This window comes from Apodemus sylvaticus, chromosome 15 (genome assembly GCF_947179515.1).
Source record: "Apodemus sylvaticus chromosome 15, mApoSyl1.1, whole genome shotgun sequence".
Taxonomy (NCBI): Eukaryota; Metazoa; Chordata; class Mammalia; order Rodentia; family Muridae; genus Apodemus; species Apodemus sylvaticus.
The window spans coordinates 77,421,197-77,709,554 of NC_067486.1; the positions used below are offsets into that span (position 1 = coordinate 77,421,197).

The 288,358-nt window shown below is 44.5% G+C and overlaps 2 protein-coding genes, 2 long non-coding RNA genes and 1 pseudogene across 10 annotated transcripts; 3 read left to right on the forward strand and 2 right to left on the reverse strand.

Annotated features, from left to right (window-relative positions):
* The first annotated feature begins 19,074 nt into the window (after positions 1-19,074).
* LOC127666092 (uncharacterized) lies at positions 19,075-22,332 on the forward strand. The gene is made up of 3 exons (XR_007973542.1): positions 19,075-19,173; positions 20,638-20,800; positions 22,033-22,332. It is a non-coding gene; the product is annotated as an uncharacterized LOC127666092 (long non-coding RNA).
* Positions 22,333-39,431: 17,099 nt separating this feature from the next.
* On the forward strand, positions 39,432-42,957 carry LOC127665844 (uncharacterized). The gene is made up of 3 exons (XR_007973512.1): positions 39,432-39,575; positions 40,105-40,368; positions 41,125-42,957. It is a non-coding gene; the product is annotated as an uncharacterized LOC127665844 (long non-coding RNA).
* A 17,004-nt stretch (positions 42,958-59,961) lies between these two features.
* On the reverse strand, positions 59,962-191,105 carry St6gal1 (ST6 beta-galactoside alpha-2,6-sialyltransferase 1). 7 transcript variants are annotated; one of them, XM_052158513.1, is made up of 9 exons: positions 190,675-191,104; positions 160,534-160,672; positions 158,739-158,896; positions 105,492-105,626; positions 101,486-102,131; positions 94,444-94,541; positions 65,540-65,638; positions 64,837-65,011; positions 59,962-62,708 (listed from the first exon to the last, which is right to left on the reverse strand). In XM_052158513.1, exons 5-9 carry the CDS (start codon positions 102,081-102,083, stop codon positions 62,467-62,469), a joined length of 1,212 nt encoding a protein of 403 aa, XP_052014473.1. In that variant the 5' UTR covers positions 102,084-102,131; positions 105,492-105,626; positions 158,739-158,896; positions 160,534-160,672; positions 190,675-191,104; the 3' UTR covers positions 59,962-62,466. The 7 variants fall into 7 exon arrangements, with proteins under 7 accessions (XP_052014473.1, XP_052014470.1, XP_052014472.1 ...); XM_052158510.1 differs by lacking the exon at positions 158,739-158,896; XM_052158512.1 differs by lacking the exons at positions 158,739-158,896; positions 190,675-191,104 and adding an exon at positions 189,732-189,865.
* A 22,031-nt stretch (positions 191,106-213,136) lies between these two features.
* On the forward strand, positions 213,137-214,830 carry LOC127665668 (L-lactate dehydrogenase A chain-like; annotated as a pseudogene).
* Positions 214,831-267,719: 52,889 nt separating this feature from the next.
* Adipoq (adiponectin, C1Q and collagen domain containing) lies at positions 267,720-281,099 on the reverse strand. Its single transcript, XM_052158400.1, has 3 exons — positions 281,037-281,099; positions 270,039-270,266; positions 267,720-268,394 (listed from the first exon to the last, which is right to left on the reverse strand). The coding sequence occupies exons 2-3, from the start codon at positions 270,256-270,258 to the stop codon at positions 267,874-267,876; spliced, it is 741 nt and encodes a 246-aa protein (XP_052014360.1). The 5' UTR covers positions 270,259-270,266; positions 281,037-281,099; the 3' UTR covers positions 267,720-267,873.
* Between the last annotated feature and the right edge of the window lie 7,259 nt (positions 281,100-288,358).

Genomic DNA, 288,358 nt, shown 5'->3' on the forward strand with positions numbered 1-288,358 from the left:
GAGCTAAAGCTGTGTGATGGTGAGCAGAAATCAGTAGGGTTCCTATACTGAACCTCATCAGGAGGAAGGAGCTCTGAGAAGCCACAGCCTTCCCAGGATGCTACAAGCAGCTCTTCCCAGAGCAGAGTTCCCATCAGCCATTGGCAGGGAGGGCTCCGAGCCAGGATGTGGCTCCTCCCACGACAGCAGCAGTCTGAGTTCTATTTGATTCCCTGGGCTATTCTGGTCAGTGTCTGCATTGCCTTCACTTAGATTCAAATTTTATTTTTCTATTGATGTGCTTTATTTCTTTTTTCGGAGTTTGCCAACAATTGATGTAATTCTATTTGCCACGGCCTGGAATCAAGCATTAGGATGTCCATGGACATCTGGTATAGCTCAGCCTTGCCTTGTAGGTCTGCTTATAATTAAAGGAAGTGTACCTCCTGTGTAAGAATGTGAATATCTACAGTGAGCAGACACTCAAACACGTGTTAACCTGTCTCCATTGACAGCCAGCTTAGTTCTTGGTGCAGTACCCATGAACTCTTGAGTGTTTCCATTTGAGGATTTGATGCCCTGTTGAAGCTACAATCCACATAGCTCAATCTCTACAAGACACTTAAGATCGGAATGTAATGTAAGAGCCACCCAAAAAGTAATTTTAGAATAATGGATGAACAGTTTTCCCCAAAGAGGACAGAGATGGCTCAGATTCACAGCTCACGTTGCTCCCATTTCCCTTTTCCTCCCAGACATCTCTCATGTATCCAGGAGAAGTTCATTTGCCACCTCCATGATCACCATGTGACTCCTCTGCTCCCCCCCCCCCCCCCCAGGCCTCTGGCGTCCTTATCTTTTGCCCTACATGGTTCTCTACCACAAAAATCGTCCCATATATAATTTTGTTTTTATTATGTATGTGTGTCCGTGCCTCTGTGTGGCTATGCACACATAAGTGCATATGCCTCTGGAAGCCAGACACAGGATTATGAGGAGCTGTAGCCACAGGCATTTTTGAGCTACCAAGTGTTCATGCTGGGAATGAAACTCAGGGTCACTAGAAGGGTGGCACATGCTCTTAACCACTCAGCCACCTCCTCGGTCCCACAGAACCTTCTTCACCTTTCTTTTCTAAAGCTTTGTTTATTTTTGTATGTATGTATGAGTGTTTTGTCTGCATATGTGTATGCGAACCACGTGTGTGCCTGGTGGTGCCCACGGAGGTCAGAAGAAGGCACTGGATCCCTGAAACTAGAGTTAGAGGCAGTTGTGAGCCACAACATGGGTGCTGGGAATTGAACCTGGGTCCTCTGGAAGAGCACTGAGCAATCGCTCCAGCCCCTTCTTAAGCTTTCTTACAAAAGTCTAGGGGTTTGTGTGGCAATGATAAATTGAAAGAGCAAAAGACAGGAACAGAATGGGAACAAGTCAAGATGAACCATCTGGCAGTTGCATTCTCGTTGGTGGTCCAGGAGACAGGAAATCTATGGATAATCCAAATCAATATTGACTTCCACAACACAGTCTCATGTTTACAAAGGAGAGATCATAAAGAGACCATAAATCTATTTTACTTCATACTTTATTGCAGTATTGTATAAAAGTTAAATTATACTGCAGTTTTCTCTAGAGAGAGTTTAGAATTGCTTTTAACGATGCATAGACTATAATGATATATTTTCTTCAGTTCTTCTTTACCTGTTTTATTTGATTAGAGACAGTGCTAGCTGGACAAAAATGCAAAAATTTTCTGCCTCTGCCTCTGCCTCTGCCTCTGCCTCTGCCTCTGCCTCTGCCTCTGCCTCTGCCTCTGCCTCTGCCTCTGCCTCTGCCTCTGCCTCTGCCTCTGCCTCTGCCTCTGCCTCTGCCTCTGCCTCTGCCTCCCGAGGCCTAAAATTGCAAACATGTGCCAAAGCACTCAGTTTATACTCTATTTTAAAACCTCCACAATATATTTTTAATGATCTATATATTTTCCTTTTACTAAGCAATCTTCATTCAGAAGCATATGCCTAAGGTACATTGGCGAAGACAGACAATGCTGTAAGCAACAGGCTCTTAGGTTTAGTGTCATTTGTAGTCAAAGGTAGGAAGCAACCAAACTGCTTAGAAGCACAGATTGTTGAAATATGAAAAATCTTCTGGTGGGAAACTATTGAGCTGAACAGAGGACCGAGGATATAGTCTGCACACGTCTAGACACATCTTTCTAAGACATCATGATAACCAGAGTATGCTCTCACCCAATAACATGGGGTGGCAGGCAAACGAGATGAAGGGCTCCACCTTTCATCTAAGGAGGAAAAAGAAACATTTGAATATCTGAGGATAAATTGAGGGACAGATTAAGCTTAGAAAAGTTACTACTCACTAAGGGGAGGACAGGCAGACAGGATAGAGACAAAGATCAGATATTTTCAGGTGTTTTAACTGCATTGTTTTTAATCGGGTTCTGTGGTGGTTTGGATGGGTTTGGCCCCATCAATTCATGTGTTTCAATGCTTGGCCATAAAAGGCGGTGCTGTAAGGAGGTATGACACTGTCTTTAAGGTGGGCTTTAAGGTCTTACATGCTCAAGCTAGGCCCCGTATGGGATACAGTCTCCTTCTGCTGCCTGCAGATCCACATATAGAACTCTCCTGTCACCATGTCTGCCTGCATGCTGCCATGTTTCATGCCATGAGGATAATGAACTGAATCTCTGAACTGTAAGCCAGCTCAATAAAATGTTGTACGTCTAAGGGTTGCCTTGGTCGAGGCTTGCTTCAAAGCAATAAAACCATAACTAAGACAGGGTCTCACGTCATGTTTTACTTGATCATATATCAAAACTGAGCTTTTTGCGTGAGGGCATGGGTTTTGAGACAGGGTTTCTCTGTGTACCCCTGGCTGTCTTGGAACTTGCTCTGTAGACCAGCATGGCCTCAAACTCAGAAATCCTCCTGCCTCTTCCTCCTGAGTTCTGGGACTAAAGGCATGTGCCACAACCACACGGCAAAAATTCAGCTTCTCTGTTTCCTTAAAACTCAAAAAATAAAATAAATGAAAGTTAATAGGTAAATTATATTTATTGAACCTAAAAGATGATTTGACTACACTTTCATCTATTCTAAAGTTGATTGATTATAGGAATGGGAACAGAACTACCAAGAACTGTTAAACTATTTTCAGCAATAATAATAGTTAATAATACACTTTTTGAGACAGGCTCTCCTATATAACCTAAGCTGTCCTGATATTCCCCATGTAGTCCAGGTTGGCCTCAACTCATAACCTTTTATCTCAGACTCCTGACTTCTAGAATTACAGATAACCCTGTTTTTTCTGTCATGTGTGTGTGTGTGCATGTGTGTATGTGTGTGTATTTCTGTGCATGTATGTGTGTGTACATGTGTGTATATTATGTATGTGTCTGAGTGTGTGTGCATATGCATATGTGCATGTGTGTATGTATTCATGCAAGTGTATGTGTGTATATATGTCTATGTGTGCATTTGTGTGTATGTGTGCCCATGTGTGTGTGCCTACATGTGCATGTGTGTATTCACAGGTGTGTCGAAGTGTGAGGAAGCCAAAGGTCAATGCTGAGTATCTTCTTCTATCATAATCACTTAAGACAAAGTCTCTCAGTGACCCTGGAACTCACCACTTCAACTAGACTGGTCACCAGTGAGCTCTAGAGTGTCACCAGGAACCAAGATTTCCATGATAATAAAAGCAAAATGAGAAATTTATAAAATGTATCATAAACTAAATTTTAATTGGAAGTGTATTATTACATTATTTTAAAATTTTGTTGCCAATAAAAATTATGAAGCATCCTCCGTATCACGACGCGTGCCTGTAATCCATCACTCTGGAGATATGGGCAGTAATGTGAACCCAGTTTCAGCCTGGGCACCAAAAGAAGACCCAGTCTCAAAAAATAAAGTTTGTGTCTTTGTTAACTGCACAGACATTCAGGAAATCAATCCCTCCATTCCAGAAGCAATGAGCACACTTAACATCCATATAGTGACATCTACAGCTCAGTCTGCCCCGCGCCCTTGTTCATAGGTAAGAGGTAACATCCAACCCTCCATTTGTCTTGCCTAAATCATATTTCCCACTAAAAGTGATCAGAATTCTCTGGAGAAATAATTGCTTTAGATCTAGGTCAATAAAGCACGAAGCAATCTTGGAAAATATTACTGGACCAGTTATCAAAGATTCCTGGAGTCATGTTAAAATTAAAAAAGACAAATGAAATTCACTTGGAGAAGTTTAAATGGGTCATCTCTGAAACAATTGGATCATCAAAAAACATGATGACACCTCTCCACGTTCTGTTCCAGTAAATGGATGGAACTAGAAAAAAATCTGACTGAGTGAGATAACCCAGACCCAGAAGGAGGAACTGCATGTTGTGTCTGATCTGTGGCTGCCAGTTCCAAATCTTCAGATGTGAATACAGACTCTGAGCAACTGCAGAACTCAGGGAAACAGAAAGAGACCATTGCGTGAAAGGAGGACGGCAGAGCAATAGGGAGGGACATAGCAGGGTTGGCTCTGTGTCTGCAGCCATCAGCGTGGAAAGGGAAAGAGGAATGGTCAGGAAGTTCACAGTGACTACACAGGAAAAGCAACAGATCACCCGTGCAGCACCATTCCAACGCTCAGGCCAGATTGGAACCTCTCCCTCCTCTGGGTCCTCATTAAAGACTTGCTGCAAGGAACCATGGAAATTATCCACAAACACACTCAAAACAAACCCAAGAAGTCTCTCTTTCTAACTCGCTTCTCAACTGCCCACACCATCCACGATGACAAGACTCTAAGAACAAAAAGACCCATTCCTTCAACGCTGGAAAGATGCTGGCCGGACTCTATTGATGTCAGTACTCGCATGGAACATCAAGCATGTTTTATAAATAAGGCATTTCTGCACCCAGGCAGCTCAGAGTCTATTGGGGAATGCTGCTGTTCATGAACTGCACCCTTGTGTAAAAGGAAAACATGCCACAAGAGAACAACATAGATCTCTGCAAGTACAGCAAGGGGCATGCGTCAAATTCTCAGGACAAATTAAAGTGTTTTTTTGAGAAATGGTATATATGCGTGCTAGGTTGTACTGGGGCCAGAAGGACATTCCACTTGAAGAGGGAACAGGGCCACAGAGTTGATCTACATATCCTTCTGTGACCTCCCCCTGCCCACTGCTCTCAAGAATAGCAGCCAGCAACCTGACCACCCACCTCCTGAGGAACAAGAAGAACCGGTTTCCAGTCTTCAGGGAAGGGGCTTGGTCTGCCTTTGTTTCTTGGGAGAGAGGCATTAATGATTAAAGATGGAGACTTGAACCAAGAGCCATGGGTTTTGTGTCTCTCCATGTAATTTCTCTTGCAGCCTGTTCCTTTACCCATCTCTCCTTCAAGAGAACCCACGATTAAGATGTGTGAGCTAGCCTCTACATCCTTCCATGGTACTTAGCACAGTAAAAAAAAAAAAAAAAAAAAAAAAAAAAAATTAAATGAGTGTGAATAATTGCCTATTGACCAGAAAAATTAGGCCCAAATTGATAGTTTCCCATAGAGGTGATGCTCTCAGGAACCTCTTGTGGTTATTCTTCTGTAAATAAAAGCAAAGTTCAATCGAGAAGACAATAGCAGGGTGCATGCTGGTTCAGTAGTGTTCTGCTGTCCCTTGAAATGAATCGGGTCCTCTGTGCTGACCTTCGGAAACAATGGCTCCTAGAAAATGAGCCCTGTGTGTAGAGTACAGACAGATGCCAACCTATGTGGTTCAACATACTGTGTCTTAGCTTTACCATGGTGTAAAAAACGATACACATTGAGAAGAAATCAAGGTTCTAGTCTTCAATTAGATTCTTTCCCCAGACCAATAAACAGTGTGTTACTCTTTAATGACAAAGTTCACAGTCTGTCATGTCACTAAGATATTAGGTAGGCTAGTGGCATTATACATATACATACATACACACACACACACACACACACACACACACACACGCTAAAATGGGGTCACAGTCCACTCCATCTGCAAATACTAGATGAATGTCTTGCACAACACTAAATTAGTTATTATTGCTACATAAAAAAAAAAAGTTATTCTAAACTTGCTGGTTCAATTCAACAACAAAAACAGAAAAAAATGCTACCAAAGTCTTTTTTACAAAGCCATTGTTGCCCCAACAGTAAAACCAGATAAAAGCACCCATGTGTTCTTGTGTTCTTGCACACCCTGGATCTCACACCCCTGACTATGGCTGACAAGAGAATGACAAGATGGCAGACACAGAAAAACTGACATCAGGTAGGCTGGGCTTTCAGATGAAGATGGCTGTGGCTCCCAGAAGCAAGGTGTGTTTCTTTAATGCAGGTGAACAGGGACGTGTGGTTAGTCCATACAACTGACAATGGACAAGTTTAGCTCATCTTGGTAGAAGAAGCCTTGGTAGGTAGAAAGCTATGATGAACATTTTCTGAACACATCCAGAAAAACTAACCAGAGAAAGGTTTTGCTATGCTTAAGTCAACAACACACATCCATGTGTCTTAGTTACTGTTTTATTGCTGTGAAAAAGACACCATCTCTGCAGCAACTCTTATAAAGGACAATATTCAATTGGGGCTGACTTACAGTTTTAGAGGGTTCGTCCATTATCATCATGGCGAGAAGTGTGGCAACTTCCAAGCAGACTCAGTGCTGGAGGGGCTAAGAGTTTCTGCCTCTTGATCTGCAGGCAGCAAAAGAAGAGGATGTCCCTCCCTGACACAGATTGACCACATAAGACCTTAAAGCTGGCCCCTACAGTGGCACACTTCCTCCAACAAGGCCACACCTCCTAATAGTGCCACTTCCTATGGGCCAAACATTCAAACACAAACACGTGAATCTATGGGGGCCACTCTTATTCAAACCACCACACCATGAAAGACTTCACTTGCTCCCTACAAGCACAGCAACAAGAGAGAGAGACAGAGAGAGAGAGAGACAGAGAGACAGAGAGGAGAGAGAACTGGGGGGCTTGTTCTGAGCCATGAAATGGCTCAACAAGCAAAGGTATTTCTCACCAAGTCTAATGGACTGGGTTTAATCCTTAGAATACATGAAGTAGGAGAAAATTGTCTCCGGAAAGTTGTCCTCTGTCCTCCACACATAGACAGACAGACAGATGTTAAATCATCTTTAAAGAAAATTATAGACTTTCTCCCTGATACATACACATGCAAAAATGTTGGATACAATACTACTCGCCCATGGGGGAGGTGTCCTTATGGCCTAATCACTTCTTAAAGACTCCAGTTCCTCACACTGTCACAGTAGTTAAGTTTCAGCTTCTATATTTTGGAGGGAGTGCACTGAATCAGTAGCATTCACTCTTCAAGAATCTCTCAACAACTAGAAGTGTGCCTCAAGTGCAGAGAATTTGCCTGGTATGTGCCAGACATAGGGTTCCATCCCCAAGGATGCAGGAATAATAACAAGAGAAAAGACTTCCAAAGCTGCAGGATGGCAGGGACCTTTGTGAGCAGATATGTAACCTCCAAATCACAGCTGGGAAGGATGACATGCTAACGAAAGATCCCATCCGAGGTTCACTGTGGGCGCCATTCCCCAGGCTGTGTCTATAACAGAAATGGATGGGTATCAAACATAAGGCTGGTTTGGAAAGCTCATTATGACAGAGACCAGGGCTTGTTCTGTCTTGCTGCTCAGCTACACGTGTCCTCAATTTTATAGTCACATAGAACAGTGCTGGTACTCCAAGAAGCAGAATAGACTATGAAGCAAGAGCAAGCTTTCTCCTATAAGGTTGCTAGTACACAACATGTGCTACTTCTCATATTCCACTGGCTATAGTCTAATCACATGGCCACACCTGCTACTAGAGAGCCTAAGAAAAGGGGTCTACATTCTGGTGACCATGGACCCAGCTGAAAATTCGATATACATGAACTAAAGGGAATGCCGTTAGCGCTTAATCAACCTAAAGACCCTTGCACGATACCCCAGCTCACTCACACCCGGACCTTAGATGCCAGTCTTTTTAAAGCCCACTGTAACTATTGCTTGCTAATATGTGACAAAACTATATGTTCTTAAAAATGCCTGGCCTGTTGTGTTTAGCAAATTAGAATCTATTACAATCACAAATCCTCATGATCTTCAGGCTCAGCTTGGGGGTTAAGTTTGCATCAACTATGTAGAGACTGATCATCTAGAAACAAAGTAGCCTCTGACAATGGTTGATGTGATGGTTAATTTTATGTGTTTATTGGACCTGGATATAAGATTCTCAGCTGTTTAGTCAAATGTATTTGGGGACATTTCCATGAGTGTGAGTGTAGTGTTTTAACCCCTAGGCTGGGTAATACAGATGCCCTCCCTATGATGACTAGGCACAATTTAAACAGATATGGATCTGAACATCACAAGAGTCTATATTTCCAGAAGCAAAGAGTCTCCCTCCTTCAAACTAAGATGTGAGATTTTCCCTGTCTTGGCTCTTGAACCAGAACCAGTTCTTCCTGGGTCGTGAGCATTGGAGTTGCCTCTCAATCCGCCCTGCTTTTCAGGCTTTTGAACTCAGACTGGAACTCTCCATTAACCTGAACACCAACTCCTGCTAAACTGTATCACATGTAAGTCAAATTTCACGGGATAACTATCTCCTTGTCTTCTCCGGAACCCATAAGCAGAAGACATACATGCAAATCTGCAGAAATGTGAAACTATATTTAAGTGGTGTGACCTACATAGAAATAGATACTATTAAAAAAATTGAAATATTATTTCAAAATATTTCAACACAGAAAGAGATTTAAATGTTACAGAGAGAGCGGGTGTGGTGGCCATACTTAAACCCAGCACTCTTGTGTCACAGGTAAGCGGATCTCTGTGAGTTCAAGGCCAGCCTGATCTACATAGAGAACTCCAGGCTATGTGGTGAGACCTTGTGTCAATCGATCAATCTTCTATCAAAAAAACAGATAAAATATATATTTATTGTTTTTAAAATTATACTAAGAGAAAAATGTCAATGAAAATTTAAGAATAAGAAAAAATACAGTTAAAAACTTTGTAAGAGGGCTAAGTTTGTGCTTTGTAGATTGCCGTGTGTGAATACAGTTCATTGTCCTCCAAGGTTTCATTGTGGCTGAAGAATTAATCCCCAAGGTGATACTGTCAGGAGGTGGCGGGGATTTTTAAAAATGAAGCCAATTGGGGGATCCTTAGGTCACCAGCTGCATGCCATCAGTGGGACCCTAAACTGACCTCTCTCTCTCTCTCTCTCTCTCTCTCTCTCTCTGTCTGTCTGTCTCTCTCTCTCTCTCTCTGTGTATGTGTGTGTGTCTCATATACACGTCATCATATCACCACCACCATCACCACCACCATCAATCATCATCACCATCATCATCATCATCTTCTTCTTCTTCTTCATCATCATCTTCATCTATGCAAAATGGCAGCTGCTGCTATACCCATCTAAACTTTGCTCTGTCAGCCTGAAAGATAATGTCACTGACTGGTCATACTCAAGCTTGAGTTATGAACAATCCTGGTGGCCTGGTTTTCCACTTAATCATGTCAACACAAAACAGACGCTTCCTGTACAATTTCCAGTGATGTTTTTTTCTTCCTAAGCAAGCCAAAGGGAGAATTTTACTATTATTAGCTTTTTAAACCACTCTTTGGATATATAAAGTAGAAAATGCTATGTGAGCCCTTGAAATGTCTCAATCCGTACGACAACTGGTCTCCTTGTGGACACAAATTTTATTCCGTGAGATCTTCTTGGTTGTCTGTGCTTAGGATCCATACACCGTCTCTCTGGTCTTACCTCAGTTTTTCCAAGCTCCCCCCCTCCCCAACTTCCGCTGCACAGCCCCGAGGTCCCTCTCATTCCAGATCACTTGAGCTTGCTATGGCTTTTCTCTGTTCTTGTGATAGACAGTTGTAAAGTGCCATGTGGGTGTCGGGATTTGAACTCAGGTCCTCTGGAAGAACGGCCAGTTCTTAACCGCTGAGTCATCTCTCCAGCCCCTTTAAATCGTTCCCTGAAACCCTCTTTAGGTGGGCTAAGCCTTAGGCACCCACACTCACACTTTGTGGACCTGTCTACTGGGCGTGTCCATTTGGCCCCACACCCTCCCTGGCCCGCAGCCAGCTGAAACCAAATACAGGGCTTGCTGTAAACTGTCTGCCTCTTTCCCCGCCCCATAGTCCTTATTCACACCGCAGTAAAGCACACCCAGACATGGCGCAGCCATTTCACCGAACGCTGTGACTTCCTGTCAGACAAAAACAAATCAAAACAAAACAAACAAAAACTTTGTTTTCCCATCTAAGTTCTCTTTTTTTTTCTTGCCGTCAACTGGAAAGACAGCTTCAAGATTTGAATGACATCACACCACACCCCTTCTAAGACTTTCCAATAGAGTTCTGCCACTCACTACAAAAACCTAACTAGTTGGGCGGTGGTGGTGCACACCTTTAATCCCAGCACTTGGAAGGCAAGGCAGGCAGATTTCTGAGTTCAGGGCCACCCTGGTTTACAGAGTGAGTTCCAGGACAGCCCGGGCTGTACAGAGAAACCCCATCTCGAAAAAATAAAAAACAAGAAAGAAACCTAAAACGAGACCACTGCAATGGAGAGACAGAGTAAATAAGGCTCCTGGCCTCAGTAAACAAACAAAACCGAGTTAGGAACGGTTAAGAAGGGAAACCCTCAATGCATAAAATGCCCTCATTAAGCCCCCAAATGGAGGCAGATATCAGGTTGTCTGGCATAGTCCCTTCATAGGGAATACCTCTCCCTGGAGTGAGCTATCTGGTGTGAGTTACCAGGGCCACACCGTGGGAAGATCTAAAGAAGCCCTCAGACTTCATCTGCTGCTGCTTACCATAAGCCACTAATTTTGGAGGTCACAGCACTGGGTAGCACACTGTCAGCTAACCACTAGGCCTGCAATGGGTCATGCTTCTGGCTTGGGGTCATGCTTCTGGCTTGTGAGTAACAGTTGCTAAGGGTACTTCGGAAAACTTAAAAGCTGCTTTTTCTGAAATTCACTTTTCTCTTGAGCCTACAGATATCTTTTTTCCCCCCTGAGACAGGGTTTCTCTGTATAGCCCTGGCTATCCTGAATCTCACTCTGTAGACCAGGCTGGCCTCGAACTCAGAAATCTGCCTGCCTCTGCCTCCTAAGTGCTGGGATTAAAGGCGCGCACGACCACTGCCCAGCTAGCCTACAGATATCTGAATGACCAATAAAATGAGATTAAAAACCTATCGCTGTTTTCACATTGAGTGAATCCTCTTTGCTGTCTCCTCGGCTCTGCATGGGAATAACATTTTAAACTGCTCTGTCCAAGACTGACCTAGGATATCGAGGCCTGTTGTGGGTCACAGCCAGGATGGGTTTCTTGTGCCTTGCCTTTGAACCCTCTCTTTAGCGGAGCACCCCAAGTCTAGCCTTGCGATAAGGCCAGGCCACAGCATAGGCCAGATGCCTCCGTCAGCTGCGTGAAGAACTCTAGCTGTTCCTGAGTTCCTAGGCGTTATTATGGCTGGTGAAGTAAACTGCCATTAGCCTGGAACTTCAAAGCCAGAATGCTTGTAGACACAAGGAAAACACATTTTGAAACCATGGCTATGTTCAGTGAAAAATGACCCTGCCTTAGCCCGCCCTAGAGAAATAATGAAAGCCTCTGCAGCCTTGATCATCCCTTTGATCAACACCCGATCGTTTTTTCCTCATGGGCGGAAGTCCTGCCAAAGGAGCCCATGCTGTTCCACACAGTCCCTTCCTTCTGCTGTCCCCAGGTCCTATGCTCCACCACCAGTTCCATCCGTCAAGTGTCACTTCTCCCTTCCTCTGACAGCTTTTGCATCCTTTTTCCTTTTTTATTCAGATTGTTTTTTTTTATAAAAGTAGATTTTTTTAAATTGAAAATAGATCTGGGCAGGGCTGTGGTAGCACATGCCTTTAGTCCTAGACTCTTTTCTGTCTCTTATTAGAAAACAAACAGGATTCTAAGGAATAATAAAAAATAAAATTAATAATAGTAAGTAATATTAAATCAAAGTTAAATCATAAAATAAAAATAAGATAAAACAAAAAATAACACATTGGAATAGGATAAAACAAACAAACAGAAGGGGAAATGCCCAAGAAATAGATATAGTCAGACACCCACCACACACCCTTTCCCACACTCAGGAATCTCATAAAAACTGGAAGCCATATTATGTGTGTAATGACCTACAGTGTAAAACAAAACACACACACACACACACACACACACACACATCCACATATATATTAGAATATATTATTTATATTTAGAATATATTATATATTAAGAATATATAATATATAAAGATATATGTATAAATATATATTAAGAATATATTATATGTGTTCATATTATATATATAATACATTTAAAAAATAAGATAAAAAATAATAAAAGAAACCCTGACATGACATTATGAGACAAAGAACTTCCAAAGATGCCATTGAATTCACTTTCTGCTGGTCACCTGTGGTTGGGCATGGGCTCTACCCTTGAGAGTAGTGTGTTTACCAAGGAGACTCACTTGGAGAAAGTTACTTTTCCATTTCTAAGTGGTTATCAACTGGAGATTACTTCTGGGTTAGGGTTGCTGACATGAGCCCACTTCTAATTTCAGCTCTAGGTGCAAACCCATGCAGGCCCTGTGCGAGCCACTCCAGGCTCTGCGAGCTCACATGTGCCTCAGACCTGTTATTTCTAGAAGACTTTTCCCCTTGGTGTCCTTCCTCACCTCGTGTTCTAACGCTCTGCCTTCTCTTCAGTGGAATTCCCCGAGCCCTGAGGAGAAGGATTTGATGAACACAACCCATTTAGGGCTGAGGGTGCCAATGTCCAGCTGACTGTGGGGCTCAGTGTCTGCTGCCATGTGCTTCAGGAGGCGGCTTCTCTGAGGAGGGCTGAGCAAGGCACTGCTCTGTGAGTGCAGCACAATGTTCTTCAGGAGTCTGTCTTTCTTTTTCTTTTTCTTTTCTTTTTCTGGAATAGTAGTATTTGGTTTTACCCTAGTTTCCTGACTTCCAGACATCCACACAATCCATCTCATGAAGTGAACCTTAAGTCAAATCAGATATTGGTTTGACAGCGCCCATGCCGCCATGGTACCAAGTAGCGGGCGTAGGCCTGGGGGAGTGACAGAAAACACAGACTCTGGTCATTCAGTAAGGAGAATGCCAAAGCTTTACTGAGGGACCAGCAATATATACTAGAGGCTGGGTGGAAAAAACAACAGGAATAAACAATCATAGCCATGGTCAGGAGGTTCCACTCTCAGGAAACTTGTGCAAACAGCTCAGCTGGAGGCGTTGAGCTAAGCTCACCGATGCCCAACAATGGTTGGTTTCTTCAACAAGCTTTGTGCCACTATTACCTTAGCATATCTTGCAGGCAGGACACCACTGTAGATCACAGGGGTTGTGGATCGGTTGGTTTTACTTTTCGGTTTTGGTATCATGTAGGCTGCTTTCTTATACCAAAGACACTAGAACATAGGGGTGAAGGCTCTGTGTAGTCAGTAGCCCAGCTTCCCCATGTTCAATGTGTGTGTGTTGTCTTCAGTAAAAGACCCTTGCTGTCAGTGGTGGAGAAGAACCTAGAGTCTTGGCAACGGCCTGGATTCTTTGGGGGTTTCCATAGGACCCCTTTGGTTCACAACTCAATTCGATATCACACAATCCCCAACTTCATTTGGTAACAAGAGATTTAACAACTTTATTTAGGTCATATACATATATTATTTTTATATATTCCATACATATGCATATTGTTTTTCTACTCATCTATTAATGGACATCTAGGATGTTTCCAGATTCTGACTCTGATGACTGGAAAAAGTGTGTCTGTACTAGGACGAAGCATCCTTTGGGTATATGCCTGACAGAGGTATAGCTGGATCTTGAGATAGAGTGAGTCCCATATTTCTAATGAATCACCACACTGATTACCATAGTGACTATAAAAGTTTGTCCTCCCCCCATAAATGGATGAGCACTTCACTTACTACACATCCTCTCCAGCAGGAGCCGTTACTGGTTTTCTTGATCTTGATCATTATGATTGATATAAGATGAAGTCTCAAGTCGTTTTGATATGTATTTCCCTGATGACGAAGGATGTTGAACATTTCCTTTCTTAGATTTATTTGTGTCTACAGGAGTTTTGTCTGCATGTACATCCACAAACCAGAAGAACCTATCAGGTCCCACAGGACTATAGTTATAGACAATTCTGAACTGCCATGTGGGTTCGGGGTATTGAACTCAGGACCTCTGGAAGAACAGCCAGTACCCTTACTGCTGAGCCACCCCTCCCTCCCTGTTGAACATTTCTTCTCTTCGACTTATTTGTTGAAGGAGTATTGTCTGCATGTACATCTACTACTAGAAGAGGCTATCAGGTCCCACAGAACCATAGTTATAGATAATTATGAGCTTCCATGTGAGTCCTGGGGATTGAACTCAGGACCTCTGGAAGAGCAGCCAGTAGTCTAACCATGGAGGCATCCTTCCATCCCTATTGAACATTTAAGTGTTTCTCCTCCATTTGAGTTTCTTCTCTTGAGAATTTTCTGTTTAGATCTATAGCCCAGTTTTAAAATTGGCTTGTTTGTTGTCTTGATATCTAGTTTTCTGTGTAGTTGATAATTTTTTTCCACTTTGTCCAAATGACGGTGTCCTTTATCCTGCAGAAGCTTCGCAGTTCCGTGACGTCCCATTAGTAACTGCTGGTCTTAGTCCCTATGCTGTCAGTGTTCTGTCCAGAAAGGATTATTCTATGCCAGCGAGGTCAAGGATGTTCCTCACTTTCTCTTCTATAAGGTTCAGTGTATCTGGTTTTATTTTAAGCTCTTCAATCCGTTGGGAGTTGAGTTTTGTGCAGGATGGTTAAGTATGGATATATTTGGATTCTTCTACATGCGGCCATCCAGTTTGAACAGCACCATTTGTTGAAGAGGCTATCTTTTTTCCCCATGTGTATTTCTAGTTTCTTTATCAAAAGAATAGGTGCTTAGATCTGTGTGAATTTGTGACTGGCTCTTCAATTTGGCTCCATCGGTCCATGTATCTGATTCTGTGTCAATAACATGCTCCTTGTATTACTACAGCTCTGTAGTACAACTTGAGATTGCAGATGGTGATACCTCCAGCAGTGACTTGATTATTCGGGATTGGTTTAGTTATCCTGGGGCCTTTTATGTTTCCATGTGAAGCTAAATATTGCCCTTTCAATTTCTGTGAAGAATTGTATTGGAATTTTGGTGGGGATTGCATTGATCTGTGGACTGCTTTGAGTAGGATGGCCCTTTTTACTTTATTAATTCTACTGATCTATGAGTATCTTTCTGACATTTTTTCAAACATTGAACCCCTTTACGTCTCAAGGCCTGTCCTGCCCTGCCCCCTCCCCAGCCCCGGGCCTCCCTTGACTTTGTTTCCACATCCCCTTGACTTCATTGCTATATCGCTTGTGTTTCTGGTATCTTCATCGTGTGTGTGTGTGTGTGTGTGTGTGTGTGTGTGTGTGTGTGTGTGTGTGTGTATGCGCACTCGAAGTTTTCCACAAATCATTCTTGTACACATAGAAGTAAATTGCAATTTGGTTTCCTTTTCTTTTATTATTATTCTTTAGATGGCTATGTGGATCCAGATGGGAATGGAGGTGGGGAGGAACTAGGAGATGTAGGAGCAGGGAAAACTGTATTCAGAATATAGTGTATGAAAAAAATCTATTTCCATAAAAGAAAAATAATGAAATAAATATATAAAACAAGTAGGACAAGTAGATTGCAGTAGTTATTTGCCAGGCAGTTATTGTTATTGTTTTTGTTTGTTTGTTTGTTTGTTTGTTGTTTGTTTGTTTTCTTGACAGGAACACTTGACCTTCAATAATACCAAGTAAATAAAGGAACAAAACACCCAGGAAAAGGAACATGGCAGGCTGGGGTGATGGCTCAGTAGATAAAGAGCTTGTTGTGAAAGCAGGAAGATCCCAGTGCTGAGTTTTAACATCCATGTAGAGGCCGGGTGGGTATGGCAGGCTGCCTGTAACCGCAGTGCTAAAAAGTGAAAGATGCAATTCCTGGGCGGTGCTGGCCAGTGAGGTTAGCTGATGCCTTGAGCTTGAGCTTCGGGTGAGACCTCCTGCCTGCCTCAATATCTAAGGTAGAAGAGGAAGACTTCATAACCGTGTACACACATATCTGCACACACATGCGCTCCTACCCGTGTGAGCATGCAAACTGGCATATATGATAAATGTCTCTCTTTATTCTATTTTTGGAGCAGGATGGTGTCTGACCTCACCACATGGTAACTGACCGTGTCTTTGTAAGCTCTAGTAAGTACCTGAGCACCCAATGCTGCATCTCTGCATTTACTTGTGCCAAATTCCTTCTGATAAGATGATAGAATCCAGAGTGAGGCGGAGCTGAGCCTCCTCCTGGAAACAAAAGCCAGCTCACAGGAGAGTACCTTCCAGTTGAGTCGTGTGGCCTAGATGTAATTGGAACAAGCAAACATCCGGAAACTCTAGCTGCTTTCTGGGACAGTTGATTTAGAAAGAAATCAACCATGCAGAAGATTATAACCACTGCGGAACACAAGGGGGCAGCAGTTTCTGCTCTTCAAGAACTTTCACAGCCATAAGAGTTCAAAAGAAGGTATAAATTACAATGCATTTTAGTGAAAACAGGAACTATAGCTGCAAGCAACAAAATGGAAGACTCTCACAACATGCTGCCAGACACACAAAATTTATATACACACACGAACATACACACATACATTCATATATATATATATATATATATATATATATACACACACACATATGTATACACACATATATATATATACACATATACGTATACATTTATTTACTTGGTATATAAATGCACACACACACACACACACACACACACACCTCTCTGGAATTCCCTGATGTAATTTAAATCAGGCCTGCAAGTTCACACGGGCGTCTCCATATTGAAGTGGGATACTCCACCATTCTGGACTTCTGCAGAATAAAACAGTTTTTGCTTTTACATAGTATTTGAGTCCTGGGTGTCATTCTTCTTTGAATCATGGACGCTTACAAGATTAAAATATCAGAACAATTTTCTTAGAGTTTAGAAGGAAAACCATAAAGTAGAAAGCTGGAAATCTTGCCCAGAGGAGATTGGAGAAAGGCGCGGCCATACTGTTTGAATTAAACAGGTATGGAGGTCAGCCACAGGGAGGGAAAGCAACCACAGCGTGGCAGGAAGGGAAGCATTAGAAAAGTAAAGCCCGGGCTGTTAAGAAAAGCGCGCTTAGAAAGGGGGCAGAAAGAAGAAAACCAAAGTTACGCTTTTGTGAGTAACTCAGAAAAGTGGGCAGACTTACAAAGCTGCACTCTGAAGGAGGCTGCTGGAGATTGGGGCTCTGGGAAGGAAAAATACATTGCCTCATTAAAGGGGTAATTATTCGTCCTGCTTAAGATGGGCCATTCCTCCTGAGGGGCCAATCCTTGGCCAGGTGACTGCCCCGCCCACCTGAATTAACTCTTAGTTGGGGGAGACAATGCAGGAACTGGGGGGGGGGGGGGAGGAAGAATCCCAACAGCGCTCTCGCCCTCTTCCCTCTCACTCCTCTCACTTGGCAAACCCACAAACAGCTCCACCTCCCTTGTCCTTGCTCCCAGTAGCCACAGTCTGTAATGGCTGGCTTCCTGTGAACACAGGAAAAGGGAAGAAGAAGTTAAGGAAATGAGAACGCTAGTGGACGTTGGCAGACATATTCGATGGGGACGGTGAAGACATTGTCAACAAGCCCTGATTCAGTATTGGGAGAAGGTCATATTATAGATAAGGGAGAGAGCAGCCCGAGGCATCTGGGGGAGTCAGTTAGGGCTGCCTCTCTGGGACAGAGAGAGTGGACAGAGAACAGGAAGGGGAGGAGAAGTCTGGCAACTGCCAGGGCTGCAGGAGCAGGAAAGTTCGTGAAGACAGTGGGAGACTCTTGCTGGTTATAAGGTGCTATGCTGTGGCAGAGGAGGGCAGTTAGCTGCAACAGTGGAATCTAGCATGGGGCTCTGATCTGTGGGAGGTTTGTTTGAGTTAATACAGGACTAGCTGCTGGCTCTGGATATTGCGGTGGGGAGCACTGTAGGAGTAGAGAAGAGAGTAATGGCAAACAGAAACCCACTTTACAAGGTTTCTGAGGAATGCTAAGTGCTTACTGGGTCAGAGTCAAGCCTGAGCTGAGCCCAAATTGTCTTTTTGGAGGTTGGGACCTGACAGCACACACCTATAATCACAGCACATAGGAGGCAAAGGCAGAAGGACTGGGAGCTCAAGGCCAGCCTGGGCTATATACTAAATTCAAGGCCAGCCTGGGTTTCTATCAGGCTGTTATGAGGAATGGAAGACTACTTGGACACAGGCTTAAGGCAATAGAATTAGCCAGCCAGCAACTACACTAGGTGTTCGAGACCAAAGTACAGACCTGAGCCTTTCTCAGTGTGAGCTTTTAAGCACAAAAGCCACAACCTGGGCTGACAAACCTCAGTCAACAAGAACAGTTAGTCAGAAGCAGAACTACAGAAGCCAAAAACCAAGCTTAGTACATCTAGGGGCTTCTATGGATTAGGTCTTTGTTTTTTGTTTTGGTAGACGTTGCTGCCTACGTGATGGGTTCCAAAGCCTGAATGGTACTTCTTCTAATCATGGTATCAGTTGGGCTAAGGTCTAGGGGCACACTAAGATCTAGGACCTTTACATTCCCAACTTGTGGGCATTAGTCAACTCATCTTGGAGCAGAGGTTATATCAACTCCTTAGCACTAGTAGTTTAACTGAATTCATTTTCTGCTTAAACGGAGCTGTGGTAATGTGAAAGGGAGTGGTGCCCATAGGTGTGGCCTTGCTGGAGTGGGTGTGGCCATGTTAGAGGAAGTGCATCACTAAGGGGTGGGCTTTGAAGTTTCAGAAGCTCAAGCCTGCCTAGTGGGTCACAATTCACTTCCTTCTGCCTGCTGATCCAGATGCAGAACTCTCATCTCCTTCTCTGGCACCATGTCTGACTATGCACCACCATAATGGACTAAACCTCTAAACATGTAAGCCAAACCCCAGGTAAATGTTTTTCTTTATAAGAGTTGCTGTGGCCATGATGTCTCTTCATAGCAATAGAACCTAACTAGGACAATAGCTAAGTAGGCAGTTGAGCAAATAGAATCCTACAGAGAGCTAGGAATAAAAAGATCAATGGTTCAGCCATAGTCATGAGTAGTCAACCACGGACACCAGGAGAACCAAATTCAGCATCAGTTGTTAGAGTCTTGACACCTCCTTTCTCTGTCCTGAGCATTATTTATGACCATGGCTAAACCTTCTCTAATTATCCCTGACTGATTGACAGAGAAGAACGGTTTCTCCCACTGTCCTATAGAGACCTTCTTGTTTCCTAAAGAGGAGATCCAGTCCTCTTTGATTCTGAAGAACAACCTTGGCTAAGGAGTCTAACTGGGTTTCCAGATGTGAACAGGATTTTCCAGATGGCCTGGGTCTTTAAGCATTGATTTCCTGGAAGCTTTTATCCCTCATGATTAGGACTGAAGTCCAACTGCAACAGTCTTCGGTGCCTGCAGCAGGGGGGTGAGAATGGAATGGCGGCTGCACAGAGAAGACTAGAACCTAGATTTAGAGGGGCCCCGCCCAAGTCTGCACTTGTGGTATAACCTGCACAAGGACACAAAGGAGCCAGTTCTCCTCCAGTGCACACAATTCAGAAGATGCACACTTGGTTAAGCTATAGTTCAAGCAAGCCAGGTAGACTGTAGGGCCTGGAAAAAAAACTCAACCACCATTCCTGAATTTAAGTTCCTGGTCTCTGCATAGGGCAAACTATCTAAGCGGTATCCTGGTGACATTAAACAGGCACTCTTTCCTCGGATTTCCCCTGTGGTGAGCTTAGGTTTGTCCCATTTACAATTGTTAGGGATGGAAGTGGAGTCTCTATGAGCTGCCTAGTTACCCTCTTCCTTATTTTTCATACCCAAGGTCCTAGCTTGTGGATTTGGGATTTTTCCATGGGGAGACAAAAAAAGACAAAATAGGACAATAATAATTATAGGACCCATGTCATAGGGGGTTGGAGGACCTGAAAATAAGCCATCACTATCTTCTGTAGTGTCCTTCAGTGGGCTATAATGGGTCCATAGGGTGACATTTACTGCTGTGGGGGTGGTGAGGAGCACAGGTTATAGAGCCTTTCTAGGTTGGCTCAAGGCTCTGGGTCAGGACTCGCTTCACCCATACAAGATCAGGCTCAGACACAGGCAAAAGTGCAATCTCCCACACCATCTGATGAATAGTCCTCTGGGTCTGCTGCAGAGCCCATAAGGACTTGAGGATAGAATGGTTAGTAATTTTTGCCTAATGAACTTTTCCATACTGAGACCCATATAGTCCTTAGGAGGTGTGATAGTTTGAATATGCTTGGCGCATGGGAAGTGGCACTATGAGGAGGTGCGGCCTTCTTAGAGGAAGTGTGTCACCGTGGAAGCAGGGTTTTGCAGTCTCATCTGTATGTTCCAGTCTGGCCAGTGGAATCAGAGCCTCCTCCTGGCTGCCTACAGAAGAGTTTCCTCCTGACTGCCTTTGGATCAAGATGTAGAACTCTCAGATCCTCCAGCCCCACATCTGCCTGGACACTGCCATGCTTCCCACCTTGATGATAATGGACTAAACCTCTGAAACTGTAAGCCAGCCTCAATGAAATGTTTAGCTTTATAAGGGTTGCCTTGACCATGGTGTCTCTTCTCAGCAATAAACTCCCAACTAAGACTGAAGGGCAAAAGTAGTAGGTTAGCCCAATTTTTACCAGTCTCACTAAAACGTTTAGTTTACCTATTCTGAGCTTCCTGGCTTCTAGGCACAAAGTAGTCTCCACTCAACATTTGGGACCTTCCCATGGGAAACTTCTGCTGTGAGGGTTGGACCATTGCCACACCCCAAGAACAGGAGAACCCAAATTTATCAAAATATCTGGGCCTAAGTAACTCTGCAGTTTTGGTTGACCTAAGACAGGTTGCAGAGTAGGGTTGGGCAACCATCTGTGTTCTGATAGCAGCAGGGAGAATGGGTCTCTCATCTGGCAAGAATGACCACCATTTGCCTCCTGTATGGCATCTTCTCTTTTTGTCCACTTGCTTTCTTTGTTTATAGGTTGGGTTCTGGAGCAATTCAGATTCATGTGATGGAACTAAGATCTGGAGAAGTTCCTTCTGGTTCTAGGGTCACCTTCTGGATGGCCAAGTCTTCTGCTTTGTTCCCTTGTGTCTCTGGAGATTTCCCTTTTGGTGCCCTTTGCAGTCGACTGAAGTGGAAATTTCTGGTTTCTTTGGAAACTCAGTTGTGTCATGTGATGTTTTTCTGGAAGCTGTCTTGTGAAAGGATGTTTTGTTGAAGCAGATACCTGAGTGGGTGTCTTAGTTAGGGTTTTGCTGCTGTAAGAAGATACCATGACCAAGTCAGCTCTTATAAGGACATTTAATTGGAGCTGGATTACGGAATCAGAGGTTCAGTCCATTATCATCAAGGCAGGAACATGGCAACATCCAGGCAGGCATGGTACAGGAGTAGCTGAAAGTTCTACATCTTTATATGAAGGCTGCTGGCAGAATAGTGGATCCCAGGGTGCTAGGATGAGGGTCTTAAAACCCACACCCATAGTGACACACCTATTCCAACAAGGCTACACCTTCTAATAGTGCCATTCCTTGGACTGAGCATATATAAACCATCAAAGAGGGCATGTGATGTTTTGCTGGAGTGGATGCTTGAGAGGTTGCATGATATTTGAAAAGAGTATAAGTGGAACCCCATAAACAGCGAGAGGTCACTCTTGCATTGTGATGCCATGCAGTGCTTCACTGGGTTTCACTGGGCTTTGTTGAGGATCTCTGGGTTTAGCTGGTCTTCATTTTGTAGGGAGAAACTCGCCAAAGAACTTCTCATGGTATTCCAGCTGATTCTTGCTGCTTCTGCTGACCCATGCCAAGCCTCATGGTTTCTGCTAGATTGAGCCACTGCTACTGATTTATGTTTGGTGTTTACTATTGAACTGGACTGCTACTATCCTGACAATGAAGAGGAGAAGCACACCAGAGAACTACTTGTAAACAGGTCTATAACCCCTTGTCCTAATAACCGCCTTTCTTCCTTACCTTTAGTCAGTGGGCTAGAAGGGAGGTTGAAGCATTTAAAAGCCCTAAATAAAGCAAGGTTTGGAAAATCTAAGCCTCCAGTGGACAATGGAGATCTCTCTTGGCAACCATGCACGGCCTCAAATAACACCAGGAATTCTTTTTTGTTTGTTTGTTTGTTTGTTTGTTTGTTTTCATTTTGATTTTCTTTCTTGACTGAGTGAGACACTCCCTCTCTCTATATAGAGGGTCTCCCTCTATATATTTAAAGGGTCCCATGAACGTGGGCCCTGGTGAATGTATACCTACTATCTATGTATACAATGATGACTTTGCCCTTCCCCCAGTAAAATGCTGGGATTAATGCCAGAAACTCAGCCCTTCATGCTAACATTCTGCAGCCAATGGACTGGGCCCACATTTTCCCATCCAAGGTGATGCCTGTGGCTCTGGCATATCTGATTTCATCTTTAACAAAACTGTTCCTCCTCATCTTCTTGTAGCAGAACATGTCTTTGGTCAGGTTTGATGGACTGGACTATATCAGTCATTCTCAGGCAAAGAAGGATCAAGAAGTAGGGCAAAGACTGAAGGCTGGACCACCAGCCCCAGAGCAAAGCAGGAGCAGGAGCAGCCACAGACACAGCAACAGCCAGGGCTGCTGTCCTGACTCAGTCCATTTTTCACCACAGCCAGGAGTACTTCCACATTGTAGGCACCTGCCTGGGTAAGCTGAGCTTCAAGCTCCTCCTAGTTGCAGAAGAGCCCAGGGCCAGGGCAGCACCCAGACAGCATCTTTGCCCTCCTGAGTTTTTGTCAAGACATACTTTGGAAACCATGGTTTTACTTCCTCTCCCATGTAAACTTCTTAAAGGTATTTTTTAGATAGATAGATAGATAGATAGATAGATAGATAGATAGATAGATAGATAGATAGACAGATGATAGATATATGCAGACAGGTAGAAGATAGAAAAAAAATTGAGTGACTAAGCCAAAAAGAAGGTTTGGTGGACAAGGAATATTGCCATGCAAATCTAATGACCCAAGTTAAACCTCCAGAACCCATGTAAAGGTATGCAGAGAGAACTGACTCCCCAAAGCTGTTTTCTGACCTCCACATGTTACATATCCTCTGATACACACACACACACACACATCAATAGTTCTTAAGTTGACCAAGCATCTGCAATACTGACAGCAAAAGAAATAGTGGTATCAGTTGAGCAACAACGCGACAGCTTTTTGTGGGGAATGACATTGGTCGGATGAGAAAGCAAAAGTCTTGACTTGTGAAATAAGAGGAGGCCTGAGAGAAGAGGTAAGGGAAGAGACCATGTTAGAACTTCATAGAACTACCAAAGCAGAGCAGAGAAGTCAGGGGAGGCCACGGAGAGCCATGGCTTCTGGTAGAATCAAAGGATAACGAGACAATAGTGGGGGGCAGCAAAACCGTCTTTGCAGGCTTTGCTAGAAAACTATGATGTGCTGAAAACTCATTCTTGAGAGGTAAGTGGCAATGCCAAATATTCAAATACCTACAGAGTTTCACACCGGATGAAGCTCCACAGTGTTTATTTCAATATTGAATTCTAATATAATACCAATGTGGGAGATAACACAGTTATAACCATCTAAAGCAGTGGTTCTCAACCTTCCTGACACTTCCTGACACTACTTCATGATGTGGTGACCTCCAAGCATAAAATTATTTCCATTGCTACTTCATAACTGAAATTTTGCTATTTATGGGCTGTCGTGTAAACAAACATCTGTTTTCAGATGGTCTTAGGTGAGCCCTGTGAAAGGGTCATTCAGCTCCAAGAGTCAGGACTCACAGGTTGAGAACCACTTATCTAAAGGCTAAGGAACCAAAGAGAGACAGAGAAGAGGCCGAGATGTCACACAGCTTCTAGATGCTCCCTGGACTGACCTGACACAGAGACTCCCATCTTTCACAACACAAAATGCTTCCTCTAATGCAATTCCAGCAAGACCTAGAGGCCCAATCAAAAGTGCTGTTGAGAAACCTCCGCTTGCTTAAGTACTCAGGAGAAGACTGTGTGATGGGTTCTGTTGTCCTTCTGATATGGAAAGTGTGGTCTGATCAGAGCACAGGCCCTTTGAAGTTTCTTCTAGCTTACCCAATTTATCACGCTGACCTTTGGATACTCTTTGTGAATGAGGGATTTCTTTGGTTCTTGTTTGTTTAAGGGTTCACACTTGATGTGTGGTGGTAATAAGACAATGATAATTCACTTCTCACATTATAGATTTACATTCTCAGTGCTTTTACTTAGGAAAGGAACCCAGAGACCAGGAACTAATCATGGTGCAGAACAGCCTTTTCAATCCATATTTTCTCAGAATTCTACACAAGTTCTGAAAACACATTAAAATGTTCTAGAAGACTGTGGGGCACTCTGCCAGAAGATCTACTGCCTTCTGAATTGGTGCACAATACCATCAAAGAATCTGGAACAAGCCTGCAGAAACTTTTTTGTTTAATACAAAACAAAATTTTTTTAATTCAACTTTTTTATTAGATATATTCTTTATTTACATTTTAAATGTTGTCCCCTTTCCTGGTTTCCCCCTCCCCTATAATCCCCTAACTCATTCCCCTTCCCCCTGCTCACCAACCCACCCACTCCTGCTTCCCTGTCCTGGCATTCCCCTATACTGCAGCATCAAGCCTTTTCAGGACCAAGGGCCTCTCTTCCCTTTGATGTCCAACAGCCATCCTCTGCTGCCTATACAGCTGGAACCTTGGGTCCCTCCATGTGTACTCTGTTTGGTGTTTTAGTCCCTGGGAGCTCTGGGAGTAATGGTTGATTCATATTATTGTTCCTCCTATGGGGCTGCAAGCTCCTTCAGCTCCTTCAGTCCTTTCTCTAGCTCCTCCACTGGGGACCTTATGCTCAGTCCAGTGGTTGTCTGAGAGCACCCCCCTCTGTATTTGTCAGGCACTGTCAGAGCCTCTCAGGAGACAGCTATGTCAGGCTCCTGTCAGCAAGCACTTGTTGGCATCCAAAATAGTGTCTGGGTTTGGTATCTTTGTCTGAGGTGGATCCCCAGGTAGGGCAGTCTCTGGATGGTCTTTCCTTCAGTTTCTGCTCCACACTTTGTTTCTGTATCTCTTCCTGTGGCTGTTTTGTTCTCCCTTCTAAGAAGGACCAGAGTATCCACACTTTGTTTTTCCTTCTTCTTGAGCTTCATTTGGTCTGTGAATTGTATCTTGGATATTCAAAGCTTCTGGGCTAATATCCCCACTTATCAGTGAGTGCATACCATGCATGTTCTTTTGTGATGGGCTTACCTCACTCAGGATGATATTTTCTAGTTCCACCCATTTGCCTAAGAATTTCATGAATTTCATAATTTCATAATTAATTGTAATAGCTGAGTAGTATTCCATTGTGTAAATATACCACATTTTCTGAATCCATTCCTCTGCTGAGGGGCATCTGAGTTCTTTCCAGCTTTTGGTTATTATAAATAAGGCTGATATGAACATAGTGGAGCATGTGTCCTTATTACAAGTTGGGGAATCCTCTGGGTATATGCCCAGGAGTGGTATAGCTGGATCCTCAGGTAGTACTATGTACAGTTTTCTGAGGAACTGCCAAACTGATTTCCAGAGTAGTTGCTCCAGTTTGCAATCCCACCAGCAGTGGAGGAGTGTTCCTATTTCTCCACATCCTCATCAGTACCTGCTGTCACCTGAGTTTTTGATCTTAGCCATTCTGACTGGTATGAGGTGGAATCTCAGGGTTGTTTTGATTTGCATTTCCCTAATAATTAAAGATTTTGAACATTTCTTAAGGTGCTTATCAGCCATTCGATATTCTTCAGTTGAAAATTCTTTGTTTAGCTCTGTATCCCATTCTTTAATAGGGTAATTTGGTTCTCTGGAGTCTAACTTCTTGAGTTCTTTATATATATTGGATATTAGCCCTCTATTGGATTTAGGGAGACTATGGAACTTTTGGACGTGGGAACTGACTGGCCAGTGGGGCATGAGAAATGAAGAATTTGAGAGTTATTTCCTGGCCCTCTTTCCAGGCCCACTCTGTTTCCTGACTCATACAGACATGAACAAGCCAGCTGTAAGCTCCGCCCATCCTAGATAGTATAGCCCAGCTATCACATTGTTCCTGTCATGGTGGGTTGACAGCCCTGACACCACGACTCAGAATCAATCCCATTAAGCTGTTCCCATTAGATCCTCTGTCACAATGATGAAGAAAGCAACTAATACAGTATTCATAGTAACAAGACCCCAGGGTGATCACTGCCTTTTCTACTATGCAAAGACACTGTGGGAAGGTGCCATTGATGAACCAGGACATGGTCCCCACCAAAAACTGAATCTGTCAAGGTCTTAATTTGGAATTTTTCAGTCTTCAGAACCATGGAAAATACATTTTTCTTGTGTATAAGCTGCCCAAACTACCTCATTTTGTTATAGAAATCGGAATACACCACAGCAACCACACTGGAAATTTATCATTTGCTACCACTCCAGATTCCCATGTAATAAAAACGTCTTCAGTGGACCCTGATAACAAGACAGAAAACCCAGTGACTGCATTTTAGCCCATTGAGATTTCCATTTTGTCCTCTTCCAGGAGTCTAAAAGCAACCAGTACAATGTGAATTCCCCTTCAAATAAAGTAGGAGATTGCTGAAACTAAAGGGGATAAGAAGGGGAGAGGAAAAGCATGAGTCTTTGAACAGTATGGAGAGAGTGGGGTGCAGGAGCCCCAGTCACTGGCCTGACACAGTGCATAAAGCTGGCTTGCCAGAAAGCTTAATCCCTCAGAACTTCGTAGCTCAAAGAATATAGTAAATCACCCAGGACAGGTTCCATGGACATGTCTTTTGTTTTGAATGCATTTAAGGTACTGAGGAAAGTGGCTGCCTTTCTCTTAACCACCCCTGACTGTAAATAGTCTCCCAGGGAAGGAGGAGCCTCATGAGCACCCCTCCACTTCATGCTGAAATGTTGATGGGTCAGTCTTATCAGGCAAGCACAGCTGTAGTGAGGTCATGAGTGTGTTCAGTGTGCTATGTCCAGCAGACACGATCACAGCAGTGCCCCTTCGCCAAACTCTGACTCATCAGATCTTTCCACCCACTCTACCCTGATACTCCCTGAACCTTGGAGGGGGTGGCATGCTTGTCCATGAGCACCTTGTGGTCACTCATTCTCTGCTTTCATGACTGCTAAGTCTCTACATGAACCACTGTGAAGAGGAACTTCTCTGAGGAGGACCAAGAGCTGTACAAATCTATCAACAGAAAAAGAAGTATTTAGAGGGTATTTTAGAACTGTTGGATGTTTTAATGGCTTTAAAGGTTGAGGTGAAAAGACAGAATTACAAACACACACGTACTTTAAGATACTATTCTGCCTCTGTGGAAATAGAAGAAAGGTACACACACACAGGCTCATGGTACCTTCTTCCATTACAGACATGAAGACATAAGTAAATCTCAGAACTGCAAAAGATTCTGCTCAGTTAACTGGTCTACCTAGCTCAAATAATCCATGAAACTTCTGTAAATATCTGGCATAACCAAAGCTTTACTTTAAGACTGAAGTCATCAAAAATGACCCAGAAAAGGGCTGTGAAGAATTATAACAATAACAGAACAAGAAAAGGAAGATAGACAGATTTCAAGGTTACATTGGACATTCTGAAACTTGTCAATATTTTGCCATTAAGTTTTGGTGCACATGCATATACACATGCACACACACATGCAGTACACACACACATGCATATACATATACACACATGCATATACACATACATATACACATGCATACACACATACCTGCAGGTACACAGGAATGTAAGAGTGGAAGCAGTTCATGGGGAAAGTAAAAGAAAACATCACATGGAAAGGAAATTACCCTGGTAGCAACATAAAGAAAATAAAAACTGTGAAACCCACCAATAAGCACAGAGTTAAAAATGAAGAACTAGACTCAAATTAAAAAAGGTGAGAGGGATTGTGGGAAAAATATGGATGGAAACTACACAAAACTCAGTATGAATTGGAGTCTAACATGTGACAAGGATGCAAAGGAATTATTTAGATGCACTTTTCAAAAATTAGAGATTTGATTAAAAATTGAAATGACGTGTCCCAGGAAAAAGGAACAAAGAAGCATCCTATAATACAAGTTGCAATCTTCAAAGACAAAGACCTCTTTGAGGGACTATGGAAAAATTGTTGTCACTTAAAAGAAAAAGGGAGAGCTGACCTTAAGTTTCCCCAGAGTAAAACAGCAATCCAGAAAATGGTACAGAAATGCCGAAAAGTCCTCAGGGAGACGAAGCTAAGACATGGACATTTTGAATAGGAAGATGAGCACATCCTATAGAAATCACTGACTGATAAACTTAAGGCAGTGAAAAGGTTGGCAAAAAAGCAACAGAACTCAGATTGAATCTACTTTACCATGTGCCGAGGCTTAGAAGAATTCAGGGACTGTGGTAACATGGTAGACTGTAAACTTGTAAAAACACTTAGCAGAATAACTTTATACTGATGAATGTTGAATCCTGTGTTGAAATGAGTTAAATAGTATCACCAGAAGATGTTAAATCAATTTAAAAAACGTTGTTATTTATAAGACAAAGGTAACTGCTAAGAAGATAGAGCATTACATTAGGTGGAAGATTAAAAGGAAGAAACAGGAAATGGGCTAATTTGAGAAAACTCATAGAGTCAGAGATTCTGTCTACCAAAGGGTTAAAGATGGTATCTCAAATCTTGGGTATAATAGTAACTTTTACCCTAAAAAGAATACTTAAAAGTATTAGAGTAAGCGTACACATTCAAAAAAAAGAACTACCAAATATATTTCATGATAGAATACAAAAACATAAAATAAATTGACAGAATACAGCCAAGTTGTGATGTCCCAGTGCTGGCCATGCCTGACAATGTAGACACTGAGTACTGGGAAAGAGAACTAATGCCTTGGTTGGCATCTTCCCTGGTTTCCGTGGTGTCTGGGCTCTTGCCATGGCCAGTTTCAAGCTTTTGATCTGGTATTGCTGATGTCAGTTTGAGAAGATATGGACACTTTGGGTTTTTTTTTTTTTTTTTTTTTTTTTTTTTTTGCTCTTGTGAGTTGTGATCTGGCTTTGGCACAGCAATACTGACAGCAATAGATAGAGTTCAGATAAAGAGAGGTTTTGCAGTGTCCTACAAAGCAAAACCAATTTCCGGCTGTCTACAAGATGTGTCCTTTCAAAGTATGAGAGTTAAATGCTTTGACAGTGGTGACTTGTGTGCTCTGGGGCAGAGGAAGGTGGTGGTGGGGGGAATCAGTGTTAAATGAGATGACTCAGAGAATGCTACACAGTAATAAAGCACACAGACACAGAACAGCAAATGTGAGCCTCTATGTGCCAAACAATATGATATCTACATTCATGAACACAAATGATAAGTCTCGCAAGGAGAAATGGATAAAGATGTTTTTCTTAAAAGATATTTTATCACTCTCATGCCAGGAAATCCCAAGTGAGTAAAAATAAATAAGTAATGATCTAAAAGACCCACATGGAATAACTGCAAACCAAGAAAACGTAATTCTTTCTATCAAATTGCCTATGAAAGGGCCGTGTCTTCTATATCAGAAACCACAAAAGGACAGTCATGAAAACCAGTCACATCCCAGACCATATGAAAATAGTAATATATTTTTTAATTGAGGAAACCTATTCAAGTAACATTCTTTATCATAAATAATAAAGCAATGACATCTGTCATAAATTTTTAAGCAAAAGTCCCCTACCATTTGGAAATTTCAGCTTTGTAATTTTAAGACAATTCTTGAATCTAACCTAAAACTGTAATTACAGAACATATGAGAGTGAATAATAATGAAAGTATCACATTATATCCCCTGGGGAACCTGGGGATGTAACAACAGTGTTCAGAGAAAAGGAGAGGAATGTGTACCATAAGCAGCAAGGGAGAATCTTCAGAACCGAAGGAAGCAGCTACCTTTTCAACTCAGAAAAGAAAGAACTAAGATAAATAGTAATCAGGAGGAAAGAACTCAGAAGAAAAAACTGGGGCAGTTATAAATCTGAATATTTTAACAGTTGCATGCATGTTAAAGTCCAAATGCTTGCTCTTTAGAGGACCAGGAAAAAAAAAGCAGTAAAGAAAGGCCTGCTGTTGGTCTAATTTTATAAAATTAGAAATTCAATTATATAAAGCTGAACTGCAATAGAGGAAATTATTGCAGACAGAACCACAAGATGATTTTGCAAACTCAGGCAACTAAATTTGAAAACAATGATGAAGTATGTAATTTTATAATGAAGCTAATTTCATTGAAATATAACTCAACCAAAATTGGTCTAAATAGATCAGTTGTTACCACAAACTTATTTAAAACTTTACAAAGGCCTCTCTTTCCTCCAAAGTACTCTTTCAAATCAGCTTCACAAGGGACTGTTTCTGAATCTAAAATAAACAGGCAATCCAAGAACTTCCATTTGCAACTAGTTCCTTCAATGAAAGACAAAGGAGATATGGGAAGAGGGAAGGAAGTTTCATCCCCAGACCTGAAGCAGACTGCTTCCAGGGGCTCGTACTACCATGCCATCTCTAATCCCTAGGAACTTGACCAAACCTTGTGATGGACCTTCTGAGTGCCCCATTTCTTCTGGTCAGTCTTGAAACACCTTTGCCTGGGTCCTCTAGTGATCATACTTGGTACGAACTCAGAAGCACTCCCTACCTGACAACCCACAGCAACCACAGATTTCTAAGATCCAGAGAGGGTAACAGAAAACCATAAAATGGAACACCCACTCAACAAAGACATGACCAGTTACCAGCGCCTAGAATTATAATCATCCCAAACCCAGATACCTAGATGCCAGTGTGCAAATATAATCTATGAAATGACAGACAGGACAATATGTCTCCACTAGAGCCCAGTGGAGTACTATAATAGGCCCGGAGTATTCCGACATGGCCCAAACACACAAGAATTTCAAAATAGGCTATTTGAGTAGGATAGAGGTCCTTGAGGAGAAAATTAATAAATCCCTTTAAGAAATATATGAAAATACAAACTGGAATGAAATGAAGAAAACAGTTCAAGACTTACAAGTAGAAATGAAAACAATTAAAAACAAAAACCCAAACTGACAGAAAACTGGAAATGAAAAATACAAATACCTGAGCTGGAACTACAGAGGCAAGCCTCACCAACAGAACATAAAAGATGAGAGAAAGAAAAACACTCCACAGTGTGATGCTTGGCCCAGGGAGTGGCACCATGAGAAGGTGTATCCTTGTTGGAGTCGGTGTGTCACTGTGGGCATGGGCTTTAATGCCTTCATTCTAGCTGCCTGGAAGAAAGTATTTGGCTAGCAGCCTTCAGATGAAGATGTAGAATTCTCAGTTCCTCCCAAACCATGCCTGGCTAGATGCTGTCATGTTCCCGCCTTGATTATACTGAACTGAACCTCTGACCCTGTAAGCCAGCCCCAATGAAATGTTGTTCTTTATAAGAGTTGCCTTGGTCATGGTGTCTGTTCACAGCAGTAAAACCCTAACTAAGACAGAAGTTGGTACTAGGGACTGGGGTATTGTTGTGTTAGGCCTGACCATGCTTTTGTTTGAAAGAATGTGGATTGTGGGACTTTGGATTTGGAAAACTATGGACTGCTTTAATTGGGGCTTAATGGACCATCCTAGGAGGAATATGGAAGCCTAGCTGAGAGTGATTTGAACTGTGCAGACGTGGCCCAAGAGGTTTCAGTGGAAAAGAATTTCAGTATGTGACCTAGAGACTGTTTTTGTGGTACTTTTGTGAAGAATGTAACTGCTTTTTACCCTTGTCTAAAGAGTCTCCTAAGGCTAAGGTAAGGAGATTTATATCATTTACCCATTGACAGCGTATATGTCAAAAAAGCCCAGAGATACTTTGTTCTCTGGTTTAGTCTCATGAAGAACATTCTGATTCAGCATAACATGCTTAAAAAGAAAAACTCCAGCTAAGTTTATGCTTTGTCAGTTGAACAAGCAACTTGGCTATTGTTTCCATTTGGACTTTTAATCTAGAATGAACTATGTCCAGAAATGGAAGGCATGCTTGTGATCCAGACCTTGGGGCTGGAAGACACATGTTTCGATACAGATCTTGAGGAACAGTGGCCATGAAATTTTAGGCCCAGGCATGGTTATACTTACCTTTAATCCCAGGAGACAAAAGCAAGCAGATCTCTGAGTTCAAGGCCAGCCTGGGACAAAGTTCTAGGGGAAGAAAAGCTTAAATCCAGGTGTAGTAGTACATGCCTTTAATCCCAGCATTCAGGAGACAGAACCATGAAGATCTCTGAGTTCAAGGCCAATCTACAGAACAAGTTCCAGGACAGCCAAGTTGTGGCAGCGAAGGAGTTAGAAAACAGAAAGCCTGTGATAAAGGACACGGGGTACAAGTTCCACCCTCAGCAAGCAGCAGAACTCAGCAGCTTCAGCCACGTGGCTCTGGCTTTAGAATCCAGGACAGAGAGACTACTGGGACAATTGATGTTAGTTACCTGGAGCTAAGGAATTAGTGATGATTAAGAAGAGACCAGCATCACTGAGGTGAAATCTAGGAAGACTTTTTACGAGCACAAAGAAACTATGCTCCAGAGATAGCCAAGGTTGTACCTCATGATGCAGCTGGACTTGGTAATGTGTAAGAATCAATCACCCAGATAGTACTGGTTTCGAACATATAAAATGGTCATGGAATACAGCTGAGGCTTTGCAATGTAAGAGGTCATGGAAGGATATGGGTGAAGGTGCAGCCTCAGTTGTAATTGATGATCCAGGACTAAAGAAGTTGAGGCCTGGGACCATGGAGAGAGCCTATGAGAGGATGTTGGTAAAGGCTAGTTGCAGCAGAAGACCCTAGCATATTACAAATGCCAGTACCATGGGGTAACCACTAAGATCATCATCAGCAATATAGTAGAGTCAGCCAGAGCCTAGAGTGCTACAGAGGGAAGAGCTGTAGAAGTGGCCCAAACCCTTTGGAGGAGCACAGAAGATCATGTGTGGATCCCAGACATTGACACAAGGAGTTGTTAAGTTCAAGTTGCCTTTGAGACTCCAGGACATTAGAGATGCCAGAGCCATGGGACATGTGCCAAGGAACGCTGCTAGCAAGGAGTGGGACAACCCAGGAAGAAGAAGATTGTTGCAGTCAACAAAGATGAAAAAGGAGTTAGAGATCTGAAGACTGTTTTAACATCAGACAAGGAGTTGCAGAGTTTTGAATTTGCCCAACCAAATTTAGTTTTTAGTTTTGTTTCGTTCAGTATTTCTTCACTATGACATTTTGGAATCACAATGTACATCATAATGATGTTTAAGGTTTGTGATCTGCTTTTTGATTTTGACTTTATAGCTGGTTGTAAGTGATTGAACAAATCTCAGAAAAGACTTTGAACTTTATACTTTCAACATTGTTGAGACTGTTGTAGACTGTTAGAGTTTTTAAGTTTGACCAAATATATTTTTCATTATGCTTTGGCTAGGTATGGCCCCCACAGATTCATGTGTTTTAAACAAACCTATGGGGAAAAGGGAGTGGAATGTGGTGTTTTGAATTATGCTTGGTCCAGGGAGTGACACTATTAGGAGGTGTGGCCTTGTAGGAGTAGGTGTAACCTTGTTAGAGAAAATGTGTCACTCACCGTGGGGGTGGGCTTCGAGACCCTCCTCCTAGCTGCCAGGAAGCCAGGCTTCCCCTAGAGGTCTTTAGATGAAGATATAGAACTCTTAGTTCCTCCTATACCATGTCTTCATGAACACTGCCAGGCTCCAGCCTTGATGATAATAGACTGAACCTCTGAGCCCGTAAGCCAGCCCCACTTAAATGTTGTCCTTTATAAGAGTTGCCTTGGTCATGGTGTCTGTTCACAGCAATAAAACCCAAATGAAGACATGACCTCTTGTCCATTTGCTCTCGGAGAGTTATATTATAAACAAGAGGATATGATGTTGGCAGTGGGGAATCTGCTGGGAGTTAAAAGGGAAAGTGTGGGTGAATAAGCCTGAAATACATGTATGCATTATAAAAGTCTCAAAGATCAAATAAAATATTAAATGTTAATATTTTAAATGATGAAAATGTAATGAAATAAATAAATAGGAGAGGAAAGGAGAAAAAGTAAAGCACGAGGAAGATTAATTAGGAGAGGAAAAGGAGAAGAGAGAAAACACTATGGCAAGGGAAAGAATAATTCAAGGGATTAGAAAATCCGTGCCACCAGAAGAACAGCTCCTGAACAGAACACCAAAGGCTTATGCTCTAAGATCAAGAATCAACAAATGGGACATATCAATGCAAATCATAAAATTGCAAAGCTTCTGTAAGGCAAAGGACACTCTCAATAGGACAAAAATGGCAACCAACAGATTGGGAAAAGATCTTTACCTATCCAACATCTGATAGAGGGCTAATATGCAATGTATACAAAGAACTCAAGAAGTCAGACTCCAGAGAACTATTAAAAAATGGGGAACAGAACTAACCAGAGAATTCTCAACTGAGGAAACTCGAAGGGCTGAGAATCACCTAAAGAAATGTTCAACATCCTTAGTCATCAAGGGAAATGCAAATCAAAACAATCCTGAGATTTTACCTCACACCAGTCAGAATGGCTAGGATCAAAAACTCAAGGGGCAGCAGATGCTGGCAAGGATGTGGATAAAGAGGAACACTCCTCCATTGCTGATGGGATTGCAAGCTGGTTCAATCACTCTGGAAATCAGTGTGGTGGTTCCTCAGAAAATTGGACATAGCCTGAGGACCTGGCTATATCACTCCCAGGGCTATACCCTGAAGATGTTCCAACATGTAATAAGGACACATGCTCCACTATGTTCATAGCAGCCATATTTATAATAGCCAGAAGCTGGAAAGAAGCCAGATGTCCCTCAACAGAGGAACTGAATCAGAAAATGTGGTACATTTACACAATGGAATACTACTTAGTTATTAAAAACTACTTCATGAAATTCACAGGCAAATTGGAGGAACTTGAAGTACCCTATGGTGGCACTTTCCGCAGTGAGCAGGGCTCTCCCATGTTATCCATCAATGAAGAAACTGAGCCTCAGGTTTGTCCACAGGCCAATTAGATGGAGGAAGGAAGCTTTTTTTGGCTTTGGTTTTGATGCTTTGAAATGGGGTTTCTCTGTGTAGTCCTTACTGCCTTGGAACTCACTCTGTTGTCGAGCAGGCTGGCCTCAAAACTCAGAGATATGCCTGCCTCTGCATCCTAAGTGCTGGAATTAAAGGTATTCACAACTGCCCAGCTTGGGAACTCTTTCTCAACTGAGGTTTCACTTTCCAAACACCTCCAGCTTGAATCAAATTGACATAAGACCAGCTAGCACAACTGAGCTAGCACAACTGACCCCTTGCCAACTCAACACACAAAACACATTGCAGGGCAGCTAGAATCTTTCCTTTCTTATCCTTGAACTTTGGGGCAAGTCCCCAAATGACTTGTCAATATTAATATCACAATATAAAACATTCCAACTTTTCAAAGTCTCACAATCTAAAAATCCAAATACTTTAAAAGTTCAACTTCTTTAAAACATCCTAAGGTTCTTTAAAAGTTTAAAGTTTCTATAAAATATCCAAAGTTTCTCTGAAACATCCAAAACGTTTCCAAAATATCCAAAGTCTCTATAAAATTCCTAAGTATCTTAACTGTGGGCTCCAAAGGTAGATAGGTAGGTAGGTAGATAGATAGATAGATAGATAGATAGATAGATAGATAGATAGATAGATAGATAGATAGAGATAGAGAGATAGAGATAGGGAGATAGAGAGATAGATAGAGATAGATAGGTAGAGAGAGAGAGGAGAGAGAGAGAGAAGGGGGGGTTAAAATACTTTCTTAAGATGAAAGGCCTAGGATACAGTCACAATCACAAAAACCAGACTCCAACAGAGTAAGGAGCTTGGTGGCCAGTGAGTGAGGTGTCCTCATGCTGTTATGAGTCCCAGCAGGTGCACAGTTGCATATCTTTACATGTACATCCTGTCTCCTAGGCTCAGGCCGGCTCAACTCCACACCTGCAGCTACCCTGTTGGTCATCCTGTAGTAACAGCATCTCCAAAGTGTTGGAGACTCCAAAGAAACAGAGCTGCTCTTTCACAAGGCACCTCTCCTGGTCTCTCTTCAGGGTCTCTGAACATGCTCTGTGGGGCCAGGCCTCAGTCTGTCTCCATGATTCCTTCAGTCCTGGGGTTTTTCCTGCTTCTGAAGCTGCTCCTTCACTAATGGCCTTTCACAGTGCTAAGCCTTAGCTGTTCTCCATGAGTGCTTTATGCCTTCAAAACCAATACTACCTGGGATATTCTTATTTATTACAAAGTTCACCTGCAACCATGAAATACAGATTTGGTCCCTTCTGGACCAGAGCTTCTGGGAAAAAAATATTCCCAAAAAATTCCATCTCAATGGTGCCAGTTTCTTCTTAACTAATGTCTCAGCTCCAGCTGACCAACATCAATGGTCCCAGCAAAGACAGGGTTTCAGTTTAGTGGTTTTGTTTTCATGTTAATCACAGCTAATTCATCAGCACCAGCTGTCTAGATCCACAGAGTCTTGATTCGAAATATTTAATGACCCTGATACTTAAAAGACTCTCGAAACTCTCTGAAACCTCACAAGTCAGGCTTGTGTATTGCTCTCATCTGTGCTGATCTCGGCATTCTTACCAGCCAAGCTCCTGCAGAATGGACCACTGAGCTCTGAGAACTCCGAGTTCTCTAGCCCAAGTTCAAATGCTATTCAGTTCTACCAAAAAATATGTAGCCAGCTCTGTCTCAGCAATGCCGCACAGCCTAGTCCCAGCTTCCTGATGGTCCTGTGGCAAGCACTTCACTGACCGAGCCATCTCGGCATTCTTCTCCATCTTCCTTTTGACACTGCAAATGCACTATGTACAAACCATGGTCACAGTGTGAACTGCTTTCCTTTTTATTGGATTCCTCATTAAAATTACTCTTCTAGGTTTGACCGCAGTATCAGCATATGACGACCGCAAGTTCTTTTACAGTCTGTGGAATTTCACTTTTTTTTTTTAATTCCGTAAACTCTTCTTTTATTTTTTTTAACTTTTTATTGGTTCCTTGTGAGTTTCACATCAGCCACTCCAATCCCTCTCATCTCTCCCTCCCCTCATACCTACCCCCTTGCAACTCCCCTCATACCTACCCCCTTGCCAGCCCCACAAAGGGAAAATGAAAAAAATCCCCATTGTGTAAGCTGTAGTATGACACGTTGTGCCACACAGTACACCCTTTTTATCCATACATCTTTGCTTGCAATTGTTCACTGCAATGAGTCATTAGTCTGGTTTGAGGCCTCTGGCTTCTGCTACACTATCAATATTGGATCCTCACCGGGACACCTCTCAGATATCCTGCTGTTGTTGCCATGGAGATCCTGAAGTTTTTAGATGTGTAGGACCAGCCCCTTTATGCACTTCAACAGTTCATCATTGATGAGGTGGATGTTGACATGGGCCAATACGAAGGCCTGGATCTGGGCCTGAGAGGTATCTGAGCTAGTCAACACTCCAGCAATCCTGCCACCACACCACCAGGGTGAGCTCTCCTGTCCAGTCCCATCCAATGCCTCAGTCAGCAAGGGGCAGGGCCAGCTCTCCTGCTCTCATGCCCTAGGGCCTGACCTCTTCTCTGCCCATTCTTCAGAGCCATTTCTATTGTTCTGCCCAGGCCTGCTCTCCCAGTGCTGCATGTGGTAAGGGACAGCCAGCAATCCTGCTCTCATGACCCCAGGGCCAGGTCTCACAATGCCCAGGCAAGGGGTGGGGCCAGTTCTGCACAGCCCTCATACGTCAACATGGCCTCTGGCTTCAGCCCAGACTAGGGACCAGGGACATCTGTCTGGCCTTTAGTGTCAACAGACCCCTGCGCTGCAAGGCCAAACATGGAAGCACAGGCCAGGATCCCACCATGGTCCCGGGTGGCATCACCAGCTACTTACATTAGGCCGTTCCTGCCTACTGGAGTCTCCTCCTCTGCCTCTCTTCACTGTGCCTACATCCTTCCGCTTCTCTTTCTCTTCCATTTCTCCATCACTTACTTGCTCCTCTTGGTGCACTGGGATCTGTGGAGGTCCGGGGTTCTCTGGAGAGTGGTCTCAGGAGTGTTATGCATTATAGCACCAGGTATTGTAGTCAAGTGGATCACCTCCAGCATAGCCTGCCCCCCCCAAGGCCTGCACACACCCAGCCAACTAGTCCTGGACAGGGCTTATCTTGTCATGGGCTCACTTCCTACCCTGAAAGCCCAAGGGGACCTATCAGCACTGGGCTTTTGCTCTTAAATGTGAAAAATATATATAAGAATAGATATCTTACAAGACTGGATGGCTTTCGATATTCTAACAGCACACGGCGGAGAATTTGTGCCATTGTTAAAGTAGAACACCTCACAATTTAAACAATATTTTCCTCAGTCCTTAAAGATTTACACATCAAAATTAAGGCCAGATTCTGTCTTAAGATTTAATGGTCTTGGTTACCAAGGACATGGAGATAAAGAGGTCCCGCTGGTTTTGGTGCCCCTCTTAAGTGTGACAATGTATGCTTTTGCACAGGTAGTCCATTAATGAGTTTGACAGAAACCTAGACACACCTGAGAAGAGGAAATCTTAATGAAGAAAATGCCTTCATAAGATTGCCTGTAGATTGATGTGGAAATGCCCCACCCACTGATGGGTGCTGCCATCGCTGGGCTGGTGGTTCTATATGGTATATAAAAAAGCAGGCTGAGGAAGACTTGGGGAGCAAATTAGTAAGCAATGCTCCTCCATAGCTTCCTCTGCTTCCGTTCCTGCCTTGAATGTCTGCCCTGACCTCCTTTCATAAGCTTTCATATCTATTCTTATAGATACTTTTCAAGTTGTTACCTAAAAATGTAAGATAAAATAAACCCCTCCTGCCCTATTTGCTTTTGGTCTGAGTAGTTTATCACAGCAATGGAAACTCTAAGACAGCTTTGCTGCTTACATATGGTTTGACCTTTTGAGTAACAACACCTTCTCTGGGGTTTCTATTGCATGGGGCCAACACAATCGCAAACTCGTATCCCGTGTTCCATTCAGCTGCTGCTAGTGGAGACTTTCAGTCCCCGAAAGGGAAGGTTCTGTGTCCCCGTTTTGTACCAAATAAGTGATGGAAGCTTGATCCTCAGCCTCATAAACCCTGAAGAAGGAGTGATTAAAGTCAGAGGTAAGCCTTAAGGCAGGAGAGAAAAGTAGGAAATGGAACCTTTAACCAGCTGAGAAAAAAGAATTCCAACAGTGCTTAAATTCTTTCTCCTTTCCTAGCTGTAAACCTGCAGTTTTCCAGGAATCTCACATGTTCCATTAGAGCAAAAGGACACGTCCTAACCCCCTTGTGTACCTGGTGGCTCCTGGGTTACCTTTTTGATCACAACTTTGTCAGAAACACCTCTGTTACCACTCTAATCTCAATTATGGAAAAGAGACTTAAAGCCAGAGAGGTTTGGTTTTTGGTTTTTGTTTTGTTTTGTTTTGCTTGTCTGTTCTTTTGGTTTAGTTTTTAATTTTAGGAGATTTTTCTTTTTCATCCTGACTTCAAGCAGCATCCTTAATTTCATCTTATTTTCCCCAGATCATTTATCATTTAATTTCTAATTAAAACTAGTTTCCCATATTTCCAAATAATTTGTTTGAAGTTACTTGATTCAAGCCTTGATCCTTTCCTGGCTTTATTGATTTCTGTTGTTTCCTTTCAGCGGTTGAGGATTTTCCCTGACCTCTTAGAATGCACTGAGTCGCTGGCTTCTCTTCTTGAAAGGGTCTTGCAAACCTACTATGATCCCCAGTTCTTGGCAGAGTTAGGATGAATTACCATATTCTTGGATTACTGGTGCCCTCTTCTGACAGCATGGCAAAGAGTTGCAATCTAATGATTATGTTTTGGATGTTGTCCTCTATGTGACTTGGAATCAGGGAGGCACTGAATCAAACACAGCTCCATCTAATCCACTGCGGTCAAAGTAAGTTTGCTCAACTTAATGTGTTTCTTACTTTTTATTAATTCCATCAATCTCCCCCCACCAAAAAAACCCTATTTAAGGAAACTTGTTAATTAGCATATCAAATAATTCCCATGAAGAAGGAAGAAGAGGGCCCTGATCCTGGAAAGGCTTGATCATGCATTGTAGGGGAGTACCAGGACAGAGAAATGGGAGGGGGAAAGATAGGAGAATGGATGGAGAGAAGAGGACTTATGGGACATTTGGCAGGGGGGCAACTGGGAAAGGGGAAAGCATTTGGAATGTAAACAAAAATATATAATATATACCGTTAATATAATACTATTAATATAATACCCCGCACTTGAATCTTCGGGCCAGAGTTTTAGAATGATCTGAAAAGACAATTAACTTGAGGGTGGAGAGAAGCCAGCTTGTGTGCGAGATATAAGATAAACATGTGAACTCTCGTGGAAAACTGCTGGGATGTCTCCAGACCCTATCAGTATTCTTCTTCAGTTCTGTGCACGCACATCACAGCTCTGCAGGCTTTGACTTAAGGTTCAAGTGGAAATTTCTGGTTTCTCTAACTACTCAGTTGTGCCACGTGATGTTTTTCTGGAAGCAGTCTTATGAGAGGGTATGTGATGTTTTACTGAAAACAGACACTTGAGGGGGGGGGTGTGATGTTTAGAAAGAATATAAATAGAAGCCCAGTAAGAAGAGGCTCTTGCTCTGCTCTTACGCAATGCTTTGCTTCTTCACTGGTCTTCATAGAGAGAAATGCACCAAAGAACTTCTTGTGGTGTTTTGACTGATTCTGGCCACTTCAGCTGACTCCTGCCAATTTAGCCGAGCCTTGCTGTTTCTGATGGATCGAGCTACCACTACTGATTCATGTTTGGTGTTTGCTATTGATCTAGACTGCTGATATGCTGACAATGAAGAGTGGAATCACCCGAAGGAACTACTTTTAAACTGGTCTACAACACCCTTTTCCTGTTAACCTTCTTTCTACCCTACATCTGGTTGGTGGGTTAGAAGAAAGATTGAAGCATTTAAGAGCCCTAAATAAAGTAGGTTTTGAAAAAAAAATCTAAGCCTATATAGGATATTAACAGGATCAATTTTGGGCATGGGAACTTGTCATGGTTGACCTTGATCGTCAATTTGATTGGACCTGGAGTCAACTAGAAGACGTCTGGATAGATCTGTGAAGGTTACTCCAGGATCAAATGAAGGGTCAGCCCCTCACCCAGAGTGGGCAATAGTGTCCAGTGGTGGTCCAGGTATACGGAGATCAGAAAGACAAGCAGCAGTGCTCGCTGATCTGCCCTTACTTCCTGGTAGTCACTGGCAGCTCAGGAGTGAGTCCATCCTATTTCTGCTACCACCCTGCTCCTCTGTCACTCACACCTAGCATCTTGGGCTTTCCTATTGACCGAACACCAGCATCTCTCCTTAAATCCTCCAGACCTTCAGAGCCAGACTGGGACTGCTGAGTCATCCTGAATTGTGAACTGAGCAGCTGTTGGTTTCTGAGCCTCTCCAGCACACAGCAAGCCTTTGTTGGACTATCCACTACACACTGTATGAGATAGCCTAATAAATCACCCCTGTAATGCATTGGTCCTGTTCCTCTAGACAACCCTGACAAACACAGAGTTTTGTAGGCTTGTTCCATCACATAGTTGCCATACTCAACGTATCTAGGGATTTTTTTTTTTATCTCCACAAATACAAGGGTTCTTATTGCCAATTACTGGCTGATGGAATCCATAACCTCATTTCCCTTGCTTTTAGATAAGTTAAGGTGCAATTTATACCCCTGTGTTTTCCTTAGGCTCAGATGAGGGCTGAAATTTCATCTGAGAGTGCTCCTTTGGTGGCACTTTATGTCTTTATCATGCATCCAATTCTCATTTGCATAGGTGTCCAACCTTTCCACATGCAGCATGATATTCTAATCTTCAAATGTATTGGGATACATTCATAGCTATCCTGGACACATATGGTCCACAGGCTGCAGGCTGTGCCATGCTCTTTTGGAGGGTGGTACTTTAATCAATCATAACCAACCCAGATACTTAACTCAACATTGGCCTTTGCAGGAACCTAAGACATGTCCCTTTGTTCCACTTGAAAGAATCCTATCTCATTCATCTTTCATGCTTGGGCTGATCATTGGACCTAACCATGTAAAACTCGCTGCAAATGTTGTTAGGCATCTGACCACTCTGCAAATGCCTTTGAAAACAGTCATGTCTAACTAATATGTTTTTGGGTGGGGGTTGTTTTGGTTTTTATTTGATTTTGGGTTTGGTTTGGTTTGGTTTGATTGGTTTGCACAATGATAATAACAGTGTCTTCTCATGGAGTTTAATAACTTCTACTGGTAAGGTCGCCAACATTCAGTGGTTGCAGACAAATCCTATACAAGAGTCTGCCACTGATGCTGCCTGCCCTGCTACTTTTGTAACTCTTATCTTGTGGTATCAGGTCTAAGTACAATATATGTAGACTGATGTTTGTTGGTTGAATAAATGAGTAGACAGGAAGATGTGTAGGCAGATGGATGAAATGGTCAACAAATATAATAAATAAAAATGTTTCATGCCAAAGAGTTAATGTCACTTCTATGTTCCATAATTGAAAGATGCGGAGTTAGTTTAAATGCTCATGGGAAAAAAAATAGTAGATAAGGGAAATGTGCTTTATGGCTGGATAATGTTTCTCTAAGAAACTATAGATATGTTATTAAACAAACAGTCAAGTGCTGTAGGGTTATGGGTCTCTCGTTGGCTCTGCCACAGGGCACAGGTACTCGGGGAGACAGGATGCAGGTAGTTGACCACATGCAGGTAGACTTACCCCATGCTGTCACCAGGCTGGTGTTGGGTCATAGGGAAGCCTCAGAATACCACTCAGGGAGTGGGGAAGTGCAGTCTGAGGCATGGTACATCTGGAGCTGGCTTGGGGGTCCCCAGGCCTATGACAAGGCCAGGACTGTCTGATTCTTAGGCTCTCGGACATCCAGGCACTGCTGAGGTATATGGCTGGAAGTCAAGGAAGAGCTGAGAGATCGAGCCTGTGGGCTGGATCTAGCCCAGGGCCAGAGGAAAAGGGGAGCACTCCAGCTGGTTCCTGGTGGGGCCGAGTCCTTGGCTTGATGGCAGGCAGTTTTGAGCTTGGTTTGATGGTGGCCATGACTGAGGGCACAGAGAGGCCTTTTACAGGAGATTAGATGTCAGCTCTATAGATAGGCAAAGGCCTTCTCCGTTGCTCCTCATGACAGACCCTGATGAAAAGACGCAGTCCATGGTTTTAAGACGTTTATTGTCATGGCAGAAAGTGGATGAGTAACTGTACCTCACTTCTCAGGGTGGGCCTGACGTAAATACCTTTTTCAGGGAAGAATAACTGGGAAGAAAAGCTTATTGGCTAAGCCCTCCAGGACTTTAGGTACATCATTAAAATGGAGATCTGTCTTGAGCCAACATGGCCACAGGTCACACCCTCTACTTGTGGAGGGCTTGAGGTGTTGCCCATACATGACTGATGGCCACAAATCTATGGGGGGCTGTGGCTAGTGACAGGGGCCCAGTGCCCGGGTACAGGTGAAGCACCTACCATCCCTTCAGGGATTCCAGGGTTTCAAGCCTTAGCTCAACCAGCAACTAGGGTGCCTTTCACAGTCCCACAAAGTGCCAGATGTGGGATACTTCCTTTTGACTTGTTGGTCGGTGGAGCAGAAATCCCCAGTACAATACAAACCATCAGCATTTCTCTTTATTACCAAAACTTGATGATAAGACTATCAAATAGTTGAATCACGGAAAATGGAGAAATCAGGCTGGCACTGACCTGGAAGCTTCCTTCCTATACTTTCACAGCACTGCAAGGTGTTACATAGTCTACTGTAGATCCTGTACTTTCACAGCACTGCAAGGTGTTACGTGGTCTGCTGTAGATCCTGTACTTTCACAGCACTGCAAGGTGTTATGTAGTCTACTGTAGATCCTGTACTTTCACAGCACTGCAAGGTGTTATGTGGTCTGCTGTAGATCCTGTACTTTCACAGCACTGCAAGGTGTTACGTGGTCTGCTGTAGATCCTGTACTTTCACAGTACTGCAAGGTGTTATGTAGTCTACTGTATATCCTGTACTTTCACAGCACTGCAAGGTGTTATGTGGTCTGCTGTAGATCCTGTACTTTCACAGCACTGCAAGGTGTTACGTAGTCTGCTGTGTAGATCCTGTACTTTCACAGCACTGCAAGGTGTTGCGTAGTCTGCTGTAGATCCTGTACTTTCACAGTACTGCAAGGTGTTATGTAGTCTACTGTAGATCCTGTACTTTCCCAGCACTGCAAGGTGTTACATGGTCTGCTGTAGATCCTGTACTTTCACAGTACTGCAAGGTGTTACATAGTCTGCTGTAGAAGGAAGGTTATCAACATTCTCACCCAACCAGGAATCCTAGGAAATATAACGACTTAGTCTGACAAGATACACTCACTGGTACAATAATGTTGTGAATATTAAGGGGACAACCAATAGCTTCCTAGTTGGACTAGCTGTACTGGTAAGGCCTGCTGTACTGGTAAGAAACCATACCTGGTACTTTAAACTCAACTAAGAGCCTGTGGTTGGGGAGATCATAGACCCTAGAGGAGAAACAACAACAACAGCAGCAGCAGCAACAACAACAACTACTACTACTACTACTTTGTTACATGGACACACAAAGCACCTTCTAAATACTTACCCTTATGCTGAGGGCTTTTGTAGCTCTCATCCATCAGAGCTCATCCATACAGTAAGTGATGAGTAACTGGCCAAGTACAGCGAACAAGTTGGCTTCCTCATTCTTAAAGGAGACATCTATATCACACCCCTTCCTACAAGGCTTAGAAAGCATTGAGGAAAGTGGGGGTGGGGGTGGGGCAAAAGACTAAGAGCCAGAGGTTATAGAGGACTTCTGGGAAATGGTGTCTTCTAGATATGGCATGGCTGATATACTCCTGAACTCATAGCTACATGACTCCCTGAACAGGATCACTGCACAGAGTAGAGGAAGTCCTGAAGAAGTGTGTCTTATTGATACAAGCACCAAGCACAGCTGTGTCAAGGACTTCACACTTCAGACCCTTGGAAGTGGTAAAGCCTTCCCCTGGCCTAAGCATGAATGTTGACGCTGTGCAGAAAGCATGTTGCACAGCTTCCTCCTTGCAGACATTGAATGCTACAGACTCCTCCCCTACAGAGACCTAGTACCAAGCTAACTACTCCTGCTTGTGCTGCACACAATAAATGCCCTGAGTCCTGGGTTAAATGGTAGCCTTGCTCCGTTAGGGTGACCGACCTGATGCCAGATGCTCTGTATGTGTGACTGTTATCATTTCAGTGCCTGTCATTTCTTCATTCCCATGTGACCCCAGTCAGGTTTCCAGGACCAAACCCTGCAGGATGCTGCAGGTCAAGCCAGTCAGCATCCCAGCAGGATGATGGAGGGACATTGAAGGCTTCACCCTTAGCTGAGGAGATCTTGGCAGATGGCTGTGGGGAGAAGGAAGCTCTGTTGTTTTTACTGGTGTGGACATTGATAAATTCCCCACACCTCATTGGAATGATCCTGCACCAATACACACATGGGCAGACTAATTGTACTCAGAGCGTTATGTTATTTGTTTGTAATTAATTTTTTAAAATATTTTTATTTTATGATTTTATGTGTATGGGTGTTTTGCCTGGGTATATGTCTGTATGTCTAGTGCATACAGGCCCCACTGAGGTCTGAAGAGAGCACTGAATCCCCTGGAACTGGAATTAGAAACAGTTAGAAGCTACCAAGTGGGTGCTGGGAATCAAACCTGGGTCCGCTGGAAGAGAAGCAAGTGCTCTTCCCTGCTGAGTCATCTTTCTGCCCCCTACTAATCTATTTTAGTATGTTTCTTAAGTTATTAATATGACTATTTTAAATAAGTTAATAAATTATTAAATTTATTATTACTATCATATAACTATTTTAAATAAGTTAATAATATATTACATTTATTAATATAACTATTTTAAATAAGTTAAATAACGTATTGAAATTGGTTAATATATTTTTAAGACATTAAGTTGAGGGGGTGGTCTAAGAGGAGCGGGAGCAGGAGAGAGGGATGTGGATATCAGCTAAAAACACTGTATACATGCATGAAATTTTCAAAAGAATAAAAAAGACATAGTCTATATATACACTAAATATCCTGTACTTGTATAAGAATGACGTCTTGCCATTTGCAGCCAAATAGATGGAGGAAGAAAATACAATGTTAAGTGAAGTACTCAGAAAAAGACAAGTACTGTGCTTGCCTTCCCTCTGTGACAGCTAAAGACAATTGGCCTGAATATAGATTAGTCATGACTAGAGGCCAAGAATTGGGGAGACCACATTAGTCCCACAGGCACTGTATGCATGTGCTGAAACACTGCACTGACCCCCATTAATATGTATAATCTGTCAACACTAATCAATTATAGAACCTTTACATTAGCCCTAAAAGAAGAGTGAGAGTTTCTGTCAGGGTTGAGACCGCCCAGTTAATAGTTTAAAGTGTGTGTTAGGTGTATTAGAGACTCTGAGAGTTGAAAGTCACCGAGTTGGGCAACAGCAAAGGTTTCAGCATAAAGACATATTTAGAAATGCAGCATAGCTCTTGGGAAGCTGGCGGGCAGGGCTGTTGGACGTTTAGCTGGTAACTGTGAAATACCTGTGTTCCCGTGTGGCTTCTGACAGCATTTCCCATGAACTGGGCGACAAACAACTCAGAGGACTGAGGTGTTTCTGCTGGGGAAAAAGGCAGAGTGGGTCCCAGAGCCAAACCTGCCTGGAGTGCTACAGCCAAGCATGGTGGAATTCTCTCATTAGGAGAGGGTCTGCTCAGGGATTCCCAGTTGCCGCTCTCTCCTGGAACTCCTGCTAATTGTCACTTTAGTGTGTCACCTCCCTTCTGTGCAGTGTGTTCCAGGAATTGAGCATTCCACATTTGCATGGGGATGCTCACACACTCAGCCCCTGCAGATGTTCCTGCTTTGATCTCCTTCACGAGTGACAAAGTGTGGTGGCCTTTCTCCTAGCTCCAACTGTCATGTTTAACTAGTTTCTAGCCATGTTCCAAGCAGTATGCTCATACATGGAGACTGTTCCTTTTCCATCCTGTAACCAGGATACCACAGGCAGAGTAACCAAGTGGCTTTCAGAGCTTCCTGAAGAATTTGGTATGGCCCTTCCCCTCCTGCTTTACGGCTTTCACATTCCCTCTTTGGAGAAAGCTTAAAAGAGATCTCTGAGGAGGCACCATGGTGAGCTCCTGGCAATGCCAGACCACACTCAGACTTTTACTCCTGGTCTCAATTTACTCAGCTGAGCTGTGGGTTTTCTCGAAGCTAAAATATGGCTATTAGAAACAAAAAAATCCCTCATCACCACAGAAAAACAGCATAGATAAAACATCTGAAGACTTTAACATTGTATGTATTCAAACCAACCACAACTTTGCTCCCACCCTGTCCTCACCCTGGCTGACCCATTTGCTTGCAGACAAGAGCCTACCCCATGTACTTCTTGGTTAAGGGCCATTTTTACCTGCCAAGGTCTTGCGGTGGACCTGCTCCTATAGGTGGAAATTTAGTTCATTCAAGTTTTAACTGAAATAGAGTGGAGAGCAAGGCTCTGAGGGAGCTTTGCTGTCATGGCAGCCATCACTGTCCTTGGGTTTTGTTTTCCTTTTGTTAGTACTAATGCTAGGCAACAGACATTTTCATCTTTTCCCAACACTACCTTATTCTGTTATTGGAGCTGTAGACCTGTCATGCCACACTAGGATTTCAAATCCCATCGACGTGAGAACTTAAAAATCTATTTGCTACAAGCTCAGGATATATCGAGCCAATACCATTACTATCCTCCTCCCATGCCATGGTATAGTCTCTTGAAATTTACCCACATAGGTTCACATAGGACAGCTTTCCTGTCCCCTTATTGGAAAAGTCCTGGCTGAGACGTTCCCTACCAATGATGCCAACAGATGTCCAAAGGATTCCTGCTTCCTGTCTCTGTTTCAGGTTCAAATGGTTGAAAGAACCCAGATTCCGTGGATACGCACCTCCTGGAATCAATTTATTCACTTCAGTTTCAAATGAATACATTCAGAGGCCTGGCTCTGATGAAAAAGGTTGGATTCTTCTCCCGAACGAAACAACTTGGTAGGATGCCCCAAACCAGGTAGCAAACAACAATGATCCTTGAGAAGTAGAAAGGAGACAAGCTTGGAATCAGTCTCTAAAAGACAGCAAATGATTACCAAGGAGCGTAACTGTAATCTGAGGACAAAGCTGAAGATGGTTATCAGAATACAAAAGCATCTAGTAGGCAAAAAGATGTCTGACACTCAATCTAATATTACGAGGCAGACCCATAAAGAATAACGTTACGTTGTTTCCAGGAAAGAGACTACAGCTGGAGATAGTTATATTAAGTGAATTGGTTTCAATTTCAGAAAGAAAAATATTGTATTTTTCCTCTCATTTTTGGTTCTTAGATTTCATATAGATACATAAGGCAATGAATATGCATATATATATGACATGAAAGTAGAAGCAAAACCATCTAAGAAACAAAGGGACAGGCAGGATGGGGAGGGACAGACGGGAAGGGCCAGAGAACGCATTTAGTGTATGATGGACACTTGTATTACAATATCCCTAATGGAACATGGCACACAGACAATGAAAACACATTATGGAAGTTCTTAGACCAACACCAAGAAAGAAAGAACATGTTCCATAATGAGGAGGAAAATCAGTTTAAATTGACAAGGAATGATATACTTGATAAAATTTGGAGTCAAAGATGGTTTCTTAAAAGTTGCTAAAATTATGTTTTAAATATTTAATAAGATGAAGAAAAGATGAAATATTCAGTGGCCCAAATGAAAAGTACCCAATATAGGATCAATAATATATTAATGTTATGGTTGTAAAATGGTATATTAATATGGTTATAATAATGGTATACTAATATGGCTATAATAATGGTATAATAATGTTATGATTATGATGGTGGTATATTACATTTTGGTATAATAATGGTGTATCACATTATGGTTATAATAAGGGTATATCACATTACAGTTATAATGCTGGTATATCACATTATGGTTATAATAATGGTGGCATTTCACATTATGTTTATAATACTGGTAAATCAGATTATGGTTATAATACTGGTATAACAGATTATGGTTCTAATATTGGTATATCAGATTGTGGTTCTAATACTAGTATATCACATTATGGTTCTAATACTAGTATATCACATTTATGGTTATAATAATGGTATATTAATATTATGGTTAAAATAATGGCATATTACATTATGGGGCTGTGGCAGGACTAGTGACATAAATACTATAAATTATCCAAAGTGAAACAGAAAGAACCATAGAGTATTAGGACGGCCTGAAGTCAACATTCTCCCACAGAAGGGAAAGAGATTGAGAAATCTGAGGAACTATCTTTGTTACTTTTCTATGGGTGTGATAAATAAGACACCATGACTAAGGTAAGTTATAAGGGAAAATGTTTAATTTAAGCTCACTGTTTCAGAGGGTTGGAGTCCATGCTGGAAGAGTAAAGACATGGCAGCAGCAAGAGCTGCAAGCTTAGATTTTGATAGAAATAGGCAGAGAGTGGGAGAGACCGGGGATGTTAGTTTTTTGGAACCTCGGAGCCCACTCTCAGTGACACACCTCCTCCAACCAGGCCATACCTCCTAATCTCAAACAGTACTACCAAAAAGGGCCAAGTATTCTAACACACAAGTTTATGGGGGCTTTCAAACCACCATAAGAGATAATAGACAAAACCCAAAAGTAAGGCAAAGACATCTACTTTGATTACAAAACTTAAAACAACCACACACATAGTTGAACAAGTGTCTTTGTGGGATGCTGGAGCATCTTTTGGGTATATGCCCAGGAGTGGTGTAGCTGGGTCTTGAAGTAAAACTATTCCCAATTTTCAGAGAAACCACCAAATTAAGTTCCAAAGCAGGTGTACAAGTTTGCACTCCCATCAGCAATGGAGGAGTGTTCCCTTTGCTCCACATCTTCACCAGCAAGTGCTGTCACTTGAGTTTTTGATCTTAGCAATTTGGACTGCTGTAAGCTGGAATTTCAGAGTTGTTTAGATTTGCATTTCCCTGATGACTAAGACCTTTGAACATTTCTTTCTTTCTTTCTTTCTTTCTTTCTTTCTTTCTTTCTTTCTTTCTTTCTTTCTTTCTTTCTTTCTTTCTTTCTTTTCTTTTGTGATTATGTCTTTTTTATGTTTTTTATTAGATATATTCTTTATTTACATTTCAAATATTGTCCCCTTTCCTGGTACCCCCTCCCCCCAAAATCCTGTAATCTATCTCCCCCTCCCCAATCAATCCATCCCTGCTTCCCTGTCCTGGTATTCCTCTACACTACGGCATCAAGTATTTCCAGGACCAAGGGTCTCTCCTCCCTTTGGTGTCTAACAAGATCATCCTCTGCTGCCAATGTGTCTGGGGCCATGGGTAATCCATGTGTACTCTTTGGTTGATGATTTTTGCCCCTGGGAGCACTGGGAGTACTGGGTGACTCATATTGTTGTTCCTCCTGTGGCACTGCAAACCCCTTCAGCTCCTTGGTTCCTTTCTTTAGCTTCCCCATTGGGGACCTTGTGCTCTGTTCAATGACTGTCTGAGAGTGTCCCCTTAGTATTTGTCATGCACTAGCAGAGCCTCCCAGGTGAAAGCTATATCCGGCACCAGTCAGCCAGCACTTGTGGGCATCCACAATAGTGTCCAAGTTTTGTAACTGTATATGGGATGGATCACTAGGTGGTGTAGTCCCTGGATAGTCTTCCCCACAGACTCTGCTCAACCTTTTATCTCTATATCTCCTTCTGTGGGTATTTTGTTCCCTTTTCTACAAAGGACCCAAGTATCTATACTTTGTTCTTCCTCCTTCTTTGGCATCCTTTGATATGTGAATTGTGTCTTTGGTATTCCATGCTTCTGGGCTAACATCCACTTAACAGTGAGTGCATACCATATTTTGTGATTGGGTTACCTCACACAGGATGATATTTTCCAGTTCTATCATTTGTTTAAGAATCTCATGATTTCATTGATTTTAATGGCTGAATAGTACTCCATTGTGTATATATACTACATTTTCTGTATCCATTCCTCTGTTGAGGGACATCTGAGTTTTTCCAGCTTCATAAAAGCCATATTATAAATATGGCTGCTATGAACATAGTGGAGCATGTGTCCTTATCACATGCTGGAGAATCCTCTGGATATATGCCCAGGAGTGGTATAGCTGGGTCTTCTGGTAGTATTATGCCCAGTTTTCTGAGGAACCACCAAACTGATTTCCAGAGTGGTTGTACCAGTTTGCAATCCCACCGGCAGTGGAGGAGTGTTCCTCCTTCTCCACAACCTCTCCAGCACCTGCTGTCACCTGAGTTCTTTATCTTAGCCATTCTGACCGATGTGAAGTGAAATCTCAGGGTTGTTTTGATTTGCATTTCCCTGATGACTAAGGATGTTAAACATTTCTTTAGGTGCTTCTCAGCCATTCAATATTCCTCAGGTGAAAATCTTTTGTTTAGCTCTGTACCCCATTTTTAATAGGGGTATTTGGTTCTCTGGAGTCTAACTTCTTGAGTTCTTTGTTTGCATTGGATATTTCTTTAAGTGCTTCTCAGCCATCCAAATTCCTTTGTTGAGAATTCTATTTAGCTTTGTGCCCCATTTTTCAATTGGGTTATTTGGGTGGTTGAGGTTTACCTTCTTGAGGTTTTTTTTTTTTTTTTTTTTAATAAATTTTGGATATTAGCCCTCTGTCAGATATAGGGTTAGTGAATATGAAGGCTGCCATTTTGTGCTATTGACAGTGTCCTTTGCCTTACAGAAGCTTTGCAATTTCAAGAAGTCCCATTTATCAACTATTGATCCCAGAGCCTGAGCCATTGGTGTTCTGCTTAAAAAACTGTCTTCTGTACCAATGCATTCAAAGCTATTTCCCACATTCTCTTCTGTGAGGTTTAGTGCATCTGGATTTATGTGGAGGTCCTTGATTCACTTGGACTTGACTTTTGTGCAGGGTTATAAATATGGATCAATTTGCATTCTTCCACATGGAGACATACAGTTAGACCAGCACCATTTGTTGAAGATGGGTTTTTTTCCATTTTATAGTTTTGGCTTCTTTATAAAAAATAGATGTGTGTTTATTTATGGGTCTTCAATTCAATGCCATTGTTCAATGTGTTTGTTTCTGTACCAATACCATGATATTTTTTATCACTAGTGCTCAAGCTATTAGTATAGCTTGAGGTCAGGGATGGTGATTCCTCTGGAAGTTTTTTGTTTGTTTGTTTGTTTGTTTTTTGTTTTTTTTATTAAGGATTGTTGTGGCTATTCTGGGTTTTTTGTTTTTCCATATGAAACTGAGAATTGCTCTTTTAAGGTCTATAAAAAATTGTGTTAGAATTTTGATGAGGATTGAATTGAATCTGTAGATTGCTTTTGGTAAGATGGCGATTTTTACTATGTTAATCCTGCCTATCCATGAGCATGGGAGATCTTTCCATCTTCTGAGATCTTCTTCAGTTTCTTTCTTCAGGGACTTGAAGTTCTTGTCATATAGACCTTTCATCTGCTTGGTTAGACTTACACTAATATATTTTTATATTATTTGTGATTATTGTGAAGGGAAAGAAATTTCCATAATTTCTTTCTCAGCCCATTTATCCTTTGTGTAGAGGAAGACTACTGATTTGTTTGAGTTAATTTTATATCCAGCCACTTTGCTAAAGTTGTTTATCAGATATAAGAGTTCTCTGGTAGAATTTTTGTGGTCGCCTATGTATACTATCATATCATCTGCAAATACCAATAATTTGACTTCTTTTCTAATTTGTATCTCTTGATCTCTTTTAGTTGTCTTATTGCTCTGGCTAGATTGTCAAGTACTATATTGAACATATAGGGAGAGTGTGGGCAGCCTTTTTTCCCTGATTGTAGTGGAATTACTTTTAGTTTCTCTCCATTTACTTCAACTATGTTCATAGAAATTTTATTCATAGTAGCCAGAAACTGGAAACAATCTATACATCCCTCAACTGAAGAATGGATAAAGAAATTGTGGTATATCCACACAATGAAATACTGTTCAGCTATTAAGAAAGATATCATGAATTTTGCAAGCAAATAGGTGGATCTTGAAAATATCTTCCAGAAAGAGGTAACCCAGACCCAAAAGGACTGCATGGTAGGTACTCACTTAAAAATGGATATCAGCATAAAATACAGAATACCTATGCTATACTCCACAGACGCAAAGAAGCTAAACAAGAAGGAGGCCACAAGTGAAGATGCTTGAATCTCACTGAGAATGGGGACTAAAATAATCATAAGAGGCAGATGGAGAGAGGGAACCGGGTGGGAGAGGGAATAGGGAAGGGAATGAGGAAAGTTTAGGACCAGGACAGAAGAGATGGCCTTATGGCCATGAGAATGAATGGAAATCTGCAGACAGGGGTGTGGAGGTGGGGACATCTCCAAGAAACGACAGAGACCTGGAATGAGGGAGATACCCAAGAATCAATGGGGGTGTCCTTAGTTATGATTCACAGCATTTTGGGATAAGGAACCTGAAGAGGCCACCTCTTGTAGCCAGGCAGGAACCCCAATGGAGCAATAGGAACACCAACTCACACACAAAACATTTGACCCAAAATTTATCCTGTTTACAAGAAATGCAGGGATGGGGTGGGTGGAGCAAAAACTGGAGGGACTCACTATCCAGTAACTGGCCCAACTTGAGACCCATCCCAAGGGCAATCACTAATCTCTGACATTATTAATGATAATCTGTTATATTGGCAGACAGTAGTCTAGCATGGCTATCCTCTGACAGGCTCCACCCAGTAGCTGACTCAGACAGATGTAGACACACACAGCTAAACAATGGATGGAGCTTGGGGACTCTTATGGAAAAATAGGAGGAAGAATTGCATACCCTTAGCATATAGGAACTCCACAGGAAGACCAACAGGGTCAACTAATCTAGATGCCTGGTGCTCTCAGAGACTAAATCACCAACCAAAGAACATACAGGACCTAGGCCTCCCTGCACGTATGTAGCCGATGTGCAGCTTGGTCTACATGTGGGTCCCAAACAACTGGAGCAGGAGCTATCCCTAAAGTTGTTGCCTACATGTGGGGTATGTTGTTTTAGCTGGGCAGCCTTGTCTGGCCTCACTGGGAAAGCTAGGTGTGTCCTAGTCTCATAGAGACTTGATGTACTGGGGTGGGGGGATATGCAAGGGGTCCCTAGCATGGGGGCAGTGAGCGGGATGTAAGTTAATAAGTAAAATAATAATTATGATGATGATAATAGTAATAAATTATTTGAATAAAAGTCCATACCCAGAGGATACAAGGAGCAGTGTTGACTATATTACCCCTCTTCCCAGCTGGCACACAAACAATCCCAGGTTCCTGTGGTTGTTCAGAGGGAGGAAGAGAATTAGAGACAAACTTAGGCTCACCACAACTTTTGGATCCTTTATGGATGGCCCTTTATGGTCTTGTCTCGTGAATCCCAAGGCTCAGTTGGAGAATAAATGTAGGCTCACAGAAGCCAGCATGCAGATCTTGGCAATAGCTTTGCATTCATCTCAGCAGGGAGAAGTCAAGAGCATCATTCTGTAAGCAGTCAGTGGGTGTCCTTGGCTCACACCTGTCTGGCTTCCACATCTAGCCTTGAAACCTCCCCAGGCCAGAGAATAGGACCAATCGGATTGTCATTCACAAAGGGAACATCTGTCCCTGCCCACTCCTCAGTTTTTTTATCTGATAACTGATTTTATTTATCTATTTTTTCCTTTTTTAAAATTAGATATATTCTTTATTTACATTTCAAATGCTGTCACCTTTCCTGGTTCCCCTCCCAAAAGGCTCATAGCCCATCTCCCCTCCCCCTGTTCCCCAATCAACTGATAACTGTTTTTAATATGAAGCAATTTTCTAATGACTTAATATGAATAAAAATGGCAGGCATATTTGTTTAATCAGTGTGTCTTTGATTATTATTTGGAATGGGGCTTGCCTGTAGATGTCACAGGGCAGCTTTCAATAATCAATCATTTTCTTCTATGTTGTAGCAGTAGACTCTCTCTTATTGCAGTCATGTGGCGCAGTCTAGGTTAGATGGACCAGGAGATTCTGGGTGCTTTTCCTGTCTGGCCACCCTCATGACTGTAGGAGCACAGGGGGTACAGGTTAGTACCATCCATCTGACTTTTTTGGGGGGGTTTAGGATTTGTACTCAAGTCACAGGCTTTCCTGACAAGGATTTGTACTATCTTGCCTACCCAGAGACTTACTCCTCAGTTTTTAACCCAACCAAACACTAATCTTCCTTGCGTTTGGAAAGCAGGGCCAGAGAAGTAATTACCCATAGTAGGAACATGTAGCTCTGCCCAGGCACAGTGCTGGAGCAGGCATTATACCCAGCCTTGGTGTACTGCTTGAGACTACCATAGGGGGAAGGAAAGCCCCCCAGCCCACAAGTGTGTGTGTGTGTGTGGGGGGGGTGTTAGACTTTGGTTCTGCCCACTCTGACAGGTTAATTCATAAAACCAGAGACAGTCCTGAGCCTCAGAACCCAACCATTCCCTATCCTCAGTCCCCAAATGGTGAAGAAGCAGTATGATACAGTGTCACTGGATTACATTTCATACCGTAGACTGACTTCAACTCACAGCCCAGCTCAACTAGAGAACACAGTAGCAAAGTCTACAATGGCTAGGTTGTGGACCACTAACCAGCACAGCAGGAATCAAAGGCAAGATCAAACAGTGAAGATATGCCAGCAACAAAGAGCACACAAGAGGAGGCTGGAAGGTGTCACTGTTTCTTTCCCTGTACAAGGGCCGATGGCAGAACATAGGAGACTGGCAGTAGACTGCCAATGAAGGAAATAATGAAGTTGTACAAGGTAAACTCTGAGGAAATGGGAATAAGTGAACTGAGCATCAATGAATTTGGAATAGTTCCCTTAAAAAGGTAAAGAACCACATGAAGATTCAGATGCAAAATTGAATGATTTGTTGAGATTTTAAAAATCATTCTGAATTGCCGTTGAATGGCATGGTAAGCCCATTTTTGTCAAAGATGTCCAATCCTGTACTGAAAAGAAGTGGCAGATGTGGTCTTTTCTACTTGTTCCAGATCTTAAAGCAAAGACTTGATCTGTCCCTGGAGAAAAGGTCAACTGTAGGCTCTTCATACAAAGCCACTATTACGTGGGGTGCATTGTTGTTGAGAGTTTTCATATTGAATGTATATTTATTTATATGTATGTTTATATTTATTTATGTGGGGTGCATTGTTGAGAGTTTGCATATTGAATGCATATTTATTTTAAGACCTGTTTTATTCACATCCAATGAAAGGATAACATTTCTAATCGATAAATAATATGAAATTAGTGGTGAAATGGAAATAAGAAAACTAAAGCTCATAGGAATAGGGAATAAAGTAATCAAGCTAAACATTTTAATAGAAAACAGCAGCAGAGAAGTCAGATGGAAAAGTATCACTAAATGTGAAGATAGAACATTTGAAACTATACAGTCAGATAAGTACAAAGAGAGCCAGGAAATGATGCGGTTGTTACCACGTTAGCTGAGCAGGCCTGACTTACAGAGTTCAATCCCAGAAATGCAGGTAAAAAGCCCGGTTAGGTGGCACAGATCTGTAATCCCAGAATCTCTAGAGTGAGACAGGAAGTTCATGTGCTAGCTACCCTGGGGTACACAGCATGGCAGAAACAAGACAATCCCTGCCTCTCTGAAGGAAGGCAAGGAGGGGAAAGAGTAATCATTCCTGTAATCCCAGCTGCCTGCCAGAGGTGGGGGGAGAAAAAGAGGGTGAGTTGGGGGAGAAAATGGAGGAAAGGAAGAAGACTGGAAGAAAAGGAGAAGAGAAAGAAGAGGAAGTAGAGACAGAAGAGGAGAGGACAAGAGAGGAGAGGAGAGGACAGGACAGGAGAGGAAGGGAGGGGAGGGGAAGGGGGAGGGGAGGGAGAGGGGAGGGGGGAGGGGAGGGAAGGGAGAGGGGAGGGGGGGAGGGGAGGGGAGGGGAGGGGAGGAGGAAAAGGAGGAGGAGGAGGAGGAGGAGGAGGAGGAGGAGGAGGAGGAGGAGGAGGAGGAGGAGGAGAAGGACGACAAGGACGGAAGGGTAATTCTACCCATGTTTCAATATTGGTACCTACCATGGCTTGCCTATTTCCCATCAGCAGAAGTGCTTTTGCTCCTCAGACTCCACCTTGACCCTGACCTGCACCATCATGTTCCCCACTTGACATTTTCATGTGCTTTCTTCCAGGCAGTTATGCATGTGTGCTCAAGAAAACAGCACTGTATTCCAGATCAGTGCTACTGACAACACCTGTGCATAGGCAGGGCAGGCGCATCTCCCCCAGGCTTCTGTTTCACAGAGGGCAGAAGCCAGGAGACACATCTCCTAGTGCCAGGCAGCAGCTGCTCATGTGCTCACTGCCCTGAATGGGATTTCTCTTTCTATCAAAATTTGTTCTCCAATTAATTCTGAGGAGGACTGAGTATAAATAATCATGAAGGAATTCTTCTATGACACAATACAGTCCTTTACACTCCTGAATTGATGGCAAACTCCCAGCTTGTGGGGCAAACTTTCGGGATTGGAGCACTCCTGCTTCCCCGGAGAGGGCAAGCCCACCCTAGACTCACAGTGCACATCACAGCACATCCTAAAGGCTATGCTGAGGGCCATGACCCTCACACACTGCTTCCTTCTTCTTACAATTAGCCAAGGAACTGGGACCCCATTTTTCCACCTCCCCATAATTAACATCTGTATCTTAAAAACAGCAACAGATTCCAGAAGGAGGAACAAAAGAAAGCAGTCTCCAGACACAGATGGAGAGACCCACCCACCATCTCACCAGGCCAGTGGGAAGGTCCTCAGGCATGGGGCCAGGGGAAATTTGGCCAAATAGAATGATTTTTCTATTTTCTGCTTTCAACTCCCATTCTCATGGGATCCAAACAATGCTTCTCTATCATTACGGAGATGTATTGCTTCAAGGCTCTCACAACGCCAAAGCATTGGATGCAGGGCCAGGGAAACACTCCAGTAAGACTCGGATCAAGACGTCATCAGAAGAGGCTGCCCAGAGGCCTGTCTTCCTGAAGGAGAATCCCCACAAAGCCCAGCATCCACCCTGCGGTCTCCAGAGTCCTAGTGGGCAGCAAGCGCCACCCTTGAATGGCCTGTTGCCCTTTCCCCATTCCACAGCCCAGGAAGCTGCAGCTTGAAGTTCTAAAGGGCAGGGGTGTGGAGGGAGGAGACATTAGGCTTGATTTCTTAAGGGCTGTAATGTGTGAAGTACCTCAAAGTGTGTGGTTTTGACAACAGAGCTGTATTGTCCGAAACTTCTAGAAGCCAGAACTCCCAGACTGAGGTTAGTCCCTCTGAGGCCTGTGGGGAAGAGTCTGTTCTAGGCAGCTTCTCCCGCTTCTGGCGGGTTCTCTGGCAGTCGTTGGCATTCCTTGGCTTGTACATCACCGCAACCTCAGCCTTCAACATGACATGGTGTTTTCTCTGTGTGTGCCTGTCTCTAGATGGCTCCTTTTTATGAGGATGCTAGTCACACTGGTGGGGGGGGGGGCACTAGTCATATTGGGGGCGGGGCGGGGCGGGGCGGGGCGGGCCCACCCTACTGCTGCATGACCTCATCTGAAATAATTAGGTCTCCAATAGTCCCATTTCCAAAGAGCTTCCAGCCTAAGCCCTGGGACTAGGAATTCAATATTAAGGATTTGGGGTGATGCCAAAAGAAATGTCCCTTCCAAAAACCCTGCTCTTTTCCAGGATTTGTCTTCAAACACTCTTAGCTATTTCCTAAAAACATCATTTCCCTAAGAATATAAAACAATGGTTCTCAACCTTTGGTAAAAACCCCTTTGAGGGTCAAAACCCCTTTGAGAATCAAATGACCATTTTATAAGGGGTTGTCTAAAACCATCAAAAAATAGATATTTACATTACAATTCATAACTAGCAAAATTACAGTTATTAAGAAACAATGAAAATAATCTTAGGGCTGGGGGTCATCACATCATGAACTGTGTTAAAGGGCTGTAGGAAGGTTAAGAGTCACTGGTCTAAGGGTCCTGAATTCCAGAGCAAGAGCCTTTCCTTCTATTCTTTACCCTGTTCTATTTCTCCTCTCTCCTAAGGTGAGCGATAGACGATAGCTTCGTTACTATCAAGAGTGAATGGGGGAAAGATGAATAAACTGTCACTATCTCTGAGATTCTGTCCTTCATGGTAAACATACACACTTTTCCTGGGGTATTGAAGAGGGGGAGAGACTCCTGGAGGAGTGCAGGGCATTTGGCTTCCACACAAGGCTCCTTGGGACACAGAGTGGTAACCAGTCATTAGCTTTAGAAGATATGAAGAGAAGAAGCAGATTTCTGAAAAAGATATTTATTTTAAAATTTGCACATAATCTTTGGATAATTTAGAATTAACAGGTATGTTTTAAAAGTTTCTGACACAAACCCGGAACCAAGAGCAACAATAGATTCGATTGGCAGAAGAAAGAGGATCCTGCATTTAGGATGCATAGATGGCTACTGACGTCAGCGTCCACGTAGACAGACGTTTTTCTATAACATTCAGTCGCAGATTTTAAACTACCTGTCACAAATACCAAACACGTCGCCAGACTAACAGTGATGCCCACATCCACTCTGTAGCCCACATTTATAGAGAACAGAGAAAAGTCTAATAGACATCAGAATCATATTACACTTATTAATTTATTCCCCCAATTTAATAAGAATTAAAAACTAGAATCTACCCAGTGTAGTCTCCATCTCTAATGTACCTCTTGCTGACAGAAGAAATGTCAGTTTGCTGGGCACTCCATCCACAGTCCTGATGCCTTATGGTGAGCGCATGAGATCAGAACTTGAATCGAGCCAGGAATTTCCTAGACCAATACCACACAGGGGCCAAGCAGCCCAATGCTCTGTGCACCCTGAGGTGCAGGCAGAGGTAGGCTCCTGTGTGTTGCAAATGACGCAGTCGTCTCACAACAGAAAGGATGCCCAATTCCTCTCCATTGCCCTCCCTTGCAGCAAGGCCCAGCATGGGTGTGGTCACCAAGTAGGTCTTCTTGTAAGGAAACAAGGAAGGACAGCAGAGTACCTACTTCCTGTGCACTGTGGACACAGCCCAGCCACGTGCTTTCCTGTAGTCCCCACACAGCCTTGTGAGGTAGGATTGTCACCCCCATTTTACAGGTATGGAAACAAAGTGGCACAGTGAGGAAATGGGGGTCAACCTGGAAACCCAGGGCCTTTTCCTCCGGGCTTTCTATTGCCCGTATAAGGCAAGGTGTCAGCAGTAAACAAGATTCTGAGCTCTAAGACAGTGGGTCTGCAGCTCGAAACACTGAGGCCCTGTGAGCACAGAGGCCAGCCTTGGGAATCCAGCAGATGGTGTCTTAGTGGCCTGGGTTCAATAACCTTAATTCTAACCATAAGTCATTGAACCACTCCATGCCAGGGGCTGAGTGGGCTGCTGTGGCTTCCCACCAGGTCAAGAGGTCTCAGAAAATCCTTGTGAGAGTATGCTTGTCAAACAGGGTGGGTGCTTCCTGCCCAGAGACCAATGTCACTCCCTTGCAGGGGTGAGGGCAGGGCAATCTATGATCATACACCTCACCCCTTGTGAGAATCAGTCATGATTAAGATTCTAACCTAAGTCCCAGAAAACATATTCCCCATGCCCTGAGAGACCTTTCATGGTGGGCCCATAAGGTCAGTGAAAGTTGGGGTATTTGCCAAACAGAAAATGATTAAAAGTAATTTGGGAGGGAAGCCTACTGTAAGGGAGAGGAGGGATAGCAATTAGGAGATGGTAAGGGAGTAGACACTTGAAAAAATAAAATAAAATAAGAGCCCCAGTCTATCTGACTAACCTGCTGTCTACTGTGGGGCAGCACTTGGTGCCAATGTGGGTAGGACTTCCTAACAAAAATACCTTGGGCCTCCATGTTCTAACAGGTCCTACAGAATGTAAGATCAGTGATAAAGGGGAAAATGAAAACAGGTCTTCTGATGCAGATCGTATGTCTCTCTTCTTCCTCTAAGTGCTGCATCTACAAGAACACAGTAGAGCCAGCCCCTCCCAGGTATTCAGACAGCGGGCTCTTAGAGAGGAGCCCAGTTCACTGAGTACATGGAATGTTCACATTCTAGCTGCCTGTTAGACATCTCTTTCTTCCACTCAACTCTGATCAGGTCGGGGTCAGGTGGAAGGGTTTGTAGCTTGCGTCTCCACAGGGAGTGGGAAGAGGGCTACCCAAGATCCTTTGCTCATAAGCATCCAGGATGAAGGGTCAGCCTATCCAGACAGGGTGACAGCGGGGCTATGTCCCAAGGGGAACAACTTTACTCTAGAGTAACTGAGTACATTTCCCCATCCTGTCCCAATCATTTGCTTCTCCTCCCTGAGGCCATCCTGCTTCTGACACCATCATGATTTGGGAGACTTTCTTTAGGATGTGAAATCAATACCTAGGGGAGATTTCAAGCCATAGAGGGCGCTCCTTTGTGAGGATGGCATCATTCGGCTGGGAAAAACAAAGTCTAGTTTTGGCAACCCTGGTGAGAAATGTGCATCTTTCTTCCCCTACCCATGTGGAAGGAGAGGAGGATGCTGTCTAGAAGGAATGCGTGTGGCAAGAATCTGGCCTCCCATACTCTGTGGCTGCAGGGAAGGCTGGGTCTGCCTCCTTACCATTAGGCTGTGGAGGCCCCAAAACTCTCACCAACAAAACCCCCTAGAGTGCAAGAAGCAGGCTGGGACTGTTGAATAAAACCACTCCTTCAAGCGGTGGGGACCAGGAGAGTGGCCATACGATGACTTATGGAGAAGACTGAGGGTGCCTGGGTAGGGACACATGCTCAGCAGCGAATGTTCCGGAAGCCAGACAGGGTGGCTTTCCCAAACAAATAAATGTCTTCATCTGTCCCCTCGTTGAGGTGCTTCACCATGTTCTTCTCGAAGAGGAGCGGGTGGTAGGCTCCCATCGTGCAGGCACTGTCAAAGAACTTTTGGTGGTAGTAGCACACGTCCGTCTTGCGCTTGGATGGGAGGAACTCGTAAATATCTACCTGGTCACACAGCGTCATCATGATGATGATACCTGAGGAGGGGAGCAGAGAGAGACATGTCCAGCAAGTGCAAGCAACCCAGATCTCTGCCCAGTCACTGCAGCTCTTTAGAACCTCGAATTTGGTGAGCAGTCACCCAGAGTTCTATCTGTTCTTACGATTTCCAGACTGGGATTTGCTGATAAGCCAAGGCCACCAGACTGGGCTATTTTATACCATTGTATCCCCAACACCACAGTCAGGTCCTGGGACATGGTATATAAACCTATTGCTATGCTACAGGATTAAAGGACCTAGTCATTGAATTTATCAATGGAGTAAGCTATAGAAACCCAACGTGACTGAGACAAGAAATCAAACAATGCTGTCCCTTGTACTTGTTCTTAGCACTTCCTGGCATTGCTTCACCCTGCCAAGGCCTCATGAGGAATAATGAAGACTGTCTCATAGGATTCCTGTAGGACATAGTTCTGAGGACAGAAGATTTCTCCCCTTAGTTGGGATGAGACCAAAGGAGGCTAAGCATGGCGCACACTGGTGCTGCCCAGGGAGGCTGTGCAGTGAGACGAAGCCCATTCTGATACGGGGGACTCATCTGATCACCCAGACTTGACCCTGAGTGGCTGAGGTGTTTTGTGCAAGAAACAATGCTTCTATGTGCCATGGGCTCTTCATTTGTCCCAAGAGGGAGACCTAAGTAATGCTTCACTGTGTGGGTTAGTGCTGAAGTTAAATAAGATCTCAGAGCCCTTCAGTAACTCTTAGTACAAGCTATCTAACATGGAGCGGGTCCCAACTGAGAGCTAAGCTACTGACTGTGGGAACAACTTCTAGAAGAATCACACTTTTGCCTCTCTGCTTGCCCCCTGACTCAATGAGGGAGAGAGGCCCGACTGACTCAGACACTACAGAAGCAACCCTAGGAAGGACAGGAGGGAACACTTCTCAGTGAGGCCCAAATGCACTGGTGAGGGGTAAGGGGCAGTGTGGTTAGGAGGGAACAGGTATGGCAGGGGCAATGCAGATGGCAGCAGGGCACGGGGACAACAGGAAGTGTGTTCCTCAGCATGCTGACCGCTGCTGCTCTAAAAGCTCCAGGAAGAATCCGGATGCATCTACCTGAATGCTGAAGCCAAGGGTACGAAGGGACTGATGCACTGCCTTTTCATCCCTGCCTCTAGCAGAAAACTAAGCTACCCATTTACTAGGGGAAAATTACCATGTCAGACCCACAAGGGTAAGTGAAAGACTGTCTGCCCTCTAGTAAGGGAAGCAGACAGATAAACTGCACAGTGCTGAGTCCCTGGAATCATCTGGTGAAAGGTGTTCTACTATAGGTGCCCAAGGAAGGAAGGAATGCCCATTCCTCTGCAGAGACAGCCTGTTCGTTCATGGGAATGCCCCAGTGGTTCATCCCAAGAGAAAGGGAGGGAAGGATGGATGGGCATTAAGATCTGAGGGGCATGGATTCAGTGCCCTTACCCCAGATGTCCACCCCACACCTGCTTCCCACTTCCTGAGTGGCCCCACATAGACAAGCTTGCCCAGCTTCTCTCACGGTCGTGACTAAAGCATCCACAAAGCCAGGAGAGGTAGGATTAACTTCTGTCTGTGTCAGGTTCAAACATGACTCTGAAGAGCAATGTTACCAATTTACATATGAAACCCTTTTTTAGTTCATTATAATTTCTGGCATTGTGAGTTTTAAACATGATGCATTAAAACATCATTTGATTAAGGAGCTTTAGCGTACTCTCTGAATTATAAGCCTAAGACAAGGGTCTTGTTTACTCCATCCAAGGTCCTATCTCTCCCTTCCTCCTCTTTCGGTGTGCCTCCCTTATGCTATCACTCCATGTCAAACTCTCCCTCTTTCCTCCACAGAAACCTCTCTGAGCATCAGTTAGAGCGGGGCGAGGGGGGGTCTTCTCTTTTACAATAGGACAGCAGTTTCCTCACTATGACTCAAACTGAATGTGGCCTAGAGCACCTGACTAAATTCCCTCGGCAGACATCTTAGGAATAAAAAGTACACCTTATTTGAGATAGGACTTAGTAGAGTGTACAAGTAGAAAAGTTGTTCTGTTGAAGGAGCCAGACTGAAGAAGAATGCCAGACCTCTACAAAACCAACACAGGACTTCTCCACACAGGGACTTACCCAGCATGCCGGAGGATGGAGGATTTGGCTGAATCAGATCTGGAGAGATTTCCTGAATGATGTCCCATAGTTCCCATGGCATCTGGGGCTTGAGGATATAAAAGGGCTGGCTAGGGTGAAGCCTTCGGTAACTCTTATAGGTTTCAAAGAAGTTGTAGTCTGGCTTCTGATACCACTGAAATAGAAAGAAGTGGTGTGCTCAGCAGAGAAACCTTACCCAAACATGCTTGTCAGAGGATCAGCCTTGTCTTGCAGCAGATCACGAACATCATCAAATCATAGCCCTTAGTGGGTAGTACAGTTGGGGGCCCAGAACATAGTCTCTGATTATAGGACTGTTGGAATGGTGATCTTGAAAACACTTCAGATTTCAGAGCCATCAAGTCTGGGAATGATATTATCTGAAAGGGTATCTCTGCACCATCCAAGCTGTCTTTATTTATTTATTGTTTGTTTGTTTTTAAGCAGTTCTCACTATTTGGCCAAGCTGGCCTTCAGTTCCCGGTGTCAAGAGACCGTCCTGCCTTAGCTTCCCCAGTAGCTAGGACCATCACATCGAGGTATCCTTACTGGTTGCCTTAGTCAGGGTTTCTATTCCTGGACAAAACGTCATGACCAAGAAGCAAATTGGGGAGGAAAGGGTTTATTCAGCTTACACTTCTGCATTGCTGTTCATCACAAAAGGAAGTCAGGACTCACTTACCTTTGGAATATCTGCATGATACATAGATGGGTCCCACAGAATTAGGATTCCTTCAGTGTACAAACTGTCCTTAAGGAAGCGCTTGTCTGTGGTGATTAACTACAGTGAGAAAGAGAAAAGTTGTAACATGAACATTGATGTGTAAATATATGGTTCATAATAACACTCAGTACATGATCAGGTTGGTACCAACTGAGGTGTAGAAGGCCCATGAGGCCCAGAAATGCTTACCTTCAATAGAAAGAAAGAGACCATGCTAGTGTGGACTATGTTTATTAACAGCATCAGCCATTGATTAGAAAAGGTTTCTCAGACTCTAAGTCTAAAGGGTCACAGTGAAAATAGTACAGGACCACAGTCCTACAGTCATATTATGATGGTTTGTATATTTGTGGCCCAGGGAATGGCACTATTAGGAGGTGTGAACTTGCTGGAATAAGTGTGTCACTGTGGGTGCGGGCTTTATTATCCTCTTCCTAGCTGCCTGGAAGTCAGTATTCTGTTAGCAGCCTTCAGATGAAGATGTAGAACTCTCAGCTCCTCCTGCACCATGCCTGCCTAGACTCGGCCATGTTTGATGATAATGGACTGAACCTCTGAACCTGGAAGCCAGCCCCAATTAAATGTCCTTCGTAAGAGTTGCCTTGGTCATGGTGTCTGTTCACAGCAGTAAAACCCTAACTATGACACATATCTTGCCCAGGGGTAGGAAAAAATAAGAAAATAATGGCTCATTTTCAAAGATGCCATTGGCTTGGGTCCAGTTATACTGAGAATAGTGGATCCCTGGTAGAATTTGCCAGTCCAAGTACAGTCCCACCCCAAAGTACTAACAGCCATGCTATTGCCTAAATTACTGTGTAGGTGACAGGGTCATGTGTCTGATAAGCTTTAGTAAACACAACATAAAACATAATGATGATCCCACCCACTCTTTATCTTTGCTAAGAAAGAGACGAGCTTAAGTGCCAGAGGGAAGGTTAATGCAGGTGGTACAGACATCCCCTCCAGATTACTCAGTCAGCGAGGAAAGAAGGGAGGAGAGAGACACGCTGTGCTATAAAACTATTCTCTGAACTCAGTCAGTGTCCCTACTACTCTGGGCAGATGCCTGGTATTACAAAATCCTAAAACAATAAACTAGCTGTCTTACTTTGGTGACTCTGGGTCTCCAATACTCATACTCTGAAGTGAGGGTCCTTAAGCTTCACAGGACAAGTCAGAAAAATGGGATTTCAAGTCATTATTAAATATAATTAAGGGTCTATGGAAATTCTTTTAACCATCCATAGAACCTAGTGTTTGTTCTGATTACATTGTCTCTCACAGGGGCCAATACAGGCCATAGTTTCTCTGTCACCAAGACAAGATCACGGTGTCTATGACAAAACATCAGAAGTCAGCAGCTCATGCAGAGGGGCCAAATACACTTAAAAAATATGCACTTCAGATGCATGTTCTCACCGGGGTAAGGAGATGCTCATCTGCAACTTACTGAGTCAGAGCCCGAGTGCCTATGCCGCCCTGGCCGCAGATAAGAAATCAACCGGTCTGGCTGAGAGGTGAGTGTGCCAACCGTGATGGGATGCTTTTGTAAAACATAGAAAGAGCTTTAAGCCCAAACCTGTATTTAGATTCAATAAATTTACTTTTAGGAACATATCCTAAAAAAGAATCTACGTTCAAAGGAATGCATGCATGGAATTGTTGACTGAATTATATTTCAAAATAACAAAAGTGTGGCAGCAGAAGACAGAAGATGAGACTTGGATACAAAACGACCCAGGTCCATTCTTGTCTTTACCACTAGTACCTACTCTTTTCTTAATTCTACCACATGAGGCAGCCATACCACTCCTTTGCATCTGCCTGAAGAACTCAGCATCCCAGTCCACAGATACTTGCCCAAACACAGTCACTGCTGCTCTACTCACCATAGCTAGGAAACTGAAACAATCCATATGTCCTTCAATGGATGAACAGGTAACAGAAATGTTACATATACAGTATGGAATAGTTTTCAGCAGTAAAGAAAAATGAGGCCACAAACGTGGCAAGCAAATGGATGGAACTAGAAAAGATCATATTGAGTGAGGTAACCCAGACCCAGAATGACAAATATCACATGTTCTCTTTTATTGGGGTTTCCTAGCTCCAAATCTCCGGATGCTACACCTGAGAGGTATATGGTAAGTCTTTATTACAGAACACACCATGAACTCAGAAACAGCCCACAGGCCCCTTGAGCTAGAAGTGAGATGAACACACCGTCCCTGAGGACTAGCCTGCATAGTAACAGAAGGTGCCATGAACGTTTCCAAAGGAAGGAAGCCACCAATAGTCCCAGCTGTGACACCTATGAACCACACTAACTACCAGCATGGCACAATAAAAGTGCATTAGTGCAGCAGGGGCACACAGACCAGGGCTGTAAGCAACAATTCTCTAACTGGAGTTAAGACAAGCTCAAGGGGGTGCCATGTCTGGTACTGGAGACTTCGCTAACTACTCAGTGCTGGTGGTGCATTGGACCTTGGAGGAGAACCTACAACTACTGCTTCACTAATCCTGCATAATCCCTAACAACAATCTAGACGTTTGTCCTTATACCCACAGATAAGGGTAGTTTTCACTACTCATAGAGGAAACATCTCTTTGTAACAGTTGGAGATCGTTATAGAAAACCACAACCAATCAAAATATAGAGTTGTGGAACCCAGTCCCAGTGGATACATCTACACAACACTACCATACCCAAGGCTCAGGGAACACTGCGAAAGAGGAGGCAGAAAGATTCTAAGAGCCAGAAGATGAGGAAGTTTGCTGTGGGATTGTGCCTCATAGTAATGTCAGAAATTATAGACATAAAGTCAATGTGATTACCCAAACCTGAGGTGAACAAGGATGATACCAGCAAACACGACAGTCTGGACAGGAAAAGCTCAGGAGGCCTCAACCCTCCAGAAAGAAAGACGAGAGGAGATGAAGCAGGAGGGGAGTCCTCCCCAGAAGAGAGCACACAGACTGGTTGTCCAGTGCCAAAGGTCAGCCCAGAACACACACACAAGTAACATTATATATGGTCTCAACAGTATACAGAAGAATAAGTGTGTGTGTGTGTGTGTGTGCAATAACAATTAGACCGAAGAGGAGTACATAGGGAGGTTTAGAGGGAGTGAAGGAGAAAATGTAATTATATTGTAATCTCAAAAATAACAAACAAGGGCTGGAGAGATGGCTCAGCGATTAAGAGCAGTGGCTGCTCTTCTGTAGGTCCTGAGTTCAAATCCCAGCAACCACATGACCTCACATGGTGGCTCACAACCATCTGTGATGAGATCTGATGTAATGTGTCTGAAGACAGCTACAGGGTTCTTACATATAATAATAAATAAATCTTTAAAAATTAATATACAAAAAACAGGAGCTGTTTTAAGAATCAAATCTGGGACATGAGTGAACAGGAAAGAAAAGTAACCCCAAAAGTTTAAGAGTGAGGACAGCTACGTCTCTTTAACATAACACACATACACACACACACACACACACACACACACACATACACACGCATGCACACGCGCGCGCATACACACACACTCATATATACATATACATAGACACATATACATACATAGGCACATATACATACATACACACACACATGTACACACACAAAATGAGATTATCAAGACACTCATCTCAAAGAATAGCCGGGATGTGATGTTGCCCTTGTCAAAAGTACATGATGCATATGGCAAAACCAAAATTGAACAGTGACTGAAAATGAGAGGACTGATTTAAGATGCCACTGCCCTCTTAACACTCATTTGGCTTCTGCAGACTTTCACAGCCATCTGTGCCTTTACTGTCCTCAGAAACACCTCGAGAGAAACAAAGGTTGTCCTTCATAGTAAATGACAGCAATGTGGCATTGAGTGACGCCTACTACAACCTGAGTGTTTTAAACATCATCTCAAGAAATATTCGCAATGGTCCTAGGAGGCATTAATATGCCCATTTCTAAAAAGTTGTAATAAACTCAGAGATGCCAAGGAACTTCCTCCCTAGTCACACAGCTTACTTACTAGTCTATGAGTCAGACTGTGAGTCTTCCATCCAGCTCAAGAGACTAGATGGCTAATCAAAACACCAACGTCACTCTCGACACCCAAGGTGCGGTCCAGACTCCTGTTGAGAAATGTCAGAGGTCGGACGTATCATGAGAACACTGATTGCTGCATGAGGTTAATGTCACATCAGGGGATTCCAGGACTGACTGGAGCACCATTTTGTCAGTGAATAAAGAGAAGTCCAGAGAGAAGGCAGAGTGCCGTGGGAGGTGGAGTTTGAGGCAGAGACGGAAGCTGAAGGACAGCCTCCCACCAGTTGTTCCTCCTGCACGAGCAGGGACCCATGAGTGACACTCTTACAGCTGCCAGGAGTTCATATGAGGCACATTCCCTTGCCACCTGGCAACCACCCATTCACCTGGGCTGCTGGACATGGATGAGAAAGCATTCCAAGAGACCAGAGAGAGGAGAGAAATGGTAGATTAGAGAACAGAAAGTGACCAGGGCTGGGATGTGCCAGAAAGAAACGGGACAGCACCCTACTCCTCTCATGGCCCTCAAAGGGACAGCACCGTACCCCTCCCATGGCCCTCAAAGGGACAGCACCGTACCCCTCCCATGGCCCTCAAAGGGACAGCACCGTACCCCCCCCCCATGGCCCTCAAAGGGACAGCACCGTACTGCCACACCAACCCCAGTAGATTCTGTGTGACAAAAAAGTTCCACAGACTGAGGCATTTGACTCCGAAGGTGAGGAAGTCTCCTGGGAAGGCTGTGGAACTCTCCAATTGGAGGATAATTCTGAGCTGTAGTTCTCAAAAGCAGTTTACTTTAAATTTCCTTTTTTCCTCTTTCACAAGATGATCCTAATGGGCCGATAATCCGTTCTTTGAAGTGGACTCACTGACCTGCAAACTCCTTTTTAAGAATTGCAACGCTTTGCCTCATAGTCACTTACATAATTAAAACCTTCCAACAACATGCAGGCTTATATGGCTAAGCGTATGTAGATGAGGGTGACTCTGACACTGTGGTACGGAAAACATTGATTAAGTTAAGAAGTTTGTTTTTTTTAATATTTTTATTTACTATATTCTTTGTTTACATTCCAAATGATTTCCCCTTTCCCAGATCCCCCCTCCCCATATGTCCCATAAACCTTCTTCTCTCCATCCATTCTCCAATTACCTCCCTCCTTTTTCTCTGTCCTCATATTCCCCTCCAATGCTAGCTCAATCCTTTCCAGGATCAGGACCCTCTCCATACTTCTTCATGGGAGTCATTTGTTATGCGATTTGTGCCTTGGGTATTCAGAGCTTCTGGGCTAATTAATATCCACTTATCAGAGATTGCATTCCATGTGTATTCTTTTGTGACTGGGTTACCTCACTTAGGATGATATTTTCCAGATCAAACCATTTGCCTAAAAATTTTGTGAATTCATTGTTTCTAATTGCTGAGTAGTATTCCATTGTGTAAATATACCACATTTTCTGTATCCATTCCTCCTTTGAGGGACATCTGGGTTCTTTCCAGCTTTTGGCTATTATAAATAAGGCTGCTACGAACATAATGGAGCATGTGTCTTTATTGCATGCCGGGAAATCCTTTGGGTATATGCCCAGGAGAGGTATAGCAGGGTCCTCCAGAAGTGTCATGTCTAGTTTTCTGAGGAACCGCCAGACTGATTTCCAAAGTGGTTGTACCATCTTACAGCCCCACCAGCAGTAGAGGAGTGTTCGTTCCTCTTTCTCCACATCCCTGAGATTTCACCTTACACCAGTCAGAATGGCTAAGGTCAAAAACTCAGGAGACAGCAGGTGTCAGCGAGGATGTGGAGTCAAGAAGTTTTTACAAGGTAAAAGCTAAAGAATTACTCACAAAAACTCATTAAGACCCAGGGGGTATAAGAAACTTCAAACTCTTTTTAAATGTTTGTTGTTAACTACAAGTCACTCTGTATTCTAATCAGGAAGATTGATGGTATCTATAAATTGATCCTCTAAATCTGTTACATGAGAGACATTGTACCTGATTGATTTTGCATTTCCTTGGGCCAAATGGTTAAGATAATTGTGCCTGCCTCACTGGCTACATCTTTTGAAATGGTAATACCAACTCTTTGTGTATAAAAATCCTTACTTTAGAGCTCTTAAATACATTCAGATTCAAGCCACCTCTGTGATTGTTTCTGTTTTCTGTGGTTCTTTCTGTTTGCCACCTCGGAACCTATTTCTCTCCTGAAATCCAAAGACCCCCTAGGGTCTAAATCTTCCCGCCTGGGACCGTCCATGGCACCATACCCTTCCCATGCCCCTCAAAGGGCATAGTTCTGAACCTATCCATACCCATTCTCATCAGGTGAGACCTGAGACCTACAAGGGTTTGAGGGTGTGGCAGTGTAAGTTCCTGCCTGCTCCCTCCATAGCTCCCCCTCTGTGGTCTTGGTAGACTGATTCCACGTCTCTGGATTTAAATATCTAGTCCACACACGCACAGACACAAACCACATCCTGTAAGGCCTTGCCTAAGGTGTCAACCAGTGAGGGAAGTGCAGAGCTTTCACCAAGCTCCTGAACTCATCTAGCAAGGCAGCATGACCTAGTTCAAAGGATCGTGGTGGGGGAGGGGCAAAAGGGTGACGAGGAGACTCAGACCTCCCCACAGCAGCAGAGCTTTGAGGAACATCTGCCATGGAAAGGGCACACACCCCAACCCCACCCCTCACACCACACCTCCCCCCCCCCCACACACACACACAGTGGTGGTGGTGGTGGTGGGTGGGGTTACTTATCTGTGATTGCACACAATTCCACTGTCCAGACTTTACTTCTGTCTAGTAGGGATTCTTTCTTTCTTCCTAGAACACTTTCTCTTGTGTAGGGCCGTGCCTCTCATATTGAAATGATGCAAGCCTGATTCACAGTGTGTCTGTATTTAGAGTCAGGGCCTTTAGGAAGGCACGAGGGTTAAATGAGGCCATAGGGTGGAGCCCTCATTCACTGAGTGTGATGTCCTCACCAGAGAGGGAGACAGTGGAGTGTTTGTCTGTGTAACAGAGACAAGGCCAAATGAGACCATAGCAAGATGCAGGCTGTCACCAGAAACTGACTGTGATGCCACCACACGCCATCACAATATTATGTGATATTCTATTATTGCAGTTTGAGCTGACTAAAGTATCCTATGTGAGCATATGTGTACATGCATGTGAGCATGCCTTGTGAGATATAGTAATAGACATGAAGATATATCTGAACATCAAGGAAATCTAAGTGCTTGAAGCTGTGAGATAAAGGCATGCATGTGTATACATATGTATATGCATACCTCTGTGCATGTATATGAACATGCATAAATATGTATATACTGTATATACATATAAACACATACATATAAATATTTATATATATTTATAAATATCTATAAATATGTATATATGTATATGAACATGTATAAATACGTATATACTATATACACATATAAACATGTACATATAAGTATTTACATACATGTAAACATATACATTTATAAATATCTATAAATATGTATATATGTATTGTGTGAACATGTATATATGTGTATGTACTGTATGTGATGTGAATGTAAGTGTGTATATGTTTCTCAGCTCTACCTGCTCAAAGGATGGAGAATCAGAGCTACTCCATTAGGAGTGAGCATGCCAGAATCAGAGCTTGGTTTCCGAACCACTTTTCACTAAAAAAAGAGCCTGTGAGTTTAAAGGAAACACAGGTCAGTCCCTGTGCAAGCAAGGAAAGTACGTTTTCTGAACGCTGCTCCTGAACAACGTTCCCAATTCTTCATACGGGAATCAAATCTTTAGCTGTTTCCTGAATTCAGGGCTCTGCTCTGATCTAGACAGCACATTTCCTCTTAGGTTCCGGCCAGGCAAACGGTCAAAGCTTAGTATGTATGTCTAGGGTGAGACCTCTGGAGCCAAGAGACTGAAGCAGGGAGTTCCTGGGTTTTTATATTTCAAGGAAGAGTGAGAGGCCTGTGAACTTCACTTTGGGTGAGTTCATTTATTAGTGTGTGGTATATAGAGCCCATTAAGAGGGCCCAGGGGCAGCTATACTTGGCTTTCACACAGCAAGGAAAAAAAACACTTGGGGGGGGGGTCCTTGCCTGAACAGTGTCTAGTTAGTCATTTGGGGTAACCGGCCAGGCTTTTGCCCCACTATCTTTCACCATAGACGCTTAGGCAATCAGGGTCAACTTGGTTGCTTACTTCTTATTCAGAGAAAAGGTCTCACTGTGTTTCCTGTACTGGGCTTGAATTCCTAGGCTTCAGCGATCCTGCCTGCCTCACGTGGCTGGGATTTCACATGTGCACTACCATGCCTCCCTCCAGTTCTTCACTGTAGAGTATTTACTAAGGAATTTATCTCTGGCTCAGAACATCACATCTGTACATTCACAACTAAATTAATAATGGTAGGTATCAAAGCCCAGCAAATGCCCTGCAACAGGTCCCGATACCAGGAAGCACAAAAGTGCTATAAAAAGAAAAAAAGGAAAGGAAAGAAAGAAAAATGTGAGGGTGTGTACATCACAAGAAAAATAAAGAGACAGATTGAAGGAGTCACCATTGGCCAGATCTGGAATAATTTGCCACAAAAGGAATTCAGAACAGTAAAGAATTACAAACCACTGGAAAAAAATAACAATCTTTGAGTCCTTAGCAAAAGAAGGGAGGGAAGGAGGAAAGGAGGGGTGGTGAGAGCAAACTGTTTTGTTAGGACTGTAATAACCTGTTTCTTAACCTGTCTGTTACAACCGTACATGGATTCGAGTACAATTGTGGGCTTGTGGCAATAGGAAAGGTTTCAGAATGCACAACAACCATGAAATAACTCAGAAGCAAATGTGCAAGGAATCTGAGGTGTTTGGGGGACTTCTCATTCATATTGTATTACAGGACCTCCCTGCAGCCATAGGTCCAAACTCAAAACATTTTGCAGTATGGGCTACCATGGAAAGTAACGCCTAAACCTAAACCGAGGCTACCATGTAAAACGACTACAGCATTTTTGCTGAACATAACAAAGTTTTCTGCTCTTACTGAAGCATAACAGTTTAATAACAGAAAAAATATTTTCAATAAAAAAACAAGAAGCCTGACTGTAATAGCCAGAGTATGGAAAGAATTGCCACAAATTGAAGCAAAGATAGTTTCAGATAAAACTAATCTACCAGTGTTAAGTAAAGGAAGAAATATTGATGAACAGAATATAACAACACACATTAAAGAGATCACTTATGGACCACAGGGGGAAAAAGTAATTAAATAGTGACCTGTGCAAGATCAGGTAACACTGTATCTATGTGATCAAGACAACAGGAGATAGACATAGTCTCCTTATCGTGTGCTACTTTCGGTTGACTGTTAAGAGCATCTAGGTCCTCATGCTCACAGATAAACCCAGGGAAGCCAGGAATGTTAAACACACAGGGCTGTCTGGTCAAAGGAAGAGATATCGAATCTGTTTTCCATTTTGCAGGCTGTGAATGAATACAGTGGAGGTGGCCTGTGCCCTCTGTCATCTGTATGCCCAGGTCACACTGCCCAGTGCCCAACCCTTACGTTTATCTAAATTATTGTGTTATCTCCACCCAGGCTGTGAACATGAGCTTGCTTACCTTGAGTTGGCTTCCTTAGTTAATCTATAGAACCTATCTTTTATGCAAGATGTCACTTGTACTTTACAAGAGTTTCAATGCAATCGTATTGTAGGCTTTGTCATACACACAGGATTTGACAGCTGTACTTAAATACGCCTAAAACTTCCTGGTGTCAGACTCTTGCAGTCTGAACCATCGCCAGTTCCAAAGTCACACGGAACTATAATTTTTCAAAATATAAAGGTGCTAAAATATTAAAAGGGGCTTTGAACATATTTACATTAAACGGAATTTAAAGGGCAAAGCCGCAGAATGCAGTATCTGTGTCTGAGTCAGCACCCACAAGGAAGTAGGACCTGTGCTTTCCTACAACACACACCCAAGGAATTAGAAATTGATGTCTATCACATGTACATCACGCTGATGATTACAGTACTCAAGAGTCCAAAGCAGGAGGAGTGTGAGTTTAAGTTTAGCCTGGGCTATACACACAGGAAGATCCTGTTTTAAAAAAATCAAATCAGTCCATCAAACAAAATATGATAAAGGATCAGACTACATAGCAAATGGCATAAACCGCTATTCACAGCTGAGTCTGGATAACAGCATATGCACTCTTTGTTTGATATGGTCTGGTAATATTTCCAAGTTTTATAAAGTGTTAAAGTAAACAGAAGGAATCTGGAGCCAGTCCTTGGGTGAGCAGCAGGTTATCTGGTGCCTTGTACTTCTGGGTGGTCAAGGTGTAACTTCACTGGCTTGAAAGAAACAGGGCGTTCTACAGAGGTACATCTTTTTGTATCTCTGTGAGGGAATATCCAGGCACGTTTAACTGGAGAGGAAAGTCACTCTAAATGGGGCTGATACCACGTCATGAGTTAGGGTGCCAGACGGAATTAAAAGGGGGAACTTGAGACAGTGGGCCGACGACTGGCACCTCCCTGGTCTGCATCTGGGTCACTGCCAAGGACTAAGCCATTCCTGCCACAATGCTGTCCCTATTCTGATGGCTACATTCCTCTTCACTGTGAGTCAAAATTAACCCTTTTGCTTTGGGCTGCTTTCCGTTCCAGTGAGGAGAACACAGAAACTTTACTGCATGTTTCCTCTACATCTACAGTTATTCTCGGCCCTTGGATACAGTAGTGCACAAAATGACAAAGGTACGAGCTAAGAAATAAGGAAAGTGATAAACAAGGGGGTGAGGAGACCAGACGTAAGGGCGTGTCCTTAGAAAGCCAGGGAGCGCCTTGAAGCAGCTACCGTGGAGGGGCTGTGCCCGATGCAGGTGCTGATGCTACTTTTGAGGCAATTCGTGCAAGCCACCTTTCTCCTCTGCCTTGCTTCCCTCCTCTGTACAGTGAAATGGTCGGGCAAGACCAGCTATTTCTCTCTGACTGTTGTTCGCTGCTGAACTCCAGTGCTCTTCACAGTCTGTCAGGCAGAGAGTAGTCAGGGACCGACTGAAATGAAGAAACAGTTTTCTATCTCCTAAGTCTTTCAAAGCTGTGATTTCCAATAACCATTTGAATTACTTCAATGGAACTGGCATCCTAGAGATTTTATGGACATTGGGACAATGAAGAACTATTAGGAACAACTGCACACCAGTTAGTTAAATAATTTAGAAGGAATATGCATATTCCTTAAAAGACACAACTCCCAATGTAATAATTCTATAAAAGCCTTCCTGGAAACTAGACACAATGGACCAGTTCCCTCTGTGAATAGATCTTATTCTGTCATTACACACCAGTCTTCTCCTGGTTGCCTAGAATAAGATGTAGAACTCTCAGCGTCTCCTGTATCATGCCTGCCTAGACACTGCCATGCTCCCACCTTGATGATAATGGACAGAACCTCTGAACCTGTAAGCCAGCCCCACTTAAATGCTGTCCTTATAAGAGTTGCCTTAGTCATCATGCATGCTGTCTCTTTGCAGTAATGGAAACCCTGCCTATGTGAGATTTCAGCACTGTATTGAAAAGCATGTTGATTTATGATTTTCTTTTTTCTATACAAACTTTGTGAAACTGATTCCACACTTAAATATGAAATTTGGCCCTGGACTATGGTCACTCATACTGGCCCCAGAAGAAACTTACTTATTGTCCCCTTTGAAGTAAAAGCAGTGTTTCTCGCACTGACCAAGTCTTTAAGAAACTCAGCACTGGGGCTGGAGAGATGGCTCAGCACTGGCTGCTCTTCCAAAGGTCCTGAGTTCAAATCCCAGCAACCACATGGTGGCTCACAACCATCTGTAATGAGATCTGACACCCTCTTCTGGTGTGTCTGAAGATAGCTACAGTGTACTTAGATATAATTAATTAATAAATAAATAAATAAATCTTTTTTTAAAAAAAGTTTTTTAAAAAAAAAATAAAATCAGCACTGAAGGATGTATCTCAACATAATCAGAGCTGTGTGTGTGTGTGTGTGTGTGTGTGTGAGAGAGAGAGAGAGAGAGAGAGAGAGAGAGAGAGAGAATAGGAAAATTTTATTTTCCTATTAGCACTAAAATCAGGAACAAGACAAGAACATCCACCTTCTCTGCTCTTACTCAACAACGAGCTGGATATCTTAAGCAGAGCAATAAGATAAGCAGGCAAGAGGGATAAACACTTAAAAATGAAGCAGCCAAAATATCTTTACTTGCAGATGATAAGATTCTATAATGGCGAGGAGTCCTCAAACTGCAACAGAAAAGACTTAGAACTGATGAACAATTTGAGCAAAGCAGCAGGATTCAAGTTAAGCGGTCTTCTTGCACACCACCAAGAAACACACTGAGGAAGAAATTGGAGAGGCAATCGTATTTGCAATTCCAGGGAAGATGGTGGTGGCGGCAGTTAGAGAAATGGCTCAGCAGTTAAGAGCAGTATTGTTCTTGCAGAGGGTTGGGGATCTGTTTCCAGTACTCACTTGGTAACTCACAACTGCCTGTTCCAAGCAGTGACTCCCTTTCTCTCTGTGCCTCCTCAGTTACCAGGCATACATATGATGCTCTTGCATGCAAGTAACTCTCATACACATAAAAAATAAATCTTAACAATAATAATAATACTTGGTATAAACTTACCAAATAAGTGAAAGACTTTGACAATGAAACTTTAATTTAAAGCACTCAAGAGAAATTGAAGAACATGCTAAAAGACAAGAAGACCTCCCATACTTATGACGTGGAGAAATATTGTGAAAATAGCCATTTTATGATTTAACGCACCCCTCATCAAATTTCCAGTGTCATTCTTCATGTAAATGTAATTAATTTTAGAATTATTCTAAAAATTCTAAATTCTAGTTTTAGAATTCATTTGGAAGCAAAATACCTTGGATAGGCAAGGCAATCCTGGGGGGGGAGGAGAATCAAGGCGTGATAAACTATTCTATCTTCCTTCAAATTTCATTACTAATCCATGGGAACAAAGATCGCATTGTATTGGTGCAGACAGTAATGTGGATCAATGAAACAGGACAATAGACATAGATACAGCCACCTGGTTTTTAACAAAGATGCCAAAAATATTCATTGGAGAAAAGACAATCTCCTTTTAACAAATGGTACTTTGAACACTGGTATTTACACACAGCAGAATGATACTAGGTCCTCAGCTCTTATATTGTATACAAATCAACTCCAAATGGGTCAGAGACTGTACTTATATACAGTCAGCCAAAAGGAAAACTTACTTGATAACTCACAACTGCCTGTTCCAAGCAGTGTTATACTTGTACAGCCAAAAAGAAAACACTTTGGGACACAGGCACAGGTGAGGACTTCTTAGACATTATATTCCAGTCATTCAGGCAACAAGCCCAACAGTTGACAAATGGGACCTACTGAAAATAAAAAGCTTCTATACAGCTAAGGACGTAATTAATTAAGTGAAATGGCAGCCTATACAATGAGAGAAACACACACACACACACACATATCTGACAGAGGGTTAACATCTAGGGAATGCAAAACATTAAATGAGGCAACTGAAAAGAGTTTTCAGAAGAAGAATTATAATTGGTCAGTAAGTATTTTTTAAAGTGTTCAACATCGCAAGTTCTGAAAAACAAATTAAAATTGCTTTCCATTTCCACTTTACCCCAGTGTAGTAGGGCCCCATAGGCTCACAAGTTTGAATGTTTGGTCCCAGGTAGTGGAACTGTTTGGGAAGGATTAGGAGGTGTGGCCTTGTTGGAGGAGGTGCGTGCATTGCTGGAGGTGGGATCTGAGGCTCTAAAAGCCCACACCAGGTCCAAGCTCTCTCTTTGCTGCAACCATCCAGCGCCATGCCTCCAGCGCCATGCCTCCAGCGCCACACCTGCCTGCCTAGTTTGCTTTGCTCCCCGCCATGATAATCATGGATTAACCTGCCAACATTGTAAACAAGCACCCTCTGAAATGCCTTCTTTTATAAATTTGTCTTGGTTGTGGTGTTTCTTCATAGCAATAAAACAGTAACTAAGACATCCAGTCAGAATGACTGTCATCAAGGAAACAAGTAACAAGAAATATGTGTGTCGGGGAGGCGATCCCTTATTTACTGTTGCTAAGAGTATAAACTGATACAGTCACTACAGAAATCAGCGTGATGGTTCCTTGAGAAGCTGAAGGTAGAACCACTGAGGCACCATCCCTGGACATGCGCCCAAAGGACTCTATAGCTACTAATAGTGCTTGCTCATTCATAGTCCTTACTGCCTATTCTCAATGTTTAGGGCAAGGGCACGGCAGCCTAGATGTCCATCTGCTGATGAGCAGAAAATGGAAACGTCACCACACATTGTATGCACACACTAGAACTTTATTCACTTGCAAAAGATGATGAAATTCACTGAAAAATGTATTAAAATGTGAAGTACATCCAGGCCTAGAAAGACAAATGCGGTATGTCCTCAGGGTAGCCTCTAACGTTTCCGCACAAGTTTATGTGGGAGTGAGGGAATGTCGAGGACAGGAAACTAGAAATGGGCTCAGGAGAGGGAGAAAATCCATGTTTTAAAGGAAAGGAGAGAGAAAGGTCAGAGAATACACAGGGTATGAAATAGAAGAGGGAAAACCGGGTGTAGACAGGATTAAGCTGGGTTGGGAGGTAGAGACATGGGAAGTGGCAGGAGTGGGGAATGGGGGTCAGCAAAGTATTTACAGAACCTCAGTAAGGAAGCCTGCTACTTGGTAAAATAATTTAAAAAGGTAAAACACTTAAACAATAAGCAGAAGGAAACTCACTCACTCACTTTAGCTGTGTTTACACAGGATGGAAAGCCTCCAGGCCAGCCAACACCTGTCTAAAATCAGAACGTAAGGAAAGCCGTGGAGGCTGGGAGACGGGTCATGCTTGGCACTCCCTAGCACGTAAACTAAAAACAAAACCCTTTCCAGCACAGTAAAACTAAAACAAAACACAACAAAACAAAACCACAGAGGCTGCCTTGGGGTTTCAGGTACTGCGGGTAAACTGACCCGTTTCCAACCCCAACTCTGGTCTCATTTGTTTGCTTACTGTGACGCTCAGCTTACTTTCCAAATGCTTCTAAGGAAACCACTCCACTGTCTTGACCCTTCAACTACTTGAGCCTAAGTGATCTTGGATAACATAATGACCAAGCTTCGCATGTCATAAAAATCAAGAGAGACAGTATTTATAAACGGGGATCAGCTCTGGTGGTTACCTGGGAAATGTCCGATCAGCGCACCTGTTGCTAAGCACAGGAACTAGGCTCTCTCCTGGGGCTCCAGATGCTTTTAAGGAAGCCACCACACCCTCTTGTCCTGCCCCTTCATCTTTCAGGTCCACTAAGCACAGCAGACTGAGTCTCATAGAAACCATCTCAAACTCACAGTTAAAAGTAGCTCTATGTGTAAACCTACATTAAATAGACGGTTTTTTCAGCTGAATCTCCCCACACCTGCGGGGGCCTGAATGGGTCAGGTGAACCAGAACGCTGAGGTATGCCACTGGTTTCTATAAAGAGCCATTTTCTTAATGACAAAGGCACCGGTCTGTTTCTGTGGCTTTGTCACAACCCAGGTGTGCCCTGTGCTAGCCTCTGCCACAAAGACAGGGGATGGAGAAGGCTCAAACAAACACAGTCCAACTGGGAAGAGAGCAGTGGGCTGGCTCCCTTCGCACAGTCACTAGTTCTGGTTCCCCACACTTGTCAATGACTCCTCAGTTAAGTCCCAGCAGGTTCCCAGCAGGTTCCCAGGAACTCCTGCTGGTGATCTCTACCGGTGACTGCCACATCCTCTCTGCTAAGTGCTAAGTGAACCGGGCGGCCATTTATCCTGTAAGGGCTGTCTCTTCCTTGGACTCTTTCTCAAAAAAAAATTTTTTTTGTTCCATTTTTTTCATGCAGATATGCTGTGTGAAGATGCCAGATCCCTTAGAACTTGAGAGTTGTGAACTGGGACTTGAACCCAAGGCCTCTGGAAGAGCAGACAGTGCTCTTAACCACTGACCCATGCCTCCAACCCCACTTTGTCCCCCTTTTTTGAAGCAAGGTTTTGACTGTGTGACCCAGGGTGACCTTGAACTTGTACTCCTTACCCAGCCTTCTGGTTGGCTCTTTAGGATTATGCCACTCCTTTCTTTGCCAAGCTTCTCTTCTTGTCCAATTTAAAAATTATTATTTTAAATTCACCTAGAAACATTCAGAATGCCAACAAACATCTGTAATGGTTTTTAATTGTTATTGTTTAAGTTTTCGTTTTGTTTTCTCTTGATTTTTTTTTCAGTTAGCAGAACAATTTTCTCATAAAAGCTGCGTAAGAGACAACTGAAAAAAAGTACCATCTTCATACCCAAATGTGCTACACAGCAATATTATTTAAATAAATACATATTTATTTAAATAAATCTTCATGCCAATTTGTAGCCCCATTCTATACCGCCAAGGTTAGTAGCTATTAAAAATACCAGCAGAAGAGAACTACTAAAGACAGGTGATAGTGTGTCCAATGTACCATGAGACACTTCCTACCCTGTTAGTTACTCACTAAGAAAATACCTTACAGACAGATTTTATGGAGATATTTTCTCAATTGAGATTCCCTCCTTTCAGATAACTCTAGCTTTTCTCAGGTTGACATAAAACTAGCCAGCACACTCACTGTTGGGCTGGAGAGATGGCTCAGTGGTTAAGAGCACTGACTATTCTTCCAGAGGTCCTGAGTTCAACTCCCACATGGTGACTCACAACTATCTATACTGGGATCTGATACCCTCTTCTAGGATATCCTTGTGTAAGTAGATAGAGCACTCATAAACATTAAATAAATAAACAAACAAACAAACCTTAAAGTTTTTTCAACTGTTTTTTTTATGAGTGAACTTTGGACTGTTATTTGACCAAACTAGTTATTAGTTCTAATAGAACTTTTTTGGGGGAAGGGGGATGCTGGGTAAAATTTAGTTTTTTATGTATAGGATGATACCACCTGTAAACAGATGGAATGGTTCTGTTCTAATTGTTCTAGCTGGACTCCCAGTGGTGGTCAAGCAGCAGCAGCACAAGCAGGTGTGTGCTGGTCTTGCCCCTGCTGTTAATGGAGAACTTTCAATCTCCATCTTTCACCACCGCATATGGTGTTTGCCTGCTTTTCATAAACGTATGTTCAGGTGGCTTCCTTCCATTTCTAGTTTATTGAGCATTTTTAATCATGAAGAGAACTGATTTTTGTCAGACACTTTTTGTCCATCAGCTAAAATGATTATTTCCCCTCGTTCTATTAATCTAGCACATATGTCATCGACATTGTATATGGAACCATCCTACATTCCATAAATAAATCTCACTTGGCTGCAGGTGCCATCCTCTTAAAGAGTCATCTAATCTCGGCCGTGTCATTTTATTGAGGACTTTTGAACAGTCCAGGAGACACACTCATTGATCTGAAGCGTTCTGGTGTCCAGGCTGGTTCAACCATGAGGTGATGTTCACAGAATGTGTATATTTTTCCTCCTCTTCAATTTTTTGCTTAATCAGTTTCAGAAAGAAGATTGCCTTTAGAAAGACTGTTTAGAAAGATAACTTTAACATTCTATATAGTTCACCATGAAGCCATGGAATCCCAGCCTTTGTCTCAAATTAAAAAAATATATATTGATTCAATTTTGTTACTAGTTCTAAATACTGAAGGTTTTATGCTTTATTATGGCTTGGTTTTGAATGTTTTGTTTCTAGATATTTGCTCAGTTCATCTAGGTTGTGCTATTGGTGTAACTATTTATGGAATCGTCTTTTATAATCTTTTTAAATATGTCTTCAGAATTGTAGTAATGTCTCCTTTACAGTCTCTGATTTTAGTTGTGGGGGTCTTCCCTCTTTCACCTTTGCCCCTTGAGCTAAGAGTTATCAATATCGTTGAACTTTGCAAAGAATCAACTTCAGCTTCTCCTGAAGTGTGCCCCCCCTCTCATCTCTTATCTTTATTATTTCCTTCCTTCTGCTAGCGTCATATAGCAATAGTTTATATTTCTTCATGTGTCATAAAACTATGTTCATTTTAGGCCTTTCTTATCTTTCTAACCTTTAGACATACAATTCAGAAGTAAAAATATTTCCCTGCAATTTCATGTGTTGTGGGCTGCTGAAGTATAGCTATGCCATATCATGCCATTCCTAAGCATACTCAAGCAATCTCAAACAATCTTGGTAAAATAGTTTTCTGGACTAGGCATAAATTCCTATGCAATGTGATCCTGAGCTAAAGGTTAACCACCTGACCATTTAACTGCTATCTGTCCACTTCAGTAAATAAGGCTTGTTTTCGGAAGATGTCCAGAACTTCCTTTCTGAATATGTCGCAATTGTGTTTTTTTGCCCTTAAAACTGAACCAACTGGAGGTCAAGGCTGCTTCCCACTAATCTGTCTGGGAAAGTCCAGCCAGCAATTGAGGCTCCATTTGACTTATTCGGGCCTCTCAAACCTCTTCTCTTCAGTACAACACCTTTGTGACTTCTTTTTTCTGTTGGTTAAAGAGTGTGCTATGTGATTTCCATCAGTTGGGGTGGGGGGGGGAATGGATTGTAATACTTCTCTCTCAAAGGAATAAAGGGCAGAATCAACAGAAGAGAAGGAAATGGAGAGACTCACAGGACAAGCCACCTGGAGCTAATATGTGGAGATGTTCTCCAACCAAGAGAACACATATTCTCCTCAATGACAAATGAGGGTTTTCCAGGATAGATTATACATCGGGTGACATACTATGAAAGCTAATACTGTGTTTTAAGTTTAAATTACTATGCTTAGAAGATCTATAAAACAAAAATACTCAAGCCCCACCTGCCCAAGGACAGGTAAATGCCTGGGTTGCTGGGAGCCCCCTTATTCACTTAAGTTAACAATTTAAGTCAACAAGTTTGGTTGTCCCAACAGCACAGAATGTGCTTAACCACATGTTAGCAGGAGGTACATAGACAGGACGCATGTCAGGATGTTTGCTTGCCCCTGCCTGGACAAAGGTGGAGGTTCTAAGATTTCAAGACATGCTTTTGGTTTTGCAGGCTATCGAGTGAACTGCCATCTTGAGTAAAGCAGTAAGCATCTACCAGAGGCCTCCTGTGGTAAATCATGGTAATTTGCTGTGACATCTCATCTGTGAGAATCCCAATATAGGACGCGGAAGGGTTCCATGGCACCTAATACCTTCTAATCAGGGGCAAAATGCAAAACGTTGTCTACCTACCTGGTTCTTGTTTTTCAGATACTAGGAGCCAAAATGGAAATTGGTTGGGCCCAGTTAAAGGCCATAAAGTTTTGTTGTCTATGTGTGTGTATGTGTGTGTGTGTGTTCTGTGTTTTCTGGTGTGCAAACATTGGAGCTAGGGGGAATGGTCTTTCTCAGATGAATGTATAAAGGATGGTTGTCATTCCATATTTTTCTGTTTTGTTTCTGACATCCTCTGAGTGCGTGGCCGTTCTGTGTTCTGTCCTTACTGGTTTTGTTTTTGCTGTCTCTGCCAACACCAGCTACCACTAATGCCCAGAGAGCTCGTCAGTTTGACATTTTAATCACTACAGAGTCAGTTTGGTTGACTCTTCCTGCTCTAATTTATCCTTCTCAAATCTCTGATGGCATTGATGGCTCTCTGTAGTAAGAATTTTGGTTTCTTTAAAAACACAGAAAGGTTATGTGACTGTTTTGTTTCCACGGGGTTGCTTCAGACTGCCGCAGCAGTTGACTGATTCATCTCCTGCTCTGGCAGGGGTGTGATTCTGCCAGCTGAATATAGCTTACTTTGGAATTTTGAGGACACTTCAGAGGGTACATAAATCCAGAGCCCGAAGAGAGGTGGCGACTGCGGTTGCCCTTGCTGCTGCAGTTTGCTGGCTGGAGATATCCCGATAATGAAGATTAGACATGCCCCAAGGAACTGGATGCCCCTAATCAGCAGGAAGCAGTCTAATGATATGGACAGCCCATTTCCCCCTCTAACCGTCGTTTTCTCTCCTAGTATGGGGGTGGGAAGTAGGGAAAAGAACCCAATAAAGTAGCTGAAAGTATGGCAACAGCTAACCAGTTTTGTTAGCTTGGCAGCAGCTGGCACCCAGCTAGCATAGTAGCCACCTTGTCAATTCATTTAATAGGTAAAAACCGGGCCTTGCTTTTTCTGGAGCAAGTAGGTCTCCGCTAGGGAAGGCAGACAAGCTCGCCTTGCTCACCGGCTTGCTATTAAACGATAAACAGGTTTCGGGGGAATATTTTACCGTTCTTTTATTTAAAGGAACTTGGTGTGTGATCACTGCTCTCGGTAACAACTCCTTATATCTCTGCCCAATGATTTGGATGGAAAGAAAAGGATTTGAAGTCTAAGTCTCAAGGTTCTAAGAAAGCAACTTCTGTGGCTGTATAAAAAATAAGAAATGTTTCAGATTTCTTTCCCCTTCTATGCTATTGTTATACTGCGACTTCAGAAGTTCAGAGTTTTAACATCGATCAACGGAATTCTGACAGACTCATAAAGCACTGATTACTACTACCAGTCACCAGCTCAAGATTTGAAATTTCCTTTGGTTGTCTTCTAAATATAGCCTTATAGGTGCTTTTCATTGGGCTAAAAATGTTTCTGTTCAGTCTATGTATTCAGCCCTCTGGACGGAGAAAGAAATGTCCGTACTTTTTAACCCACACCCATAGCTTTGCTGTGACTCACGGGCACGCATCTATGTTCATAGGCATTTGCTGGCTGCTTTCCCTACAATGTGGATTTCAGTACAGATCACAAATAATAATAACGCTACTAAATCTTAAATTTTTATCTCTTTTTGTAAACTAAAAAAATTTCATATAACTTCAGGGAGTTGTGGAAGTCGCTAAGACTTGGACGTACCTCTCACAGGTAAAACAGACTCTGGCTGAATACAGCCGAGTTGCCTGTTCCTGAGGATGGGATATCATCCCCTCAACCCACCCCCAGCCCCATCTTGGGACTCCTCTCTTCCCTTAACCACCAGGACCAGGGTACTGAAAGCAACACATGTAAGATTTTCCTTTAAGTTTCATAACTTTAACTTCTATCCCTAGTCTGTATCTGAACTCTAACTTCTATCCCCAGTCTTCTATCCCTAGCAGATTTCCACTTTGCTGACAGATGCCACCCAGGAATCAACTGTGGACAAACTGCTCCAAATGACTTCAGGCCCTGGGCTTGGCGAAAGCTGATGTGAACCAGCCCTTTCTCTTCTGCTGGGTGAGCTCACAAGATGCTTCCGATGAGTGTTCCATTGCCAGGGCCCCCTCCCTGCCTATGACTAACATTTAAGAGTGGGATAGCCCAGTGAGAGGCCCTTGTTTGTTAGGAACATGTCTCAGAAAAGGGCATTTGGACTTCCTCTTTCTCTAGTCCCAGACACAAAGAGAGCAATGAGATATGGTCTCAGCACAGGCTCCAAATTAACTGAGCCAACATAAAATAGTTTCTTGTTTTTACGAAGCATTGTCATTCTGAATTGCATCTGGGGGTGGGTGTTGGTGCCCTCAGAGCTCAGGCTTTCTTAAGATGTAGTTACAGACCCTTGTGAGCCACCTGGGGACCCAGCTTGTGTCCTCTGTGGAGCAGGGCACACTCCTAACCAGTGAGTCTTCTCTCCAGTCCCAGCGGTTTCTCCTTGTAAACTAAATGTCTCCTGTATTTGCAGTAATAATAAAATGAAGTCAAATGTCTCAAATGTCATTTTAAAAGAACTAGTTTTCAATATCTGTCTCCTAAAAGAGTAAAGGGAAGAGATTTGGCTTTAAAAATCTCCCTAGTCACCTCAGCCAGAGAGGAAGTTGCTTTTAACAATGAGGAGGAAGTGTAATGATGACCTTGGCCATGTACTCAGAGCTTTTATCCCTGTGATAACAAACAGCAATTAGCAAGATCTGATCTCCATCTAGTCTAATCTAGGACTATGTACACAGCCCTGGTCCCGGGGCAAGGAGTGGGTAGTGCAGGCTTCTAAATGTTAACAGCACAGATTGACCCTAATAAACCACAGTTTACCATTCAAACCTTTCCCAGAAGCTGGAAGTCACCTAAGACCTATACAAGTCCCAAAATAGTGTCATCTCTAAAGGTTACAGTGGGAGTCTCAGTGGGAGACAAGATTGGGGGCTTCCTCCTGGGCACCTCCCCAGAAGCTTCCCTTCCATCTGTGCTGGTTTTTAAACTTACTCAGTTCCATCTCATCTGCAACATGAAAAGAATAAAAATGTCTGCGCCCTGCTCAGCCAAGTTACCCTGTATTGTGAAAAACAATGGTCTATCAGATTGTGCCCTGTCCCAAGAGAATCCATTCTCCAGTAATTTTTTGACACTGTCTTGAGAAGGGAGGATGACTTTATACCAGTGTGGACATGTCCAGTACCACTCACATAGCACAGACTGATGAACAATTTATTCCTGGGAGTAGGAAGGGTGCCACCCTGTCAGTTTACCAGAGTGAATTGATAATGAAGGGTACATGGGCATATTAAAGGCATATCAGGTAAACCAGACCTGAAAACTTACTGGATACAGTAGATCATAGCAAGGCAAACATTTAAAACTACAGTGGCAGTGACCCCCATCAACTCGCAGAACTCGTCACTTTTACAGAGGCTTCAGCTTGGCTCCATCCTGCTTTTGATACAGTCTGCTGGAATTACCACCTACCCATGTTCCCTTCTCCTATCTGGACCTGCCCATCCATCCATCTGCCCTTTCATTCATCTTGACCTGGTCCTGCCCTTTTGCATATACAGCTCCACTAGACTCTATAGCTCAGCTCTGACCCTGAAGCCTAGCACTGGACTCTTGCCCCTTCATTTCAATCAGAGCTCAGGCTTTCTTAAGATGTAGTTACAGACCCTTGTGAGCCACCTGGGGACCCAGCTTGTGTCCTCTGTGGAGCAGGGCACACTCCTAACCAGTGAGTCTTCTCTCCAGTCCCAGCGGTTTCTCCTTGTAAACTAAATGTCTCCTGTATTTGCAGTAATAATAAAATGAAGTCAAATGTCTCAAATGTCATTTTAAAAGAACTAGTTTTCAATATCTGTCTCCTAAAAGAGTAAAGGGAAGAGATTTGGCTTTAAAAATCTCCCTAGTCACCTCAGCCAGAGAGGAAGTTGCTTTTAACAATGAGGAGGAAGTGTAATGATGACCTTGGCCATGTACTCAGAGCTTTTATCCCTGTGATAACAAACAGCAATTAGCAAGATCTGATCTCCATCTAGTCTAATCTAGGACTATGTACACAGCCCTGGTCCCGGGGCAAGGAGTGGGTAGTGCAGGCTTCTAAATGTTAACAGCACAGATTGACCCTAATAAACCACAGTTTACCATTCAAACCTTTCCCAGAAGCTGGAAGTCACCTAAGACCTATACAAGTCCCAAAATAGTGTCATCTCTAAAGGTTACAGTGGGAGTCTCAGTGGGAGACAAGATTGGGGGCTTCCTCCTGGGCACCTCCCCAGAAGCTTCCCTTCCATCTGTGCTGGTTTTTAAACTTACTCAGTTCCATCTCATCTGCAACATGAAAAGAATAAAAATGTCTGCGCCCTGCTCAGCCAAGTTACCCTGTATTGTGAAAAACAATGGTCTATCAGATTGTGCCCTGTCCCAAGAGAATCCATTCTCCAGTAATTTTTTGACACTGTCTTGAGAAGGGAGGATGACTTTATACCAGTGTGGACATGTCCAGTACCACTCACATAGCACAGACTGATGAACAATTTATTCCTGGGAGTAGGAAGGGTGCCACCCTGTCAGTTTACCAGAGTGAATTGATAATGAAGGGTACATGGGCATATTAAAGGCATATCAGGTAAACCAGACCTGAAAACTTACTGGATACAGTAGATCATAGCAAGGCAAACATTTAAAACTACAGTGGCAGTGACCCCCATCAACTCGCAGAACTCGTCACTTTTACAGAGGCTTCAGCTTGGCTCCATCCTGCTTTTGATACAGTCTGCTGGAATTACCACCTACCCATGTTCCCTTCTCCTATCTGGACCTGCCCATCCATCCATCTGCCCTTTCATTCATCTTGACCTGGTCCTGCCCTTTTGCATATACAGCTCCACTAGACTCTATAGCTCAGCTCTGACCCTGAAGCCTAGCACTGGACTCTTGCCCCTTCATTTCAATCAGAGCTCAGGCTTTCTTAAGATGTAGTTACAGACCCTTGTGAGCCACCTGGGGACCCAGCTTGTGTCCTCTGTGGAGCAGGGCACACTCCTAACCAGTGAGTCTTCTCTCCAGTCCCAGCGGTTTCTCCTTGTAAACTAAATGTCTCCTGTATTTGCAGTAATAATAAAATGAAGTCAAATGTCTCAAATGTCATTTTAAAAGAACTAGTTTTCAATATCTGTCTCCTAAAAGAGTAAAGGGAAGAGATTTGGCTTTAAAAATCTCCCTAGTCACCTCAGCCAGAGAGGAAGTTGCTTTTAACAATGAGGAGGAAGTGTAATGATGACCTTGGCCATGTACTCAGAGCTTTTATCCCTGTGATAACAAACAGCAATTAGCAAGATCTGATCTCCATCTAGTCTAATCTAGGACTATGTACACAGCCCTGGTCCCGGGGCAAGGAGTGGGTAGTGCAGGCTTCTAAATGTTAACAGCACAGATTGACCCTAATAAACCACAGTTTACCATTCAAACCTTTCCCAGAAGCTGGAAGTCACCTAAGACCTATACAAGTCCCAAAATAGTGTCATCTCTAAAGGTTACAGTGGGAGTCTCAGTGGGAGACAAGATTGGGGGCTTCCTCCTGGGCACCTCCCCAGAAGCTTCCCTTCCATCTGTGCTGGTTTTTAAACTTACTCAGTTCCATCTCATCTGCAACATGAAAAGAATAAAAATGTCTGCGCCCTGCTCAGCCAAGTTACCCTGTATTGTGAAAAACAATGGTCTATCAGATTGTGCCCTGTCCCAAGAGAATCCATTCTCCAGTAATTTTTTGACACTGTCTTGAGAAGGGAGGATGACTTTATACCAGTGTGGACATGTCCAGTACCACTCACATAGCACAGACTGATGAACAATTTATTCCTGGGAGTAGGAAGGGTGCCACCCTGTCAGTTTACCAGAGTGAATTGATAATGAAGGGTACATGGGCATATTAAAGGCATATCAGGTAAACCAGACCTGAAAACTTACTGGATACAGTAGATCATAGCAAGGCAAACATTTAAAACTACAGTGGCAGTGACCCCCATCAACTCGCAGAACTCGTCACTTTTACAGAGGCTTCAGCTTGGCTCCATCCTGCTTTTGATACAGTCTGCTGGAATTACCACCTACCCATGTTCCCTTCTCCTATCTGGACCTGCCCATCCATCCATCTGCCCTTTCATTCATCTTGACCTGGTCCTGCCCTTTTGCATATACAGCTCCACTAGACTCTATAGCTCAGCTCTGACCCTGAAGCCTAGCACTGGACTCTTGCCCCTTCATTTCAATCAGTTTCCCCCTTGCAGGCCTTCAGAAACCTATGAAATGCCCCACAACAGCCGTTTAATCCTTTCAGTCACTCTTTAGCCTACTCACACAGACAGATAGATAGGTAGATACATAGATAGATAGATAGATAGATAGATAGATAGATAGATAGATAGATGATAGATAGGTGGGTGGGTAGGTAGGTAGGTAGATAGGTAGATAGGTAGGTAGGTAGGTAGGTAGATAGGTAGGTAGATAGATGATAGATAGATAGATAGATAGATAGATGATAGATTGATAGATAGATAGATAGATAGATAGATAGATAGATAGATAGATAGATAGGCAGGCAGATAGATGATAGATAGATAGATAGATAGATAGATAGATAGATAGATAGATAGATAGGCAGGTAGATTTATTGTGTGATGTGAAATGTGTGACTTGAAAGTCAACGTTAGAAATTGAGATGTGAATAGAAGAGCCCACGTTTGTTCTGGCTAGGGCTGCCAAAGAAAGCAGGAGTTGCCTGGTAAGTTACTGCCATTGGAACCACTGTGACTTATGAATTTACTGGCATCCAATAAATCCCAACGTTGTGGAAAGCCACTGTTGTAGGCTACTGAACTATAATTATACAATCTTCTTGAAATATTCTTAAGAAAGATGCATCAGTGGCTAAAATTACCTTCTTCCCTTAGTCCACTTACAGGCCGATACATTCCTTAGAGATGAAGATTTTTCTCAGGTTGAAATTCCTTTTAGCAGACTACCTTTTATCCAAACCTTGACTCTCTGTCTGTCTGTCTCTCTGTTTCTCTGTCTCTGTCTCTCTCTGTCTCCCTCTCCCTGTCTCCCCCTCTGTCTTCCCCTCTCCCTTCTTCCTCCCTCCCCCCCTTTGGCACACTCTCAGTTTCCTTACTACACATGTGCGATAGGTCCCAGCTCCTCGGCTCCCATCTAGACCTTCTTACACTCCATCCCTATTTGGGTAAATGCCTACTGCATATCTCTTTACAGACACCTAAATTTGGCATAAACGCCAGCTGGATTTGTAGGGCTTTGTTCTCTCTAGCTCAGGGTTCCTGTGTCTAGGGCATGAGAAGAAAACCAAGGGGAAAATGAAGAAATTTTAGAGGGAGGGATAAAAGGTCATAACTAAATACCAGACTTTCTGGACTTGTTGATCTGAGCAACTCGAAGGCTAGCCTCATCCCCTCCACCAGGTGACATGAATCCTGCCTCTAGCAATCTTCAGCCCAGCCCAAGGCTGGGAGACTCTCTCACATCCAGTTGATCCCTCTTCCAGGCAGGCCACCACATCAATATTTTTCCAAATCCAGCCCTCTTTTGACATTTGGCTCAAGGCCACTTGCATCAGAGAATCTTGTTCAAATCTGAGTTCAAATCCCAGCAACCACATGGTGGCTTACACCATCTGTAATGAGGTCTGACGCCCTCTTCTGGTGTGCCTGGAGATAGCTACAGTGTACAGTATAATAATAAATACATCCTTGGGCCGGAGAGAGCAGGGCTGGAGCAAGCAGAGGTCCTGAGTTCAATTCCCAGCAACCACATGATGGCTCACAACCATCTGTACAGCTACAGTGTACTCATATACAAAAAATAAATAAAATAAATTCCCTTTAAAAAGTGATATTAAAAACCCCACAATGCAGGTCTATGGAGATGATTTGGTTGGTAAAATGCTTGCAGAATAAAGTGTATGGCTTCCGTTCCTAACACCCACATGAAAGACTGGGCATGATGGAATGCTCTTGTAACCTCAGTACTGGGGAGGTAGAGATGGGCAGATCCCTAGGGTTTGCAAGTCAAACTAGCTTAATCTGCAAGCCCCAGGCCCTAATGAGAGAGATCCTGTCTCTACAAAATAAAGATAAATCTGAGATTGAATAGCACAGAGATACCAGAAGTATGCGGAAACTAGAGATATTGCCAGGATAGAAAGTAACTTCTGTTTTTAAATTAAAATAGTGACACAAGGCATGGTGACTCATGTGGGTGACTCTGAGCACTTGTGAGGGAGGAAGGGAAGAACAGAGGTCAAGGCTAGTGTGGGCAATAATGCAAGATACCGGTCCTCAAAATAAGGTTGGGAGGGGACGGGACAAGAAATAAGCTCGCATGCACAGCAGTTCCTTGACCCTACCTCTTAGACCGTGGCCTCAGATACAAAGAACACTCAACAGGAAGAAGTGCAAAGTCCCAGCAGCTGGAAGTCCCAGCAAGTCAGAAAGGGAAGAGAGAAAGGAATAAAGACACGGAGCTCTGCTGCAGGGGAGGAAGAAGCCTTGACCCTAGTAAGGTTCTGGTGGGCTTTGCTGGCCGATCCCAGCCCTACAGCCTTAAGAGGTAGACTGAAATAGTAGAGAGATTATATATCCACAGAGGAACATCTAAGGCTCCTATGGCAGCTGAGGGAAGATCAAACATCACTGTTAATAGTGGGGTTACTAGATTGGCAATCTTAGTACAGAACTTATCTGTCTGACTATCATCTATCTATCTATCTATCTATCTATCTATCTATCTATCATCTATTATCTATCTATGTGTCTGTCTATCTATCTATTTGTCTACATTAATGTGGAGTTTTAATCCTGTCTCAGTCGTCCAGGTGGCTGGGACTATACATGCACACCACTGTGCCTGGCTACCATGCAGTTTGGACTATGTGCATAAATTCAGGTGTTTTTTCTTTTCACTAAATTTATTAACAGAACTTTTTGGTAAGAACATGTCTAACCTTTCTATTAGTGTTGAGAAAGCAACATGTCTACTACTACTTTAGAGAAGGATTAGCAAATCCATGAAGTAATACACAGATTCTAGTACATCGTCCATAGACTCCCATGGCACTGTTGTTCTGCCCTGCACTTGGGTAGTGTTTACACCTCGAGCTCTGTACTATCTTTGGTTACTTATCACAACATGTCTCTTTCTCCCCTGGATGTCCTGTGATCTGCTGGTCCCTTGTCTAAAATTACAGGCACGATTGCATGGTTACAAGAGAAACCAGAACCCTGTTTCCCTAGACCCTGGGCAGCTCTGTTGTGTACACTATTCATGTGGAGAGGATTTTATGGGCCCAGAAAGCTGGCCATGGAAGCACTGTCCCTTCTTCAGAGCTGTATCTGGGACTCAGGGAAGTCAGGAAACTTAATCAACTTGGCAGCTTTGATGTCGACACACTTGGCACTGGGGCCCGCACTGGAGTTGTCTTCCTCTGATGTGCTTTCTGCAAAAAAAGAATCTTACCTGAGAGTTCATTAAGCGAATGGTAGTTTTCGTGCCCACATCCTGTTGGAAGTTGTCTGTAGGTGCCCCATTAAACCTCAGGACTGCATCATGATTATCTGTAAACCACAGGAAACGGAAAATGGGGGTGAGTGCTGGCAATATGCAGGAGGACAGACAGGAAAAAGGAAGGCAGAGGGGAGATCAAAATACACGAGGCTTGGGGGCTATTACAACGTGAATGTGAGTGTGGTACCCAATGAAGCTCACAGAGATGATCATGGGTCTGCTGGCCACTGCAAGATACATGGCGTCCATGAAACTGGCGCCAGTGTGTACCGACACTGCAGAAATATGATCAGGGCTGGCAGGCTACTTATAGCAGAATCCTTTCTCAGTTATCAGAGAACACACATTCACTAGGCATCACCAGTACAACCGATTTCTAGCCATGCCAGGTTATGTCGATTCTGTATCATTTGCCCTCTGAAGCACGTGCAATGCTTAGCACACAGAAGGGATCCACTATGTCACTGAAGACGGCCCCGGAGCATCTGTTGCATTTAGGAACCGGAGGCTCATAGGAGGTCATAAATCTGGTGTGGCAGAAATGGGACAAATCATAGTGACACTTAAGTTCCCAAATCATGGTGTTTTTCATTGGCTTTGAAGTATTTTGTTAGAAATAATATATTTTATTAATTGCTACAATGGTTTGTATATGCTTGGCCCAGGGAGTGGCACTATTAAGAGGTGTGGCCTTGTTGGAGTAGATGCAGACTTGTTGGAGTGTTTCTATCACAGTGGGCGTGGGCTTTAAGACCCTCATCCTAGCTTCCTGGAAGCCAGTCTTCTCCTGTTTGCCTTCAGAACAACATGCAGCGCTCTCAGCTCCTCCTGCACCAGGCCTGCCTGGATGCTGCCATGCTTCCCACCTTGATGATAATAGACTGAATCTGAAACTGTAAGCCAACCCCACTTCCTCAAACAAACTTGGGGTTCACTAGCAAAATCTGCATCAGAGACAATCTGTCATCCACGAGGATTTGTTTAGCACTGTTTAATAGTCACAGAGCTAAGATAGGAAGAACAGAAGGCCTTCAGATCCATACAAAACGACCCATAAAGGGGATACCTGCAGAATTAAGCCATGAAAGTCTTCCTCTTTACTTTAACTTGTGAATATTAGTCTAAACTGTGGACTCCAGATACCTTATTTACAGAAACTACAGTGTAGAATTCCTGGACAGTGTGCCTTTGGGATGGCTTGGAAACAATATAAGATGAGTATATCCAAATCTCATCAGCTTCCACACAGCACTCTGCAGAGAGGGCAGCGGGTCCACGCTTACACAACACAGGTTGCAATAGGTTTCTCAGAACTAGATACAGGCTTCAAAGTGAAAACCACAGGCAAAACATGGGCCTATCAGAAACGGCACGTAGGCAATGTTCCCAGTCTCAGATCCCAGGAGTCACAAACGTGCTGGGTACATGGCTGAGTTTGAGGAAATCAGAACAGCACTGAGGGTTGCAAGGAGCTCTTCCTAGCCCCAGGTATACCCCAGCAGGAGGGGCAGAGACTCTGAGCTGAGGAAGGTCATTGCCACCAGCCGTGAAGGAAAGGAACACAGCAAGATCTTCCTCTCCTGTCTGCTTCACCCGCTGATCGCACAGAACCGAAGAGAAAAAAAGAAAGAGCAAAACCAGAGTTGGAAAGTTCTACCTGACAGGAGCTGAGACTTCTGACCCCAGAAAGCCACAGCCAGAGGTCATCCTGTGGGGGAGCACTAAGAGGAACTGAGCCGAGTCTTCCCTCCTCCTCAGAAGCAAGCCAGTGCTCCCCTGAGCCAGAAGGCAAGGCATACCCACTCACATAGTGCAAAACTTCAACTCCCAGGTACCAGAGGCAGGTGGGAGTGGGGAGAAGGGCTTAGAGGGAAAATGGAGACTCCCCATTACAGAAAGTTTTGGATAAGTCCTTTGGATAAGTCCTTGATGTTGTGCATTAAAAAAAAAAAAAAAAAAAAGGAATGATCATTTCTTCGTGCAGAAAAATACTGATCGAAGACTAGGTTATGCCAGGCAGTTCTAGGTACCAGAGACCATGATGTAGGGCAGAAAAGACAAGGTCCCTCCCTAAGAAGATACTGTGTTTTACTGCATGGAGAAAGAAGGTATACACAGGAATTCATGGGAGACACACTCAAGGAACTCTCATATTTTGATAATATGACAGTTCAGATCCAAGACCCAAAGCATAGTCAGGCACAGCTTAGGACGCAGGGAGTCCCTCCTAACCAGAGAGGGACTGGTTAGGACATGGTACATGGTGTAAATTAGGCAGGGAACTGGCCAGGGCAGAGGTTTCTCAGCCTTCCTAGAGCTGCGACCTTTTCATACAGCTCCTCATGGTGTGGTGGCTCCTAACGATAAAGTTAGTTTCATTGCTACTTCTTAACTATGATTTTATTACTGTTATGAATGGTAATGTAAATATGTCTTATGATGGCCTAGGGGACTTCTGTGAACCACGGTACAAGGGAAGGGGAAATGAAGAGGAGGGAAAAGATGCACTTAGTCAGGTGTGCATGGATCTGCACAGAACTGCGGAGACCTGAGCATGAAGTCTGGACTGATTAAAAAACAAAACAAAACAAAACAAAAACAAAGGCCAAAATCCAATGTCTTTCTGTAGTCTGTCGCCTGTCACCCAGACTCCTGGTGCTATTTCTGCCTTAACTCCTCCCCTTCTCCACCCAATGGGCCCCACAGCCTCTCTATGCATCCTTCATTCCTTGCTTTTGCCTCAGAATGCTGTTTTCTCTTCCTCTGGGGAAGAAGGAACTGACGAAGCCAAATTCCCTCAGAGGCCACTATCATTCTGAGACACTGAACTTAACACCAGCATTTTTGTGTTACCTAGCCACCTTCAACCCCTACTCTGTCTACAACCAGTTGTGCAATTCTCTTGGGCCTCCACAGTTGACTCCTGGGGCCCAGGACAGCAGGTGCTAAACAGGACAAAGCCAGTCAGCACCAGCTTGTAGGGGGAGGGGCACATAGCTGAAGAGCTATGAAGAGTGTACAGTTCCCAGCAGAGACTTTATCAGTTTTCTTTAAGGATGCAGCCCCTAGTGGGTAGCCCACACTGCAGTGGATGGCCTCACACCCACGAGCAGCACACACTGGATTCAGGGAGTTGTCAAAACAAAAAACACAAAAAGTTCCAAGGAGCCAGAGGCAGATCTGGAGCAAGAGCTCTCCCTCCCTCTCTCCCTCTCTCCCTCTCTTTCCCTCTCTCCCTCTCTCCCTCTCTCCCTCTCTCTCCCTCTCTCCCTCTCTCCCCCCCCCCCTGTGTGTGTGTGTGAATATGCTCAAAATAGACTGTGTGAGCATGCTAGAAATTCTCAAAGAATGAACAAAAATGTTGGTTTTGGAACTGAGGGGCTGGAGAGATGACTCAGCAGTTAAGAACACTGGCCACTCCTCCAGAAGCCCCGGATTCAATTCCCTGCACCCACAGGCAGTTCACAAGTATGTATGTAACTCCAGGGCCAGGGATCGAATACCCTTCTTCTAGTCTCCATGGGCACTATGCATGCTCCTAGTACACAGACGAACATGCAGGCAAAACTCCCATATACAAAAATAAAATTTAAAAAGAAGAAAGCGGCTATGCCAAGCACACAGTGAGTGTATCATTGTTATTGGTGATAGTATGTTAAAAATATGCTATAGTTTGAAATAAAACCGTCGGCTTATCTAAATAACTTATACACATACGCATACTATTAATTTTTAAAGGCCCTAATGATGATGGAGCCACCACATTTTGATTTGTGGGACTGTTAGAGGCCTTATGAGTGTCTTGCTATAGATGGAAAAACAACCACCAAGGTTCTGCACATGAATTGGCTTTGCAACCCAATTCATGAATGAATTCAAACTTTAAAAATGTTTTAAAACACATGAAGAGGGCTTATGGGACTTATGGGGAGGGGGGGGACTGGGAAAGGGGAAATCATTTGGAATGTAAACAAAGAATATAGAAAATAATAAAAAATAAAATAAAACACCTGAAAATGAATCTGTAGCTGCAGTTTACAAGGAGATACAGCTCTGCCTTAATCCTGAACATGATTTTAGTCAGACAATAACTTGATAGAAAGAGCTAGAGGTCATCTAATATGGACCACCCTAAACACCACTATCCTATTGCAGATGCAGAGAAGAAACTAAACTAATTCTATGGCCTATGACAGAAATCAATTGCATTTAGTTTCTAAAAAGGAAAAGAAAAATTTAAAAAGTCTTAAAAACCAAAGCTGGGGTGGGCTCGCCATTTCGTGAGCCTCATTAGAGTCATTACTGACACAGGCAGACAGAAAATGTGATCTCACCTCCTTCTGTTCTAGAGAATTCAGTTTGGGTCTGCATTCCTTCTTTGAAAGCTTATGCCTGGTTTCAGGCCACTCTCCCTGGCAGTCACCAGAAGGAAATTAAAAGCAGTGTGTGACCTCACCTTCCTAGGACCCCAGCCTGACAGCAAGGCTTTCTCCATAACCAGAGTTCTATCCAAATAACAAAAGGAAGTAGCTTTGCACAGTGAGGCTCTCAGCTGCAAGTTTGCCAATATGAACAGACTCTGGCTCTTTATTGGCTGCTAGGGGTTTAATAACAGCAGACTGGAGTCTTTTGACATGGGGCCCCTTACAGTTAGAGAGCACTCTGAGGATCAGGCGTACTATTAGAAAAAACACAGACAGACTTGCAAACACCTAACCCGTCTGAGTAGCTTTGCAGGAAAGTTTGAGGATTCATGAAACACCTGGAGTTAGCCTAAAGATGCCCAGTTTAAGAACTGCAGCTAGAATGCCTTCGAAAGCCCATCAGGCAAAAGTTTGCACTGTCCAAGTCTGGTAACCTGAGTTTGATCTACATAATCCACATAAAGGTGCCTTAATCCTGAACATGATTTTAGCCAGACAATAACTTGATAGAAAGAGCTAGAGGTCATCTAATACGGACCACCCTAAACACCACTATCCTATTGCAGAGAAGAAACAAAGAAAGAAAGAAAACTAATTCTCAACAGAGTTGTCTTCTGCCCTCCATACCCACATGCACCACATACACACATGTACACACACATAATACACAAGCACTCCCTCTCACACATATGCACACACACACACACCAAATCATGCTGAATTGATGTTTTTTAAGAGAAAAGCTGAGAATTAGCCAGGTGAGACTTAAAGGAATTCACATGTATCAGAACTGGGACTAGGGAGGCAGCTCAGGGGGCAAAATGCAAGCGTGAGAACACACACCCCAGAACCCACCCGAAGCCATACACGGTGCTTGCATCTGAAATCCCAGCACTCCTACAGGAGGTGAGAGTCAGACACGGAAGAGTCCCCGGGAGTGCACATGCCACCTAGCCTGGTGTACCCAGCAATGGGCAAACAACAATAAGAGCCTGCCTGAGTACAAGGGAAGGTGCTGGCCAGTGCCCAAGGCTGGCCTCTGTGGCTCGTGGCAGCCTGCCTTCCACAGACCTAGAAACAAGCAGAGGCTTAGATCCTCAAGTATTTTCAAATACCACAGTGGTTTTGCTCTTAGCACCACTACAACTCTTTTCCTTCCTTCCTTTCTTCCTTCCTTCCTTTCTCTTTTTCTTAAATGAAATACTCCATTGAATACCAGTATTCCAAACAGATTAAAAAAATATATTCTAAGCGGGCTGTAAGCGGTGGTACATGACTTTTGTCCCAGCACTCAGGAAACAGGCTGGTGGATCTCTGCATTCAAGGCTAGCCTGGTCTACAGAGCAAGTTCCAGAACAGCCAGAGCTGCACAGAGAAACCCTGTCTAGAAAAAAACAAAACAAAAGAGAAAAAGAAGAAAGGAAGGGAGAGAGGGAGGGAGGGAAAGAGGGAGGGAGGGAGGGAGGGAGGAGGGAAGGAAGATATTTTAATGGAAAAAGATACAGTAGACCTTCAAGGGTTACCATGAAAGACGGAAAAGAAAGGTCAAAACCAGAAGCAATGGAGAACTGGGACCAAACAGTGTCTTCTGGATGACAAAATCACTGCAGCAGTGAACACCCAGCAGCTGTGGTTGCTTACCTAAGACCTACATATCCTGAATAACCTCAACTCAGTGTGAGTGGGGGACGGATAGGTGAGGAGACAGTAACCCTGAATGGCTTCTGGATGAAGGTCAGTTTTCTTTAGGATGGTGGGACCTGGTAGGTTGATTGTCTTATAGTGGAATACTGTGTGTGCACATTATTTTGACACAGAAGGCTATTTAAAAAAAAAAAAAGACATGAAGTTGGAGAGGGGATGTGGTGGAAAAATCTAGGAATGAGGACAGAGTAGTTTGAATACTGTTAAAATATACTATATATACATGTGTGAAATTCTTAAAGAATCAATTCTTAAAATTATATTAAAACAAAAAAAATACAATCCTGAGTCCCGTCTTTTTAGACATCCTTGGGGGCATTTTTCACTCCAAGAAAGACATCCAAAACCATTGTGCTGGGACGACTCTGCCAGTCTGTAAAGCTGTGCCTAGGTTCTTCTGCTAGGGCCTTGAAATTCCCCAGTCAATCCTAGGACAACCATCACCCATTCAGAGAACAGCTCTGATATACTGTACTAACTGGGTTTTTGTATGTCAAGTTGACTCAAGCTAGAAAGTCAGGAGAGGAAGGAAGAAATGTCTCCATGAGATCCAACTGCAAGGCATTTATAATTGCAAGACAATTTCAGTTAGTGATCATTGGGGGAGGGTGCAGCCCATTGTGGGTGAGACCACTGCTGGGTTGATAATCCTGGGTTCTATAAGGCTGAGCAAGCCAGTAAACAGCACCCCTCCATGGCCTCTGTATCAGCTCCTGCCTCCAGGTTCCAGACCTGTTTGCGTTCCTGTCCTAACTTTCTTTTGATGGTGAGCAAAAATATAAGTCAAATAAATCCTTTCCTCCCCAACTTTCTTTCCTGGAGATGAAATTTGTTGCAGCAATAGAAACCCTAACAAAGCCACATACCAATCTCTCGACCAAGCTGGGAGTTTTTCAGAGATCCCGCAGAAGAGACGACAGCACACCTGTGCCAAGGCCCAGCCTTGGTTCTAAAGTTCTCCTTGGGCAGGTAACCCTCCCATTCAGTGGTGTTGAAGGGAAAATCTGTGGCCTCTATCATAGACACATTCACATGGTCTCGAAGGTGGCAACGCAGCGATTCCACGCTGAACTTGACTCCTGGCCCCGGCCCCTTGTAGGATACTTTATATTTGTTCATGTTCAGATAGTTCCTCCAGATCTTCAGCAGCCTGGGGTTAACTTTTGAGTATGTGGAGTCCTTGTCCCACACCTGGAAGGAGGGCTGTGGCTTGACCTTGGCCGTGACCCTGGGGTAACTGAGGATTTGAATGCCTTCCTGAGGGTCTTGTTTGCTGTTTGAGAACTCAGCCTGGGAAGCAGGTCCCATGGCCACCTTCTCCGGGCTCTTCGGCATCTGGAATTCCTTGGTTTGCATTGTAAGAGCCTCATAGTCATTCCCTTTCTTCCACACACAGATGACTGCAAACAGGAGAAAGACCAGGACGAAACAGCTGAACTTTTTCTTCAAGTTGGTATGAATCATAATGAATGGTGCGGGCAGGAGAGCCACTGTTGGGAGCAGGAACTAATCCTAATAAAAAACAAAAGGAAACAAAGAGAGCAAGGGGAAGAAAGATGATGGCGAGTATATCCAAAGTATAGGACGGGGGGGGGGGGGGGTAATGGGCCACGTGAGGGATCGAGCACCCGACAGGCTTGACGTCCATCATGGCTGCCTCCCATCAACTACACAGCCTTGAGCAAGCCAGAGGGGAAAACAAGCCTTGGTTTGGACTTTGAGTGGAGGCAGCATTCCTCCGAACATCTTACTGAGCCATGAACATGTATGCATCTTTCTACCCTTAGTCTGTGTGCACCGTGACTCTTAGCTTCTGTTCACTGCTCCAGCTCGCTCAAGATTCTTAGACCCGAGCCTCTCACACCATAACCCATGCTCTCTGTGGAACAAAGACATGTAGGCTTGAAAGCAGCAGGAAAAGGGAACAGGCTGACCGCTCTATACACAGAATCTCTTAAATCCTACATCAGTTAAAAGAGCCAGAGAAATCCCACGCACCTGTAATCCAGTTCTGTGAGAGCTATGATCTGGGACTTCTAGACCAAAGGTTAGCCCCACAGTCTACCCAAAAAGCTATATCATTTTATGACATAAGATAGGAAATCTTGGTAAAAGAACTAGGATGGCCCCTTCGTATCTGGGCCCGCCCTTCATATCTTTCTCAGAATGCACTGGGTAACTAAGCGGAAGATGGAAACACTCTGTACTCAAACAAGGTGTGTATCCTTTGGAAAACACTAAATTCTTTCCTCTTCCGAGTTTACTCACCAGGATGATTCAAAGCAATTGACCCTGGGGCTTTGCTTACTCTGTGAAGTCCCCTCCTACCAAGCTTGTTCCTGAGGATGTTTGAGAAACACCAGAAGGAATTCTAGACTGGAAATTCATGAATCCTGGGCTCTTGATTCCGTTCTTGCTGGTCGTGAACAAGTGAACATGCCTGCCCCTGAGCATGTTCTATAGAACAGTCATCTTGGCCCATTTCATCAGTGCCAAATTGGAAGTGCTAAATAAAAGGGTGAGCTAACTAACCAGCTGGAACTGGCTAAAGGCAAAGGCTGGGGAGGTGTTCTGAACAGAGAAAGGAGACCAGCCCTTCCTTTGACAAGAAGGCCATGTCAGGAGTGATGTGGGTGGCTGAAAATGGAATGGATGATATTTTAGAAGTGATGTGACAAACAGAGATGGACAAGAATTCAGATTCACGAAGTGGGAGGTAGAGGGCTTGTCACGTCACAGGAGAACAAGTGAATTAAATTTCCCCAGACAAGTCAGTATCTCTGACCACGTGACCATATGGCAGCTCAAGAATAACTAGAAGAGAGATGGCATTTAGGAAACTTCACCTGCAACCTCTCACCAAGCACAAACACTGCAAAGTGAAATTTCACAACTCTGTGTTAGAATGACGAGACTGGGGCTTGGCAAGTCTTCAATGTCACTGCCAGTGTGGACACAGGATTCCAATCCAGATTAGTCTGTATCTAATGGTTTATAGCAGTGGTTTTCAACCTGTGAGTCTCAACCCTCACAGGGTTGAGGGTTGAGACCTTCTGAGAGTCATGTTGTATCAGATAGCCTGAATATTACATTATGGTTCCCAGTAGTAGCAAAATCACAGTTATGAATTAGCAATGAAATAATTGTATGGTTGGGAATCACCACAACATGAGGAACTATATTAAAGGGTCACAGCCTCAGGATAATTGAAAAAAATACCACACTGGTTTATAGTCTTTGCACTGAAGAACAGAAAATTTTGATCAGGGTTAGTAAATAGTGTTGACCATCAGAAATCAGAAATCAGAGTGCCCAGAAAAGAAACTCCCAGTAAGAGCAAAGTGTTCTCCATTAGCCATCATTGGTGGGCACCATTTACCAGGGGCTCTTAAGTGTTATAATATCCAGCATGGTGCTTTGAAATAAACAGGGAAGGCCCCATGAGCTCCATGTGCAGGTTTGAGAAACACATGCAATTGTGAACTTGGGTGAGTGACATGGAAATGACGTGTGTGAATGACGAGCTGGAATGCGGCTTACAAGTCTGGGGGAGAGGAGATGGCAGCAAAGGCTGCCTTAGTGTTACGACAGGCACCTCAAAGAAGGCTGGCACTGCCTTTCACGGGATGCTTAAGAAAAAGCAGCTTCCACAGATGACCTCAAGGCCTGGGTCTTCATGGTTGTAATGGGCATTCTTGACTGTCAACTTGATTAGATCTGGAATTAAGAACAATCTAGAAATGGAAGGCATACGTGTGATCTGTATTCTTCTATGGCATTGGAGCCTACTTCTGAGGGATTCCAACATATACAGAAGAACACCTGAGACACCCAGCCTCAGGGACTGAGCTACTACTAGACTTGGACTCTCCATTCACAGCTGGCCATTGATGGATTCGTTGGACTGCAGCCTATAAGTCATTCCACTAAATTCCCTACTTATACATATACAGAAGAGATTCATTCCATAAGTTCTCTGACTCTAGAGAACCCCCAAATAACACAAGGGCATTAAGACTCTCATCTGGAACCTTCCATCAGTGCTTGTGTGGTCCCTCCCTATTGCCATCTCCTAAGATCAGCTGGGGTTTTGAGTAAGCTGAAGGGCTCGTTCTCACCTGCCTAGCTCTTGGAGCAAGACAGACACTGAAGAAGGCTTCACCTAATACCTACCTCAGAGAAAAGAGAAGCGACCTGTGAACTTTCCTATCACCAGACTTATTTTGTAAGTTTCCGATACCCTTGACTTTGACCACAATCACTGTTAGCAACCAGTGTGTAGGAAGCTTGGCTTTTGTGCCAAGCTTATGCCAAAGGAAAATGCTTTCTTGTACCCTTTCTGTATAATAAAATTTGGCCCCAGGACTGAACCTGGAACATGGTCAGGCTCGGTAAGGGATTACAAAGCTGAAGAAACTGTATCAATAAATGTAATACCTGGAGGAGACTTAGCGAAAAAAGAATATTGTAATCCTGTCCATTACCACCCATGGAGATGAAGCCAACACTAGGTAGGCATAAAGAGAGCCTCTGTAAATAAGGAGTTCTGCCTTCCTACTTTTTGAAGCATGCGTAGTATCAGATGTAATGTTAAATGTCAAAGGCTTATAAACATTCTCATAAAAGGCTATCAATTATAGAATGATTCAGACTTTCTATCTGCAGTTTATAGAGACGAACAAGCCTGCCCTCCACAGCTTCTTGGCCCTCACTAAACAAGCATTTAGAAGACTTGGAAATGAAAGCAGAGAGAGAGCTGTGAGGCTGTGGTGAGACAGTGAAGTACGGAGCCCTCGCCAGCACAGCCTGGTCCCTGGGTTTTTATTCAGGCACGACTCCCCCCACTTTCTCGAGCCTCTAGGAGTTTCTTACCTGCTTCTGGCTAATCCCTCTGGGGCTGCAGGCCCTCTAGGTCCTCAGGAGCCAGCACTGCTCTCCATGGGAAAGAGTTTACTTTCCTAGGTCTGGAGGCCAAGGCTCATTTTTCTCAGGATAATCAAAAACCATCTGAAATCCAAATAAAGGAGGAGGTCAGACTATTTCTCTAGCAGAGTGGCGTTAAACATTAACAGGATGGAGGGGCGCTTTTGCAAGTGTGGACACATCCAGGAAGAACTAAAGGCCAATCACACATGAGATACTCAAGATCTATGAACAATCCAGAGAGCCTAGAGAAAGATGCATGCCAGATAAGAATGTTCTAGAAAGAGGAGGCAGACATAACAAAACCATCTGGGAAGGAACAGGTGATCAGTCTCTCCTAAAGAATAAATAGCATAAGGGTTTACTGCCCACCCTCAAAAAATCTCTAGGTATATTTTTTTAATTATTTATTTTGTACAAAATATTTAGTGATATGGGAAAGTTTGAGTCATGTATTTTTAACATGGGTTACAGAACTGTAAATACTACTCAAATTCAGACAAAAAAATATTTGAAAAAGAAAAGGTACTAGGAGAAAAGTGGTACCTAGGGTGGGAGAATGAGGGACAGGTCCATCTTTGATGTTTTAATGTCTAGATTAGACAAGAATTATTCTTTGAGATTACAAAAAAAAAAAAAAAAAAAAAAAAAGGATAGCCATGGGATATACCTCAGTGGTCAAGCATCTGTATGGTAAGCACGTGGTTCTGGGCTTGATTCCACCATCCAGAAAATAAAAGCCAAGCTTTATATAGTTAGCATAACATTTATAATATTTTTAAAGGCAAAACCAGAATTTACTCTATAGTTATTCTTTCCAGTTTTGATGCAAAATAGCAAAGGAAAAGCTAAATGAATTTTTAATTGCAAGAAAATTTAAATTGCCATACAATGAAAAATATAAAAAAAAAAAATAAAAAGGGAAACAGAGTCAATGTATAAGGCAAGGGTAATATGGAGGCTAGAGAGGGGGCTCAGCAGTTAACTGCATGTGTGCCTGTGGGTGCTAGGAACCCATCTATAATTCCATTCCCAAGGACTCTAACACCCTCTTTTGGCCTCTGTGGGTACTGCACGCACATGGTATACACACACACACACACACACACACACACACACACACACATACACACACACACACACACACACACACATACACACACACACACACACACACACAAGCTAAACACTCATCCATATACAAAATAGAAAATAAATAAATAAAAATAAAGGACTAATATGGCAAAAGGCCTCCCAAAAGAAAGAGGCAGGTGACGTGAACTGTGAACAGATACATCATAAATGGGATGCAACAGCTGAGAAGCATGTGATATGTAAGGTTGATATTTTTAAACTTTTATTCTTCTCTCATACCTTATATCTCCACCACAGTTTCCCCTTCTGCCACTCTCCCCAGTCCCTCCACCCCATCTCCCCTTCCCCCCAGATCAACTCCTCTTCTGTTTCCCTCCAAACAAACAAAAATTGAACAAACAAAACCAGAGCAGGTCTCTCAAGGATGTCCACAGAACATAACCTAACAGGTTACAGTAAGACTCAGCACAAACCCTCATATCAAGGCTGGGGGTGGCAACCCACTAGGAGGAAAAGGGTCTCAAGCACAGGCATGAGTCAGAGACTCCGCACCCCACTATCATTGTTGGGAGTACTGCAAGGACACCAAGCTATGCAACCCTAAGGTACATGCAGGCTCAGACTCAAAACAGTGTCCATGTTTGTTACTTCAGACTCTGTGAGCCCCTACAAACCCTGGTTAGTTGACGCCATGGGTCGTGTTCTCATGGTGTCCTCAACCCCTCTGGCTCCTGCAATCCTTTCCTCCCCTCCTCTCTGAGCTTCCCCTGGCTCTGCCTAGTGCTTGCCTGTGGGCCTCTGCATCAGCTCCCAGTGGTTGCAAGATGGAACCCTTCTAATGAAAACTGGGCTAGGTGCCTGCCTATGAGCATAACAGAGTATCATTAGGAATCAATCCATTTCTTCCTTTGCCACTTGTATTTGGTTCTATCCTGGATCTCTGGGATGGCCCTACCTCTAGTTCCTGGTCATCGAGGCAGTGTCAGGTGTGGGCCCCCTCTCCTGACATCAGCTACAAGTTGGACCAATCATGGGTTGGCCAACCCCACAAGTCCTGAGCCACCACTACCTCAGCATGCCTTGCAGGCAGGACAGATTGCAGGTTCAAGGTTTTGTGGCTGGGTTGATGTTCCAGTCCCATGGACAGAGCCTTGCCTACTAATAGAAGAACATGGCCAGTTCCTGCTCTGTATCCCCTGTTACTAAGAGATTTTGCTAGGGTCACTCTTATAGATTTCAGGGAGTTTCCAGTGCACTAATTTTCTATGTCTCTCTCTCTCTCTCTCTCTCTCTCTCTCTCTCTCTCTCTCACACACACACACACACACACACACACCACAAATGTCCCACAATTCCAGTCATCTCTCCCAATACTCTCTCAACCTGTCTCTCGCTCCTCCACCAGGCCCATCCCCGACCTGATCCTGCCTGTTCCCACCCCCCTACCCACAGTCCACCACAAAATCTATTCTATATCCCGTTCCCATGGAGATCCATGTGTCCCCCATTGAGCCTCAAGGTTGATCTTAAGGGAGACCTCCGAGGAACAACAGAACATTAAAATAATGGCTTTCAGACTAGATAGCACACAGCAGTCATCAAAACTGTCTTCTACCTCGCCTGGCAGATCGCAATAAGACAGTCAGACGCCTGAAGGAGAAGCACACACTTTCGCCCTTCTTGAAATTACTCAAGCGCTAGGATCTTGTGACTACTGACCACAGAGTCTATCTGAAAGAGCCAAAAATCTAGGGCTGAATAAGCAATTAAAAGGAGGAGATACCCATTTTAGTCTCCTGTCATGTGAAATGAGTTCTCACCTTTTATAATTGTGGAGACTGAACGAGAATTACTGAGGAAAGAATGTGAATGCTGGAAAGCAATAATATGTTCAAAAAAGAGGCTTTAATTTCCAACCTATTTATAATGGTGAAAATCATTGACTTAAGTTCCAAATACCCCTAGAAGTTACATCCACTTGAACGAATACTCTGAATAATATTGTGAATCATATGAACACATACATCTGAACCCTTGTTGCTATAGAGAAGAAAACAGTATATTTTAATGGAAACACAGAATATGTTGTCAGTACACACGTGATTACAAGTACAAGTCAAGCATGTTCAAGTGTCAGGAAAGTAGCTGAGGAACTGGTGTTCTAGAATGATGATGATGATGATGATGATGATGATGATGATGATGATAGTTGGGTAACTAAGGCAAACTCTTGAGGACAACTTTGAAGAAAACTCTTCATCCTATGCAATCAACTGGCTACATAATATCAAGCTGGCCTTGAAGCCTATCTCAGGAGATTAGCAATCAGGGAAAAGCAGTAGGCAATCCTGTCACAGAGGACTAGCCACAACCAGGACAACGGCACACCCGAAGGGTTTACTGTGGTATCCTGACAACCAGCTCTGTCAGCAAAATGGAGAGGCTGCTCCATTGAAGACCACAGGGTCTCTCTGAAAGAACCATTTCCCTCAGAAGTAGAGCAAGACAGCCGCAAATGTGGAAAACGTCCCTTTATCATTTACTAAAGCATTCAGAGCCAGGGTTGGAGATTTAGCTCAGTGGTAGAGTGCCTGCCTAACACGGCCAAAGCCGTCGCCTCAGTCCTCAGCTTGGGAAAAAGGAAAACCAGTTCAGAGCTTCCTTTACTAATTCAGAGGAGAAGTGGATTTGGAGCAGCCTCCTGGGAGAGCTGGAAAATGTCTCTCACAGCCCCCCTCTAATTTATAGTTTCCTGTGAGTATAGCATTTACCGATGTGTGGGTGTCCACCTTGTCCCCTTCTTTAATGCTATTGTCAGTGAGAACTTCAGACACTCGGTGAGTGTTGGGCACATAGTAGGAACATAGTAAGTATTTGCTGAATGAAGCAGTTCTTTAAACAATCTGCATATTTCAGGAGTTGCTGATGATAGACACTCTTTCATAACCCACTCAAAAAGTGCTGACCCTTGGATGAACCTCATGCCGGCAGATGAAAGTTCCCTGCTGTTTCTTAAGACACCAACTATTGGGACATGAGATTTTTAATGAGGAACATCCCCAGACATGAGAAGAAGCCACCTACCCCCAGATCTTTCTTCCTCCTGTCAACTGCATTTCCTCAGAAAGTCTTGCCTCCCAAGAGGATTAAAAACCATGCTTAACTGAATTCTAAAAGTGAACCAGTTGAAGATGTCTATCTAGATCTACCAAGGGTCTTCCAAAGGTCATCACTGCCCCTCATGAGATGGCTGACTGGTGACTGTCCACCAGCTGTAAAAGTGAGATCAGGACCCTTGGCTCAGGATGACAAACTTATCAACTATAATGACAGTGGCAAGTTTCCAATCCTGAGCATGTGATTGGTATCGGCCTGAGCTAGGGAACCGCCTGTGTTCTGCCTCTCATCAGTCACATGATCTTGGCTAACTCAAAGTCCCAAGACTCAGCTAACTCACTGGAAAGTGGGGGCAATGGCTGATCCTATGTCTTATTTATAAACCAAGTAAGAAGAGATGCCTCAAAGGACTGTAATAGCCTCTGTGGTAAGTATTGTGCATAGCACTTCACTAACATCGTCGCTGCCCCTACTCTGTGGAGGCCAATACTATCCCAGTGTTTCAAATGAGGAAACAGACAAGAAAAGGAAATGTATCCAGGGAACTCAAGGAGAACGCTCAATGGTCCAGACACTTTTGTGCCATAGCTTTCCTACTGTGCAAACTGTCTTTCATGTAGGCCATACTTATTGCACCTTCCAACCCCAACTCTTGACTTTCAAGATTCCCTCATTCTCATAGAGATCAATATAGTTCTAATGTACCTATTCTAGCCCTCTGAAACTATGTGACATTCCCCTGATTGCAGATCTGTTCCAACCACATGAAGAACTTCTTCCTTTCAGATAAATATCAATGATCCCTTCATCTAGTCAGACTCCTCCAGCCCATAACTAAGAAATTATCATCATCATCATATTTATTATTATTATTATTACTATTATTATTATTTTGTTTTGTTTGAGACAGGATTTCTGTGTACAGCTCTGGTTACCCTGAAACTCACTCTATAGACCAGGCTAGCCTCAAATTTAAGAGATCTACCTGCCTCTTCCTCCCAAGTGCTGGGATTAAAGGTATGCACTACCATGCCTTTAATGAAATAATCTTTAATGAAAGAAGACAATGGTTCTGATACCACCCCGCCCTGCATGATCCCTTTCAATTGCTAGCATCCCCTTTACAGCGGTAATTTGCAGATGTTCCTTTAGTCTGTGAGTTACTAAAGATTAAAGACAAAGATTACCACCTCTAGTTACACGGAGCTGTGCAAGCAGTCATCTCTCTTGTTTAGAAAGACTTTAACAAGAAAGGCAATCATTTTCCTTGTAAAAATATACCTAGTGCCTTAAGCGCTGCTCCCCGAGGTGTGTGGACTCAGGATGAGAACCCCTGACACCTGCGCAGCACACAGACCTAAGGGCTGTAGTGAGACCTTGGGGTCTCTTATCTCATTCCTGCAATAAACGCTCCCCGAGGTCTACACCATTGACCTTAGCCTCCCATTCGCTGTGGGCATTTCTGCTCTAGTCCAAAAACAGATGTTCCCCTTCAGTTCTGGAAGATTTTGCTCCTGGCTCACTGGCATTTCCTCCAACTCTATGCCCATCACAATACTCAAGTGATATTCTTCATCACCAAAGAGTATTCCAGTTCCTAGGCCTCACAGTTCAACAGCCTTCTCTACTACAGTTGATTTTTATCTCGGCCATGCACTCTCAAGGAAATAACTGATTTTATTATTCCCAAAGAAGTATACCCAATCATAATCCCAGTTTCAGACATGCTCCTTCCAGTCACCACTTCAGCCTTTGGAACTTATTCTGATGATTACCTCAACCTCAACCATCTTCTCTAAATGTCCCCTCTATCCTCCTATCCTCACTTCCTCCATCTTAAATTCAATGGTCAATCCTAAGATGACTTCCTTAGCCACTATCATTACATATAATTTGCTAAATTCCAATTCTGGAGAAATCCAACTCTATCACATTTCACTCCTGCAGTTATGCAGCTGAACTAACTAGACACACACACATACACACACACACACATGTACACATGCACACGTATACATAGACTCATTTACTGATTTCGTGTCACATGATTGACCACTGAAGGCTATGGGTAGTCTATGCTTAACACAGTCTGGCAATGATGGTCTCCCCCAACTGCACTTACCTACCACTCTTCCTGAGTTCCTCTCCATCTCCTCTCCTTTCACTCTGATGACCTTGTTCCTTGTTCGTTAGAACAGCAGAATGTTCCTGTACAGAACTTTCTCCACTACACTAACAGCCCACGTGGCCTGGGCTCACCTATATTCCTCTTATTACTAAAAATGAACTGGCTGCGTCTAACCTAAAACAACTAACCCTGACCCCCTGGACTCTATATACTCCCGCCTACTGGCAGAATCAGCTCCATGAAGTCCTCCATGTTCTTCAGCAGGAATTAGTACCCCCTTCTCAAAGGCTACCCCAACTTTATGTAAGCAGGCTCCTATTCTATCTTAAAAACAAACACTAAACACAGCTATCTCTCATGATCAGGAAACCCACATGAGCAGTGGAGTCTTGACATCATTCAGAATGGGGCAGAGACAACATTTACCCCTCAACCCACCATATAAGACAATTCAGAGCACACAGTACTACCTATGAGTGTCCTTACCAGAAATGTTCAAGCTCTTTATTGCCAAGGCTTCAAATGCAATTCCAGATATTAGAAAATATGATGGGCAGTGTGAGGGCAGGGAAGAGGAAGGGGAATACTTAAAATAGTAAAGAGGGGAAGTTTGCTGGGTCCTATTTTCTAATTCAGAAAATAATGGTTTCTATATGACAATTGAACTGGTTTTAACAACAAATCAATAGATAGACGAAACCCAAAAAAATTTTAAAGATATAATAATGATATGTGAGAGAGACCTTATTTGAACTTTAATTTGAACAAAACAACATAAATTCTTTGAGGAGAAATGGGATTACTTGCATGTGGAGACTGAGTGGTCACTGAGGAATCTGAGAAGTCAGACGGTTTAGGAAGGCATTAGCCCTTTCCAGTTTGAGGGCAGCAGCTTTTGTACTTGCTCCATAAGACTAAGCTTGAGGAAAGTGAGATCTTGCCCGGATCAAAGCTTTGAGAATAAAGGGGCTTCTAAAAAGTTCTCTTACCAGAAATCTGCTGTTTCCCCATCCAGGCAGACAGTGATGGAAGGGATGCTAAAGTCTTCAGAAACAGAATATATTCTCGTCGTGCTGGTCTGACAGCCTAAAGAACAGAACTTGTGGGGAGGAGTGCACTGGCCCCAAAGCTAAAATCCCTGACCAAAGCCAGACAATATGAACAGATTTAAAAAAAAAAAAAAACCCTCCTGGTGATTTGCTCTCTTCAGCCTTGTATCCAACAGGCAGATGAGCAAACGTCTCATTGTACAGGTCTACTGTACAGGTGCTTGGTGAAAAGCAGCCCCTTCATGCCCCATTAACTCTCCTTCTGTGTAACACCCACTCCCCAGAGCAGCTGATGCCCCAGTCCCAGCAGGCAACTAGCCCAGTCTTACCACACCAAACACCAATCTGCATTCTGCTCCATCAATCAAAGGGCCTAAGCGGGGAGGAAGGCACAGAAAGAGCCTATAATGAAGGCTGATTAAACACTGGGCTTTTAGGCAACACATGCACCTTTTACTCCACTTCCCCCACTACGCTTACACCACACCCCTGTGCTTCAAAAAACCAGAAAACTGTGTCTGTCTCCATACCGAGAAGGGGGAGCGTTTCACTTCCTTCTCATCTCTGAGGTCCCTGTCACATCTGTTTTCTTCTAGGGTGTTTTATCATTTCCCCACGCCTTCAGCTTTTCTCAGGTGGGGCTCCATGAGCTCATTAACAGGGATCTAGAATGTGCTAGCTGTGGAGCATCCTTGGGAAAACAAAGAATGTGCCCTGAAAGAGAACTTCTTTAATTCTCTGAATTACTCCATTGCATATGTGTGTGCATGTGTGTGTGTGTGTGTGTGCGCACACACACACACATGCACACACATATGCACACATGCACACACACATGCATGCACACACGCATGCACGCACGCATGCACTTCTTCTAAGAATATATCTGTCTTCAGTACTCTCAGTCTGTAACTGTTGCTTCTGCTCCATTGTTTGTCTCTTCTACCAAGAAGCTACACCATCTGGCCTCTCTTGTGTGTCCTGCTTCTGGCCAATGCTTTGGACTGGTGTTGTTTCCATAGTCCCTGTTCTGAGTCCTAGAGAATGAATACCAGATTTCAAAGCTGCACTTGATATCTGATCATTTTAAGTTCAACAGGTATTTTTTTTTATCATTGTCCATTTTTTTTTATACCTACCAAAAAAGAATCTAAGTCCTACCATCAGAGAGCATGGCAGTGGGAAATGGGAGCATCCCAAACTGTGGAGCACATACGCCAGTGCTCACAGTTCAACCAGTGAAGCCTCTGGAGGAAGGTCCTGAAGGTGGCCAGAAACTCAACATTTCCCACGTATTTTGGGGGAAATAATCCAATCAAACTCATGTGCAGGAGGCACTTTGGAAAGACAAAACCTCTTTGCAGTGGGCAGAGAGATGGAAATGGGCTGCGTGGATAAGAAGCTGGGTGTGAGAGGCCTCCACATCGTCACGGACGGGCAGGAGGTCCAAGGAGGGCCATGCGGTCTTCAGGGAGAACAGGGTTCCAGGGGAAACGGAGAGTGAATGAGCAGAACTCCTTTGGCAGAGAGAAGCCTGATGTGCTTCCGGAACGATGCCAGGCCTGGGGCAGAGAGCACAGGTGTGTGTGTGTGGGGGGGGGGGGGAACGATGCCAGGCCTGGAGCAGAGAGCACAGGTGTGTGTGTGGGGGGGGGGGGGGAACGATGCCAGGCCTGGAGCAGAGAGCACAGGTGTGTGTGTGGGGGGGGGGGGGGACGATGCCAGGCCTGGAGCAGAGGCACAGGTGTGTGTGTGGGGGGGGGGGAACGATGCCAGGCCTGGAGCAGAGAGCACAGGTGTGTGTGTGGGGGGGGGGGACGATGCCAGGCCTGGAGCAGAGAGCACAGGTGTGTGTGTGGGGGGGGAGGGAACGATGCCAGGCCTGGAGCAGAGAGCACAGGTGTGTGTGTGTGGGGGGGGAACGATGCCAGGCCTGGAGCAGAGAGCACAGGTGTGTGTGTGGGGGGGGGGAACGATGCCAGGCCTGGAGCAGAGAGCACAGGTGTGTGTGTGGGGGGGGGGGACGATGCCAGGCCTGGAGCAGAGAGCACAGGTGTGTGTGTGTGGGGGGGGGGAACGATGCCAGGCCTGGAGCAGAGAGCACAGGTGTGGGGGGGGGGGACGATGCCAGGCCTGGGGCAGAGAGCACAGGTGTGGGGGTGGGGGGGAACGATGCCAGGCCTGGGGCAGAGAGCACAGGTGTGTGGGGGGGGGGGCGGGGAACGATGCCAGGCCTGGAGCAGAGAGCACAGGTGTGTGTGGGGGGGGGGGGTGCTGAGAGCTGTCAGATCAGGTGGGGCCTTAGACTAATGGCCTCGGAGTGCTGTGAGAATTTGGATTTCCTTGGATGGCACGTGTAAGAAGCCCCACTCCACAGCTACTGTCCAAAGAAGCAGCTACTGTAGGCAGCAGACTGGAGAAGATGCAGAAGGAAGGTGTCCCAAGAAGCTGTTTGAACAGTAGCCAAGTCTGGTGACTTATGCTTCCAATCTCAATTCTCAAGAAAGAAGACTAGGAGGGAGGAGAGAAAGCTTAAGGCAGCCTGGGCCACAGTGTGAGGTCCTAAGATGGTGGGCTGGTGGCTGCTGCTGCTGCTGCTGCTGCTGCTGGTAGAAGAAGGTGGGAAGGAAGAGGAGGAGGAGCTGCTATGTAATAGCATTTTATGTTACCAAACTCGATCTTATCGCCCTGGGAGCCAGGGTACTGATAATCGTCTTCTTTTTGAAGAAATGAGGTTCAGAGTCATTTGTAGACCATCATTTTAAGATGCTTTTCTATGTTATATAGCACTTTCCTCCAAACTGAAACATTCATTTGGAGAAGGGAGAGGGAGACTCATGAGATGAACGGGCCTGTGATGGCACCCTGCCCTGGGATACAGAAGCAGTGAGCTACTGCTGAACCACGGGAGCCGTCAACGGGAGCATCTCGAGAACTCAGGGGCTGTAGCTTTCATGAGTCACAGCCCATGCTGGGCTTTCCAGTGATGCATATGAGTAACTCCTCACCCAAACTCGCCTTTAGTAATTCCATTAAAAACTCATTGGTACTGGCCGTGGTGACGCACACTTTCAATGCCAGCACTCAGAAGGCAGAGGCAGGCGAATCTCCGAGTTCGAGACCAGCCTGATTGATATACGGAATTCCAGAGCAGCCAAGGCTATACAGAGAAACCCTGTCTCAAAAGCAAACAAGCAAGCAAGCAAGTATACAAACAACTTCATTGGTTCACATACCTGGCCTTTGATGCAAGCATTACTTTGGTCTGTCAGAGGCTCTCTTTCTGGAGTGACTAGAACTATATGTATTATGTCTCTCCAGAAAACAATCTCTCCTACACCACCGCTGCAGCCCAAAGGGAGTAAACCACATTATTCTAACACATGAGCTGGCTCCGTTTCTGTGCTCGCCTGTCTGCTCAGGCCATTCAAGGGCTATCAAGTCACTGCAGCTGCTGGCCATCATGCTGCCCTGAATTCTGTCTCCTTAATCATTTTACTAGCTGTCGTCAAATGTGATCCAAAACAACACTGGTCACTCCTGGGTCAAGGCAATTCAGAAATCTGTTGTATAGTCCGCATTGCCTTGTTGGTTTATTGTAGTGACTAACACTGCCCTAATAGGAAGTTTATTTCTACCAATCTAAGAACATGGTCTGACTGTGGATCCTTAAGCCTCCTGCTCCCAGCATCTCATTACATCATCACCTAACAAGAGCTCCCTTTAGTCAGAACCAATGGCACCTAAGTCATCCCACGTCAAGTATCTCTTTTGTTTTGTTTTAGCCTGACATAATCCTTAAATTTTGACAGCTGTTGTTACGGGAACTCTCAGATCTTATATGCTGTTACGTGTAAGACACTGCTCCCCATCAAAAGTCTACCAAGGAGACGGGCACTGTTAACATGATCAAATCGCTGATAAAAGTTCAGCACAACACACAGAAACCCAACTTCCTTGCTATACAGATTTAACATGGAAATACTGAACATGTTTAGTGACTCTCAGGAGACCACATGCAAGGGGTAGTGGTTTTCATAGCTTACTTTATCATAATATCTAGGACCATAGCACCTGGTCTTACGTAATTTAATCCTATCTTCCAATCACACCTCCCAGAGAGCAGGTTCCCCTGGTTAACTAAATGTAGGAGGGCATCTAAATATCCACAACCATCTCTCACTTGGCAAAGGTAACTCATTCTAAGAATATCCAGAAGACTCAACTGAGTCCTTGGAAATCAGAGCATCAGCATATAACCAGGATTTTAGCGACTGCTAGATCAGACACCCTCCCCAGCACAGCACTCAGTGGCAAATGCAGAGGCACCTATATCAAAAAAAAGCCTTATATGTTATGGTTTCCGCACCAGATCTATGCAAGGGGGTTGTGGTAAAGAAACTGCCAACAGAACCTCTCACCAGTACGGTCAAGGGGAAGGTTTTATTATAGATAAGAGAGGTGAACTATCTAGAGGCATCTGGAACATCCAGAGTAGAGAGAGAAAGAAGTGGACTGATCATGGCCAGCTGACTGGACCTGGCCGGGGGTCGGGGGAGGAGAGAGGACAGTGTACGTAGCCAGGATGGGGACCTGTGGAGAGGAAAGCCCATGAGCAAAGTCTAAGGCAGAGGAGGAGTGAGAAACTCAAGGCTGCTGGCATAGACCTTGAAATGTGTAACAGGCACTTATAAACAGGCACTGAGGGAACTGGAGGCTAGCATGCACCTCAGTACCATGGATGTGTGCTGACTTGGGAGCCACCGGTCCCTTTTGCCAAAGGTAATGGAACCAGCTCCTTTGGGCAAACAGGAAACAACTTCATTAGTTCCTGAGGAATGCTGGCTTTTTAAAAACTACCAGAAACCCTCCTCCATAGCTCAGGTTGAGCTGGGCTAGACTCAATTTTGGACAAACCGACCAACTACTACACCCCTCATTTTAGAAGGGTACCCTTTGGCTATGACAGGCCTCCCCTTTGGAGTGCAGTGCAGTTACCATAGGCAGAAGAATGGCTTCCCTGCAAGTCCCATGTGCTAAACGGCAAGAGAGGACCAGCTGGCTGAAAAGTAAGGGGGAAAAAATTAAGTCAAATGTTAAGAATTTTCTCCTAAGTCCTGGACATGCATGGTGGTGGTGCAGAATTCAGTTCCAGCACTCAGAAAGAGACCAAGGTACAAGGACTCAAGGGAGAGGTCAGCTATGACCACACTGGAGTTCAATGGCACCCTATGTGCTACAAACCAAGACCCTGCCTCAAAATTAGAGTTTTCTTTTAAATCTACTAATGGAAGTGTCTCTATCAGAACTTCCAAGTTTTACGGTGTCTCCTGTGAGAATAGTGACACCTCTTAGTGTTCTCTTAAGCATCATTTCACCCGAACCTCCAGATCCAGGGATTATGTCAAGCAAGGGCTGTTCTTGTGCTCCGTCCTATCCTTGCCCATCAGGGCGCAAGGAAGCCAGGGCCAGATTTCCATGGCATTGGCTTGACCGCACAGAGAGCTGTGTACCATGTGCATCCTAGTACCTGTGATTTGCACTTCCCATTCCACGCCCCCTCCTTTACTGGCACGACCACTCCAGATCAGACACGTGGCCTGAGGGAAAGGGAGGTGGAAATGGGTCCAGGGGTGACAGAGACCTCAGGCGACAATGGGTGAGTGCAGGGGGGCAGACCTCATGGAGCTGCTGTTAAATTAGGGAAAACAAAGGCTACTTGAGCCTTTGGGGAGTGGGTAGAGGCTTTGGGGTGATTTTACATCATTGGCTGGGGCTAAGGAATGCTTTATTTGCATGAAGAATAATCCCAGGTGCTTACTGGACATGGTTGCCAGGCAACTGACCACCTCAGGAGTGGCAGAGGTGGGAAGTTGTAAGGTTTTGTGTGCTCAGACATGCAGGCCCAGGGCAGGGAGGGAAAGGTGCTACTCCTGCCAGTATGCTGGGGGTTTGGACAACCTCCACCTCACTCTTACTCCAGACCAGCTCCCCCATCACTGTCCCCTCACAGGCTGTGCACGGGCTCCTCGGCCCCATGGCGGTGATCAGAAGAAGGGATTCTGGTAGGTCAGAAGGTTACAAATCCCTAGGAACTGGAGTTACAGGCAGCTTTGAGCTGTAGATGCATGAAGATGAACCCAGGGTTCACTGGAAGAGCAATCTATGAATGGCCTTTAACCCTGAAGCCTTCTCTCCAGCAGAAGTCTCCCAAAACCAGCATCACCGAATACAGGTAACCTCACCTCCCAGTCACCAGGGTAAGAACTGTTCTGCTCTCTCATCTTAGTAAACTAGCGTCTTCTACAGGACCAGGTCAAGCCCACCCTGGACACCATGCACAGAGAAAGGGGAAAGAAATTCGGGGAGGAAAATCTTGCTCTAGTCTATTAAAAGCATCCTAGCAGCCCGGTTAACATACTCAGTTGATTCAAACTGAACTGGTTGGAAGCTATAAATGGTCCTTAAAGCATTGAGGCCACGCCTATCCTGGGAGGGGCAAGAGCAATACCCGCCCACCCCTCCACACCTCCACCCCACCTCCCACCCCAGGTGGGACATGGCTAAGTAAAGGCCTGGTTCAGACACTGTCTAACTTTGCAGACAAAGACTTCGCTGTTGGATAGGAAATGGCAGACTCACAGTATCAGCCCAGGTCTCTGGATGACCTGTAACCAATCGACTCTAGTCACCCAAACACAACGGAGGCAGCTGCTTCAAAATCTACACAGCACAGGGCCCTCCTTCCTCAACACAGGACCGTGAAGCTGCTCTCTTGGTCTGTTTTAACAGTCAAGATGCTGGATCCAAGGACCTTGAATGACTGACTTCTGCCGATAAATGGCAGAGCCAACACTTGAACCCAGGATCCGTTGATCTCAACCACTTTGCCAGCCCAAAGGTGGTTTCTTTCTTTCTTGTTTATATGTAACTATTTTATTAACTGCCACTTTCATGTAACTTTCAGTGAATGGCTTCCAAATTGATTAAACAATTTAATACTATTTCGTAATGTTGTTTTATTTAATGGAGCACTTTATAGTTATTCTTTTTTTAATGATTTGGGAAGTTAGTATATAAATCAGTGGTTTGAACGTGACATTTGCTTTCTGGTCCCCTTTCTCTCCCTACATATCATCTTTTCCACCTCCACCTAGACCTCCTCCTCCTCTCCCCGTTCCCTGCCCACTTGCATGGCACACAAACACACAAGCAAGCAGCACATAAGCACACGGGCACAGTTAAAACTAGCCTCTGTATATAAGAGAGGAATAAAGTTCCTCAGGGCTGCGCTTATTTCTTCTAACACAGCCATCAGTGGTTTTCCCATTTTGCAGGAATGCCACAATCCTTTACAGCTGAGTAAAAATCCACACGCTACCTCATTTTCTTTACCGACTCCTCTGCGGATGGACGTTTAGGTTGGCTTCGTGTCTCAGCCACGGTGAAGAAGGCGGGCTACACTTGGATGTGGGAGAGTCTCTGTGGCATGATGACTTTACAGCCACTGGGTCTACTCCCAGGTGCAGTAGAGTTGAGTCAATGCAGGAGTTCTATTTGTGGCCTTTTGGGACCCTCACATTCACGTCTGTAGTGGCTGCAGCAGTGCCTATCCCACGAACAGTGAAGAAGGGCTCCATTTCTCCATGTCCTTGCCAGCATCTGAGGCTTTTTCTCCATGAGAGCCATTGTTGGTCATTTATTCTGATTTCTTCTTTTGAGAACTCTATCCAATCCGTTAGCCCATTTCTCAATTACGTAGAGAGGGAGGGGATGCTTGCTTTTTTTTTTTTTTTAACCAGTTACTTTTAAAGCTTGGTCTTTAAGGCACTCAAAATTTCTAAAATAGGTTGTCTATAAAACCTAGTCTCTTTAACTGAGGACTTCTGTCAATTTAAAACTAAATTAAATACTGTTTTTACTCCAGGAAGGAAGTACCAGGGCACCGTCACAATCTGATCAAAGCAGAACCAAGCTGACAGAGTAAAAAGAACTCAGTGCCCACGCTACACGACTCTCTCACAGACTCCCAAACTCCCCTCAGAAGCTTCAGAGAGCTGGGTCTCCATCATCTGCCTTCCTCTAAACCCTCTTACCTTCCAGACTCCCACAGAACACCCCACTAAGCTCAACAGCTTTTCCAGCCCAAAGTTTAAATGCCATTACAATCCTCCCCAAAATACCTGGTCAAAGCCTGTCTCAACAGTTCCCCCAGGACACTGTACTAGTTTCCGTCTCCAGGTTTCTATTGCCCTGATGAAGCAGCGTGACTAAAGCAACTTGGGGGAAGAGAGGGCTTATTTATGTTTAACAGTCTATCACGGAGGGAAGTCAGGGCAGGAACTCAAGGCAGGAACCTGGAGGCAGGAACTGATTCCGAGAGGTAATGGAGGAGTGCTAATTACTGACTTGCTCCTCTTGCTTTTCTCAGCTTACTTTCTTATGCACCCCAGAACCACCATTCAGGGGTGGCACCACCCACAATGGGCTGGGCCTCCCACACCAATCACTAACTAAGAGAATATACTGCAGACTTGCCTGCAGGCAGATTTTTCTCTCTACATGCTGATCTTATGGGGCATTTTCTCCACTAAGGTTTCCTCTTCCTAAATAACTCTGGCTTGTGTTGACATAAAGCTAGCCAGTGCAATACCCCCACTTTAGTACATAGGGAGCTCACACTGTCAAGACCAGGACCCAGTGTTCCAAGATCTCTGTAACTTCCTTGTATCAGAAGTGAAAAGTTATCTCTTATAACTCATGGCTCCCAAGGAAAACAAACAGGTCATTGGCACTTGAGGATGAATTTCACTCCACAGATGTAAGTTCGCAGTTATGCCTGACTGCATACAGAGAAGACATTAGGTGCTCTGGGACAATACACAGAGCTCTGTTATCTGTCAGCCAGAACACCTCACCTAAGGCATACATAGCACCATTTGATCATCAGGTAAAGCTGACCTGAGCATTCTCAGAGAGTTCAAGATTAACTCTTTCACACATGCCAACAATAAGCCTACTGCTCCGACATATTCATGGGATTCTCCACATTCACCCTCAACAGTGACAGAGCCATGACATCAGTTGGACTTGTCTTTGGCACACAGCACCTGGAAACCTGGTGCTGACCCATCAACTAATGAGATAAAGCCCAAGACAGAAAGCAGGGAGCCCTTGACAAGGCCCTAGCTTGGAGGGGGGGGTGGGGGATTTGTGATAAATGTTATTGGAACCACACCCTAGATAGACACAGACTACACTAGATTCGGATTTCTGCTTTATTATTCGATATCTGGGGCACCTTCAGTGAATAACAGGACCATTCCAGTACTTATTTTCCCAACTGTAAATTGTGTGCACTTGAACCCCACAAAAGTAGGCAGTAACCACAGGAGCCTGGAGCCCAGCTCAGCTGCTATGGGATGCAGAAGTCTTCCTTTCTGGATGAGATGGCCTTTTCGGGAGTGCCCCGAGTAAACATTTACCTTTGGCTTAACCCGGATTCTAAACAAAACCAATATTTGCCCCTTTAAATTTTTCCTGTTTCAGAAACCACCCTGTGTCAAAGGGAATAAGAATGCAAACCCCTCAGGGGATCCAGCAGCAGAGGGATGGCACTAAAGATGACAGAAAAGTGAACTATAGAGCAACCACAAAACAGTTCACATAGGTTGGGTGTGTCGGTTATTAAGTCAAATCACTGTATCCCCATTCTCTTTGGAAGTCACCACCAAAAAAAAAAAAAAAAAAGGATTTGTGATCCCTATCTCAGAGCTAAGATCTGTGACACATGCCTGTGTTCCTGGTGCTCAAAACGTTGGGGCAGGAAGTTCACTGAAGCCCAGGAATTCAGGGCAAGTCTGCATCTACAACACAGTGAGAACCATGTCTTATCTCTGTAATTCCAACCTAGGGAGCTGGGCAAGAGAATCATGAGTTCAAAGCCAGCCTTGGCTTATGTAGTAAGTCTGTCTCTGTCTCTCTCACACTTTCTTGCTCCCTTGCTCTTTCTCTCAAATGCACATATGCAAAGCTAAGACAGTAACAGTTCTCCACAGTCACAGACTTGTCGTGAAACATGGAAGAAGCAAGAAACCAGAGTCTGTCAGCCAGACATGGGAAATCTGTGTTACGATACATTTCTCCAAGTTAGTGCTATTAACTTTTTTTCCCCTCGTGGAAGAGGCATAGACAATGCTCTGCCCAGTTTGCACACAGCTCTTGGGAGGACAGGGCAGTGGGGAGAGGCTCCTTCCATAGCTCTGGAGATTCCTTCCACCCTCTGTCAAAGGCAAAGTAATATGCTTGGAAATTGTGAACTGGGGTAGAGTCATTTCTCCCATAACCATGAGAATGTGGCCTCTTTCGCCCTGTTTCTGCGTCCATGTCATACTACACAGAACAGGAGGGCACCACCCACTCAGAACAGGAAAAGACAGTCGACTCAACTCCTTACAATAGAACTCAACTCACCCTGGATTTTTCCTCAGCTTAGAAACCAGGTCAGCCATACCTTCACCGTCCCCTACTTCCTCCAAGCTCCTCTCCGGTAGCCTGCCAGGTGTCACTGAACTGGGGCTGGTCCTGATTCCAGGAGAGTACGGGAGAGTGTTGTTAAGGTTTTCTGGCTTCATCACCTACCTGGTGTCCAGATCACCTTAAGGAAGCTCATGGTCCCTACCAAGAAGTTTCTTGGCCTACAAGCAGTTAAAGGGTCACAGTGGCTCCATTTTGTATTTTCAGTGTCCCCAGACTACAGATGTGTTCCTATAATGGAAATACATCCCCTTAAAGCACTGAGCCTGAACTCTAAAGAGTGAGACCGGACTTCGGTTTGGTTGAGTTGCCCTGCAAAGACTGTGTTCTAAAGCTGAACCTTGCTCTAGTAAATAAGGCAAGACACTGTCAAGCAAATTCCCCTGAAATCCCATGCAGTCCTCCACATCAATTACTGTGAGGGGTGTGCGGCCAACCGTAAGAACCACCAGCAATCAGAATTAGCTCCCAGACCATCGAATTGAGCAACACTGGTGGCCTCGATGCCCGGTGAGGAAAGAAAGTTGTAGCCTGCCAGGTGGTGAAGAGATGAAGGGACAGTGATCCAATCAACGTCCAGCAGAGGTTCCTACGGAGCCTTCTCTGCAAGAAGGAACCCAGGGCTCAAGCAACCATGGCGGCTCCTGTGTGGGACAGCATTGTTCATCCTGAGACTCAGACTCCAAGGACATAAAAGCTACCATCTCCATTCCACCCATCGCCACCAGGCCTCTTCCCTATGAATGGTCTTTTTTTTTTTTTTTTTTTTTTTTTGGATTTGGTTTTTTCCAGACAGGGTTTTCTCTGTGTAGCCCTGGCTGTCCTGGAACTCACTCTGTAGACCAGGCTGGCCTCGAACTCAGAAATCCATCTGCCTCTGCCTCCCAGAGTGCTGGGATTATAGGTGTGTACCACCACCGCCCAGCTGGAATGGTTTTATAGAGAAAACTGCACAAAATGCACAGGCAGTAAGTACCAGGGCCAGGATTTGAACTCTGGGCTGCATGTGTCAGTATTTGCCTCTCATCTCCGAAGTGAAGACACGGGAGGGAACAATAAATCCATACGTTTCCACTTTTCTCCCCTAATTCAACGGTAAGCTATGGTTAAGTACCATTAAAATTAAAGAAACGCACATTAAAATATGTTGTCTCTGCCCACTGCTTATGATGTGTCTTAGAACTGTGCTGGGTAATTGGGGAAAGAGCAGGCAACTCTGAAAGGCGACTTTCCATTTCCAATATCATTCAGCCTGGTAATAATCCTATACAAAGGAGAAATGACAAGAGTTCTGAGACTCGATTTTTTTTTTTAACCTCGGTTTACTTAAAATCTGAAACAACCCCAACTCAACAAAAGAATTATTAAACACACGGAATATCCACAAGCAGAATAGGATTTAAAAAAATTAAAACTCACACTTTTGAAGAGTCTTTAAAGATTTCTCTAATGAAAATGGCACACGTGTGAAAAGGGCAGCACCCCTGGCACCTAGTCAGGGTCAGCTTGTCCCTCAGGACTGCCAGGCAAACAGAGCTAATCCTGGCACAGTGTTCTCACACCTGTAAATGTCAGAATGTCTCTTTTAAAAACATAATAGTGTGCCATTTTCAAGCTAAATTTTTAATGCATTATTTTTTTTTAAAACAAACTAGGAAAATGCCCCAAATAGAGTGTCAATTAATGAGAAAAACTCACAGAATTCTAGTCTCTTACTTGAAAGAAAAACACAGGGAGGAGAGGGTTGGGGAGGCAGGTCACCAGCTAAGATGGCTGCTCCTGCAGAGGACCCAGGTTCAGTCCCTACCTATATCAGGTGGCTCACCGCCACCTGTCACCCCAGCTCCATGCTGCCTTCTGGTCTTTGCTGGCACAGCACACGTGGGCTGTACATATAAATAGGCAAGCACACACATCAGAATAAATAACAAATAATAAATAAATAACATTTCAAAGGAAGAAAGAGTGAGAGGAAGAAGAAAAGGCAGCAGAGGGAGGAAAAGAGGAAGGAAGGAGTGGACAGAAGCTCAGGAGACAGCAGACAGGTGACAGGAGACAGCAGACAGGTGACAGGAGACAGCAGATAGGTGACAGGAGACAGCAGTCAGGTGTGTCTATTCACTGAGAAAAATGAATTGAAGGATACGCATCCAGAAATATTGGTGTTCTTCTGTGGTCACCCCTATATACATGAGATCACAGACATTTTGTTTACTTTTATATGTGTTTACTAGTGAACACATCAGCTATTTTCATGACTTCTGTGTTTTGGTTCCATGAGCTCCAACTTGCTCTCACTCCCTTTGGATTTAAGAACAAGCTAAAAGACAGGAGAGAGACTTGGTACCGTGTAACAGTTTCTTCTAAAATTGAAAGATCGAAAGACTGAAACATTCTATCCTTCAGAGAAGCTGCCTTATCCCAGAAGGTAAACAACTTAAAATAGGCTCCGAAGTCCCTGAAACTGACAAGATTTACTAGGCTCTTCCTCGTCCCCTAACCCCCCCCCCCCCCAAGAAGAAACAGTACAGACCAGTCAGGGTCACTCTCACACAAGCCAAGCTGCAGAGAAGACTCCAGACCAGCCTCCTGGAAGAAGCAGAAACCAAGCGGCAGGCTTGAGCTCCATTCTACAGCAGCTGAGTACCTCTCACTGACTTCACCCTGTCTGAAATTACGGAGATTCTACGATCTGAAATTTTATTTCTCTACATTTGTGACAGTTGTAGCCATTCTTCAAGTACTTCCCCTACACCAATAAGGAATTCAAACAACACTAATATCCAACCTTTTGATGTCATCTGACGAAACACTGGTTTTCTCACACTGTTTTTCTGTTTTCCATACTGTAAGATTTCCATCTATCTGCCTTCAAGTTCACTGATTTTTCTGTCGGTCATCTATTCTGCAGCTAAGTTGACCACCCAGTGTATGAGTTATTTCAGATGTCATTGTTTGGGTTTAAAGTTTCATCTAGTCGTTTTGTACTAGTTTCTATTTCTCGGCTGAGAATTTCAGTTTTTCCATTACTTTTAAGACTGGATCCAAATGTTGCCTCAACGCCATCTGAGTCATCTCTCTGTCACACTTAGTAATTATCATTCTCTTTAAGTTCTGTTTGAATATCCTTGTTGCTACTTTTTTTAATGTTGAGTAAAGTCAAGCTGAATTACAACCTGGACATCTGAATATTGTGTTATGAGATGCTGAGTCCTGTTAAATTCCTCAGAGAAATGTGGGTCCTGTTTGTTTTGGCAGCCAATGATGCTGCTCACTCTGCCGCCTCCCCTTCTATAAGTGGCAGCTGACATCAGTTCAGATTTCAAAACCTTGGCTATGCTGCTTTAGTTTCTACACAAGTCAAGTAATGGTAATAATTATACTTCCTAGCGCTTTTGTTTGCTTGTTTGATTCTCTTGGAAGATTAAAAGAGTTACTTCCTAACAGTCATAAAAGACCTAGAAAAGTGCATGTAAGGATCATCAGAGTCTCACAGGCTGCCACAGTTCATGCCACAAGCCTGTGCAGGGAAAGGGGGCATGAGCTTGCAAGGAGTCCATGTTCATGGCCTCTAATTCACTGAAAGTGAAAGCCACTTTTCTTATGAAAGAATCTCGACTCGAGTGTCTGTGTGGATCTTCTGGAAAACCCCATGGCAGAGGGGAGGGAGGTGATTCTATGAGGTGGTGCAAGAGATCTGTGCTCTGGAGTGGTCCTGCTTTCCATGGGTGGTGGGTGTGAGTCCTTTATTCTAAATCATGACACAGACAACATACTCTACATATACGTAGCTGGAAATAACCTTCATGAAAGTCCAGTGGAACAGGGTTATTTCTCCAGTTATCCTACAACCCTAAACAGAAACAAAGTCTTTAAGCTGTCTTGGAGGGCCTAGCGTGACTTTTATTTGTGCCCTCCAGAAGGCCACTGGCCAACCGCCCACACTTTGCAGCATCGTGGACAGAGGTCAGCCCTCCCTATTCCCTCAGCATCTGATCTCAAATGTTTATCTTCTCACCATGTTTCCGCATGTCTCCCCTTCTAGGCAGGACACTACTTAGACTTTCCCAGAGAAAGTGACCTTGCTGTCCCACTCTGTCCACTGCCCTCTGTACACAGACCAGGATTGCTTTTCAGTGGGTAGGTAGTTCTGTACTGTCCTGATATGGCCACAAGCCAGGATAGATTGACAGTGGGTAGTCATCGCTGATTCCGAGTGTTTTTGTCCCTGTACCTACGGCAGCATTTTCCAAAAACAGTTATCATTTTGCTGATCTCAAAGTCAAGCTGGAACCCATGACCACACTACCCTGACAACACGATAATCAGTTGTATTAAAATAAAAGGAACTATATGATTAAATATCAGAATTCACTGCATAAGGGCAAGCAGTATTTCATGAAATTTCGTCTCTAATAGATAATGGAAAAAATGGCTATAAATGGTCACTACATAGAGAAGTCCCACAGACCAGAGCAGCGTGCAGACATTCTTGCTTACAGGCCTGTCTACTTCTGAATCTTCTAGATTATTTTGAAACAAATCTCATGCATTATTCCATTCACAAATACTCCACTGTGTATGTCTTTAAAATCAAAAGCTTCTACCAGGTGTAGTGGCGCAGGCCTTTAGTCCCAGTACAGAGGCAGGTGGATCTCTGTGAGTTTGAGGCCAGCCTGGTCTACAGAGTGAATTCCAAGACAGCCAGGGCTACACACAGAAACCCTGTCTCGGAAAAACAACAGACAAAAAGCATTTTTGAAAAAGCAACTACATTGCTTATTGTTTGTGGAAGTAAAAATTAAAAAAATGTAAGGGACACAAGCTCAAAGAGAGAGATAGTGGTTCATCTCCAGCCATGTTCTCGGGTCTGGGACTCTGCACATGCTGACTAATGGAAAGAAGAAGACAAGAGAGGTAGGAAGTTATAAAGGAGGAGAAAAGCCAATCTCCCCTCTTAGCTTTGAATGGTTTCAAAAATACTATTGATAAACTTCTTAGAAGCAGAACAAGAAAGCAAGCATTAGCTAATGGTTCTTGACCTAACCAGGATTTCTGTATTTGCCAGCTAACCCCCCGGGGCACTACACGTGACACAGTTTAGAGCACTGTTCAAATAAAAGCTGTTGTCCCTGCTTGCCTCAAAAAATGGCTTGAGGACCAACAGTATTCCAGTTTCCATCCCTTCTCTAGGACTGAACATGGAACACCTCGGTCTGCTTTCTCTCCTCTGCCTGCTCTCCCTTCAGCATTGTCTATAAGGGTCTCCACAAGGATGAGTCCCTTGGAGAAGTGTTCTAGTAAGAGTCATAAAAGATCATCTTCATGGAGAGTGACTTTGGGACGGGAGGAGGGCCTCTCTCAGGAAAAGTTCCTAGGACTCCTAGATCACACACACCCTTAGAACAGCGGTCCTCACCCTTCCTGATGCTGCGACCCTTCAATACAGTTCCTCATGTGGTGACCCCCCCCCCCAACCACAAGAATTATTCCATTGCTACTTCGTAACTGTAATGTTGCTACTGTTATAAATCATAATGAAAGGGTTGAAAACCACTGCCTTAAGGTCATTTCTCTGCATAAAAGAAGAAGTCTCTGGTGAGACTTTATGAGGACCAAAGGAAACAAATGTTAAACAAAACAGGTATGAAGGGAACTTCAAAATCACTCAATGTTGGCATCCTACAAGACTCTACCTACACTTCCCTCACGAGTATCCAGGAGGCTGATAATCGTCCTTCTAAAACCCAGGGGCCCCACCCTCTCAGAGAAGTGGAGGGGGCCTGGAGGAGGAGCTGGGGGAGAGAGGAACGGGAGGGGGCAGCAATCTAGATGTAAAGTGAATAAATAAATAAATATTTTTTAAATTACAAAAAAATAAATAAAACAAAAATGCAAAATGTAAAAAGGTCATAGATACTTAGAAAATATGTTTTGGGTTCCATTTTCCGTTAAGAAAGGCCAAACGCCATGTATACATATTGTGTCTCTATTTGCAGAAGCATTTGACAAAAGATGAGCACAGTCATCCTGTCATTACCAAAAGACTTAACGCAATGGAAATATAATGATGTTCATAATTCTTAAGATTTGATTTTTAAAACAATTTGCCCTCCCCCAAATGTTTGAGGGTCATCTTATGTCAGCTTAATCTCCCGACATGTTCCCAGATAACCAGCCAGACATTACTGTGGACATATCTGTTTGCAGGAGATTACTATTTTGCCCAGAGTCTGACCACAGTGAATTGCCCTTCCCAGTGAAGGGCCTCACACCTATACAGTAGAAAGGCTGACCTGCTCACAAGCAAAAAGCAATTCCTCCTGCCTGAAGCTGAGCCGCCGAGGGCTATGCTTGCCCAAACATCATCTCTTCCTGGGTTTTATGCCTTCTGGCATTTGGTCAAGAGACTCTGTCATCATTCCCAATCCTTAGACCTAACACAGACCATAACTTCATCTTTGGCTCTCGTGGGTCCCCAGCCTGCCAACTGCAGATCTGAAGACATTTCAACCCTTTCAAAAGCATAAACCAATTCCTGGGGGAGGGGGGGTGGAAGACCGTTGATTCTGTTTCTAGCTTAATACTTTGATCAATAGCTTCAATACACTCTCAATCAAAATCCCAGCCACTATTTTGTGGAAACCAATGGCGAGTTAATTCTACACTAAGAAAAAAATATTTTAAAATCCAAAGTGGCAATCTTGAGGTTTGAGTGGGAAAGAGCTTTACCAGACTTCTCATGAAACTACCATAACCAAAAAGAAAGGAAAAGAGAAATAGACCCATGAACATCAGATTCTAGAACAGGACCACACATGTACACTCATATAATTTCTTAGAATAGTACAATGGAATTCAGTGGAGAAAAAAAAAGAGAGACTTAATAAATCATGCTGGTATCTAGGTAGCTACACAGAAACAGAAAAACTGCTCACCACTCTATCTAGAACATACATTTGAGGGGGATTCCGAGGTAGTTAATTTTCTCTGTGATCCAATACCCAATGGAAAAAAAGAAGAAGGATTTATTTTCACTCAGGATTTCAGACGCTTTGATCCATGATCACTGGCCCCATGAACTTGGTCAGATGGTTTGATCCATGATCACACGGCTTCATGTGCTTGGTTAGAAAGTCCTGATGGCAGGAGCGTGAGGCAGAGGCTGTTCTTCATGTCGCATAGGCAGAAGACAGACAGAAGGGGCAAAGAGGGAGGAGGCTGGGCAAGAAATAGCCCCAAGGAAATGACCTCAACGATGCACTTCTTCCCAGCAGGCCCTGCCTCTGCCCCCCCCCCCACCTCCCTACAATACTATCATTTATAAACTCATCAAGGGATTAACTCAAGCAGAACAAACCCTCATGGCCTGTCTCTAGAACACAAATCCCCCAGGGGTTTCTTTTTTCAACCAAACTGACCCTCAAGACTAAACATCACACTCTCATGTAACCTAGTACTGCATTCAAGAAGGGGGAAAAAAGACCTGTTTCTGTTCTACAGAGCATGAAAGTTGAAGAAGGAAAAACAGTCATACCTTTTTTTTTTGAAGTGCCCAGAGTCAGCTTTTAGCCACAAAACAGAGGCAGACATACCCAGAGCTTCATTTGCCTAAAATCCCAAGCAAGGGGCACTGGTATAGAGAGGTTGCTGAGATAGGTGCTGAGGGCGAGGAGCTGGGCAGGCTTCTGAATGAGCTGTAGCAAGGGATTCGCCAATGCTTTGTGGAGAACAAGGTCATTCAGGCGAAGGAGGAAAGTCCTTGGCATTTCCCAGCATAATGACCGTGCTGGATTTTCCATAGCTAAGTGGATGATGCCTCTGACCTGGCCCTGGCCTCCATCTGCACGTCCACTTGTCATGATTACCCATCTTCTAACAGATATTCAATATCTCGAGCAGATAATTACATGTTCCTCGGTGCAGCCCAGCAAACACCCACAGCCCAGTCCACACGTTACAGCATCCCCAAGTGCCTCTGCTCCCAGGGGAGAGGAGCAAAGAAAAATACAGCTGCAAGGTAGCCTGCATCTGGAGGGGCTAGAAGAGTCTAGATGTTCCTAGGAACACTCCTGGGGACACAGCTCAACCAGATGGGAAGAGCCAGGCACGCAGGAAGAGGGGAGCAGATAGGACTCTTCGGACATTTTTCTGTGCTTCCTATAGAGCATGGCATTGCCCTTCTCTTGTAGACATCGTTGATAAGTGCAGCCGAGCTAAGCACCTGACATTTTTCATCTGCCCTGACAGTTTCTTTGAAAGCCGCCTGTGGGGAAAGTCACCAAACAAAGGAACATACCAAGTAGGATGTTCTTTCTATGTAATCTTGCCAAGGTATCTCAATGGAACTTTGTTTGAAAAAAAAAAATCTTGATTTGCCACCCAAGTTGATTTGTGGTGGCTTCCACACCTACAACATGGGCCAAACACTGTCCACAGCACCAAATACAGTCGAAATCAATAGGACTGTAACTTAGATTATGTATAGGAAGAACACACCATGCTCTTTATAAAGTCTTGAGAATGGGTGTCCTTTTGTTGTGCTCAGCGAGGGTGTGGCATTAAGTGCTCTGACTACGGTTCCTCACTCATATAAGCGCTACAATCCCACTTACAGACACCAATCAAAAGACGGGCATTGGATGAGAGGCGGTGCCTGTGCCTGGTCTTTGGACTTTTCTGTATGAACAGTCCATACAAACCAAACCCTTACAGCAATGGTGTACATAGAGACTCTACTGTCATCTATTTTACTATTTTACTTTTGAAACACAACCTGGCCACAAACTCCAGGTCTCAAACTTGAAGCCTCAGCATAAGAGTTCTGGAATTACATGGGTGAACTACCACATCTGCTCTATTTAGAGGGGCGGAAAATAAGATTAATAAACAGAGTAAATAACCTATCAAAAGACTTCCATCTGTGCCTCCAAAGCCCGTGCTGGAGCCATATGCAGTGAGGCCACAGAACCAGACAGACAACCTCTCCCCTTTCCTGAGGTTGTGTAGAATTTGGAATGAAGTCCTGCCCTGTTTCTGTGCAGCTGTGGAAGGCTGAGGCTTCACTTAGGGTCACACCATTGCCAGTCAGATGACCCTATGGTCAGTTTGCAAGCTGAGGCTGACTAACCTGCTAACTGTGGTCTCAGCACAAGTGGTTAAGTTATTCTGGTGATGCTAAAAAGGATGTGGGAAAAGACCCACAAATTCAAGACGCATGTCCTTCAGTTAAATTGGACAAAGTGTGGCACAAAGTTTTGATATCTGATGTTAATAATACCCAAGTATCACACAGAGGTAGGAAAGTTAAGTAGTACCCAACTAACATCTAAAAACCTGAGCACTCTCTGGGCGCTAAATCCAAAGACTTCATGTTTATTATAATATACAGCTCAAAGACCAAAAAGATCATGAGTGGGCAGTTGCATGGTACAGCACCAAAATTTATGTCAAATACCAAAGCAACCTAAATATTTATCCACAGAAATAAGCAAATTACAATATGGAATTCTAGATCATTCTAGGAAACTGCTAGTCTCTCACCAACACTACCTAGCTGCAAGAATGTTTATAACAAACAGGAAAAAAAAAAGAGCTTTTCATCACCACTAACAGTGTGATGTCATCACATGTGGTCCTCTCATGGTCCGCAGTTACAAAGGAATGCTGAAAGCCACACCCTGCGCCGGGATGCCAAGATCCCAACATCTACCTTGACTTACAACTGAGCATCGCAATGCTCCGGAATGGAAACAGAGGCATGGTGGGCGTCCACAGAACCAGCATGTGCTCCCCTGATCTGCCTCCCGACAAAACTGCCATGGTCTTCCATGACAGGACCGTGTGGGCTTCTTCTGGAAGAGCCACAGTCGTACATCAGGGGCAGCCATTGTAATTCAGCACCAACAGCACCCTGGCCTGGACCGGCTGAGCTGGTTCAACCTTGAATGCCATCTCATTTCCAAAATGAAGGTTGTTCTAAGGCCCAGGTCGCTTAGATAGGCCCAGAACCTAGTCAGAGGCCTCCTTCACTGTTGCCACATGTCATTGAAGGCAATGGCTCCCCTTGCTTCTTCTCACTCTTTTTTTTTAATTTTTTTTATTCGATATATTTTTATTTACATTTCAAAAGATTTCCCCTTTCCTGGCTCCCCACTCCCGAAAGTCCCATAAGTGCTCTTCCCTCCCTCTATTCCCCCATCCAATCCTTCCCACTTCCCTGTTCTGGAATTCCCCTATACTGCTGCACTGAGTCTTTCCACTCCTCTGTTCCTATTGGACATCATTTAATATGTGGATTTTGTCTTGGGTATTCCACATTTCTAGGCTAATATCCACTTATCAGTGAGTGCATACCATGATTGATCTTTTGAGGCTGGGTTGCCTCACTTTGAACAGCAGCTGGGTGACTGGCTACCCGGCTCAGCCAATAGGCTTCTTCTCTGCTGAGTACAATAGTATCACCAATAGCTCAACCCCTCAGAGGTGCTATAGCAACACTGCAGCCTCTGCTCACTCCCCATCCCATGCTCCCGAGTCTTCTGGGCCCAGAGCAAACCTCCACGGTTCACAGTCTGCAGAGATGGCAGCCCTGAGCCGGTCTGACTCCGTGCATCTCAGCCTCACTGGTGACTGACATCAACTGACCTTCCCTTAAGGGGCTTCATGTCCTAAGCTGCTGGGTAATTAGTCCAGCTCCACGCACGGTGATAAGGGGTGTGAAGCCATGTGTGCAAAATGCTAAGAACATGCGATGCTGTCATCCCTGGCCACGTGTGGCTATTCAAACAGATGTGCCAGCAGGGGCGACGCTCTCACCGGAATTCCAACACGTCACATGGAAAGAAGAATCTAAAATACCTGATTAGTAATAGTTATATTGCTCACATGATAGAGTAATATTCCAAACACATTGGGCTAAATAAAACTTTATCTCTATTCATTTTACCCACCTTTTAAAAATGAGACTACTGCAAGTGAGAAACACAAACACAGCCAACATCTGTGTCTTGCTGCTGCCATCAGAGAACACAAGCTTGGGACAGAGTGGCAGCTTCAGAACTGTTTGTTCCTTCTCTATGCCCACCCCACCCCCACCCCCTGCTTACTGTCCACAAGAACAGCTCAGTGTTTTCAGGACATGTAAAGTTCTTAGTCATCACTGCAGTGTTGGGTGAGTGGTTCTCCTTTCCAGATCCAGGGTACCACCCAGAGACACATGACCGAGAATGGAATGGAAAGAAAGCTAGGCCCACAAGGAGAGTCTCCAGCTCTCTACCATGGTTACTGACCATCAACCTAATTCTTCATTTTGGAGGCATAGCTCTGTCATTTACGAAATGGAGGGTCAGGAGACCTTATTCTGTTGATGACAAACTGCACATGTGGAGCTCCAGGATAACCTGCAAAGGACTCTAGACAGGGTTAAAAAGTGGCACTTGAATGGTCATGCTACTTTCTACGTTTGGGGGTCTCTGAAAACAAATCTCCCCCAGGAATACATCTCCTCCTTCCGACCCACTTTCCCCCACTTCGACAGCCTTGTACTTCCAGCTATAAGCAGGAAGCCTGTTAAACTACATTGCTTTCTGGAGAAGTCAGGCCTGAAGGAGCGCCTGGAGAAATAGCCTCGCAACAAAATCACAATATTGCTAGATGATAATTGTGATGCAGGGCCAGCACCTCACAAGACTGGTGATGAGTGGAGGGACTGGCAAAGACAACAGGGAGGACTCCAGGCCGCACGCTTTGACAAAGAAGAGCATACAAAGGTCCGAGCTAGCAAACACAGAATCCACGGCATTTGAGCAGTGTGTGGAAGGCGGTGGCTGTTCAGTAGGAAGTGTATGCGAGCTGTGTCTGGCCTCAGGTCTTCCTCTACCTGTGCTGCCCCGTGTTCCCCCAGCTCCCTCACAGTCCACTCAGGAACTTGTGTGGTAAATTCTTGTGAGCGTGGAGTACCACCTGTGACACGTGTTCGAAAGCCAGCTCTTTTCACAGAGGAACTGGTAGGAGCTTCTGTCTCAAAACATCCTGTTCCTGCCAGGTGTGGAGCCACCTGTAACCCCGCCCCTCTAGCTTCTTAACTGCTGGGGCAGCAAGTTATTTCAAAGCCAGCCTGGGCTGCATAGCAAAACTCTATTTAAAAACAAGAAAGAAAGAAAAGCTAAAACTATAAATAGGTAGAGGAAGAGGAGGGGCAGCTACACTAGGCCTCTAGAATTACAGTCAACATTAGTGGTAAGGACAGTCATACATGCTCACACAGGAACATGCAGATGAGAATGTGGGTGCAGACTGAGATGGGGGCGAGCACACTTTGATGACGCAGCACTGCCTACCCACATGGGCGCAGAGAACCAGGAAGAATTATTATACCCTTATCGGTCTCAGATCATTACCATCACAGTAAGGAGCATTTACACAAAGGACTGTGCTGGGCGATTTACTAGGGCCCTGCAGGCAAATGGTTCTATCTCTGAGCTCCCAGACAGAGAGTGCTTTTCCCAAAGGCCACTCGCAGGAAGCAACACAACAGAGTCACTTCTCACAGTCCTGACCCTCTCCTTCTCAGCACACTAGAGAGAGACAAAACCTTTAAGGTAGAAACATCATTGGACACCCTTTGTTTTTGAAAACAGTAACACACACACACACACCCCACACATACACACACATGCGCACACACACATGCACACATACATAAATACACATACCACACACACTACATATACATACGTACACACATACACACACCACACCTCACACACCATACCACACACACACACACACACACACACACACCGCACACACCATACTGCATACACCATACCATGCGCACACACACACACCGCACACACCATACTGCACACACACCATACTGCACACACCACACCACACACACACACACACCACACACACCATACCACACACACCATACCGCACACACACCACACAAATACACCACACCCACACACACCACACCCACATACACATACACATACACGCGCGCGCGCGCACACACACACACACACACACACACACACACACACACGACTGAATTGTCTAAGATGTTGCGACCTTCGCCATGGGATACCCATGGGATGGCATCTACAATTCTGTAGCACTGTGCCTTGTTGATCTTCCAGCCTACAGAGACCTTCCTTTCATGCTGATGTGATTGACAAAATAAAAAGTGACTTCCCTTAGACTGAAAAATGGTACAGATAACAGAGCTATGATTAAAAGTGAGCGGAAAACACACAAAAAAGTTTATCTAACTCAGGCTCATTGGGCTACAGCAGCCGATTAGTAATTGCGTTAGACTGACTGTTCACAAGAACCCCAAGGTGTTTGGGGTGCAGATTCCTAGGAATCTTCCCTAACATGTTGATCAACTGCCTGTGGAGGCACCCTCTGCCCAGGCTGGAACAGTGAGCACCCCACCTCCAGTGGACCCAGCTCGCCGCAACGAGTCTGCCTATCAGAGCTCAGGAACCCTCTCTCATTGGTGTGATTCTCTACATGAGGACACAGCACTGTCAACCAAGAGACGCCCCAAGAAGATGGGCTACAGTGGGGGGTAGAAACAGATTTGCAGGAACCATTTGATGGGGAGAAAACAGTGGCTTATGAGTGTCTCAGGGGCAGGGGCCATATCTACTCTGCCTTTGTAGTGCCCTAAGACGTGCCCACCCTGCCCCACCCCAGATTCTCAGAAGCTTGTTTTTAGTTCCTGGTCAAGTCCTACTTTTAGAATTTTTAAAGATACTTTTAGCTGAATACTGAAACAAGTCTCAGGTGCCACAGTGGTCTGAAAGATTCGGTTTGACTCTTTGTGGGGTGGATAGGGGTAGAGGTGGGGGTAGACTGGAACCCACGGCTTTATACATGCAGGTTTCCACAACAGAGCCACATTCTTAACATTCCCAGCCATACATGATTTGGTTTGACTCACTGGATTCCAGTCCTCAGAATGGATTTAGCTATGTAGGGAAGTCGGATGGAGGGGAAAGGAGATAGGGAGGGCTAGAATGGTATCTAGAACCACTCCAATCACTAAACCCGCTGCCACTACAACAGACCGCAGCCCTGGCACCTTTGAGAAGGTAGAGGGGAAGCCAGCCCCAGCTCCAGCTGCTATTACAGGATAGTCATGTGGTTTCTAGGTGAAGTGTCCCCCGTAGGCTTCTGTCTTTGAACACCCGGCCCCGACTGATGGCGCTCTTGGGAAGTTGATGGAACCTTGGAGGGTAGAACCTTGCTGGAGAGGCATGGGAGTGAGCACGGGCTTTGAGGTTTTATAGCCAGGCCCCACATCATGCTCATGCGCAGGCTCTCTCTGTCTCTTGTCTATCCCTCCCTCCTTCTCTTCCTCCCTTCCCTACTTCTCCCTCTCCCCCTCCCCCCATGCACTCCCTCTCCCACCCCCTCTGCCCCCTCTCTCCCCCTCTCTTTTCTTCTCTCTTCCTCCCTCCATCCTTCCATCCCTCTCTGTTTCAGGACTGCCAACCTGACAGGCAGCCATGTCCCCGGTATTATGCATTTCCTCACATAATGGAGTGTATCCCCACTGGAACTTTAAGCTAAAATACACACTTTCTTCCTTAAGCGTTTTTGTCAGGGTGTTTTTATCACAGCAACATAAAAGTAATTGAGAGAGCCGCTAAACAAAGGCAAGTGCACCCCAAGGCAAGTGCACCCCCTTCTGTCTATGAGCGAGATACCTCCAGCTACAGTGCTGACCTTACAGAGACAAAGCATGGCGACTGGTGGCCATCACAGAATGTCTGAAGCACCTAGTATGCAATGAGGCCATCCTCTGAGAGATACATGCTTCAAAACATGCAAGTTATATTCATCTATGAGTCCTGAAAGATGACAGAAATGGTCCCATGGGCGGAGAAACGGAAAAACTATACAGACCACCTAAAAAGATCTGTAAGTGCCTTCAGAATTGTTGTAAGAAAAGAACCAATGGGTCTTTCCATACATTTGATTGAGTAAAGAGAAATTCAGAGGCCAACCCCTAGTCTGCATGAGAAGCCCCTGTCCTGAATGCTCACACATTCTAGGTAGAGCCATGCCTGATGCTCTCCCATGGTCTCTCTGTCCATCTACTTGGCCAGGCATAGACTATCAGAAAGCAGGAACCTCCTGAGCCTTCTCTGAGCCTCAGACACCTAGCACACTTCTCAGCCCTGGCTTTTGTACACCTGGAATGAATATTCACGTGTGAGTTGCCTACCAGTAAGTCAATCTCACTTCCTAAAATCCAGGTGTCTTAGTTACGATTTCTATTGCTGCAAGCAACACCATCACCAAAAAGCAAGGTGGGGAGGAACAGGTTTATTCAGCTTACATTTCACACTGCTGCGTATCACCAAAGGAAGTCAGGACAGGACCTCAAGAAAGACAGGAACTCGAACACCATAGGAACCTGGAGGCAGGGGCTGAGGCAGAGACCACAGAGGAGTGCTGCTTACGGGCTTGCCTCCCATGGCTTACTCAGCCTGCTTGCTTACAGAACCCAGGACTACCAGCCCAGGGATGACACTACCCACAATGTCCTGGGCCTTCCCCCACTGATTACTCATTGAGAAAAATGCCTTCTCGCTGGATCTCCTGGAGGCATTTCTTCAACTGAGGCCCCTTCCTCTCTGATAGAGGCCTCTTCCTCTAGTTTGTGTCAAGTTGACACACAAAATCAGCCAGTACATCAGGACTAGCTGAGGAGCCCAGACTGTACTCAGGTACAGAAGGGGGCAGGTAGCAGGAACTGTCTGTTTCTCCCCTATAATAAACTGCAAGTCCCAATGCAAAGTCTTGACTACTTCCATAGCTGAGTTACTAACAATGACAAGGGACAGAGCCTGGCCAGGTGATTCACACCCATACTGCAAAACTGGCCAACTAATTGCAGATGCTCTGCAAGCCAGTGGAAGCAGCGGCAAAGCAAGAAAGATAGGCAGTGATGGAGTGCTCACTGGAACAAAGAGCAAAGGTAGCTGCTTCCAGATAAAGCCAAAATCTGGTCCATACAGTCATCCCTGGGAGGAATCCTTAGAGAATTAATCCCCAGTGCTCTCAAATACCAAAATTCAGTCCCTCATATACAATGGCATACTTGCATGCAACCATACACATCTTCCCATGTACTGTAAGTTCTATACGAGGTGATTTATAGCACCTGACACAGTGTACACACTGTAGATGCAGTGTAAGTAGTCACTGGACTGCCTGCAGTCAATACACACAATCGTTGTTTTCCAAATATTCTCTGTCCAGAGCTTATTGAACCCATTGCTGACAAACCCCCAGATACAGAGGAACAGTCGTATGTTTTATCCAAGTTTTCCTCTAAAGGAGAAATCAGAAAAGAGAAATAACATGTGTGGTGCTTTGAATATACTTGCCCCAGGGAGTGGCACTATTAGGGGGTGTGGCCTTGTTGGAATAGGTATGTTACTGTGGGGATGGGCAATGAGACCCTCCTTCTAACCACATGAGAGCCAGTCTTCTCCTAGCAGCCTTCAGATGAAGATATAGAACTCTCAGCTCATCCTGCACCAGGTCTACCTGGTGCAGCCATGTTCCCACCTTGATGATAATGGCTTGAACCTCTGAACCTGTAAGCCAACCCCAATTAAATGTTGTCCTTGTAAGAGTTGCTTTGCTTTGGTCATGGTATCTGTTCACAGCAGTAAAACCCTAACTAAGACAACATGGGAAAGGATCGCAGTGGTTTGAAAGAGAAGACATTCCTGGCAAACCTCACCTTAACTTCAGCAATGCTCAAGAGGGAACTCTTCGTCAGCTAGAAGTTAGGTTTGATAACAACCAATCATCAGCTCAAACATCAGCACCACTGATTGTGTCATAGCACAAGGTGCAATGTTATGCTGCTAAGTGGTCTGTCTCTAATCATCTTAAAGAGCCTGCAAGGGAGAAGTAGTCTATGAGTTACTCTCTAATCTCTGAGACCATGCAACTAATGCACGGGCTGAGACTCGAACCCACACTCTAAAGTCCATACCTACATCACACTGAACAAAGGTCATCCCTACAAAGAACGTTTCCTGTGATTACAGAGTACCTAGAACTGGCTATAACAGGGCTAATGGTCGACCAGAAAGTTCTGAGCATCCCTAAAGTCCCCTAGAAGAAGACTCTCAAATGCAAATGACCAGTAGTTAGCTGGTGTCTGTCTTTTTTTAAAAAAAGATTTACTTATTTATTGTATGTAAGTACACTGTAGCTGTCTTCAAACACCCCAGAAGAGGACATTAGATCCCATTACGGATGATTGTGAGCCATCATGTGGTCACTGGGATTTGAACTCAGGACCTTTGGAAAAGCAATCAGTGCTCTTAACCACTAAGCCCAGCTGTTGTCTTTCAAATACTAAGTACTAACTGATGAGCACACTGAGATACTCAAATTGGTAAATCTCTATGCTGAAAACATAGTATGCTGGATTACACTGAGGGCAAGTCAAATGCATGTAGATTCTGATCAGTAATTCTGCATCCAAAAGCTCAGACCTTCTGCACTACATCATGGCCCCCTCTTGCCTGCCAGAAGTCTTGCCTAGATTGCACATGAATTGAGACCATGGACACTCAGACTGGGCATGACTGCTGTGGTTGGGAAAAGACTGTAGGAGATGATCAGGCCACACCCTTCAACCGGCAAACACAGTTCCACACAATTGCAAAAAAGAAAATCAGTCTTGACTCCCAGAGAGCCATGTCCAGTTATGGAGCACATTTTACTGGCACCGGTCTGAGCTCTTCCCTGCGGCCTTTCACCTCTCCTTGTTGATTCTAATTCTACTCTCTACTGTTAGCCATGTGACCTCGAGTAGGCTGCTTCAGACACTGACACCAGCAAGGATGACTGTAAGCTGTACACTGGTCTGGGATATGAGATGCACAATCATTCTAGCGTCTGGTTTGTCCTTTCTTTCACTGTCTCCTGTGCAGTCTGATGATCTGTGTCTTTTAAAAACAAAACAAAACACAAAAAAAAACAATGGGATTAAAATAGAAGTAGAACAGTTCTGCTTTCTCCGAAGACATCTGCCAATATTGTGTCATTTGCTTCCACTGGGGAACTAGATCTGCATTCTCAACAGTCGTTTATTGGGGCCGGAGGGGGGCAGCACTGAGGGTCTAAGATGTTTTGCAAGTCATACTTTCCTTTTAATTCTGGCCTGTCCTTTCCTCCCACTACTCTTATCGCATGGCAAACTAATTACCTTGGATCATCTAAATCTACCTTCCAGAGGAGTGATTCAGCCTGCTGCAAGATGGCACTGGTTTGATGGCGGCCTCTGAGCTGAGGGAGTCCCCAAGATCACTCTGTTGTGTTTGGGAAGCTCTTACTCCCTTGGTTTCCCTGAACTGACTGTCACATTCTCTCATTGTTGTTGCAGGACTCAGATAAAACATAGTTCTTATCATGAACATGAGCTGTCTGCACACGTCTCTCTCAAAATCAAAACCACTGTATGGCAAAAAAAAAAAAAATAAAGGAAGCTAAGAAAAACCACATCTGGAGGTCCAAGGTGCCGAACAAGGGGTCTGTTGCTAAGGCGACAAAGCAGCACAGAGCCAGCAGTTCTTCCAGTTAGATATTAGTTTTGTTGCGCTGTGCTGACAGAGAGGCCCGCTACTAAGGTCTGCACTAGTTAATGAACTCAACACTTTCTCTTGTGGACTTACTATGTGGTGAGCACTGTGATGGGGCCTTGAACTGAGGAGTCACTATTCAACGTGGGTCACATTTTCAGATACAGCTGGCATGACATTCCCTATGTCGCCCTGCAAGTGATGTGTTCACTGTGTCCCCCCTCCCCCATGGCTTCCTCACAGCTAACGGAAAAGATCCCTTTCCTATGGCGGGGTGTTCTGAATTGTTCACACTTCCCCGTCTCCCATAAATACTTGAAATTAACTCCTATCATTCTACTGAAACTGCTTTTCTAATAGCAAAATCTAGAGACAAGTCCTCCCCTCCTCCAATTACAACTTCGGTCCTTCTAACGCCTTTGGGGCATCCTCCCTGTCCACCACTGCATTCATGGTGACCAGCAACTTGTTGGTTCAGAAATGTTTACTTCACTCTACTTCTTGGATAAAGATTCTGATATCCACATAGTCTGACTCCAGACACTGTCCACAGGCAGTCCGCTAAAGATGTCCAAACTGGGTTTTTATACACACACACACACACACATTCTAATAATAATCATATATTATTATGGGTACACACACATACACACACACCACATACACATACACACATGCATGCATGAGCACACACATGTGCACAACACACACACTCACTTTATACAATACTCTAGTCTAGCAACAGGAAAAACAAAAAAAACATAGCAGTCAGAGGTGCTTCATGGAGAAGGGCTCTCTGGTGCAGGGAGAGCCCTAGAGTGCCTGGGGCAAAACACTGGAAACAGAGGAAGGACCTGAGTAAAGTCCTGAGCAGGGCGCGTGGTAGGCAGAGGAAAGTGCTAGACAGCACAAAGGAAGGAGGACTAAGGAGGCACCAGCTCGATGGGGTAGATGAGCAGCAGAAAGCCCTCCGATTCCCATGCCACTCGTGCAGATGCCTTGAGCATGTTAGACAGACCTGGAGACTCAGAGGAGCTCCTTGTACACACAATAAGCTTAGGTATATTTCAGTCCCACACTGATTACCTGCTCATTCTCCTCCCTCGAACTACGTCTGCCCAGCTGCCATCACTCCTGCACAGCTGCCCACATCCTGACCAGACTCTCCACCTGTGCTGCAAAAACCTGGTGGCAGGCACATATTCAACAGTTGGACACTGTCTTAGTTCTTATCCTATTACTGTGGCCAAGGCAACTTATAAAAGAAAGTATTTAACTGAGGGCTTGCTTACAGGTTCGGAGTGTTAGTCCACACTCACCATGGTGGGCAGCACAGCAGCAGGCTAGTAGGTGTGGTGCTGAAACAGTAGCTACGAGCTTACATCTGATCCACCAGCAGCATACAGGGACAAGGCTGGAGAGGGTTTCTGAATCCTCAAAGCCCACCCCCAGTGACACACTTTCTCCAAAAGACCACGCCTCCTAATCCTTCCCAGATAGGTGCACTAGCTGGGGACAGAGTATCCAATCCTGTGAGTTCCAGTGTGAACATGGAACCCCAGCCCCCAGCCCCAAATCCAACCGGTTCACAGCTTCACTCTCTCATAGCAATCAGAGCAACTGATTCTTTGTTTCCTTCTTACTCAAAGAAGCAAGAGTTGATAACGTTCCCGGAAATGACATGAGCAAAGCCACAGAGCCACAGAGTCCTCAGTGTGAAGGCCAGGGCCATTCATTGCCCTGTTGCCCATGGCAACCACAGTAACCTTTCTAGGTCTCAACTTATTTGTTTGTAAAACAGGAATTTCATGACCAGCATTACAGAGTTGTTTTGAGGATTAAACGATAAAGAGCCCAGCACACTCTCAGTGTTGAGAACAAAACTGCTGATGGATCCGAACTCTCAGGGAATCCTGGATCTTCGGGATGGAAATGTCTCGGGATGCTCTTTCCTTGGGATCCTTTTAGCTACCACGGGACCTTCTGCAGTGTTCCTATTCGATAGGAAGCTTTTGCTGAGTTTTCTCAAGTCTGCAGTTGGAAACATAAAATGGTCTAGGGTAGGAGATGGAACCCCTCCCTCTCCAGAGTCTGATGGGGAAATCCCCCTAAGTATCTTCTGTAATGAATAACACAAAAGATGGGCCTTGAAAACTACAAACAAAGGTGAGTCAGAAAAGCACTGTCCATCAGTGTCACTGAGAAGAACGAAGTCTGCTAGTACCATGGCCATAACCAGAGCCTCAGAACCTACACACATCAGGGCAGACTCGGGTGACCCAGAGCAATGGCTGACATCGGGAAGTGACCTATTCACTGCAACCTCTGACTGCCAAAGCAATGAGGCCAGAAGCCTGCTATCTTCTGTAACTGGAGCTCTTGTGTAAGCAAACCAAAATCCTGCTTAGTGCAAACGAAGACGTCACGAATCTTACATTCCCGCTAGCCTTCCCAGAGTGTCTTCCCCCCTGACCTATCACATGTGCTTGCCTGACTGGACCCAGTGCCACCCAGCTGCTCCAATAAACTGTTACATTCCTTTGCTTTGAATGTCTGACACTTTCTTCTTTCTCTGGTCGAGATGTCATGAGCCCTTATTTAGCACACTGATCCACGCAGCTGCACCCAGGCATGCGTCGTAGGGGAAAGGCCTAGTTTGGTCTGCATGTATAGAACAGGAGCTGCTACAGAATTAGCTTCCTGATCACCCCCCAGATCGTGATAGTCTGATCCTAAATGACAGAGTTTACAGAAGACCGTTCATTCTATTCACAAATAGAGGATTCAGACTTTCAGAATGACAACTTGATAATCCAGATTCTATATCCTCTTTAAGATTAAGCCCCGGGGGGCTGGAGAGATGGCTCAATGGTTAAGAGCACTGACTGCCCTTCTGAAGATCCTGAGTTCAAATCCCAGCAACCACATGGTGGCTCACAACCATCTGTAATGAGATCTGACGCCCTCTTCTGGTGTGTCTGAGGATAGCTACAGTATACTTAACCATAAGAATAAATAAATCTCTGGGCAGGAGTGAGCGGGGCTGACTGGGGCAAGCAGAGGTCCTGAATGCAATTTCCAGCAACCACATGAAGGCTCATAACCATCTGTACAGCTACAGTGTATTCATATACAAATAAATAAACAAACAAACAAACAAACAAGATCAAGTCCCAGGACTAATGAATTTTTAAAAAACAAATATCCTTTCTTTGTAAAGTTTCTTTTCAATCACAACATACTGGCTTACACAGGGGCCTACCATGAGCCACGCCTTTACAGGCAAGAAGTTACCAAACAGTGTTTCTAAAACCTGGGATGCCCTTATCACCAGGGTGTCCTCCTTCACACATGGGCTCCTTTTTAACAAGAAACCTAGGGAGGTTTAGGACCAGACAACTGACAAGCAATGGCAGCACAGCTGGGCCACACCGGAGCCTCGTCATTTATTCACCTTACTTTGGGCAGCCTAACTTTGCTGAAGTTCAAGTGTACGCGTGTGACTTTACAGTGTCCCCAGCGCTTGCTTACAGGGAACTTAAAAGGCCCTCTGCACCATGCTCAGCTCCTAAAAACTCTCGTCAGAATCAGCGGCAGCCCTGGGCCTCAGGACCTTAGCTAGCTCTTCTCGGTGCCTCAGGACCTTAGCTTGCTCTCCTCCGTGCTGCCCAATTAGCCATGAGCATGTCTGAGACCAGGACTTAAACTCAAGACCTGGCCCACTGCAGAATATCCAAAGCACTGACACGAGGACTTCCCATAAGCCTTAGCAGTAAGGGGATGTGGACGGGCCAGACGCCAACATGGTAGAATGCCTACATGAGCAGTATTGGCTCCAAGTGGAGCCTTGGACACAGTTCCTGTCGCTTCCTCAGGCAGAGGCTGCTCTTAGGGAGTGGCACCAGGCAGCGAGGTGCCCCTGAGCACCACAGGGAGGAAGGGACGCTTGCCTAGGGCTTTCACTAGCCGCCCATTTATCCAGCCTTGCATGGCTTCCCCCCAACTCCCTTGGGGAAGATTCAGGACTCCCACTCTTCCTCCAAAGCTGTCCTCAGTCCTGCCTCAGGGGGCTCCTCTCGTGGAAGACCTAAGATTCCAAGTTCCGGTCTCTGCACTCCCCTGCTGTGACCCTTAGCAGGATGCGCACCGGGGACTCCGGGTTAGGGTGCGGGGAGGAGGCTTTGGTTCCGTGCCTGGCCCTCAGATCAAACAGTTCATTGTTCCTCTTCTTTCTCAACAGCTCAGCCTAGGATTCTGACAGAAGTAGTCCAGTTGTGATTCACACATTAGTATGTGACTGATGAATCATTCTCTCTATCACACAGATGTGTCCCAAGTCCTGGGGATTTGGGAAGGAATAGATCGACCTTCTGCTGCTTAGGTATGGGGGGGAGAATAAGACCTTCTTTTCTGGTCTTTTTCTTGGATGGGAAACTGTGTGAAGACTTAAGAACTAAGAACTGAGGAAATTAGAAAAGGTAAGGCTTGTCCCGTTTTGCAGGATTAAGAGTTTACTAAACAGAGCAAGGCAAAGACTGGGTCGTGTATGAGGCTGTTGTGGTCAGGGCTGGGGAAGCTCAACTCCCCTACTAGAAGGCCTCTGCTCTGGGAATCCCTGGCTCCAATCCAAGCAGGGGTCATCATGATCACGACCCCTCTGTCAAACCTCTTTGTCAAAAATGTGTTTACATTACAATTCATAACAATAGCAACAAAAATACTTTTGTGACTGGGGGTCACCACAACAAGAGCAGCTGTATTAAAGGGTGGCCAGGTTAGGGTGACTGAGAACCACCAGTCCAAACTGTGAGGCGCTTTGGTGGAACGTGAAGTCCCATCTGGCAGATCGCAGGCAAGCTGCGGCCCACCTTCGTCCACTCACAGCCGGTACCCAGCCACCCTGACCAGCTGATGCTGAACTCAGTCAAGTCTACATCGGAATGTCAGGCTTACTCAAGGGGACAGAGATGAGACACAAAGGAGAATGTAACCTCCCTGAGAGGAAAGGGAACATTCTAAAGGGACACCTGGAACCATCGCGTTAGCTGTCAGACTACAGAAATGATGGACCCCAAGAATCCAGAATTCTCCTCAAGGATCTTAAAAGGCTGAGTTCCTGGGGATGAGCAGAGCAGAAAGTTGTCTCCTGTAGGAAGGGTAAACTGGTCAGCAGAGCACACAAGGGGAGACAAACTGAGAGAACGGTTGACGGAGATCAGACCGTGTCCAGGACTGCTAAGTGGTGTGTGCTTCCTGACACCTGCTTAAGCCTCATCCATGTTAGATCACAAACAAGCTTGAGGAAAGAGGTTGTTACATCTGTTTCTCTTCCCAGGCTGTTAGGGCTCAGGAGCTCACCCTAAAATTCAGCAACCGGAACAACTACAGGATCAACCTGAGAAACATTATGTTGTGTCTAGAGGAACCAAAGTCCCAAAAGAAGGCTATACAATTCAAACCTGGGTTTACATTCCACTGCTGCCCTTTACCACCAAATACACACACACACACACAGACACGCACACACACGCACGCACGCACGCACGCACGCACGCACGTGCAAACACCCCTCCCCAGAGCCCAGTTCTGAGCACTACAGCTAATTTCATTCAGAGTGGGTGCTGTAAGCAGCTATGCCTCTCTGTTGCTAAACTAATTATCAGTGTCTTTGTTTCTATCTTGGGGAGGCTTCAAAGAGCCCCACTAGGGAGCAGGTGGAGTTTGAGCCCAGAGGCACAGGGCTGCTCTGTCTCTAAGGCAGACAGAGAAAGCTTCCAAATCCTTTCTGCCTCCCCTCCTCTGGTATGCCCCTCCCCCTCCCCCTGTTCTCAGCCTCCATTGGATCAAGTTTCCTCTGGCTCAGAGGATCCAGAAGATCTCTAGGCCTCACACTGAGTCCCTTTCAGAGGTCTCACATGACAGCCTGGAAGACGCAGCTGTTCCCAGTGAGAGCATTAATAATACAGGCCTTTTTCCGCAAACTCTGGCAAACAGTCTGAAATGACAAGTGGAAACACTGTGTCAAAATTCTCCCTGGGGCTGAGGGTGGGGTGGCCAGAATAACTCACCTTTATCTGGAGGGACTTGGTGTTCTCAGGGGGAGGCTAGAGGAAATAGCTAGGGGTCAGAGGGAGGGGCAGAAGCACAGGCATTGGTCAGTGAACCCTCACCAGTGGGCTTCAAGGGGAATGTTGTGGAGGCAAGAAGCAGGGGAATACTGCCCTGTGACTTGTTGGCCCAGTGGTGAACAAACCCAGAGATTTCCACTTGGCAATAGCAAACTACAGCGGTACAGTTGCTGATTCAGAAAACCTGAAGGGCACCACAGGGAGAGAGGCTCAAGGACTTACATGCCCTTTGTTCATAGGGTCTCTGTGCCTAAGACAGCAATGCACTCATTCATGAAGGACCAATAACTGAAGTAGGGCAGGCTATAAAGGAAGGAAGCCCAGGCTCAGCACCCACGGCAGATTCGACACATAACTGAAGCCGGCACTTCGCTCCCTCTCAGCCTCAGGTCCCTCAGCAGGAAGATGTGGAATGATACCACGTAGTTTAAAGGTCCACTTAAGAATGTGATGGATGAAGAACATTATCCCTCACCCCGAGGCAATGCGTGGCCTCCACAAACGGGCTTCTCATCCTGGGACACAGAGCTAGCTGTTCCTGACTGCCACCAAGTCTGGCTTCTGTTCTGGGGAGAAGGGCAAGGTTGTGGGTGAACAGGGTACAAAGCAACTGGCTGTGCCTCCTGGGCATCTTGCACTAGCCGGGTCTGACCTGTGGAGCCCAGGATAACCATCTTTGAGGTAGGGAGGAGAGTGGGCCCCATGCAGCTTTCGGAGTTTCTACACCTGCTAGGCTCTGGAGTATCAGGGCTTGGCAGACCAAGGTTTCCTCCAGCATCCTCCCAGCTACTTCTGTCCCCTGGGCCAGAACGGGGACGTGGCAAGCCAAACAGCTAGGGCTCAGGGTTAAGGAGAAACTCACTCAGCTGTGTATGCTCAGACTGGTACCCATAGCTAGCAGAAGCTTGTCTAGACCTGATCAAAACCCTGAGGGTCCGACATCCCAGATCCAACCTCACTCACCTCTGTTGTGTGGGTACAGTTGAGCACTCTCATAGAAACCTCTCTGTGCTGTATTACTGCTCAGTGGGGCAGACAGTACACACACACTCATGCACACACACACACACACACACACACACACACCAGAAGGGCGATAAGAGAGAAGTTGAGAAGTGGATCAACGGGGAAGTTTGCTGCAGGAGAGAGAGACGTGGTGTGGAGAAGCCGCTGGTGTGTGTGTAGACAGGAGAAGCTCAGGGTAGAGGAGCAGCAGCAACAGAAAGCTAGAAGAGAAGCAAAACTGAGGAGAACCCTGAGTCCGGGGAAAGATCGGCTATGCCCACCTAGCAAGGGTTGGTTCACTCTCCACTGGTCCCCTGGCACAAGTTTGGTTCTCATTGCCTACCTGTGGTGTGGATCATGCCACCAGAGGGACTGGCATAGAACATGAAAAGTTGCACATGTCTAAATCCTGGAAATCTCAAGAACTCAGATTAGAATCTCACCCTGGGACCAGCAGAAGTAGGGCTAACTCCATCCGTGTTTCCGTGCCTGCCTCAGAGCATGTAACCAGGGGACCTCCAACCAGGTGACCATGAGCTGTCAGTCACATACCCAAGCACCTAGAACACCTCTCCATGCTAATGCTAATGCAGCATCTCAGTAGCCTTAGCCACACACACACACACACACACACACACACACACACACGCACGTCCCAACCACACCAGGATCCTTTTCATCCGGACTGGACTCCACTTCACCCTCCTCAACCAGGTATACAGCAGCTGTTCCCTGTCCTCTCCAAGCAGGTGTGCCTAAAGCACCCAGACACCACAAGAGGAGAGGAAGAACTTAGAACTATACCTACCTTCAGGACCCTCACCACAGCCTCCTAACCAACCTCTGTGTCAAATGCCTTACCTGTACTAGATGAAGTCTCCCTCAAGACTAGCTCTGAAGAATCAAAAGTGCCTCCGACACTTAAAACAACCCCTGTGTTTAATCTGCCCTGAGGAAATTTCTTAGCCTAGCAGGCAAACGTATACGCCTGGCTACCGCCCTTAGAATCCACAGCCCCTCACACTCTTGCCTTGTTTACCTACCCCAGCCAGGTGTCCTGACCTCACAGGACTGTTCTTCAATTCCACCTGCCAAATCTGAGCACTGCAGTCGGGTCACCCCATCTCCTTCCTCCAGAGATCATGCATCCCGGCCTGCCAAAGCCTCAAGCTATTTACAGATGTGGGAGCACCGATTACTACTGAGCCAGTAACTGCGCACACCTCAAAGAACTGCAAATACAGAGCCTCTACCTGCTCTACAGGTGACGGAAAAGCAGTTTGTCTCTAACCAACTGTGGGCTTTGGCATCCCCTCAGTAAACAACTGAAGGAATTAGTGAATGAGATCCTCCTGCCGGAAGCACAGAACTAATCTCACACAGAATAAAAATATTTTCATCTATTGCTTGGAAAGATGACACGACCAGGAACGGATTGTGGCAATGCCCGCTCAACTCAGTAATTACTTTAAAAAAAAAAGTAAATTTCTCTCTCTCTCTCCCTCTCCCTCTCTCTCTCTCTCTCTCTCTCTCTCTCTCTCTCTCTCCCTCCCCCTCTCCCTCTCTCCCTCCCTTCCTCTCCCTCCCTCTCTCTCCCAATCTCTCCCTCCTTCTCCCTCTCTCTCCCTCCTTCTCCCCCTCTCTCTCCCGCTCCCTCTCTCTCCCTCTTTTCCTCCTTCTCTCTCTCTCCTCTCTCCTCTCTCTCCCCCTCCCTCTCCCTCCCTTCCTCCCTCTCTCCTCTCTCTCCCTCCCTCTCTCCCTTTCTCTCTCTCTCCCTCTCTCTCTCTCTCTCTCTCTCTCTCATTTTCTCCCTGCCTCCCCTTCGCTCCCACACTTTTATTTACTATGTATTGGTTTTGTGGCTACCTGTGTGAGCGCATGTGCCACAGCACTGTGTGGAGGTCAAAGGACAGCTTGCAGAACTTAGTTTTCTCTTTCTACCATGTGAGTCCTGGGATGGACTCACTTCAGGCTTGGTAGGAAAAGGTTTTACCCACTGAGCCCTCTCTGCATCATTTTTCTAACCTGGGCTATTTTCATGGGTGAGTAACTGCACCTCAGTCAAGCTGTCTGAAAATTTTATATTACAATCTAAGCCCGTCGTGGTGTCATGGTGACACTGCAGTCAGTGGAGTGCTGAACAGAGTCACGAGCACACTCCACAACAGAAAAAGATGGCTAATCCCGAAGGCTCAGTCCCAGAGTCCTCACGAGTCCCAGAGTCCTCAGAGTACCCACGGATACCAGCAGGTGAAAGGCTGCGCATGGTGTCAAGAAGGGAGGGTCCTGAACGGCCAAGGTCTGGTTATAGTCATCACCCAAGCACAAAGCCCCAAAACCCTCCTGAACATCATCACACAAGGCCTACAGCCAAGGCCTAGAAGCCCGGGTCAGAGCCACTTCCTCCTGAAGGAGCGTCCCGTCTCTCAGGCGGCACACTCCCATGGCATCGGTTTCCTGCACAAAATCTGTGACTTCACATTTGCTGGTCTGAGTATTTATGTCTCTCTCTTTAGATAGCATATAGAAGGCAGCGGACTAGGCTCACGTATTCACACAGAGCCTGGCACAGAACCAAGGTGAGTCACACAATGAGTAAGAGATGCTTCCCCGAATGGCCGGGTGAGGCATACACCCAGGTTTCTTCGAGCTGCCCTGCCCTGTGTGTTCATGTAGTGGCACCTGAAGGAGAAACAGACAAGTACCAAGTATTTGGCTTGAGAAAGCCAGTACTTGGAAGAGTGAACACTACTCTGGGGCCACTTCCACCACCACCCTCAGTCTGCCCTCCTCTCTGCCCATGAAACAGCTGTTCCTCTTACCTTCCTCAAAGGGAAGGGTACCAGAACCCAGACTGGTCAGAACAGACTGTCTATACCCTGTCCCAGCCATTCCTGACAGGCAGAAGCGGGATACACTGAAGGTTACCTCTGCCAGGCCAGTGGCTGAGAGTTTTAGAACTAGTAAGGTCACATGCTATCCCGCAGGTCAACCTCTCCCCGGGGTGTGTATGTATGAAACACAGTTGTGTTTCCCAGATGGGTATGGTATCTGGGACCTAAGCCCCACCCATGCTTGTGCAGAGTGGGTCCCCTCAGGTCTCCAAGGAAGTTCCCACTCTCCCCGGAAATGTGTTCTCTCCCATCGACCCTGTTTTCCATCAAAAATACCCAAACTGCTCCTGCTCCAGGAAAAACTGGCAGCAAATTCTCTTTCCTTGTGAGTTCCTAGGGGTGGCCTGTGACCCTTCAGACTCACAGCAAGGTGACCACACACTGTAGGGTCTTGGCACAAATCTAGCTAGTACACAGGTCGAGTAGGAGGACCAAGAGGCGGCTCCGACATTACTGGGGTGCGATGACTACCGGTTTGCTAGCTGTAAAACCTCTCTGCATGCCTGCTTCTCGGTACAAGTATTTGCATTGTGCCCATCATACAGATGTGGTGACAGTAAATTGAGTGAACGGGAAAACAAACTCACTGCCCATAGCATTGCCAATGCTAGCTGCCTACGTTCTGTCTCCAGTGTGCAGAAGCTGCCAGTCTGCCTAGAAGCAGAAAGAGTAGATGACCCTGGGCTTCAGGTGGGCCTGAAGATGGCGAGCTGCCCTTGGCTCTGTCAAAGCAAACCACGTTGAGAAAACAGGCTCCTGGGGCCAGTTCCGGAGGCATAGACGCTGGTCCACTGGTACTGGGGAGGGGCAGCGTGAGTCCACAGTAAAAAGCACTTACAGCTGTTTGTTCTCCTGTGGAGAAAAGGAAAAGACTGTCCTGCCTGGAAACACACACACACACACACACACACAGCTCGATGAAACAGCTTCTTCCTTAGCCACCCGGAACAGTGAACCAGGGCAAAGGACAAAGAGGGAGAGCATGCCCCGGGGCAGTTCTCAATGTGGTGGACCAGGAAAGCCAGCACCAGATCCACCCGCTTCCCATGGGAGGGCACGCAAGGCTGCACCTGCCTAGGCCAGGGCAGACCCGAGTCTCCATCAGAACATCATGAGGAGCAGCAGTTGTTAGTGCCTGAAGAGAGCACACTCACATCCCCGGAAGTGGCCGGGGAGGTGCGAAGGGTGTGCAGGGGGGCATCCCTCTACCAAAGATTCTGGCAGTTTCTTTAAAAATTAAACATGTTTGCCATAGAACGCACTGGCTCTAGCCCTGGGCTCTTGTCCAAGAAAATAAAGAAAAAGGAAAAGAAAAAATAGAAGAAACCCCACATTCACACAAAAGCATGTGACTGCTGACTTCAGCCCATTCTTAACACCCTCAAGCCTGAGAATAATTAGACCCTGCAATGGGTGAAGGGCTATAGCGGTTGGAATGAGAAATTGGTCCCCTCCAGCTAAGGTGTTTGAACACTTGGTCTCAGGTGGCAGGGGAGTGACCTTCCTGCCACCAGGGGAAGGATTTGAGAGCTCACAGGCTTATCCCAGTTCCGGTTCACACTGCGTTTCCTTTGTGTGGTTGAGATGCGTTCTCTCAGCTTCCTGTTCCTGCCTGCCTCTTGCTGCCATGGCATCCCTACCAGTATGAACTCTGACCCTCTGGAATCATAAACCAAAATAAACTGTCTTTCTTAACTTGCTTTCCAGTCACGGTATTTTATCACAGCAACAGATAACAAATACACAGACAGGTTAGGGTGGCTAACGGCCATACAGTGGAATACTACTCAGCCATGAAAAAGAGAAACCTAGGGATGGATTCAACATCCTCAGTGGGCTTGAGGGGCTTTACTTCGAGTGCCTACAATGCATCTCGTCGATTGCGGGTTGTGACAGACAAGTATCTGGGTGGAGAACAGGGAGGAGCCAGTGCAGCAGCAAAGGTGGAGCACCATGTGGTTAGGGAACTCAGCTTCTGAGTCCCAGCTGCAGTGGTGGTCACACTGGTCTCCACGGAGACGATCTGAGCACTGCACGCTCAGCTCAGCGGTTTTAGGCACACGCCCCACACTGTAATTATGTAAGATGGAGTCACTGGGGAAACCACAGTTGTGTTCTATCTCTCAGACCCACCTGTAGAGCGGTTCTGTGGATTCTGTAATTATTTTAAAACAAAACAGATTTAAAGACAGGAGTGCCCAGCCGGTAATCAGGGAGTGCTAGGATTACAGACCACACCCATGTGCTCCAAACCCCAGTCCTCAAAGCAGATCCAAGCGGCCGCAGCTCTGTGAGCAAGCTTCTACTCAAACTGCGCCTACCGTCCGCCACTGCACGCTGCTAACTCCTCCTGTGAAGCCGTCATCCTCCCCCCAGACACTTCTTTTTTTTGATACTGCTGATCTCCTACCAGAATGTGCATCGTACTTACTCAACTGGATTATAATTATTAACGGTTCTTGTTGGTATCTCCGATGCAATCTTTTATAAAACTTTTTATATGTATATTAAAGGCCAGAGATGCGAGCTGAAACTTGATTTAAGGAAATGTATAGACAGCCGGTGCACCCGTGAAAAGGGCCGAGCAACACTTATCTGGAAGAAAATCCAAACACCGGGTGAAAGGGTCTAAGGCTAAGATCACCCGGCAGACTGAAGGAAAAAAAAAGAAAGAAAGAAAATGGCTGCTCCTAGCTATGGTGGAGGAGGTCTATTGTAGATAAGTGGGCCCCCCCAGAGGCAGGGACATCTGGGAGAGTCCAGGGTGGACATGGTCAGACTAAGCTGTGCCTTGTGGGAAGACGGGGAGAAGGGAGAGGGAAGAGCAGGAGGACCAGATGCAGCAGCCAGGAGGCCCAAAGTACAAGGAGAGCAGGGACCCAAATAGTTGGAGTCTAGCAAAGAGCAGCCCAGCCCCCTGAGCTGAAGAATTCAGGGTGTGAAGCAGCATACAGTGGCCAGGAGGTCCCTGTCACAGGGGACTGAGACATCCAGGGAGATATGTTAAATAGGCACCTGGCCACTTGTTCCCAATATTCAAAACCTGCCGCTGACACAGACCAGGGCTGAGGAGGCACAGCACCTGCAATGCCAGCGTGCCATCTAGGAGAAGTTTGCAGCTTCCTGCAGAGCAAAGGCAGACCTACCTTACCACACAGCCCGTCTCTGCCCTGGCTCCTCACAAGAAATCTATGCGTATGACTATATAAAGACTTTTTCTCTTGTGCTTTTCAAAGGTTTAGCGACTTTAATAGCTGCAAATTAAAAACAATCCAAATATTTGCCTAAAGGTGGGTGGTGAAGCCATGGGACATTCCCCACCCCTTTAGCAATAAAGGAAAAAAATGGCTGGTTCACTCAATAGAGACCAACATAGGGCAGGAAGGCAGGGTGTGTGCATGCAACAGAAACCCAGCTTCCTGTGGTCTTAGGAAGTACAGGCTGTGGTGCGCAGAGGCAGATTGGTCATTGCTGAGGTGGGAGGGGGACAGAAAAGAGTGGGAGGGAAGAACGCGGCATAGGAAGAGAAGTGGAGAAGCCCGTCGTGATTGGTGTGATCCACAGGCGGATACATATGCCAAAACTCTTCCAAGTTGTGCAATTTAAATATAGGTAGGTTGTTTTCTATCAATCATTCATAGGTAAAGGTGGGGGTAACATGATAATGCTCTTTTGTCCCCCCCCACTTAATCAGCTTTAAGGAGAAAAGCCTTATATAAATCATTATTAATCGCTCTCTCATCGCTCTTACCTCTTGGCACTCTCTCCTCTCTGCCCCTCTTGGGCTCCCCTACCCCCTCTCTCCATGGTCATGGCCAGTCTTTCTCTCTCTCTCTCTCTCTCTCTCTCTCTCTCTCTCTCTCTCTCTCTCTCTCTCTCTCTCTCTCTCTGCCTTTCTCTGCCTCCACTACCCCATTAACTCCCATCCTTTGCTCTGAATAAACTCTATTCTATACCAAAAAAAAAAAAAAAAAAAAAAAAAAACATCTCCACTCCAGGTAGGAGCCCTGCAGCCTGTCTGATGCAGGCGGAAGCTGGATCAGAAAGCCTCCAGGGCCTAGGGTATCTGCAGCTGTCATGTGTCAGGCTGAAGCCATCCAGTCTCCAAGGCTGAGCACTAATGTTTCTGTGTTGTGAGGACTCTTGGTGAGCCTTAGGCAGCAGATCCTAGCAAAAGCAGACAAAGAGGAAAACCTGAACAAAGACAGTGGGAAGGGGTGTGTGTGTCACATCTCTGGAAACTAAGATGTCACCTCCCCATCCTGGGTTGTCATTGCTACAAATGTCTGTAGCAGCAAAGCTCAAGGCAGACCTGGACAGGAAGGTGGCAGCGCTGGCCTCCAGGACAGCATTCTGTTTGACCAGAAAGATTGGATGAGACAGACCCTGGTCAGTCAGGAGACCAGACTCCTGTTCCACTTGAGCAATAAACAAGGCCTCCCCCTTTCTGGAGGTCTACTTCTTCCAAGGAAGGAGGCGAAAGAGCTCTTTGAACCCTAGTTCAAGTTCTCTGAGCATACTATAGAGCAGAGCTTTTCATCCTCAAGTGGCATGGGTGCCACCGTCAAGAGGAGTCTTGATTCGCTGTGAAGCCGCACCCCACAACCCTGACACCCCGGCTTAGAGCAGAGCACTCTTCTGTCTGGCAGTGCCTTTCTAGATAGCTCCTGGCCACTCTTCCTTGTCCCCTCAGCTGCCCCTCTTCCCCACATGTCCTGGTTAAGGGTTTCCATAGCTGTGTTAGAAAAGCATGACCGAAAGTAGCCTGGGGAGGAAAGGGTTAATTTCGTCTCCACAGCACAGTCCATCATCAGGGGAAGCCAGGAACCAGAAGTCCACGCAGAGGCCATGGAAGGGGCACTGCTCACTGGCTTGCTCCTCATGGCTGGCTCAGCCTGCTTTCTTACAGAAGCTAGAACCACCAGCTCAGGGGCTGCTCCACCCTCAGTGAGCCTGGCCCTGCATGTCAATCATCTATCATGAAAATGCACCCCAGCATTGTCCATACCCCAGTCTAGTATTCTCTCACTTGATGCTCCCTCTTCTAAATGACTGTAGCGTGTATCAGGTTGACATAAAACAAGCCAGCCCTGCATACACTGCTTAGTGTGTTCGTCATAGACCAAACACTTCAAACTAAGGTTAGGGGTCTGAGCACCCTGGAATGCACAGTAGCTTCAGAGGTAGTCCCTGCCTTTAGAGTCCTTGAAAGACAGGCTGGAGGTGTGTGGCTCTAGCAAGAAGGATAACCTATGTCCTATAGGGTCTTGTTTCCAGAAAGTTCCTCCCCTTGTCCTTGTTAAATCTGTGTGACCAAAGCTGAGCCGGACTTCTCGCCCAAGCAGGCTGGGCTATTTGGCTGCCATATAGTAGACACTCAGTAAACAGCTACAAAACTAGATCAAAGTCTTCTCGCCTGGGATATTTTCTGAACAGGACTCTAATAGCACAAGAAATAAACCTGAGGGTTGAAATGAAACCAAGAAGCTCCCATAAAACAAAGAGAACTGGAGTGAATAGACAGCCTGCAGAATGGGAAGACGCCTTGGCCAAGTATACTTCAGGCGACAAATATGTCAATAAACGTGTCAGTGTACAGGCAGCATATGTATCCTAAAATGTTCATCATCCTTAGCCATCAGGGCAAAGCAAATTAAAACTAGTTTGAAATTCTATCTCATCCAAGTCAAGAAAACAAACAACAACAAGTTCTGGTGAAGATGTAGGGAAAAGGAACCATAATTCAGCACTAATAAGTGTGCAAACTAGTATAGCCATTGCTGAACCCATATAGATGTTTCTCAGCTAACTGACATAGAATTTCCAGATGAGTTAGCTACACCCAAAGGGGTAGGCCACCACACCAGAGAAATGCTTTACACATCAGGTTTATAGCAGCACCCTTCACCATACCAAAGAGATGGAACCAGCGAGATGCCCATCAACTGAGGAAAAGATGAAGAAAAGGAGGTCTAGCTACACAACAGAATTTTATGCAGGCATTAAAAAAAAAAAAAAAAAAAAAAACATTAAAACGGATAGAACTGGAAATCGTTGTGGTAAACTAAGTAGCCAGATTCAGAAAGACAAACTGCCTTATGTTTTCTCTCCTAAGTGGACCGTACCTCCAACCACAGAGGAAAACAAAGCATCCATCATGTGTCCCTATAAAGAAACCAGACAACTCGGGAGAGGGAAACCCTGTTTCTAGCCAGCAGGGAGGCCTGGGAGGTTACAGCGGGCCCATCTCCTGGAACACGACATGGACACGCTGCAGGAAGCACAGTCTCCCAGATCTGATGTTCTCTCACAGTACAAGGAAGAGCCCCTGGGAGATCTGCAAACTCCACGCCCCTGTTCACAAGCATTCCGAAGGAGAGTGATACTCCCTTGGGGGAGGAAATGCTTACAGGCGCTGGCCTGGGAACCCCTGCCTGGATGATCACTTGCTGTCAAGGGCACTTGGCAGCTCTGAGAGGAGCTTTTCCAGATCCAAGCTTCAGTTTCTGTACCTGAGACATGGGTGCAGGCACACGGAGGGTGCGGAGGAAAGGAGGGTATACAGGCGGAGCAGAGGGTGTGGGTGTTCAATCCACGCCTGCCTTTTCTCACCTCTCAAAGATTCCTCAGTCCTCAGAGGAAGATCTTCTCCACCTGCATCAGCATCAAGAAGGAAAACCAAGTCCCTGAAGGAAAGAGGCTTATGTCCAGGAGGACTATAGACTGCTTCTGAAAGGTACTGAGTCTTTGGCAACAGTGCAGAGGACAGCCTGGGAAGGGCAGAGGCAGAGCTGTTAGCTGGAGTCCACAGACATGTTCCATTGCTGGTTACATACAAGAGCTCAGGGTCAGGCAGCCTCAGGGCCCAGGCCCCTCCCCATTCCAGCATCTTCCTCCAGAACTTCAGGTAGCTTCACCTCAAGGGCTGACCACCAGCTGCTAGGTGGTCTGGATTCCCTGCTGCTCTGAGCTCTCCTCCCTTTCTAATTTCCTGAACCACCAAGGGAAAGTGGAATGGTACCAAGGTCTCACCCTGTCCCTAAGCCCTTTTTTCAAGGACGAGAAAGCAAAAAGTGTAACCAGAAGACTGAGAAAGAAGGAGAGGGGAGAGGGCAGAGGCCAGGACTCCATTATGCTAATTTAATTAGCTCTAATCTGCTGACGGCAGGGCCTTGAAAGAGGCTTTTGTTGAAACTTCTTGTTTGGCAGGAGGTCACGCTCACCCTCCCTCAGAGATTATGAGCCCTGACTAGGGTTCTGGCTCTCACATCCAGGGTTGCCAAGCCTCCTTTTTGCACTTCCCTGACCAGCCTCTCAACTTTTCCAGAAAGAAAATGCACCGCAGATGTTGGTCAATAAATGGAAGGTTTTCATCTGCCGTTATGAAGAGATATCAATAATTCAGAAACACATACACACACCACATACCAAGATGTCAGTCACAGAAAGAAATGCAGCCAGATCCCCAGCACAGCCAGAAGAAAACTTCTAGAAAGCCTGCTCTGTAGGTCCTCCAGTCTCAATGGCAACACATCATTCTCCCACAATGGTCAATTCTGGGTCAGTCTGCACACTGCTTTGTATTATTCTATCCTGTTTTGGGGATTTGGGGGTGTTGGTAGTGTTTCATTTCTATTTGTAACAACCAGTTTGTAAAATCTCAAAGTTGAGAATGAGAACTTTAAAAGGCTTCTAGGACAACCTTCACCCCCCTCCCCCCCAGCCCTCGGAAAAACAAAAGAAACAGTCTAGACAGGAAGCCATTGAAGAGAACTCTTTAAAACTTTGATAAGGATACTAGAGTGTAGCACTTCACAACTGGCTTCTGGCTGGGTGCTGGTAGAGAAGGACTCAGTTTTCTTTAAGGGTCTGGCCTCTGGGAGTTTGACCACGCCCCACTGAGTACAAGGGCAGCAACACAATAGGGCCCTTTCTTTCTTTTCCTTTCTTTCATTCTTCTTTCTTTTCCTTTCTTTCTTTCTTTCTTTCTTTCTTTCCTTCCTTCTTTCTTTCTTTCTTTCTTTCTTTCTTCCCCTTCCCTTCCCTTCCCTCCTCCTCCTCCTCCTCCTCCTCCTCCTTCTTCTTCTTCTTCTTCCTCTCCCCCCTCCTCCTGCTTCTTCTTTCCTTCTCTTCCCCCTCCTCCTTCCTTTTTCCTCTTCCTCTTATTCCTCCTCTTCCTCTCCTTCCTCCTCCTCCTCTTCTCCTTTTATCTTTCAGGGGAGATCACAAGGATAGGGGGACCTTGGAGGACTAGGAAATGGATGTGATTGGGGTGTATTTTGTGAAATTGCCTCTGTGTAGCTGAGATGGGAGCAGATGGCTGGAACTGAGCCTTAGGGAACTGCCATACCTTTCCCCCAAAGGACCACTGTGCCCTCTCCTTAGAGCTGGATGCAAGGATTCTTACCTCAGCATCGGGCTGGAAAGTGGGGACCAGGTATTTGGGGAAGGCTCAAGGGGGCCAGTTCATTTCAGTTGACTTCCCCGGCACTGATAGCTTCTCTCTCGGCCACCGGTTTCAGAGCTTGGCACAGCTGGCTCTACCCCTGCAGAGAAAAGTGAGAGTACAACTGAGGCCAGAGCACAGGGTAAATACGACGTGGGAGTGGACATCCCCCCCCCCCAAACACACACACACATTTACACACACTCTTGTCCTCTCTCCATCACCCTACGCCAGCAGCTCCCACCTCAGGGTCCCTTGCAGAGTGCATTCCTCCCCAGAACAAGCCAGTCTCCTCCCAAATGGCCTAAGCTGGCCATCTGTTCATTGCTGTCCACCTGCTTTTGCCCAGTCTGAGTAACAAATTAAGTGAAGCAAACTTTACTAGAGCCACGGAATCCTGATGCTACTCATTATTAGTATGGAGAACAGCAAGGTAAGTGGTCCTCAGCTCCAGCCCAAGTCCCACGACTTTGTTGATCTCGTCAGACCTGCCCAGTCTTCCCACCGGAGACTGTGCTCTTACAAACGGGAATGCAAGTTCTCATTCATTCTGGAAGCATTTCGGACTGGGTCTGAATTTTCAATCCATAGACTACATCTGAGAAGACTGAGTTTTTAAAGTAGCTGCACTGGACCTTGAGCCAGAGAGATTTAGGTTCCATTTATACGTTTTAAACGATACAAAATTTAAACGAAAAGAAAAAGTTATTGTTGCTCTACCCAAGAAAACTACACATGATAGGAATACCCTTTCTATTAGCATTTCCTCTAGGCCCTGCCCAACATTTACCTAGCAACAGCCAGGTACAAGCTGGCTCACATATAAAAGCGCTCTCTCTCTCTCTCTCTCTCTCTCTCTCTCTCTCTCTCTCTCTCTCACACACACACACACACACACACACACACACACACATCTCACTCTTACATGTTCCCTGCTGGCTGCTTCCGTTCTTTCTCTCTCCTCTCTCTCTCTGTCCTTCTCTGTCCCCTCTCTTTCTCTACCTCTCCTCCCTTCCCCACACCCCTTCCCAGGTCCCAAATAAATGTCCTTTTATACCAGATCTATCTTATGACTGATACCTCAAGGGAATGCCTCAGCACGGAGCCCACTGAGGCACTGCCTCCCTCCACACCATACCTTGTTTTATAAAACATATCACTTTCTGATTCTTGGTTAATCTTTGTCAGCTAGACTTTTTTTTATAAAGATGGTAATGGGCGAGGTGTGGTTTAATGTGAGTCCTCACAGTGTTTGCAGTGCCATTTAATGGCTACATTATATGTATGTGTCCCTGAGCACCTTGTGATCCTCATGCAGTGCCCTACCATAAATTCTACAAGGCCCTCAAAGGGTAAACATTTAAGTCCCCAATAATTCTTTTTGTGCTAGTTACAAATATATGAAACTGTATCACCCCACACCCCTAAAACAATAAATTTTCAGAGATCCATCACAAGAAAGAAGCAAAAGACCTCGACAACAAAAACTTCAAGATACTGAAAAAGGAAACCACAGAAAATACTGAACAATGGAGAGATCTTCCATGATCCTGGGGTGGCAGAATTAATGTGGTCAAATGGCTGTACAACCAAAGTTAATTTACTGATGTCATACCTCACAGGTTCAGTGAAAGAAACAATTCAAGAATTCATATGGAACCACAGAAGGCAGTAATAGTCAAAGTGGTCCTAAGAGTAAGGCCACAGCTGGAAGTATCACACACAATATCTAGCATCAGATCATACACTGCAGCGCTGCCCTGACAAAGACTGGCATCCCAAAAGACAGGAAGACCAATGTAATAGGACAAAGGATGCAAAACTCAATGCTACACTGTGCCCACCTAAGCCTGTTCAGCAAATGGGGCTGGCACCACTGATCGGCAGAAGATGAAATTAAAACCACGTCTCCACCTTAGACAAAACTCATTTCAAAGTGGATCAAAGGTCTTTATTTAAAACCTGACACACCTCAATTTCTAGAAGGAAACATAGAGAATGTTCCTCATCAGGGTAAGCAAGAACTTGTTAACCAGAACACCAATAGCAAAGGAGCTAACCCGTGTTAACAGATGGAGCTGTTAGCAAATCAAGTTTCTCTGACCTGTTCTCTGATCTGTTTCTCTGACCCCTAAGAAAGATTCAGTCAGCAGGGCACACACAGCCCACAGAAAGGCACACACAGCCCACAGCAGGGCACACGCAGCCCACAGCAGGGGAATCTTCCCCAGTTACACTTCAGAAGCTAATAGCCAGAATTACAAAGAACTGCATAAACTGAAATCCAAGAAAACAAAATTGCCAATTAACAAGTAAGCAAAGGAACTGAACAGATGGTTTTTTAAAAAGGAAAGAAGAAACACAAAAGGGCCAATACACATTTTTCAAAGTCTTCAATATCTCCAGCCATCGGGGAAATACGAATTCAAACTGCTTTGGGAAACCATCTGCTCCTAGGCAGAATGGCTGCCGTCAACAAATCTGACAAGTGTTGAAGAGGCTGTGGGGAGAAAGGAAACCTTGTTCACTGTTGGTGAAAGTGCAAATTAATACAGCCATTGTGTAAATCAGCTTGGATATTTCTCAAAAAACTAAAAAATAGAACTATCATGTGACCTAGCTGCTTCACTCCTGCACACACCCCCAGGACTCCTGGCCTTCCCGGAAAGATGTCTGCACGTCATTTTCCTTGCTGTTTTGTTCACCACAGCAAACAACTGAAACAGCCTATTTGCTCATCAACAGATAAATAGATAATGAAAATATAGTGTGTGTGTGTGCATTTGCACATGTGTGTATATGTATGTATATGTGTGTGTGTGCGTGTGTGTGCGTGCGCGCGCGCGCTCACGCGCGCACATGCTATTCAGCTCTAAAGAGAAATAAAACCACAAAATTTGCAGAAAGAGATGGAAGAACTTGGAATGCTTCGAATGAGTAGCATTAAACAAGATCACATAATCACAGGAAGAAAGAAATAACACTTGTTCTTCAAAGAAGAATCTAGCCAATAATATTTGTTTATATGTAAGCAAATATACTCGTGGGCTCAGTGTAACATGCAGACAGAACAATAGAGGGTAATAATTAGGGAAAAGGGAGGATCGCATGCAGGCAAAGGTCACGAGTCACGAGAGAGGACACAGAGACACTTGTCTTTTATTTCAGCTCTGCTGTGCATTTTTAATTTTTTGGTGCATAAAATACATTTGATACTGAAAACTCAGAATCTAATGTGACACTCCACAGCTTCAGATATTCTGTTGATACATTCAGACTTTGGGTCTGCTTAATTTTACTGTGGGGTATATGATATAGGTCTCATATCAAATATCATATATCATATACATATATACATGTATCATATATATCATATGTACATATATATGAAAGCCATAATTCATTCCTTAAACTACAGTCTTGGAAACCAAATTGCTGAATCAAAGACTTTCCAAATCGCTCAGGTTTTTGCATTCTGGAAATATGCAAGCCCCAAGGCCACCGTGCTAGGGAGGAGTGCGTCTCTCCTCCGCACCACAGCCACACTAGGGAAAATGAAATTATCAGAAGTCAGGCTTTCTTGTGCTCACAGCAAGCTCAGCTTTGGTCTAAGATGCTGGGGCAGGAGGGAGCAGGGGGGCAGGTGGGGGGAGGGAGGGCGGTACCTGAGAACGAACAGGCAAGAAGTGAGAAAGCCACGAAGGGCGGGAAAGGGACAGTCAAAGCACAAAGACAAATGTGCAGATGAAGAAAAAGTTTTAGAGGCAAAACACACCAAGGGCCATTCCCAGACAAGACAGGGGTAAATGGAAATAGGAAACCGAAGCTGACCTTGCCGTTTGTCAAGTTGGAAATATCAAGGCTTCACAAAGATTGAGGCAGAGTACAGTCAACAGTAAAACCAACAGGTGATACCAAAAAAAAAAAAAAAAAAAAAAAGAGTTGCTGGAGGCCTTGGGTACCTTGTTGCTGTGTATAATTAATGTCAACAAAACACCAGAAGCCAGCCAGAGACTCTGTGGTGAAGGCGGGTAGCCAGCTAAGTGAGCTTACAGGCTGCCAGAGATCAGCACTAGGCCTTCAGGAAGGAGCCTTCCCCAGGACAAAAGAGCCCTGGGCGGCTGGCTCACCAGTCTCCTTCAGGGGAAAGCCCCACCCCACAGGTACATAGTCTCTCTGTAGTCAGCCTTTTTGCCGTCTTTGATTCTAAGCCACGTTTTATTTAGTGAGAAGTAGATGAGTAATTCACCAGGTCGTCTACCCAAATAAATGGCGGGATTTCTGAGACCCAAATGTCACCAGGGAAAGAGACCTGACTCCCCTGGCTTTTCCTAGTTGACTATCCCTATATACCCACTTCTGGCAGGCCCCTGAGGGGGGTGTGAGCTCCCTGGGGGGCCCTTAAGTAAATAGTCTGCAGGCTTCCAACATGCCTGCCTGATACAAGTCACTCACACTCCTGGGCCTGCCCTGGTGGTTGAGGGGTAGGCTTTAAGGATAATTAAATAAAGCAGGTTAACCAGATATTGTTTCAAAGATTGAGACCTAGGGTTAAAGAAAAATGGCAGGAACCTGTGCTAGGCAAAGGACTCACACAAGATTGAAGGAAGAGATCAGACCCGGAGACAGTGCCTGTCCCGTGGCTGCAGTAGATATGAAGTCTCTGTGTTCGTCCTGAATATCTTTCACAAAACCCCCTTCTGATGGAATTTAGGTGAAATGCACAACCCCACCAAAACAGTCTCTCAGGGCTCTAAGTCTGCAGTGATCGATCACGGGCTGTGGACCGACTGGAGTTGCTGAAGTACAGCCAGGTGAGTCTGTAAAGACTTTCTGCACACACTGGACAGGTCACTGGTCCCCTCATCTCCAAGCAGTCCATGTGAGCATGTGTCCTCTGGTCTCCAGCAGCTGTCAGTCAGTCTACACTCCCAACCCCTATCGTCTCTCCCAGCAGCTCTTACGGATCCACCCTCAGCTCTCAGGAGGGTAGCCAAGGTTTTCCTGTGTGTTCTGTCTGAATCCCCCCTCCCCGTATCCCTTGCTGCTCTGACAGCAACTCAGCCAGTCTCTCCTTTCTTCCACCCAGAAGCCCCCAGAAGACAAAAAGTCTAAAATGGGGACTCTCTTGGGGGTTACTTGCCTTCTGGGATGTTTCCTTTAAAATACTGATGCATGGGGTACTGACCACAGGTCACAGCCACAGCTTCATGAGCAGTGCCAGCAGCCCAAGAAACCCACAAACTGACTGAGAACACACCCTGAGAATGTCCTGGCTCAGCCTCACAAAACAGAGCAACGAACGCTACAAGTTCTGTTTACAGTCAGGCTGGTGTAGCCGTCACAGGTACGGAGGGCAGCTCCCCTGAGGCACCGGACCCTGGAATGGAGGAGTATTCTGTTGACTTTGGAGGCATTCTTCCACACTAGTTGGAATGTGGGCAGTTTTTCGGATAACATTTGGGCATGAATGTAGATTAGCTAAGTGCTTTTACAAGATCCTTACACAGAAGATACCCCAAGAGCTGAACCTGTAAATCTGCTGAGCGCTTAAGTCAAGTGAGAAAACACTGTAATGGAAACTCTATATGAACATTTGCTGACATCAAGAGGCTTCTGGGACAGCCCTCTATGCCATCTGGCCCTGCTACCCCTCCCAGGATGCATGTTCCCTCTAGAAGGTTCATCTGTGAGGCCCCAGCCCAGGATTAGGGGATTCCTATCTCAGACCAAGGATTAGCTGCAGCTGTTTCCCTAGGTTCCTTTCTCCCTCTCCCTCTCCCTCTCCCTCTCCCTCTCCCTCTCCCTCTCCCTCTCCCTCTCCCTCCCCCCCCCCTCTCTCTCTCATTTATTTATTAACTGCCATGCTAGGCACTCTGTTCCAGTTGACTTCTCCATTTCTCACATGGAGAAGTCCTATAAGGCAAGGAGTGTTCTGCCCATTTGCTGACGCAGTAACAAGAGATCTAGTAAGGAACCTAAGCACAGAGCCGGTGACTAAAAATTTCACAGGCAGACCAGCCTCCTAAAGGCCTCTGCTCACTCCAAGGGAGGAGCTGAAATTACATGGGAGCCAAGGATAAAAGTCCCAGAGCGGTTTCTAACACAGCAGGAGAAAAGACCCAGGACATTTTCAGAGCATCAGCAAAGGTCACCTAGCACTGTCACATGCAAAAAAAAAAACCCACGGAGAAAAGACTCAGCCACCTGGGGAGCTCAGGTCCACAGCGGTCACCCTTGCAATCTCAGCACCCATCAGGACACTAGAAACACTGAGCCCCCCTTTCTAGGCAATGCAGAGTGCTGTCCCACCTGAGGCACCCCACCAGGCTCAACACAGCAGCAGCCCCTGCCCAGCTCCCCACAGCCTTGGTTTCTACTGAGGAGAAACACAACAAACTTTCATCTCTTGGCTACTTCTGTGCTCCTGTCAGCATCTGTAAACCACATGCTTACAAGGCTCTTGTTTTTAGCATTGGGTGTTAGTCATGTACTTCCTATTATGCAAAAGAAAGATTTAGTTCTCTGTGAGCCCACACACTTCTCCTAACGAAGTTACACCATTCCGTCTAAGTAAGCCTCGAGCTTCTCATTATGTGACCATGTGGTTACGCTCACAGCAAAGACGTGTGATCTGTCTCAGCTCACTCCCTTCACACACAACTCTTAACTGTCATTTCAGGAGTCCACAACTATTCTCCTGTTTGAATGCCTGGTTTTCGATATAAATCTCAGTAATCCAGTCTCTTCTTTCCCACCAAACCATACAACTCTTCAAAGTATAACCAAAGACTGTTATGTAATGGGCTTCTTTTGTTTCTGATTTCTTGGAGCTTTCCCTTCTGAAAATTTCTCTCCTCCTACACCAACCCAAACTAGTTTGCTTCAGGGCGTACACTGGCGCTTCTTGCCTCTGAGAGCAAACACCATTATTCCACCCACAAGTCTGATTAATAGATTGTTATGAGTCTGACAGAATGTCTCAGAAATCATATCCTCTTGAAATTTTTCTTAACTTTTAGATGTATTTATTTATTTAGTGTACATGTGCACGCACAGGGATGCCAAAGTGTGTGTGTGTGTGTGTGTGTGTGTGTGTGTGTGTGTGTGTGTGTCTAGTTCTGAGATTGACATGAGGGAGTTACTTTGGGGGATCCTGGGGACTGAACTCAGATTGTCTTGGTAGATGGCAAGAGCCTTTATCCACTGGACAGCTCTGGAGTCAGTGTCTTCAGGCTAGTGTTCCCATCTTCCTCACCTGTCCCAGAGTTTCACTTCTCTCCTATTTATTTGCATTCACTGGCGGTGTGGCGCCCTTCCACAGAGCCACACCTGCCACTGCCTGGCTCTCGGCTGTTCTAAGTGTCCTTTTCTCTTTTTCACTAGTGCCATGTACTTGGTCACTTTTTCGATCTAGCGACCTACATCCTTCAGTTCTCTCTACCTGTTTGTTTTCGTTTATTGAAAATAGTTTTTCTCTTTGTAAAATATATTCTATGGTTTCCCCTCCTGTACGTCCTCCGAGATCCAAACCCCCACCCCCCATCAGAATCCACACCAGCTCTGTCCCTCCTGAGAAAACACGGCACCTGAGGAATAATGATAAACTCAGCCACCTCCTGAGTCCTCCACTGTCCTTGTTATTTCTCTAACACTTTCTCCTTTGGTATTCCTGTTCTCTTGTTCAGTACATCTCACTACTCAGATATTTTAGAATAACCCGCTTGTTTTCCATTCCATGGCCTTCTTGGTTTCAATTTCCTAGGTCGAACCCTGTAGCTGTTTCCTTCAGCTCTCATGCATTTACACATCATCCCCGAGAGTCCTCTCCCCCTCTCTGAGCTCTCCTTGCTGCGGGCCTCCTTCACCACACCCTTTTACTTCTGAGTCTAGTATTGTAGTTTGGGGGTTTGGCAGGTTGGTTTCCTGTTCTCTACCACTGAACCACATCCCCAAGCCCCGAAGGTTTCCTCTGCTCTTTATAGTACCTCCATTTTTCCAGGTCATTGTTTTTGGTGTGTGTGTGTGTGTGTGTTGTGTGTTGTTGTTGTTGTTTATGTGTGTTGTTGTATCTCTGTATTTTTTATGTGTATTGTTGTATCTCTGTGTGTGTTGTTTATGTGTGTTGTTGTATCTGTGTGTTGTTTATGTGTGTTGCTGTATCTCTATGTGTGCTGTTTATGTGTGTTGTATCTCTCTGTGTGTGTTGTTTATGTGTGTTGCTGTATCTCTATGTGTGCTGTTTATGTGTGTTGTATCTCTGTGTGTGTTGTTTATGTGTGTTCTTGTATCTCTGTGTGTTTTGTTTATGTGTGTTGTTGTGTTTGGTGGTGGTGTGTTTGTGTTGTTGTTGCTATTGTTGTCTGTTTGTTCTGTCTTTCATGTCTCAATATCTCTCAGCTATCTACTGTCCCTTAGATATGCTGTGAAATTCTAAAGTGAAGCACGAGAAAGGACTGGATGCTGGGTTGGGAGGGCTTACCACGGAAATACTGAGATTACTTTGTACATTTTATTGAGGAACTCCTAATACAAGTATCCGTAGGCCTTTTAGTCGGGCAGTCAAACAGCATCACCTTGTCTAGCTAGTGTGGGCGGTTGGCCAGACTCACCCTGGACCTGGAGGCGCCGACCTACTCCTTCCCTCTGGGGCAGAACACCATGTCACACACACATATTTGGGCCTTCTGTGCTAGACTTGGTTTATAAAAGATTTATTTCTTTTGTTTTATGTGTCTGAGTGTCTGGCTCAAGTGTGTGCCTGTGAACCACAAGTGTGCCTGATGCCCAAGCAGGTAAAAAGAGAGAGCATCTTCCTGGAGTTACGGATGGTTGAGAACCACCACGTGGGCGCTGGGAATTGAACCCAGGTCTTTGGCAAGAAGTGCTCTTAACCACAGAGCCATCTCTCCAGCCCCTCGTGACAGGTCCCAGTCAGCTCTGAAACCTTAGTATGCTCTTGGAAATATATTTCAAGGAAATATTAGTTACCAAAAAATGCATAACTTTATATAGGCCCTCACTTCAATTCCACCAAGTAAGCTAACAATAAAACTTGATTTCTGCTTTGAAATTAATCTCGGGGCATTCAATTTGTGTTTCCTATGCCTCCAGTCCCATTCAGAGGGATTTTGTCTCTCTAGGGGGGCTGTTTGATCACAAGGAATGGGAAACTGGGGCAGCTTAAGTAAGAGTTGAGTGCTAGGAGGGGCAGCTTGACAGAAAGGGCAGCTGATGGTGTGAATGTCTCCCTCGTCGCTCTATTCTAGCAAGCTGCGTTATTTTGAGAGAGTTACTTTACCTCTCTGGGCCTTGTTGGTCTTCTCACCTGGAGACTGTGGGTTATTCCAGTTAAGTCTAAAGTGGTGCTGGGAGGACTTAGTCCAGCTCCCTAGTGTTTTATTTTGGAACTCAGCCCTAGGGGACTAGTTATGGATAAGGAAAGATGAAACCCTCCCTCAGTCTCATAGAAAGAACTCCCTATTGGAAAACCACAGGGCATAAGTAAGTCAGCTGGCCTCGTGTGCTGTGGGGAACAGCACAGCTGGCGAAAGGAGAGGGGTTTAAGAGGAGAAAGCTCAGATCACTACTTTATACAAGGTTGTTAAATTATCTCTGTCAAAATGACATCCACGTACAAGCCAAAAAAGATTGAACAAACCACAGGATTGTGGGGGTAGCAGGGGGGAGGTAGCTTGGAGAGATCAGAAAGCACAGAGGTTCTGTGTCTGAGGTGCAGGCCTCAATAATGAGGCAAAAGGAAGAGGCAGCCTGTAAGGGGCAGATGTCTAAGAACACTTTACAGTTCCTGAAAAAAAAGAAATTACACATTGCTGCAATTTTTGAAATGGTAACGCTGGTGTTTTTTCTTTTTCTTTCTTTTTTTTTTTTTCAAAAATAAGCCATAGGAGCTAGAATATCAGCAGGCCCGGGTACAAAATTATCCTGCAAATTAAAAATAGAGATGAGCCTGTCTTGAGGCAAACTTGGTGAACCAAATAACTAATCCATCTCTTGGCTTACTACAAAAGTACAACCAGCATGGTTGGCATTCATGGATGGAGCCCGGAAGAAGCATCTGGAAGGACTCTGGAGTTGTAAGTTCTAACTCAAGACTACTGGCAGTGGCAGCTACTTCAGAAGACAGCAGCTCAACTTAAGGTTTGCATTTGGGGTGTGTGCTACACACCCAAGGGAAGCTTCCTGGTGGATATTTGAACATACAAACAAGGGGGTTCAGCGGAAAGGTCTGGAGCGTAGACACCAGGAGAAGGTTGTCAGCATAGCAAACTGAATGAGATCAGGGACTGAGGTGCAGAGAAGAGGCCACTATGGGCCATTCCAAAGTGACCAGGTGACAATAAGCCAACCACAGAAAGTGAGGAAAGAAGGCTAAAGATGAGAGCAAAAAGAAGTCGTCTTTAAAGTGGGATGGGACAGGCTTTTATACAGCCCTACAGAGAAGCCAAGACGAGGCTCAAGATGTGGCCATTGCATTTGGCAGATGATTGATGACCGCGATTGGTAGATGCTTGGGGAGAAACAGACTTGGGTGGGAGTGAGTGAGGAGAAGCAGCAGGAAAGGAAGATACGAAAGCATTTCACTACAAGGCCTAAGAAGCCAGGGGAATGTACCAGTACACTCAAATGGTAGGACGGAGACAGAGCAGCCATTCAGAGATAGGTAGATGAATAGATGGTAGGTAGACCCGTTATAGAGACAGGGCAGAGGAATGTCACAGCAGAGAAACAGTACTGCTGAGAGAAGGACGAGATGCCAGAGCCACATCCTTAATGAAGATAGAATACTATATATTCACAAATAAAGAGGGCAAGTCAGTAGGACTGTGGTGGTTTGGATGGGCTGACACAGTTTAATGATTAGTCACTAGGGAGTAGAACTCTATGGTAGTACTGGAAGGATTAGGAGGAGTGGAGGGAGTATGTCACTGAGGGTGGGCTTTGAGATTTCAAAACCCCAAGCCAGGCCTAATGTCTTTTCTCTCTTGGCCTATAGATCAGAATGTAGCTTACACACTTCTCCAATACCATGCTTGCCTGCCACCGTGCTCCCTGCCACCATGCTCCCTGCCACTGTGCTCCCTGCCACCGTGCTCCCTGCTACCATGCTCCTTGCCATGATAAAAGACTTAACCTCAGAAGCTGTGAGCAAGCTCCCAACTATAAATGCTTTCTTGTTATAGTTCTTTTTATAGTTGTCAAGGTCATGCTATCTCTAAACAGCAATAGAACGGTGACTAAGACACAGGAGAATCCATGGTAATGGGAAGAAAGGAGGAACCATGTAGACACAGCTTTGGTGATGGAGATATCTTAAGGTCTCAGTATGGGTGTCTCTAAAAGAACTCCTAACCAGCAGTACAATGGCATTAGAAGCTGGAGCTGAGGAAGTCTGGAAAGCTCACCACTAATGGTGTTAGTGTTCTTGTAGAAGAAACCTTAGTGAGCCAGCAGCCCATATATACCAGCTGGGAACTAAGAAGCGATTCTGTCAATGCCTTAATCGTGGGCTTCTCAACCTCAGTTGATACTGCTTGTTACAGTGACCTGGACTGACTAAGACACGTGACACCAATGCTCTCTTCATCAACACCATTTCTCAGGCAAATGTGAAGCGAGGTTGTCAGGTAAGAGTAAGAGAGTGAACCCTAGGCTGTGTGGTGGTAGTGCACGCTTTTAATGCCAGAACTTGGGAGGCAGAAGCAGGCAGTTCTCCGAGTCCCAGGACAATGTGATCTACAGAGAGAGTTCCAAGACAGCCACAGAGAGGGGTGTGAGGGAGAGGGGTAGGAAGAGGGAAAGGAAGAGGAAGAAGAAGAGGGAGAGGGAGAGCACAAATCCTGGATATCAAGAAGGTGGTGTGAGCCTTCTGAAGAGAAGGAAGACAGTATGAAACATCCCTGCAGACGACAGAACAATGGTTCTTGTCCATGTCTGCCTGGGAACAACTGCAAAGTTTTAAGAAAAGGCTAGTGCCCAGAACCACCCTACAGAGACTTAGACTTGATTAGATTAGAGCAGAATCGAGACTCTTCAGGTATACTAACAGCAGCCAGAGGTAGGACACAGGACCAAGGGGGCGGCATATGAGCTAGGGAGACCAGCATGATGGAGGCGAGTCACCACTTCCTACATTCCCTTGGTCAGGCAGGCATGGTGCAGACTGGATTTAACCGGACCGGATGAGAGAAACACAAAGCCCTGGACTGTGCCTGGGCATGGTGTGGAGCCCAGCAGCGGAAGATGTCTGCATTAACTTTCCTCCTCATCAGCCAAATGACCCGTAACAGCCGCGGAGACCTTATGTTTCTGTCTCAGGTAACTCATCAAATGCCTGCCATGGGGCTTTCAAGTTGTTAGCAGATTACTGAGACCTTGAGTTAGTTCTTTTTGACATTAAATGCTGCCCGAGATGTCCCTGAACTTTCCAACAACAGCAGACGTCACTCTTGCCCACTTACTCTCTCTCATAACTTGATATCGGCACATCAAGGCTCCTGGACTGGGAAGCTCTTCCTGCCCACACTACCTGGGTCCTGCTCTGCCTCTGGAGGCTCGGCATCTGTAGATCCTGTCCAATGATGAACCCCCACACCCCCACTCCTTTGGAAAGGCCCACCTCTGACCTGAACCCTGAGCCTGAGAAAAACTCTGTGCTGACAAGTAGCCCATAATGTCCTCTTATAAGCAAGCTTGGTGGCATCCCTACCTGTATCCATCCACCTTCTGGAAAAAGACTGTAGACCCTGTCCTAACCCACCCTGAGTGGACTCAACAGCAGAAGATGCCCATAGGTTTGCTTGTCAAGAAAGCCACTATCCTGTGATGTCTAGGGCCAAATTCCAACAGACACCCTTCTGTCTGGTCCTACTATCTCCTCCTGACTCCTGCTTTAAAGATCTGGGAAACCCCTCATTTTTAGGGGTGGGGTCCTATCTCTTCTCTAGCCTTGTCATTCTTCTTCCCTCAGCAACTGGTTCATCTCTTATGCTCCACTGCACACGGCCCTCTCTCCTCACAGACTGGCAGCTCCTCTAGAATCTGCTTCTCATGCCTTTGTATGTGCAGTGCCTAGCAGAATCTGGTCCACTGGGGGTAAGCAACAACTGGGAATAACCATTTAAAAGGAGCTGCCATCTTGACTTTTGTAATTAAAGCCACACTTTATGTGAAGAAATACGATTTACAAGTTAAATAATGTGGTAATAAATGATTTGATATAGTTAGATAGATAAAGTTATAAACAGAAGAAAAAAAGGGATAGTATCAGGTTACAAAGTCCCTCTCCCCAAAATATTTTATCAATCACGTTTTCAGGGCTGGGAAGGTGGCTCAGCAGTGCCGAGCACTTGCTCATGCAGAGGACCTGTGTTTGACAGCTACGTGGCAGCTCACAATCATCCATCACTCTGTTCCAGGGAATCAGATGTCGTCTTCTGACTTCCTCGGGTACCAGGCATGCATGTGATGCACAGACATGCATGGAAGCAGAACATTCCTAGCCATGAACTAAAGTAAATAAGTCTAAACAAAAGGATCACATTTTCTAAGGGGCAAGTATGATAAGTCTTCCGTACTACTCATTGTGGTGTTGGAGTAGCAATGGTCCCCAGAGACTCCTGTGTCCAAATGTTCAGCTCATGGGGACTGAGTGGCACTATTAGGAGGTGTGGCCTTGTTGGAGGAAGTGTGTCACTGTGTAGGTGGGCTTTGAGGGCTCCTATGCTCAGGCTCTGTGCCTGGCTGCCTTCGGATCAAGATGTAGACGTTTTCAGCTCCTCTAGCACCGTGTCTGCCCACACACTGCCATGCTCCCCACCATGATGATACTGGACTGAATGTCTGAACCTGTAAGCCAGCTCCAATTAAATGTTGTCCTCTATAAGAGATGACTTGGTCATGGTGTCCCTTCACAGCAACCCTAACTAAGGCACTAGTCATGTCCAATAAGGCACTAGTGGTCAGTGGAACTAAAAGAAGGCCCAGCTTCCCCAAACACTGCCTCAAAGGAAGAACACACGCTGGACTCTTTTGGAATGTAAGCATGGCTCTTGCTACTTGGAAACAGGAAAGATGAATGCACATACCCACTCCCTACAGAATGAAAGAAAAGAGAGCCCTACGATGACGGTGAAACTAGAAAGCAACAGCTTTACCTTCTTCCTTCTGACTCTGACCCTTTCGCCTACACTCTGTCTTTCCTTACGATTCGTAGTAACCTCTCTTGGCCTCCTTTCTAAAGTTTGCCCCCACTCATACCTATTGACCTACGCACACACATAGATTATAGGACAGAAGCTGAATACGAGGACAGACATATGGCTTGTTGCCTTTTCAAAGTAGAGTCGCCTCACTCAATATTATACTTTCCCGGACATTCCATTTTCCTGCAATTTTCTTTTATTTTTTTTCTTCACAGCTGTATAGTATTCTGCTCTGTGAAAGTTCTGCATTTTCATGATCCATTCATCTGTTGATGAACAGCTAAGTTGGTTCTGTTTCCTTGCTACTGTAAAAAGGAGCAGCAATGAACAGGAATGGAGGTTCAAGTATCTCTGTGGTAGAGCATAGCGTCTCATTGCCCAAGAGGACAATGGCGGGGCCATGTGGCGATTGTTTATTTATTTATTTATTTATTTGCAGACTCTCCATTGATTTGCACCATGACTATATAATTTGCACTCAAACAGCAACGAATAAGGGTTTCTCTTCCCCTACATCCTCTCCAACATTTGTTATCAGATTTATTGATGACAGGCATTCTGATTAGGATGAAATTGTAAGTACCTCAAATCATTTCCCTGATAACTAGGGATGTTGAATGCTTTTAAAAACATTTGCTGACCATTTCTGTTTCTTCTTTTGAGGACTACATGGTTCATTTTTTCTTCAGTCTATTGTAGACTGGCATTTGTCTCCTGGGTCTCTGTCCACACACCATCTCTGTTTCTCTCTGTCTCTCTCTCCCTCTCCCTCTGTCTCTGTCTCTTTCCCTCTGTCTCTGTCTCTGTCTCTGTCTCTGTCTCTGTCTCTCTCTCTCTGCAGTACTTTGTAGATTCTGGATACTGAGCTGAGGTCTTTGAAACAGCCATTTGTTAATCACAGTCATGTGTCCAGTGCTAGTTGAAGCATGCATGTCACTGCTACGAAGCAGGAATAATTACTGCAGACTATGATTCAAAATGGGCACCTGAGGAGTTCGGTCTTCAAGTTCAAAGAGTTAACAACACATCTGGAATTTAAGCCCAAGTCCACCTAGCTGGAAAGCATGTGACTTCCCGAGCCTCCCCCTTCCCTTCCCCCCACCCCCAAATCCTCGCCAAGGGCTTCCTGAGGAAGAAGACTATAAAGGTGATTGGGTGGCAGCAAATTGCTCGGCCTCACCTGGTTGAGTCACCAAGACTATCCCTGGAGGCATGGGCAGGACAGACTCTTCTGAAGCAGGAGTGCTGCCCTGGGCAAGGCTGCAGGGCTCCTCTTTGCCCCTGTCCCCTCCCTTTCCCAAGAGACAGTCCAGAATAAGACATCCATTGTGAAGATGAAAAGAGTCGCAGCCTCATGCCCTCTAGCAGGAAGTATCATCTGGGGGATTTAGTCCTCAAACCCTCATTAGCCTCCTCCAGCTCAGGCCCTGGGCCAGTATCCTCCAGCCCCACGGCAGCATTTGTCAGAGCTGGCAGGCTGCCTTCTTCCTCTCTCTCCTGGAACAAACCCCGATGTCTTCAGTTCCCAAGGGGCTCAGACAAGCAAGGCTCCAAGCCCGGCTGCCCAGCGCAGTTTACATGAGAGCCACACCTGACACATTCCTTCTTCCATCTCTGCTTGACTCTCCCTCCCAAAGTCATAATTGACAGGGAGGGAAAAAAAGTATTCTTTCGCGAGGTGAGCACAGCTGCAAGGTGGTGCTTGCCCCAGACAGCTGGGGCTCGCTGCCTCTCCCTGCTCTCCTGGCCTCCCCTGCAGAGCTGCCGTGCATGTGTCGTGGCCAAGCGTGGCCTATGATGACCAGGATTGCTGAGCTCATTCCAGGAGACACCCCAGGGCTCAGTCTTGTGCTGGGCCTGGAGCTGTGCACAATTCCTACCGCCCAAGAAACCACAGCCTAACAAATAACTCTGGTTCAAGCGATGAAAGAACTCCTTTCTCTGTCAGCTTCAGGGGCTTCGTCTGAACTAAGGCTAAGGCTGTCTGCTGCTGAGCATGGTGACATATTGCCTGGCTCTCGTAAGCTGAGAGATCAGTGGATTCAGACAGGTGGATCCCTTCAACATTATAGGGCATGCTGGGTATTTACAGTAATGTGACCAGGCCTACACGTGTGGGCACACATTCTCCTAGGCTAAGGCTTTTGAACCTCCAGACCCTTCCAGGGCCTTCTCTATTCTTCCTAGAGTATTAGGAAGATGTTCCAGGCCACATTAAATCAGTTTGAGATCTAGGTGTCCTTCCTTCTGAATGCAGTTTGTCCTCATCGGTACCCATACAGAATGAAGACTGCCACCGTACTCCGTGCCAACCCTATCCTGCCTGTCTCTTTCCTGAGCACCAGCCTTTCCCAGACGTGGAAGGGGAACTGCCTGCCTTGCGGTTCTCACATTCTTCTCGTAGTATGCACGTCTGGACACCCTCCTCCACCCTCGCGGAGCTGTTGACAGCCATCGAGACCAACTCCCTAGGACAGGCATTCCCCAGCAGCGGGGAAGACAGGAGAAAGACTCTCTCACCAGGGCGGGCACCACAGGTGCCTGCCCAGCCCTCTCTGCTGCTTCCCACCGCAAGCAGGGGCGGATTATCTGAATCAAGATGCACAGTGCCGTCCTCTTGACCCAGTCACTCGTTTCAACACTTCAGGGATCCAGTCTGTGGCTACGAGCATTCAGAGACCTGTGGGTGCGTTAGCCGGTATACACCTTCAGGAAGGCAAAGCCTGAGTCACAACAGCAAACCCTCTGTGTGGCTCTTCTATCTTTATTCATCCTGTAATATCTGTAGCCTGATTTGAGCATTAAAAACTCATGACAGGAGGCAGTGGGCCAGTTGTCACCCCTGTTAATGAGAAGGAAATTAGGGGTGTCATTATGTGGGCTGGGATCGTATTGCAACTAGATACCAGAGTCTGGACAATAGAGTGTTATCAGATCTAAAACTTCAGCTATAAAATTTACAACCTAAGGTGCTTCAGACAAGAATGTTCCCCATATCTCATCATCACCAGGAAGTAGAACCGCTTGGGAAGGATTCGAAGGATTAGGAGCTATGGTCTTGCTGGAAAAAGGTGTGCCACTGGGGATGGGCTTTGAGGTTTCAAGAGACAACGCCAGGTCTAGTGTCTCCGTCCCTGTCTCTCTGTCTGTCTTTTTCTGTGTCTCTGTCTGTCTGTCTGTCTGTCTGTCTCTGTGTGTGTGTGTGTGTGTGTGTGTGTGTGTCTGTGTGTGTGTGTGTGTGTGTGTGTGTGTGTGTGTGTCCTGCTGCCTGCAGACCAGAATACTCTCAGCTATGGCACAGAGCCATGCCTATCTGCTTCCCGCCATGATAATCAGGGACTAACCCTTTAAAACTGTGAGCAAGCCACCAATCAAATGGTTTCTTTATAAGAGTTGCCATGGTCATGATGTCTCTTCACAGTAGTATAACAGTAACTAAGGCACTGTCTGCTGAAGTCTATTTTCTTTTACAGGATAAGTACGTAAGCACATGTATAGTAAGTTCATTGATAAAATGGAGCCTGTGGCGCTTCTTCCTCCCTTCCTCTCTTCCCCTCTTCCCTCACTCCCTTCTCTCCCCAGTTCCCTCCCCCTCTCTCCACCCTCTTCTCTTCTCTCCTGTCCTCTCCCCTGCCCTCCTCTTCCCTCCTCTCTCTCTGTCTCATCCCCGCCCCTCTCCCTCCCTTTCTCTGTCCCTACTTTCCTCTCAACTCCCCTCCCCATGCCCTAAATAAACTATTTCCTGCTTTAAAAAAAAATGCAACCTGTGAAAAACATATCTCATATTTGCCTTTTGTAATTTTTGTTTCAGTAAGGTAGCTAATCAGGTCTCTCTATAGCTCCACAAGTCATAGCACAGGAGGAAACCACAGGCTGTGGAATTCAGAGAACCCATGAGGTTTAAGTCACAACTTTACCCTGAATTACTTTAGGTAAACCACTTTAAACTACAGTACCCTCAGCTCAGGAAAAACAACTCTGTGTTCCATGGGGCTGCTGTCAGGGCCAAAGAAAACTCCATCTCCCCAAATTCTGGCGCCCGTTCCCCCTACCAAAGCAGCCATTTCCTCATCATTATCAAGGAGGACAGAGGCTATCTGTGGGGCCTATTAGCTCACGAAAGCATAGAGGTGTCCAGGGTCATTCACCCCACCCCTCCCTCAGCTGGTCATCCTAATGAACCCTACTATTTTTGGGAATCAATTCTCCTCTTCCTCTCTAGGGATCCCCTCTCTTGGTCTCTCTGACCACACACTCTCTCTCTTCTCTCTCGCTCCTTCGTCTCTCTCTCCTCTCACGGCCAGGTCCAGTCTGCTAGCCAAGTTCAATCTACTACTTTCTCTCTCCTGGCTCTGGCCTCTTCCAGATGCCTCTTATCTACAATAAAACTTTTCACCAACCGTACGTCAGAGAGGTCATGTCCTCGGTTTATTCATCCGAGGCCTAACACTCAGTTTATACAAACAGGTGTGTGCTTCCTGGCTTGCCCAGCTATGCATTCATTCGCCCTTGCTCTCCGGCCACAAGTTACTCACAATGACCCTGACAGGCCACACACTTCCCCACCTCCTCAGCGTTTCTCACCTCAGAATTCACCTTCCGCACCCGGGCCAAACGGTCTCCTCCGAGAGGCCTTCCCCCTGGCAGCTTCTGAGTCTCATGATTTAGTGTGCCTTGTTTTGCCTCAAGGCTGTCTACACGATTGAGTCCCAAATACCCATGAACAGGACAAAGACAATGTCCTGTTCATCTGCATCTGTCACCCGACTCAGCAGTCTGCACACTCAGTGGTCAATGACGCCATTTTTAGATGAGCGTAAGCAGGTCTTTCTGTTCTGTTTGTTTTTAGAGCCATGATCTTCCAAGCCATCCTCTCTAGTTACCACTCAGTCAATTTTACCCTCATACTCTCAGTACTAAGAAACCCTTTCCGGTGCCAACTCCAAGATCAGGCAACCCCCATCTGGAGACCTGCTGGAGACCTCTGCAGCCAGCTGTGGCATGGGACCAAGTTTTGGGCAATGACAAGAATGATGTGTGCCTCTTAAGGGTTCCCTGATAGTTGACCATAGGGATTAGAAGGAAACGTGAGTAGGGTACATTGTATGCTTACATGACAGTGACCTTATGTAACTCCCATGCAATAAAGTCTTTTTAAATAAAAATTTTAGAGTGTCCTGCCCCTGAGCTACCATGATACTCCCGGGTTATCTAGTAACTTTCTCTAAGAATATCATCTGTGTTCTCCTCAACTTTTTTTTCTTGTAATTCTGTAGTTTTAGTTCAGCCCATAATTTCATTGCTCTGTCTTTGAGTTCTCAATTCATTAATTCTCAGGAAACTTTATTTTGAGTAACTAGACTACACCTCTCCCCCTATCCCAAGACCAACTCCAAACCAGAAATTACCCCGGAAGATGAAAACAGTAGCCCGGGCACTCACTTACGGTTGGGTAAGACAGAGCAGTTTTGCTTGTAAGTGAATTTTGTTCCTTCCCAAATCCTTCCCACCTGTCCAGTCCAGCTGAAGAGCCTTGTTCCACCCCTCCAGACCCTCCACCACACCCATCCCAATCCCAGATGTTTCACAGGTAATGCCTAAACTCCCACATGAATCTGAAATGTTTTAAGAGGAAAAAAGAGTCCTTCATCATCCTTTTTGTCACATATAAAGGTTTCTTTGGACATTTCTGGTCTACTGGTTGGCTGAATAAACAGAAGCTACAGGAGAGGGTGGCAGTAGGCAGCTGGCCCCGGTGTAGCAGAGGGGGTTGATGCTGAGAGGCAGGGGGATGCCTTGAAAGACTGAAAGAAAAAGAAGGTTATCTCAGCTAGCAAAGGCAGACTTCAGCTTGCCCCTGCAGGCCCTGGAGTGGAGGCCAAATGCCTGACTGGAAAGCAAGATGACCACATCAAGTCCAAGCACCTCAGCTCACTGAATGATTTGCCTTCGAACAAGTCATCAGACTGCCTTCAGCTTTTGTTTCCACACCCACCAAACAGGTAATAACAGTGCGAGCGTGGCTCACAGGGAATGAGGAAAGACTGTCCTGCGCATACAAGCACCCAGCCTCACTTCTCTCCACTTCCTGTCTCTGATGTTCTTCCTTCAGGGTCAACCTCAACACATCAATAGTCCGACCCTTACCCTTGACCCTCTGTTGAACAGTCCATTCTCACTCTGCTGTCAGAAGAGTAACCGTGCTACCTTCTAACACCTAGCTGGGCTGTTTCCTCTTCCAGTGAACATTTCGAAACCTTTCTCCCCAGGCTGAGCACACTTGAATCATAACATGCATCAATCAGCTTGTAATCATTCATTCAGTCATGTGTACCTCTGACGAGTTCTGGATGGAAGAAAAGAATAGAGCTTATTTGTCTATACCTAAAGCGAGTGCTGTGCACGGCAAACAGCGGGAACTCAAGATTTATTGAATGAATGAACAAAGGTAAGGATTCTGAGAAGAGAGGAACAGGGAGGAATTGGAAGTTTGTCTGTTAGACACTAGCTTCCAAGGCCCTAGTGGTTACCCTGTGTGTGTGTGTGTGTGTGTGTGTGTGTGTGTAGTATATTCTTTAAGTAGGTGGTCTCTTATCAAGCATTGATTTGATGACTACATTTTCTAAAAGAAGAAGTCGTTTACGCAGCACCTCTGGAAGATAAGTCCTTAATAATATCAACATTCAGTTAAAACTTACAAGTTTCAAAACACTGAAGATAGCAAGCTAGTAGGCCACCAATCCCAGGCCATGCTATCAATGGGTGTCTTCAACCCTGCTCCCAACCAGGTAGCAATCATAAGTGGCTATCACAGCTTTAATGCGTAAGAAGGAGAAAAAGAGAAACCAAGCATGACTCAAAATGAGTCCTACCAAAAAGAGAAATGGGCAGACATAAGCCTGAGGCAAAAGCCACACTACAGCCCCTCACGGCCCCACCAGTTCTTCCATTTGTCTTAGGGAAATTGTGAGAAGTTCCCTCAAGCCCAGTGAGAAGAAACTGTTCAGTGAGGCTCCCCACAGACAAAACTAAGCATTTCTCAGATCCAAAGGAGGTGGGGGGGAGGGATACTGGCAGCAAAAACACCTGTGGGAGGGTGTAGAGAAAGAGGTAAAGATCTACCCCCACTCTGAACTGTACCCCAACAGCAGCAGGACTGTGGGCAAGCCTCTGGCCATGGCTGAACCTCGGTTTTCTTCTCACCTGCAAAAGGGAGCTATGGTGTCAAGATCCCACAAGACCTCAGCTTGCTGTCAGGATTAGGTGGACACACACACACACACACAGTGCCTAATGAGAACCAAGAACACATCAAAACCTGTGTCACGTTTTCCTCATCAAACTAATCCGAGGCTTATACAAAAATGGCATGGTAGGTAATCTCTGCTCTAACCCAGAGGGCCAGTCAAGCAGAGGGCTGATCGTTACAACTGTTAAAGCTGGGTGAAGGGCGGGCTTTCCTGGTAGAGTACTTGCCTTGTATGCCTGTAGCTCCAGCCATGCAATGAAAAAAAACAGTAGTAACATCAGAAACACTGTGCTGTGAAAAAAAAAAAACTCTACAAACTGGGAGACAGAAGCAGACCATATGGAAAAGAATTCCACAGTCATCCTCCTGGGACACATAGTTCTCTCCCAGTGACCAGGTTTACTGGTCCTCTAAAGCATATATGATATAGTCATTCATGTGAACATAATTTATGGATATAAGGTCCGGCTGAGCTGAAGTCAATGACAGAACAGTGGAGGGCTGCCCAGATGCAGGGGAAACTGCAGCCAGGCCTCCTTGAAGGCTTTGATGCTATTCCACACTGGCCAAGTAAGTGGAAACTGACTTTGCTGTCCTCCACTGGTCCCATATCCTCAGTCCCAAGTCTTTTGCTTCTTCCTATACAGACTCCCTAGAGTCCTCTGTTTCGGTCGGTTCTGGAGACACTCCCTGGCAAGGAGTGCACACTGCCTTGCAGCATAGCTCACTCCCACACTGGGCCGTTCTGTTTTCTTCCCCAGTCACCACACCCAGCCCACCCGTTCCTCAAAACGGTTCTCTTTTCCACAGCAGTCACTCGGTGTGGCTCTCCCGTGAGAGGGGCCTTTTGTTTTGAATTCCTGTGGAACAGAAAGCCTCAGGAGGCTGAGGCAGGCGGTTATCTGAGTTTGAGGTCAGTCTGGTCTATAGAGTGAGTTCCAGGACAGTCAGGGCTACACGGAGAGACCCTGTCTCAAAACAAAACAAAAACAAAAAACAAAATGAAAGAAAGAAAGAAAGATGGAAAGAAGCAAGGTCTCGCTTCCACATCTATTTTCCTTGCCAGTGTGTCATAAGCCCATCTTCCAACAGGCCACCTCTGTGGGTAGAACCTAGGGAAACCTTCTAAAGGATCTGAAACAACATGGAGTAGAAAACCTCCTACTCCAGAGCTTGAGAACAAACATCACCTTTTCTCACCGCCCCCCCCCCAGCCTCCCACCCGTCTCCATCCTCCCCACAAGATCCCCAAGCCTGATTCTGAGACTAGAATCAGCCTCAGAAAGTGCCACGGGCTGGGGGAAGCTGACCGGCATCACTCAGTGCTTTCACTTGCAGCTGAGGGCACCCAACCAGGTCAGGCTAGTTCCAAAAATATCTTTTCATCCAAATACAGCCTCTCGGTGGTGAGCTGGGCAACTACCAAGTCCAGTTTTCCAGGCCTGGTCCTCAGTGTCCCTGGTCTCACACACTGAGGTCTTGCCACCCTCCCCAGAGCTGGCTCCCTGTCGCTCACCGACCTTGGCAGCCGACTTCTGTATACGCAAAGTGCAAACACTCAAAATATATTTTATGAAAACAGACAAATGTATCATGCAGTCAAAGATCAGTTAAGTAAATATATTCAGAATACAGACGGTGGTGTAGCTATGCAAAAATAGAGCGAGCACACGCTGCTTGGGAGACTTCTATTTCATACAGCAAACTAAAAAGATCCATTTGTAAAGTGGCAGACGTGATGTAATCCATAAACTGAGTTTGTAAAGTACTTTTGAGCCAGGCAGGGTGACACATGCCTTTGATCCCAGATCTGGGGAGGCAGGTGGATCTCTGTGGGTTCAAGGCCAGTTTGAGTCACAGGCCAGTTAGGGCCACACGGTGAGATCCGGTTTCAAGAAACAAACAAACCAATTGTATAGGAGTGACTACTTGGCAGAGGAGCTGAAAGGGTCTTCCTCCATCAGTAAAAGGAATCACTTTGGAGAAGTGGAAGGAAGGGCTAAGCGTGGCTTAGTGTCCGCTTGCCTAGGATGTAGTACCCAGGGCTCGCTCTCCGGGGCTGCAGGCAAACAAATAAATGGACTGCGGGAGGAACAGCATATAGGATGGAGCCTAATTTTTTGTTATCTGAATAGCATAAAGGAAGTTCCTTTATTATTCTTGTGAGGAAGTCTCTTAGACTTGCATACAACTTTTATTTGCTATCAGAGCTGGGAGGGGGCAGGAAAGAAGCAACAGTTGAGTTCCTGGCATGTCATAGCCAGTGGTGGCATGCCTCTTGCCCTAAACTGTGCTTGTCAGTAGCCAGGGGCCACACGTCACCGGCTAGGCCTGGGAATGACAGGGGTCCCAGTAAACTGGGGCTTTAATTTGACTGACCACATCTGACTCTCTTCCATCTTGGGTACATCAACCGAAGACACCAGGACTCAACAACGCCAGAGATCAACAGGGCGGCCGTCCACCCCTTCTCCTAACAAAAACGAGCCTCAGAACACACGGCTCACAGGATGAACGGCAGAGCCAGGGCTCTCTTTGCCCTCTCCATGAGACGAAGCTGGGGGCTGGGAGGAATTAGAAGAAGAGTGACAAGCAGACTGTGGAGGTTACCTAGACATCTGAGCGACCCTGGGCACACCACAAGAGGAAGTGCAGGATGGCGAGTGTGAACGAGGGCTCTCAGCCTCGGGGCCCTCCCTCAATCCCTATGAAACACTGCCTGTCAGGAAGAAAAGCGGGCCTTAAGTATGTCGGCGTAACTAACACTGGCCCCCTTTAATCAGTAATCAACCAATTTTTTGTAAATGTGCTTGAAAAAAGTCCACGTCACTTGCCAAAAACACACAAATGGTAAGAGGTGTGGCTCTTGCTCAAGTCAGGTCTCCTGACTCTGAGTTCTGTGTTCCTTACACTCCCCTTATCTCTTCGGGACATGGCATGACCTCTGTATTTGACCAATAAAGCTAAAAAGGTTCCCAGGACTGCTGTGCCCTCCCTCTTTGGCCCCGCTCCCCACAAACTTGAAAGGTTCCATCCATAAGGGCAAGACAAGAGGCAGGCCCCAAGCCAACACAACTCAGTGCCTTAAACATGCATCATTGGGCTGAGTGGGATATTTATGGCTAGGCTGATAAGATGTCTGGGGCATGCTTTATAAGTTAGCATGGGTTGAGGCAGGGTTATAGGTCAGCCATGCATTTTCATCAGGAGTGGACAAGAAGTACAGGACTCACGGGTACACTTTTGATGTGGGTTTGAAGTTTTCCATAACAAACAAAATGAAACTGCATTGTGCAAGCGATTATTTCTCTCTTGACTTGCCATTTGGATGACAAGAGTCAAGTCACCATTTAGTTAACCTTCCGTAAGAGCAAAAAGCCATATGCTGCTTTCACTGCAAAAAAACCCATGAAGGCCAGAACGTCTATTAAAGAAAATAGCTAACACTGAGGGCTTAAGCAGGCACTGCCCTTTCACCTTCAATATCCTCTAACAACTGCCCTGTGGAATTAGGCCCTCTAGCCCCATCTCACAGAGAACAGTAATTGATACTAAGTACTATTGAAGCCTGCTCCTTTAACATAACTGTAGCCATTTTGTATTCAGTCTCCATTTTGCTCGTAAGGTGAAAAGTTCAGGGTCTCAGACTCTACTTCCCAGAAGTAACTCCACTTTCCAAGGTCATCCATAGCTGCTACAAATAACCCAAAAGGTTATAGTTGAAACACTTGTATCCTGTTATCTCAATGTACTTAACTCCCCAGTTCACAATCTGTACCTTGTCTCTTACTTCACCTGGGAACAATCAGGTCAAAGAATAGCTGAGAATATTGTGTCTAATTAGCAAAAACTGTTGTTCTACTTCACTGCCTGCCTTCGAACTTTTGAACCTGACTTTTCCTATAAAAAGCCTGCCCTGAGGACAGACCGGGCCACGGTTGGGCTCCAGAGTCCCTTTTGGGGCCCTTTTTGGGTGTATGTTTAATAACTACTCTTGCTACACTGAGATCAGTGTTGCTATGGTTTGTGTGGGATTCCTGAACCCCAACAAGTACGAGTAATTTGTCCACACTTACACAGGCAGTGAATGGCAAGCAAGAACTCAAACTCTGAGTTGCTTGGGCTCCATGTTTCTAGCGCTCTTTCACGTGAAGACTTCATATGTACTTAGAGCAAATCTCCCAAGTTTCCTCAACAGTCATGCCTTTTACAATGTAACACAATAGTTCCCGCCATCAGGCTCCACCATCCCGGCAGGTATGAAAGACCTCCCATGGCCTTCACTGCTCCAGGCATGCGAGCTTGTCTCCTCTGTGATCAATAGCATGTGACATTTCTCTCTCGTCACCCATGTTCCCTCCTTTAGACTATAAGGCTTTCACTCAGTCTGTCAAATGAGTGAATAAACGACCCTGGGGTTGCTTACACTGAGCATTTACAGAAACTTGACTATTGCGTTTTCAGGGGTCACAAAATCATAATCCATAGCTCAAAAGCCATGACAGGATCCTTCTCCCCCTACTGTATTTAGCAGTACCTCTGGATTTCTCAAAGAAAAACTGGCTAAGATAGAGGCAGGGGCTCCACCCTTCACACGCCCTCACTGAAACAAGCATTGAAAGGGTCAGAGCCCAAGAGTACATGGGAACTTGAAGGTGCTACGCAGCTGATGTTGTCAAAACTTTATTATAAAGTGTGAAATACAAAAGCTGTAACTATATGTACAATGATTCTCAATTATTTTGAAAAGAAAAACAAAGCCATAGAGATAAATATATATTTATATATTAAATTTATATGTATTTATATATTATATTATTTTATGTTTATATATTTATATATTTTATATTGTATATGATAAATTATATATTATTATATAATTGCATTTGTTAATATAATATGGTATATATTATATAATATGCATATATGAATATTTAATGTATATATTAGTGTTGCACGTGGGTATATAGAAACACAACTAAAGGACCACAAAGTTTGAGAATGCATACAGACAAGCAATTAAGTATATATAATATTATATATACTATGTTATATATTATTATATTTTGTTATATATATTATTGTATATTATATTTTATGCTTACATTTCATGTAGTATATTATTATATTATATATTTTATATTGTATATCATATAGTATATTATTAAATATTATATAGTATATTATATTATTATATATTATTTTGAAAACAAAGTCATATATATGTATACACACATATGTATATATGTGTGTGTGCATATATATAAAAAATTTATATATAAAACCGGAAAACTTTGGTTATAAAATCTGACATGACCTTTTCAGTAATTACTTAGTAAAATCATCTCTAGTATGTTAATACAGAGCAGTAACATTGCAATAATATGTTAGTGTTGCGAGTGAGCCTATAGAAACACAACTATGGGAGTCAGAGTGCTATCATGAAGTTTGAGAATGCATGTAGACAAGGGGAAAAAAATCGTGTTTCCCTAAGCAAGTTCTTCTTATCCAGGAATGCCACACACTGCACTATGACCCACGCCCCTCAGACTCTAAGGCCCCAGCAGCAGCATCTGCTTCCCAGGAGAGCCAGGGCACAGACTGACTGGCAGGTTCACTGGGCAAAAACAGAAAAAAAAAAATGGAGCCCAAGAGGTTAACTACAGTGACTAGCTGGGTGTCCACTCTGTCTTCAGACTTCTTACTGTCCTTTGCTTTGCAAATATTCACAAAACAGCTCCCCAGGGCAAGAGGGAAATGAGCCACTTGGCAAGCCAAAGAAAAGTGATCCCCCACTACCTGCAATACTCCACACCAACCCTGCCTTCTGCACCCAGTCCTCTGCTTGAAAGCCAGGCCTGTTTACATCCTTTAGGATTTAAGATTGTTGTTATAGCAACCTAACTTTGACTTTACTCTGGGGTACCAACAACTTGTTTGATGCAACACCTTCCCTTTGACGCAAAAAGGGACACTGAAAGCAGGGGGAGTGTGTGTTTCTGTGTGATTGGGAGCAGGTAATTTCTCTTCTTGGGTCCTTAATTTTCCCACGCGAAAACAAAAGGACTTCATTACCGTGCGGAGGAGACAACCTCACCTGGCTGGGAACAGAAAGGGCAGAAAGGAATCCCTGTCTGCAGAGATTGGTCGGCTGATAAGAATTACAGCACTTCCACTTCGGAGACTGGAATTTTGCCGGTCCAGAGGCTAATTACTTTATCTAAGGCTAAGTTCTGGTCCACCAGAACAGCCATTTCCTGGCCCATCCCCCACCTCCATCCTACTCCTCCCCCCACCGCCCCCCTGCCCCTACCCCCAACCCTGCGCTGAAACTAACAGCTTTTAACAACATATAAAAAGCCTTTTAGAATCTATTAACTTGGCAGGAAACTAACTTCTACCAGTCTAAAAGCTAAGAATGCCACCAGATATAATCTTGACCTTGTAGAAAAGCTCACCAAACGTTTGTATACCTGCCTCTCTGACCTACTGGCCGATGTATTTTAAACTTTCCTTAATTCACGACTTTCTCTGCTCAGTAAAACTAAACACTCCAAGAAGCTGCTTCCACGTTGCAACATAGAGTTTGGGATAACCTACATCTGTTCCCAGGCCATGGACACCTAAAGTGTGTATGTGTGTGGGGGGGGGGGGGGAGAATAAACTCTCCCCAATCCTTAAGAGCCGTGGTTTTTTTTTTTTTTTTTTTTTTTTTTTTTTACATTGACATTACAAAGTTAAACAGCCTGGAAATGAAGGGTAAGTAAACACCTAGGAGGAAGTAAACACATCTAGGCGGTGAGGGGATGGAGAGGAAAGCTGTGGACCACAGCTAGCTAGCTAGCTTTGGAGCATCTGACCTCTATGTTCTGTTCCTGTTCCTCAGCTAAACACAAAAAGCACAGTTACTTCCACGAGACCTATAAATAATAGATAAATTAATTAAATAAAATCGATGAAAACAACGCTTTGTTCTCTAGTGAGGGGCTCAGGAGAAGCCGGCTACAAGAGACACTTTCCTCCCAGCGGGGCTGATGTCAACAGCCCCTGCTTCTGCCCGAACAAAGGCTTCTTAGCGCCGGCAAAACATCTAAGCCTCTCCGGTTGGCCCCAGTTCAACTTGCGAACAAGGGAGCAGCCAGGAGAGCAGAGCAGAGCGAAGTTAGGAAGCAGGGCAGGCTGGGAAGTGGGGAAATGCTCAATCTCTCTTCTCCACTCCACAGAGAACTCTTGAAAGACATAATGGGAGGGTGCACTTTCCAATTTGAATTATTTTCTTTGTTTCACTCCGCTCTGCCTAAGGCTACTGCCTTTTAAGCCAACCGCAGAATCCTCTGGACGCCGGCCGAGCAGTTGGAAGACCCACTCTCAAGGGGCTGAACTCTCAGACCTCAGCTTCCTGCCGGTAAAATGAAAGGCTCCCTAACTGCTGCCTGGACCTTTTCATTAACAATAGTACACGGTTGGAGGCTGTCCAGTTCTCTTAAGAGACAGGTTAGTCTCCACAGGGACTACTCGAGGTGAAGCAGATAGGTAAGGTGCTGTCACTCCAGCACAGGTCGCCTAGGATCCGTTCACCGCCCTCTTCCTGTCCCCAACTCATCCTCAGGGCTCACTATGCTAAAAGTCCCGCTGCGTAAGCAGAGTGACCGTAAAGGGGAAGGCACAGCAAACAACGGACCTACCTCTGCGAGCCTCCCCCTGCGACACGTCCCCGTCTAGATGGGGGGCCCGCGTGGTCTTGTGTGAAGAGGAGCCAGTGACACCTGAAGTGTCTAGACACAGGGTGCTCCCAGGCGAAGAGCAAGAGAAACCCAAGACCTCACTGGTGGATTTAGTTAAAACGAACTATTCTTTGAGCAAGCTAGGGAGGCGCTCGAGATTCCCCAGCAGAGGCAGTCAACAGAGCACAGGGACAATGGTGTGTCAGGCACGGTCTATTTTAGAAGGGTACCCTACAAATCCTTAGTTCAAGACACACTCTTAAGAAAACCTCGGAGGCTTGGTGAGGGCTTGTTCATTTCACCTCCATACCGGTGCCAAGAGGTGAAACCTATTTGGGGGTGCGGTGGGGGTCTTTTTGTAGGGCGCTTTCTCGTTTGTATTTTCTTTTCCTTTGAAAATCTACAGGTTTAGTCCGACCTTTCACAGGTCACCGTAGCGAAACGTCTCTCGCCCCCAGCAGTAGGTGGCCTCCAAGCGCCGCAAGCGTTGGTTTGGCTGGAACAATAACCTGTCCAAATGAGGTTCAGCCCGGGGCACACGTGCGTTTGTTGTGGTGCCTGTTCTCCCACCACCACCACCCCCGCTCCACCAGGCTTGGTTTCCTGGTCTGTTACCCTAGTGGACAAGATCTAAAGAGACCCTCACTCCTCAAGGCAACGCCTTACACAATACAGACGCTGTGGTGTAGGTTCCTGCGTCCCCGCACACGTGGATTTGTTATGGGTGCGCAGGCTGGCAAGCCGTGGGGGGGGGGGGGGAAGGACAAGGAGGTGCCTCCCCTGGACCGGCGACAGACATCTCCAGCCCGGGGCGGCGGCTCCTACTCGGGCAGCTGGGGCTACCTCTCAGCGCACCCCTGCACTCCTCCTCCCGGCCCGTGCCGCCCGCCTCTCCCCTACTCACTTGCAGCTCTCTCAATCGGGAAGGCGGTGGCGGTCGCTGAACCCAGCGAGCGCTCGCGCGGCGCGCAGCCCGATTCCCTTTGTTAGGGTCGGGCAAAGCCAGGGCGGCTCCCCTCCTCCAAAGCTCAACTCCACTCCTCCAGGTGCCTCTCGCCGGGCCGAGGGAGAAGAGCCCGGGACTCAAGCTCCTTGAGAAGGGATCTTCTCGGAAGCAGAGAAGGACCGCAAATGTGGGTACCGAAGACCGGGAAGGAGGGAAGAAAAGCCCTGCAGACCGGCGGGAGGAAGCGCCGACTCCGTTATGCAAATAGAGTCGTTAAAACTAGAAAAGTGCTCTATCACACCGGTCCCAAACCATCCTGGCCCTCTGGAGGTCGCTAGCGAGCAGGCTCAAGGTTAAAGGTGCCTACTTAGGGCTCCCCATAATGCAGGGAATCTTGCGGTCGGTCCACAAAGAGCAAGCCTGGGGGCGGAGCAATGCGGCAGGCAAGGAAGCCCAAATGCTGCCTCCACCCCCACCCACTGCGTGTCCCGATGGATTGGATTCAGTGTTGTCTGGCGAAAACGCTCTTACCAGGGTGCTTGTCCTGGCTCTGCACAGGGTGATCCTGATCAGGCAAGCCATTTAACCCCTGTGAAAACTCAAATTGTTATGTAGAACACACACATCTTAGACTGTAATGTTTAAAGTTTAACAAAAATCCCCTAACATTTTGTGTGGCCTGTACGCAGCATTGTCAAACTTTTTTTTTATTTTCTGGAGCCCCGCGACCTGGAACTTTCGCAGCAGGTATGAAGAAAGGCAGGCCCGGGCTACAATGATAAAGACAGATGGGTACCTTCCTTCCCCTGGGCTTAGGATAACAGTACTGGAGAGGTTGGGAGGAAGCATCTCCGTTGAAGTGGAGAAGCAGCCTGGCAGCCTAGCAGCCATCTCTGATTACCCACAGACCACTTCTGAAAGACTGAAAACTTTCCAGTTCTCTGTAAGTGAGCTGGAAGCAGGCATCTGGCCACCCCTTCAGTCTTTCATATCCCAGAGAAGAGAGATTCGACGACTTCGTGAGGCAGTAATCACATCCCAAATATCTGACAAGCGTCCACCTTTGTGTTGGGAGAGGAATCAAATAGAACTCCAAGAACGCAGAAAATTGCAGGTCTGGGTTTTCTGTGTATCAAAATGGCCTCTACGGTAAGATTGCTTGAAGCCTGCACCAGAGCGTTCTCTTCAAGTCCAGGTATGCACTTCCCACCACCAACCTGGGAAAGAAAAAGTTGCATCCTCCTCCCGAGCACCCTTCTTTCAAATTGTCTTCCTCCATCCTCTGATTCTGAGCCCCTCTGCTGCTAGTCCTCCCCCAGCTGCTCGTCGTCCTCCCCCAGCTGCTCGTCGTCCTCCCCCAGCTACTCATTGTCCTCCCCCAGCTGCTCTGGAGCCAGAGGCTCGAATCAGAAAGTGCCAGACAGTGAATTCAGTTCTGTGGCCAAGAAGCTATTTGTTCTTGGGCGAGTTCCACAGTCTTTCTGGGGCATTCTTTTCTCTTCTGCAACATGGAGAACTAGAGGATAGCACTAGTGATCATGTTTACATGAGATGATTTATGTGGAGCAAGTAACGTAGAGTCTAGCCTACTGAGCATGCTCGTAATAAATAGCGTACTCCGCTGTGAGGGAATGGAAGCAAATGCGGGCGACTGTTTCTACAAGGGAGCTAACTGAAGGTGGAAGACTTTGGTCTACTTTAAGAGGCCATGAAACGATTTGTATGCATGGCGCACAGTGCATCCTTGTGATTTAGGTAGATTCTTCTGTCGCGGTTCTTGAAGATGGACGCAAGAGCAAGGACTTTCGGTGAAAATCTCAGACTGGCTTGGAAGCTGACCGCCATGGAGGTCGCTTAAGCACCTGAACTGTGACACTGACACAGGAAATGAAGAAAAGGCATCTAAACAAGAACCACCAAAGGCACAGTGCTTGTTGCAGTGTTATGCTACAACGAGGTGTTAAGCCCACTTGGGGATGAGGAAATGAAGTCACCCCGGCCCTTGAGGAATCTCAGTATCCCTCATATTCATTGAGAGCCTCGATCCTTTCTTTCAACCGCCCTCTTTTTCAACTCAAATTAGGAACAAATAATCATGCAGTGGGAAAGAGATTCTTAACATGGGGCACAGCCCTACTCTTAGGTTCTGTTTTCTATCACTCCAACCAGTCAATGGGGGGAGGGGAGGGACTCACTCTGGGTTTTGAACTTGCCACATTGATAATACCCACACACTGGCAAACCTAAGAAGAAGCCCATGGAAGGGGGAGGCATCTGGGAGAGATGAATAGACATGTAGGGATCGTCCCATAAAAATCGCAAGGGGCCTCACCGTCTGGTGGCTTTGCAAGGTGGCTCTTTCATCTGTAGGGCCTTCTGACTTGTAGTGAGAGACAAAATGTTGAACTATAACTCAGGACTATAGAGCTGCAGGCTACAGGAATGTAGATCACCATGCTGGTCGGGGGCTATAGAGCTACAGGCTACAGGAAGGTAGATCACCATGCTGGCTGTTTTCCTTAGAAGTCCACATTCCGTAACATCTGTTCCCACCATCTCAACGTACTCTCCATTCCTGTGCTGAAATCTCAAGTGAGAGCATTAGGAGATGAGGCCTTGGAGAGGCAGATAGTCAGGAGGGCATGAGACCACTTACCAAGGAGACACTGGCAAGTCCTTCTGCCACGTTAAGATGAAACTAAAAGGCACCAGCCACAGACAAGATGCCTGTCCTCACCAGTTGCCAAAGCTGGTGTCACCTAGACCTTGGGCATACTAGACTTCAGATTGGTGAAGAATACAGTTTGAGTGCTTTAAGTCACCTAATTTGTGGTGGTTTTGTTGCTGCAGTCTTAGTAGACGTAGACAGTCCCTTGATGTCTTAGGCCCTTCCCAGTAATCACTTCAGGCCATTTACTGGTGAATATAAATAAGATGTTGCGTTGTAACAGTTACAACAAGCCACTTGCAAACAGTATTTCTGAGGTATTCTTGAGAAATACCTTGGTAGCAAAGGATAGGGCAAGCAATTAAAAGTTTCCTCCCAAGTCATTTTTTCCAGCCCCACTACAGATGCTCACACACACCTAGAAGTGGTTCTCACTATGAAAGTGGTCTTCCATGAGTACCTGTAGCACACAATGTCCAAGATGAGGCTGGACTCTAGGACCCAACAAACTGTGCTCTACCTGGGTTGCCCATGTCGTTCCTCACTGTGGCCAAGATTCAGGGCGAGGCTCATACACACAGGGAGTTACAAGGACACAGGGCAAGAAAACAGACTAAAACAGCAGGGTGTCTAAGCACCTAAGAGGAATTCTGCCACTTGCTGAGCATAGATAAGCCAATGGACTATCAGAGACTAAGGGGAAGGTGACAAGGTCTCTTGAGAGTAGGTCAGTAGCCACAGACAGGGGATGGAGCCTGCTATATTGCCCATAGGACAGCATCGACCTACCAACTCCAAAATAGAAGTTTAGATACAGTATCACCAGGATAGTCAGGCTAGACATACTGTGTGGGTACATGGGCTGCACTTCACCCATTAATTCTAAAGTCCATTCTAGGTCCTTAGGCAGAATGAGGAAACAAAAAACCCTGCATCTCCATTATTAAATCACATGTTCTGGACAAATCTTTTATTGTATAAGAGCAACTGCCACATAGTTTTGATACAAGGCAGTTTGGATAAATGTTCTCACTTATTCTTAGAAGTCCGGTATTTGCAAATCATGCAGAGATGTTTTCCATGTTCTTGCCCTAAAGGCAATCTTAGTATGATATATCTATGCCTGGGGATGGGAAGACAACTACAGATCCAACTTCAAAATATCTTTTTTTAAGATTGATTTATTTATTTCATTTAAATACACTGTTGCTGTCTTCAGACACACAAGAAGAGGGCATCTGATCCCATTACAGACGGTTGTAAGCCACCATGTGGTTGTTGGGAATTGAACTCATGTCCTCTGGAAGAGCAGTCAGTGCTCTTAACCACTGAGCCATCTCTCCAGCCCCAAAAATATCTTTTAAAGAATTATTTTATTTTTAATTCTGTGTGAGGGAGGAGGTGTATAGGTGAGTACATGGATGCGGGTGACCTCAGAGACCAGAAGAGGGCGTCAGGCTCCCTAGAGCTGGAGGTAGAGGTAATCATGAGCCACTCAGTGTATGCTAGGAACTGAACTCCGGTCCTCGACTAGAATAGTATTTGTTCTTATCTGATGAGTCATCTCCTTATAAATATTCAAAAATTATTTTTTTTAAATTCCAAACAAAATTTTAACTGCTCTCTTGGACTGGAGATGATACTTTTTTTTTAAAGTGTTCTTCTGTTGTTGCTACTGTTTTTGTTTTGGGGTGTGTGTGTGTGTGTGTGTGTGTGTGTGTGTGTGTGCGTGTGTTCGAGGCAGGGCTTCTTTGTGTAGCTCTGGCTGTCCTAGAACTACCTCTGTAGACCGGACAGGCCTTGAATTCCCAGAGACTCGCCTGCCTCTACCTCCTAAGTGCTGGGATTAAAGGTACACACCTTCACCACTTTGATTTTTAAATATGTGTGTTCTTACAAAGGCAAAATAGTATCATGTTTTGACAACATCACAAGGCAAGAATCCCAGGTATTTGTTGACAGCACAGCTTTCTGTACAATTCTCTAGGGGGCCTGGGCAGGCAACCTCCCACATTTCCATGTCTCCATTCCCAGCATCCATCCACCTGTTTCCCAGATCTTCTCATCTTGATGGTTCCTTTATATATGCACTCTTAAAAAAAAAAAAACAACAACAACAACAACAAAAAAAAAAAAACTTGCTTTCCTTGGTATCTCCAAAAGTGGAATGGAGGGAGAGAGGGAGAGAGAGAAAGAGGGAGAGAGGGAGAGAGGGACAACAGAGGAAGGGACAAAGGCATTTGGGGCAGGAGAGATGACTCAGTAGTTAAGAGCCCTTGCTGCCCTGTAGAAGGTCCTAGTTCAGTTCTCAACACTCAGATGGTGGCTCGAAAATCATCTCTAACTTCAGGGAATCCAGTGCCCTCTTTTGACCTCTGTGTGTGTGTGTGTGTGTGTGTGTGTAGATATATACACTAATATAGAAAGGTACAAAAATATAATAAAGGCAATTCACATGAATTTTTATCTTCATATTTGCAAAGGGCTTATATACATGTAAAATATATTTGTATCTATGCAAATATTTACATATGCATATATAAATACATATGTAAATATATATATAAATGCATTTTTTTCCTCCTCATGAGCCCTCTTCAGACCCAGTCACCTGAAGGGGAAGTATGTACCATCTACATGCAGGTGAAAATCAGACTCAGGCAGAGATCAAGTGAGCAGCCTCAAGTCCACTAGTAAGGCATTGAACTGGGGGCTTTGTCACCAAGGTCTTTTTCCTTTCGGAGACCTCTGCCCCCCTGGCTGCCATAGGACAAGGCCATCAAAAAGCCAGCAACACCTCACAATTTATAGCTGCCAAAATTGCTGCTCTAGTCTCACAAAACTGCCCCGGCAACCAAATTCACCAGCAATGGCAGAAAATATGAGCACTCTGGACTCTCGAGGAAGCTAAGATGCCTGTAATAAATTCTCTTTAAAAGAGCTGGAGATCTGCTCTCCTTGGAGGGACTTCAACAGTGGGAACAATTTGCTGTCTACTTACTGCCCTGGGAACCGCTGTCAGAATAAAACCCACAGTGGCGGTTAAGGCTTTGTGTGAGAGAATATGTGGGTTCTAGAAACTTCTTTGAAATTCATTAATGTTTTCAGGGGAGAGGAAGAGGGATGGTTTGTGCCTGCTAGTGTTTTGTTTCAAACTTGTTTCCTTCCATTCCCTAAGGCCTCGCGTTATTATGGATTTTTAGTCATTTATTTTTATGTTTCACTTAAACCTCTTAATCACTGTGATGTGCAGACTTTGGGTCTAGTTAACTTCAGTACATGATGTTCTTTATTAATATAATAAAGTTGATTTTAAAAGTCAACTTTGAGTGGTCTGGAGAGATGGTACAATGCTTAAAAGCAGTTGTCCTTCATGCAGAAGACACAGGTTCAATTCCCAGAACCCATCTGATAGCTCCCAAACATTCATAACTTCAGTTCCAGGGGAATCCAATGTCTTCTGGCCTCCAGGGTGCTGTCTGCCTGAAGTACACAGCCATACATGCACACAAAAATCAACTTTGAAGTAATTTTTTCTTCTGTTTTTTTCTGATTTCTCCAGCAACATTTGCTTTAGGAAAAAAAAGAAAAAGAACTTTTAAAAGTGAAGCAAATACACAAAGCAAAGAAGAAAGCCATCAGTCTATCAGCACCGAGCAAAATCACCTTCTCGGCCTTTCTCCTTTCAGTTATTTCCTGTGTGCGTTTCTTCAGCTTTCCGTAGATAAGATTACAGTGTGTATACAGTGATACGCTGCATTTCCCCTCATTCAGTCTTTGTGGTGTGAACTTGAGCGCAGATTTTTTTTCCATCCCCTTTAGCCCTTATTAGATGCAAGGTAATGTCTTTGGGCAAATTGTTTGTGGTTATTGAGCTGGTCTTTGGCCACAGGAGAGATGACTCAGTTTGGTGGCCAAATGTCCTGACTCTGTAGTGGGGTTGTCTGACTTTGAAGCCTGACTCTGCTATATAACCTTAGGAAAAATTAGCATACCCTCTTCTGGCTCTTTTTCCTTGGTATAAGATAAGGATTGGGGTTGTTCTAAAGACTAAGTAAGTGGATTGTAAGAGCTAACAGCAGTGCCTGACACAGGAAGGATGGAGTTGACAGACTGGCATCCACTAGGGCATCCTTCTAGTTGGCCTCTCCTACAGCAGGACAGCAAGGCTGTTTCCAAAATGTCAGCTATTCTAAATGGTTTGCAATAAGTCACTTGCTATATGCATGAGGGGAAGAGAGATGAATTGTAACTTATTGGGAAAGGACCGGACATCAAGAATATATGCTATTCATAATTGATTTAAAAGCGCAGAGGATGTGTGACAGGAGGAGAACTCTTTTTGTGAGACAGGATCTTATTTAACCCAGCCTGGTCTCAGACTCACTATGTAACCAAGGCTAGCCTTGAATTCCTGATCTTCCTGACTCCACCTCCGAAGTCCAGGATTATAGCGTTAAATCAACAAACCCTGCTCAATTACCTTGACAAGATAACATTTATCCCAGTTGACATTTACTGAGCTCAGCAGATCCAGAAAGGATCTAGGCTAGGTTAAGGGACCCAAAGACAAATGGGAAACAGGCCCCACCCTTAAGGAGCTTTTAACAGGTTTACAAAAATGTTACCATTATTGCCTCTAGGAGGACATTTTTACGTAGAAGATAGGTCTGGTTCTTCCTCCTCTCCTCATGCACCCCGAAATAAGACTCAGACTCAAAATATATTTACAGATACCTTGGCCATATAGTTAGGCTTCTCTCTGACTAGATCATAACTTAAAATAACCCATTTATTCTCATCTACATTCTGTCACGTGGCTCAGGTACCATGCATCCTTCTCCTCACATCTTCCCCAGCCTCAGACTGTCCCAGAATCCCTTCTGCCTAGCCGACGTTCCATCTTCTAGTCTACCCTTTTCTATAGGCCATAGGCTTTTTAATTGACAAGTGATGCATCCATACAATACACAAGATAGTCTCACTACATTTTTGTAATGAGATATTTCTGAATGTCACCCATGTGGACAGAGACCACAAAAAAATGTCCAAATGTGACCAACCAATACGTCAGTAAGTGCAAGTGACATTGATTCTTCTTCACACTTTCCTCAGAAACCCTAATTAGTAAGTAATGCCCGTTTGAGGGGACCATTGTGAACAGAAAGGATGGCATCTGTAAAGCGTTTGTAGAACCATTATAAAGCTTTATAATGAGCACTGTACACCTAACAGCAGCTGCATGCCAGGACTGAGCTTAGCTCTTTGCAGACACCATCACCGGAGCCTTGCCAGATGAGTGTTACAGACTGGATTAGTTATTTTTTACAACTAGTGCTTTAGGGAGGTAAGTAACACCATTGGGGCCACATGCAAGTGGTAAAGTTGGATTTGTAACCAAGACATCAAACTTTAGTAAGCCGCTGGCTAGAGGTGAATTCTGAGAACCTCCCCAAGCATAGCTTAGCCCCCATGAACTTTATACATTTCTCTGAAAAAAAAAAGAAAAGAAAAGAGCGGATTTTCACAAAATCTACACCTTGCACAGTGTGTGAAGGGTAAAGTATACTACATTGTACACCCGGGTCTCATGACCCACCCTATAGGTATTTTCCTTATGGTGCTCAATTTTCTACTTAAGGAAGTAATGGCAGGTGGACTGTTGAATCTAAGCATGACTGAGCAGCAAAAACTGCATTCCCTCCTCCTCCAGATCAGTGGTGTGTGCAGGTGGTAAGCTCTCCGGTGAGAAGCTGACTGGGCCAGCATAGGTTACCTCCAGAGTTTCTGATTCCTCTCAGAGAAAACCCTCCTCACTGTGACGCATCAGTCACTGATGCTTGAGTGCAGCAGAACTCTGTCAACCAGAGAGCTCTGTTCCTGCGGCTGTCCTTGGGGGAGGGACCCTTTGCCACAGGCATAGAAACTTCACACTATCTAAGCAGACACACGGGCAGTGCCTCGTCCACATCCTTCCTCGGTACCCAACATTAACTGGGCACAAATAGCAGAACGATAAGACTTATCCTTTCTATTATTGTATGTGTGTGAATGGTGTGTGTGTGTGTGTGTGTGTGTGTGTGTGTGTGTGTGTGTGTGTGATATGTGCTGTGTGTGTGCATACATCTGTGCTATGGTGCATGTGTGGGAAGTCAAAAGATAACTTTCCAGTAATTTTTTTCCTTCCATTTGGGTTCCAGAAACTGAACTCAGATCATTAGGCTTGCTTGGGCAGCAAATGCTTTTACATACTGAACCATCTCAAAAATCCAATAGATTGTAGAAAATGTATTAAAAAGATATTTCTGCATTACTGGAGTTTTCCCTAAAGTCTGCGTGCTTCCCGGGATACTACATCTGGGATACTACATCTGTTTTCTAGCCTACCTTTGAATAAATCATAATGTAAACCTTTGACAGCTTCTAATTTGAGCCCCACATGTTCTATTCGTGGTGTCCTCTGGCAGGGGCTGATGAAGGTTCCATAATTTGAATTAATTCACAACCAGCCCAGCTAAAGTCTAAGTGTGGGATAATCAGATATGTGCTTGGGAATCACTGGCCACAGTCAGTGCCGGAAACAGCCCATGCTTCATGCAACACTACCCATTATAGCCTCGCTTGGTGATGTCATAAGGCATTCAGCTGTCCAGTTCAATTAGCAAGCACACAGTACATAATGATAACAGCAACCCGATAGGCTCAGAACACTACAGGTCATGACCCGAAAGCCTCGAAATGACTCTGTCTGAAAGGCAAAGGCTTCCAATCGTGACCACAGATGCTGAAGATTTGGGAGTGCTTGTCTTGAGAAAATGGGGGTGGAGGCATATGTATTAAATATACACAGTGATGCTTGAAGGCTTATATCAGATCTGTGTGGGATCCCAGTAGGAGACTGTCATCCCAGAAAACAAAACATATCATCTGTCCAATCATCTGTCCAACACAGCCAGCTCCTCAGTGCAATGCTTTTCAGACTCTTAGGAAAGAGGGATAGTAAAATCTTTACCCTGCTCAGAATAGATCCAGCAGTCACAATCCCACAACGAGAGCAAGCTACTGAACAGGGAACTGATTATGGAATCTGAGCTCATGCATGCTTGGCTAAAGAGAAGTGGATGCTTGCTATCTGGTTGAAGGATTTCTGAGTAACTTCTACCTACATCTTCCCATCAATCCATATCACACAGATAAATCTAAGGTTGGAAGACTACAATGGCCTGCCAAAGTCACCTATGTAATAAGCAGTAGAGTTTGGCCAAGTATCCATATCTTCTGGCCCTGTTTTAGATATTAATAAGAAACCAGAGGGCAGCTCTGCTAAATATCTATAGAGCTGAAGGTGAGGAACACTAGAAACTTCTGCAGACCTTCCACAAAGAGACCTCCAAGAGAAAGGGAAAACCTGCTCGTAGCTTTCTAACTTGTCTTGGTACCCAGGTATACTGGCTGGTTTTGTGTGTCAACTTGACACAGGTTGGAGTTATCACAGAGAAAGAAGTTTCAGTTGGGGAAGTGCCCCCATGTGATCCATCTGTGGGGCATTTTCTCAATTAGTGATCAAGTGGGGGAGGGCCCCTTGTGGGTGGTACCATCTCTGGGCTGGTATTCTTGGGTTCTATAAGAGAGCAGACTGAGCAAGCCAGGGGAAGCAAGCCAGTAAGAAACATCCCTCCACGGCTTCTGCATCAGTTCCTGCTTCCTGACCTGCTTGAGTTCCAGTCCTGACTTCCTTTGGTGATGAACAGAAATGCAGAAGTGTAAGCTGAATAAACCCTTTCCTCCCCAACTTGCTTCTTGGTTATGATGTTTGTGCAGGAATAGAAACCCTGACTAAGACACCAGGGATTGTGAGGAATATTTTCAGCCTGCCTCTTCTCAATGATGGGAATGGAGTATAAAATGATAGCTGGAGACCGCAGAGCAGGGGAGGAAAGTCCAGATAGAGCTCACTGATGCTAGAAGAGGGACACCTCTCACCTGAGGAACGTTTAGGTGCAGATGGACTGAGACAGCCCCTTCCCCTCACCCTGCGTCTTTTTACCCATAGAGGATGAGGTAGTTTACAGCTTTGTGTTTCTCATTAGCTAGGATAAGGTTTTTCAATCATTGGCTCATAAAGGAAAATAGAGCATGGTAATGTTAGAAGCTCTTACTCTGGATACTCCAGAATGATCTGAGTGAACACAATGACTTACTCGAATTACTAAACCAACAACCAAGCTATGAGTCATGGGAAATTAGATAACATTAGAACAATGGGCTAAAGACTGTCCCTAGTGCAGTGCCAGCACTGACAATTGAATTAGGAGGTGTGTGACTTCAAAGCCACCCTTCCGAACCATTCCCTCCAGGCTTTCGTTGCATCCTTGTATGCAAATTGACTGGGTTTTGGCCATCTGAACATCCATCCGATAACATACCTTGTCTCTCTTAGCTGTCACAAAAACAACCCGTTCACACTTCACACAACCCGTTCACCAAGGCCATCCTTCAGCTCAGCTCTCCTGGGAAACTTCAGATGGACAACCCTTCCTTCCTCAAAGTCTTAAGCATTGCCGAATTTCCCTAGGCCACAGTTTCTTTCCATTGTTCACCCATGGCTCCGGAAGCACTGCTGAAGAGGAAGAGGAAGGAATATAAGAGCCAGAGGGGATGGAGGACACTGAAGAAGCAAAGCCTTCTAGACACAGCAGGACAGTGCGCAGAAGAACTCACAGAGACCACTGGGCAGTATGCACAGGGCCTGTGCCAGTCTACACCAAAGTTATCTCCAATTGATAATCCGCTTGCAAATGAAGGAGTAGTTTCCCCCAAAGAATTTCTTTGGGAGAACAAACTACTTTAAGGGCAGGCTGCAAGCCCAGAAGATAGATGTGCAAAGAGAACAAACTCAACGGTGTCTTTGGAGGTTTCCTGTCTTCTAGCATGTCAGGGCTATTTTCTTTTTTTAAATTTTATCTTTTTATTTTATTTTCTATCTTTTTTTCACACTGAAGATGCTTTGTGCATACACACACACACCACACACTCTTCTGGTTTTGTGTTTTTATGGGATTCCCTAGGGTCTGAGTGTGTCTCTACATCTCTGTTTCTTGAGCCTTTTCTTAGTATATTTTTCTTCTTTTTGTTGTGTCCTATCCTGATTTGGTTTTGCTTTATCTTAAGAATATATTCTATTGGTATCCTTTAGAAGTATGTTTGTCTTCTAATGAGCAGTAGAAAAGAATTGGATCCAGATAGGAGGTGAAGTACATTCAAAATAAGTGGAATAGTAATGGTTTCCTGACATTTAACTCTGAAATCACAGGCACCACCTAAGACCAGAGAACTTACTCATCACAAGGTTAGAAAAACCTAGGGCACTGAATAAGATTGGGCCCATTAACACTCTATGATGAATTTGGGTGAGGGTCATTGTTTTCAGTAGTGAAGCCACTAGGCTAGTGGCCAATTCTTTAGTTAATAGCCAACCATGCTCACGCTAGCAACCCTAACCAAAGTCAGTGGGTCACAAAACAAAAACCAAAAAGACATGTTTGTAGGAGATGAACTAGATGGGAAGAAATGGGTGTTCAAAGGGAGTGGGTGGAGAATAAAAGAGGGTAATGTGGGGCCAGAAAGATGGCCTAGTAGTTAGGAGCACTTGCTGTTCTTCTAGAGGACCGGGGTTCAATTCCCAACATCCACCTGGTCATTCATGCCATTTGTAATTTAGCTCTAAGGGATTCCACATTCTCTTCCTACATAGGCAAGGGGCAAACACATGATTCACAGATATACATGTGAGCAAAACTATATGCGAAGGAAGGAAGGAAGGAAGGAAGGAAGGAAGGAAGGAAGGAAGGAAGGAAGGAAGGAAGGAAGGAAGACAGAGAGGAGTAATGGAAGTGGATATGATCAGAATATATTATATGCGTGTATGGAGTTGTCCAAAAATACATTTTTAAAGCTAAGTAACTGGACTTGGGAGGTAGCTGAGCAGCTGAGAGTGTCTTCTGCTCTTGCAAAGGACTGGAGTTCAATTTCCAGCACCTGCATCAGCAGCTTATAGCTGCCTATAACTCCAGCTTCGTGTGAATGTGATGCCCTTCTAGCCTTTGAAGATACTACACTTACCGCGTCCCTCTCCCACAGGACAGACAGACAGACACACACACACACACACACACACACACACATGCACACACACAAAGACATGATCTTAAAATAAAAAATATTTTTGTTAAAACTAAGGTAATACTGGGAGATTATTCCACAGACTGTCAAAGATGATTTTGTTTCCCTTGTAACCAGGCTGACCCAAGAGTGGTCAAGAAATGGCCTTGTGTTTAACAGTTACCAATCAAGCAAAGTCTGGGCTCCACAGTCCAAATCTATCTCTTTCTGCTGCCTTCTAGAAACCTGCTAATGTCCTCGCTGAGTAACACCTATGAACTAGTTAAAAGCTTCTTGGAGACTAAGAAGACAAAGGCTAAAGTTCAGACTTACAAAAGGTCACTGAACAGGAAAACAAAATTGCTCCCAGACAGCCACAAAGATAGTTCATAACTCAGAGCTAAGTGGGAAAAATAATACAAGAACTAAGTGGGCAGCCCAGACTATAGCAACCTCTGAGAGGTGAGAAGTATTCAGCCAACAGTCTATTGACATTAGGAAGCATTTTATTTGAGAAACATGTTTCTCTCTGAGAAACTCAGAGGTAATATAAACCTGGATGGTTTACATCAGTTGCTAGATATGATCCCTTAGAGCAATCAAGAGACACTGTAACCAGGTATATGGGTTGTTGCTGTTCAAAACTCTTTTAATATATAAAAGTACACTCTAAGAAATCATAAGGGGCATAGTACAGCAAGGACAAAACTTGGTAACAGCCCTTTGTTGTCGTTATCAACTGTTACAGAGTATGTACAAATTGTATCTGCTATGCACAATTGTATCTGCTATGCACAATTGTATCTGCTATGCACAGTTTTATCTGCTATGCTTGGACACAATTAGCAAGGCAACAACATGAGATAGAAGTGGAGATTGAAGTCACACAACCATCATAGCAGGAAGCCATGTTCAGTGTGCAGGTAGACATAGTGCTGGAAGAGCTGAGAGTTCTACATCTTGATTGAAAGGCAGCAGGATACTGTCCCACTGGGAATAGTTTGAGCATAGAAGATCTCAAAGCCTGACTACATGGTTACACACTTCTTTCAACAAGGCCAGACCTACTCCAACAAGGCCACACTTCCTAATAGTGCTTGGGTCAAGCATTAAAACACATGAATCCATTGAGTCATACTTATTCAAACCACCACATTCCACTTTTCTGGCCCCAAGCTTAACAATTCTGGAATGTGCTATGTAAAACAGGCTGGCCTTGAGTTCAGAAATCTGCAAGCTTTTGTCACCTGAGTGCTGGGATTAAAGGTGTGCTCCATCACGCCTGGGCCTAAGCTTTTCTTACATTCCTTTTACAAAGAAGCTTAGCTGTGTGGGATCTTTCTCTGAGATCAGCACTCCCTTAATTTCAGTTAATATCTTTAATCTGTTTATCTCCTTAAACCCCTTATTTAGCTCCATTCCACTTCCGGATGCTGCTTTAACCCTCGAACCATACATTTTGTATTTTTCATTTCTCAGCTTGCTATGTTTCATCAAAACACTCTTCATAAGAGTGAACCACAGGACAGAGTCTATAATAGACTGTTTTAAAATTTCCTTGCCAATGCAATTAATCTAAATTTCTTCATCTTAACCTCAGGCTGACTCTTTGAACAAGGACAAACAGCAACTACATTCTTCATCAAAATATCACAAGAATGATCACTAGGCAACGTCCTAAAATTTTTCTCCCCTGAGCTATGTCCCAACAGTTCAAATCAGCCTCGTCACCACTGTCTTACATGTTCCTCCTAGAATAGCCCATCAAACCCCACTTAAAACTTCAATCTGCCTTTAAAACTCACAGTCCCAAAGTCCATATTCCTCCAAACAAAACTAGTCAGGCCTATCACAGAAATACCCCACTCCAAGCATCAACTTCTGTCTTAGTTGGAGTTTTATTGCTGTGAAAAGACACCATGACCAAGACAACTCTTATAAAGAAAAACATTTAATTGGGACTGGCTTACAGTTCCAGAGATTCAGTCCATTATTGTGCCAGGAAGCATGGCAGCAGGCAGGCAGACACAGTGCTGGAGGAGCCAAGAGTCCTACATCTTGACCTACAGGCAGCAAAAGGAAGCTGAGGTGCCACACTGGGTATAGCTTGAGCATAGGAGACCTCAAAGCCCATCTCCACAGTGATTCACTTCCTCCAAGAAGGCCAGGACCACACCTCCTAACACTGCCACTCCCTGTGGGCCATACATTCAAATACACGAGTCTGTGGGAGCCATACCTATTCAGAGCGCTGTAAAATGTAACATTGGACATTTCTCCAAAGAACTTGGTCATTCAAGCAACATGATGGGTAGGAAATAAGACTATAGGTAAGAAAAGGGTATTCAGATGTGTGCTTTAGGTGAAGTTAACGGTTTGGTTTCTTTTGAGACAGACTCTCACTCTGTAGCCCATGCTGGCCTCAAACTCTCAGTCTACACTTACCCTATTTCAGCAATTCCAATTGCTTGGATTGCAAGTGTCCACCACCATGCCCAGTAACCTTAATGGTTAAAAAAAAAAACCTTTGTTTCCTTTATGTGTTACATAAATAAATGTGTTTAATAAAAATAAATAATTTCATTTTTTATGTGTACCTGCTTAATTGTATGTGTATCATAAGTGTGCAGATTCAGAAAGAGGCATTCAAAACTGGAGTTCCAGGCAATTATGAACAGTGTAATGTGAGTGTCAGGAACCACACTGTCCTCTGCAAGAGCAGCAAGTACTCTTAGCCACTGATCCATCTCTCCAGTTCCAATACTAATGCTTTGCGAATGCATCTTTTACTTCCCTTAACTTTAGCACAGACAGAAAGCAATAATCATAGACATGGCAGTACACATTACCATTCGGAATATCTTACACACGCTAACTTACCCAATCCTGTCAGTTACACCAGAAAACAGTATGTTACCAGGCTCATTTTACGATAAAGGAAATGAAATATAAAACATTAGCTAACTCACCCGAAGTCCCTAATCTAGCAAGCCATAGATCTGACCTCAAGCCCAGACAGTATGTACCCACAGCCCGGTGACCTTCTTCCCATCTTCCCTATGTCACTGAGCATGTGAAGAAGACAGAGTGATATGGCACATATGGCGGGCAGGAACCTAGCAAACTGAAGTGTGTATGCCATTGCCCATTTCCAAGACACTTGGCATCTATTTCTTTCAATAAATTGTGTGCAGCCAAACCAAGTGTCTCTGTGTGTCAACATTCCAACTTGGCCCAGGCCATAAAAGAGTTAAAGTCTGTATCCCATGCCTATCCCCTCCCAGGGTGAAGAAATACTCATTTTTAAGTTCAGCAATCCTTTGAAGTTTACTTTTTGCTTATCATTTATGTTTAGACAACAGAATTCAAAAAGCATTTTAAATTTTGTTTGCTTTTTGTTTTGTTTTGGCACAGTTTTTCTGTGTAGCACCTCATTGTCCTAGAACTCACTTTGTACACCAGGTTGCCCTCAAACTCACCTGCCTTTGCCTCTGCCTCTGCCTCTGCCTCTGCCTCTGCCTCTGCCTCTGCCTCTGCCTCTGCTTCTGCCTCTGCCTCTGCCTCTGCCTCTGCTTCCTGAGGTCTGAGATTAAAGGCTGCCACCAGCACCACCCAGCTTAAGTTCTAAAATTTAATTTAAATTTGTTTTTATCACTATATTGTTCTAACATGCAAACTCATTTTAAAACGCCTATAACCACGTTAAAAAAAAAAGCAAAAAATAAAAAAAACCAAAAACTCTCTTTTCAGAATGGTGAGATGTGGTTCATGGAGCACAGCAGTGTGTGGTGAAGCTAGTGCTGCCCCCTCAAAGGCAGAAGACGCTACCGCTGGCCCTCGGGATCCCTAGCCTCAGCTTCTCTTTATCCTTCTTGCTGCTCCTGAGACTGGGTGGGCTGGAGCAGGGACAGCAGTGTGAGGTGGTCCCTGGAAACAGCAGAGTATGTTTTAGCCACATCTCAATAGGCCCCAGAAAACTGGCAGCTCTCTTTAGAAAGGGCAGAGCTGGTACCTACTGCTTCATTTGCCGGCCCTGCTGGCCAAGGCAACAGGGGAAGCCCTCTCAGCCTCTTAGGAGGCATGGCCTGGAGCAGCAGAGGTGCTGAGCCACCTGGGCTGTGAGAGACAAGCTGAAGGAGTCAGAGCACAGGTAGAGCCTTTAAGCAGGTTGACGTGGCTGCAAGTTTTGTATCTTCAGGGGGCTTTGTGCAAAGGAATTATATCCAGGCAAAAAGTATCAAAAGACCAGAATATGCCTGAGGAGAGAGACGGTAAGATCCTCTGTCAGGTATGATAGAAAGTAAAGCCTTTGCCCAACAAAGATGCAGGTTGGCTTCTGTCAGGCCTTTTGGAGGTTGGAGCCAGCACCTCTGTGTACCGCTGCCAGGCTCAGTCAACCACTGAAACAAGGGCTCAGAGCCGTGGCATGGTATAGTGGCCAGATCCTGTGCTGTCGGGAACTACAGTGGGGCTCTTCCTCACCTTCCCAACCTCTGTCCACAGGCTGGTTTTATTAATTCGTTTTTTTTTAAGAAGACAAGAATGTTCTTTGTCTATTAGGAACCAACACTTCTAAAACCAATAAGGTAAATGCAGGGATCCAGCCGCGGGACACAGTGGTCTGTAATACAGGTCTGAGAAAGCTTGTGTGCCTGTTCTGGAGCCCCTGGGTGAAACATGCCAGGCGTAGCTCACATCAGATTTGCACGCCCGCTTCATGACAATGCAGAACAACCCCAGGAAGGGCATGAGTACTCAGGAAGCCACTCTGGAAGTCCACGCCGCAGGACAGCAACCCTTCCCTGGTCCAAATGTTGCTTCTTCGGCTGTCCCTACCGGCCTCTCAGCCCTTTGAGCTTCTGGTCAGGCAAGTTCTTTCCATCTGCCTCACTACCTCTGAGAATTAAATAGAAGGCCCAGGAGGGTTTACCCAATGGGCTCAGAGAAGGAAGCAAGAAGAAGATTAGACATGGGAAATGCTACTTATCTGTAATTGTAGCCACAGGCATCCATAATTATGGAGGTAAATTTACTCCTAAGGTAGTTGCATAATGCCTTCCTTGCCAGAGGGTGCTTTGGCCTTTTTTTTTTCCCCTTTTTCTGCTGTGCCAAATAGTATCTGATTCCTACTTCTGAGTGAAGTCACCTAAAATGGAGCAAGTTCTATCAGGAAGACAAAGGCTTGGTGAGACTTGGCTGTGTGCTCTTCACCTAGATTCCGGCTTAACACTGGAAAGGCCTGCCTCATCTTGGAAAAGTTCATATGCTGGTTGAGAAACAAAATTATACGGCCATCTAAAGTCCTTTTGGAATGCTGTCCATCCATGACAGGGACCCAGAAGGTGCTCCACTGAAGTTTGCTGAATGAAACTGCTATACAGATCCGACTCTACTGTGAAACCAATCTGACATAAGCAGTGTCTTAGTTGGGGTTTCTACTGCTGTGATAAAGCATCATGGCCAAAAGCAACTTGGGAAGAGAAGAGTTTATTTCATCTTACACTATCAGGTAAAAGTCCACCACCGCAGGAAAGCAGGGCCCAAATTCAAACAGGATAGGAGCTTGCATTCAGACTCTGAGGGAGAAGTCAGGGATGGATGCTAATTATTGGCTTCTTGCCCATCGCTTGCCCAGCCTGCTTTCTTATACAAGGACCATTTGCCCAGAGATGGCACCACCCACAAGGGGCTGGGTCTCCTTCATTAATTACTAAATTAAAAAAGAAAGAAAGAAAAGCTCTGATCTAATGGAGCCATTTTCTTAACTGAGAGTTCCTCTTCCCAAATGACTCTAGCTTGTGTCACGTTGATGTAAAACTAGGCAGCATGAGCATTCACAGGCCACCACCTAGCCACACTCACAAAGTTTCTCTACAAATGAAAAATCTGTTTTACAAATGTAGGGACGTAGACATGACATGCAGTGACAGATACAGAGGCACTTCCAGAAGGGCAAGTTTTCACCTCATATATCACCCAAGGTCACAGATTGTATAAACCTTAGGTGGAGATGAGCTCAGAGAACACAATCGCTGGGAATGCTAACCAAGTTACTTGACATTTATAAGCCTTAATTTCTAAAATAACTACATTCTCGAGGCCTTGATCACAGGATCTCGGGAGGCTGAAAGACACATCAGGCCAATCGCCTCAGTTGTCCTTACCTGTGAGAAATGGAGACTAGCATATGGAGAGGAGACACAATCATGGGTCAGAAACAAAAGGGGCATTGTGCCCAGCAGATGGTCGTGTGCTCTATCTGCCAATCAACTGATCATTATCAAGTGTCTACTATGGGGTAGGCATGACCCCAGTTGCTCGGGATTCATCTGTGGACAACATAGGCAACAAGACAAGAGCATCCCTGGGACAGGCCCTCAGGCATGTTATCTTTATGTAGTTAGGACACAAATGGAAGACCTCATGAAGACACTGGGGAACATGACCATCACAAGGTGTAGTCTTGTTGGAGGAAGTGTGTCACTGTGGGGATGGGCTTGGAGATCTTCGTCCTAGATGTCTTACGATGTCCAGTCTGTTCCTGGCTTCCTTTGGATAAAGATGTAGAACCCTCAGCTCCTCCTGCACCATGCCTGCCTGGATGCTGCCATGCTTCTGCCTTGATGACAATGGACTGAACCTCTGAACCTGTAAGCCAGCCCCAATTAAATGTTGTCATTTATAAGACTTGCCTTGATCATGGTGTCTGTTCTCCTCAGTAAAACCCTAAGACACTTTATTAGTTGATTTCAAGTCATTTCCAAAAGAAACAGTTAAGGTTGCAAGCCTGAAAACCAAAGTTTGATTCCTGCAATACAAATAAAAGTGGAAAGAAAGAACAGACTACACAAAGTTTTCCATGTCATACACCCACACATCAGGGCACATGCACCTTCACACACACACACACACACACACCATATATGCATATACCCATACATACACATACACAAGCACATATACACACATATGCCATATACACACATATATACACATTATACACACTGTACACACATACACAGAATACACACTCCATACACACACATACAATAAACACTCAATACACATATACCATACACACATACATATGCATCATAATAATAATTATTTTTTAAGAATCTCTGATGGGACCTGAAAGCTGGCTTAACAGTTAATAATGTTGGCTGTAATTCCAGAAGATCCAAATTTGATTCCTAACACCCACATGGTATCCAACAGCCATCTGTAACTGCAGTCTCAGAGGAGCCAACACCCTCTTCTGAACTCATAGCCACTGCATACATATGCACAGAGCATACATACAGGCAAAACACTCACTCATACACAAAAATAAATAACTAAGTAAAATCTTAAAGAAATTAAATTTTATTGTGGGTAACCTTACCTGCATTTCATGTCATACATTTGTAAGCATGTTACTAGGACAAGCAATGACGGCCTGGTCAAAGGTAAATGGGTTTCAAATTTTGATAGATATTCTCTTAGCTGTTTTCCAAAAGGATTAAAGCAGTTTATCTCATCAGTAAATGCTCTGTCTCTCTTTAACATTATCAAGATTTTATGCCATAGAATTTATTAATTATTGCTAATATCATAGGTTAATAATAATATCTTAAACTCATTATGGAGATTGTTTATGTGATGTTTCATGTGTTCAAATTTTTATGTAACTTGAAGATTGAGATTGTGAGCATTTCCTCTAACTCTGGAGCAGTCTGAGTAGCACAACGCTAGCTGGTTTCAGCTGCTTGACATTCCATGTTCCCACTACCAGGGCAACTTTACATTCTTTAATGCCACGGGATGCTTTTCCTGCCTACTCCACAATTTAAATCAGCACTACAATGGACAGATTCACAGTCTTGTGGGTCTCCCCACTCTTGTGGGTCTTCGGCTGATACAGTCCGCAAGGGCAGTGGGAGCAGAGACATCAGACAGGGAGTTCAGAAGCCCTGTGAGTATGTATGACCAGAACCAGCTGTCAGTAAACAGATCAGCTTTATGTAGGGTGATTAAAGGTTTATAAAGTTTGTGGAGGACTGAGAGTAGGGACATCCAGGATGTGGAAAGATCTTTGGCTAGGAGCTTAGGGTACCTGGAATGTCTCATTAGCATGAGGAATGATTTCAGGAATCTTAGGTGCTGGCTGAACAGGTTTAGTCAGGAGAAAGGAAATTGGTCCTATAAACCAATTGAGGCTATGTAACATTCCTCAGGTAGAGGTGAGTATGGGGGCCTAGAACTTTCCGGACAAGGTCAGGAAAGGAGAACCACTGCTAAGCAAGGGAATCTTCCATATTGCACGGAGCCCAGAGGCTATCTGGTCTTGGTGAATGTGAACTTTAATTAGCAGAGTTTCCCCACAGACTCTAACTTGTCGAGGAAATATATGAACAAATCTTTGCATTTCCTCTCTATTGGAAATAGCAGGGAAGGTTTCAAAGTGGAAATTACGTTTAAAGGTACTGATTGCAGCCAGCCAGCTAAGATACCACCCTCAGCACGCCACAGCACATAACACTGAGCCCAGTGCACACTGAGGACCCAGAGCAGTGCTCAAGGACCTCGAAGGGAAGCAGGGAAGCACACTGTTGGCCAGCCTCAGCTCCTCACAGGTTCTAAATGCACATAACCCCTGTTGCTTCTGCTTCATCCTAGCACCCAGACATGGCCAGCCCCACAACCCCTCCAGACTCTCTTCTCGCCCAGAAATCACTTTACAGAAACTCAAATGACCACAGATACCTTATTTAACTTCTAAAAAACAGTAAACTCTGTTTACTTTACATAGGGAAATTCTAACAATATACAGAATACTATGAAAAAACACATATAAAAATTAGAATATTAATCCCTAAAAGTAACAACTGTTGTATTTTGTAGGAAATTTTTTCCTCTTAAATATATAGTATGTAACACACATACAAGTTATATAAATATATAGATATATAGTAGAGATAGATAAGACAGACAGACAGATGGACAGACAGATAGACGGTTAGATTATAGTTATCACTGAGTTTGGATATGGTTTAGATGTGTTCCTTAATAGTTCTAAGTATTTGAAATTTCTTCCCGAACGTGTATTTAGGAGTAGACTCGGAGTTGGATGTGCTATTCTATACCTGTAACGTCAGCATTTAGAAGCTGAAGAGGGAAGATCATCAGGAGGCCAATCTGAGCTACATAGGGAGACCTTGTCTCAAAACAACAAGTGAGGCTTGTTGCAGAGCCACTGTCCCCAAACCCAGACCATACTTGTTGGTATCAGGATCTCCAAACCCCACTAGTAACATGACACATAAGCGACAGCATGTCCTGCACAGCTGTTGCCAAGGCTACCGCCACCATATTCCCAGAATCCACTTGGCTCACTTCCCACCTTTACCTGTGACTTCATCACTATTCATATATAAAAGGAAGACCCCTCTAATCTCGCTCTCTCTCTCTCCCCCCCTTCTCCTTCTGCTGCTATCTTGCCCTTCTCTCTCTCAATAAACCTCACGTGGAACTGTTTGGCCTGGTGTGGTCTTTCTGGAGCCACTCAACAATCACAACAATGCTGCCATCCTCAAAGGTTCAAAGTCCAAGATGGCAACTCTCAAGGACCAACTGATTATGAATTTTAAGGAAGAATGTGCCCCGCCCCCCGGAAAAAGATTATACATCTATTGTTGGGGTCGATGCTGTTGGCATGGCTTGTGCCATCAAGCATCTTAATAATGAAGGACTTGGCAGATGAGCTTTTCCTCGCTGATGTCATGGAAGACAAAATGAAGAGAAAGATGGTGGATCTCAAGCATTGCAGCTTTTTCCTTAGAACACCGAAAATAGACTCTGCATTGCAAAGACTATAATGTGACTACAAACTTCAAGTGGTCATTGTCACAATAGGGGTAGGGGTGGGGCATTAATCATAGCAGCCCTATTTATAATTGCCAGATGCTGGAAAGAACCCAGGTATCCCTCAACAGAAGAGTGGATGCAAAAAATGTGGTATATCTACACAATGGAGTACTATTCAGCCATTAGAAACAATGAATTCATGAAATTCTTAGGCAAATGGATGGAGCTAGATAGAGAACATCATACTAAGTGAGGTAACCCAGACTCAAAAGGTGAATCATGGTATGCACTCACTAATAAGTGGATATTAACCTAGAAAACTGGAATACCCAAAACATAATCCACACATCAAATGAGGTACAAGAAGAAAGGAGGAGTGGCCCCTGGTTCTGGAAAGACTCAGTGAAGCAGTATTCGGCAAAACCAGAACGGGGAAGTGAGAAGGGGTGGGTGGGAGGACAGGGGAAGAGAAGGGGAAATCATTTGAAATGTAAATAAATTATATCGAATAAAAAAAAAAGAAAGAAAAAAAACTGATTCACCCTGAAAACCCTTAAAATGTCAGAACCCCCAAATAAACTTTGGGCCTCAATCAGCAAAAAAAAAAAAAAAGAGTAAGGAGGAAGTTAGGGGTAGGAAGGTAGGGGTAGGAGTGGGGAGGTAAGGGTGCGGGTAAGAATGGGGGTGGGACATCAGCAAAAGGGAGAGAGCCGGCCCAGTTCGGTCCAGCAAAACACGAACCTCTTCAAGTTCTTCATTGCCAACCTTGCGAAGTACAGTCCAAAGTGCAGGCTGCTTGTTGCTACAAAACCATGGGATTTCTTGACTTATGTGGCTTAGAAAATCAGTGGCTTTTCCCAAAAAGTTATCAGAAGTGGTCACAGTCTGGATTCAGCTGGGTCCGGTTACCTGATGGGAGAGAAACTGGAAGTTCAACCCCTGAGCTGTTATGGATGAGTCCTAGGAGAACATGGACCCCACGGTGCCTGTGGCGAACAGCAGGAATGCTGCCTGTGTCTCCCTGGACTAGGCATTGCTGCAGACAAGGAGCAGTGGAAGGAGGGTCACAAGCAGGTGGCTGACAGTGCCTATGAGGTGATCACACTGAAAGGTTATATATGTGCTAGGCCACTGGCCTCTCTGTAGCAGACTTGCCAAAAGGAAGAATCCTAGGCAGGTGCATTCTGTTGCCACCATGATTAAGGGTTCCTATGGAGCAAAGGATGCTGCCTTTCTTAGCGTCCTCTATCCTGGGACTAAATGGAATCTTGGATGTTGCGAAGGTGACTCCTGAAGAGGAGGCCTGCCTGAAGAAGAATGAAGCGAAACTGGGGAAAGGGGGGGGGGGTCCAGACAGAAATCCTAGCACTTCACTGTCTAGACTGCAGCAGGATCTCTGGGGAGAACATACACTGTCTCCTTCTCTGAGCTGTGGTTAGTGTGGTTGTGTTAAGACAGACTGGAGAAAACCTCACTTCCCACAGCTTTTAAGGTAGCCTGGGGAAAGCCTCAGTTCCTATTACTCTACCTTGACGCTAAAGTGGTACTTGTGTAGTGGTAACCCGGTTAATGTGACACTGTCCCCAAGACACACTGCCAACTATGTGAAGGCTTCAATCATCCTGTGAGCCTGTTGTGTCGCTGTGCTGCAAACCCTCACCAAACATGCCTAGGCCAGTGAATCCCCAATTAGTCATATCCTGGCTCCTGTGTGTCAACGTATTATGCATCTCCTGTGCATAAGTGCTCTAAAGGATGTTATTTTGTGTATTATATGTCTCTGTGGTGTACATTGCAATATTCTGAAAAAAGTTATATCTACAAATAGATGATGCAAACAGCTACCTAAGTGGTCATGCCAATGAAAACACCAAATGAACCTTGGGGAGAGAGAGAGAGAGAGAGAGAGAGAGAGAGAGAGAGAGAGAGAGAGAGAGGAGAGAGAGAGAGAGAGAGAGAGAGAGAGAGAGAGAGAGAAAGAGAGAAAGAGAGAAAGAGAGATGGATGTAAATTTGGTGGAATTGAATTCATGTTTAACTGGGGCAGCCAGAGCCTGGGATGCATTTTTTGATGCAGCCCTGCTTCCTCAGAATGTCCTGAACGTTATCCCTGTTTACTCACCTTTTCCGGGAGAAGTTTCTGAGCGTGTTGGCATGGTTACACCCAGGAGTTTTCGGTGGTTGGCGTAGCTACAGCCTTGCCCTTTTCCTGATGTCCCAGCGCGAACTGTACTGGTTTCTGTCCAATTGTATTAATCACAACAATTACAGCGCCCCTGTCCACCGGCATCTTGTCCATGCAGTCTTGACACTCACCTTCAGTCGCGATCCTCTCTGTCAGCCCACAAGCTTTCACATCTTTCTGCTTTGAATTTTCGCCACAGGTCTCACTAAATTTGGTGAGCAGTAACCGTAAACGCTGTGCCGTCTTGTCTCTGTCAAACAATTTACTTAGTTTCTTTGAAATGCATTCAAGTTTTTTTTTTTCAATGTGGCAGAATACAACCAGATTCTTTGCCAAAATAGAATAATAATGGCTTTGATCTAAGTTCCCTGTCCCTTTCTGAAACGTACTGATCCTGGTGTTCACTGTACACACTTCCTCTGCATTCTGGTCTTCAAAACTCTCCCACCGGATCATTCATCCCCTTAAGTGACACACTCAGCACTCTAGAGCGGCTCCCTTTCATAGCTCCAAACTCTCCCACATTCGCTCCACAGACCAAGAACCCACACAGTTGGGTGCGTCAGAGCATCAAGCCCACCTTGGAAGCAATGTTAGTGTTAGTTACTTCTTTCATCGCTGAGAATAAAAAGAGTGAGCACGCTAAACATCAGCGCTTATCTTTCTTTCCTTACTGATTGCAGATTCAATTCAAACAGTTGTTTGAATTGAATCTGCAATCAGTAAGCAAAGAAATTCCCATGCCTGCTAACAAGGCTTGCCTGCCAACACGGCCTGCTCCCTCAAACCCTAAGCCCAAACGGACCCTTCCTTAAGTTGCTTTGTCAAACTTATTTTGTCACAGTAAAGTAAATGTAGAGTGACTATAGCGGCATGAGCTCCCTCCCCCCTCCCCCCGGGTCATCCGATTTTGTTTGTATATTTGATTTTCTTGTGTGACACTACCATGCTGTTTTTACTATGATGGATGAGTCGTGTAATTTGATGGCAGGAATTTTGTTGACTCTAGCATTGTTCTTTCTGTTAAGAATTTCTGTGGCTCTTCAAGATCCTTAATTTTAGGATTATTACCTCTAGTTATGTGAGGAACATCTTTAGGATTGCATGGAGTCTTTAGATCACTTCCAGTCATAAAACCATTTTCACAATGTCAGGTCAGTTCTGCCCATTCCAGATCTGGGAGGGCCTTCTATTTTTAAGTGCTGTTTTTGTTTGTTTGTCTGTCTGTTTGTTTCTGGTTTTTTGTTTTGTTTTGTTTTTTGAGACAGGGTTTCTCTGTGCAGCATTGGCTGTCCTAGAACTTGCTCTGTAGACCAGGCTGGCCCTGGACTCACAGAGATCTGCCTGCCTCTGCTTCCCAAGCATGGCGATCAAAGGTATGCGCCACCAGCTCCCAGCCTGAGTGCTTTTTCTATTTATTTTTTGTACTTCATATACTTTTCATTGTAAACAGTTTTGCTTTTACCTTCACAGCTGGGCTTATTCTTTATTTTAACCTCTTGGGAATGGACATTTTTCTGATTTCTTCTTGAAATGTCCATTATTGACCTGTGGAAAAAACAACTGAGCTTGCCAGCTAGGTTTTTGTACCCTCTTACTTTGCTGAAGGCAGCTAGCAGGCCTGAGAGCTTTCTCACAGAGTCTTGGGTTGTTGTTTTTTAACTATTGGCTCACATAATTTGCAAATATGAGTAATTTGACTTCTTACTTTCCTATTTATATCTCTTTGTCTCTTTCTTTGTCTCTCTCTTTCTCTCTCTCACACACACATGTACATGTACACACACACATGTACACGTACACACACACACACATACACATATACACACATTGTCCTAGCTAAGGCCTCAAGCCTTAGTTAAATTGAACAAGAGTGAAGGGGTGCAGTCTTTTCTTCAGGTTTTCAAGGACTAGTCTCCTCATTTAGTCTAATGCTGGTCAAGAGCTTGTTCTGCAGTTCCCTTATCATACTGAGTTGTGTTCCTTTCATTGCTACTTTCTTCAAGGAAGAGAAAGGCTTGGTAGAATTGCACAGTTGCTATTGGAAGATTTCTCATGACTGTTCAATCTCATTGATCATTAAAGACCTGTTTGCCTGGTTTTTTTTTAATCTTCTGAATGTAATTGTTATAGATCATATGTGTCTAGGAATTAATCAGTTCATTTCTCTTGCACTGTGAAGTGTCTGGGAATATAAGTTCCAGGATATATCCTCATGACTCTTTATATTGTATTGGAATCAATAGACTGCCCCCCCCCTTTCACCTCTAATTTTATTGATTTGGGCCTTTTTATTAGTTTAGCCATGTGTTTATCAATCTTATTTAGTTTTTCTTTTAAAAAAAACTTTCTGAATTATCTTTGCAGTGTGTCTATTTCAGTCATTCTACCCTGATCCTTACTGCGTCCTGATGCCTATTACTTTGAGGTTTAGATTTTTCTTGTTTTTTCAAGGCCTTGAGGTATATCTACAGGTTATTTGCTTGCTATTCTGAATGAAATTTTAAATAACACTTTCTGATATTTTAAATAAATGTAATATTTTAATTTTCTCTCCGCTTTATTTTCAGTGAAGCAGTAATTGCTAAAGAATATAAGGCTCAGACAGATGTAAGAATTTTCAACAAAATACTTGCCAGTCGAATTCAAGAACAACCAAGTACTTAGAGATTCATTCAACATATGCAAATCAATTATGTAGAAATAAACTTAAGGTCAAAACTTACATCATCATCTTGAGAGATACAGAAAAAGGTATTTGAGCCACCATGTGGTTGCTGGGATTTGAACTCAGGACCTTAGGAAGAGCAGTTGGTGCTCTTAACCGCTGAGCCATCTCTCCAGCCCCCCTTAGAAAAAGGTATTTGATAAAGTTCAATGTCCCTTCATGATAAAGTCTTAAAAGAGACTAAGGACAGGTTGAACATAACTCAAAATAATAAAGATTATATGTGACAAATCTATTCCAAGGTTATATTTAATGTGAAGAAAACTGAAAGCATTTTTACAACAATCAGGAATGAAAAAAAAAAAAGAGGTGCCTGACCTCTCCACACTTAAAATATAGTGTTTGAGGTCTTAGCTCAACCAATAAGACAGGCAACACATATAAAAGGGACAAAAATAGAAAAGAAAGAAGTAAATTTGTCCTTATATCTAAATGATATGCTCTGCATAGGAAAGACCCCGCGGACTCCACCAGAAATAGTTTAGCTGTGGTAGACACTTTCAGTAAAATTGCAAATACAAAAATCAACATACAACAAGTAGGAGGAGCTATAGATGACTCAGCATGGAGGGCATTGGCTCTTACTGAGGATCCAGGAGGTCCTAGCACCCACATGGAGGCTTACAACCGTTTACAACTCCAGTTCAAGGGGATCCAGTGCCCCTCTTATGGACTCTGTAGGCACCAGGCACACCTGTGGTACACATATACGTGTGGTCCACATACACACATGCAGGCAAACAAACAAACAATAAATAAATAAATGGATTTTCTTTTCTTATTTTAATTTATTTACATTTCAAGTGTTATCTCCTTACCCAGTTTCCTCCTCTCCCAGAAATTCCCTCTCCTATTCCGTGTCCCACTGCTTCTATGAGGATGTTCCTCCAACCACATAGCCACTCCCATCTCCCTGCCCTTGATTTCCCTGCGCTGGGATGTCTATCAAACCTTCATAGGAGCAAGGACCTCTCCTCCCATTGATGTCTGACAAGGCTGTCCTCTGCTACATATGCAGCCAGAGCGATGTGTACTCTTTGGTTGGTGGCTTAGTCCCTGGGAGCTCTGGGGGGTATGGTTGGTTGATATTGCTGTTCTTCCTATGGGGTTGCAAACCCCTTCAGCTCCTTCAGTCCTTTAACTTCTCCATTGAGGACTCTGCACTCAGTGCAATAGTTGGCTGCAAGCATCCGACTCTGTATTTGTAAGGCTCTGGCAGGGCCTCTCAGGAAACAGCCATATCAGGCTTCTTTCAGCAAGTCTTTCTTAGCATCCACGATAGTGTCTGGGTTTGGTGACTGTATCTGGATGAATGTCCAGGTGGGACAGTCTCTGGATGGCCTTTCCTTCAGTCTCTGCCCCACACTTTGTATCAATGTTTGCTCCAATGAGTATTTTATTCCCCTTTCAAAGAAGGACCAAAGCACCCACACTTTGGTCTTCCTTCTTCTTGAGCTTCATGTGGTCTGTGAATTGTATCTTGGGTATTCTGACCTTTTGGACTAATATCCACTTATCAGTGGATGTTCTTTTGTGATTGGGTTACCTCACTCAGGATATTTTCTAGTTCCATCCATTTGCCTAAGAAGTTCATGAATTCATTGTTTTTAATAGCTGGGTAGTACTCCATTGTGTAAATGTACCACATTTTCTGTATGCATTCTTCTGTTGAAGTACATCTGGGTTCTTTCCAGCTTCTGGCTATTATAAATAATGCTGTTATGAACATAGTAGAACATGTGTCCTTGTTATATGTTGAAGCATCTTTTGAGTATATGCCCAGGAGTGGTATAGCTGGGTCAGGTAGTACTGTGTCCAATGTTCTGAGGAACCACCAAACTAATTTCCAGAATGGTTGTACCAGCTTTCAATCCCACCAACAGTGAAGTAGTGTTCCTCTTTCTCCACATCCTCGCAAGCATCTGCTGTCACCTGAGCTTTTGATCCTAGCCATTCTGACTGGTATGAGGAGGAATCTAAGGATTGTTTTGATTTGCATTTCCTTGATGACTAAGGATGCTGAACATTTCTTTAGGCGCTTCACAGCCCTTTGAGCTTCCTCAGTTGAGAATTCTCTGCTTAGCTCTGTTCCCTCCCCCCTTTTTTGGATTTGTTTTTTTCGAGACAGGGTTTTTCTATATAGCCCTGGCTGTCCTGGAACTCACTCTGTAGACCAGGCTGGCCTCGAACTCAGAAATCTGCCTGCCTCTGCCTCCCAGAGTGCTGGGATTACAGGCATGTGTCACCACCGCCCAGCTCTGTTCCCCATTTTTAAAAAGGGTTATTCGGTTCTCTGGAGTCTAACTTCTTGAGTTCTTTGTATATGGGATATAAACCCTCTATCAGATGTAGGATTGGAAAAAATCTTTTACCAGCCTGTTGATTGCCATTTTGTCCTTTTGACAATGCCCTTTGCCTTATAGAAGCTTTGCAATTTTATGAGGTCCTGTTTGTCAATTCTTGATCTTAGAGCATAAGCCATTGGTGTTCTGTTAAGGAAAATTTCCTCTGTGCCCATGTATTTGAGAATTTCCCACACTTTCTCTTCTATTAGATTTAGAGTATTTGGTTTTATGTGGAGGCCATTGATCCACTTGGACTTGAGCTTTGTACGGGGAGATAATAATGGGTCAATATACAAGTTGACTGGCAGTTGAACCAGCACCATTTGCTGTCTTTTTTCCGCTGGATGGTTTTAGCTCGTTTTCAAAGATCAAGAGACCATCATAGGTGGTGTGGGTTCATTTCTGGGTCTACAGTTCTACTCCATTGATCTACCTGCCTGTCACTGTACCAACACCATGAAGTTTTTTGAGACTATTGCTCTGTAGTACAGCTTGAAATCAGGAATGGTGATCCTCCCAGAAGTTCTTTTATTGTTGAGAATAGTTTTCACTATCCTTGTTTGCTTTCTTTTTCTTTTTCTTGTTTCTTTCTTTCTTTTTTCTTTTTCTTTCTTTTTTTTTTTTTTTGTTATTCCAAATGAATTTGAGAATTGGAATTTCTAACTCTGCTAAGAATTGAGTTGGAATTTTAATGGGTATTGCATTGAATCTGTAGATTGCTTTCAGCAACATGACCATTTTTACTATATTAATCCTGGCGATCCATGAGTATTGGAGATCTTTCCATCTTCTGAGATCTTCAATTTCTTTCTTCAGAGACTTGACGTTCTTGTCATACAGATCTTTCACTTGTTTGGTTAGAGTCACAGCAAGATACTTTATATTGTTTGTGGCTATTGTAAAGGGTGTCATTTCCATAAATTCTTTCTCAGCCTGTTTATCCTTTGAGTTTAGGGAGGCTACTGATTTGCTTGAGTTGATTTTATAACATGACACTTTGCTGAAGTTGTTTATCAGCTGTAGAGGTTCTCTGATGGAGTTTTTGGGGTCACTTACATATACTATCATATCCTCTGCAAATAGTGATATTTTGACTTCTTTCTTTCAATTTGTATCCCTTTGACCATTTGTTGTCTAATTGCTCTAGCTAGAACATCAAGTGCTATATTGAATAGATATGGAGAGAGAGGGCAGCCTTGTCTACTCCCTGATTTTAGTGGGATTGCTTCAAGTTTCTCTCCATTTAGTTTAATGTTGGCTATTGGTTTGCTGTATATTGCTTTTACTATGTTTACGTATGGGCCTTGAATTCCTGATCTTTCCAAGACTTTTAACATGAAGGGATGTTGAATTTTGTCAAATGATTTTGCAGCATCTAATGAAATGATGATGTGTTTTTTTCCTTTGAGTTTGTATATGTAGTGGATTACATTGTATTTCCAAATATTGAACCATCCCTGCATCACTAGGATGAAGCCTACCTGATCATGGTAAATGATCATTTTGATGTGTTCTTGCATTTGGTTGGCAATAATTTTACTGAGTATTTTTGCATCAATATTCATAAGGGAAATTAGTCTGAAGTTCTATTTGTTGAGTCTTTGTGAGGTTTTGGTATCAGTGTAACTGTGGCTTCATAAAATGAATTGGGTAGTGTTCATTTTGTTTCTATTATGTGGAATAGTTTGAAGAGTATTGGTATTAGGTCTTCTTTGAAGGTCTGATAGAATTCTGCACTAAACCCATCTGTTCCAGAGTTTGTTGTTGTTGTTGTTGTTGTTGTTGTTTGGTTGGGAGGCTTTTAATGACTTCTTCTATTTCACTAGGGATTATGGAACCGTTTAGATTGTTTATATGATCCTGATTTAACATTGGTATTTGGTATCTGTCTAGAAAATCATCCATTTCATCCAGATTTTCCAGTTGTGTTGAGTATAGGTTTTGTAGTAGGATCTGATGATTCAGAATTGAGAGTTTTTCTTGGTAGATTTTTTCTTTGATGAGTATGAAGTGTCCTTCCTTATCTTTTTGATGACTGTTGGTTGAAAGTCAATTTTATCCAATATTAGAATGGCTACTCCAGCTTGTTTCCTAGGACAATTTGCTTGGAAAATTGTTTTCCAGCCTTTTACTCTGAGGTAGTGTTTGTCTTTGACACCAAGGTTCGTGTGTTTCCTGTTTTCAGAAAAATGCTGGGTCCTGTTTTCGTGCACAATCTGTTAATTTATGTCTTATTATTGGGGAATTGAGTCCATTGATGTTAAGGAATAGTGATTGTTACTTCCTGTTGTTTTGATTTTTTTTTTTTATGTTTGTGTGGCTGTCTTCTTTTGGGTTTGTTGAAAGATTACTTTCTTGCTTTTTCTAGGGCATAGTTTTCCTCCTTTTGTTGGTGTTTTCCATCTATTATCCTGTGTAGGGCTGGACTTGTGGGAAGATACGGTGTAAATTTGTTTTTGCCATGAAATATCTTGGTTTCTCTATCTATGGTAATTGAGAGTTTTGCTGGGTATAGTAATCTGGGCTACCATTTGTGTTCTCTGAGGGTCTATATGATATCTGTCCAAGATCTTCTAGCTTTCATAGTGTCTGGTGAGAAGTCTGGAGTAATTCTGATGATAGGTCTGCCTTTATATGTTACTTGACCTTTTTCCCTTACTTCTTTTAATATTCTTTCTTTGTTTTGTGCATTTTGTATTTTGACTATTATGTGACTGGAGGAATTTCTTTTCTGGTCCAAACTATTTGGAGTTCTGTAGGCTTCTTGTATGTTTATGTGCATCTCTTTCTGTAGTTTGGGGATGTTTTCTTCTATAGTTTTGTTGATGATATTTACTGACCCTTTAAATTATAAATCTTTTCTCTCTTCTATACCTATAAGCCTTAGGTTTGGTCTTCTCATTGTGTCCTGGATTTCCTGAATGTTTAGGGTTGGGAGCTTTTTACATTTTGCATTTTCTTTGACTGTTGTGTCAATATTTTCTATGGTATCTTCTGCATCTGAGATTTTCTCTTCTATGTCTTGTATTCTGTTGTTAATGCTTGCATCTATGAGTCCTGATTTCTTTCCTAGGTTTTCTATCTCCAGGGTTGTCTCCCTTTGTGATTTCTTTATTGTTTCTATTTCCATTTTTAGATTCTGGATGGTTTTGTTCAATTCCTTTCACCTGTTTGATTGTGATTATCTCTGGTGTTAGCTGGTGTTGCTGCCTCTGACTGTGGTTTATCTGTCCTGCAAGCCTGTGTGCCAGTACTCCTGGGAGACCAGTTCTCTCCTGGAAGAATTTAGGTATGGCAAGCTGTGGTACAGGATCAGCTCTAGAGTGTGCAGACAGAAATCAGCAGGATCCTGTCCCCAGCTGATCCTTGATTCCTGTGTCCTGATGGCTCTGGGAGGGTTCCTATTGGGCCAGGAATTTGAACAGAGATGGTGGTCTTACCTGTGCTCAAAGGTGTGTAGGCACTCCTGGGAGACCCACTCTCTTGTGGTGGTATTTGTGTATGTAGCTCTGTGGCCTAGGATTAGCTCTGAGTACATGTGGAATTCAGAAGACTCCTGTCCCAGGCTGCCCCTGGGTTCTTGTGTCCTTGGGGTTTCCAGCAGGTTCCTCTGAGCAGCAGGGGTGGTCCCACCTGTGTTCTCAGGCCTCTCCAGACTTCCAGGAGGCTAGCTTTCTCCTTGAATCACCTGGATATGGAGCTCTGTGGCAGAGGATCTATTTGTTTGTTCTTAAAGAAGCAGTACTGTTTAAAAATATCCTCAGATGTTTGTGTCAACTCAACACAGGCTAGAGTTATCCGAAAGGAAGAAACCTCAATTAAGAAAATGCATCCATAAGATCAGGCTGTAGGGCATTTTTTTAAATTTATGATTGACATGGGATGGTCCAGCCTATTGTGGGTGGTGCCATCTCTGGGCTGTGGCCCTGGGTTTTATAAGAAAGCAGGCTGAGCAAGCTATGGGGGAACAAGCCAGTAAGCAGCGCCCCTCCATGGCTGCTTCTTCAGCTTCTGCCTCCAGGTTCCTGCCCTGATTGAATTCCTGACCTCATTGCTTTTGATAGTGAACTGTTACATGGAATTGTGAGTAAAATGAATCCTTCCTTCCCCAAGTTGCTTTTGGTCATGGTCTTTCCTCACAGCAATAGTAACCCTAACTGAAACAAGTGCTATTGTCTAATAGGCAAAAGTAAGAGTAATTGTTTAATAATTTATACCCTCAAGTAATAAGAACCATGTTATAGAACCAGAATTAGGATAAGGATCAAAGGGATAATATTTTGAACACAATTGTATGATTATGTATAACTTGTCCTTAAAGGAAGATTTAAAATTTTTTAGTTGTGGGCTAGAGAGATTGCTCAGTGGTTAAGAGCACTGACTAGTCTTTCAGAGGTCCTGAGTTCAATTCCTAGCAAACACATGGTGGCTCACAACCATTTGTCATGGGATCTGGTGCCCCCTTGTGGTGTTTCTGAAGAGAGTGACAATGTACTCACATACATAAAATAAATTAATTAATCAATTAAAAATTTTCAGATGTGAAAACTCAAATGTGTCCAAAAGAAATATTTAGGCTCCTTAGCCATTTTTATTTACTCCATGTCATCCTATTGCTTAAATCATATTCATTAAATATACTTTTGTTTTTATCATTATTTTGATTCTTAAAATCTTAGTACTATTATGAACCAAAATGAAACTGAGTCAAGTTAATTTTAGTTTACATGAGCACTTATTTATAAGCCAACTTGGCAATAAGCACATGATGTACACATAAAATATAATCACATGTACACAGGTAGTTTATATACATAATCATACATAAGATATATTTCCATAAACCAAGATCTTGAATATCATTGTTTCTTGGGATTACGTATGCATGTGTTTATGTATTCCTTTCTCATTATGAAAAGGAAACAGCATAAAAATCTTTAGTAAATGTCTTAGTTGGGTTTCATTGCTGTGAAGAGACACCATGAACAAGGCAATTCTTATAAAGACGATGTTAAATGGGGATGGCTTACAGATTCAGGGGTTCAGTCCAGTATCATCAAGGTGGGAAAAGTGACAGTATTCAGGCAGATGTGGGCCTGGAGGAGCTGAGAGTTCTACATCTTGATCCAAAGGCAGTCAGGAAAGAACTGTCTTCCAGGTAGCTAGGAGGAGGATCTCAAAGCCCATCCTAACAAAGACACACTTCCTCAAACAAGGCCACACCCATCCAACCAAGGTCACACCTCCCAAGAGTGCCACTCCCTGGGCCAAGCATATTCAAACCACCACATTACACGCTCTGATCCCCATAGGCTTGTTCAAACATGCAAATCTATGGGGACTGTGGTGGAATATGCTTGGCCGAGAGGGAGCGTCACTGTTTGGAGCTGTGACCTTGGAGGAGGTGTGTCTCTGTGGAGGTGGACTTTAAAGTTCCACTCACTGTGGAAGAGTCGGTCTTCTCCTTCAGAACAAGATATAGAGCTCTCAGCTCCTCCAATGCTATGCCTGCCTGCACACTGGCATGCTTCCTATCATGATGATAATGGATTAAACCTCAGAACCCGTAAGCCAGCCCCAATTAAATGTTGTCCTTTTTAAGATTTTCCTTAGTGGTGGTGTCTTTCTACAGCAATAAAACCCTAAGATAGAAGTTGGCCTACCAAGGCCTAGAGTATTTCTGTGATAGGCCTGACCATGATTTTGTTTGGAAGAATGTGGGTTTGGGGACTTTGGATTTGGGAAGCGGTGGAATGCTTTACGTGGGACTTCATGGACCACTCTAGTAGTGTTATGCCCAGATCATGAGACCCCAGATACCACCAGGACTCAATCCCAATGCAATTCATCTGAGGCTTTATTCAATGCAAGCTCAAACCTTCCCAGATCCAGCAGGTTAGGAGGGTGACCATGAGATCTAGGGGAAGGGGTTTTTAAAGGAAAAGTACTACAAGCACGGGTTTCTGGTCATTAATTAACAGCTGTAATGGAAGAGGAGCGATTAGCACCCTTGGTGGTATTTCTAGGAACAGTGCTACGTGACTCCCAAGGGCCATTTGGGTGGGAGCATTGCTGGAGTTGCGAGGAAATGTTATCTAAATGTTATCTCCTGAGTGTGGAAAGGAATGCAATAGGGACCAGTGACTCTGAGCAGGGCAGCTGGCCGGATGTGTTTCTCCCTGGGACCTGATTCCTTGTTTAACCTTATGTTTCTGGGCCTCTGCTTAGGTCTCTCAGTAGGAATATAGAAGACATTGGAGCTGAGGGTAATTTGAATTTTGGAGATCGTTCTTATGATATTTTGGTGAAAAATGTTGTTGCTTTTTTTCCTTGTCTTAAGAGTCTGCCTGAGGCTAAGGTGAATAGACTCAGAACAACTGCATTGACAAAGGAAGGCTCAGAAACACCCAGGACAGACTTCATCCTCTGGTTTACTCTCATGAAGAGCATTTTGATCAAGTGTAGGAAGCATAGAAAACAACAAAAATATATGATTGAAGTATTAAATGGACACCAGGAAGTGCAATGAAGCTAATCCTGTGTGTGAGGAGGTAAACAGACTAGGGGAGCCTCTGGGAAAAATCCCACCCAGCTAAGCTTACTGTTTAGGTGTTTGCAGTTGAACAAGGTAAAGTGGTATCATGTTAGGTGTTGTTATTACTTGCTTATTGTTTTCATTTGAACTTTTAATCTGGAACGAACTACAATCCAGAAAATGGAGGGCACCTGTGGTCCAGAACTTGAGGCTGGAAGACACAGGCTTTGATTCTGATCGTGAGGCATAGTGGCCATGAAAAGCTCAGACCCAAGGATGGTGGTATGTCATCTTTAATCACAAGAGACAGAGGCAAGCAGATACAGACAGAGTTCTTGGTGAAGAAAGGCTTAGGTCCAGTCATAGGAGTACATGCCTTTAATGCCTGAACTCAGGAGGCAGAGGCACACAGATGTCTGAGTTCTCCAGCCACGTGTAGTTTTCTTTAGTGGTTCTTATTTAATATGTATTACCAATTTTATCAGGCTTTGTTGTTGTTGTTCCTGTTGTTGTTAACAGATATTTTACATTTTAATTAAAGGAGAATTCCTATTCATGATTACAAAACAAAACAAAAACTCTAATTTCCCAGGACTTCATTAACAAACATGTTTGGAGACTGCCCATTTTTTCCCAAATATTTGTGAATTAATGATTATCACACAAAAAGCCAGCAGTTTATCTCAAAACATTTCCTACATATGGAAAACTTGTCCATATATATATCACTAGGTGCTCATAGCATGCCTAAGCTAAAGGCTTGACAAGGTCAAAGGCAAAACAGAAGGAAATACAGAATCATGCACTTGAGGACTGGACTGTCAGAAAAAGGTCAACTGATAACAAATCCAAAAACTTTAAAGACAACGTGTCTGTATGCGCACGTGCATGCGTGCGCACGTGTGTGTGTGTGTGTGTGTGTGTGTGTGTGTGTGTGTGTGTATCTTTGTCTGTGTGTTTCTTTTTCCCTGAAAAGTTGCCTGTCTATGTGTAGTGTTTTGGGTCAGTTTGGGGCCAGCTACTTTTTGGATTCTAACTTTCTCTACCCTCAGACCATCTGATCATACTGAGTTTCTAGGTTTTCCTGCATGTTTATATCATGAGGGGACTCAAGACATTAGATGACCTTATTTGTGCCTCTCCAAGCAAGCCAGGAAAGTTCCTCTGATCCAGGCATGGGGTTTGTGTGTTTCTTTGGCTTCCCTATGAGGCCCGTGCATGTTATGGATGTGTTCCCCTGACATCTCCACACTTGTGCATGGGAGGGAACTGTGAGAGCCCAAAGATGTGTTTTAAGTTTTAATTCTTGTGCCTAGGAGAGTCATAAAACAAAAATGCCTTTGGCCCTTTGTCCAAGAACAGATACTTCCTGAAGCACTGGGGCCTGTTGTTCATGTAAGAAAACAAGCTACATGTTTCACTTCCCTAAACAAGTTTGGCTGACCCAACTGCACTGGAGGTGCTTGGTCACACAGAGGTGGGAGGTACTCAGGCCGGAAGTAAGTCGGGATGTATGCTGGCTGTGATTGGACAAAGGCGGGAAGTATGTAGCCTTGCGGGTTTGCCTTTATAAACACCTGGCCAATGTACTTTGTGGCCATTTTCTGGAAACCTTGGGAAACCTGGCCAGAGACCATTATCTGGGCCAGTATTTGATTAAAGCTTGCTTCAAATTTGGTTGAAAATTGTGAGACTGCTCTTGTTCTCAGCTGCTGGGATTACTAGAACAAGTGCCTCTTGTCTTCAGTGACTTTATCATTGGGTGCTCATAAGATTCCTAAACTAAAGGCTTGACAAGGTCACAGGAAACACAGAAGGAAAAACAGAATCATGCACGTTAGTGCATTCAGGAGAAAAATGCCAACTGATATCAAATAAAAACACTTCAAAAATAGCAAAAAAGGACAAACAAAAGCCAAAACACCTTTGTCTTAGGGTGTCTATTCCTGCACAAAACATCGTGACCAAGAAGCAAGTTAGAGAGAAAGGCATTTATTCAGCTTACACTTCCACACTGTTGTTCATCACTAAAGGAAGTCAGGACTGGAACTCAAGCAGGTCAGGAAGCAGGAGTTGATGCAGAGGCCATGTAGGGATGCTTCTTACTGTCTTGCTTCCCCTGGCTTGCTCAGCTTGCTCTCTTATAGAACCCAAGAACACCAGCCCAGGGATGGCACCACCCACAAGGGACCCTTCCCCTTCTTGATCACCAACCAAGAAAATACCCCTCAGCTGGATCTCATGGAGGCACTTCTCCAACTGAAGCTCCATTTTCAGTGATAACTCCAGCCTGTGTAAAGTTGACACACAAAACCAGCCAGTACAAACTTCGAAGTTCCAAAGGCAAACCAAGTATTGAAAATAAGTTAAACATCCAGAATCCATAATACCTTTAGAGATCTGAAAAGCAAACAAACAAAACAAATGTTTAGGCCAAAATTCTTTCAAAGCAAACAAATAAATTAGATGACTTAAACCAAATATTTTGAAAAGCAAACCAAAAAAAAGGTTATCAAAGAAGGATTCTTCTTAACCAGATCCGAATAAACAAAATGGACCAAAGACCAAACCAAGGGAGGTCCAGAGCCCTAGACAGAACTCACCAACAGTCAGCTGGGGGAAAAAAACTACCAAATCTTACTCTAGACTCCATGGGCCCATGGTCCTGGCTTTTATTCAGGTGATTCCTCTAGTGGAAAGATCTTCTCAGGCTTTATATAGGGTGCCGTAAGTGTTGAGACAAAAATCACAGCTTTCCTCTTAAAAGGAACAAGAAATAGTTTATTCTGGAATCATTTGAGTGGCAGAAGCATAGGAAAAAATATTTACTCAAAATCCCTTGTTCCAACACAGAAGCAGTTTCACAGGGTTTTTAATAGTTTTCCAGAAAAAAGAAAGTTATAAATCAAGCCAAATTTAAAATACATTGGTGGGTACACAAGAGAGGCAGGTGCAACAAGAGGAAGACCTACTCTGTAGTCCCAAGATGCTCTCTGATGACTTTCTTAGCTCTTAGATCGGTGGATCTAGTGCCCTGCTACATTAATAACTTCTAAGAGATTTTTGTTTATTATCACAAGATGTTAGTTCAGACACAGAATAGAGCAAGAGATGGCTGTTCCAGAGGGCTAAGACTAACCCAAGATAAAGTAACTAACTTCTGAGCATACAAACTTCCAATCTCTGCACCGTACTGAAATTCCCATCAGCCCATCAGTCTCTGCTGACATAGAAATTCCTTCCATGGAGTGGCCTCTGATTCTGGAAAGGCTCAGTGCAGCAGTGTAGGGGAATACCAGAACAGGGAAGTGGGAAGGGGTGGATGGGGGAAAAGGAGGAGGGAAGAGAGTTTATGGGACTCTTGGGGAGTGGGGAGACAGGAAAGGGGAAATAATTTGAAATGTAAATAAAAAAATATATTAAATAAGAAAAAGAATACCAATTTTTATTATAAATAACACTGTCATAAACTACAGTTGATCTTCCTACCCATTTTTTTTATCAAGGTAAAACATATTTTAATAGGATTTTGGAACATACCATATGTATCCTAATAACTCTTCTCAAATAAACAACATGTAGACAACAACAACAAAAAAAGAAATTCCTTCCAGGAGTTTTTTTTAATTAATAGCAAGACAATTTCATTCAGAGATGTCTTATGACACACACAAATGAAAATAGAACAAAGCCTCAATAGTGCAGCGGAAATTATTTTTTAAAAAAACTCCACAGGAGGGTGCGGAGAAAGAGGAACACTCCTCCACTGCTGGTGGGGTTGCAAATTGGTACAACCACTCTGGAAAGCAGTCTGGCGGTTCCTCCGAAAACTGGGCACCTCACTTCCAGAAGATCCTGCTATACCAATCCTGGGCATATACCCAGAGGATTCCCCACCATGTAATAAGGATACATGCTCTACTATGTTCATAGCAGCCCTATTTATAATTGCCAGATGCTGGAAAGAACCCAGGTATCCCTCAACAGAAGAGTGGATACAAAAAATGTGGTATATCTACACAATGGAGTACTATTCAACCATTAGAAACAATGAATTCATGAAATTCTTAGGCAAATGGATGGAGCTAGAGAACATCATACTAAGTGAGGTAACCCAGACTCAAAAGGTGAATCATGGTATGCACTCACTAATAAGTGGTTATTAACCTAGAAAACTGGAATACCCAAAACATAATCCACACATCAAATGAGATACAAGAAGAAAGCAGGAGTGGTCCCTGGTTCTGGAAAGACTCAGTGAAACAGTATTTGGCAAAACCAGAACGGGGAACTGGGAAGGGGTGGGAGGGAGGACAGGGGAAGAGAAGGGGGCTTACGGGACTTTCGGGGAGTGGGGGGGGGCTAGAAAAGGGGAAATCATTTGAAATGTAAATAAATTATATCAAATAAAAAAAAAAGACAAAAAAAAAAAAAAACTCCACAGGAAACGATTAAAAGAATCTATAGCAATAAATCTCATGATCAGCAAGTCAACAATGATGTCTTAAATATGATGCTAAAAATTCAAATGTCAACAGCAATTTTGGATTTTATTAAAATGAAAAGCTTCTCTTCAGAGGACATGTTATATATAGCCAATTATTTGCTGCCCCCACCCCACCTCCAAGTTTATTTGTAGAAGTCCCAACCCCATACTACTTCAGAAACTTAAAACCACTGGAGTGAGTCTCAATCCAGAAAAACTCCACATAAGAGAAGAAAATTTAGATGCAGATATGTGCAGAAGGAATTCAATATGAACACAAGAAGAAATCAGATGTCCACAAGATAAGGAAGGAGATGCAGAATAGATTTTCTAGGAGCCCTCAGAAAAACACATCCATCCTATCAAAAGCCTGCTGTCAAACTTATAGTTTCCAGAGCTTCCGGGAAATAAGCCAGTTCTGTATTAAATCTGGTTATGAGGACTCCAGAAAAGGAAAATAGAATAGCATTAAGTCTTGTGTTTTATAGAAAGATAGAGAGACCAGGGATAAGTTTGGCGTAGGTGTGGTATGGTGTGGGGGGAGGGGGGGCCTCTGCGGGCCCACCTGAAGTACCAGCCACATCAACGGTATAGTATAGAATACGGTTTAGTCAGGGCATGGGAAGGGAGGTTGAGGGAGGAGAGACAAAGAGACAGAGGGAGACACAGAGAGACAGAGAGACAGAGAGAGACAGTGACAGAGAGACAGAGAGAGTAGAGTCCAGCCATGATCATGTGGAGAGAGGGGGAAGGAGAATGGGAAGAGAGAGAGAGTAAGGAGCAGGAGCAAGAGGAGAAGAGAAGGAAGCAAGAGAGTGAGGAGGGGCGAGCAGCCCTTTTGTAGGGAGTCAAGCATGCCTGGCTGTTGCCAGGTAACTGTGGGGCAGAGCCTAAACTAAATGTCAACATTCCTACGGGGGGGGGATTTAAAAAAAGGAAAAATTAGGAAGAGGTGATGGTGGAGCAGGAATAGGGTCATCGTGATCTTTAGCTACTTCCTGCTGACTTTGGGGTGACGTGTCTCTGGGAAACCTAAGAAAATGGGCATGGGATGTTGGTCCAAAACAATATAGGTAATCCGTTGCCCTTAGTTGGCCCCCAGAGTTTAAAGTAAATCCCTATTACTGAAGACACCACACATGTCAGACACAGGAATGGAAGAATAGTGCTGTGTTTGATGTGGAATCTTCCTCCAGAGATTCCTTTTCAGGTTATCAGGGAGTGCTGTACAAGTTGCCAAGGGAGAAATAGCCCTCACCTTCAATAGCCCTCACCAACTGTGACAGCTACGAATCACAACAATGACCAGCATGCCAAGATGTCTGCAAGCACACAGCAGCAGCGTTGGTATCTTGGGGGTAACCAAGAATTGTGCAATTGGGTTTAAGGCCTGATCAATAGGAAGGACTTTGTCCCTGGATGTAGAAACCTCGCCAACCACTCATAGCAGGTGAGGCTATGGGACCTAGAGGAGAACTTACTACGTGTAACTTAGTTACATTCATGATACTTAATCCCACGCCCATGGATAAGTGCTCCCATTCCTTATCAGCAAAGCTTCCTTTACATCCAGCCACCACTGGTCAAAGTGCAGAGAGAAACTGGCTGTGGGGAGTCTAGCCCCAGTTGATACATCTACAATAAAACTCCTACACCTAAGGCTCAGGGAGATCTGCTGTGAGGTTGTGTCTTCTATGTATTACAGGGAAGCTGTCCTCATAAAATCTCAACAATAAGCTCACCTAAACAAGACCTGACCGGTGACACTAGTTGACATACCAACCTGTTGGGGGAAATTTCACAGCCATAGGAAATTAATGACCACAGAGAGAAATCAGTGTTCTTCAGGGATGAGCATCCTGATTAGGTATCTAATACCAAGTGGTCAGCCCTAAAACTATATACATACTTGAATTAATAAATGCATTTGGGAATGAAAATACAGCAACTTCCCCTGGAGTTTGAACAAGAGCTGAGTCCACACTTAAGTTCTCCACCTTGTCCTGGGCTTCCCGTCTGTCGGCAGTTTGCAGTCACTGGTCTGTAACTTGCCTGTCTGTTGTTTGTGGCTGATCTGTCCATCCCTGTGGCCTGTGTGTATGCTTCTATCTGTCCCATGTCTGTCTGTGCCTGCGTATGTGGTTGTGTGTCTGTCTGTGACTGTGACTGTCCCTAGCAAAGAACTTTGCTCTGCATTTATTTAACAGCACAGCACACACACACACACACACACACACACACACACACACACTATGGGAAAAGACAAGACTTTTTTTTTTTTTTTTACAGAAACCTTTAACAGAATTTTGCAAGAGAAGTTACTTTACTAAGGTCTCGTGCCCCTCCTTTTTCACAGCTCTCCCTCCCTTCCTTTCCTCCCTTCCTTCCCTCGGCCCCTTGTCCCCACTCCCATCTCACCTCCCTCCCTCTTTTTCTTCTTTTTATTTTAAAGGTTAGAAAATTATTTTATGAAGCCTTAAGAATCACTGCATATAATTATACTTCGGGTTTAGATACAATCTAATCATAGTTCAATTCTAAAGTAAAAGTTATAGGTGAAACCAGGAAATTTTCTAACACTTGGTTTTCATTCATTGCACTTATTTTCTAAACAACTCTGAGGAAACAGTATGTGTAGGTGGCTGTACTTGCGAAAGACTGTATGTGTGTATAACTAAATCTCAAGATTGTATGAACTAGAGATAAAGATTCTGAACAGCAGAACTGGAGGACAGGAAGCTGAGACCTGAGACCGTCTATACTTTTTCTTCTTTTTCAAAAATAATTTAAGCCAGGCAGTGGTGGCGCACGCCTTTAATCCCAGCACTTGGGAGGCAGAGGCAGACCGATTTCTGAGTTTGAAGCCAGCCTGGTCTACAGAGTGAGTTCCAGGACAGCCAGGGCTATACAGAGAAACCCTGTCTCGAAAAACCAAAAAGAAAAAAATTATTTCTTTTTATTTTATTGGCATTGGTGTTTTGCCTGCATGTCTGTCTGTACGAAGGTGTTGGATACCCTGGAACTGGAGTTACAGACAGTTGTGAGCTACCATGGGAGTGCGGAGAACTGAACCCTAGTTCTCTGGAAGAGCAGTCAGTGTTTTTAGCTGCTGGGCCATCTCTCCACCCGCCCTACCCTCCCTTTTCCTCTTCTTTAGAAGATTTTATTTTAACCCAACAAGAGGAAGCTGTGTCTTCAACGACCTAGATGGTGGTTTGCAAAGCAGCTCTCAAAACCACAGCATAGACAGTTTAGAAATACGGAAAATGTGGGTACCATCTCAAACCTGTCAAACCAGAACCTGTTAGGGAGAAAGCAGTAATATACAGTAAGGAGCCCTCCCAGGAAATGCAAAGTCTTATCTTGAGAATCCCTCCCCTGGGTTGAGTTTTAAAGCTGTCAGTTCAAGCCTGTCTAACCATGCGCAATCACGCATGCCCAGTAGTTGAGATGGTGCTGATCTGGCCTCTGCGCTGCACATCCCGGTGATACACTTATTTGCAGTCTCCTGTTTTTCTCATGTGTTCTCATCTATTAATTTTCTGCATTCTCTGCTGTTTCCCCAACCTTTTTGCATGGAAACTAAAACTAGTCAGAAATTTTAAATAGCGACATAGAAGATTAAATTTTGGGGGTTGTGTCTTCTGAAGCACAGACCATCGTGTTGTCACGGCTTTCTCTCTCACCACAGTTTCCTAAGTGTAGCATCTTACAGTCGAGGCATGAGACCTGGCCCTCCTCTTTCGCTGGTCTTCAGTGCATTCACAGAGCTGTAGAATCACTACAGGACATTTTGGAGCCCCTTTTATCACCCCTGGAGGAACTGGGTACCACAAGCGGCCGCCGCTTGTTCCCTCCCTCCTCCCCTGCTGGTTCCTGAAGCTGTGGATCACATTGGGACATCTCATGTGAAGTCACACTGAGATGTTTTGTGACTGGCTCCTTTCACCTCGTGTCCTACTTTCAATATTCATGCATGGTTCAGTATAAACAGTCACCACATCCCTTTCGATTATTATTAAATAATAATTATTTTATGAAGCCTTAAGAATCACTGCATATAATTATACTTCAGGCTTAGATACAATCTAATCATAATTCAATTCTAAAATAAAGGTTATAGGTGAAACCAGGAAATTTCCTAACACTTGATTTTTATTCATTGCACTTATTTTCTAAACAACTCTGAGGAAACACTATTTACAAGTGGGTGTATGCACACATAATACAATATTATTATACACATATAATACAGTATTAATTGTATAATAAATTTTCTTTACCCGTTCATTAATTGAAGGACACTGGATTTTTTTTCACCGTTTTGCCTGTAAACACAACAGCATATCAACAGTGCTACCATGAACAGTAGTATACAAGTTTGGTATCTACCCTTATTTTCCTTTCTTTTGATTATATCTAGGAGTGATGATGATGTTTACCCTTTCAAATAAATACTTCACCACTTCCAAACTGATTGCATCAGTATCATCCTGATAACACTATGAATTTTGTGATACCTCCACCAAAATTTGCCAATGCCTGGGTTTTAAGACACCATCACCACTGTAGGTGTGATGTGGTATCTTCTTGAATGTTTGGTTTGATTTGATCTGACCTTCAAGGGCTGACGAGCCTAAGAATTACTTTGATGGCACTGACAATCTGGTGATGTGTTTCTCGGCGTGAAAGGGTCATAGAGAGCAACTGAGGCTTAAAGCCACGGAAGGCCAGGAGAGGCCATTAGTGAATATACAGCCTTGGTTGAAATACAAGCCCGAGGAGGATCCATGGAGACGTGTTATGCTCGGCACCAGGTATCAGGACCAGGCTCTCCCTGAAGAGAGCCCAGGACAGGCAATTGGTTAGGGTGCAGCTCAGATACAGTGGAGACCACAGCATTTGGGGGATGTCAGACCACTGGATGGCTGAACCCCAAAACCAGCAGCAGCCGTGGAGTGGACCTGACCTGAGCTTAAGCTAGACACTCTGCGAATAGCACAGAGGAGGAAGGGAGCCATTTGGGGGATACTGAAGGGAGTGGCGGGGAGTGGATTACACACATCAATCACTCAAATTTTTACACCTTTGAACCTTGATTTTATTGTAACTGCGCCCTGGTTCTTCCCACTTGGAGTAAGAAAGTACCTAACTTATTTTTAATGTTTCAGGAGCTCATGGTCAAGAGACTTTAGAATTTTAAAGAAACTTTGGCATTTTATGGAGACTTTGATTGTTCTAGAGAGACTTCAGCAGTTTAGAAAGGTGAATATTTTAAAGAGACTGAAAATTTAAATGTTTGAATTTTTAAAGACAGTGGGACCTTTTAAGATTATTTATGTTTTATATCATGATATTAATATTAATATGAGATCTCCACAGGAAAAGTTATGTTTTTATGTGTCGATTTGGCAAGAGGCTGATTGTCCTGGTTAGTTTTATGTCAGCTTTACACAGGCTAGAGTCATTTTGGAACAGAGACTCAGCTGAGAAAAATGCTTCCATAAGATCTGTTTGTAGTGCTTTAAAAAAATATTATATATAAAAGATAAATATATATATTAAAAATAATTGCCGAGCAGTGGTGGCACACGCCTTTAATCCAAGCACTCTGGGAGGCAGAGGCAGGCAGATTTCTGAATTCGAGGACAGCCTGGTCTACAGAGTGAGTTCCAGGACAGCCAGGGCTATACAGAGAAACCCTGTCTCGAAAAAAACCAAATCCAAAAAACAAAACAAAAAAATAATAATTGATGTGGCAGAGCCCAGCTCACCGGGGACAGTGCCACTCCTGGGTAAGTGGCCCTGGATTGTGCAAAGAGACAGGCTGAGTAAGACTTCAGGAACAAGTCAGTAAGCAGCAGGCCTCCAAGGCTTCTGCTGCAGTTCCTGCCTTCAGGTTCCTGCCTCAGTGGCCTGCACTGCCTTCCAGAGCTGTAAGCTGAAATAAACCCTTTCATCCCCAAACTGCTTTTGACCATGGTGTTTTATTGCAGCAATAGAAATCCAAACTAAGACAACCTCTTGTAGCCAAATTAATACGGTGCCTGGAGATAATTTAAGATGGTGGATTTAATCCACTTTCATCCACACCCCTGACCCAGAATAATGTATATGTACATTGTGGTAATCATTTGCTGAAAGCAGCCAACAGGGTAAAAGCAACCTTAAAGAAAACAAATATCCCATAAATGTTGTAAGCAGCATGTAGATATAGCTTGATAACATCTGTTTGTGGTTTTCTCTCTCACCTGAGGTTCCTAGATCCAAGTCTTCAGATGTGAGTACATATCCTGGAACAACTGCAGAAACCAGAAAGGAAACAGGAGCATTACTACAGTGGGTGGCGGGGAGTGGGGTAAGTCATGTGATCATGGAAATGGGGGAAATGGGAGGCACTAAGTAGGGAGACAGGAGGGAGATAAGGAGAGGGGGTTAAATTAACAGTAAGGATGTCATAAAGAATCACTCTAAAAAATCTACCTTTAAAAACAAACAGACAAACAAACATGGAACTGGAGAGATGGCTTAGCAGTTAAGAGCACTGTCTGCTCTTCTAGAGGTCCTGAGTTCAATCCCCAGCAACCACATGATGGCTTACCACTATCTGTAATGAGATCTGATGCCCTCCTCTGGTGTGCCTGAAGACAGTGACAGTGTATTCATACACATAAAATAAGTAAATTAATTTTAAAAACATGTCTTTATATAAATATACATAAATAGTTTAAATAAACATTTTCCACCTGGGCTGACAATGCTCCCACCAAGAGACAAAGACCATCTAATAAAAACCCAACCCCAAGCAACTTTTAAGTGGTTGATCAGGGTTGTCTGAAAAAATCCCAAAACATTATAGGCCACTGTGATTGCTCCTATTTCCCCAGAGAGGTGGAAGGTAAGTCCCTATTGTCAAAGACAGCATATACTTCAGAGGGCCCAGAGGGACCTGAGCTGGAACTGATTTAAAATCTACCTCCCTGGGAGCTACCTTTATGGAACTAGAAGGTGTCATACAAGCTTCCTCAGGAGAGAAGCAACAGCTCTGCCCAGCTTTGATGCAGAAGCCCTTAAAGAAGAAACACAAAAATCCCTTAAAGAATTAGAGTAAACCACAAACAATCAAGTAAAGGAACTGAACAAAACCATCCAGCATCTAAAAGTGGAAGTAGAAATAATAAAGAAATCACAAAGTGAGACATCTCTGGATATAGAAAATCTTGGAAAGAATTCAGGAGTCATAGATGCAAGCATCTACAACAGAATACAAGAGATAGAAGAAAGAACCTCAGGTGCTGAAGATATCATAGAAAACATGGACTCAACAGTCAAAGAAAATGCAAAATGCATAAATCTAGTAACCCAAAACATCCAGGAACTCCAGGACACCATAGGAAGAACAAACCTAAGGATTATAGGTACAGACAAGAGCAAGGATTTACATCTTAAAGGCCCAGTAAATATCTTCAACAAAATTATAGAAGAAAACTTCCCTAACCTAGAAAAAGAGATGCCCATGAACATACAAGAAGCCTTCAGAACTCCAAGCAGACTGGACCAGAACAGAAAGTCCTCCTGGCACATAATAATCAAAACACCAAATTCACTAAACAAAGAAAGAATATTAAAAGCAGTAAGGGAAAAAGGGTAAGTAACTTATAAAGGCAGACCTATCAGAATTACACCAGACTTCTCACCAGAGACGATGAAAGCTAGAAGATCCTGGGCAGACCTCATACAGACTCTAAGAGAACACAAATGCCAGCCCAGGCTACTATACCCAGCAAAACTCTCAATCATCATAGATGGAGAAACCAAGATATTACATGATAAAACCAAATTTACACAATATCTGTCCACAAATCCAGCTCTACAAAGAATAATAGATGGAAAATGCCAACACAAGGAGGGAAACTACACCCTAGAAAAAGCAAGAAAGTAATCTGCTTCCCACAAACCCAAAAGAAGATACCCACACAAACATAAAAATAACATCAAAAGTAACAGGAAGTTATTTCCTATTCTCACTATTCCCTAATATCTCTTAACAACAATGGACTCAACTCCCCAATAAAAAGATATAGACTAATGAAATATTTCTCATGTAAATCTTCAATTTTATCATAAAATGTTTATAATTCCCCTTTTAATTAATTTAGTAATGTTTTTATGTCTACCATTTTATCTGCATCATTTTTCATGATAATCTTCAGTTTAACTATGTCTTTCTATATACTTCCTCTTTTTTTTGTTTGTTTGTTTTTGTTTTTTTCAAGACAGGGTTTCTCTGTGTAGCGCTGGCTGTCCTGGAACTCACTTTGTAGACCAGGCTGGCCTCAAACTCAGAAATCTGCCTGCCTCTACCTCCCAAGTACTGGGATTACAGGCGTGTGCCACCACTACCCGGCTCTACTTCCTCTATTTTAGCAGAAATGTTTTCAATGTAAATCTTTGATTTTATCACAAATGTTTATAATTCTACCTTCAATTAATTTAGAAAGAGTTTTTATATCTACCATTTTATATTAAGATTTTCCACAAAATAGTAAATTTTAATGTGTTTGTCTATTTATTTCTTGAATTTTGCCAGAAATATTTTTCATGTAAATCTTTAATGTTATCTGAAAATGTTTAAATTCCACCTTCAATCAACTTAGAATTATCTTTATGCCTATCATTTTATCTATAGAATTTCCATGATAATCTTTAATTTGAACATGTTTTTCCATATATTTCTTCAATTTTATCAGAAATATTTTCCATGTAAATCTTCAAGTTTATTAGAAAATGTTTATAATTCCACTTTCAATCAACTCAGGAATACTTTTATACCTACCATTATTATATCTATATAAAATTTTCCATGATAATCTTCAATTCTAACACGTTTTTCAACGTTTTCCCACAATTTTATCAAAATATTTTCCACATAAATCTTCAGTTCTATCATAAAATGTTTCTATCTCATATTTCAATTAATTTAGCAATGTTTTACATGTCTACCACTTTACTCCTTAATTTCCCATGAAAATTGTCAATTTTAATGTGTTTATCTGAAATATTTTCCATGTAAATCTTTAATTTTATCATGAAGTGTTTTCATTTCCCTTTACTTCCCTTTTCAATAAATAAAAAAATAAATAAATAAAAATAACTCTAGGTGCGCAGTAGTGGCACACAGGCCTTGGCAGTAACCAACAGTTCTTTAATTGGACCTGAGCAGTAAGAAGGAAATCGTACCTGAAACCGGAAACCTAACGCTAGTGAAGTCGTGGGTCTTGGAGGAAATCTGTAACTCTTACTTCACTATACCAGCATAATCCTTAACTCCATTCTAAATATTTGTCCATATGCCCTGTGGTGGTTCAAATAGGTATGGTCCCCCTCTCATAGACTCATGTGTTTGAATGCTTGGCCTCATAAAGTGGTACTATTAGGAGGAGTGACCTTGTTGGAGTAGGTGTGGACTTGTTGGAGTCGGTGTGGCTTTGTTGGAGGAAGTGTGTCACTGTCGTGGGGTGGGCTTTGAGGACCCCTATACTCAAGCTATGCTCAGTGTGGCACACAGTCTTTTTCTGCTGCCTTCTTGTGTGGATCAGGATGTAGAACTCTCAGCTCCAGCACCATGTCTGCCTGGTTGCTGCCATGCTTCCCACCATGATGATAATGGACTAAACCACTGAAACTGTAAGCCAACCCCAATTAAATGTTTCCCTTTATAAAAACTGCCTTTGTCGTGGTGTCTCTTCACAGCAATGAAACCCAAACAAAGCACACCCACAGACAAGGGTAATCCTCACCCCTCATCCGGGAAACTTCTCTTTGCCGCAAATGGAGACCATTGCAGGAAACCACAACCCAACCGAATGTAGAGTTATAGAGGCTGGCCCCAATGAATACATTTCCAAAATAATTCCTATACCTCATGTTCAGGGAACGTTTCAGAAGAGAGGGCAGAAAGAGTGCAAGAGCAGGAGGATCAGGATGTGTTCTGTGAGATTGTGTCTCCTAGGAATGTCAGAAGCTGCACTGTACAGTCTCACCAGCATCACGGCCCAGACATGAGCTGAACAAGAGAAACAGCAGCAAACATGCTCGCTTGGATGGGGAAAGCCCATGAGACCTCAACCCTACTCGAAGAACTGAAACACCTGAAGAACGCTCCAGGTGGGAGGAACAGTCTTCCCCGGGGAGGAGCACGCCACTGTCATTCTCTGCCAAATAGCCAACCTGGAAAATATAATACAGGTAACATTATTGTCTTCATTAGGGTTTTACTGCTGTAAACAGACATCATGACCAAGGCAACTTTTATAAATAACAACATTTAATTGGGGCTGGTTAAGAGGTTCAGAGGTTCAGTCAAGTGTCACCAAGATGGGGGACATAGCAGCATCCAGGCAGGCATGGCGCAGGAGGAACTGAGTCCTATGTCTTCATCTGAAGGCTGTTAGCAGAAGACTGCCTTCCAGGCAGCTAGAGTGAGAGTCTTATAACCCACACCCACAGTGACACACACACTCCAACAGGGCCACACCTTCTAATAGTGCTACTCCTGGGCCAAGCATATACAAACTATCACAACTGTACATGCTGAGCAGGTTGTATTAAGAATATATATATAGCTGGGCAGTGGTGGCGCACGCCTGCAATCCCAGCACTTGGGAGGCAGAGGCAGGCAGATTTCTGAGTTTGAGGCCAGCCTGGTCTACAGAGTAAGTTCCAGGACAGCCAGGGCTACACAGAGAAACCCTGTCTCAGAAAAAACAAAAAACAAAAAAACCAAATCCCCCCCCCAAAAAGAATAATATATATATATATATATATATATATATATATATATATATATATATATATATATATATATATATACATGCATGTATGCATGTATCAAGAACTAGTGAAATTAAGAGGCCATAAATTTGAAGGAGAACAGGAAAGGTATATGGGAGGATTTGGAGGGAGGAGATAAAAAGGGGATGGGATTTAATTATATTATAATATCACGAAATGTCTTTTAATCCTCTAGAAGAGATGAAGGGGGGCGGGAAGAGAAGGAGGTGGGAAAGGAGGGGGAAGAGGAGCAGAGGAGGAAAAAGAGGAAGAGATGAGAGGGGAAGGAAGAGGAGAATCAAGCGCTGGAGAAGTCCTCTAGATTTTGGTAAAGTTAAGGCTGGCTTGCTAGCCAAAGAAACCACAAGAAAGCCCTCCCAGAGAGGTAGCCAGGTAGATAGAGCAAGGCCTTTTCTGCACGCTGCTGTTCTGGTTTTATCAATCTTTTAAGAAAATGTCTCCCTTAATTCAGAAAGGCTTTGAACTGCAGTCCTCTTGTTACAGAGAGCTGTGAGCCACAGTGTGGATGTTGGAAATTGAACCTGGCTGGAAGAGCAGCCAGTGCTCCTAACAGCTGAGCCATCTCTCCAGCCCTCTCCTACTTTTGAAGGATCAGATGGGTTTATTGTTTCCCTACAGCAACAATGGCCTTGCAGTTTGGCTTGGCCTGCCTTTTATTGCATCCAGAAACATTCTGTCTTGGCTTATTTTTCTCTATGGCAACTCCTTGAGGGTATAGGATAATAGTGACTGTATTTACTTACTTTCAACCACAAGACTTTAGAGCATGGGTTTTCAACCAGTAGGTCCCAAGCCTCTTTTACAGGAGTCGCTTATCAGATATCCTGCATATCAGATATTTACATTTTAACTCCTATCAATAGAAATGTAACAGTTATGATTTTGCAATGAAATAATATTATGGTTGAGGAGGTCGCCACAACATGAGGAACTGTTTTTTTTAAAGGGTCACAGTATCAAGAAGGTTGAGAACCACAGAGCTGGAACCCGCTTCTTGGAGAGTGCTTTTCAGCAGGGCATCACTGAAGAGAAAAGGGCATGGTTATCACCTACAACTTCAACTTGGAAAGAAATCTTGTTTTATACCTGCAACTCAATGGTTTGCCCTCTTCTGTCCACACATGACACCCACCTACTAGACCATTTTTTTTTCCTTAAGATTTCTAGTTTGTTGAAAGTTTTCCTTTGCCCTCCACACAGAAGAGAGACATACGCATTGCTGGTTTGTGAATGACCTTCTTGGGCACCTAAACCTTTCCTGGTTGAGTGTTTTACTGACACGTTTCTACTCATATACCTGCCAACTTTTGTTTCCGTCTCTCAGCCTTCTACTAGGACTGGGAGGCTGTCACCCTGCTTTGAGATTTAGAGTAGAATTAAAGCTAACTTTTTTGGGGGGGGGGAGTGTTTTGAGAAATGGTTTCTCTGTCTGACTCTGGCTGTCCGTGAACTCTCTGTAAACCAGGCTGGCCTTAAACCTCTTGCCTCTGTCTCCTGAATGCTGGGATTAAAGGCAAGGGTCACTATCTCCTGGCAACTAACATTTTTTAAAGCCCATATTTATTCCTATTTCAAAAGATCTTGAGCCCCCAATTCCCCAGCTCCTTGAATGTTTTAGAAAATGTGCTGCTTATTTTCATTTACCCTGTGAGTTTAAGATGAACTTTTTCAGTCCTTATTTTTTTAATTTTTGTTTTGTTTTTCAACAGGATTTTGCTATGCAACCTAGGCTGACTTGAAACTCAAGGTGGAGGCCATCAACTGTAAAGAGCTACATTTAAACATTCCTATCACAATTTTTTTGTTTGTTTGTTTTTTCGAGACAAGGTTTCTCTGTGTAGCCCTTGCTGTCCTGGAACTCACTCTGTAGACCAGGCTGGCCTCAAACTCAGAAATCTGCCTGCCTTTGCCTCCCAAGTGCTGGGATTAAAGGTGTGTGCCACCACTGCCTGGCTCTATCACAATTTTTAAGGGTTCTCTTCAATGGCTTCCTATGTAGACTATTTCTTTGAGAGTGAGGAGAGGTGAGGACAGAAGTTTCCTTCTGTGTCTCTCATTCCCAACTTTGAGTCTGCAGTCATCAATAGCTCTGCAAAAGGTCCCTTGCCTGTTATAGTAAGCAGCAGCACAGATCATAGACTTCCACGTAGTTTCTGGCAACAGCTCACACCACGGCCATCCACAAGGTATCCAGTGACAGTACGAACCATGGATCTCAGCATAGCATCCAGTGGCAGTATAGACCACTGATATCAGCTTGACCCTCAGCCACAGCACAGACCACAGCATGGACCACAGACGTCATTATGGACCTCAAAATGGCAGCAATATAGGCCATGATTATTGGCATGGCTTCAGGCACCAGGACAGATCACAGGCACCATCATGGCCTTTGGTGGTAACATGGACCATGGACATAAGCATAACCTCCAACAGGAGCACAGACCATGGGCACTAACATGACCCACGGTGGCCCCACTAACCATGAACATCAGCATAGTCTCCAGACAGAGTACAGACCACAGGTATCAACATGGACTCCCTTGGCAGCATGGATCATGGACATGAACATAGATAGCCTTTGGGGGCAGCACAGACCACAGACATCTACATAGAGCCCAGACAGCAACACACCCTAGGGTGGCAGCACAGACCACGGACATCAGCATACCCTCTGGCTGTAGCACATACTGTGGACGACAATATGACCTCCAGCAGCAGCATGGACCATGGAGGTCTCTTGAGGAATCTCAATCCAGAAAACAAATGGTCCTCCATCTTGAACATACTGTTCGCTCAGAGCCAGAGCGATCAAGCGGCCGCGCATCGTGTTCAGGGTCAGGGCCTGTGTGAGCTCCAGGCCGCTGCACATCACCTTGATGGCCCCACTGGGCAATGACTGTGCTCTCTTCATCCACCAAAGCCTTCTTGCAAAGCTGTCATAGCTGGCCTGTCTCTAGCTCCACCTCTCTCCCACGCATGCGCTGCTCCGGTCCTCCTCCTTTCCCACCTCTCCTTTAAGTGACTTGTAAACTTCAGTGTGTCCCACAATATATTCTTTTGCCAAAACAGCTTTACATGCAAATACAAATTGCAATGAGTCTTTGGTCTGGTTCAAGGTTTCCGGTTTCTATAGCATGTTGCCCAGAGTCAGGACGATCTTGGAACCTTCCCTCAGTCACCCTTTAAGACATTTATGCCTACAGTCTGTGGCATAAATGGTCCTCCTCCCAGCAGGGCGAGCCTCACCTCAGCTCCCAAACCCTTCGAAAGATCTCTAGTTTTACCATTCTTGGCCACGCGCATCTCTGTTCCTCTATCTTTCCTTCCAGTTTCTTGAGTCTGCTTCTAAAATGCATCTTCCCATAAGACCTGACTTATTTTTGTTGTTGTTCAGTTCTACTGGAGATTCTGTAGCTCTGTGGACATTTCCTGCCACATCTCTCCTCTGAGGCACCATAGGTTTCTCAGACTCCTTGGAGCTACTCCAAGGTCCATGGGCGCCACGGGCCACCGCCATCTTGCCTCCAATCCTAAAAGTGTTTTAGAGGTAGGAACTTTTCGTGTGTTTCTGCTCAGCGCTGGGGCTCGAAGCTAGGAACCCTTGCATGCTAGCCAAGCATTAGCTCACGCCCTTCTAATTTCATCTATCAGTCTGTACCACTAGGCTTTTACCAATACATCTCATCCTTTGATCGTTGGGAGACCCAAGATTTGACTCCAAGGAGAAAATTTTTTTTTTAGTGGACCGATTAACTATTGAGTGAGTGCATGGTAATTCCCCTAAAATCTCTACAAGCTCTTCAATACTTCAGTCTGCTTGAAGTGAACAGTGTCCAGAATTTCCTAACTGGGAGCTTCAAGTACAGACAGAGGGCACAGGGAAGGCAAGCATGGTGATCCCTGGTGTTCTAGAAGTTTCTTGCAAGGCAGCACTCATGTTGGCTATGTAGTCAGGCTTTGCGCATCACATACATAGCATGGTCCGCGTCAGCACGTGTAACCACTTTGATCATGGTGCATTTAGCACAAACAAGAATGAATGAGTTGGAAGATCTCAAAACTCACGAAACAGAATCAAGGCTTAAATGGCAGAATCGCTTCTATTTGTGCTAGTATGATACGTCCAAACAGATTATATGCCCTGGTAATTAAGACTTTTTAGGTTTTAATATAACATTGGTTTAAGGAAAGGATTAATTAGCTAAGCACGGTGGCTTCCTCCTCTAATCCTAGCTTTCAGGAAGCTGAGGTAAAAAAGAAAAAAAGATTATGATTTGAGGCAAGCCTGGGCTATATACCAAGAATTTCAAGAAAAAAAGGAGGGTGAGGGGGATTAAGGGATGGGATGAAGGACCAGGCATGGTGGTCCACACTTAATCCTAGCACTCAGAATGAGGCCAGCCGGGGTTACATACGTAGTTATACACACCTAGCCAGAAGCAAGAAACTGAAAAAGAGTGAAATAAAGAAATAGATAGGAATGTAATGGGGAGATTACTGAAATCACTAACATTGTTATCAGTTAATACAGATTGAGTTCATCAATTTTTGTGCTAAATGATAATCTATAGCAAATAACAAACACTTTAACAGAAACATTCAGAATAAATCATAAAAATTTAAAAAAAGAAAACCAGCCCATGCATATCAGAAGATAAGCTAATGCTGCCATCTGCACGGTTCCCCGAAATAGGGAGGTGAGAATTTGCCCTCTAATGCAGCAGTATCTGGAGGTGGGGCCTGGTGGGAGGCCTTGGGTTCCATACCATGAACTGAGGCATGAGATCACAGACAGAAGTTGCAGGGGAGGAGGTGAGGGGATCACTCTTCAGCAGACTGACCTGCTGATGCACAACATCCCTCCCATTCAGAGAATGCAATATTCAAAGAGGCTCACCACAGTCAGAGGCCAAACCCTGACAAAACATTGACACACTGGTCTTGGATTCCCCAGATATCAGAACTGTTAAAAATAAATTTGTGTTTCTATGAATTAACCAGTCTCAAGGATTCTATGATAGCAGAACAAAATAAATGAGAACAGATATCAAGGATGTCAATTCCTTAAGAGAAAAGCTGCCAAAGGTAAGGATGCAACAAACAAGCCTTCACTTGGTGGCAGCTCTAGCCTTTGATTTGGGGAGAAGCAGTACATTAATCAGAAGCATCCTTGGATAACAAACATGAATTTTTAGTCCTAAGATTTTTGTTTTCATTTGAGGAGAATGCTACCCTTTCCACATGGTTATAGGTGCCTACTTTCATGGAGAGAGTCTTGCTCATTGGTGTCCTGTCTCCACAGACTGCCCTCTGGTCAGGGAAAGAGAGTAGGCTAAGGACCAAAAGCACTTGGAAATTTTTCTGATTCAAATTTCATCACCATGGTCATCCCAACTAACCTCTCTGGTTTGGTTTGATTTGATTGCTGGAAGGCTTTTCTCCAGAACAGGAAATCATTAGGGAAGTGCTGACCTCAAGGAAAGCATGGATAAGGAAAGAATGTTTACCCAATCAAGGCAGAAGCCAGAGTCTGTGACCAGAGCACATGGGGAATGAAAGGCTCCTCTGGTTTATCTGGCCAACTGAGGCTGCCATGCACATTTCCTGTCTCTTTCTTGGAAACAGTAATTGATGCAAACATAAAATGTGAATAAGAAATACCATAATTATGAGAAAGGGCTTATTGGTTGTGATCAATTCCCAAAAGTTCTTCACCAACTGACAGCCCTCAACTTTAGAAGATAATTTTCATAAGACTCAAAGTTACATAAATGCTGACTATTTTACTCCCTGCTATCCATAATATTATCCTTTAAAGTACAGACAGCCCCAGATTAAAATACTACAAAATACAGCATGAAAATCAAATGTAACAATGAAGGCAGTACCCCCTCAATGCAGAGGCAACATGCCAAGAACTTCCATGGACTTCCTAAGAGGAAGTGATCTTCCTCTATCTCTGAATGTCCAAGTGGCAAGAACAGCACGGAAGATGTTCCTGCCTGTACTGACAGACATGCCAGTTTCTCAAGACTCACTTGATGGGCTAGTGAATAGGTCAAACCCATGTCTGTTTCTCTGGAGTGGAGGCTCCACTCACTCCCACCTAGCACACAATGACCCCCTTCTTTCTCCTGACAGTAACAGCAGTTTAACTGATGAGGCAGAGAACCTATAACCTCACATGCCAATGTTATCATTCTAATGTAGATAGAGCCTTTTCTCTTGAACTCACCCCTGCTTCTGTCTTCATTGCCAGGCCAATGACAAAGAGTCCCAACTCTGACCTATGAGCATCGGTTGTATCAGCAAGTGTCCTGCTCAGTGCCAATGTGCTCCTCTGATGCCCCTGCTTAGAAAGTGTTTATGAGCTTTCCATCTCTGAAAACTGATACCCAGATATGCACTGAAATGCAATGCATTGAGCCTTGCCAATTCGGTCGCCTTTCTGTTTGGCTTTTTCAATAGCTCTTTTTCCACAGGCTGCCCTGCATTTTGCTTTATCAGCCCGTCTCTGCATTGAACTTCTCTCCACTGTCTTCTGTGCTTTCTTTTGCTCATCTCAGTTTAGTAAGTTCCTTTTCCTTCAAACGGCATCTCTGATGTAAAGACTTTCTGACTGACTTGGAGTGGGTGCCTAGAGCATCTGCTCCTCTTAAATGAAAATCATATCTTACTCATTTTATGGAAACAGTAGAAACATGGCCTTTCCTTTTTTTCAAGATTTATTTATTTATTTTATGTATGTGAGTACACTATCGCTGTTTTTAGACACATCAGACCCTGTTACAGATGGTTGTGAGCCACCATGTGGTTGCTGGGAATTGAACTCAGGACCTCTGGAAGAGGAGTCAGTGCTCTTAATCGCTGAGCCATCTCTCCAGCCCTGAACATGGCCTTTCTACAGGAAGAAACTGTTCTCTTATACTCTTCACTAAGGCTAGCTAGCCAGCTTAGGTAGATGTATGAACTCCAGAGTCTCAAAACCCAAATAGCACACATACACATGAACACTTACACATGCATGTGCCCCACACACAATAATAGTGAAAACACTGGAAGATGGAAAGTTCTCTCATGTTCACTAATAAACAGAAGTGGTACTGTTAAAGTGGTCATATTATTCAAAGCAATCTACAAACTTAATGCCACCCCCAGCAAAATCCAAATGACATTCTTCATAAAAATAGAAAGTATTCATCCAGAGGTTCATATGGAAAAACAAGACCTAAAATAGCCAAAGAAATCGTGAACAAAAGCTTCATTGAAGGAATAACACCTGACTTCTAATTATAGAACTTCAGTGACAAAATGGCATGGTACAGACAAAAAACCAGACCAAGGGAAGGCAAGGACAATCTGGCTACACTATGTGGTTCTTGCTAAAGGTGCCAAATGTAACTTGAAAAGAATACAAAGTCTTCAACAACTGGCACTGGGAACTCTGGAGAGTCAGACACTGAAGAATAAAACCATATACCAGTCTCTCAGAATATGCAAAACTTTGCTCAAGGGTGATCAGTGACCTTAATGTAAGACCAACTTAATGCCTGAAACAACTAGAGGAAAACACAGGGCAATGAATCAAGAGCTAGACACAGACAAGGACTTCCTGATGAGACTTCAGCAACTCTAGAAGGAAGAGCAAACGTTGACCAGTGGGGTTGAAAATTATAAAGCTTCTACACAGCAAAGGAATCAAGCAACAGAGTCTAAAGGCAGCCTGTGGAATGGGAAGCAATCCCATCTGCTGTTCATCTGATGAGGGATTTCCCAAACTTACCCCCAGGATCACAGGATCAGAGGTGAGGAGGATACAATATCTGTCCCAACACCAGGAGTAACTGGGACCAGCAGGACCCAGGCACCCAGGAACTCCACCAGACCAGTGGCACTGGTTCCTTCCAGTCTGGGCCGGTGCCCTGAACAGACCTTGGGCGCAAACTCCACAGCCAGTCCCACAACAGCCAGAGGAAGCTCCACTCCCAGGTGCTTTTACTTGCCCAGGATCCCAGGATCCCAGGAGCTTGGTCACACCCGGATCTCAGAGTCTCCGAGGCAGCTTGACTCCTAGAAGGTCGGACACACCCAGGATCTCAGGATCCCAATGACAGCTTGACTCTGAGGAGTTCTGACACAACCAGGATCACAGGAAGGACAGGCTCCGGTCAGATATGGCGAGGGCAGGTAGCACTAGAGACATCCAGATGACAGGAGACAAGCCTAAGAGCATAAGCAACAGAAACCAAGGTTACTTGGCATCATCAGAACCCAATGCTTCCACCATAGCAAGTCCTGAATACATCATCACACTGGAAAAGCAAGAATGGGATCTGAAATCACTTCTCATGATGGTGATAGAGGACTTTAAGAAGGACATAAATAACTCCCTTAAAGAAATACAGGAGAACACAGGTAAACAACTAGAAGCCCTTAAAGAGGAAACAAACATCCCTTAAAGAATTACAGGAAAACACAATCAAACATGAGAAGGAAATGAACAAAACTATCCAGGATCTAAAAATGGAACTAGAAACAATAAAGAAATCACAAAGTGAGACAACCCTGGAGTTAGAAAACCTAGGAAAGAGATCAAGAGTCATAGATGCAAGCATCACAAACAATACAACAAATAGAAGAGTGAATCTCAGGTGCAGAAGATACCACAGAAAACATTGAAACATTGTTGTTTCTTTGACAACAGTCAAATAAAATGCAAAATGCAAAAAGCTCCTGACCCAAAAAATCCAGGAAATCCAGGACACAATGAGAAAACCAAACCTAAGGATTATAGGTATAGAAGAGAGAGACGATTCCCAAGTTAAAGGGCCAGTAAATATTGTAGACATAATTATAGAATTAAGCTTCCCTAACCTAAAGAAAGAGATGCCCATGAACATACAAGAAGCCTACAGAACTCCAAATAGACTGGACCAGAACAGAAATTCCTACCATCACATAATAGTCAAAACACCAAATGCACTAAACAAAGAAAGAATATTAAACGCAGTAAGAGGAAAAGGTCAAGTAACATATAAAAGCAGGCCTATCAGAATTACACAAGACTTCTCACCAGAGACTATGAAAACTAGAAGATCCTGGGCAGATGTCATACAGACCCTAAGAAAACACAAATGTCAGCCCAGGCTACTGTACCAAGCAAAACACTCAATTACCATAGATGGAGAAAACAACAAAACCAAATTTACACAGTATCTTTCCACAAATCAAGCCCTACAAAAGAAAATAGATGGAAAACACCAACACAAGGAGGTCTACACCCTAGAAAAAGCAAGAAAGTAATCTAGCGACTGTGGTTCAGACGACCATGGTCTAGGAGACCGAGGTCCCAGAACTCACATTAGTTCCCCAAAAGACATGTTCCAGTGATGTGGCATTTTTGTGACTCTTTTGATCCTAACAGAACAAAGAAAGTTGTAAAATAATAGATATTTCAAATACACTGATGGATACACTCAATAGACACATTATAGCAGAGCTGGGGAAACTGCTAGAGACCTTACAGGCTGAAAGCATTCTTAGCCCTATGATTGATGGAAATTAGAGGTCTGCTCAAACATTCCAAAGAATCTACCTAAAATAAAGGTCACAAAAGACGTTAAATCATTATCTTGGTTTCCTCTCTATTGCTATGATCATACCATGGTGTAAAACAAGCTAGTGAGGAAAAACTTTGATTCATCTTACATCTTATCGAACCTCATGAAGGGAATCCAGGACAGGAAAAATCTTAGATGAAAGGACTGAAGCAGAGACCAAAGAGGAGCCCTGCTCACTGGCTGGCTCTGCCTGGCTTGTTCATACCTTCCTCACACAGCCCAGAACCACCTGTCCAAGAGTGGCACCACCCACAGCGGTCTGGGCCCCTCCCACATTAAGGACTAATCAAGAAAATACTCCCACAGATTTGCCTACAGGCCAACCTACCAGAGGCATTTTTTTCATGTGAGGATTTGTCTTCTCAGATAGTCTTAGCTTTGTCACTGACAAAATCTAACCTGCATAGGTTGTTACATGAAAATCACCATATAAAACCTGAGATACATTCCCATGAGGTACTGGCCAGGGAGGGCCCCAGCGGTCTGCAAAACAGTGCTCTCTATTGCTATCGCCCTTGCCTTTGGTTTCACACCATAACTACTTGGTGAGACCCTATTGCTGAAGATACCACACAATTTGACTGTAGGATATAGGGAAATCCATCTCAAACCAACAAGAACACTCCCTCCCTGCTGGCTAGCCTTTGCACTGCCGGAAGATGCTATACAGGCTGCTGGGAAAGAGCAACTTACCCTTCACTGGAACCTGCCTGCCGCAATAACCAACCTGACAGGCAAACTGTGGCCACCAGTGCAATAATGGCATGGCTGATATGGGGATCCCTGGCATGTTTCTAATTGGACTTGAAGCTTGCTTCACAGGAGGGAAATTCAAGTGTGGTTCTGAAATGCTGGTCAAATTCCCATGGCCAGAAGAATCATAGACACCAGAGCAGAACCTGCTATTGATATTTTGCTAAGTGATCTTGCTATCAAATTGTCTTCTAAATAATTTGTGTTTATACCGATGGACCTGGGCTGTTTCTCAGTGTTGGTCTTCTTCCTGCAGGGCTGGCATCAATGGAGAGATGGGAGAATGCATGACTGGGTACTCAGCTCTAAGTATCCACCCGCCACCACCAAGGCACAGGGGACATTAGCAGAAGAAGCAGCAGGAAGAAGGTAAGAGTCGGAGGATGGAAAATGCTGTCTTCTGAGCATGAGCTCCCAGCAGCTGTGGCTATAAACCTGCATAAAACCCGTACAGGATCAAGCTATTCAGAATTCCAGCGTAGAGTGAGTAACATCTCCAGTCCCCAGCCTCTGAGGAGGCAGCATGGTCTGGAAGAGGGAGGATCACTCCTTTCAGGAGGCGTGGCCACTGACAGGATTTCCACTCCAGTGAAAGGCTCCACACCACACACACATACGAGCAGTACTACCTGGACTTATCAAAGGACAAATCATATACACTTGGAAGAACATGCTGTGGGAGGAGGGCACAGGGCAGTTGAGGGGGGAAATGATTGGTAGATATAACACATTTCATTGTGCATGTGTGTGAAATTATAAAAAATAATACTTTTTTAAAAGAATGATACACAGAAACTGAAATATTTTTATGGCCTTTTCCTCTGGTTTTACAAAAGACATCATCACCTTCAGGGGCTAGAGAGCTAGCTCAGAGATTAAGAACAGTCATTATTCTTGCAGAGGGCCTACCTCATGACTCATAACCGTGTGCAACTCCAGGGGATCCAGCACTCTTGTCTGAACTCCACAGGCAGCAGGCTCAGGAATATGCACATAAAATAAAGTTAAAAAAGAAGTTACCTGCTGCTATAAATGGGTAGAAAGATAGATAGATAGATAGATAGATAGATAGATAGATAGATAGATAGATAGACGATAAAGAAGCAAAGATAGGTAAACTAGGATAATAGGCCATTGATCATATTATTCAACAGCCCTTGACTGCACTATGATCTAGCCCTGTAATTTATTTATTGGACAATAAATTCCTATTTCTGTGCAAGACAATTATATTTAAGTTTGTGTTATTTGCAACAGAATATTAATAATCAAAAACATAAAAAATAAATAATGAAGTGTTAATTTTTCCACAAAGCCAGGCACGGTGGTATAACTTCTGTAATCCCAGTCCTCAAGAAGCTCAAATAGGAGAATCCAGAGTTCAAGTCCAGCTAGACTACAGAGAGACTGAGGCCAACCTGGCAAGATAGAAAACTGCTGCTGCAAAAAAACAAAACAAACAAACAAAAAAAAAAACCTAAGTAAGCAAACAATACAACCAAAAACAAGTTTCCTGCCAAGAGACAACTGTGTTCTTTTAGTATTTGATGCTGTTTAGATATTTTTTGATTGTTTATTCTTTGAGACAGGGTCTCTGAAGTGGAAATTTCTGGTTTCTCTAACAGCTCGGTTGTGTCATGTGATGCTTTCTGGAAGCTGTCTTGTGAGAGGGTTTGTGCTGTAACAGACACACGAGAAGACATGTGATGCTCTGCTGGAGCAGACGCTTGAGACGGTGCATGATGTTTGGAAGGAGTCTGTCGTACCCTACAGGCACTGAAAGCACGCTCTGGCGTTGCTACAGCCTGAAACATTTGCTGGTCCTCGCTGGTCTTCTCTTCATAAAGAGAAACTCACCAAAGAACTTCTCGTGGTAGTCTGGCTGACTCCTACCACTTCTGCTGATTCATGACAATTCCGCCAGAACCAGCATTTCTCCTGGGTTGAGCTGCTGCTAGATAATTCATGTTTGATGTTTGCTATTGGACTGGACTGCTGGTATCCTAACAACAAAGAATGGATTCATCCCCAAAGAACTACTTCTAAACAGGTCCACAGACCACTTTTCCTATAAGCCTTCTTCCCCTAATTTCAGTGGGCTAGAAGAGAGGTTGCAGCATTCTAGAACCATAAAGAAAATAGGTTTAGAAAAATCCAAGCCAACAGGTCTCACTGTGTTGTTTTAGATGTTCTGGAATTCACTGTGCAGTAGACCAGGTTGGTCCCGCACTCACAGAGCTCTGCCTGCCTCTGTCTCCCAAGTGCTGGGATTATAAGTATACACCACCATGCCCAGAATGTCCCTCCAAGGCCAAGTATACAAGGCATGGTGCCCTGCCCATGGCGTTATTGGTGGTCTTGAAATCCTTAGGAGGTGGAAGGTAGAGAAAAGCATCATGGGATGTTCTCTAAGAGGTGCCTGGACTTAGCTTGTGCTGTCTTGCTTCCCTGATACCATGGAGTAGCTCTCCCCACACACTGCCACCACAGCCTTGTCACGAGCCAACAGAGCAAGTGGCTTCCAAAACTGTCAAAGCTTTACTCGCTACGCGGGTTATCTCCATTACTTGTTATGGTAACAGAAAGTCAGCACAGTAATTTCCTCTAATTCCTAGGATTACTGGTTCACTAATCTTTTGCTATGGCATATTTTATGCGTACTTATAATCGTAGGCCACAACTCTGTACTTGATGTAATTTCACAAGTGATTAAAAGTTCTTTGTTGATATCACTATTAATGAATATGTAATAGCTTGTGCTGCCATGTAATGATGTTATAAGTCTAATGTTCCATTGTAGAATAGCTCATTTCCATCTCTGAACTCCCAAGTTATACTAGTAAATACCAAGATAATCTTCTTATAGTTAGGATTATTCCCTTTCTGTGCAGTCTCAAGAATTTAATTATTAGACAAAACGCATGACCATTTTTCGTGTCTCTGATAAAACTTTGACTAATTTATTTTCAAAGAGTTGTAAACTAATAAAAACAGCTTTAGTAAGAATTCAAATTCATGCTCCATGCCTGCATTAAATATTGCTGCTTTAGACTCTTTAATTAATTACACAGTGGAAAACAGTAAAAATAAAACTTGTGTCTTTGTTGTTTCAGTCTTTGCTTATTAAGAAACGTATTTCCTCCATGCACAGTCCGGTGGCTCTCTCCTCTGTGTGACTCGCCTCCTCCTACCCCTGCCCATGAGGGGTTTATTATCATGTGTTCAGGATTATTATCATCTGTTTAACCTCTTCATATGCCAGGGACGTAAACTTGTCATATTTACTGCAAATAATGTTTAGTTTACTGGATGTCTTATAATTTCAGACAATTTTTAAGCATTTTTTATTTTTGATAGTTTCATGCATGCTTGGGATATTTGCATCCTCCGTGCTCTCTCTGTTCCACCTCCAACTGCTTAGATGTGCTCCCTCTCAAGTTCATAACCTTGTCTTCTATAATTAATTGCTCTTTAACTCTCACACACAAAGACATAGAGAGATAGATGCACACACACACACACACGCACACACACACAGAGAGAGACAGAGAGAGAGAGAGAGAGAGAGAGAGAGAGAGAGAGAGAGAGAGAGATGACCCTCCGAGCCATTTAGTGTTATGTAAGAGAATCTCTTATAAGCATCACCTGTCAATAAAAAAAGCCTATGGCCTCCTGAGGCAGGAGGTGGGTCACTGGCAGGAAGATAGAGGATTCTGGGAAATAGTGAGTGCATAAGAAAGAGATTCAAGAGGGCCATGAGAAGACATAAACTAGCCAGTACCTGAATTCAGGATAGGATAAAGAAACTCAGGGAGAGAGACACTGAGTGAGACGCTGTGGAGACTCAAAGAAAGAAGCTGTCAGGGACTGAAGGAGAGGAAATTAACCAAATGGAAGACATAGAATAGTTTGAATGGGATAAATACATTACGAATTAGCCAGGGAATGAGCCAAAGCTTAAGGCCTAGGTACTTAATAATAAATAATTAATCTTAGAGCCGGCATTCCAGGAGCAGGACTGGGGAAAAATAAACTTTACAGAGCTGCACTTCTGCACATGTCTAGGGCTGACTGCTGGGACTGGATAGCCTGTGCAGAAGCTTGTCCCTGGAGAAGACTTGTTTCTTTTTGTTTCTTTGCCTTCTCTCAGTAGGCACTGATTGCCAGGAGCGCTTCACCCAGGGGTGGGGCCCTGTGGCATTCCCTTGTCCTTGTGGTATGTCAGTTGGTGTCATCATTATGCAGGTCTTGTTTGGCCAGGTTTTAAAGGCAATAAAGCTACATTTTTTTATTTTGTGCTCATATCTATCTTTTCCTATATGGGAGTGGTTCTCAATCTGTGGCTCACGACCCCTTAAGTGGGGTTCGCTAGCTACCCTTGCACATCAGATACTTACAGTATGAGTCATAACTTTAGCAAAATCACAGTTATGAAGTAGCAACGACAACAACACTACGTTTGGTGTCACCACAACATGAGGAATTATATTAAAGGGTCACAGCATTAGGAAGGTCAAGAACTGCTGGTGTACAGTCTTTTACACACTTTCTTCTCTGATCCGTCTCGCTTTGTCCCTTGGTGGCACTGGAACTCCCTATGTAAACCAGGCTGGTCCAGAACTCACAGATATCCTCTGCTTCCGGAGTGCAGGGAGTAAGGGTGTGTACCATCACACATGGCAAACACTTTTCTTTTTTTCTGAGACAGAATCTCATGTAGCCCAGGTTGGCTCAGATTTTGGATTTTCTGTGTTTGAAGATCTTTAACTTCTGCCCTTCCTGTCTCCATTTCCCAAGTGCCAAGCCCACTGGTGATTATTTTATGAGTGCTGGGACTTGAACCCAGGGCTTCCTTTGCTAACTGAGCTACATCCCCAGCCCTACTGCAAATTACTTTTCTGAACTATTTGCACATCTGTTCAGGCACTTCTAAGGAAAAGACTGTAATAAGTGAAGTTCATAAGCTTCCCATATTGTAGACTGTAATCAGAGCAATCTATTCTTTTTTCTTTTCTTAAGAATTACTTATTTATTTTGTGTATGTGAATACACTGTAGCTGTTTTCTGACACACCAGAAGAGGGCATCAGATCCCATTACAGATGGTTGGGAGCCACCATGTAGTTGCTGGGAATTGAACTCAGGACCTCTGGAAGAACAGTCAGTGCTCTTAACCACTGAGCCATCTCTCCAGCCCCAGAGTAATCTATTCTAACTTGGCTGCTTGATCTTAGGCCCGGGGTGAGCCCCCTTGTTGGCTGTGGTTTTGTACCCAAGTAGGGCCAGCTATCCCACTATCCCACCCATCAGGTACTTTTCCTTTATTTCTTTTCAGAAAATCTCTCACTCCTTAGCCCTGGCTAACTTGGTGTTCCAATGTAACTCAGCATTACCCTTCCCACAGACCAGCTTTAATAGGGACATAGTTACACTGCCACCCCATCTCAAATCTGCTTTCTCTGTGGTAAGGGAGCTAGCTATCTTTTATTTTTAATTCTTATTTTTACATTTTCTGCAATGTTTAAAATATTCTGTTGATTTTTTAAAAAAAAAATAAAGAATCCTTAACATTGGCCCAGCCTCATTCGGCTGGTATAAAGAAGCTCCTTCTGCGAGACACTCCATGAATTTTCTTTGTATCACATTACAAGGCACCTAGGGCCTCAGAGCTTGTCCAGCTGAATGATGCTAAGACATTTCCTCATATTTCCTGTTAAGAGCCAGACTCCCTGTCATAACATAAACTCAGTGACTCACTTTCCAAAGCAAGATTTTTTCCACAAGACGGTGAACATTCACGCCAAGGTCCTGTGAACAACCTGTGCCCCAAATGTCCCAGAGCCAGCAGGGGCGTGGTCATCGGGCCTCTTCCTCTCTTGTCCATGCGCTCTGGGTCTGAATCCTGTTAGACTGAGAGCTGTGGCTTTGAACGTGTTCACTTCTCCTACAGCCGGCTTTCGTACGCACCAGCTTGGTCAGTGACATTTTATAGCGTGCCATGAGGATTAAATAAAAGAATACCTTTTTAGGCTCTTCAGTAATATTTATATTTTTTCATTGTCATATGTCTGGTACATATTAGATACTGAATAAATATTTGCTGAATGAATAAATGGCTTCTGTGAAGCCAGTGATGAAATGGAAAGTTTCACGGGGGGTTTTTAGGCCGGGTAATTTAATCCTAATAAATAAATGGGAAATGACAGTTTTTTTATTTTATCCTGTAACAGCCTAATAATACTGCCTTTGTTGCTCCATTAGCAAATATTTTTGTATGACTAGACCTCAGGAGACCTCAGGCTGGTCCCTGAGCACAGACACAGAACAATTCCTGGCCCTGTGTCTTTGGATGCAAATAAACTCAAGCCAAGCTCAAAAGAGAAATTGTGTAAAAATCTAGGAACTGTATGTATGTCAAAGGACTCATGAGGAGAACCATGGGAAACCTTCAAAAATCAAGGAGAATTCCCATGTCCTCCCTTCCCTTCCCTCCCTCCCTGCCTCCCTCCCTTCCTTCCCCTTCCCCCTTCCCCCTTCCATCTCCTCCCCCTCCCTTTCCTTCCCTCCCTCCCTGCCTCCCTCCCTTCCCCTTCTCCCCTTCCCCTTCCCCTTTTCCCCTTCCCTCCCCTTCCCTCTCCTCCCCCTCCCCCACTCCCTCCCCTTCCCTCTCCTCCCCCTCCCTCCCCTTCCCTCCCTAACTGTCTCCTTCCCTCCCTTCCCCTTCCCCTTTTCCCCTTCCCTTGCTCCCCCTTCCCTTGCTCCCTTCTCCCCACCCATCCCTCCTTCCCTCATTTATTTCTCTGTAGCTAAGCTTCTTTTTTCCTATACTGCATAGTAGAAGATAGCTACCCATGAGTTTTAAGCCTGCATAGTGTGTTCTGACCTACACTCATGGAAGAATCTGCCTCACCCAGTCTGTCTGGAGAGGCTATAACAGAATTCTACATGGAGTAATTTAAAAGGCATAGGAAATAGTAATTCATAACGGCATGCATCTGTAATTCCCATACTTGGAGACTTAGGAAGATCTCAAGGTAGAGGCCAATGTAGGTTATAGAGCAAACTGTTTCAAAACCTTTATTGTTGTTGTTATTATTATTATTGTTATTATTATTATTTATTAGCTTAAATTTCTGGAGAGTGGTTAGGTGGTGGTGGCGCATGCCTGTAATCCCAGCGCTCTGGGAGGCAGAGGCAGGCGGATTTCTGAGTTCGAGGCCAGCCTGGTCTACAGAGTGAGTTCCAGGACATCCAGGGCTAGACAGAAAAACCCTGTCTTGAAAAAACCAAATCCAAAATAACTTTTTAAAAAATTTTCTGGAGAGTGGGGAAATCTAAGATTAAGACAGCAGTGTGTGGCCAAGCCCTTCTTGCTGACCAGTACCTGATAGCAGAAGCTGTCCCATGGCAACTAGGCAAAAGAGGAAAAAGCAGAATGGCCTCCCAAGGTGGATGTGTTAATCCTTTCATTAGAACAGGCACCTGTTAACTTTGCTTCTGAACTACTTTTCTTTCTTTCTTTTTCTTTTTTGAGACAGGGTTTCTCTGTCTCACCACCTTGAACTACTTTTCACAATAGCAACTAAACCTCAACAGGAGCTTGGCCAGCACATTGAAACCAGTGGGGGGGGGGGGAAGGGGCTACTTCAAGTCCCCACTTGAGGCCTTTCAAAGGCTTTTTTTTTGGATTTGGTTTTATCGAGGGTTTCTCTGTGTAGCTCTGGCTGTCCTGGAATTCACTCTGTAGACCAGGCTGGCCTCGAACTCAGAAATCCGCCTGCCTCTGCCTCCCAGAGTGCTGGGATTACAGGCGGGCGCCACCACCGCCCGGCTCAAAGGCTTTTTTTTTTTTTTTCCCCCAAAAGCTTTAAGAAGGAAATCACAGTGCATCCCAAGGGCACCGGAAGAGCAGTGTTAGGAGGCTGCCCCCTGGAGGCTGAGGGAGATATGACAGCATCTAGCAGTCCCAGCAGGTGGCCACACGGCACAGCCCTGACCCTGACCGCAAACTGAATCGCAGTCATCTGTTTAAAGTTTTCTTTTTAGAATTCCATAAGTGCATATATTTTGTTTCAATCAAACCCACCCCTTAGTCCAGTCCCCCACCCATGCCCTCCGTCGATTTTTATTCCCAGCTTCCTGTGCTGTATTAAAACGCGCTGCAACCTCTTAGTGCATCCTACACGTGCATGAGTGCTGGGTCGTGAGTAGTCAGTCTCTGAGGGGCCACACCTTGGAAGAAAACTGATCCCAATGGCCCATCGGCTATCCGCTGCCTACGATGTCTCGGCTACAGGTAGAAGTTCATGCGTGTCTGCCCAGCCACTGCAGAAAATAAACCTTTCGTCCCACCGAGGAATTCTTTGTGAAGAATCCATAGTTAATAATGTGAAGAGGGCCAAGGTGGTGACACACATCTTTAGTTCCGGCACTCCGGGGCTGGGGCGGGGGTGGCAGGGGGGAGGGGGGCAGGGGCAGGCAGATCTCTCCTTCTGACCGCAGCATGATCTACAGAGTAATTTCCAGGACAGCCAAGGCTACACAGAGAATCCCTGTCTCAGAGAAACAAAACAGAACAAAATAACAACAACCACAACAGAGTGGTTTTTTTTTTATGTAGCAAATTTTGTTCAAAAACATGTTTATTTATAGAAAAATCTTCAAGTTGTGGGGGGATTAAAAACCCAAAACTTGTTTAAAAAAAGAAAAGAAAAAGGAAGAAAGGAAAAAAGGAAGGAAGGAAGGAAGGAAGGAAGGAAGGAAGGAAGGAAGGAAGGAAGAAAACGGTAAGCATTCTTAAAACCTAGATATGTCTAAATATTCCTAAGGAGAGCACTTTGTGGATATGATCTGAGCTCAGAGTACTTGCACTTGGGTCCCTGCAGGCGGGGTGACCTGTCAGTGTCTGGACCCATGTCTGCCTTCTTCTCAGCCTCTCCTGGCTCAGGAAGCCGCTGAGTGCTAGGTTACAGTCAAGCCCCAGCCTCGGCCTCCCTCCATCGTGGAATCTTTGGAACTTTCCCCATGCTCTCCTCGAGAGTAGACTATTTCAAAATCATATTTATTTTCTTTGACTCTTATCAAGTTCAAGGAAATGACGTGCCTTCTTGGAGCCACGCAACGTCCTCCAATCGCTTCCGTTTTGCCCAGAGTGTTATGCACACGTGGAATGTCCTAGGACATGCAAGCCAGCTGCGGTCGGCCTTTCCCACTGACTTCAAATAATGCTGTGAACAAACTGCAACAAGGCAAACTCTGAAGGTGCCTGAAAAGTGAACAGGCAGGCTGAGGGGACTGAAACCGGAAGACAGGTCTGAAGCCGGAAGCTGAAGACATAGAAACAGCCTAGCTGAGTGTCCTGGGTGTGCTTGTCTTCCTCAGCTCCTCGACTTAAGCCAAAGGCAGGTCAGGCTCTGGAACTGAGTATTCGAGACTATCAGGGAAGCTCCAGAAATCGCCTTTGCAAACCAACAAGCCGGGAAAAGTAGCCACTGCACCAGGGATGCCAATAGAAACGGTTGGCTTTCTTGCTGCTCTTTCCTGCCCGCAAGGTCCTGATGCTGCAGGACTCTTGCACCTCCACAGCAGCATAGACAGGCACCCTTCCACAGTCCCCAAAGAACGCTTGCCCTGGACCAGAGGCAGTGAGAGGGAGGGTGATGGCTTAGGGTGTTCAAGACAACCTAAGGCTTCCTTTTCTTCTCTCTAAGTGCTATACTCCAAACCGACCCTAGTTACACAAAACAGCACCAGAGTTCAGAAGAATCCGGAAAGGGAGGGTCCTGGGAGCTGGAGAATGCCAGGAAGTGACCGGGAAGTTTGCTGGAAATGGGTCCTTTCCACTCTCTAGAGGTCCCCACATAATTCCTAGACTCAGTTCCAGGCTGTGCAAACACAGAATAGATCCAAGGTCGCAGACTGAGCTACCAAGCCCCAGAGTAAATGCCACACAAGACACACAGAACACGGAAGGAGTAACTGCCTGGTCTCAAAGCAGGAATTCACAAAGGAACCACACCCGCAGAGGATGAGACACTGTGTGTAATCTGGGCCTAAGCCAGTTAACACTGCTCACACAAACACGCACATTTACTTGAGGATTTTAAGAGAACTCGGGATCTTGCTTCACAATACCCAAATGTGCTAGTTTCAACACAAAATCCCAAGCCACCCAGTAGCGGGAGGCCAATGTAGAGACCATGGCGGATGGAGGCCAACCTGGGTAACACAAGGAGACCTCCCTCTAAAGAAACAAAACGTCATCTAATTCACTAAGAACCTGGGAAATTGTCCCAATATTCGGGGGGGGGGGGGGGAAGGACAGAGGGACGGAGGAACAGAGGGGGTTTGTTTGGTTTCTTGTTGCTGTGATAAAGACCACGACCAAAAAGCTAGTAGGGGAGGAAAGGGTTTATTTCAGCTCACAAACTGTCTTGATCACAGTCACTAAGGGAGGGCAGTCTGGGGAGGAACTGAGACAGATCATGGAGGAACGCTGCTTACTGGACCACCTGCCGAAATGCTCCCAGTTTCTCTCCATTTAGGATGATATTGACTGTGAGCATGCTGTAAATTCTCTTTATCATGCTGAACTTTGTCCTTATTTATATGCCTAATCTTTTTAGGATTTTTATCATGAAGAGATATTAGATTTTTGTCTAAGGCTTTTCTTTCTCTCTCTCTCTCTTTCTTTCTTTCCTTCTCCCATCGAATGAGACGTAATCACAGGGATTTTTCTCTTTCAGTCCTCTCATATAGTGGATTGGATTTATTTATTTACATATGTTGAACCCTCTCTGCATCTCTGGCAGGAAGCCAGTTTATCGTGGTTAATTTTTTCATGTGTTCTAGAATTCAGTTTGTAAATATTTTATTGAGACTTTTTACATCTGTTCATAAGGGATATTGGACTATAATTTCTGGTCAAATCTTTGTGTGTTTTTGGTATCATGGTAATAGCTTCATCAAAAGAATTTAGAGCTGTTTCTTCAATCTGCATTTTGTGGAATAATTTTAGTATTGGTATTAGTTCTTTAACTGTCTGGTAGAATTCAGGATTCTACAACTTTTCTGGTGTCTGTTGTAATGTCTCCCTTCCTCTCTAACTTTGTTAGTTTGAGTCGTCTCTATTTTTTGTTCACTAAAAGTTGACCAATCTTGCTGCTTTCTCAACCAACCAACCTCTTCTTGGTTCTTTGCATTTTTCGTTTGTTTGTATTTCATTGATTTCAGCCCTGGGTTTATTTCTTCTTGTTTAATCTTTTCGGGGTATTATTCTTCTTGATTTTCTAGAGCTTTCGGGTATGTCATTAAGTTATCTTTTTTAATTTTTAAAAATTATTTATTTCATGTATGTGAATGTACTGTCGCTGTCTTCAGACACACCAGAAGAGAGCATCAGATCCCATTACAGACGGTTGTGAGCCACCTTGTGGTTGCTGGGAATTGAACTCAGGACCTCTGGAAGAGCAGTCAGTGCTCTTAACCACTGAGCCATCTCTCCAGCACCGTCATTAAGTTATTAATATATATGTCTCCAATTTTTTAAAATGTAGACACTAAGTGCTATAAACCTGCCTCTTAGAGCTGCTTTCATTGTGTCCCATGGCTTTATAGAAGTTGTGTTTTAATTATCATAGTGTCCCAGATTTCCTGCCTGTTTTGTGCCTTGCAGATGATGATGATGATGATGATGATTTTAGATTTAACATTTTCTCTGACTGATCTATTCTTTCTTTATCTCTAAAACCTGAAACTCTCTCTTCCATGCCTTTTAATCTGCTGGTAAAGCTTACCTCTGAGCTTTTTGTTTTGAGCTTTATTTCAGTATGGTTTTTCTTTAGTGATACCATTTCTCTGCTAAATTCTACTTTGCTGCTTTGAATTGTTTTTCTCATTTCACTCAATGTGTGCTCACAGTCTTCGTTCAGGAATTTATTCATATCCCCTTTAAGCTCCTGAACATCCTCATAATTGCGATTTTGAAGCCATTGTCTTGTGCTTCAGCTAAATCAGTTTTCTCAGGGTTTACAGTAGAGCTGCTGGCCTCTGGAGGAAGCATGATGTCTTGATTGTGCTTTTATTTATTTGTTTGTTTGTTTGTTTGGTTGGTTGGTTGGTTGGTTGGTTGGTTGTTTTTCGGTTTTGCGCTGTTATCCGCTCTTGCTTTTGTTGGGTTGGTAGTTCTTCGGTTTCTCTTGCCCCAAACTGACAGGGTGTGGACCAGAACGATGCTTGTTTTAGGTTTTAAACTGTCACTAGTCCCAGGCCTGATGCACTGTTTGGAGCTCTGGGTTCAGCACCAAACAACCCCAGATGGGTGCAGTGGGTTGGGTGGGTGGCTAGCAGGTGGGGGAAGGAAAGTGTGCAGTTGTCCTAAGGAGGATCTGGGGTCTGCTCCATGAAAGATGGCAGAGGGAGAACCAGGAGTACCTGGTTCTGGGCAAACATGGCAGTTGACAGGGAGGGGAGGACGGGGAGCCGGGAGGAGGGACTAAGACAGACAGGAGGCATCTGACTTAACTGCTCAGGAACGACAAGGATGGAAGAGGAGAAAGAGCACCCAAGCAGCCTACCTGGGTCCCAACCAATGCGGCAGGTCTGGTTTTTTCCAGCTTATTTGAGGTTGGGCGTTCCGCTACTTGCAACCTAGTTACAACCCTCTCTCACTCCAGAATGCCTCTCCAGAAATAAAAACAGAAGTTGTGCAAAGCATGGAGTGTTGCTTGTAACATTGGAGTGGATCTTTACTTGTAGAAAGTAATGACCTGCAAGAGCTTTAAAAGACAAAGCCTCCGGAATCCTTACCACAGGGAATCAGAACCGAAATTTGAAACCAGTAACATTTGCATAGATGTTGGTTACTCTGTTTCTAAGCCTTTAAACTGTCACCCAAGCAGTTTTCTCCTGAGGGAAAGTCCTGAGGCACTTGTAAATAATTTATACAAAAGATATTTATTAATGGATTAAGCTAAATCATTTGAAAGCGTCATTTTTGTTTTTTCCCCATTATCTATTTATTCACTTCACATCTCGATCATTGCAGCCTCCCCCCAACCCTCATCCTTTCACACAGCCCCTCCCCCAGGCTCCCTCACCATCAAGAATCATTTTGTCTTTCAATTTCCAAACACCTCTTAGCGTTGAAGATCAGTTTTAAAATATTCAAATGTGGAGCTTGAGTTACAGCTCGGTGGTGAGCACTTATCTAGCCTGTGGACGTTCTAGGTTTGATTCTGAGGACCAGCTTATGTCAGTCACAAATGGCTTCCTGAGGGCTGCATATGCGCACTGCTCACAGAAGGAACAATGAACTGAACCATAGGACTGTGGGGAAGCCAGGGAGGCCTCCTCGCCACCTCAGTGCACAGGCACTGAGAGTGTATGTCAAGGTGATCCTTCGAAGGCTCTCACGGATCAAGGTCTTGGGCCAAATGGATTTAACCAGCTTCTATGGTATGGTATTTTAAGATTTGTTTGTTTATTTTATGTGTATGTGTGTGTGCGTGCCTGGGTATATTCACGAGCACCATGTGCATGCAGAACCAGAAAGGAGCATCAAATCCCCTGGAACTGAAGTTACAGGTAGCTGTGAGCTGTCCAGTGTGGGTGCCAGCAACAGAACCCAGGTCCTCTCTAAAGGCGGTGCATGCATGCTCTCTCTCTCTCTCTTTTTTTTTTTTTTTTTTTTTTTTTTTTTTTTTTTTTTTGGTTTTTCAAGACAGGGTTTCTCTGTATAGCCCTGGCTGTCCTGGAACTCACTCTGTAGACCAGGCTGGCCTCAAACTCAGAAGTCTGCCTGCCTCTGTCTCCCAAGTGCTGGGATTACAGGTGTGCACCACCACTGCCTGGTTCGGTACATGCTCTTAAACACAAAGTCATTTCCCCAGCTCGTCTACCTGTAATCCTTGGAAAATAAGAATCAGTTCTGGATCCTCTATTCTCTTTTTGAGGGAGAACTAATTCTGCCCGCATTGTAGAAAGCAGTCACCCCTCACCTCCCTGGGAAGGGTGCAGCTGATCCTTAGAGCAGGATTGGGTGCTTAAGCCGCAGGGGTCCTAAATATAATAATAATTCTTTAGGTAAGAGTGAGTATTGTAGAAACGGAAGCAAACTGAATACAAATGGGATCGGGGACTCCTGTCTTTGAAGGGCATGTCTAAGATCTCGGGGGAGGGTGCACAGGGGAAGCAAGCTTCGCCTGAGCAGGCAGTTGCCCCTTGTGTAAGGAGAACCCGTCTCATACACAAACGTTCATCAGAGGAAAAAACACAGAAGGAGTTGTAATGAGGTCGCATCAGAACTCTGCCAGGCAGTGGTAGCCTTTAATCCTAGCACTTGGGAGGCGGAGGCAGGCGGATTTCTGAGTTTGAGACCAGCCTGGTCTACAGAGTGAGTTCCAGGCCAGCCGGGGTTACATAGAGAGACCCTGTCTCTAAAAACCAAAAAAAAAAAAAAAAGCCCCAAAGAAACAAATAAAATTAAAAAGAAAAGAAAAATGGTGCTATCCAGTGAGAGCAGACTGTACTCTTCTCTCCAATTTTAGCTCTGCCACCTTAATACTTGTGGTTCTTTAGACATTCATAAATTCAACCTAAAGACCTCAGCTGTGAAGAGTAGATACTGTATTTCATATGTAGCTTATAGGGTTTGTGTGGACAAGATTTGTGTACAGAGAGCAGAAAATAGCATGGTCTACTTGCAAATAGTCGTTGTGAAGCCCCCATACCAAATGTTATTTTCATTCTGTTATTCCTACTATGTAAGAGTCGTGGAGACCAGGGAGTGCTTTTTTTTCTGGACTAGGAACACAGAAAAAATTATTTTTTATAAAGTCATTTAATGAACGAATGAGTACTCTTGTGGATAATATTCAGAACCCTCAAACTAAGCAATAAAATCAATCTCTCAACTTGTTGCCCGTTCTCTGATTCTTGGGGCGATTGGGCTACGGGCAGCTCTGAGTTAGTGGCAATCAGTTGGTATCATGGTACAGAAGGAAGCCTGTGAATATGGAGTCGTTGACATTATCTGCATAGACGCCATTGTGGTCCCCATCCCCATACACCTGGAGCCAGACTTGGTCCCCCACCTCCAGGTGGAGCAGCACAGAGCCAGAGGCCTGGTCCACGTTCTTTTCCTGATACTGGTCGTAGGTGAAGAGCATGGCTTTGTCCTTCTTGAAGAGGCTCACCTTCACGTCCTTCATGTACACCGTGATGTGGTAGGAGAAGTAGTAGAGTCCTGGAATGTTGCAGTAGAATTTGCCGGTGCTGCCATCATAGTGGTTCTGTTGGTTGTAGAAGATCTTAGTAAAGCGAATGGGAACATTGGGGACAGTGACGCGGGTCTCCAGCCCCACGCTGAATGCTGAACGATAGACATAAGCGGCCTCCCCGGGTTCTCCTTTCCGGCCTGGGATTCCGGGAAAGCCCCGGGGTCCTTCAGCTCCTGTCATTCCAGCATCTCCTGTCTCACCCTTAGGACCAAGAAGACCTAGAAAGTGAGAAGAATTCTGTGAATGGTGGGAACAGAGCTGCCCAGACTGCTTCCAGAACCTCTACTCACAATCCAAACCAGAAAAGACATCATCTCCACTTCCCTCACTCTCCACGGCCCAGAAGGTTCTCCAAGGCCCAGATAAGTTCATCTCCAACCTTATTTTTCAAAGCTTTTATGGGTGAATTAAAAGATGAATGAGCAGATGGATGATGGATATTTAGAACTTTCGAGCGAGATAATACATCCTTGTTCATCGTTCTCTGGTTGACATGTGAATGATTTGCTCTGGTAGAAGCTCTGGATTGTTAGTGGTCAGTCGGGGTCAGTAGATGCCCTGAATATGATTTATCCATTTATTCATTCATCTGTTTATCTATTCATCTCATGCCTTTCCATATGTCCCAAGGCACAACAGATTTCCAGAAAGCAATCTCCCGTAAGTATCCACATAGTCACTCTACCAGCTCTTCGTGCACTGACTAACCAACCACTGTGCTGCCTTCTAGCCCTCTGTCCAGATGTCCTCCCTCTTCTACCCTCTGGAACCATCCTTCTGAGGCATGGCTCAAGCCCTACCTCCTCAGATTAGCCTCACTGCTAATCTGCATCCTCATTGAGCACACCCTTTCTGGAGCCTATGCCTTCAGCATCTATACACATTCAGATGAGCATGTTGCATGTTGGAAGACATTTTCTCTCAGTAACCACTACCCAGAGTCTTGTCTGGTGTAAACAATTATTTAAATCCCAGCCCGGGCTTTCTACCCCACCTTTGGTTATTGAGTTCTCAGATGAAAGGCACAGTCACAGCCTTTATATTTACAACAAGCTTTAAACAACACAAGAGCTGGGTAGATACCTACCCTCTGTGCTATTAGAACCAATTTCCTGCTGATAACCCCGAGTTATTACTTCCAATGTTTCATCTGGGCAGCTCTTCTCTCCAGTCAGGCAGCGTTCAGGGCCACGCTCTCTTGACTCTTACCCCATGGCTACTTCCTTGACCCTCATTCTCCTTCTCCTCTTCTTCCTCTTCCTCTTCTTCTTCCTCCTCCTCCTCCTCTTCCTCCTCCTCCTCCAAACCCAAGCCCAGGAAACCTAAGCTCTACCTATGTGTCTTCTGCCCAGCTACTAGCTGTTGGCATCTTCATTTACCAATCAGAAATAACTTGGGGGCAGAGTCACTCAGCATCTTACAGGCAGACTCTCTCATTTCTGGGGCACAGTCTTGAGGTCCCAAATCAGCATAGAATACAAGCAGCATGAGGCCAACCTGCTACACTTGTCTCCTTGACTGAGCCAAGGCGCTGAGTGCTTCAGAAGTGCATGAAAGGTGCTTCGAATGCCAATGGATAAAGGAAGACTGACGGAGAAAACACGGATAGGAATACATTGGTAGGATGGAAGGGGTAGGCAGAGATTAGGAGATGCAGATCGAGTGAAGTCATGGATACGTCAGTGGGTACCATCTAGTCCCACTCAAGGAGGACAGTGCAAGCTCTAGGATGCTTATGAACTACAAAAAAAAGAAAAAGAAAGGTTTTGCCTCTTGCCTGTGTCTGTGTGTAGGCCTCAGTTAATCACTGGAATCACTTACCCTGCAAAGACCCCACTTCTGTCCAGGACTCTTCTACATACCTGGATCTCCTTTCTCTCCCTTTTCTCCAGGAGTGCCATCTCTGCCATCACGGCCTGGTGTCCCGTTGTGGCCAGGGTGTCCTGGGATGCCTGCCATCCAACCTGCACACGTTCCCTTGGGTGGAGGGACCAAAGTAGGAGCTAGGTCTTCAGTTGCAGCCACCTCCTCGGCATGACTGGGCAGGATTAAAAGGCACAGGAGAGCTTGCAACAGTAGCATCCTGAGCCCTGAAATTGTCAGGTGAATAGTCATGGGAATGGCAGACTCACACGGCACATCCAATCAAGACCTGTGTCACGTCCTATCTATCCAGGTGGAATCCACTGCAAAGATCTACATCTGCATTCTCGCCTCTCCCAGAGAGCCTTCAGAGGCCACCCAGGCCTCACTCACCCAGGAGGCCTTCACTCAGGGTCTTAGTTAGGGTTTAACTGCTATGAAAAGACACCATGACCAAGGCAACTCTTATAAGAACAACAACATTTAGTTGGGGCTGGCTTACAAGTTCAAAGGTTCAGTCCATTATCATCAAGATGGGAACATGGCAGCATCCAGGCAGGCATGGTGCAGGGGGAGTTCTACATCTTCATCTGAAGGATGCTAGTGGAATACTGGCTTCCAAGCAGGTAGGACTCAGGTGTTAAAGCCCACACCCACAGTGACACACCTACTCTAACAAGGCCACACCTCCTAATAGTGCCACTTCCTGGGCCACCCATATACAAACCACCACACTCAGACATTCTTCCCTGAAATCTGCAATGAGTATCAAACCTCCTGTATTCAGTCTCCTTTCAGCCTCAGAATTGTAAATCCACGGGTGGCAGGGATAGCCTCATTCCAGTCTCCCCCTCCTGAGTGCAGGACCACACACCCGGAATATTCCAGAATCCCATCCTGGTCTCTGTATTTACTTCACTCAGCTCTGAACAGCTCTCCACGCCCAGGCTCCTCTTCTTTCCCTCACTTTCATCTACACATATGTGCACTTGTGAGCACGTCACTCACACACACATTCACACACACACACACTTAAACACACACGTTTTCATATACACATATGTGCACTTGTGAGCACTTCACTCACATACACATTCATACACACTCACACACGTTTTCATATACACATATGTGCACTTGTGAGCACTTCACACACATACACACATGTTTTCATATACACATATGCACTTGTGAGCACTTCACTCACACACACATTCACACACACTCACACACATTCACACACACTCACATACATTCACACACACACATTTTCATATGCACATATGTGCACAGTGAGCACTTCACTCATACACACTCACATACACTTATACATACACGTTTTCATATACACATGTGCATTTGTGACCACTTCACTCACACACACACACATTCACACACACACGTTTTCATATACACATATGTGCACGGTGAGCACTTCACTCACACACACATTCACACACACACTTATATACACACATTTTCATATACACATATGTGCACTTGTGAGCACTTCACTCACACACACATTCACACACACACACACACACACACACGTTTTCATATACACATATGTGCACTTGTGACCACTTCACTCACACACACATTCACACACACACACGTTTTCATATACACATATGTGCACAGTGAGCACTTCACTCACACACACATTCACATACACACACATTTCCATATACACATATGTGCACTTGTGACCATTTCACTCACACACACATTCACACACACACACTTATACACTCATATGTTTTCATATACACATGTGCACTTGTGAGCACTTCACTCTCACACACACACACACACACATGCACGCATGTGCACGCGCACACACAGAAACTCTTTGGGGATTACAGGGGAAAAGCAACTCTAATTCCAAAGAATCTGTTTATTCTTTAAAATGGCAGAAATCATTCTTCACCTAAAGCTCTTCTCCTCTGTTTCAGTCTTGTCATTTTCTTACTTTTATAATCATTTAAAATATATGCATAGCCAGTCTAGAGAGTGGATATGGCCAAAATATTTGTAATTGTTTTAAACTTGGCTTATTTTTTAGCTTATTTACACTTCAAAATATTTTATAATGTGCAACAAATGATATATTGATTTAAAAATAATCAATCACAAATCAAAACAACCCTGAGATTTCACCTCACACCATTCAGAATGGCTAGGATTAAAAACTCAGGTTGGCGAGGATGTGGAGACAGAGGAACACTCCTCTACTGCTGGTGGGGTTGCAAATTGGTACAACCACTTTGGAAATCAGTCTGGCGGTTCCTCAGAAAACTGGGCACGCCACTTCCAGAGGACCCTGCTATACCATTCCTGGGCATATACCCAGAGGATTCCCCAGCATATAATAAGGATACATGCTCCACTGTGTTCATAGAAGCCCTATGTATAATAGCCAGAAGCTGGAAAGAACCCAGATGTCCCTCAACGGGAGAATGGATACAAAAAATGTGGTAAATATACACAATGGAGTACTTATTCAGCCTTTAGAAACAATGAATTCATGAAATTCTTAGACAAATGGATGGAGCTGGAGAACTTCATACTAAGTGAGGTAACCCGATCTCAAAAGATCAATCATGGTATGCACTCACTAATAAGTGGATATTAGCCTAGAAAATTGGAATACCCAGGACATAATCCACATATCAAATGATGTCCAAGAAGAACGGAGGAGTGGCCCCTGGTTCTGGAAAGGCTCAGTGCAGCAGTATAGGGCAAAACCAGAACAGGGAACTGGGAAGGGGTGGATGGGAGGACAGGGGGAGGGAAGAGGGCTTATGTGACTATTGGGGAGTGGGGAGCCAGGAAAGGGGAAATCATCTGAAATGTAAATAAAAAATATATCAAATAAAAAATAATCAATCGAAGCTGTCCTCCGGCAGGCATCTTTTCTAAAAACTTATCTTTCTATTATGATATGTTCCCAGATATAAATTATTGGGCTCAGAAATCTAAACTTTTTGTCCTTTTGGGTTTTTGAGGCAAGGTTTCTCTATTGTAGCCTTGGCTACCCTGGAACTTGCTCTGTAGTCCAGGCTGACCTAGAACTCAGAGATCTACCTGCCTCTGTCTCCCAAGTACAGGAATTAAAGGTATATGCCCCTATACCCTAATTAACCTTTTTAAAAAAGACTTATTTTGTTTTTACTTATGTGTGTGTGTGTATGTGTGTGTGAGTGTGTGTGTGTGTGACTGTGTCTGTGTGTGTGATTGTGTATGTGAATGTGTGTGAGTGACTGTGTCTATGTGTGTGATTGTGTATGTGAGTGTGTGTGTGTGTGTTACTTGTGTACAGGGGCCGTGGGAGCGAGAAGAGAATGACAGATGCCCTAGAGCTGAAGTACCGGTCAGTTGTGTGCTGACCACTTTCAGCGCTGGGGACTGAACTCCAATCCTCTGAAAGAGTAACATTCTCTCTAAACTACTGAGCCCTCTCTCAGCCCCTTTTAAAATCATGTAATATACATACCAACATCACAAGACGCCCAAGAGAACCTTGGGTGAACCTTGGGTGAACTTTGGGTGCTGCCACCCTAGAGAACATGAGTGTATGCACACAAAGACCTGTCTCAGGCTGAGGGTATCGCTCTGTAGCAGGGCAGTGCCCTCGCATGTACAAGGACCTGGGTTCCTTCCTAGCATAGCAAAGAAAAAATAAGCAGGCCTAGCTGAGTTCCTTGTGGCAGCTTTGGGTATTCTCAGTTTTAAGAAGTGTATTGCTAGCCAAACAGAGTGGCACACGCCTTGAATCCCAACACTTGGGAGGCAGAGGCAAGCGGATCTTTGTGAATTTGAAACCAGCCTGGTCTGAAAAGTGAATTCGACAGAGTGATATGGATTTTCTGTCTCAAAAAAACAAAAACAAAACAAAAGCAAAAGGAAACAGCTGTTTTAGCTGTTAAATTTAGTGAGCAAAATAAATGGTTTTCATCCTTCAGTCACTAGTACATTCATTGTACGTTTTATTGAAAGGGCTGTTTTTTAAGTTCCTCATTAAGCACCTGTATAAGTATTCTCTGTCGGTTAACTTACTGGGGTCACAAAGTGTTTCTTCTGCACTGTTGTGTCTTTGATATGCTTGATTTGAGGGGTTTTTTGGGGGGGACACTATTTTGAGAATGAGTTTCACGGAACACAGTCAATCGCCAGAGACACGGTCACTGGGTTTAAAATGACCTCGAAGTTGTGATGTCCTCATTGCCCCCTGCCACATGAAGCACAGACTTTGCTTTAAGTTTTATCCTTTTTTAATATAGAGTCTTTGTATGCAGCCCAGATTGGCCTCAACCTCGGGGCACTCCTCCCGCCTTGGCCTCCCTGAAACTGGGATTACTTGGGTGTACCAGCACGTACAGCTCCTGTGATGTTCGGCTGGTTTTATGTGGAGTTTATTGTCCCCTCATCCACAGTGCTGAGACTCAACCCAGGTCTCTCTACTCATCCCTACTAGGCAACTGCTCTGCCACTGAGCGACACCTGTCCCTTATTAACATCTCTGCAAGCAATTGTGTGAGCGCGGGTCACCGTTCCGTCTTCTTACAGCCCACTGTGTGACTTACCGTTTGAGTGCAGATCCTCCTTCCGTCTGTCGACCTTCATTTCCAGACAGACAGTCTGTCATTTATGGGCTCAGCATTGTGGATATTTTCCTTCACTCCAAGCAATAAATGGCTCTTATTCCCGGAAGGATTTGGCAATACCTTTTCACTCTATATATTTATTATCACTCTTCACTGTACCTGTGACTTTTTTAGTGGTGCTGTAAACCGTGGCATAAGATCATTTTAAATACCTTTGATTAAAGTCATCTTTGCCCTCCCTGTTGCCTTGGCGCATTATTCTCTAAATACCCAAGTCTATTTCAACCTTACAAGAATTGGAACTGGCAGGTGTGAGGAGGAGAGGTCCAGAAACAACTGCCCGAGCTCTGCTCGGAGAGCAGGAGTCTGCCCCGGACTGGCCCATGGCGTCTCTGAGGGCCTCTGTCACCATCTACTGAATCTGGAGAGATCAGGAACCGAGGCTCAGCAACATAAAATTGTTACAAATAAAATGAAGCAAAGCTTAGGTCTGGAGTAAACAAATAGACAGGGTAGAGAAGACCAGACGAATGTCCCCAAGTGCTCCTCTCGTAATTAAAAAGAATGCTTGGAACATTTTTTATTATAGTTAGTTAGTTAGTCAGTCAGTCTAACTACTGTTTGGTTGCTTGGTTTATTAGTGTGTGCGTGTGATGTGTGCGCGTGTGATGTGTGTGTGTGTGTGTGTGTGTGTGTGGTATATGTGTGTGTATGCAGTGTGTGGCGTGGTGTGTGAGTGTGTGGTGTGTAGTGGGTGTGTGGTGTGTAGTGGTGTATGTGTGTGTGCTAGTGGTGTATGTGTGTGTGCATGTGGTATGGTGTGTATGTGTGTGTGGTATGGGGCATGATGTTGGGTGTGTGTGTGTGTGTGTGTGTGGTGTGGAGCATGGTGTTGGGTGTGTGTGTGTGGTGTGTAGTGGTGTATGTGGTGTGATGTATGTGTGTGTGCTGTGGTGTGTGGCATGGTGTGTGTGTGTGTGTAGTGTGTAGTGGTATAGTTGTGTATATGTGGTGTGATGTATGTAGGGGCGTGGTGTGTGGTGTGGTGTGTGGCGTGGTGTGGGGTGTGTGTGTATGTGTGTGTGGTGTGTAGTAGAGTACATGTGTGTGCATGTGATGTGGTGTATGTATGTGTGGGGGGTATGGTGTGGTGTGTGGCATGGTGTGGGGTGTATGTGTGTACATATGTGGCGTGTGTGTGTATGTGTGTGGTGTAGTGGTGTACATGTGTGTATGTGGTATGATGTATGTGTGTGTTGTGGTGTGTGGTGTGGTGTGGGATGTATGTGTGTGGTGTGTGTGGTGTGTAGTGGTGTATGTGTGTATGTGGGGTGAGTGGTATGTAGTGGTGTATGTGTGTGTGGGGGGGTGCATGTGTTGTGGTGTGTGTGTGTGTGGTGTGGTATGTGTGTGGTGTGTGTGGTGTGAGTGGTGTATGTGTGTATATGTGGTATGTGAGTTGTGGTGTGTGATGTGGTGTGTGTATATGTGTTGTGGTGTGTAGTAGTGTATGTGTGTGTGGTGTGATGTATGTGTGTGTGTGTGTGCGCACACACGCGCACGCGTGTGTACTCACAGAGGTCAGAGAACACCTTGTTGGAGTCAGTTCTCTCCTTCCACCCACCAGGTCCTGGGGAATGAACTCAGGTTATTATTCAGCATCTTTACCCACTGAGCCATCTTGCCCGCCTTGCTCTGAGACTTCTAAGATTTCGTCTGTCTTATGTCAACTCTGCCCTTCTTCTTACAGCTCCAGCCATCATATTCCTGAGAACTTCAACTCAAGAATCTAAGAAGCAACAATCTTTTCCCTGGGGAAATAAGAAAAACACCAGAATGCTTGAAATAATGTAGGCAGTTAAGGAGGACCCCAAAGATGAAGGGTGGCTCAAGACTTATCCCTAATGCTGGGAAGGAAGGAAAAGTCAGACCTCTAGAGTTTTCCGGTTCCCCCTCTCTACTGAAAAACCAATAACCTTTCTCATCTAAGGACACATTTTTCCCCCACACCTCCGTGTTCTCAATGCTTTCACTACTTACAGGAATAGTTGTTCTGGGATTCCCCAAGAGGCATAGGATGGAAGTACTAAATACTGCATATCCTTAGCTGTTCTTTTTTTAAGATTTATTTTTATTTTTTAATTATTTAGATATTCCTAGGGGTATGCACCTATACACAGGCACCCACGGAGGGCAGAAGATATTGGATTCCCTGGAACTAAGTTACAGACAGTTGTGAACCAGGTCCTTTGTAAAATTTCCTCTGCACATAATGTTAACTGCTGAGCTCTCTCCAGGCCCTAAGCATTTGGCTGATAAGGACAGATCCTGATTGAAGGTTTCACTTTCACCTAGTTCTGGATGTAAAGTCAGCTATGGATAGCCATGAGGGACAACACAGAATGCCTAGGGTTTGTTGTTGTTGTTGTTGTTGTTTAATTCAACATTGTTTCTGTTCTTTATGTAGACAAAGCAGTTGTTGCACTTTGATTTTGAAAGACTTCTATTTCTACAGGGAAACACTACTGAATGGAACCAAGTGCCGGAGATAAACCAGTAGCAAGAACATGTTACAAAAGAAATGCTTTGGGTAGGCTTTGAACGTAGACGGCAAGAATCCAGCATAAAGCTTTACACTTGGAAAGCTTCGTCCCACCGTCTCATTGGATGATCACAGACGTTTTGTAGACAATATGGGGGTCCTCAAGGAGACACACACTCGGGTCCAAATAATCAGTTCTCGCCCTTCCACCCCTATCTGCCTCCCTGATTTTATGCTCTTTGCCTAGAAATGTGATTTCACAATATTATCCTAAGACCGGGTTGGCAGAAAGTGTGGAGTATTTTATAAACTTACAAAATACTGTACACGTTCATGAGAAAGGGGAAGCAAACAAATATTAATGCATCACCCACTCTGGACAGCTGCTGAGTTTCACTCCACCCACACAGCCTCAAGAGGGAGACCGACAGCTGAGACATCTGTGAGTCAGAAAGGCTTGGTCATTTCTGCCAAAATAGGAAACAAACAGGTGGGAGCAGGAGTGGTGGTGCACACCTTTCGTCCCGGCACTTGGAAGGCAGGGGCAGGCTGAGCAGTGTGAGTTTGAGGCCAGCCTGGTCTATAGAGAGTCCAGAACGGGCAGGGCTCTGCTATCTGATATACAGAGAAACCCTGTCTCAAAATTAAATTAAAAAATAAGTAAGCATGTCATCCAATGACCCACTCTGGCCTTCCTAGCAGTTGCACAGAGGAATGGCTGCAGTGTTCCGGGGCCACAGTATAGTGAAGGAGATTGACACTCCTCTGTGACCTGCCGGCATCGCAGCAGCAACATCAGAATCTTGTGACATTTGAGACTGGGGTTTCCTCTGAGACTGGCAGAGATTAGGCTACAAAGAAAGAAGAGGTCCCAGCTGGTAAAGACCACAACGCAAAGAGACATGCCAGACCCAAAGCAACTCCAGGACCCTCCCATCCCTGCCTGTAGAGGCAGGACGGCTGAGAGCATTTCCTACATCCTCAAGGAAGCGCTCTGTGTGCTCGAAGCCTGGATTGCCGGTTGTTTTCACCTTCATGAGACTTCAAGGAGGGGGAAGAACGGTACAAGAGAGAAGTCGACAGAGTAAGAAGATGAGCCTCAAGAGACTTCCAGTGCCAGGAGCCATTCTCACAGAGATCTCAAAACCCCCTCCTCCCAGCCATTTCCAGCTTGCTTTCTCTGGGCTACCTTTAGAAGGAAATGTACTAGTTTAAAGATTAGCCAAGTAAGCTAGATGGTCAGTACGTACAGAGCTCACCCGAGTGGGCTCAAACAAACGAAGCTCACCTGTGGTTAGGTTACCATAGCAACTCCTTTCCACTTTACCTCCTCATGACCGAAATATGATGCCAAGTTCCTACTGCACCTGCCAAATCTTCGCTGAGACCCTGAGAGACAATTCTGAGAAACTGTTCCTGAGATATGATGCTAGCCCCCTGAGATTGTTCCCTGAATACAATGACTTTCCCCCTTCAGCCCTCCCCACACCTGCTTGCTTGCCTTTATACGCCTTGTGTGAAAATTAAAGTTTGACAGCTTGATCAGAATACTGACTTGCTGTCCTCCTCTTTCTGTTTCTTGCCCCCCCACCCCCTTCCTAGCTCCAGGAACCCTGTTGACTGTCCTGTGGGTCAGGACATTCCAGCTTACAAACCAGCCTGGCCTGCATCTGCCTCTAAGATCACCCTCAGAACTCGGGCCCAGGATCCTAACCTGCTCAGTGGGGTCATGTAAGATGAGGAACTGGAGAGAACTGCGGGCCTGTGTACCAGAGGCTTTCCACAGAGATCTCTGGCCCTGTTGGTGAGACTCCTCTGTTATGTCCCAGTTGCTCCACATTGCCCTGCACTGAGTTGGGCCTAGCCAGTGAGGACTGCAGGCAAACTTCAGGTGGCATTTCGGGAGAGCAGACCTCTTCCCAAGCAGCGGTGTTACAGCTCTTATGATGGAAGCTCTCAGAGACTAAGTAGTTCTCACACACCTTCATTCCTTCCAAATAGGTTTCTTATATACAGTTTAGGGTGGGTCTGGGTCTGACAGCAGGTACTTCTCATTGGCTTTGTCTGACAGCTTGGAAATAGCTTATCTGCATGTGGAAGGGCTTTGTACTGCTATGGCCACATAGCTCTCTAAGAGGAGTTGTGGGAAGCCAGGGGCCCAATGGGGCATGGCCAAATGCCTGGTTCCTTGCCAGTAATCACCTGCTGGGTCACTGAGGTTTTTAGCCTGAGCTTGACCAGGGACCAGGCTACCTATGCAGAGAACATTTATGACATATGACAATTCTGTAGAGTAGCATTTGCATAAGATACTTCATTTTGGTTATTTTTTTTGTTTGTTTTATGAGATGGGGATACACACACACACACACAATTTTAAGTGCTTGGGAGTTGGCTCTGTAGATTAATGCTTTCTGCAAAAGGGTGAGGACCTGAATTTAGAACCCCAGAACGTATGTAAAAAGCTGTCACCTTTGACCCTGACACTCTGACACTGGGGTAGGGGATATCAGAGACAAGACTTTCCCCAGAGATCAATGACCTCACTCTGGCCTTCTTCATCAATCTCTAGGTTCTGTGAGATACCTTGTCTCAAAAGATATGATGGAGATTAAGAAAGGCACCTCATATGGAGAGATCCCTCTGGCTTCCACATGCACATGCATACAAGATCACATATACAAGGCAAGAAGCGAGCCCTGTGCCTCTTAAGATTCCTCAAGACACAGGGAGAGAGTCATCAAGGATTTCTCATTAAGCCCTGGGAACTGAACTGCTCCAAGAACCAAGCCGCACTCTCATGCCCCTCTGGCCTGCTCCGACTGCCTCTTGCTCCCAGAATGACTCTGGCCTAACTCTCTGCTGTCCTTTTTAATGACGTCACAGTGGGTAAGATGGTGCTACTCTTGCGAGGCTTGATTCAAAACCCATTCTCAGCATGCACTTGCTCCCTGCCCTGGGGAGCCAGTGAGGCAGGTGGCTCTCTGTGAGTTCAGTGAGAGCCTGGTCTTTGTAAATTCCAAACCAGTCAGGTCAGGAATAGAGAGAGAGACCCCCGTCTCAAAAACAAAATTTCTTCAGACGAGGCACTTATGTGCCATGACACACAAGAGGCTGCCTTGGCTTCCAAACCCCTCCCTCCTTCATCTCCTCTACCTCCATGGTTCCAATGCTGTGTTCATGGAGCAAGAATTGGGTGCAACAAAGACCAAGCAGGTGCAGTGCCTCTGTCAGAAACTATCTTTCAAAATAGGGCATTCTGTCCAGATTGCCACTAATTTCCAGGTTCTCACCACTTTGTGTCACCCGAGCCCCTAAAATGTCTCTATGCAGACAGATGTCCCCCGACTCCTTTGACCACACCCATGTTTTTACTCAGTCCTGACAGTTCCACAGCACATATCTGCTGAGTAGAACTAAGTGACAGAGACGGATCCTACAGTCTGAGGTCTGACCTCAACTGGGCTTCCTCGTGCTGCCTCTCTGCCTGCTTCTCCTGTCACTGTAACTCATACAGCTGAGACGCAATAGATCTCACTTTCCAGCAGAGTCTCATCTGCAGATAGATCCTCCTACCTCACTAACTCCAGGTTCTTTTGCAGTGGGCACCACGCCATCAAATGAGCGGGGCAAACTTCAGGTTCAAGCACGTGACCCGGAAGGTTATTGGCTCTTTCTTGGAGCTTTGAAGAATTAAAGAAAAGCCCCCAAAGTTTATCTGTGTCAACCATGATCTGAGTTTTCTCTACATCTATCATACTACTGCAGAGAGCAAAATCTGAACACAGCCCAAACAGGATTGGGCATTCATACCCACCCAGCCAGGAATTCAGAACTGTTCTTACCTTTTGGTGTAGTCAGAGCCACCGGCAATCAGACAGAAATGAGAAGAACTCGTGAATCTGGCGCTCATGGGGACAGGCAGACCCAGTCTCACCATTGGCCGGCCCAGTTAGGCCCAGTAGCCAATGAGCAGGCTCCTTGCTCCTGGCAGCTGCCCTAAGATTCCTCCCTAGGGAACCTGGTTTACTCCGCCTTGGATCTGGAAGGCCAAGTAGAGCTTCTGTCAAGCCCTCCTGTTCCCAGGCTTTGGCCACACTCTGCCAGAGCAACAGATAGGGCAAGGGTAAGGGCAAGAACAAAAACAGCTTACTTCTGAATGCAATAAAAAATATCCTCAAGTAAAATGAACTGTTCAGGGGTCAGGAGCCCTCCTCCTGAGTCAACGACACTAATTCTCACGTGGTACTCCTGCACTTTCTTTGTAACTTATTGTGAAGCTGTGTGGTTCAGACATTAATATTTCAGTAAGAATGAAAAGGGGCTGCACTAGAATAAGAAATAGAGGGGCTGGAGGCATGGCTCAGCAGTGAAGAGTGCTGGCTGCTCTTCCATAGGTCCTGAGTTCAATTCCCAGCACCCACATAAACCCATGGGTGCCTTCTTCTGGTGTGCAAATGTGCATAAAATACCCATATGCATAAATAAACAAATCTTTTAGAAATAGAGGGTGTCCTCCACTTGCTAGACTGGATCCCATACTGAGAAAAGACCATGTATATGAATTCTGAGAGCTGTTGTACAGGAAGGTTCCCCATGTGGTGTGAGGCCAGTTCAAGGCCCTTAGCAATTCCAAATTCTACTACGGTCCCTACATAATTCAAGCCCAGTGTCACAGAACACTTACCTTGACATTGGAGCACCATGTTTTAAGATTTTTCTTGTTCCAAGTTTCAAGCTAATGTTTTGAAACTAATTTTGTATGAATAGATAAACCTCGATTTCCAGACCCCCTGAAAAGATCAGAGCTGGTTCTCAGGAGCACAAAGATGGTGAATTAAATCGTGAATCCAGAACGAGCTCAGGATGCCAGCAGCAGCTTCGATAAGACCCTCAGAAACAGATCGCTCCCAGGCAAAGGCTGGGCAAGCCTGTGCTACCTCCACCTGCCACGCTCCACTGTCCACGCAGAGCCTAAGAATCCAGCCTTTACTAGTGGAAAGGACCAGCAGTGTCAACCCATCAAGGAAGCAGAGTCAAAATATGATCTTCCATCCTGTTTTCCTATTAATGCACAGATATTTCTAGAGAAATCACATTAGGCTATGAAGATTAAAGACACGAGCTCATTTCCAAGGGCTGTTAGGTATGACTGTATGGCTCTGGAAATTTCCCAGGGAAATTCTATGAATCAGAAGAGAGAGAAGAACTACAGCAACTCAAAGCTGTATCACTCCATATCTGTATCTTAGCATTTTGCTAACTTATTGTGTGTGTGTGCGTGCGTGCCTGTGTGCGTGTGTACGTGTGTTGCTGTTGCATTTTCTTTCTTATTTTGTATGTGTGTGTTACTGTCTTTTGCTTCTTACCGGAATGCAAACATGCTAGAGCAAGAGCTTTACCTATTTGAGGTTACGTTCCCTAGGCCCTAGGCTGAGTAGAATCTTATACAAAGTAAGTAACAACCAATGTTGTTCTAATCAAGGAATAGACGATGGCTGTGTTCAGTCTTCCCATGGAGATAGCTGTGGCTGTCTCCCACTTAATGAGGAAGCCAGGGTCCAGTAAGAGTGAGAGGAACAAAGCTAGATCTCTCTACCACAAGGGGCAAGTGCACTCTAATGCCTCGTGGTCTTCACCTCTGCTCATTTGTAGTCCCAGGGCAGCTCGGGACCCCTGTCCCATTTAGGAGCACCTCTGGTTTCAGCAGCTCCTAACTATTGCACAAGATGAGTGACTTTCACCCCACAGCTACCCGCATCAATACTCTGCTCCAGCAGTAGACACCAGGAGTATTGTGAAAGCCTACCATTTGGGGAGCTCTCGGGAGAATCCGCCACTCGCCACAGAGGGCACCGAGTGGAAACACACACTTGCTCAGAGACTACAGTGAAAACCATTCAACCACACGTGTCATGAGGCTCGGTGTTTTGGTTTTTTGCTAATTTTTTGGCTTTGTTTTTTTTCTTTTCTTTTCCTTCCTTCCTTCCTTCCTTCCTTCCTTCCTTCCTTCCTTCCTTCCTTCCTTCCTTCCTTTCTTTCTTTTTTCGTCTTTCTTTTATGGTTTTGGGTTTTTGTTTTTGTTTTTTTTTGGTTGGTTGGTTGGTTGGTTGGTTGGTTGGTTGGTTGGTTGGTTGGTTTTTCAAGACAGGGTTTCTCAGTGTAGCCCAAGCTGTTCTGGAACTTGCTCTGCAGATCAAGCAAGGCTGGTTTACACCAGGACAGATGTGTTACTGCCCAGAATGAAGCAGCCGCAGAAATGTTTCCTTCAGGCGCTCATGTCCGCAGCTCAACTCTACCTACATGTGAAGTGAGATACTTAAGCCAAAGGCCAGATTTTCCCAAAAGGCCTGAGTTTCCCCTGAGTGTGGCTAAATTACACTGTATATTGACTTTAAAAAGACAATTTACTGAAATAACTAAACATAAAATCATACTTTGAGACATAACCCTAACTGCAAAAGAATGAGTCTATACTGCAGCACCCCGAATTTTTGGACATTCAAGAAAGGACAAATATCTTTAACGTAGAAGTGTAACTCAGTGGTAGAGTGATTTACATTGACATCTGACCGCCATCCCTGGTACCAGGGAAGAAAAAGAAAAGAACAGCCTGTGTGTTGTCCACAGCTGCTCTTCACCCGAGGCAGGCCAGCAGCCACTCCCTTCTGCTGCTGCTAGACTATGGCTGGCCCTGGCCTACGTGATTTAGATGGGCAACCTGAGACTCACACATGAAGCACCACGTCCTTGGGTTTCTCACCCCTTCCCATTTGTGCTTTTTTATTTTTTTTTTTTTAGATTTATTTATTTCATATTTGTGAGTATATGGTCACTGTCTTCAGATACACCAGAAGAGGGCATCAGATCCCATTACAGATGGTTGGGAGCCACCATGTGATTGCTGGGAATTGAACTCAGGACCTTCGGAAGAGCAGTCAGTGCTCTTAACCACTGAGCCATCGCTCCAGCCCCCATTTGTGCTCTTTTCCCCTCCACACTTTCACTTGTGTTTTCATTTTATAAAGTCCAGGAACCACAGAAGAGGGAACACACATTCACACACACACACACACACACAATTTGTCTTTCTGAGACTGGCTCTATTCACAACTATCTCCATTTACACACATTTTCCTATACACAACAGAACCCAATTGTTCCTTATGGCTTAGAAACAATCTGTCGAGCATATATAACCACGTTCTCTTTAAGCATTCTCTATTGTTGAGCACCTACATTTGTTCTTTAGAATAGAGTCACGGGAAACACGAATGTGCAAATACCTCCATGATATGCTGACTTGGGTTAAGACCCAGCAGTAGTAGAGCCAGTTTTTGTGTGGCGGATCTAATTTTTTTTCATTTTCTGAGGACACTGCAGACTGATTTCCACTGATACTGGACTAGTTTTCATTCCCACCAGCATGTATCAAGTGTATCCTATTTGTCTATATCTGTGACAGAAATTATTGTTATTTATTGTCTTATGAAAATGTTATTTGTTTTCTTATGACTTTCTGACTGGGTAAAATGGGATCACAATGAGGTTTTGACTGGCATTTCTCTGATGGCCGGTGTATGAGATGAGTCATTTGGGAAGAGAACCTCAGCTGAGGAAACGCTCCCACCAGATTGCCCTGTGAGCAAGCCTATGGGACATTCTCTTGCTTGCTGCCTGAGGAGGTAAGGCCAACCATTGTGGTGCTGTTACCATAGACAGGTGCTCATGGGTGATGTAAGAGAGCAGGCTGAGGGCTGGAGAGACGGCTCAGCAGTTAAGAGCACTAACTGCTCTTTCCAAAGGTCCTGAGTTCAATTCCCAGCAACCACATGTTCACAACCATCTGTAACAGGATCCGATGCCTTCTTCTGGTATGTTTGAAGAGAGCAATAGTGTACTCATATGCATAAAATAAAATAAATAAATCTTTGAGAGAGAGAGAGAGAGAGAGAGAGAGAGAGAGAGAGAGAGAGCAGGCTAAGCAAGCCATGAGGAGCAATCCACTGAGCAGCACTCCTCCATGGCTTCCACTCCAGTTCCTGCTTCCTTCTTTATTTCTGCCCTGGCTTCCTTCAGTGGCCTGAGAGATACAAGCTGAAATAAACCTTTTTCTCTCCAAGTTGCTTTTGGTCATGGAATTTTATCAAAGCAGTAAAACAAGACAAGCCACACAAAGACAGTGTTCTAGGGGATGATGGAGAAAGTAGGCAAAAAATAAAACAAAACAAAATCAAACAAACAAACAAAAAACAGGGAACCCTGCATAACTATGTGGAGGGTTTCTTCCCATATATCTTAGATGTCACGAGAGATACAAATACAGTTTGCCTCATCATTGGGTCTGTATTATACCAGATTACTAATGCATGTGGCATATGACTTTGTACAAAGGAAAGAATGTTGCACTCAAAGTGTTAGATAAATAATAGGGACTTTTTTAAGGTAGAAGGGCTCTGATAGAACTCAGTGGTTGAGCTCTTGCCGTCTCTCAGAGTTCACGGCTCTGAGAAAGCCCCAAGATATGCTCATCTTGCCTTTGGCATCTGTGGTTCTGCTTCTGGATAACTGTTCTTAGTGACAGAGGTGTGTCAGTCCAGGATATGTTTTTCTGCTTGAAAGTTCATCCTGAAAAAGGCTCAAAACTGAACTGGGTTCATGAATACCCAGCAAAGTTGGTCACTGGAAGGCTTTTTATTGCCATGAATCCATGTCTGAACAGTCTTCTCTGGTGGATATCGCACAACAGAACAATTCTTCCAAAGTTTTAAGAGACTTTCATCCCTTTTCTCTGCCTTATTTTCATTTAAACAAATGGAGAAATGGCAACAATTTTACTTAGAGTCATCTTTTTATCTTACTTACAAACTGCTTTAGTAATGTACCACATCAGCAGTTCAGCAGACAACTATTTTCTGAATAGCAATCACGCTCGAGACCCTGAAGAAGAGGACACAGTGTCTAGTGGACCAGAGTGGATGTGTTCTAGAACACCTGGTGAAGCACCTGGGGACATCCAGCAATGGCCAGAACTGAGGAGGCTCCTCTGCTCACATACCTGTGACGTGTGGTCATCAGAGACTCTGTCCACTTGGTTAGGTCAGGCACTGTGTCCTCTGCAAGCACTATCAAGCATGGCCACTCCCATGGATTCAAGGAAAGGCTCATGTCTAGAATAGTCTGGATTGTGTTTCTGTAGTAAGCAACAGACTACTTGATGATCAAACCAAACGATCTGAGCAGTATTTCCTCAAGCAAGTACTTAGAATTCTGAAGATTTTTCTCTTAGCTGAGGCTCTGATATTTTCACATAAAAATGGATGGATTGTGACCCTCAGGACACTGGGCCATCTTACCCAAATCATCTGTTGTAACAAAACACTATAAACTGAGTAGCTTACAAAACACAACATTGCATTACCATCCTGAGGACTAGAAAATCAAAGGTCAAAGTATCTCGTGAGGGACTGCTTTCTCCCCTGCAAGTGGCAACTTAAGTTGTGTCCTCACATCATGGAAGATCCCGAAGGAACCTTGGTGATATTCCCATCCTAAAACTCCACCTTACATGTTAGGGTTTCACATATGAACTTTGGAGCTACGCTAATAATCAGAGCCTAAGAAAAGCCAAAGCAGATGATGAAAAAAGACAGTGTACCCAGTGGGTCATTCCCACCCCATCTCATACATAGACACACACAGACACACCTACACCTTGAGGCAGATAGAAATAGAATATAGTATGAAATCCACAACAACACACTATCACTGATCGTGTGAGCTACATTCTTGACTTAACATGTCCATGTTAACAGAGCAAATTATTTTTTTTTCATATTTCCCTGAGCTGTTGAATTCACAAGCTGGGTTGGATCTTGTTGGATTGGAATTGGTGGAGGACTGACACCCAAGGATGGCCTCTGGCCTCTACATATATGTCATGGCATGTTCATACTCTCACTCACGCATGTACACTCACATGCACAAAACAAATAAATATTTAATTTGCCTCTGAACATGGACACACTTGTCTTGTTATTATTCTCAAACTGCATCATCTAACGACTCCTCGCATTTACACTGCTAGGTATTACATGTCAGGTTGAGCACACGGAGAATGTATACAGGACATACACAAATACTACTTTATACAAGGGACTTGAGTATCTGCCAGAGTTTCACAACTGTTGTCCAGCCGGGTGGGGGTGGGGCAAGCAGGGACAAAGGTCCCATCTCAGAGCAGCAATGGGATTGCCTCCAGCCAGACAAAGTCACAGGGGGATGCTGCCCACTTGTCACTGGGGTTCCCAGCAGGAGCCCGTGAGGTGGGTGTGACCAGAACCCAGCACTGACAAGAAGGTGCTGGGCCCCATGCAGAACTCAGCTTGCTGACCTGGCCAGGTGTTAATGGGAGAGACTCCTGGAGACAGGAAGGGGCTGAGAGAGAGGGGCAGCTGGTGAATGGTGGAGGGGCAGCGTGGGGGAGGGAAGAGGAAGTTACTCTCCCTGCTCCTCTCCTTTCCACTCCCCAGGATCTGGCCTGGGGACAGCTCCCTGCTGAGGCAGCCTTGAGGAGCCAGGTGGAGGATGTGGTCCCTGTGCATTGGTCCTGCCAGGAGCAGGGGTGTCTGTCAGTGCTGTCTCAGGACTCCTGTCCCCCAGGCCATCTACTGTCACCTGGGCTTAGGGGTGGGAGGAGTCTGTGCTCTCCAGGCAACCTTTCCAGCTCTAAAGTGTTGTGGGTGGGGAGACTTTTCAACACAGTTGTCATAGCCCACCCCACCTCACCCCCACCCCCCACCCCCATTCCTCCAAGAAATCCACCACTGCCCTCGTGCTTGGCCGCCATCCCTCCTCCCCACCCTCCTCCCACTCTCTTCTCACTAATGTTCCTTGCTCACCTCTTTCATGACTTCTATCTAGTGTTGCAGTTCTTCCATTCAGGAAGTCATAGGAGCAATGAAGTACATCCAGCCTCTCATGCCAATGATTTGATTCATTAATCTATGGGTTATTTTATAGCGCGTAGGTACCTAGTATCTATGGTAGCCCTGGGACGGTGTCAGAATTAGCACCCATCTGGACAGACTCTCTTCTGAACTGTGTGGAAGCATCAGCTGTCAATTAAAAGCTGATGGCCAGTAAACTGAGGCAGCATTAGGAGGAA

Bases quoted from the DNA above. Each gene is read 5' to 3' on its own strand.
- St6gal1 (XM_052158516.1), bottom strand. From the start codon at position 102,083: ATGATTCATACCAACTTGAAGAAAAAGTTCAGCTGTTTCGTCCTGGTC. The intron at 65,012-65,539 runs GTAAGTGAGTCC...TTTCTATTTCAG, and splicing joins ATCATGCAGATATTCCAAAG to TGGTATCAGAAGCCAGACTA. The intron at 62,709-64,836 runs GTAAGTCCCTGT...TCCCCTCCTCAG, and splicing joins TCCATCCTCCGGCATGCTGG to GTATCATCATCATGATGACG.
- Adipoq (XM_052158400.1), bottom strand. From the start codon at position 270,258: ATGCTACTGTTGCAAGCTCTCCTGTGCCTTTTAATCCTGCCCAGTCAT. The intron at 268,395-270,038 runs GTATGTAGAAGA...CTCACTTTCTAG, and splicing joins GGGAGAGAAAGGAGATCCAG to GTCTTCTTGGTCCTAAGGGT.